Below are 275,860 nucleotides of genomic sequence, written 5' to 3' on the forward strand. Positions count from 1 at the left end.
GAGGTGTATTGATGAAGTTTTAGAGCCCGGTGGTTTATTTGCATTGTTGCCTTTTTTTATAGGGTCGCAGCTGTTTGAGTTCTAGGAGCTGTGCTCTTTTGCTATGTCAGGTTGGCTCTATTGGTTCTGAACGACCATTTTGCAGAGTCCTGTGTTACTTGACAAAGTGTCTGGTAATGAAGGGAGTTTGTGTCACTGTTACTGAGGCAACAATGGAATCTAAATTTTTGTTTCTATGGTGAGTAGTAAAGGGAAATATTCTCATTCTGCCCAGCCAGCCATTTCATACATCACCTTCAACCAATGCAATATGGAATTTTTTTTAATTTTCAAATTTAGATATTTCTTGATTTATTTTTTTTTTCAGTTTGTTTTCAGAAATGGATATGGTATATCTGGATTTTCAGATAGCATAAGACAAAGTCCCTCATGAGAGACTCCTTAGGAAATTAAAAAGTCATGAGGTAGGAGGCAATGCCCTTTTGTGGATTGCAAACTGGTTAAAAGAAAGAAAACAGAGTAGGACTAAATGGTCAGTTTTCTCAACTAAGGAAAGTAAATAGTGGAGTTCCCCAGGGATCTGTACTAGGACCAGAACTTTTTAATATATGTATAAATAATCTGGAAAAGGGAACAACCAGTGAAGTGATCAAATTTGCCAGCAACACAAAAATTACTTCAAGTTGTTAAATCACAAGTGGATTGTGAGAAATTGCAGGAGGAGGACCTTGCAAGACTAGGAGACTGGGCATCCAAAAGCCAGATGAAATTGTTGTGTTTCCAGCCACTGCCCAGCCTCCTCTCCACCAGAGGACCCCAGTGACCCCAGCTCTGAACTATTCTCCAGCATTCTCTGGCTCCTGTCCTCAGCCTGTGCTTCAGCCTCCATGCCAGCAGGGGACCTCCACGAGCTCAATCCCCTTCTCTCCTGACTGCACCACACCCAGAATCCAGCTATACTTAACTCTGTCTCTCCCATGCCTCAATGCTTTGGATTTGAGTCCTTCTTGGCTCTGTGTTCTAGCCATCTCTGCCTTGCGGCTTTCTTAAGCCATTCCTAGCTTTGTCTCGTGGCTTCTGGGCCTTCTGACTCCAGCCTTGCTTTGCCCCATCTCCTGGCCTCCAGACTTTCTAACCCCCAGCTTGCCTTTCTCTTGCCTTCAGGCCATCTGGCCTTCTGTTCCAAGCCGTATTCTGTAGCCTGTGGGCCTTCTGATCCTTCCTTGCCTTGTGGCCTACCCTAGGCCTCTCTGCTTCCTGACCCCTGGCCTAGCCCTGAGACTGCCAGGTCTCTTCTATGATACTAGGCCTCTCTAAATTCCCTTACTTGGCCTAGCCCTGAGACTCCCTAGGTCTCTTGGTCTCTCTGGTTTAATGGAACACAGTCAACATTTACCCAAGGAAGTCTTGCCTAACAAATCTGCTTCATTTTTTTTTATTTTTGTGGATAAAGGTGAACTGGTAGATGTAGTGTATTTGGATTTTCAGAAGGCGTTTGACAAAGTCCCTCATGAGAGGCTTCTAAGAAAACTAAAAACTCATGGGATAGGAGGTGATGTCCTTTCTTGGATTACAAACTGGTTAAAAGATAGGAACCAGAGAGTAGGATTAAATGGTCAATTTTCTCAGTGGAAAAGGGTAAACAGTGAAGTGCCTCAGGGATCTGTACTTGGACCAGTGCTTTTCAATATATATATATATATATATATATATATATATATATATATATATATATATATATATATAAATGATCTGGAAAGGAATATGACGAGTGAGGTTATCAAATTTGCGGATGATACAAAATTATTCAGAGTAGTTAAATCACAAGCGGATTGTGATACATTACAGGAGGACCTTGCAAGACTGGAAGATTGGACATCCAAATGGCAGATGAAATTTAATGTGGACAAGTGCAAGGTGTTTCATATAGGGAAAAATAACCCTTGCTGTAGTTACACGATGTTAGGTTCCATATTAGGAGCTACCTCCCAGGAAAAAGATCTAGGCATCATAGTGGATAATACTTTAAAATCGTCAGCTTAGTGTGCTGCAGCAGTCAAAAAAGCAAACAGAATGTTAGGAATTATTAGGAAGAGAATGGTTAATAAAACGGAAAATGTCATAATGCCTCTATATCGCTCCATGGTGAGACCGCATCTTGAATACTGTGTACAGTTTTGGTTGCCACTTCTCAAAAAAGATATAGTTGCGATGGAGAAGGTACAGAGAAGGGCAACCAAAATGATAAAGGGAATGGAACAGCTTCCTTATGAGGAAAGGCTGAAGAGGTTAGGGCTGTTCAGCTTGGAGAAGAGATGGCTGAGGGGGGGATATGAAAGAGGTCTTTAAGATCATGAGAGGTCTTGTACGAGTAGATGTGAATCGGTTATTTACTCTTTCAGATAATAGAAGGACTAGGGGGCATTCCATGAAGTTAGCAAGTAGCACATTTAAGACTAATTGGAGAAAATTCTTTTTCACTCAATGCACAATAAAGCTCTGGAATTTTTTGCCAGAGGATGTGATTAGTGCAGTTAGTGTAGCTGGGTTCAAAAAAAGTTTGGATAAGTTCTTGGAAGAGAAGTCCATTAACTGCTATTAATCAAGTTTAGTTAGGGAATAGCCACTACTATTAATTGCATCAGTAGCATGGGATCTTCTTAGTGTTTGGGTAATTGCCAGGTTCTTGTGGCCTGGTTTGGCCTCTGTTGGAAACAGGATGCTGGGCTTGATGGACCCTTGGTCTGACCCAGCATGGCAATTTCTTATGTTCTTATGCATTTGTGTTACAGTGTTCTAGTACACGCTTGTGCAAGCTTGTATGCGCACGTGTGAACTTGCATGTGTGTGCTTATGCCTGCCTGTGCATGGGAGCATGAAAGATAGGGCTTCATAGTGTGACTGATACAACTGACTGACTGACCAACAAAAATCTTTTATATATATATATATACACACACACACACACATATATACTGTACATACATACCTACACATATATACACATATTTATACATATATATATTAAACAGTTTAATATTTAAAAATATCACGTCTAGTTAAGTGTTTTTGTACATGATTGTTTTAGGAGGTAATGTGTTGGGAGTCATAATGATTGTTTTTTATCCCCCTTATTAATGATCAAGAACAAAAAATACTAACATCACAAAGAACAAACACCACATTTAATAACAAGTTACATTAGATGTAAGAACCAGTAAAAACCAACATCTGTTATTATCACTCTCAAAAAAAAAACAGAATTCCAACAAGTGCTGGAACTGTGGAACTACCTGAGTCCTCTATACCAAGAATGGAACTTGACGCTCGTAGTCATGAACAGGAGTCTACTGGTTCAAACTTACCCCATCTTAGTCCCAATAAACTTCAGAAAAGGACTCCATATTGCTTTTTATTCCTCACATAGAAAGATGCCTTAATTATCAAAATCTCAGGTGGTGGAGGGGAAGGGGAAGCTATGGGCCTGGAAGTAAATAAGTGAATTGGGATGGGACACAAGGCTGAAGGCTCGCCTAGAAGAGTGGTTCCCAAACCTGTCCTGGGGACCCCCAGTCAGTCAGCCTTTTAGGATATCTGCATTCTGCAATGAATACACATGAGATAAATTTGCATGACATAGAGGCAATGCAGGTATATCTCTTTCATAGATAAACAGATCTGAGTACCACTGACCTAGGGTGCCTAATATTCTTGCACCGACTGGAACCCTGGATCTCAGCTTGCTGCTCTAACCATTAGGTTACTCCTGTATTTGTTCTTTCTTTGGGTGTCTTTGCTGTCCTTACTACAGTAGACCTCCTCATCACCTTCAATCCATGATCCATGTGCCCCAAGAGATTGCTTCTGCAGCACAGGAATATTAAGCTTTTGTAGAGGCGGACATGGTGAGCCTCCAGCGATCCACAATCGAGCCTGCAGTACCGTGGACTCCCCTCCTTTTAGAAGGCTTTTGCTTCAGTGGTAGTGGATAGGGCAATCTCTGAGTTGTTCTCTTTAACAAACTGTAGCTCAGTCCTAAGTCTGGTAATTACCCTATTTAAGCCAGACGATTGAGCATACATGGGGCAACATCAAAGGTTCCCCAGGGTTTGTCTGAACTTTGCACCGTCCCATTCCCCTCATCCTTCACGTAATGGATGTCAGTTACACTGAAGCACACAGGGACTGTTTTACTTAACTCGGCAGGCACTCCTGAAGCACCTGCCCCCAGTGAGGAATCGGCCACTCTACGAGAAAAGGAAGCAAGATGGCTGGGTGCGGAACTGTGTCCTTATAACGTGTAGCCCCGCCCAGGGGTGTGGCCTGTGTCGTAATGACCCCACCCCCACCCCGTGAATCGATTTCTGAGGGGAACCGTCCCTGTAAACCAGCAGCACACTGAAAAAAAAAAAAGGAATCTCTTTATTATTGCGGGAAACCGAGTGCATTAAATCTGTGCATAGAACACTCGCTCAGGGAGGGAGAGACTGAAACAACAAGGGAAACCCCTACCTGTACCTGTGGGGCAGAGTGGAGGGCTTGTGGGTGCTGTAGGGGAGAGGAGGATGGCGTCCAGGATTCCTCGCCCTCTTTGTGCTTAAAGAACCCCCATCTCTTCACCTATCCAATAAACAGGGTACGCCAGGAAATACTACACAAGTGAAGTAATTCAAAGCTTTTACTGTCAACCGGCAAGGAAAAAGAATTATAAATGGGGTAGGGAAAACAGAGATGGTAACAAACCCACAGGTACTAATAAGGAGCAATGATATTGCAGCCTATACTAAATTAGACAGTGCAGCAAATAGTATTTGACTGCTCATGCATAAACATAGGCGACACCAAAAAGATCGTTAACCAGCCCCTTTGGTTAATGAAATAGCTTGAAATTTGAGTACTCAGGAATTCAACCACCCCAAAAATCCCCAATCTTGTGCCCATAACAGCTGAGGCCCAGCTGGCAGGTAGATTGTAGACACACAATGGGTGAGTACTGTGGCTTTCATGTTGGTTATCTCCCTGGGAGAAAGCTCAATCTTTTATTTTGTCTCTACAGCCACTGGGGAAAATATCACGCAAGCCTCACGCAGAAGAGCACTGGTCATGGAGACCTGTTTCTAGGCTGCCTGACACAGCAACTTGTCGTTCAGCAGGCCGTACACATAATCCCTGGTCTGAGCAGCTACAGCAGCAAAGTAAAAAAAAAAACCCACTTATCTTCTTCTCAGCATTATCTCTTTGAAAATTTGTTTTACTTATCTCTGTCTTTCTCTGCAGAAGACTGAGTTCCAAGGTTTAGGATTTCCTGCAGATCTTCAAGCCTATCCACAGCCCTTTCCTCCTACTGGTTTCTTGACTTCCAGGACACAGCTTCATTCTCTCTTGAAAGCTGACTTTTGGCTCTCTGCATAGAACCCTCAGTCAGACTCTCCTGCTTCTCTTTCTCCTTAAATGAAATTTATTTTTTTTTCCGTCGAGCCCCAGTCTTTCAAATCCCATCTCCTCAGCCTATTGGTTCCAAAAGTCAAGTGCTCTCACAAAGTTAGCCCCATGGTGCAGTGACAACAGCAAGGGAGCAGCCATGTTGCGGCTGCCTCAAACAGTTTCCACCTCAGTAACCACTGGCAGCCTCGTTAGAGATGCTGCCTCGGCAGCGACTGTCTTCAGGGTCCTGGCTGCTTATCCATGCCAGCACTACTAACCAGGTAAGAGGTTGCTACAAAAGTTTCAGCTGCTGATCCCTCTGCAGAGCTCAAAAAAACCTGTTTGAATACTCAAGAAAAAAATACGGCAAGCAAAATTACCCTCCTTCTAGGTGACATCTCATCAAGACTGAGCAACATATTAGCAGAATGCAAAAAGTGCCAACAAAATGAAACAAGACTTGCCATGCCAGGCTTCATTATCCATTTTTTGTCTATGTCTTGTAGAATATCCCCCGATCTCGTTCCTCATCGTTGCTATGTAGTCATTGGATATTGGTCTACATTTTTAGCAGTGTATGTAACGGCAGATTTGTGTGTGTATTTTCAAGCTTGCACAAAACCGATATTTCAAACACAAGGTTTAATTAGTGTATGGTTGCTGTAACAGTCCACATCACTACCTTGATATAACGGTCAATAAACATAAAATACATAAGGAGATGTCATTTCATTGGACTAAATATATTGCTTGACTAGCTTTTGGGAGCTGGAGATGAAGATGAAGTTACCTGAACGTACAGGTGAATCACGATGGTGCTACCACTCTGAAAACACTTCAGAACCCTTCCCCCGCTCCTGCTTCCTGCTTTCCCCCACCACGGTAATGTAATCTATGGATATACAGCTGATTCCATCTTGGGCTCTGACTTGCTCAATTTGAGGTGAATTTTAAAAGCACGGCACGCGCATTAATTAGGGGACGTGCAAATAAGTCAGGCTCATGCATGCTGAGCGGATTTTAAAAGCCGCCGGATACCTGCGTTTCTCCCACAGCGCGCACATCTTGAACGTTTTCAAAAACAGGCGGGACATGGGCGTTTCGGGGAGTTGAACCTAAGATGTGCGTGTTAATACTGATGCAACCCGGCATGCAAAAGAAAACTAGGCAGGTCTGTGGAGTTTTAAGGGTGGGGGCTAACTGGAGGGAGTGAAGGCTATCAAACCAGAGGGGGTTGGAGAACCTGTCTCTTAACTGGGTGAACTGGGGTCGAACTGGTAAAACTGGTACTGGCGTCAGCGCGTGCCCTTTTTAAAACCCCCGATTTACGCGGTAGAAGCTGGATTTGCATGCACCCACTTAAAATTTGGCACATATGTGCATGCAGCCAGGCTATTTTATAGCATATGTGCATATGCGCGCATATGGTATAAAATGACCATGTACTTGGACGCACGCAAATGTGCGCATGCTTGCCAGTTTGAAAGTTACCGTCTAAACTTGGATGAGCAAGAGAATATTAGCTCCCAAAAGCTAGCCAAGAAATGTATTAAAATAGTCCAATAAAAAGGTATCACCTTATGTATTTTCCTGTTTGTTGGCCTTTATTTCCTCAAAAACACAAGGTAAAGCAGACAAGCTGACTTTGAAAATTGGGTTAATATGCAACTAACAAATGCACGCATAAAGTTACCCTTTTTGATACATGACAGAAAGTTACCGACATTTGCACAATTGTGTGCATAGATACGAGTACTCAAAATTACCCCAGTGTCTTCTCCCATGGAATTGATGTATTGGTCCTCATATTTTTGCCCTTGGATACATCCTCCCAGTGTTCTCAGATCTTCTCCGCCCTCTAGTGGCCACTACTTGGCATGACAGGTGTGAGAGGGCTTATATATAGGCAGAGCAGCAAGCTGGCTGGCAGCATTGGAAGAGCCGCAAAGAAACTGTGAACGGTTGGGAGCTCTGAGGATTAACTGATCATGGCACTGAAGCAACAGCAGCCTCCTTACCTGCACCTGGCAGAGCTCACAGCCTCTCAGTTCCTGGATATCTGGAAGCACTACGATGCAGACGGTCAGTATTATAAATGAAGAAAAAAATTAGAAAGAAAAAACTTTATTTGATTAAATCTACTTGTTACAAATATTGTCTGATTTAAATTATCTTGTAGTCCTAAATACATAAAAATAGTTTGAATACTATTTGGTTTAAAGAATAGAATTGATGAGCACTTCATTATAAAACATGCTTTTTTTTTTTTTTTTTTTCCTTTTGGCAATTGTTGCACCTGACAACTTTTCTGCTTTATGCTCAATTTCCAACCAGATTTGTTTGCTCAGTTGCATGTATTTGTTTTAAATTTCATACATTCTGGACGAGAAATCTTACACCTGCTGGAACCCTTCAGCCATTCTCTGAGAGCAGCTTTTGCCAGGAGCAGAGTCAAAAGAATCCTAAAAATGCAATATACCCCTCTTCAGCAAATATTTCCATGTGGCTTGATCTTAAGCCCGTTTCTTCCAATCTCAGGACTGCTTACTGCAATCAGCAGTGTCACAGCAAAGACTGAAAGCCGTAAAGACAAGCAAACAGTCTAAAAAAAACCCAACTTATGCTAGTGTAGAGACAGCAAAAAGGGGCAAGAGCAGTGCTCTCCAAGGAGCTACGGCTTCGCAGCTCTGCCTGTTACAGGGAAGACGTTTCTTAGATACCAGAGCAGAGACCCAGCGATACCATTTGATAAGATTCTACACAAAAGGAATTGTGCTGCTTGAAGAAAAAAAAAAAAATCTCGAAGGCAAAGAGGTGATGGGAGTTTGGTCTGCGAGGAATGACTTTTCAGCTTCCCAAAGCAAAAGGGAGCTCCTAAGTGGAGCTGCCTTAGGAGAGAAGCTGCTGGGGAGGCAGGAGCTGCTTGTGGGTGGACAGGGGCGGGTAAAGCTTCTCCAAGGTGGGCGCTTCGGAAACTCTCAGCTGCTTCTGCAGCTTCATTGTCTGCTCTCAGATGTGACTGCCTGCATTCCAACTCTTTGTGAGGATTCTCTCGGTTTCAGGCTCTCCTTCTTACCTTGAACGCCATAATTTGGGGGTCTTGCTCTGCCAGTTGGTTATCTAGGGGAAGGGGTATTAGAAGGGTGTGCATGATGGGGGGGGGGGGGGCATGATGGGGGCTGAACACAAGCCTGTTTCCTTGTAATGAAATATGGAAGTGCATTCAAATACCTTGAAGGTATAACATAGAAACATGACAGCAGAAAAAGACCATGTGGCCTACCTAGTTTGCCCATCCACACCAACTGTTCAGCTCTATAATCCCTACCACTCCCCCAAGCCCTCCGCCCCCTGTCCTTGTCCCACGCTTCCTTAAATTCAGATACTGCCTTGTCTTCCTCACCTCCATAAGGAGGCTGTTTCATGCGTCTACCACCCTCTCTGTAAAGAAATATTTCCTTATATTACTCCTGAATCTACCCCTTTCACTTAGGGCCGGTGCTAGCTTTTTTTTGCTGCCCTGTGCGAACAGTTACTTGGGCTGCCCTCTGCCCTCCGCCCGCAATTCATTCAGCTGTTGTCCCGGGCCCATCAAAAAAAGCCCAGTTCCCTCCAGCAATCTAGATTTTTAAAAACTGACATGCTCCTCCCCAAATGGAACCCATGGTCAAGGGAAGGGCATTAGGTAACCTAAGCAAACCTTACAGCCTTGCACACACACACACGCCCTCTACGGACACACATACAATTCAATTATGCATTTATAACAGATTTTACATGAAAAAAGAACATTCAAAAGTACAGTCTTCTGAGGCAAAAATATTACTTACAACATACATATTATATTTACATGCACTGCTGTGCTTCCAACCACAAAACTGTGCAAAAAAGACTCTTGGAACTCCTATGGCATTAGACTTTGTGTGTGCTGGGTGTGGTCTTGGCCCTCAGAAAACCTTGAATAAACGGAATTACCATTACAATATAGTAAACCTCCCATACCAAAACAACCCTAACTGCAAGCACTCAAACAGTAACAACCCTATCTTTGAAAAGGTATCACTGCACATATTACATCAGGCCCTAGAACACCAGTACAATTCATATTAGGAAAACAGAACAAATCAGACTGCTATAGATCCCTACAGATAAATTATATGGTAGCAGAATACCTCACCTCAATCACACACGGAGAACAGATACCCTGATGAAATATAGAATAAAGAGACCAGAAAGTATAAATAGAAACATGCTGAGAAGAACTGAACTGGAGCCCACAACAAGCCAGCCTCTATAAGCAACAATGGAAAAACAGAAACATTACCATTTTTCATAAAATATTAAAAAATAAAATCAAGAATTGTAAACCATCAATCACAATAGTAAAATCATAGTCATAAAAAGAAGAAATATTTCAAACCAGTTAATAAATTGAATATCCAAAATTTCCCAAACACCAATAAAATATTTCAAAACAACTGATGGATAAAAAAATTCCAATAATTAAAATATGCTCTAATATTTCCCCAAAAAATAATAAAATATTTCAAAACAGCAGAAATATCAAATTACACCCAAAAATTAAAACTAGTAAGGATTAAAAAATCTCCTGCTCTCCATACCTGGGATCTTTTGATTTCCAGTCACCCTGAGATTGTCATGGGTTGGGGGAGGTAGGGACACACAAACTTTATCTTCACACACACTCACACACACACACACACACACATACACAATTATTCATTCTCTTATTCTCCATCTCATTTATACATGCCTTTGCTCTCATACACACTTGCTCTCTCTCCCTCACAGACACATACACACACACACACACAGGCACTCGCACACAGGTTCTCACACAGACACACACATGCACCCAGGTTCCCACACTGACACACACACACAAGCTTACACATAGACACACACACATACACATGCACACAAACTCTGACCCAGACACAAACACATACACATGAACACAAGCTCTGACACCGATACATACTCAAGCTCTCAGACCCATACAACACACACACATACACATGAGCACAAGCCCTGACACAGATACACACTCAAATTCTGACACAGACCACACACAAGCTCTCACAAAGACACATGCACACAGGTTCTCACACAACACACGGCCTCCTCTCTACAAGCCACGGTGGGATGGGATCCACCTTGGCCCCGCTGGCCTCCTTCTCCTTTAAGTTTGGGCCGTGGTGGGATAAACTGCACCATGGCCCCACGGGCTAGTCTTTCCTTCGGTTCAGCCGCACTGGCCTTTCTGTGATGGGGGGACGGGACACAGAACGCTGGAAAGCTGTGAGCACAGCTAAAAGGAAAAACTGCCTCGGCCTGGCAGGTTTAGCTCCACCAGCGGCCCTCCTCTCTTCTTCGCAGCCGTTTTTCATTTTAGGCCACTGGCAGGTTAGGCTCCACCGGCAGCCCCATGTTCTCTCCTGCTGCCCCTGCCTCCCTAGGTGTGCCACCCCATGCAAATGCACAGTGTGCGCACCCAGTTGTGCTGGGCCTGCTTTCAATCTCATCCCAGGACCGCTCATTCCAGAGCCTGTTTTCTGTTGAAAGAGGCCCACCTTCTTTGCACTGATACTTTGGAGGTATTTAAGTACCTCTATCATATCTCCTCTACTCCACCATTCCTCCAAGCGTATGCATGTTTAGATTATTAAGTCTGTCCCCGTATACTTTATAACAAGGACCACTGACCATTTTAGTTGCCCCCCTTTGGATAACTCCATCCTGTTGATATCCTTTTGAAGGTGCGGGCTCCAGAATTGCACACCAGGGACCTATACAAGGGCAATATCACCTCCCTTTTCTCTTCTGATTCCTCTCCCTATGTACCAAAGCATCTTTCTGGCTTTCGCCATTGCCTTATCCACCTGTTTGGCCACCTTAAAATCTTCAGATACAGTTACTCCCAGGTCCCGCTCTTCCTTTGTACTTAGAAGAATTTCACCTCCAATACTGCACCTTTCCCTTGGGTTTTTGCATCCTAAATGCATGACTCTGCATTTTTTAGCATTAAATCTTTGCTGCCAGACTCTAGACCATTCCTCAAGCTCCTCCAGATTCTTCCCCATGTTTTCCACACCTTCCTGGGTGACCAGCTTGTTGTAGGTTTTGGCATGCACAGGAAGCAAACTTTTTTTTTAGAGGAAAATTTCTGTAGAACAAGAGGTCAAAATTTTCAGTACTAGGGGGCCAGATTTAGGAGCAACATAAGGAATGGTCTCCCAGTGGATGTGTGGAAACAAAAATAGCAATGGAATTCAAGAACGTATAGGATAAGCAAAGAGTTGTGCACAAGCGAGGGGAAAGCCAGAGATCAGCTGGGGGTCTATGGCAAAACATCAGAAATGACACTTGGGCAGACTGGATGGACCTAGTCCCCAGCTGCCATCATAATCTATATGTCTTTGTTTCATTTGCATGTATTTTCAATGATCATAAATTCCTGTTCCATGGAATTTATGATCATTGACCCCCTTCACATTGAAGGATTTTTGTTTATCGAAGGGAGTCAGTTTTGGCCACACAGGGAGTGACACAGTAGCTTTGGTTTCCCTAGGATGCCAGCAAATGAAGAAGAGTTTCATAGCAACACAATATTTTCCAGGCATTGACAGGCCTTAGAAGCTTCTGGAGAAGACAGATTTAGAAATCTCATGACATGAATTATATCTTGGCTTTATGAGGAAGGGTGGACTGGAGGGTTATAAGTTGGTTGACTGATCAGACTCTTTTCTTACTGGCCTTTGATGGGCCTGGTGTGCCCAGAGAAGGGAGGCAGATTGTAATGAATGGGATGTGATGAGTGCAAAACAACACAATATATGGACCCCCCCCCTTTTAGAATAATGCTAACTGAGCAATGTGAGGTGCCGAATGATGAGACGAGCCGCATGATGGGGGAGCTGAATGATGGGACTTACTGGAATGATGGGAGAATGGAACAAAGAGTAGGATCTGAGTGATATGTTCTGGCAGACATTTACGACCAGCCCAGCAGCATAACCAGCACAGCAGAAGAAAAGGGGGAGAACTCACCGACCAGGTCAGTAGAAACCCAGTTTTTCCTAATTTAATTTAATGGAAGATGTGGGAGCATTTGGCATATTTAAGGGAATGGAGGAAGCTAACTACAATCCTTCTCATTACATCACTGGAGGCTGTAGTGGAACATGGTATGTATTGGGAGCAGTTTTATTTGCACTTGCTGAGATTTCTCCCCTCTGTTCGGAGGTGGCATTTGAGGGAACCTTAGACATTCGGGTGCTGTTCTTCCTGTCATTCTCATATAGGGTGGTGCTAAGCAAGCCTTCAAACTCTCTATAGGCAGAAAGGATTATCTCAGGGGCTGCTCAGGTCTCCGGGTCCTTCCTCCCTCAGCTATCTCTTTATCTCTGGAGTATTCCTCTGACTTCTCCCCGCCATAGAGCAACCAAGTTCAGGGGCCACCACCTGAAAACAGCTGCTGCATCTCACAAGGGTGGAGCACAGTACTGCAGGTGACACCCCCATCTCACCTGGAGACTGAAAGCCCTTCACTGTGCCACCATAAGCCAAGGTTCTGGCAGGAGAGATCTATGTCTTTTTCTGTGTTTTCAGGAAGAATGATCCTAGAAGGCTCCTTGCTCTAGAATGACTGTCAAAGTGAGCAGGCATCTCCTTTTATTTTAATGCGTGCTCGTCAATTAATTCTTGATGCAGTTAACTTTTATAGGTAATGTGACAGTGCACCATCAGCAGGTCATTTATTCAAAAGTCCCATTACCTTCAATGTCCTTGGCTCTCCAGTTGCAAGGCACCTCCATGTGCCATTGCTTCTTCTCCTCTCATACCCTAAGTCAGTTTGGTTCCAGAGCTGATGCCAGATAGAGGGCATATTATGGTGCACATAGTACCTCTTGCTGCAAATGTCATATTTCTCACTGTGTGCACCTCACACTCTCACCGTGCACATTAGTAAAGGCTTCTCTGGTGTTTTCAGGGTGAATAAGTTGTTCGTGTGCAGAGGAACAGGAGTTTTCGGATTGGATTAGCCCCTTTCCTGATGGTTGACCTGTTTACCTACACAAAAGGGATAGGAAGCTAAACTCTAGGAGCTAACCTATAAGGGGGATGCTGACACTCCCAGAGTGATTCTAACAAGTTTTAATGAACTGGGGTTTGGAACCAGAATACAATCTGTCAAGACAAGAGAGACACAGAAAAAGAGAATGAAGGAGGGAGAGAGGGGAGAGAGAGAATAGATAAAAAAAAAGATAGAAAAAGGCATGCAAGAAGAAAAACAGAGAAGTAAAAGAAGAAAGTTCTAGAAAGAGGGAAGACAACTAGAGATGTAAAAGAGACAGCAGGCAGAGACAGACAAGGAATGGAGATAGGGCGAGAGAGAGAATAGGTGACAGACAGAAATAGGAGCAAGAGAGACTGAAGAAAAAGCAAAGTATTAGAAAGAATAATAGCAGAGGGAAGGAAAGAGCAAGAGCGAGCTTTATAATAATAGGGGATTATAGTAGGATTAATGGTACTGGGATCAAAACTGCAGCAAAGCTATAGAAAGAGAGCCTTATAGCATGGATGTCATTAAGAAACCTACAGCTACAAAGCATTTATTCCTGGTGAAAGGAATTTCTTGCAGAAATGTCCCTCCGTGGTCATTTCTCTGTGTCTTTCTTCCCTTACCCCCCTTGGCTTCAGGCTTTTGAGAGATATCTCCACTACATTCTTGATCTCAGCCTTGTTACGGTCAACAGCAGGTCTTGAGTACCCCTCTGAGATTGTCCAATCAAATCTAATCTTCACACTATTATTAAACTCTCTGCCTCCAAGGAGAGGCAATGTCCCTGCGGAGCCCAATTAATGAAGGAGCTCTTAGAAAACTCAGGCTGTTTCTGCGGCATCAGCAATAGTAAACACTTTTAATCTGGGTTTGCTGCCTTCCAGATGTCAGGGCAACAATAAACCTTCAGTGAGAACCAGTCTTACTAAGGGGGACACAAACTGCCAGGTAATCTGACGAAGGGAGGCTGATTCAAATAAAAAAGGGGGTTGCAGACTGCCACATTCATCCACAATATGTTCATAATTATAATTTATGAACCAAAGCCAGACACCTTGTTTGTGTCCACACTCTGATAGGGCATTTCCTATTGCCCTGAAACCATGGTGATGATGGTGTCTTTGGAAAGCATAAAAGCCAGAGTTTTGCCTGAAAGAAAGCGACCCATGATCTAAACACGAATTTTAAATAAAAAGTCTGTTCGGTGGTTGTCACAGCAGCTGTGGTAAAAATGGGCCACTGTGCAGGTTCACTGAGGCTCCTGCCTCACGTGCTCAGCACTGGTCCAGGAATCTCCTCCTTGAGTGCGCCGGGGAGGAGAGAGTTCATGAAATGCTGGAACCAGGTTCCCACTAGTGAGCGCAGGCTGGGGAATCCTCTGGTGAGGGGCGGACTGCAGAGGGAGTGGGCCCCCTGTACCATTTTCGAGGCAGTGAGAAAAGTCTGCACAGGCCTCACTGTGGCCAGGAGGAGACATGAGTTGGCGTGGGCCCAGGTATTCTTCCAGGGCTAGAGAAGTGGAGGGACAATGAGTTAAGTGCTGGGGTATCCCCTCCAAGTCCCGAACTGAGAGTGAGCACAGGTAACATTTTACAAAAATTACTTCAGTAATTTGTTTTGCCAGTTCTTGCTTGTCCATATAAGTAAGGTACTTGGAGAAACTTACCAAGACAAACCCCAAATTATTCAGGCACCTTTACCTTTAGGACAGCCCTGTGGTATGACCAGACTTTCCCAGATAACTCTGAATATTGGCGTTTCCTGGATGAGATATTCGGATAACTTTGCTCTGCTCCGAAATGCCCCCGGAAAGCCTCCGATTTATCCGACTAAATTTTACCTGTTAGAGGGGCAGGAAATGCAAACCTCAGGGTTTGACCGGGTAACTTAAACCCCTTTAAATATCAACCTCTGATTTTTTAAGAAAAGTGGCACAGTCTAAAAATGAACAAATTCTGTTAGGTGAATGTTATAGTAGCCAATGTAAAACTGGCCACTGCCCAGGCTTCTCTCTCATATCGTCAGCAATAGTCCAGAAAACCCTTCCTTGGTTCTCAGGAGGAGAGAGATAATGAGTTCCCTCCCTGGACCTAGAAGGAGCGAGACAAGGACTGCAGGGCAGGGGGTCACCACCCTGGGAAAAGACATGAACTAGCGCAGGCCCAGGGATCCCCTACAAAGAGGAGACAATGTGGGAGAACAAAAGAACTGGCTCAGATCTAAGCATCTCTTCGCAAGGCAACAGGAGGAGAGAGGCAGAGAATATGGGGACGAGTGCAGGCAGAATTTTACAAAAAAAAAACCCCACAAGTTTCCATTTTTAATATTGCTATCCAACTACATTTGGGTGATTTGAGGCACAGGAAGATGAAGTGACTCCCTCAGTTAAGGCCAGTGCTAGCCTATTGGGAGCCCTGGGAAGGAATATTTCAGGGGGCTCCCACCCTCAACACACAACACAACTTGTTAAACAGCTCTTGCTAAATGAAATGAACAGTATTGGAAGTTAATAAATTACGGTACCTTGCCTTTGTTAAAGGTGCTGTCCCTGGTATTTACCTGTGTTAGGGGCGGGGGGATGGTGCCCTGAGTGCCCCTTACAAGAGTAGCATCAATGTCTCCACAGACACTGCGTGAGGTATATGAGGTCGGAGTAGGAGGTTTAACACTCCCCAGGGGAGGTGTCGTGAGTTTAAGGAAACTCCAGGGCCTTCATGGTTTGGGCCTCTTCACGCCTCTCTTTTCAAGTCAGAGGTTCCTCGGGTTTCTCCACTCCAGGAGAGAGGTCTCTCTCTGGCTATGAGAGGTGCTGGTGGGGTGGGGTCTCTCAACGGAGAGAGGACGAACTGGGAAGGTGGTTGGGGCCCAAGCTTGCAGGGTTCCTGGCCTTCAAGATTAGCAAAGTCTTGACTTGGGGGTCCAAGAGGAATTTCTGAGATCTGCAGAGGATTCAGGAAAGAGGTCTGCAAGAAGAGGGGAGTTAAGCTCCATAACCCCAATTCTGTCTAAAAGAGATTTCTTCAGGGAGAGTGGAGCAAGAGGATTGTCCTTTGTGGGAGTCAGAGGGAAGACTGCCTAACCCAGGGAAGATCCCAAGCATTGCGATCTGAAAAGAAAGAATCAGCTAGAGGCTCAGCTGCTTTGTATATTGGAAGGTAAAAGAGAGATGGAGAAAGAGAGATGCATGCAGAAGAGCAGGTACCAGGGGAAGTGCTCAGAGATATGCAGCACTGATGTTAACCAAGACTGTGATTTCAGTTTATTTGGACTTTATTTTCTGTATTGAATGTGCACTAAGCTATAGGGTACCTTTTGGTGATTTTTGGTTTCCTGCAATCAAGTTCACCAGTAAAGGTTTTTATTTTTTAACAACAACAGTTATAGTGTGGAGTGTTTGTTTTTGTTTTTTACTGGACTGTGTTGCAGGTGGAGAGAACCCTTAAGGGCCTTGAAAGTCTAACTCTTTGGCCCCTGGGTGGAAAGAACTCAGGAACATGGCTACTGTCCTGACCCGAGACCTCCCCCATGAGCCCCTGCTTGCCAAGAGAAGTCGGAGAAAATGGCACCCAGTGTGGGACCTCTAGGGTATGGGAGCTCTTGGGGTGTGAGGAGAGGTGTCCCCCTCCCTCGGGATGCCCGCCCATCAGAATTTGGAACTTTTCATTGGAATTTGGCAGATTCGGGATGGTTGCTGTCCTTCTCACACCAAATTAGAAGCCAAGAAAATTTTCCCCGCCAAAGGAGTTTCCCCCTGGGAGCAATGCTGATGCGAGGAACATTGTGGCTGCTGCACAGTTATTGAGAAGCCGGCTGTCATCACCAAGGCATGAGTAAGCCTCATGCTTGGTTACACTGGGAGAGAGCATCCTTAGAAGAAAGAGGGGTGAGCATGTTGGAGGACCAGAGAAGGAAAAGCGATTTGAGAAAGTCCAGGAAGTTCCCGGAAGTCCCGGAGAAAGTCCCGGAAGGTCCCGGAAAGTCCCGGAAGTTCATCTCATTCATTTAGGGGTGGATAAGTGAGATTTGGTAGGGAAAGATGGCTGAGCAGCCTTTGGAATATCAACGACTAAAAAAAAATAAGGATCCCCTCCCCCATCCACAGCCGCTCATCCTCTCTCCCTGCATTCACTTGTGTGAGAAGTAGCTTAGGAGGGAGGGAAGGAGCTTGGGGTAGTTTATTTTCAAGAGAACATAAAAGTGTGAGAATCCTGCGGCCGGACAGCTTTCCCTTTTAAAGGTTTGCAAATTTGGGAGAGCGGTTGAGTGGCTGTGAATGGTTGAGGAGGGTTCCTTATTTTTGCAATGAAGGCTGGCAGAGAAGGAGGGAGGGGATATTAGCCACTCTTCTTCCCCAGAGAACAGGCTTGTGGCTTGGGTAAGTAGAGAAGGAAGGAGGGAGGGGGTATCTGGCCTTCTTTCCCACAGTCCTATTTTTATGATCAGGCTGGTGGAGAGGATGGGAGCGGGGCATTGGCTCTCCAGGACAGCTTAGTTTTGTTTTGGTTTTGTGTTGGGTTTTTTTTTACATTAGGCTGGGAGGAAGGGGAAGCAGGGATAGGGTATCAGCTCCAGGACAGCCTTGCTTTTATTTCACATTGGTACATTATAGGCCTGCTCTTTCACCAACTGGAATTGGCTGGACAGCACTGAATAGCAGAGTCGATCGGCCAAGGTTTAACCCCACCCCCCAGAATGCCCCCCAAAACCGCCTCTTTTTATTTGGCTAAATGTTGTGCGTGGTAGGGTTTCCTGCAGAAAATTTAGCCAGTCGGCGAGGAGAAATATTGAAATCTAGGGTTTTGTCTGGCTAACTCCAAAAGTTAGCCGGACAAGCCCATTGAATATTGACCTTTTAGTAAATAACAGCAGATAAAGACCAAAATAGCTCATCCAGTCTGTCAAGAAGTTATTTGTTCATCTTGGGTTTTTGCAAATTCCCATATATAACCTGACACCCACTCCCCCTTCCTCCATGTCCCCACCCAAACTATCACAGTGGTACAACTACCACCTCTTAGGTTGTAACTACTGCTCCATGCAGGCTACCCCCCAACTTTCTCATAGTTCCCATGCAATCGCACCAGTGCTGTGTAGACTTGCAACTGCCACTCGGTGCAGGTTACCCACCCTATGAACTTCTAGGAAGCTCAATGCAAGCCTACCACTGTGTTTATTTCACTTGAAAAAAAGTGTGAAGTAAACACAGAGGAACCCTAATGGCAAGAAGATGGTAATGAATCACCCAGGCAACCTGCACCGAGCGGCAGTTACAGCCCCAAACAGCAGTGGTAGGCCTGCCTCGAGTTTCCTAGATGTCATAAGGTGGGGAACCTGCACCGAGTGGCAGTTACAGCCCCAAACAGCAGTGGTAGGCCTGCCTCGAGTTTCCTAGATGTCATAAGGTGGGGAACCTGCACCGAGTGGCAGTTACAGCCCCAAACAGCAGTGGTAGGCCTGCCTCGAGTTTCCTAGATGTCATAAGGTGGGGAACCTGCACCGAGTGGCAGTTACAGCCCCAAACAGCAGTGGTAGGCCTGCCTCGAGTTTCCTAGATGTCATAGAGTGGGGAACCTGCACCGAGTGGCAGGTTACCCTATGACTGTTTTTGCCTCCACTTGGTATATTAGTAGGCGCACACTTTTAGATACTATACACATGCATACACTAAAGGGTAAGCCCAGAAAATTGTAGCCTAATAGAAAATATTTTATAGTCTCAAACATCAAAAGAAGAGAAAGAGAGATTTCAAAGTGCATGAGAATTTGTCTGAGTCACAGAAATAACAGGGTTCCTGGAAGAGAATGTCACAACAAAGGAGAAGGAAAAGAGGAAGCTTTTCCAATCTATTAGCGTCCAAAGGACAGGATAATGAGGATGGTAATATGCGTTAGGCTTATTCGTGAAGGTAAATAAAGAGCAGTTTTAATTTTCAAAGTCAAAACAGCATCCAAAAAAAAAACAATTTTGTAAACTAGGAGTGCCCACCATTTTGTTTCTGAATGTAAAAAAAACAAACCCTCTCCAAACAGAAGTGGACTGAATCCCAGCAGCAGTCCCCCTCCAATCCTAGAAGACTTCTGTGGCAGTCCAGTTCAGTCCCCATGTATGTGGGGAGAGGGATTTACCCTTCTTCTCTCCTTTCTCTCCCCTTCTGCCATTTTTATCTATCACTATCTGCCTGGCTCACTCTTCCTGCTTTCTTCTCTGTCTTCCTTCTCCCTTCCTTCTTTCTCTCCTTTTTCTTCCTCTTGCTTTTTGTCTCCGTGTCTTCTGTTTCTGTCTTTCTTTTGTGGTCTTCCTCGCTCTCTCTCTCTGCCCTATTTTCCTTCTTTGTCCTTGAGTCTTTACTCCATTTTTTCTTCCTTTCTCTCTCAGTCTTTCTCCATCTCTGCCTTTGTCCCTCTCTTTACTGATATTTTTCTACCACAGTCTCTTTTCTTCCCTTTTTCTTTCTTTCTCTCTCTGTCTCTCACTTTCTGCTATGGCTTTTCTCTGTCTTCCTTATCTGTCTCTCCTCCCCTCTGTCTCTCTCTCTTACGATCTTTGCTTTCCTGCTCCCTCTTTGCCCCTTTTATTTCTCTGCCCTGATCTCTCCCTCCCTCTCTCTCGGCACTGTGTGCAGACTTAATTTAACGTTTGACTTCAACCCAGCCATAATGAATGCAAAATAAATTAACAGGTGCTGCTCCCTTCAGCTGCCTGCGCATGGTAAGGGCCAGGTCCAGGGACCCAAGCTGGTGCCGCTGCTGGCTTTGCAGCAGGTTATGATGTTGATAAGTGGTAAAAGTCCCAAGAGGGTGATCTCGGGGGGGGGGGGGGGGGGGGGGGGTGCGCTCTGGAACCCTTTATTCGCAGGGCGGAGATGGCTGTGGGCTGCCAGAGAGGAGCTTCTATTTCACAAACAAGCAAAGGGGAGCCAAGCAGCCAACTTAGCAGCAGTAATAAACAGATGCCATCAAGCCCTGTTTACTTTTTCACTGCTCTGTCTAACTAAATTCTTACCCCCTGGGGAGGAGGCTTTTCAGGACCCAGCTGCCTGGGGATCCATGCTGGTACCAAGGGAAAGAGGGAAAAACAATACAATGCTTTTTTTTTTTTTTTGGGTGTCTGATTTGTTTTCAAAACCTCTCCCTCTCTCTGTTGTATTTCTGTTTCATCATCCCCTGCTCTCAGCTCCCCTTTTCTTTTGAAAGCACATTGCTCTCCTTCTCTATGCTGTCAAGTGGTAATTAATACCCTGTACCTCTTTGCTTGGAGGTAACCGAATCTTTGGATTATTCTTATGCTGGCCCGATGAAAGGTCTCACCACCACCACCTGCGGAGAATCCAGGTGCTCCTGAACCAGCTGCCAGAGCTCTCTGCTACACTAAAACGGCGGCGAAATTTTAAAAGCCCGACGCACGCATTAATTGGGGGATGCGTGAATATGTTGGGCTCGTGCGTGCGGAGGTTTTAAAAGCTGCCCAGTTACGCGCGTTAATGCCACAGCGCGCACATCTCAGAGGTTTTCAAGCAGGGGCAGAGAGTAGGCGGGGCATGGGCGTGAGGCTGAGATGTGCGTGTAAATACCTATTTGATCCAGTGTGCGCCGAGGCCCTGCCACGTAACTTTACTTCTGCTATGGATGCAGTGTAAGTTATAAAATAAAAAAAACTAGGAAGATTTGCGGGGTTTTAGGAGTCGGGGGCTAACTGGGAGGGAGTGAAGGTTATCAAACCAGTGGGGGTTAAAGGGTAAAGTGGGGATGAACAGGTCAAATTGGAAATGGCATCAGTGCGCGCCTCTTTTAAAATCCCCTAATTTACACGGTAGCTGCGTCATTTGCGCAGACTTGCGAATGAATAAGTTTGGTGCACGTGTGTGCGGCGAGACTGTTTTCTAACATGCACACATATATGCATGCGTGCTATAAAATAGCCGCATCCCTGGGCGCGGGTCAACAAACACGCGCACATCTGCATGCGTGCGCCGGTTTGAAAGTTACCTTCCAAGGGGGTGACATTCAGACTGCCTGCACTGGAAGTAAGGCCGTTGCTATTTTCTTCCCGCGGCCTTTGCATCAATTTTCAGAGCCAAAGTACGCAGCGGACATTTGCATCCACAATTTTTTTTTTTTTGATTGGGTCCTTGTTTCATGGAAAATAATGTATGTGGAGTTGAAAACGCAATTTGCACCCGCTGTTTTCCATCCTCCCCATCTCCTCCAAACTTGGCTAAATGTATGCATGCTGTGGAACCCTTACAGGCACATGGTGGGAAGGTAATTTCCAGGCAGTCAATTTATGCTTGGGAATGGCCCCCTCTGAATAAGAGCGACAGGATGGGATTTAAACCTGTCTCCAGTTATTCTGCCATCCACGCTGCACTTGAATCACGTGGCAGTATGGAGCTCCAGTAACTGTATTGCAGGGGTGACCAACTCTGGTCCTCAGGAGCCTAGTTTTCAGGATATCCGCAATGCATGAGATATATTTGCAAGCACTGCCTTTATTGAATTCAGCTTCTATCTCATGCATATTCATTCTGGATATCCTGAAAACCTGGCCTGCTTGTGGCTCTCGAGGAACAGAGTTGCCCATCCCTGGACTAGGACAAACTCTTCTTTTTCTCTATCTGTTAGTAAAAGTGGACCCTGTGGTACACAAATATCTGTGTGGCACACATGCTGTGTGCAGCATTTGCAAGAGGCATTTCTGCAGCAGAGAGCACTTGTGAGCGGCAGGTATTTCTGTATACCCATCCCTCAAGATAACTTCTGCAGAGCCAAGCAGCAGGGCGAGGCAGAATAAGGTTTGTGCACAAGAGCTCTGAGTATGGTACAGGCTGCAGGAAGAGACATGGGACGAGTTTAGAGAGTAAGAGATCTGCCATGCTTAAGAGCGGGTGAACACTGGCATCTCATGCAGGTGCTTCTCTGATTCATCTGGAGTTAGTGGTACAGTTCCTAAAGAGATCGAGTCAGCTATCGGTGAAACCCAGCTAGATTTGCCTGGGTGCAATGAAGATGATAGATATACCCGCCTGGTATATGTATGCGGAGCAAAAGGAAAAGGGCCGTCCCAGGAGCAAGGATAGGTCAGAGGAAGGAGAATACATGCTTAAAACTAAAAAATCAAGTCTACAGGCAACGTTTTCCCCTATTCCACTGCCCAGGCGCAAAGTTCATGGGCACTTTTGTACCCTCGTGCCTTGTAGTCTCCATTTGAATTTAGCTTCAAGGTGCAGCAATAGAAAATTACCCACACAGCTTTCATCAAAAAGGGCAACCGAAAACTGTCACACCCCCCCCCCCAAAATCCAGTTTGCGTCTGCGCATAAAACCTTTAAGCAGGAGTCAGTTCCAGTTGTTTCTGATTTATTTTCCTGTTTCTCATTAACTTTCTCCAGTCCTTGATTTTGCCTCATTGTACTTTTTTTTTTTTTTTCCGTCTTACTGAGCTTCGCACCGTGCGATCTGCCAATTTCACATACTGTGCACCTTGGCATGTGCCCTTTAGTTCTAATTGAAATTTCCTGCCATGCAAGGTATTGGAAGGTATTGGAAGGTATTGGAAGATAGGAAAGCGGATCTTGCTTTTAGTCATTGAAATATCTTAGTTTTACTGAAAACCAGTCCTGATTGCAGCCCTTGAGGACCAGAGCTAGCCCTTCTAATGCCAAAGTGTTGCGCCGCGGAGGAGGCCTTGAGCATCGGAACGCTCAGAGGTCTTGGCAAACTGTTGCGCTGCGATGGAAGAGAGGGCTAGGGGGTGCTCCCCAGCGCGGGATGGAGATGTGTGCCCTTGCAGCGAGACAAAGCCTTGTCTGGGAGTGGAGCTTGGAAGTCCGGAGACAAGACGTGGAGCTTGGAACACAGGGGACGAGACATGGCGAGCAAGGTCCCTCAGGCGCCCTAGACAGCCAGTAGGCTGGTCACGGACCACACTGTCCTCAACGCGCCCTACACAGCCGGATGGCTGGTCGTGGACCATGAGAGAAGCGGGCAAGCTCTGGACGTAGACACAGGTCAGGACAAGTTATTCCTTAGATCCTCCGGAGTTGGAACAGGATACAGCCTTTAAAACAGGAACTTGGAACCGGAAGCTCGGATCATGTAAAAACAAGGAACCTCCGGAGGCACGGGTACTCAGGACCTGGAACAAAGACGAAGACATCAAGACTCGGACATCAGTAACTCAGACATCAGGAACTCGGATGCTAGGCAGGGGCAAGGTGCAGCGAAGTCCATGGAGGAGAAGCTCCCAGGAGGACTGGCTCCATACGAAGGCCAGGATGGACTGACTCCTTGCCAAGCCAAGGGTGGAATAACTACTGAGCCCTTATATAGGGCTAGCAACAGGAAGACGCCCAGGGAGGAGTCCAAGGTGGGACCTGGGGCGGAACAGCCGCGGGCCCTTTAAATCAGCAGAGAAGCTGCGGGTCCGCCCCTAGGAGGAAGGGGCAGGACCAAGGATAGCGGTCATGCTGCCGCTGCCGTGCCGGAACTGGAGCAGGAGGAAGCTGGGGCTTGGGCAGGCCCCGACATAGGAGTGGCGGTATCCTGCCACTGAAGAGGAGCTCCGGAGCAGCCCACCGGCCGCGGAAGAGGACGGCGAAGATGGCGGCATCCACACCGCAGGAAAGGCCCCGGCTTTGGCGGCCTCCAGGCCGCAGGCCAGAACACAGCAGCGGCGGTCCGGCCCGCAGAGGGCCACGGCATCAGGAGAGGTGAGAGGCCTCCCGTGGCTCCGGCCGCGGGAGGAATTGTAACATAGAGTATACTAATTGCTAAAAATCTCAAGAAAGATAATTCTATCTTTAACAAAATAAAAGCAGATCATATGTTGGACCAGTTTGCTAAATCTTATATAACAAATCTATTGCTTCTTTTTGTCTTGCATTAGTTCATTTATGCCTTAAATTTGTGGAATTAAGTAAACCCAATGTGGATTTCCAGTCCCGAAAGGTGAAATTAAAAAAAAAAAAAAGTATAATCAGAAATATTGACATCATGCGTAAACAATGCCCCTGGTCTCCTTGTTGCCATGACAAGGGCTGCAAAATTTAGTTTTTGCCCAGAACTGCCAGATCTCCGCAGAATCATGGGAACCTGGAACTTCTCACCTGCTCCTGCTGATTGGAGCAACAAGAGGAGGAAGATAATTGTGGTGCCTCAGGTTGCATTTTTCTCTTCTGCTGCCTGGAGCCAGAGTGTCCTGCTGCAAACAATGCAACTCCATGGTGTCCCTTGCAGTTCAAAGGGTGACTGTGGCTGCAGAAGACGCACCGCCATGGTGCTCCTCCTTTTGCTGGCTCAGAAGTGTGGGGGCAGGTGATAGAAGGAATCAAAATGAGAAAATGGGGGAGATCAGAGACTGAAGGGGTAAGGGGGGCATCAGCTAAGATGGTGAGAGAAATGAGATTGGTTGGGGGAGGATGAGAGAGGGGATCACTGTCAAGTTTTGTGTGTGTGTTTGTGTACGTGTGTGTGTAAGACAGAGGGCACACAGGATTGGGAGGGTGAGTGATAAGGAACAGGGATGGGAAGAGAAAGAGAGAGAAAGAGGACTGGGGGAGAAGGATAGAGAGATAGAGGGGATGGGGATGAAAATGTAAGGTGGGAGCAAGACTGGAGCTAACCTCCCCCTCCCCAATCAAGATCCTCCCTCTCATGATCCCATCTCCCTACTCTCCTCCCTCTCATTTCATATCCTGTAATGAAACCTCTCTCCCTTGATCCTGGACTATGTCTCCCCCCCCCCCCCATCTCTCCGCCTGATCCTGAATTCTCTCAACCCTCCCCCCCCCTCAAAATGAGGCATTACCCTGCCTCTCTCCTTCCAATTCCCAAATCCTCTCTCCCTTTTCCCTCCATCTCAACCCTCTCCCCCTCTCCCCCATCCTTCTTCCTTATCATCCTCATTACCAGTCCTCTCTCTTCTTCTCCTTCCCACATCCCCGATCCCCTATTTCTCTCCTCCTCCTGTGTCTGAGATTCCCACTTTCTTTCCTCAACCCCATACCCAAGATCCCTTCCTTGGGCTGGTCAATCCTCTTCTTCTGTTGCATCAATATCTGAGATCACTTTTCCCCACCTGCATGAAAAAAATAAATGTCAGCTGTACAAGCAAGGTTGGAAAACTACTTTATTTTTATAATAGAAAATAAAATTTACATTATTTAATATGCAAAGATGTAAACTTATGCAAATGTACCATCAAATCGCTGCAGAATTTTCTAACTCTTGCCACAGAATCTCCTCCTGCTGTCACAGGAAACTGGGGGCTCTGCCTGTAACATATGTTGAAAGACAATGGACATCTGTGTAGAGCTCTGCTATCCAGGCATTGCTCAGTGCATAGGCTGAATTTAATACTTGCAGAATAATAGGAACAACTCACTTTTGATTTGATTTGCATCTTCAGTGTATCAGAATTAAAGCTCATCCCAAGGCTCAGCAAGTCCAGTTCTTGAGAGCCGCAAGCCAGTCCGGTTTTCAAGATATCTACACTGAATATTCATGACATGCAGTTGCAAGTACTACCTGCATGGCATGCACATGAATCTCATGCATATTCATTGTGGATATCCTGAAAACCAGACTGGCATGTAGTCCATCTCTGGCCTATCACCTCAAACTGCAAGGGAGAATTGACTATATCAGTGGTCCCCAACCCTGTCCTGGGGGCCCACCAGCCAGTCAGGTTTTCAGGATATCCACAATGAATATGCATGAGAGAAAAGTTGCATGCACTGCCTCCATAACATGCAAATTTTCTCTCATGCATATTTATTGTGGATATCCTGAAAACCCGACTGGCTGGTGGGCCCCCAGGACAGGGTTGGGGACCACTGGACTATATAATCGTCAAAAATATCTAAGTATGACAATTTACTTTTCAGCAAATTAAGGGCTGGCTTCAAAAGAGTTTTGCTGTAAACATAGAATGGAAGAAACCCTATCAAAAATAGATTTCTAAATGCACAGAATACATGGAGTCAATTAATTCCCTGATTAACCACAGCCACAAATACCCTGCATCCAGGGGCTACTGCTAGGTGGTTTGCCCTCGTCTGCTGAGATGTATTGTAGCATGTTCGGATACCCATGCTTTTACCCACAGTTCCCCTAGCAATGCCTGCTGAGTCTATTCCAGATCTGGAGCAATAGCCAAAAACATAAGATTTACTTCTTCCCAAGAATCCTATGCCATGACCAGACCAGATTATTCTCCCCCACATAATAATAGTAGTAATGATAAATGCATTCATTTGGCGCTAAGCTGTTGGAGGCTTTGAGCAGCATGCTGCACACTTTTAGAGAGTATTTTTCAATAGTGTGCATAACTCCCCACAATCACACAGAATTAGGTACAGCTACGTTATGCCTGCATTTTAGAAACAGTACAATAGGAGCCACACAGTGTATAAAATATCATGCAGGACCACTGCAAAAGTATTCACGAATGTTTCAATACACACATTTTTAATGCAGTATCCATAACGTTTATACACCTATTTTATATAAAGTACATGCATATATTTAATAAATTAAATTATTGTAATAAGTACATGTAATAACCCTCAGTTTATGCATGGAAGGAGGTATTTTATTAAGTTGGCTTATGTATGCATGTATCTTGCTTATGAAAATACTTTCTTAGAACATAAGAACATAAGATTTGCCATACTGAATCAGTCCAAAGGTCCATCAAGCCCAGTATCCTGTTAACAGTGGCTAGGCCAGGTCACAAGTACCTGACAGGATGCCAAAAGGTCGATAGATTCCATGTTTTTTATCCCATGGGTAGGCAGTGAATTTCTCCAAGTCCACTTTAAGAATGGTTTATGGACTTTTCTTCCAGGAACTTGTCCAAACCTTTTTTAAACCCAGCTTCACTAACAGCTTTCACCGCATCCTCTGGCAACAAATTCCACAGAGTTTAATTATGCGTTGAGTATAAAGTATTTTCTCCTTTTTGTCTTAAATGTATCACCTAGTAACTTCATTGAATGTCCCCTAGACTTTGTACTTTTTGAGAGAATATTTATTTATTTATTTATTTAAAGCTTTTTTTATACCGGCATTCATGATAAAATCACATCATGCTGGTTTACAGGAAACAGGGGAGTGATAACATTGAACGAAAAACTGGTGTTTATAGGTAGATATAAAAAAGTTACAATAAAACAAGGGAAAATTGAACTTGGGTGAGAAGAAGAGTAGCTGGAATAATTTAGGCAATAAGAATGAACAGAATAAATTAACTTATTTACAAAGTGTTACAATTAATTACATAGTGTTGATGGGAAATTTACAAGTGGTTGTGGTATGTCTGGAGAGAGTTATAAGAGTCCGTTGTCATATAATAAACAACCAATTCACATTTACCCATTCCACTCCACTCATTATTTTATGGACCTCTATCATATCTCCTCTCAACCGTCTCTTCTCCAAGCTGAAGAACCCTAATCTCTTCAGCCTTTCCTCATAAGGGACTCATATCATCCCTTTTATCATTTTGGTCACCATTCTCTGTACCTTTTCTAATTCTGTTATTTTTTTTTTTTTAGATGTGGTGACCAAGATTGCACACAATGCTCAAAGTGTGGTCTCTCCATGGAGTGTTTTGTTCTCCATATCTTTCCTAATAATTCCTAGCATTCTGTTCCTTTCATGGTCACTGCCTCATACTGAGCAGAGGATAAAAAGGTATCATCTACAAAGAGGCCTAGATCCTTTTCCTGGGTGGCATCTCCCAAAGTGGAACCTTGCATTGTGTGGCTAGAATTTGGTTGGCTCTTCCTACAAGCATCACCTTGCATTTGTCCACATTAAATGTCATCTGCCATTTGGATGCCCAGTCTCCCAGTCTCCCAAGGCCCTCTTGCAATGTCTCACAATCCTCTTGTGATTAACAACTTGGAATAATTTTGTATCATCAGCAAATTTGATTACCTCACTTGTCATTCCCATCTCTAGGTTATTAATAAATATTTAAAAAGCAGTGGTCCCAGTACAGATCCCTGGGGCACTCCATTATTCACCTTTCTCCATTGAGAAAATTGACCATTTAGCTCAAATCTGTTTGTTTTCTATCTTTTAACCAGTTCTCAATTCACAATATAACATTGCCTCCTATTCCATGACTCTTTAATTTCTTCAAAAGTCTCTCATGGGGGACTTTGTCAAATGCTTTCTGAAAATCCAGATACACTATATCAACTGCTTACCTTTATCCACATGTCTACTCACACCTTAAAAAAGTAGCAAACTGGTGAGCCAAGACTTCCCATGACTTAATCCTTATTGGCTTTGTCACCTTAAGCTATGTCTATCTATATGTTCAGTAATTTTGTTCTTTAGAATGGTTTCAACCAGTCTCACCAGTCTGTAGTTTCACCCCTGGAACCCTTTTGAAAAACCAGCATTACTTTGGCCACCCTCCAATCTTCTGCTACCAATCTTCCAAGCACAAATTTGCCAAGACTTCCACCAGTTTACCCAGACCTTCACCAGCTCATCCACACCCTCCATCACTTACTTCAGAACCCCGCCCAAAAACTGCAGACAAAAGAGAAATCAGATTTAATGCCCATGACTTGATTAGCAGTAAAAGCATGCGTGCATGTTTGATGATGTACACGCATACTCAGTTTATAAAATGCATAAATGCACGCATACTTTCAAACCCCAAGCCTTAAAACCCTATTTGTATGTGCATATTTTTCTGTATGGCATTGACAATACCTGTGTACTCCTGCCCTTCTAAAAAATGTGCTTGTTTGCACAGAAGCTACTTAAATGCACAGATGTTGATTTTACATGCACAACCCCCATGTAAGTCTTTGAAAATTATCCCCAAGGTTTTCCGTGCATAAATGGACTTTACACACATAAATAGGCTTTTGAAAATTGCTACACTATAAGGTATTTTTATGCACATAATTCCTTTGAAAATTCACTCCTTGGTGTATAAACATTTAGGGGTAGATTTTAAAAAGCATTTACTCGAGCAAAACTGGTTTTTGCTCGAGTAAATACACTTTACTCAAGTAAGTGGGCTTTTCAAAATTGCTACAATATAAGCCATTGAATTGTCCATAGGATTTACTCAAGTAAGTGCACTTTACTCGAGTAAATAGCTTTTGAAAATTGCTACGATAGTATGTCACATTTACATGCGTAACTCCTTTGAAAATGACCCCCTTAGTCACTTAGGAGTGAATTTTCAAAGGAGTTACGCATGTAAAAGTAGCATATTTCACAGCAATACGTAAATCCTATTGAAAATTACTGCCATAGCCCTGTTGTTTAAGCATGAGGCTAAAAAGGAAATGGTGACCTATATTGAGTTCAGATGCCAGAAAGTACCAGAATAACTAGGTAAGAGTTACAATGTGAATGGAATTTCATCTATTTCCACTTGTGTCTCTTGAGTATCAATACAATTGGCCATGGGTTCTATGTTGGCCACTTCCATCATAAATTCACCACCACTGAATTTGAATTTAATGAATTTATATCCCTTGCCTTCCAAGTTTCAGGGCGAATTACAGTTAAAATATGCATAAAATCATACAATACAAGAAAATTACAAGACACAGAAAATACAAACAGGTTTCAGGAGAGCAAGCAAAATCATGAAAAGATATATGACCTATTCTTTGCAAAATGAAATTCAAAGCTTGCAGTCAGAAAATGATCAACTCAGCTTTTCATCCTTCTTCAGAGGTAGGTAAAGTAGATACATGTCCATTGCAGTTGGGTACCAAGAAAACGATGAACTCTTGGTCCAAATGATCTGAGTCCTTGGTACAAGAGGGTTTATGTTTGTTATGGATTTAAATTCTGAAAGTCATGGAGCCCAATGGGGGTCTGAGCTATCAGCAGTGCCAACCTCCTGCTGTTGTCATTAGCTGCAACAGTACAATGACACCGCTGTGCTGATGCAACTTTTGGCCACAACAGGAGGTCAGTGCTGCCAGCAGCTCTGAGCCCCTGTTGTGCTCCATGGCTTGCAAAATTAAAGCTCCTAAAAGACATAAGCCCTACATATGAAGTACTGCATTATTATGATAACACTTTTCTTCAGAGCTACTTTACATATTTTGCTGGAGGAACATAGACAAAAATTAATCAGCTTGTCAGATGGTTCTTTATACATTAAAATGTCAAAAAATGCATGATTTAGGAGGGAGGAGTGGCAGTGCTGGCAGTGTAACTGAATGTATTTTGGAAAAATATTGCCATACTATGCCCTTCGCTTTGCCCCTCCCTCTCAGGGCAGAGTGTCAGTATCCATACTCCAGCCTTTTACACAGCTCCTGCTCATTATGGTCCTGAATTTCAGTGTCATTCTGTAGGAGTAACTGCTTTACAGTGAGGTAAGCTGTCAGTAAATTTACTGACAGTCAGTAAAAAATTAGAATGAACAAAAAATGACATGTCCGAAAAAAACTTTCATGTTGATAAAAACATCATGAAGACAGAACCTGCCTCCAGTGCTGTTGTTGCGCCCCTGCCTGCGGAACCCGTGGACAGGGCCTTATCTCTGCCGCCCGGGTTACTGCTGGGCCTGCCTTGCTCCCAATGCCGTTGTCCTGCAGCCTGGAGGCAGCCACTTGTCTCCGTGGCTCGGTCCCTGCCGCTACGCCTTGATGCGGCAGTAGCCGCCGATGCTACTCCTCCGCGGCCAGAGGCCGCCTGCATTTTTTCTCTGCATGGCAGTCCTTACCGCCATGCTTCCATGTGGCCCAATGGCCGCCGACACCTTCCCTGCTTGGCAGGGCCACTGTGGTTCTTCACAGCATGGAGCCACTCTCACCGGAACTCTCTCGCAGCCAGAAACCGCCACCAATGTCCTCTCTTCCGTGCGGCCTGGAGGCCGCCCCCGACTTCCTCTTCTTGTGGCCAGGAGGTAACCCGGAGCTCCTTTTCATGCGGCCTGGAAGCCGCCATCATCTTCTGTTCTTCAGTTGCAGGAGCCGCTTCTGCTTTGGACCTGCTCCTCAGCATGGCTGCTTTCCAAGGTCCTGCAGTCTGCCTCCGGCCTTCCCTTAGGCGTGCAGTCGCACCTTCTTCTTCCTTTTAAAGAGCCAGCAGCAGGAAGTGGCTGCTGTTCCTCCAGATGCCAGTTTCCGTCTACTTCCTGGATCAGGTCTACAAAAGGGCCTCGCTCCAGTCCTCCAGCATCTTCGCATTGGCTTGGAAGCTTGTTCCTGAGTTCCAGCACCTGTTCCTGTGTTCTTCCAGCTCAGATGCCTTGTTCCTGAGCTCCCTGTGTCCGGAGTCATTTCCTGAGATGTTCTTCCATGTTCCTGGTCTCCATGTCTTGATGTCGTCTTCCTGTTCTCCATTGGAGCTCCTTTGTCATCTTCCTGGTTCCTGTTGTCCCTCGTCTTGATGTTCCATGTCCCAGAGGTCCGAACCCTCTTCATGTTTCCAAGGATCCGATGTCCAAGATGTTCCATGTTCTGTTGTCTGTATCCTCCTGATGTCCCGATGTCCTGGAAGTCCCATTGCCTTCCTGGAGTTTCTTCAGTGTTTCCCTGGATTCCGGATGTTCCATGTTCCTCTTGTTCCTGGTCCCCACGCATTTGTGCTTGTTCCCTGCACAGATGTCTAGAAGCCCCAGTGTCCTAGTATTCCCTGCACAGATGTCTAAAAGCCCTGACGTCCCAGATGCCTCCATTGTTCCAAGTCCTGATGTGCCAGTCCTGATGTTCTCCCTTGTAGCAGCCCGCACCTCCAGAGGTCCCTTGTTTGTAGAGTTCCAAGTTCCGAGTTCTAAGTTTTAATCCTGAACTTTGTTTCCTGTCCCGGCCTCGGAGGGTCTTGGGGCTGCTTCTTCCCTGATTTGTGTTCTGATGTCCATTGTCAGGTCCTGATCCTGAACAGTTCGCTCGCTCCAGATCTCGTCTTCAGCTGACCAATCCTAGGAGTAAATCCGTCCTATCCGGTATCCGCTTTCCTGGTGGCTGGAGTCCTCTTCTGACAGGATTGTCTTAGAGCACTGCACAGACTCTCCAAGTTCCAAGTCCTTCGTCTGAGTCTCCACGCTCCACATTTGCCCGAGTCTCCAAGTTCCTAATTCTCTTGTTCCTGCTCCTGTGTTCCTTTCTTTGTCCCAGTGTTCCTTTCTTGGCCTGTTCCAGTCCTCAACCTCCTTATGGCCTCCCGCACTCACCGTACCCAAGCAGCAGGTCTGGAAGGGCTATCGAGTGGCTGGAGGGCTACTCTTGAGACCAGCATTGCGTTGCTGGCCTCGCTGGTGCGTGGAGGTCCAGCGGAGGGGTGTTCTTGTCTTGCTCACATCCCATCATTCCTTGCCTCTGTTCTGTCCAGCTCTGTTCCTGTTCCGCCTGTTCCTGCACACACACATCTCACCACAGGGTGTGGCTCGCAGCCCGCCTCAAGCCGTCCCGTGGCCCAAGGGCTCCCGCTCTCCCAAGAGCTAGCGACCGCACCTCCCGCGCTTCCAACGTCAGCTTCCATAGGCTGCACTCGCAACAGCTATGGGCTTAGGCTCTGTAAGTCTGCACTGCTCAGGAGGATAATATCTCGGTGTTTATACTTTTACATCTGAGTGTGCCCCAATCTTTCCTTTGCATGACAAAGCAGGGTCAGTAATGAGGTGCTAGTTTGGAGCTATTGAATCGTTCCAGGTTGCACACTATTGATTATCACCATTAAAATACTCCAAAATAGTCATGAAAGTCCAAAGAGGCTTCCTAGGTATTACTCTTGTCCCAGGAGGGTTCTTCAAATCATCCTGCAAGGGAATTCTGATGTTCTGATTCACCACAGAGAGGAGATGAATAGTTTGCAAGCCCCTCCGTACTTTTGGTGAATGAATGTTAGACAAAACCGAAAGCCAGCCTGTTGGAGCTGACATTAATGTACCCGAGGGTATCCACATAGCAGTGTTTAGTTGGGGGTCCAGAAGCTTGGTTTGAAAACTCTGGTCCCATACCAGGGGACAATATTCTGCTGCAGAGTAAATTAGGGTTAATGCTGCAATGCACAAAATCCTGGGGCCAAAATCCTAAGATATTTCTGCCAGCCATCCTGTATGGTAAGGCTTGCCCTGGTCTTCATTATATTCCCAGTGTTCTCAAGATGCTGTCAAAAGGTGAAGTTTCATTCCAGGGTAACTCCTAGATATTTTGGATTAATTTCATGTTTTACTTGTTCGCACGAATGATACTTTGAGCTCAGTTTTGATGGCCTTGTTGTCTAGATTGAAAATGGAGACCATTGTATATTTTGGATTTGGCCACAGTTTCCACTTTTGAAAGCAATCTGCCATTATTTTATGGAAAAGTGGTATACTAAATTTATAAATAAACATAAACATTATTGTAAAGTAATTGGTTAAAATATAACTGGTGGTCTACAAATTTGTATGTGCACTGTCAGAACAATGTCTTTTGCATTCATAAATTTCCTAGATGTTGTGTCTAACATATCGCTAGTATAAAGATTAAAGAAAACAGTGTCCAGAACAGAGACTTGCAAGAGGATGAAGTACAATATTCTAGGTCTACTAACTTTATTTATATCATTTCACAAAACAATTACAAGTAAATACAGTTTGAACAGCAAATAAGTCGTTGCAGATTACAAACACTGGCAAGACAATTGTTATGGGGAGCGCTGGGAGAACGGTCCCCCTTAGAGGGGGTGTGCCCTTGGGCCACTGGCACAATCCCAGGTGGATCAGGACCATGCCAAGGGTAGGTATAGCGTGTGACAGCGTGGGTGGCGAGAGACGGCCCGACCCCCAGCCGGATCTGCATGCCTTTGGAACCAACTATGGAATGTTGGTAATGAACAGTCCTCTGACCGTTCCCGGCCCTTTTGGACCTGCCGCTGGGATGGCAAAAGGCAGCAGGCCGGACTCAGGGCGTGGGCAGATGGAGGTTCAGGAACAGAAGACGAAGACTCGGGAACCATAGACTGTAGATGTAGACTCAGGAACTTGGAAGGTTCAGGCGTTGGCACGGTCCCTCAGGGTGCCCTACACAGCCAGTACCACTGGTCTGGTCATGGACCACCCTGTCCTACAATCACTGGAGCGGGACCAGCGCAGGAAGGGAACAAGGTACTAAAGACAAGGAATCAGGAACAAAATGCTGCACACCGGCAGTCAAAGCAAGGTACTGTACACCGGCATTCAGAGGCGAGGACTGGGACAGGAACAACAGGAACCAACATCAAGGAACATCAGGAAACATCAGGAACGTGCAAGACACCGGACACCAAGCTGGAACAAAGAACGAAGGCCTAACAGAGCGCTGGAAGAGGAGACCTTCAGAGACAAGTAACTCCAATGCAAGGCAATCCATGAGTGCTGGAGAAGAGCTTTTATACCCCAGGAGCAGGCAACTGCCTGGAAGGAATCCAGATGGGCCACACCTCTCTGGCCCTACAAGAGTGGAAAAGAAGCCGCGGGCCTGCCCCTTCGGAGAAGGGCGTGGCCCACACCAGAGCATCCAGGCTGCAGTGGAGTAGGCCTCAGGTAGGCTCTGCTGACACCAAAGGCCTCCCAGGCTGTGGAGCAAGATCCGAAGGATTACTCAGGTGAGGCCCCGGCTTTGGAGCGGCCTCCAGAGAAGGTGAGAGGCCTCCCGTGGCACAGCTACGGGAGGAATCGTAACAAAAATAAAGGAAAATACTTTAAACTGCAATCACAAATAAATAACCACAAAAATAATGGAGTGAAGGACAAAATAGGACATTATCTCTTAAAAGGAAAAAAAAAATCAAGAAAAGACTGCAAAAGAAAAAAATTTCCACATTCCAGCAATCTTGAAGCTAAGGAGTAGATGTGGGATTTACAATAATCTTACTATCCAATAAGGATTTTAACTGATTGGGTTCAAGAAAAGAGTATCAGTTTCCATCTAATTTACCAGGCCATTCATCAAACTGTGTTGGGGCATTTTCATGGGCATTAGGGCTCTAATACCCGCAATAATGCATGCGTTATTTTTCACATCGTGAGATGCATATACAAATTTTTAAAATTTAGTCAAAGGGATGGAGTTTTATGAAAATGAGGTGTGTTTAATGTTGCATGCATGCAATAACATACACACATTTTAACTACTTCTTTTTTCCTGGCATTATGCTGTGGAATATGCCGAAACTGGGGAGGGGGAAGGACACACATATTTGTCATCTATTTATACCACTGTAGGAGGGTGAACTAGTTACTCAAGGTGAGGTTTTGATGGTGGTCTAGGTTTTGGAGGGTAGGTTTACATGCACAATCAGAGGTACGAACAGCACAATAACATCAGTGAAGATATGATTTGATTGAGAGTGAGGAAAGGTACATAAAGATCAGATTTGTACAATGTACTCTCGCCCTAGCTTGATAGCAGCTGAAGAGTCCTAACCTCTTTAGTCTTTCCTAATAGGAGAATCATTCCATCCCCTTTATCATTTTGGTTGCCCTTCTCTGTACCTTTCCTAATTCTGCTATATCTTTTTTGAGTATTGAGATGCACACAATACTCAAGATAAGGTTGCACCATTGAGCGATACAGAGGCATTATGATATTCTCTGTTTTATTCTCCATTCCTTTCCTAATAATTTCTAACATTCTATCTGCTTTCTTGGCTGCTGTTGCACACTGAGAAGAAGATTTCAACGTATTATCAACAATGACTCCTAAATCCTTTTCCTGAATGGTGACTGCTAATGTAGAACCTTGCATTGTGTAGCTTTAATTTGGGTTACTTTTCCCTAAGTGCATTACTTTGCTTTTGTCCATATTAAATTTAATTTGCCATTTCCATGCCCGTCTCCCAGATTTGCAAGGTCCTCTTGCAATTTCTAACAATCCTCTTGTGATTTAACAACTTTGAATAATTTTGTATGATCAGCAAGTTTGATCACCTCACTCATTGTTCCAATTTCCAAGTTATAAATATATATTAAAAAGCAGTGGTCCCTGAGGCACTCCACTATTCACCTTTCTCCATTGGGAGAATTTATCATTTAGCCTTACTCTCTGTTTTCTATCTTTTAACCAGTTGGCAATCCACAATAGGACACTGCCCACTATCCCATGCCATTTTAATTTCACAAGGAACTTTGGGCCTCATTTTCTAAAGTATCGCAGGCCTGCGATACTTTAGGGAATGAGGGGCGGGGGGCCAAAATGGGGGGCGGGCCTGCGCCCGCCCCCCATTTTGGGTGCCGGTTTCGCACCCAATAGCACCACCATAGAAGGTGGAGCTATTGGGCGCGAACTCGGACGCGAAAAGGGCCTTACCTTTTCATCGTCTGCGGCGTCTTCACGGAGTCGGCCTCAGTGACGCCCCGACTCCTCCTTTTCCGGGGCCAACTCCGCCCTCATTTTGGTATCGCACGCGATAAGGGACATTTCACGTGCGAAACGTCCCTTATCACGTGCGATCCGTTTAGAAAATGAGGCCCTTTGTCAAATGCTTTCTGAAAATCCAGATATACTATATCAACTGGCTCATCTTTATCCTTGTTTATTTATGCCCTCAAAAAACATGTAGCAAATTGATGAGGCATGACTTCCCTTGGCTAAATCCATTAAACTATTAAACCAATTGCATTAAACTATGCCTATATATATTTTCAGCAAGTTTGTTCTTTATGATTGTTTCTGCCATTTTTCCTAACACAAACATCAGACTCATTAGTCTGTAGTTTCCTGGATCACCCCTTGATACCTGTTTAAAAATCGGTGTTACATTGGCAATCCTCCAGTCTTCAGGTACCTTAGACGATGTTAATGATAGTTTACAAATTTCCAATACCAGGTCCACAATTTCATTTCTAAATTCTTTCAGCACTCTGAAATGTATACCATCTGGTCCACATGATTTGTTACTCTTTAGTTAGTACATCTTCAAGGTTCACTTCCTCTGAATCATCACCTTTGAATATCATTTCTGGCATGGGTATCTCTCTACAAGCAACCAAGCGGAAGCCAGCATTCAGCAAAATGTAAAATCCACGACAAATGCTGGATTAAAGTGATACAGTCCAAATCTTAATGCAGTTTGTAAATCGCTTTCAAATAAAGAAATTTATTGATTTACAAACTGCATTAAGATTTGGACTGTATCACTTTAATCCAGCATTTGTCGTGGATTTTATGGGTATCTCTCTGACATCTTCCTCAGTAAATACTGAAGCAAAGAATTAATTTAATCTCTCTGCTTTGTCATCCCTTTTACCTTTTGATCATCTAATGGTCCAACTGACTCCCTCACAAGCTTTTTACCTCGAATATAACTGAAAAAGATTTTATTATGAGTTTTTGCTTCCACGGCAAGTTTCTTTTCAAATTCTCTTTTTACCTTCCTTATCAATATTTTGCATCTAACTTACAAATGCTTATGCTGTTTCCTGTTTTCTTCATTCAGATCCTTTTTCCATTTCTTGAAAGATGTTCTTTTAGCTATTATATCCTCTCTCACCTCACCTTTTAAACATGCTGTTAGTCATTTAGACTTTCTACCACCTTTTCTAATGCGTGGAATACATCTGGTTTGGGTATTTTTAAACCAGATCTAAATTCTTAACCTTTGCAGTTTTCTCCTTTCAGTTTTTTTCCAAACCATTTTCCTCATTTTATTATAGTCACCTTTCTGAAAGTTAAATGCTGTCGCAGTAGATTTCTTTAATGCCCTCCCTTCAGTTATTGCGTCAGATTTGACCGTGTTGTGATCACTATTGCCAAGTGGCTCCAACACTGTTACCTCTCGCACCAAATCCTGTGTTCCACTAAGGACTAGGTCTAAAATAGTTTCCCCTCTTGCTCCATGAAGCAGTCATTTATTTCATGTTGATATTATAGCAAGTGAATGACATCAAGAACACTTAACAGGAGCACCACAGGAAGTTTCTCATTTCACCCCAAAGACTATCAGTAAAAAAAAAAAATAATAATGAATAAGAAGGAAGATAGGAAGAAAACTCTTTTCTGAAAATTAATTGGAAACAAGAAAAAGACCCATTACCATAACAACCAGGGCCTTACAAGAGCACATCAATTTAATCCCTATTAAAGGAAATGATATTGGTTCACCAGCTAATACATGCTGTCTTCATGCAGGAAAAGCCAGAGCACAGAGGTCCTCAGAGCTCTGTGCCCCTTCTAGGTCCTGTATGGTATGGGCGACTCGTAAATGCTCAATAAATATAACCACATAAAGCAGCAGCCAGAAACACACACCCCCGCCACCAAGTTGCTAACTCAGGGCTACCGTTTTCATGAGTAATCTTTACAGGAGAAAGCCCTCTTGAAATGTGCCCCTCTCCCCCAGCATGGGTAAATATACAGATGTTGTCACTGCAGCCAGCAGCAGGGGGCATCCCAGGCTGCAGCAGCAGCTCCCTTCCTCCTTCTTGTCCCACTGGCAAAGCCAGCCATCAAAGCAGCTCACATTTAGTGAGCTTATTTTTATTGATTTATCTAAAAAATGTACATTCTGCCCACATCTATTGTTCGTGGCAGACCACATCGTGAACATCCACAATATAAAAGCAAATGAAACACAATTTAACACAACACAATAGAACTCCCTTAAAATCAATTAGAAACTTTTGTATAGAAGCCACAAGATCTTTCTTTTTTTGAAAAACAGACCAATTACACAGTCAGTGATACCCCATCTTAAAAAAATAGATTAAATACAGTATAAAACATCAAAAGAAGATAAGTACAGTGCCAGGTATAAAGCTACTAAAAAACGCAGAATTAACCCAATAATGGATGAAAAAAACCCCCATCACTCAGTTACAAATCAAAGGCCCATTTAAAAAGAAAAGCTTGTGAGCGGGATTCTCAGGAAGGAGAAATGGGTAGACAAGATTGACTTTGTGGTCTTTATCTGCTGTTTTTATGACATAGATATTACACAATAACACTGAGGTATGACAGAGCATGCATGAAGCCAGTGGTTATTATGATTAGACTAGCAAACAGTGTAGAACAGCTAATGGGTACATCTACCTTTCTCTCCCTATCCTCCTCCGCAATCCCCCTTCACTATCTGACTCACCTCCAAGCTTGGTCCTTGCAAGCAAAACACTGAAAATCACCTTTACAAACATAAGCCCTATATGGGACTTCTGTGCATTAAATAAAGTTAACTTAAAAATGTGCAATTACTTGAACCCCCCAGAATCCACTTTATTTAAAAAAAAATTCGACAATAAAAACTTATCTACTCAATAATATATTATTGCCTGATCTTTAAGTCTCCTTCTTATCACTTTCTCTTATATTCCTTTCTTGTTTCTTTCTCCTGACCCCTCAGCAATTACTTTCATGCTTTTTTTTTTTCATTTCTTATTTTTATTTTTCTTATCAATATTTTTTTTTTAACATTTCCTTTTTCTTTCTAAGTTTTCTTCTTATCCAGTCTAGTCTCTTAAAGGTGAATTTTAGAAGCCCAGCATACCCATCAATCAGGGGATGCGCAAAGAAGTCGGGCTTGCCTGCACCGACCATATTTTTAAATGTGCCCAGATATGCATGTAATACCCGTTGCGCACGCATTTTGAAAAATTTCCAGAAAGAGGTGGGGTGTGGGCATGGTCCGAGCATGGCCTGGTGTTTTGGAGCCCGGCAAAGAGATGTGCTTATCAATATTTATGTACCCCGGTGCCTGCCGTGTAACCTTACTTCTGCAATGGATAACGTGTTAGTTATAAAATGAAAGGATGGAGCCATTTCTGAGGGGTTTAAAGGGTCTGGGGTAACAGGGGAGGGGGGGGGGAGTGTAGGCTATCAAACCTAGGTTTGGAAGACCTAGCTGTTAACTGGGTGAACTTGGTGGACGAACTGGTAAACTGGCAATGGTGTGGGCACGCGCCCATTTTAAAATCCCCCGGTTGACGTGGTAGAAGTGGGATTTGCATACCAAATTAAAATTAGGCAAACATGCACACGACCAGGCTATTTTCATAAACATGTGTGCAAGTTATAAAATGGCTGTGTCCCTCGGCTCGCACACCGGCTCACACGCGCCAATGTGCACCCGCATGCTGGTTTGAAAGTAACAGTCCCTGCCTTTCTTCTGTAGCTTTCCATCCTGATTCTTTCTTCTGTTGCTGATGTCATTCCTATATCTCATTTCTTTCCTGTTTTTAGTTTGTTTGTTTTTTACCAATTTTTGTGTGTTTTTCAAATTTCAGCAGAACCATCCATTTTCAGCACTATTCCTTTCAATGTGGCTATCTTTCTGAGTCACGAGAGCTGTCCAGATCATGGTGCTGAACAGCAAGAAGCACACTTTGTAAACCCCAGGGTTTATTAATCATTCTTGTTATATTTGTTACACTTATTCTTACCTCATGGTATTTACCAGACTCATTCATTCTCTCTTCTTTCTCACACATACATTCCTGTTTCCAGAGCTGCAGTAGAGCATCATGTGGTAATGAAATGAGGATTCCATATTTTATTATTACCACACTAGGTATGCCGACCCTTTCTGTTTCCCATTCCTGCTCACCCCTCCCCTCCTTTGGCTCATCACTCTATCATTCCTCTCTCTATCAGCATTCTCTCTCTCTCTGTCCCCTCTCTTTCCCTATGCTCGCAGCCTCTCTCCTCTTCATAGACCTCTCTCTCTCTCTCACACCCATTGTCACCTATCACTTGCTCATTCCTCTCCTGCTCTCTCCTCCCTCATTCACACTTTTTCCTCTTTCACTCAACCATCTCACTTTCTCCCTACCTCGGCTTGCCCCTCTAGTGATGTTATGAACTTTACATCTACAGGCTCCAGCCACAGAGTTCAGGTAGGTCTGACTAAGGTAACAATGCCTGATGTGTGAAATCATGAGCATCATCCTTAGGTGCGTGCACCATTTCCCATGATGGATGGCAGTCTCACACTTTCTGCAATAAACTGTAAAAAGGCTACACACTGCTATCTGGAGGAAGCCTAAATGAATCCCACTCCCAGGATCTTCTAACAGTGCACTGGGATAGGATTCCTTCCTCCCTCTTCTCCACCACCTTCCATGTGTCTAATGAGACATCAGAGGAACCAATACTTTTATGTCTTTTTTGATCCTCCAACTGTTGAAAATTATTTAGTCAGATACGTTGAAGTGGCAGAACGCTCTGTTTCTTGAATTCCTTATTAATATGGGAGTGAGGCTGTAAATTGATCAATATTTCCATTTGATCTACAGGGTGGGATGTAGCTATTTCTTAGTTGGCTTTTTTTTTTTTTTTAGGGAGAGGGTGTTGTACTTTGTTCAGATTTTTTTGTGACTTGAACCCACTTTTTGAGGCCTGGAATCAATCTTATCTATGGAGAACTTTTTCTTTGAGGTATGGGCATTAATGCTAATGTCTGCTTTTGATTTTTTTTTTTATTTTACTTTTTTCTCTCTCGCTTCTGACAAGTTATTTCTGGATACTTGTTAAGTATTTAAGTGCAAATTTAATTTGCTAAGTAAACAGACAGCACTTATAAGAATTCAAATTAAATTTGAGAAGGCACCATATGGTTCCTTCCTGTATCTCACTACCTCCCTAACAGAATAGCAGAAAGAATTGACAGAGCTGGTACCCACTATGGTAATCTTCAGCAACAAAGAAACCTGTTCTTACAGTGTTGAGGAAGAATTTACCTTCAATCAGTAGATACAGAAACCTGGTTAATTCGGTTGACAGATGACCTTAGCACTTCAAGTTTCTCTTCCTTTGGAATGTTTAGTATTTTGTAGGGTACTCTTTGGGAAAATCTGGATGGAAGACAGAAACCCTGCAAAAGGTAAATACTGAGTGTCTTCCACACCTAACTCATCTCTTCCTAAAACACCTCACTTCTTTTTAAATAATGGTTTTCACAAGGTGAAGGTCTCCAGAGCCAGTCCATTGGCTCAGATGGGAAGTAATATGCACTGACATTAGAAGGTTTGATCCCTAGGTCAGGTCTTCTAATCCCCAGGGCAGCTGGGACTGGAGCTAATGCAGGGGCAGTGTTCACACGGGCCCTGGGGAGGGAGGGAGTTGCAGTCCTTGCTCACGGGCGGCCTCTAGTGGCCAGCTTCAAGGCCCATGATTCCAAGCTTCCAGGAGGAGCCCTAAAGTATGGACCCTGGCCCAGGACCAACGCTGTACTAACTGGACCAAATGTAAGGTGAGGTAGGATATAAAAGAAGGGAAATCGTGGTGCCAGAACCACCCTGGTTTTGATTAAAGCTGGAAGGAGCAGAAGGAAAACTGCCCACTCAAAAATATTTTGCAGGACTCTGGGAGTTTTTAGGATATTTTATTAACTTGATTAACTGCTTTTCTGAAGAAATATCAGTTTACATTAATAAAAAATACATTTGCAATACACAATAAAACATCATAAAACTGTATACAAATAAAACAAGCACATAGTAAAACACTGTAACATACAATTGGAAAAAAACACATGAAATGAAAGAAAATAAAAAACATGATTACCTGAGAATAAGAAGCTTGCCTAAAAAGCCTAACATTTCTGAAATCTTAAATAGTAATAACTGTGATATTATGAATTCCATAAATCAGAGTAACAAAATTGAAAAGGTGTATACCACTGAGTATGCAAAATTTCCAAATACATTCTTTACACGCCTTCTCTCCTGCAATCCCTCTCACACAGATGCCTCTCCCCCTCTTTTTCACATATGCACATGTCCATAGACTCTCGCTGAAACTCCATCTCACCCACCAAGCATCTACCATTCCTTTGCTCATTCCTACTTCCTCCTCACCTCTCAACCAATCCTCCAGACCTTCCTCACACACACCCCACCAATCCTCCTCTCAATCCCCCCAAATGCTTCTCACACACCCCAGTTGATCCTCCTATCACAACTCCAACCCTAGCAGATCTCCCCAGCCCATACCTCTCTCACTGCTGCTAAACTTGGCCAGCAGGAGGAAGAGAGCAGTGATGCCTCATGCTTCCTACTCCTCATCTGTAGCTTGCAGCCCAACTAGCTCCTAAAATCCTGTGCAACACTGTATTTTCACACAGTTCAAAGCAGAAGGCACTTTCTTCTTTATTCTGTGGGCACAGATCAGTCTTCTGGCTAGCAGGATGGGCTCCACCAAGCCTCTTCAGTGACAAGCGTCATTCTTCCATCCAGTGGGTTGGACTCCGATAGGCCTCCTCAGTGATAGACTATGTTCTTTGGATGAGCTCTACCTGGCCTCCTTAGTAGAAGGCTTCATTCTTCGGCCTGGCAAGATGGGCCACCTTAGCACTAAGCTTTAACCTTCCAGCTAGCAGGATAGGCTCTACCTTGCCTCCCCAATGATAAATGGTATTCTTTGGCCTGGCGGGATGGGCTCTGATGAGCATCATTATCAATGGCAGGCTTCAGTCTTCAGCCTGGTGGGATGGGCTTTGCTGGGTCTCACCTGCAGCAGGCTTCATTTTTCTTCCCAGAAGGATGAACTTCAAAGGCCTACTTCCTCCTGATAGGTCCCACAGTATGTATACTGTGGAACCTTATGTACCTGATGCATGAGTAGATGATAAAGGATATAGATGGATACATCATCAGACACAAGAGGCATTCTATAGTATATACAGTGTAAGGAAAACGTGAAAAATTACAAATTACATGAGCTGAGGATTTGTCATTTTTACCCTAATTTACTGAGTTCATATTATCTTAATCTAATAAACTCCATCTCTAATCTATGTATTCACTACAGGTTAGGTTTCTTCATCAAAATTTGTGACAGCTATGATCATTTTGCCTATTTCTGCTGCCAGTACACACTACTCCAACCCCCTCCTATTCCAATACTGAGACACGAACACATAGCTCTGCCAATGCACTACAATCCTGACCTGTAACACTCTCTGCTGTTCACTAATGAGATCAGTGATGTGCTAAAGTGAATCCTGGGGGGGATCCCCCAAAATTCCTTGTTCAATCATTTTATGCAAGAATGTCACTGTGAGTAAGAGGACAGCTGGTTGGCTGGTTGGCTCATAGCTCTGCCAATGCACCTCAGTCCTGACTTGCAGCACCCCTGCTGTCTTAGTACTGAGATTCATACACACAGACTTCTGTCAGTACACCTCCATTCCTCCTCCACAGCATCCTTTGCCTAAACTAGCACTGTGTCCCTGCCCTGTGCTGACTCTACCGGTTGTGCCTCATGGTGTGGTCATTAGAACATGTGGACAGATACCCACCAGCTTCCTGCATTCATTTCACCTGTGGTTGAGGCCAGATTACATATCTGACCTCCATAGTGAAAGAGGAGTGTATCATTTCCCCTCTCCCACTCCTCCACCTCCCCAGCAGAGATCTTATTTCTAGCCACATGTCTTGTTTTCTAAACATGCGAACAGGCTTGACCTTTGGAGAGGAAAATGTGACAGCTCCCTTTCTTTTTATTTTCCATAGTGGTATAATTGAGGAAACTGGAGAGCTGAGGGGGCAATGACAAGGAAACCAGAGAGTAGAGGCTTTAGGAGCCAAGAGAAAGGAAACACTCAAACCTTTTGTCCCTCAGTATAATAGATATTGATTGCGCACTCTGACCTCATGATCAAATGGACGATACTTGTTCGGAAAGCATCCAACTAAGAGGGGCTGGATGGCTCCCTGGATTGTCACAGCTCCCCAGATTATTATTTTTTTTTTTTACCTTTAGGTCACTGGTTCAAATCCAATTCAGGTAAGTAATGAAAGTCATTAACAGCTGAAAGATGTTAGATGAAAGGAGTTGGTGGTCAGGAGACAGGAGTCCAGATCACTATCATAGTTTTGTATCCCTTAGCGGTAACTTCAGCAGAATGGCCAAACGTTACACAACCATGGCGACTATTCTCTCACCCTTAAAGCTAGTTCCTTCTCAGTATGGCTGAGGACCACTGCAAGGCAGTGTGTGAGTCCATTTGATCTGCCGCTGCTCTTACTTATATGCTGTAAGGTGGATCAGTGTGCGAGGAATGTTTGCACTGCTTCCTGCCCCCATGCTGCATCTTTTCTGTGACAGAGCAGTATGCGTGGGTGTATACGTATGGAGGGGCTGGGGATCCTGCACTTCTGCTGCCCATGCAGGGAGATCCGTTCTGCTGCTGCCTGTGCTGCATAGGGCAATGTGTGTATGGGAGAAAGCTTACACTGTCACTGCTCTTGCCTTACCTGTTCTGTGGTAGGACAGTGTGTAAAAGGCATTCACACAACTGCTGCCTGAACTGTACCTGCACTGTGGATAAAGGGAAGACTTCAGTCTCCAGTGTTAATTCGGACTCTTTCTTGATTATTAATGATTCACAATTAAAAAGAAAGAAATCATCTGTCAGAGAACAGGGGGGAATGGGAATTGTATTCAGACAACAACCAACCAACAAGGGCCAAAACTTTTACAATCTGGGGAACTAGTAAGCATGGGGATAACCTGCATGGAGTGCCAGTTACTACCTTTAACATAAGACATGATATTACTGGCCTTAACCCGTAAGCCTCGATTCCCTTGATGCAACTGCAACATCACTCTCCGCTCTGACAGTGGGAAGTCAGGGATGGAAAGAGGTATTGGATTCAGACGACAAACAACATGGGCCCTGACTTTTACGGTCTGGAATCACTGATTAAACAGACATAAGGGAAAAAGCACAAGATGGCTTCTACAGCCAAGTCCATAAACAAAGCATGTCAAGCAGCATTGTCTGAATGTACAAGAAGGCTCATCACCCAAAAAAGATAAACATGGAAGTAAGCTGCACAGCACAGCTGATACTTCCAAAAGAAGCTTGCTGAGCAGACCGGATGGACCATTTTGGTCCTTTTCTGCCATCATTACTAGGTTACTATGTTGAGCTACAGTGGGAGATTTAAATCTGCCCAACATTTATTGGAGCATCCCATCGGTAGAATCACTTAGAAGCAGAGAGATCCTGGCATCCAAGGATCACTCCTCAGACAAATGATAACAGTACTCATAAGGTGGAAGGCAATATGTACCTAGTACTAACAAATGGGGAATTTGTTTTTAATGTCCAAGTAAGTGACCACATGAGTGCTAATGATCATAAGACAATGTGGCTTAATATAAGAGAAGAGCACACAAAGGTCAGGGTCGTGTGCTTCAGGCGCTCCAACTTTGTTAAAATGGGGTGGCCCTGTCAGGGTGTGAAGATCTTTGTGAAGCAGAAGTGGACTAAACTAAAAGGACCTATTATATAGGCAACACATCTTTATGTTGAAAAGAAAACACAAAATAAGAGAAAGGAGAAAACAGTATGGTTTTCAAAGAAGGTGGCTGAGAAAGTAAGGGCCTAAAGATTAACATTCAAAAAGTACAAGGGAAGGACAGGGAAAAGTATATGGAAAAGCCGCGAGAAGCAAGGAAAACAGGATAGCAAAGGTACAAGCATTACAAAAGATAGTTAAAGGCAGTAATGCAAAGTGACAAGAAGTTTTTTTCAGGTATGTCAGTGAAAAAAGGAAGCGGAAAGGTGGAATTGTACGGTGAAAAGGAAAAAGCAGAAGACAAATTCTTTTGTTCAATGTTCACTGAAGAAGTGCGTGGAGGAAGATAGTTGGCAGGGCTACATAAGGTACTGATGAAGATACCAAAACATTTACAAACAAGAGTGTTTGCATAGAACTATCCAAACTGAAATTGGATAAAGCTATAGAACTGGATGAGATACATCCCAGGATAATAAAGGAATGCAGAGAAATTCTGGTAGAGCTACTGACAGATATATTCAATCAATACTTGGAGCCAGGAACAGATGTCATTCCCAGTCATAAAATTGGTAATAGGATGCTAGAAATTACAAGCCAGTTAGTCTGACCTAAATAGTGGATAAATTAATGGAGACGCCGCTAAAAGATAGGATAGTAAAATATCTTCCACCCAAAAGGTTGCAGAATCCAGGACATCTTGGTTTTACCCAAGTGAGGTCATGCAAAACAAATCTCATCAATGTATTTGATTGAATGACTAATATGCTTTGAATATGATACACACAAATTTCAGCAAAGCTTTTCACACTGTCTCACATAGACTGAAATGATCTGAGCAGCCTATAGGTGAGCCTTAAAGTGGTTGACTTGATTCGAAACTGGTTGAGTTATAGACAATAAATGGTAGTGGTAAAGGGAGTTCACTCATAGGAAATAATATTGTTCAGTGGAGTACGTAAGGGAGCTGTTTTGACACTGGCTCTTTTCAATATTTTTGTGATGATATTGAAGAAAAGTTGTTTAGAAAGTTTGTATTTTTGATGATGACACTACCATCTGCAAAAGACTGGACAAGCAGACAGAATGAGGAGCAATATAACAAACTCAAAGAGTGGTCAAGAACTTTGCAGCTAAGTTTATTACATTTGGGGGTGCAGAAATGTTAGGGAGCAATAAATGATGGGAGTAATTTGCAGACATACACCAAGCAGCAGAGAGACCTTGGGTAATCATATCTAATGCATATGGGGAATGGAAATCCGAATGAACTGTATTCGATGGGGGGAGAAAGGCTGATGTGCACGGAGCAGGAGAGAGACCTTGGGGTGATGGTGTCTAATGATCTGAAGTCGGCGAAACAATGTGACAAGGCGATAGCTAAAGCCAGAAGAATGCTGGGCTGCATAGAGAGAGGAATATCGAGTAAGAAAAGGGAAGTGATTATCCCCTTGTACAGGTCCTTGGTGAGACCTCACCTGGAGTATTGTGTTCAGTTCTGGAGACCGTATCTCCGAAGAGACAGAGACAAGATGGAGGCGGTCCAGAGAAGGGTGACCAAAAAGGTGGAAGGTCTTCATCAAATGACTTATGAGGAGAGATTGAAGAATCTAAATATGTACACCCTGGAGGAAAGGAGGAGCAGAGGTGATATGATACAGACTTTCAGATACTTGAAAGGTTTTAATGATCCAAAGACAACGACAAACCTTTTCCATAGGAAAAAAATCAGCAGAACCAGGGGTCACGATTTGAAGCTCCAGGGAGGAAGATTCAGAACCAATGTCAGGAAGTATTTCTTCACGGAGAGGGGTGGTGGATGCCTGGAATGCCCTTCCAGAGGAAGTGGTGAAGACCAGAACTGTGAAGGACTTCAAAGGGGCGTGGGATAAACACTGTGGATCCATAAAATCAAGAGGCCGTCAATAAAGAGTGGGTGGCTAGCCAGAATGACGGCTACTGCCTGGAGACAATACCCTTATTCAATAAACATACACATGGTTACTGTGACTCCAACATCGCTCTAAGCTACAACAGCAAGAGGAAATGTGGAAAAAAGGATTTGCACTCACAAAGTGGGGAGTAGCTGGCTTGTTACGGCGGTTACTACCCCAAACCAAATAAGCCTGATACTTCACTTTCAATGCATATCCAGCATAGCTCTCTGCTTCAACGGCAGGGGAGAAGAAAACCTGATACTTCACGCATATCCAGCATAGCTCCCTGCTTCAACAGCAGGGGAGAAGAAAAACTGATACTTCACGCATATCCAGCATAGCTCTCTGCTTCAACGGCAGGGGAGAAGAAAAACTGATACTTCACGCATATCCAGCATAGCTCTCTGCTTCAACGGCAGGGGAGAAGAAAAACTGATACTTCACGCATATCCAGCATAGCTCTCTGCTTCAACAGCAGGGGAGAAGAAAAAGGATTCGCACTCACAAAGCGGGGAGTAGCTGGCTTGTTACGGCGGTTACTACCCCAAACCAAATAAGCCTGATACTTCACTTTCAATGCATATCCTGCTTCAACGGCAGGGGAGAAGAAAAACTGATACTACAAGCATATCCAGCATAGCTCCCTGCTTCAACAGCAGGGGAGAAGAAAACAACCAATAAGGGCTGAATAACACAGTCTGGGTAAAACAAATAAGCATGGGTGTAGCTTGCTTATTGCGGCGGTTACTTCCCCTACTACCCATAACTAATCAAGCTTGATATTTCACTTGGTTGCAGCTCCATCACTGCTCTCTACATTAATGGTGGGGGTGGAAGGGAAATAGAACCAAAGAGCTAAGAGAAACAGATAAGTATGAGAAAAAAATGTGAAGCTTGCTGGGCAGACTGGATGGGCCGTTTGGTCTTCTTCTGCCGTCATTTCTATGTTTCTATGTTTCTATGTTTCTATGTTTCTAATGATCTCAAAGTAACAAAACAGCGCAACAAGGTGGTAGCCGCAGCCAGAAGAATCTTAGCATGCATAACATAGGGAGAGATAGAATCTGTTGGAAAAATGAGGTGATAATGTCTCTGTACAGTTTGTTAGTAAGATCTCATCTAGAGTATTGTGTCCAGTTCTAGAGATCATACCTCCAGAAAGAGCAGAGGCAGTTAAGAGAGAAGCTACCAAAATGGTCCAGAGTCCGCACTAAGAATGTGCTTTTGTATCAATGATATTTTTCATGCCATTTGTGTCCATTTTTAAACTGAAACAACATAAACCACATAATGAAATTTAAATTTCTGATGCTCTGCTTGACTGCCCTTCAAAAAAAAATAATGATGGTTTGGACCCAGTCTGGCTACCTAACCTGTCTAAAAGATGGCTTCGGCTAGACCCCCCCCCCCCGCCACACACACACACACACACACACACACACAACAATACTTCTTAGCTTCCCTTTTACCCATGACCAAGCTAACAACAGGAATCACCATTACCGGCTCCATCTTGTGTCCAGAGTACTCTGAAAACGAGGCATTTCGTTGCTGTCAAAGCAACACTAATAGCGTAGCGTTGCTCTGACAACAACGGAATGCTATGCTGTCCATTCAGGGGAGCTGGTCTAGAGCTTTCAGAGCTAGGCTGGGGCCAAGCCAGAGCAAGGGACTGGGATTCCTGATGCAAGTTAGGAAGGGGGATTGAGGGGAGGGGTCAGGGTTATAAAGGCGGGGGCTGGCTGAAGGCCAAAGTCAGATCTTTATATACCGGTTGAGAAGGAGCACAGACCAACACCTTTTGTTTTTCCTTTTTTTTTTTATTTCATTTTTAAAGTAAATGAAATGAAATAAACCAGAAACAAAATGAAAATAAAAAATTAAAACAAAACAAACATTACAGTTTACTTTAAAGGGTGAATTGTTTAAATATGACTGCATTTGGAGATGCTTTAGGGAGCATTATGGCCTAAACTGAGTTCTTTCTAAGATACCTCTTTGTTTAACACCCTGGGAATTCTATGTTCCTTCTCTAACAGAAGAATATGGATTCTGTAAAGAGCTGTTTTTCGTTTGCATGCTGTGGATGAACAATGTATGCCGAAAATGTCTTAAAGGGTTAAAAAGAGAAAAAAAGACTATGAGAAGGATCTAAATATCTATACCCGAAGGATAAGGAGAGAAAAGGAAATTATGACAGAGACATCCAAATACCTATATGGTGTGAATATAATGCACTATAAGCAAATCTTCTTCATCTGAAAGGAAATTTTATAACCGGAAAGGTCATGATATGAGGCCCAAAATGTGTAGGCTCAGGAGTAACATTAGAAAATAGTTCATTGCAGAAAAAGTGCTGGATGCATGGGACAGCCTCCCAGTAGAGGTAAAGACTGGAAAAGAATTCAAGAAGGCATGAAATAAGCATCAAAGATTCTTAACTGCAAGGAAGTGAAACAGAAGCCAGAGAGAGAGAGAAACTGTAGTCTCTATGGTGTTGCATACGGAGCAAACTGGGCAGGGTAGATGGACCTTGCAGGCTTTACCTGCTGTCAGATTCTCTGTTTCTATGACATAGATCAATTAAACCCAGTGCATATCCTTCAGACTGAATACACTCACAATTATTCTTCTTAACATTTCTATGCCTAAGACAGTTCCATTGTGTCATTCAACTGCATATTAATAGTAAACAATAAGAATAATATAAATACAATCGGGGGTAATTTTCAAAAGGATTTAAGTGTGTAACTTATATTGTAGCTATTTTCAAAAGTCCATTAATGAGCTTAGGGGTTCATTTACTAAGCATTTTTCCCATAGATACAAAATGGGAGAAAGTCTTTAGTAGATAAAGTGCACTTACGTAAAACTTATTAACAATTCAATAGCATATATCAGAGCAATTTTCAAAATACCACTTATACACATAGAGCCTGATTTTCAAAAGCATTTACAACTTAAAATTGGGTTTTACATGTGTAAATGCACTTTATCAATGTTAAGTGGGCTTTTGAAAATTGCTACAATATATGCCATTGAATTGTCAATTGGTTTTAGCCATGTTAAGTGCATTTAACGCATGTAAATAGAATTTGAAAATTGCTTCAATAGCATGTTACATTTACATGTATAACTCCTTTGAAAATTTACCTGTTAGAGTGCATTATGCATGTAAAACCGAGTTCTAAACACAAAACCCTATTGAAAATTATCCCCTCAGTGTTTGATTGCTAATGCTTTCTGTTTTCTCAGTTGTGCTCATGAAAACTGTATTTTTCAAGGACTCCATTATTAGAAGAAAATAAATGAAATACTGTCTCTGGAAATGAAAGAATCAAAGCCTTCAGGAATAGAGGGGCTCATCTACAGAATACAGGATTATTATTCCTGTAGAGTTAGAGTCTTAAGGAATTTTGGATGCTTCTTTCCCTTAGAACTATTTCAGCATACATGCTAAATCTTCAGAAAAAAGGATCCCAATTCCAGTGGATTATGTAGTGTCTCCAAGATAGGTATTGCTCTCTAAATAGATCAAAGAGCTCCCAGGAGTAAAAGATTCAGCTCCCACAGAATTTATCTTCCCACAAATAGAGGATTCATCTTTTAATAGATTGAAGTGAATTTCTGAGGTATGCCAAAGAAAGGCCTATCGACTGGTGATATTGATACCTGTGCTGGTCTCTGCTGATCCTCCCTTTCCTACTGGAAGGCATTAGAATACTGTTACCAGCAGCAGGCGACAAGATCCATTTGTCCTATACCTTCGTATGAAGTAGAAGACCCGACTTGACATCTGTAACTGCTCTTCTCTGTCAGTATATCTCATATTTAGGCACATCAGCATTTGGGGGCAGGGCAAAAGAATGCAAGATGCTGCCATTTTTTCATCACCTGTCACCAGCAATGGAGCAGCAGAGCTCCTTTGGTCACTTCTGTTTTAATCATTTCTATTGTCTGTGTGTGTGTGCATCACATTCATTTGGTATCACTCCGTGGTGTACAAAAGGATGCATGCAAAAAACCTCTTCTTCTAGGATAAAGCAATCTCATGGAGCACCATAACCTGCTGTCTCTCACAGAATCCTTCACCATCAAGAATCCCTTCCCTCTCACTTGAGTTTCTTGCCCCATGTCGCCAGTATTTGCCCTGTGTTTCTCCAGGAGGATCTTAGATTGAAAGGACTGCCTTTATCATGTCTGTAGTAATTAATGTTAATTGGTTTTCCTTTTTTAGGAAATGGTTATATTGAAGGAAAAGAGTTGGAGAGCTTTTTCAAGGAGCTGCAAGCTGCCAGAAAAGGAGCTGGAGTGGTGAGGATGCCTTCCCTATAAACGTTTCTCCTCTTCTTTCTGTCCTCCATTTTTTGTCTTCCCACGTGCATTCTTTCCCCACTGAATCCCCAGCACAGTGCACGTCAAGGCTGTTTAAGGGAGAGAAAAGCTTTTGGAAGAGAGGAGGAATATGATAGATGCTGATGCATACAAACATCTCAAAATGGAAATAATGAACAAGAGGCAAGAATTGTTCAGGGGGAAAAAATGGAAAGAACAAGAAGGCTATAGGGGCACTGCATGAAGAGCTGTCTCAGGCATAATTATTGTGCGTATTCTGAAAACCAGACCTACTTGTGTACTTGTGGCTCTTGAGGACCAGAGTTAGCCACCCCTGCTATAGAAGGTAGACTCATGAATAATAGAAAGGAGCATTTCTTCATAGAAAAACTGATGCATGGGATAGGGCACCATGCCATGGAAGGCAATGGGCACAAATTCTGAGTCCGAATTTAAGGATGTAAAAAGCACAGAGGATCCTTGAGCAATAGGGAAGCAAGAGTAAAGTCAGCGATCAAGCAGGAAGGATCTATAGTATTTAAACTTGGAAATGAAAATTGGCAGATAGCAGAAGAAGACCAAAAGGCCGAACCTATCATACTCTGTGTTTTTTATGACAGTAAGAAAGCTGCTTAAAGAAAATCAGATCCCCTATTTATTTCATATAAAAATGTGGAAATGAAAAAGAAAGCTTTTAAGCAAGCGTGTAACCCGTGAATAGTGTGTCTGAATGTTTGCTGTGCTACCCAATGTAGAGACTTTTTTTTTAAATAAAGGTAGTAAGATTTTATCTGGACTCCTCTGCTACCTGATCCTTGACATTTTCAGCAAGCTTCTGAAATTAGATGAGGTGACTCCTACAGTTGCACAAGAAAGTTTTATCCTGAATGCCTATCGGGCATACAAAAATTGGTGCAGCCCATCAGGAAAAAAAACCCACAATGCAGGATTTCATGGGTGTGAAGACACAACGGCTTCTCATGGCTGGATGAGATTTCCCAATTGGGAAGGAGAGAAGGCAAGGCTTTAGGAGGGGGTCAAAGGAAGTCATGCTAGGATAACATTGTGGAAGGGAATGGGTCATTTTAAAGGGCACGCAGGGTTGGAGAGGCCAGTGCAACGTGAAAAGGGAAGAATGCAGCTAAGCGATGGCCTCTCTAGGTTAGGGTTCCCAAACCTGATTGGTCTGGGGTTCCCTCAAGCCAGGTTTGGAAACCATTGCTCTAGGGTCATCGTCACATCCCTTTCCCCCATCCAGAATAAATAATCATATGCAGGTAGTGTAGGAAATAATAGATAGTGAATCTTGAGACAAGATCAAGGTATTTCAGAAACCACTACAGTTTTGCTCTTATGGATTCTCTCAGTTTTTCCTCAACGCCATTATACCTCTCAAATCAGCATTTTGTATTATATATATTCTGCACTGTTAGTTCCTTCACAGTGCTGTGGAGATGGTAACCCCCATAGGCCATTCTTATAAAACAAATCCTCATTTCCATTCACAGGAGACTGCAAGCGTCAACTTTGGAGAAAAGCTGAAGGAGTTCATGAAGAAGTATGATAAAAATTCTGATGGACGTATTGAAATGGCAGAGGTGAGTTCCAGTATCAGGCTGATAGGTGTTGTCAGGAGCAGCATGGGTGTCAGAACAGAGTGGGCTGCAGGGGCCATGGCCTCACCAGAATTTGGGCTGGCAAAGCCAAACATTTGTTTGTCAGGCTGCAAAAATCCCCTTCCCTGTCCCCGACCACTATCCTGCTACCTATGCGGAAGAAAATAGCTCTGATTTATCCGCTCGCTGTGCAGTTTGCTCATAGTAGGTATCATGTCTCAAAGTAAGCATGGGGGTTCCACAGCGCATGTGCTCTTAGCCAGGTTAAGACGAAGCGTTCTCGAGGGGGAATGCTTTGGGCAGAATTAGGGAATACCATGCCTACGCTGCATTTTCAGTGCTATTTCCCAGTCAGAACTGGCCCACACAAAAAAAAAGCAGAGTCAGAGTCCATAGCCCAGGTATACCTGTGGGAAATGTTCAAAGGGAAGGTACGTGCAGGACTTTCTCTTTGAAAATGTATACAACTATGCCTCTTGGTGGGCTGTTTTGAATATTGCTCCCAAAAGAAACATTACTTCTACTGAGTGATTCTGCTGGAATTCTCCTTGTTTTTTTAATTTTGGGAGAAAGTCCTGTAAGTGCTGTTACAGATGTTAACATAGATTGATGCCAGGGACTGATTGTTATATTTCACTGTTTTCTGCTTCCTGTCTCTGTTGTTACTTTAACCTTATTGTTGCTTGCAGGGCAATACAGTACAACATGGCAGCTGCTCACTAACAGCTTTCAGTTCTTATTTCTGCATATGAAACATTGTGTCAGAAATATTTGAACCTGCATCACTTCCTTACTTCTGAATTAGAGAGTTTGCGGAGTACAGAAGGCTTAGGACCTGTTAGCAGAAGGCAAGGCCTACAGTGATATTGATTGGCTCTCCTATGGATGCTGAAGCACAAAAGTGTTTCTGCATCATGGCAGCTGCTAACAGCCTTCCGTCTATGAAGACATGAAGGTTAATGGTGACTTAAGCAGCAACTGGGAACATTTCAGGGGAGTATTTGAAGACCACTTTCTAGCCACAGGCTTAAGTGAGAAGTCAGCTGAAGTGCAGGCAGCTGCATTGAGGAGGGTGATGGGTACTGAATATCATCTTATTTGTAAGCACAATTTGAGCCTTAGAGAGGAACTCAGAAAAGACACAAAAGCCATCTTTAATATAACAACATAAGAAATTCCATGTGGGGTCAGATCAAGGTACAATGAGACCATCATTCTGTTTCCAGCAGTGGCCAATCTAGGTCACAATACCTGACAGATCCCATAAAATAGATCTATTTCCTGTTACTCCCATGGATAGCAATAGCTTTCCTTAGTCTACCTAGCTAGAGCCCCATCCAGTCAGGTTTTCAGGATATCAACAATGAATATGCATGAGATAAATTTGCATGCACTGCCTCTATAGGAACCTCTGTGCTATGAACTTTTCTGAAAGGGACTGACCCAAACCTTTTAAACCTTGCTATATTAGTCACCTTGACCACGTCTTCTGGCAACACAGCCTGATTGTGTGCCAAGTAAAAAAGTGCTCTCTATAATTTGCTTTAAATCTAGTTGCTAGTTTCTTGAAGTGTTCCCTTGTTTTAGTATATTTTGAAAGAGTAAATAACCATTCTTCATTTACCCATTCCACCCCATTTATAATTTTATAAACTTTTATCGTGTCCCCTCTCAGTCATCTCTTTTCCAAACTGAAGAGCCATAGCCTGCATAGCCTTTCCTCATAGGAGAGCCATTCCATGCCCTTTATCATTTTTGTCACCATCCTCTGCACCTTTTCTAGTTCTGCTGTCTTTTTTGAGATGGGGATGATCAGAAATGCACATAATACTCAAGGTGTGGTTGCACCATGGCTCGATACAGAGGCAATATAATATTTTCCATTTTATTCTCCATTCCCTTTTGGATCATGCCTAACATTCTGTTTTGACTGCTGCTGTACACTGAGCCGAGGATTTCAACTTATTGTCCACAAGGACTCCAAGGTCCTTTTCCTGGCTGGTGACTCCCAATACAGAGCTCAGCATTGTGTACCCATAGTTAGGATTATTTTTTCCTATATGCATCACTTTGTTCTTTTCAACATTGTATTTAATCTGCCATTCAGTTGCCCTGTCTCCTGGTCTCATAGTCTTCTGCAGTTCCTCGCAATCTGCTGCTGTTTTAACAACTTTGAATAATTTTATGTCATCTGCATATCTGATTAGCTCATCATTGTTCACTTTTCCAGATTAGTTATGAATAGGGATGTGAATCGTTTTTTAACGATTTAAATTATTGTCCGATAATTTTAAAATCGTCATTAATCGGTAAGGGACTCAATACAATAGGAATTCCCTCGATTTATCATGAAAAATCGTTAAATCGAGTACGGGAATTATTTGGGGGGAGGGCGGGAAAACCGGCACACCAAAACAACCCCTAAACCCACCCTGACCCTTTAAAACCAATCCTTTACCCTCCCCCACCCTCCCGAACCCCCCCAAAATGTTAAATTACCTGGTGGTCCAGTGGGGGGGGGGGTCCCTGCACGATCTCCCGCTCTCGGGCCATCGGCGCCATTTTGGCTACCACTGATAAAAATGGCGCCGATGGCCCAATAAAAAAAAACCCACCCCGACCCTTTACAAATTACCCCTTTGCTTCTCCCATCCTCCCGACCCTCCCGACCCCCCCAAAAACCTTTTACATGTACCTGGTGGTCTAGCGGGGGGTCCGGGAGCCATCCCTTCAATCATACCCTCGGTGCCGGTGCTGGACTGGTTTCAAAATGGCGCCGATCGCCTTTGCCCTCACTATGTCACAGGGAGCGATCGTCGCCACTTGCAGGGAGGAGCCCTGCAGGTCCCCACTGCCCGCAGGCAAAGCTGGCTGGAACAGAGAGGCCCAACAGGAGCCTCACCAATACCAGCCCTTGTTCCCCTTAGGTTGAGCCCTCAGGTGCCGGAGCCAGCTGTATTTATGGGTGGGCCTCTGTGGAGGTGAAGGTCCATTGTGTAGAAGAGGTTGCAGGCCAACATGAAGAAAGAGGAGTCAGAGCATGCAGCAGTCAAGATAGGCAGCAGGCAAGTGGAGTCAGGTTCATGCCAAGGTCAGAGACAGGCAGAGTTCACTCAGTGTCGTGGTTCTGGTGGAGGTCTGGGCAGGTAGAGTTCAATCAGTAACAATGAGCAGGCAGTGGTCAGGGGAAGGTGGAGGTCAAGAAGTATCGAGGTCTAATCCGAGTTCAAGTCAGAAGTCGTCCATAGTCAAAGTTAGAAGTCCGATCCAAGGTCAAAGCCAGAAGTCCAATCCAAAGAGATGAGGATGAAGAGGAGGAAGGAGGATGAGGGACCACAAGAGCCAGACGAGACGCTGAAGACAGATGAAGGAAGACTGACCATGATGAAACCAAAAACTCAAGAAGATGGAACAGAGGGAACTGGAAGAACACAGGAATACCAGACAAGAACAGGGAACTAGAAGCAGGAGCACCAGAAGCAAGCCAACACTTCAAAGAAGCTGACCTATTGCCGAGGTGCCAGTGGAGTGACAGAAGAGGCCATGTATGGGCCAGGATAAATGAAGTTGTCAGGGGGGACCATGAGCTTTCCAGCTACAGTCCTTTTACATTCTGCCCAGGGGGGCACACTTGCACCTAAGGATGATGTGCCACAAGAAAGCCTGTTGGCGGCACCTTGGCCACAAGTACTGCCAGCGTGCCGTTGCATTGGGCAGCGGTGCCACTTCCGCAGGTGGCAGCATGGCACACAAAAGAGGTCTCACGATGCCAGGATGGAAGTTATCCATCTAAATGGCAAATGTGGCATATTCAGCCACTTATACATCTAAATTATAGCCGGATAAGTAATTATCCAGCTATAATTTAGATGTATAAAAAAAGGGGCATTTCGAGGGTGTTCCATGAAGAGGCTGAGATATGCGGCCAACCTAGCCAAATATCGGGTATATCCTGTCTTGTGTGGCCAGATAACTAGCTACTTAATCGGATATCTTCAAAGATATCCAGTTAAGAAGAGATCTGTAAAAGAAAAAAAAACATACATAAAGGGGCCTGTGGCCTGTTTCTTTTGATCCCTTCTCCAAATTATAAATGAGATCCTGTCTGCTTTGCATCTGCCACCCCTGAAACCCAATAAAATATGGTTTAAATGTCTCAGGTCTGCCAACCCTATTAGAGATTAAAGAAATAGTAAATCTTACCCCCCCCAGAAAATGGCTTAATATGTGGCCAGTCCACACCCCCTCCCTGGATGCCCCCAAATCCTCACAGTCCATACCATTCCAAATGGAACAGCTCCCCTATGAGGAAAGGCTAAAGAGGTTAGGGCTGTTCAGCTTGGAGAAGAGGACTGCTGAGGGGGGATATGATAGAGGTCTTTAAGATCATGAGAGATCTTGAACGAGTAGATGTGAATTGGTTATTTACTCTTTCAGATAATAGAAGGACTAGGGGGCACTCCATGAAGTAGCAAGTAGCACATTTAAAACTAATTGGAGAAAATTATTTTTCCACTCAACGCACAATTAAGCTTTGGAATTTGTTATCTGAGATGTGGTTAGAAACAATTAGTGTAGCTGGGTTTAAAAAAGATTTGGATAAATTCTTGGAGAAGTCCATTAACTGCTCTTAATCAAGTTGATTTAGGGAGTAGCCACTGCTATTACTGGCATCAGTAGCATGGGATCTACTTAGTTTTTGGGTACTTGCCAGGGGCTTGTAGCCTGGATTGGCCACTGTTGGAAACAGGATGCTGGGCTTGATGGACCCTTGGTCTGACCCAGTTGGCATTTCTTAAGTTCTTATGTCTTCCTACTTATGCTTCCAGCGCTGAATCTGACAGACTCAGCGCCAGAGCACTCTGCGTGGGTAAGGTAATACCCCACTTCCGGCACGGATTGTGAGGACTTGGGGGGGTGGGGTGGAAGGAGGGGTCCAGTGAGGGTCCAGAGGGTGTCTGGGGGGGAGGGGTGTGGACTGGACATATCTTAAGCCAAGGGTGAATGGGGATCTAGGGGGGGGGAAGATTTACTATTTGTTTAATCACTAATGGAGTTGGTGGGCCTGGGACATTTAAACATACTTTATTGGGTTTGAGGGGTGGCAGATGCAAGGCTAACAGGGCCTCATTGATAATTTGGGCAAGGAATCAAAATAAATCTTTGAAGATATCTGGTTAAGTAGCTAGTTATTCGGACACACAAGGCTGGATAACTTCAACATCTAACTGGTTATATTCAAACAAAGCCAGTTAGGTTTTAAAGTTATCCGGCTACATGTAGCCGGATAACTTTAAGCAAGTATATTCAGTGGAATGTTTATCCGGCTAACTCTAGCTGGATATCTTGTCCACTAAACAGCCTATTGAATATTGGCCTCACAGTTATTAACACTTGCAAACAAATACTAACCTTAAAAAAATAGCACACAATACACACAGCCAGTAATAGTTTGATCCTCTATGAAATGTTTTTCTCAAGATTTGAGTGTTCTTTCTAGTCCAACTTACCACCAGGATATGATGATTCTGCAGTCAGCCCTCAGTCCCTCCCTTGATTTACTGAAAATATTTTTCAAGCCTGCAAAATGTAATTTCCTTATCATCCTGCTACGTCAGTCTAGAGGTGTAGGTTTACTCCCCCTACTAACAGATGGAGACAGATGGAACATCTTTTTCTGTGACATCATTGCTGGTTGTTACCATAGTGCAGCACTAGCGAAAGCCAGTATGCTCTGTCTCTAGCAAATGGCAGCATGAACTGTTTTGGTACAGCAGGATATTTGTCTCCCAGGTTTGGGTTTATTCTCTTCCCGGCTGAGCATTTGGAGTCTTTTGTGGCCCAGGCTACTGGCTTTTGTTACCAATTCAGTGAGCCCTTCCATGAAAATCACAGCCCCAAAGGGGTTTGGTAAAGTTAAGAGAGTGAGGTATCTTTTTATACCTTCACCTGATCCTCTGTGAAGAAACTTTTTTCCACCTCTCTCTCTCATCCCCTGCAAGCTCTCTAATTTTTGCCTTTCTTTTTATTCAAAGTCCACAAGTACTTCATTTTGTTGGCTTTTGTTTGTGTTTGGTGTCTACTGAGGCATGCTGCAAAGAATGGTCTGTTTTGCCTTGGTGTTCTGATATTTCCAACATCCTGACATTCCTGTAGAGAGGATTGGATAAAGCTGCAAGTTTTGTTGGGTAGAAATCATTTTCTCATTTTTTCATCAGACTCCTTTTCTCTTCATCCAATCCCTTTTTACTGGAAGTGATCTCTCCATTTTACTTAAACCAATTAATTTTCTCACAGCAGTCTCACGGGAGGAGTGTGTTGCGACCGCGACCTACAGATCCTGATGCGGGCGCGACCACTAGCTCATGGGAGAGCGTGAGCCCCTGTAACCCACCAGCACGACTCAGAGAGAAGCCCCGAGCCACACCATGGGAGGTGAGCATGGGCAGAGCAGGAACAAAGCAGGACTGGAACTCAGAACAGGCACCATGCAGGATCAGCCCTCCGCTGAACCCACACGCACCAAGGAGACCCAGCATGCAATGCTGGTCTCAGAGTAGCCCTCCGGCCACTCGAAAGCCCTTTCAGACCCGCCGCTTGGGAACGACGAGTGCGTGAGGCCAACGGAGGACTTGGAACGACTCAGACGAGGACTTGGAACTTGGAAGGACTCGGATGAGGACCTGGAACTTGGAAGGATTCAGGTTACTCAGAAGACTCGGACAAGGATTCAGGTTACTCAGAAGATCTCAGGCAAGGTTTCATGACTCAGGCGAAAGTACTGGGTGAGAAATGCATCACAGCACGCCCTACACAGCCGCCCATGGCTGGTCGCGGACCACGCCAAGCGCAAAGCAGACTCCAGGCGAATTAGTGGAACTTGAGACTGGAACATGTCGAAGATTCAGTAGATACCTGCACCAGGGCGTGCCAATCACAGCCGCCTGCGGCTGGTCCACGGACCACGCTGGAGCGGAGCAGGTTCTGGCAGTGTCTTGGGCATGGACGGAAATAGGCAAGGAACTCTGAAGACCGGGACAGGATTCAAGACTCAGGATTCAAGACTCGGAACTTGGAACTCGGAACATTAAAAACAAGGGTCTGCCAGAGACTTGTGCTGCAGACGAGAAGAAGGCCTTGTACCACGAAGCACCCTACACAGCCCCCCATGGGCTGGTCACGGACCACGATGGTGGTACGCCAGGAAAGGTGGACGCAGGAAACTGGGAACTGGTTGCAGAGGTGAAGACGAAGGCATCAGGACCAGACATCGGGAACACTGAACACAGAATATCAGGGACATGGAACAGGCGACCGAAGGATCTTCGACAGAGGACAAGACCAGGAATGTCAGGACAAGGAGACCAGGAACACAGAACGAAGAGCCATCTAGACAAGTGAAGACCAGGGAGGGACCTTGACCCGAAGAGGAACAGAGACAACTGTGGATTCCTGGGTCCGAAGGCCTCGAGGAACTGAAACTGAGCTCTTTTATAGGGCTGAAACAGGAAGTAAAGTGTTATGGTTGAGAGGTGTTGGAGTGGATTCTTGGGTACTGCAGTGATGGCCACTCCCACAGGGAGTGGCCATCACTGCAGTACCCATGGAGAACAAGAACAAGTCCCGAAGTAGAGCGCTGAAGCTGTAGAGGAGATAGAAGGAAGAAAGAGTGAGGCACAAAGGTTGAAGCCGTCTGAGACCGACATATGCAACAGCACCCCCTTCAAAGGGCCCCCTCCAGACCCCCTACCTGGTCTTGGTTTTTTGAGGATGTGATCGATGAAATTGACTAAGCATCTCCTTATCCATGATATTAGCCAATGGTTCCTAAGAGTTTTCTTCTGGTCCATAGCCCTCCCATGACAGGAGGTATTCCCAAACTCTGCCTCTCTTTCTTACATTAAGGATGGCATCTACCTTGTATTCGATGTCTTCTTCTGCATCATCAGGTGTTTTTGATGGAGAACTCGCTAGAACAAGCAGTTTCAGCCAGCGATACGTGGAAAGCATTATGAATCTTCATAGCTGGAGGAAGCTTCAGACTATAGGTGAGTGAGCCCAACCCGTCGGAGAATAGGAAAGGGTCCGACAAAGCGTGGAGCAAAGCGGGCAGATGGAAGCTTAAGTTTCAGATGTTTGGTAGAGAGCCAGACGTTATCACCAGGCTGGAATTCAGGAGCCTTGCTGTGGTGAGCATCATAGCCTTTCTTTGCTCTATGTCCTGCTTATTGGAGCATCTCTTTAGTCTTTCTCCAGAGCTGCTATATATCTTTGGCAGTAGATTGAGCTGCCGGGGACAACACAGAAAGTGGAAATGGTAAAGGTGGTAATGGTAGTCATCCGTAGACCACTTCAAAAGGTATAGATCCAGTAGATGAAGCTGGATGAGAATTGATGGCAAATTCAGCCCAGGGCAACAGTTCAGCCCAGTAATTCTGTCATGAACTGACATAAGCGCGGAGGAACTGTTTGAGAGTTCTATTCAACTGAGGATGGTACGCTGAAGTGAAGTCAAATGTGATGTCAAATTTCTTACACAAGGCTTTCCAGAACTTAGCTGTAAAATTGAGCTCCTCTGTCAGAAACAATATGATTAGGCATGCCATGTAGGCGAAAGATGTAACTGATGAATAACTTAGCAAGTTTCCATGGCTGATGGCAAGCCAGGGAGAGCACGAAGTGAGCCATCTTTGAAAATCTATCCACTGTAAACCAGATGGTATTGTTACCCTCCAGAGAGTGGCAGGGTCTACAACAAAATCTGTAGTATTGTGGGTCCAGGGCTCATCCGGTGCTGGAAAGGGTTGAAGCAGGCCCCAAGGACATCCAGGCGGAGGTTTCTGTCTGGCACAATTAGAACAGGAGGCTACATAAGCGAGAGTGTCTTCCTTCGTGGTGGGCCGACAATAGTACTTTTGTAGCTTGGCCAGTGTTTGCTGTTGACCAGGTGTCCAGCCAGTTTCGAATCATGAGCCCATCTTAATAGTTTCTTCTTCCTTAAGCTGCGGGATACAATGGTCTTGCACGGGGGGTACTGGATGTGAAACTGAAAGGATCACTCGCTTTGAGTCAATAATATGCTGAGGTTCATCAGGAATGTCCTCCGAGAGGAAGGACCGAGATAAAGCGGTCTACTCTGACATCTTGTCACCAGGGCGGTAATTTCAGTAAAAAGTCAAATCTGTTGAAGAACAGGGAACATCTCGCCTGTCTATGGCGTTGAGCATGACGGAGGTACTCCAGATTTTTGTGATCAGTGTAAACAGTGATATGATGTTGTGCACCTTCAGACAGGGGCACCATTCTTCAAATGCCATTTTTATTGCCAACAGTTCTTTATCCCCAATGCTGTAGTTCTTCTCCTCCCGCTAGCCGAGAAGCGTCGGGAAAAGAATGAACAGGGGGGCAAGGTCTTAGAATCACCTGTCTGGTTTAGCACAGCTCCAACACCTACATCAGAGGCATCGACCTTCCACAATGAAGGGTCATGTAGGGGTCAGCATGTCGAAGGCATGGCTTGCTTTGAAAGGCGTCTTTTAACTTCTGGAATGCGGTCACAGCTTCAGTAGACCAATTAGCGGTGTTGGCTCCCTTACTTAGTCAATTGAATGTTAGTGGAACAGTCAATGAGAAGTAAAAGTAATTTTTAATAAAGGTTCGGTAGTAGTTAGTAAATCCCAAAAATCATCTTAGAGCTTTCAGACCAGTGGGCTGTGGCCAATTTTGAATACTCTCAAGCTTCTGAGGGTCCATTTGAAATCCCTTGTTTGAGACGATGTACCCTAAGAAAGGCACAGATTCTTTATGAAATTCACATTTAGCCAACTTGGCGTAAAAGTGGTTCTCACGAAGTCTCTGCAGAACTCTTGACATCTTCCTGATGGGATTGCAGGTCCTGAGAAAATATCAAGATGTCGTCCAAGTAGACAACGACACATCGGTAAAGTAAATCATGCAGAATATCATTCATCAAGTTCTGGAAGACAGCCAGGGCATTGCACAAGCTGAAGGGCATCACCAGGTATTCAAGTGTCCATCCTGGGTATTAAACGCCATCTTCCGTTCATCGCCAGAGCGGATACGAACTAAATCATATGCTCCTTTGAGATCAAGCTTGGAGAATATCTTGGCTCCCATGAGCCCACCTATCAAATAGCTCTGAGATAAGTGGTAAAGGGTAACGGGCCTTTATGGTGATCTCATTCAGACCTCTGTAGTCAATGCACAGACGTAACGTTCCGTCCTTTTTTCCTACGAAGAAGAATCCTGCGCCAGCGGGAGACTTAGAGGGTCTTATGAAGCCTTTCTGGAGATTCTCCTGGATGTAATCCAACATCGCCTTACTCTCCACAACAGAAAGGGCGTAGACCCTTCCTTTGGGTGGCTCCGTATTGGGTTTCAAGTTGATTGTGAAGTCGTAGGATCTGTACATCAGCGGCCTCTTTTGAGAATACATCTTGATAAGATGCATATTGAGGCTGCAACCCAGGCAACAATGGGGTAGTTGGCATGCATGGTATAGGAGAGACTTCCATTAAGCATTTGCCATGACAGTCTGGACCCCAACGTGAAAATTCCAAGGTGGTCCAGTTGAATTGTGGCATGTGTTCCTGCAGCCATGGTAACCCAAGTACCACAGGGTGCATGGCCTTCTCTAGTACAAAGAAGGAAATAGTCGCTGTATGAAGAGCTCCGGTACGCAAGCTCACTGGCTCGGTAAAAAGGGTTACTTCACCTGGTAAGGGCTCTCCATGAATAGAGGACAGTAGTAATGGAGACATCATGGTAGTGGTAGGGATCCACAAATGTTCCACTAGACGTTTCAAAATGAAATTTCCCCCTGCCCCAGAGTCCACTAAGGCAAGGGTCTGCTATTCTAAAGGCCTGCAGATTAGAGATATTGGAAGAGAGAGTGGAGGAGAGGGTGCAGTTAGACCTAAGAAGAGCCTTCCCACAGGACTTAGGTCTGCTAATTTCCCGGACATATAGGGCATGTTTGTACAGCATGGCCAGCTTGTCCACAATACATGCATAGTCCCAGCCTCTTTCAGAATCGTCTCTCTTTAGAAGTCAGATGACTGCGGCCCAATTGCATTCATTCTTCTTCGCCAGCAACAGGTCCTGAGAGTGTAGGCTTGGGTGCAGGCTTGGCTCGAATCTCTCCCTGGACTGGTCTTCTGGGACTCTTGACCTCTTGAACTTTGTCACGAATTTAGTGGTCAATCTTAGCTACCAACTTCATAAGTTCTGCTAAGGTCTCAGGCATCTCATGAGTCACCAATTCATCTTTCAAGCGGGAATTCAGGCCTTCAAAAAATAGAGTTTTCAAACACCTAGGGTCCCAATGTAACTCAGAGGCCAATGTCTTGAATTCAATGGCAAAGTCTGGTAAAGGTTTGTTACCTTGTTTTAGATGAACCAAGGCTGATCCTACTGTCGAGTACCAGGCAGGGTCATCAAATACTGACTTGAACAGTTCAAGAAACCCGGCAAGGTCATCTAGGATAGGATCATTGCGCTCCCACAGCGGTGAGGCCCAAGCCAGAGCTCTTCCGTCCAGATACAAAAGGATATAGGTGGTCTTGGCATACACTGTAGGGAAATGGTTAGGTTGCAGAGAAAAGTGCATGCAACATTGATTAATAAATCCTCTACATTTCCACACTTCACCGCGAAGCGTGTTGGAGCAGATAGAGGCACTGTAGTCTTGACCGTCACTTCTGGCGGTGTAACTTCTTTAACTGCGGCAGCCGGTGTATTCATCTGTGTGTGCAACTGATTAAAGGCAACAGTCAAGTTGTGCAATGTATTCTGTTGTTCGGAGATTCACTGGGCCAGGCCCGGAAAGGCCTGCAAAGCGGTGAGCTGAGCCAAATCCATAGAATTAGCAATCTTTTATGGTTGTGAGGTGTTGGAGTGGATTCTTGGGTACTGCAGTGATGGCCACTCCCACGGGGAGGAGCCCCATGAGGAACTGCAGTACCAGGCTAGACTCTTTGCACACAACACAGATAAGATTGTTTTTATTGTACAGCAGGGTGACACTGCCCGGGAAGCGGACAGCAGTGGTAGATAGCTCCAGCAGTGGTAGTCCAGGGATCCTCGGCTGAGAGGACCTGTCTCACTCTGTAGTAGGTGGAGACAGTGTGGAGAACAGGAATAAAGTCCCGGAAGTAGAGCACTGAAGCTGTAGAGGAGATAGACTGGTATGTTAGTACTCACTGAAGCAGAAGCTGTATCTTTGAGAGTCCTGGCAGGCAGAAGTTGTAGAGTGGCAGGCACCAGGTTAGGGAGAGCAGGCCCTCGAGAAGCAAGTACCTGGGATCCCAGGATAGGCACCTGAAAGAAAGTAGAAGGGCCCCCGAGGAACGGGTACCCAAGTTAGTAGAATTACCCCGAAGGGTGAAGAGAGCTTCCTGCGGCAGCTAGGAAGCGGCAGAGCAGCTTAGACTGGAGCAATTCCAAACCTTGCTAGCTCGGTTTGTTAGCAAATGAAGGGCAGGCTAAATACCAGGATGTGCTGACGTCACTCAGAGGGGACGCCCCAGAGGTTCCCACCATGACGAAGATAAAGACACGGGTGGCGTGCGAGCACCCTAGGAGGCCCTCAGGAAAAACATGGCAAACGCTGTCGCCGTTGCCGATCCAGGAACGCCGGGGAGAATGGCATGAAGATGCAGTGGCAGCCAGTTTCCCAAGGCTTGAGGAGAGAGAAGGAAGAAAGGTGAGGCACAAAGGTCAAAGCCGTCTGAGGCTGACGGACGCAACAGTGAGCTGACAAGGACTTCCAGTGGGGCCGCGGGCTTTTCCTGCTGCTGGCCCTTTAAATAGATTGAAGAGGCGCATGCCGGCACCTAGGAAGGCCCAGGAAGAAGACACAGGACCTCGGACAGTGGCAGCCTCCAGGCTGTGAAGAAAAGCAGGGCTCAGCGGCGGCACTAGGCCGCAAAGAGAGGACTCAGCGGCTTCCTGACGCAAGAGGTGTCCTGGCAGCGGCACTCAAGCTGCGAATATGGAGGCAGCAGCGCTGATGGCGGTTCCCAGAAGCTTAGGGGATCCCAGCGATGGATTCCCTGCTGCAGGAGTGGAGTTCCAGTGGCGGCACAGGCCACAAAGAAAGAAGTCGGAAGACGGCAGCAGCAAGGTCCAGCGGCGGCTTCCTGGCCGTGGAGATGAAGCAACAGCCGTGGCCTCCGGGCCGCGTGAAGACAGCATTGGCAGCGGCCTGCCACATAGACAGTCGGCGGCAGCAGGCAGGTGAGTGGAGAGGCCTGCTCGCGGGATGGGTTCCGCGAGCAGGATCATAACAGAGTGTCATGGTAAAAAATAGATTTCTCCAGTTATTAGACGTCTGTTGAATTCTTATTAGATTACCAGTCTCTTCTGGAAATGTGAAAGATTGTTTTTATTGTTTGGAGGGCCACACAAGGGTGAGGCAGCTTCCAGGCTTCTTTGGCTAGGTGGATTAAATGAAATGCCTAATGAAAGACATAAGCTCCAGAAGTCCTTCGGGCTCACTCAACAAGAACTCAGGCTTCTTCCTGAGCAGAGTTGTCAACTCTTTCTCTGGAAGATATTTGCAAAGCAGCTACCTGATCTTCTTTGCACACATTAACTAAGCATTACAGACTAGATGTATGTGCAAGGGAGGATAAAGCTTTTGGTACTGGTGTTCAACCCTAACTTTTTCTCTCCCAGATTGGGTATTTCCCATGGGTCTGGATTGATGCACAAGATAAGGAAGGAGAAATTTAATTCACTTGATAATTTCCTATGCTTGAATCCTGCTACACCTGTCCAGGATGCTCACAGGAAGTTGAGCATGTGCAGTTTTTTTTTATTTGCTATATCTCAAATTACAGAAATTGATTGTTCTCATCTAGAGCAGTGGTCCCCAACCCTGTCCTGGGGGCCCACCAACCAATTGGGTTTTCAGGATGTCCACAATAAATATGTATGAGAGAAAATTTGCATGTTATGGAGGCAGTGCATGTAAATTTTCTCTCATGCATATTCATTGTGGATATCCTGAAAACACAACTGGCTGGTGGGCCCCCAGGACAGGGTTGGGGACCACTGATCTAGAGGACAACCAGAAGTTCACTTTTCCTTTTACCTTTTCTTGCTCCTCCTCATTAACCAAAATAATTTTGGATGGCATTTTCTTGAAGAAGAATTTTTATTAAATGTTGTATTTCATTTTATTTACAAGTTATTTTTCAGTCAGTTGTTTTATCCTTTATGGCTTTGAAATAAGAATGCAGGCTTTTGCTGTAGCTGCACCATGGTAACAACCTGGTAACAACCAGTGATGCTGTCACAGAAAAAGATGTGTCCTCTGTCTCCATCTCCTAGTAGGGGGAGTAAACCCATGCACATGGACTGGTGTAGCAGGATTCAAGGAAAGGAAATTATCAGGTAAGTTAAATTTCTCCATATGAAAGATACATATTTGGCTGCTGCAAACAAGAGGAAGGTGAATCTATTGATTACTTTATTACACATTTGAGAGAGAAAGCAGTGAAATGTGAGTATGGCCCACTGAATGTTGAATTGATTTGGAATAAACTAGTCCCTGGCATAGCAATGAGCATACATATTGCTATCTTCTGAGAGAATGAGACTTAAAGTTTAATACAACCATTAAAATATATCACACTGCAGAACCTGACAACTTGTAAATGAGAACTATAGAATAGAACCTGCAGGCTGATAGCATTAATATAACAGATAAGCATCAGCAAAGCATAGATGGTTGCTCTAATAATCGTCAACAGGGTAACCCACCTACAACTAAACCTGCAGCAGATAGATATTGTGGCAATGCATAAGCAAAAGAACAATGTCCAGAATATGGAAAAACATGTGGGTCATGTGATAGCCCGAATCATTTTTTGAGTATGTGTCTATCAAGCAAGTAAGTTGAGTAAGTTGGAGGAGATAGAGTCAGATGATGCAGACTTGCTCAGTACTGATGTTATCTTCTCAAAGAAATGCTCAGGCACTATGTGAACCAAAGTACACAAATGATTTATAAATCCTACCAGCTGGATTCTGAGGCAATATGTAATTTCATGTGTCTGAAAGACAAGATGATATTAGCACTGAGAACACAATACAATCAAGCAGCACCATGTTGAAGCTATATTTAAGAGAACTCAAGACGGAAGTGCGAGAGAGAGCGTCAGCTCGGGTATTCTTTGAAGCTGGGCAGTATCAGAGAGAGAAGTTGAACCGGCTGAAGAATAGGGACCAGTGTGCCTGCCGGGGATTCAGCTGCTGAGCCCGGCACAAGTACTCCAAGTTCATGTGGCCTGTGTATACGGTTATTGGATGTTGGGCCCCCTCCAGCCACTGTCGCCACTCCTCAAAGGCTATCTTAATGGAGAAACCTTGGGGCCACCCTAGACTCCAGACTGAACTTCAAAACGTTCATTAATACCACAACTAAAGAATGTTTCTTTAAACTACATGTCCTAAAACAGCTAAGACCACTCCTACACTTCCAGGATTTCCGTTCAGTTCTTCAAGCCATACTGTTTTCAAAAATTGACTACTGCAACGCACTACTACTCGGTCTACCCGCCTCTTCTACTAAACCTTTACAGATGCTGCAAAACGCAGCAGCCAGGATTCTTACTAAATCGCATCGTAAAGACCACATCACTCCAATTCTAAAAATCCTACACTGGCTACCTATCCACTATAGAATACTTTTCAAGACTCTTACTATCATTCACAAATCTGTCTATCAGCAATCCCCTCTCCAACTCGCCATCCCCCTTGAACTTCATGCCTCCACAAGACCGATCAGATCTGCTTACAAAGGCTCTCTCCAGGCTCCCCCAAGCAAATTACTGGTCCACAACTCCATCCATAAATGAGCACTTTCGACAGCGGGTCCACTCCATTGGAACTCTCTCCCCCCAGATATACGTCAGGAACAATGCCATCTATCTTTCAGAAAGAAACTGAAAACCTGGCTGTTCGCCCAAGCTTATAGTTGATAGAGCCTCTATCAACCAATTCTGTCTCTTTCACCTCACTACCTATTCCCTATCTCCTCCCTACCCCCCGCGCCCCGTTCCCCGCCCTGCCACCCCACCCCACTGCTTACCGCCCCTATTCCTCCCTCCACAGGAAATTTAATCCCTAATAATTACTTATGATTTATTATCTGCTGAACTCACTGACTTTTGTTAACCTTGATATGTCTCGCTACTTAATTTATCTTTGTGGATGACTATTATCAGTACTCTCCAGTTATATCAGTTTGAAATCTGTCCTGTCTTCCTAAGCCCATGTTTTTTTTTGCTCCCTGTTTAATGTAACTTTTATCTTCTACACAGTTGTTATATGGTTTCCCCTTGTTTCATTGTAAACCGGTACGATAAGATTTGGTCTTGAGCATTGGTATAGTAAAAGAACTTAAATAAATAAATAAATAAATAAATAAATAAGCAGTTCTTTATCTCCGATACCATAGTTTCTTTCTGCGGGGGAAATTTTCTGAGAGAAATAGGAGCAAGGTAGCAACACCCCGTTGGGTGAGAACTGGTTGAGCACAGCTCCAACAGCAGAGTCCGAGGCATCCACTTCCACCACAAATGGCTGGGAAGGATCAGGGTGACGTAAGCAGGAATCTTGGAGAAAGGCTTGTTTTAATTCCTCGAAAGCCTTCAGTGCCTCTGGTGGCTAATCTCTGGAGTTGGCTCCTTTTCTGGTGAGCGCAGTGAGCGGAGCTACAAAGTGCGAGTAACGGGGAATGAAGTGTCGGTAGAAATTGGCAAAGCCAAGGAAACACTGGAGGGCCCAAATTCCCATGGGGCGGGGCCAGTCTCTAATACTCGCGACTTTCTCTGGGTCCATATGAAAACCAGTGGTGTATATAATGTACCCTAGGAAAGAGAGAGACTCCTGCTCGAAGAGGCACTTCTTGAGCTTTGCGTACAGGTGATGTTCCCGAAGGCGTTGAAGCACTTGTCGTACCTCTTGGCGATAGGAAGGAAGGTCCTTGGCCGTAATTGAGGACGTCATCCAAGTAGACAATTACGCAATAGTGGAGCATGTCCCAGAAGACCTCATTCATGAGGTTTTGGAAGCCCGTTGAAGCATTGCATAATCCGAAGAGCATTAACAAATACTCATAATGCCCATCATGGGTGTTAAAGGCAGTCTTCCATTCATCACCAGGCTTTATTTGAACCAAGTTGTATACCCCTCGAAGATAGAGTTTCATGAAGATCTTGGCTCCTTGCAAGCGATCCAGGAGTTTGGGAATAAGCGGAAAGAGGTACCGGTCCCGGCAGGTGATGGCATTGAGGCCCCAGTAATCGATATATGGCCTCAGGGAGCCATCCTTCTTCACCAAAAAGAAGAATCTGGCTCCAGCCAGAGAAGTGGAGGGCCAGATGAATCCCCTCTCGAGGTTGTTTTGGACGTACTGAGTCATGGCCTGTGTCTCGGGTAAGGACAGAGGATAGACTCAGCCTCTGGGAGGAGTAGAGCCAGGAAGCAGGTCAATAGCACAATCAAAAGATGGATGCTCCGGTAGCATCTCGACTTTCTCTTTAGAGAAGATGTCAATGAAATCAGCATATTTATTTATTTATTTATTTGTTGAGTTTTATATACCTTCATTCGGTAAAGCCATCATAACGGTTTACAAAATTTAAATTGTAACTCTCTTAACAATTGTGGAAAAAGTATAACAATGTGCATATTAAACAGAGGTTAAACATTTCAAGTCCAGAAAGTATCATTATGTGGGAGGAGGAGGGATTGTTTGTTCTGGTTGGAGAGAAGTTATTTTGAGGTTTTATTGTGCTGGTAAGGCCACCGCTGCAGCAGCCAATGGTATTCGAGATCGGGGTAACTCTAGTAGACAAGAGGAGAAGCAATCCGGTCCCTAAGCTGCAATCTGCAGGGACTCCCAGTCAATGCAGGGAGAGTGTTTTCTGGAGCCAGGGCAGCCCCAACACTACTGGATGAATTGCCTTTTTCCAGAATGAAGAAGGTGATCTGTTCTTCATGGAGAACCCCCATGCAGAGGATCTCTGGAGCGGTGATGGAGGTCACACAACCAGGGAGAGAACTTCCATGTATGGAGGAAATTCGCAGAGGTGGAGTACCTGGAGCTGTAGTTGTTTCACCAATTCTGCCAAGATGAAGTTCCCGCTGGCTCCCGAGTCAACGAAAGCTAGCGGAGAGAATAATCCTCCCAAGAGTGACAAGGATACCGGAATCGTGCATTGGGAAGCAGGATTTACACAGCCTAGGGTCAGCTCCCCTGTGACTCCTAGGCTCGGAAGTTTTCCGGACATTCTTTGCACTGGGCCAACAAGTGGCCCTTGCCGCCACAGTAGAGGCAGAGGCCCAGAGAGCGACGTTGCTACCTCTCCTCTGAGTGAGAGGACTGCGGCCTAGCTGCATAGGTTCTTCGGTTTGTAACGAGTTGGCTTCGGTGGAAGGAGGAGCAAGCGGCCGAGAGAAAGAAAGTGCCAGAGGAACGGGCCTACATCCAGGTTTTTCTTCTCGGGCTCGCTGCTGTAAATGATGGTCAATCCGTCCCGTCAAATCAATCAGGGATTCGAGGTCATCAGGCAGTTCCCAGGCTGCAAGCTCGTCCTTGATCCTGGAGGACAGGCCCTCCAGGAAGATACTTTGCAGGCTGTCCTCCTGCCAGCCCAGCTCAGAGGCCAGTGTACGGAACTTGACCACATAGTCGACCAAGGATCAGGAGCCCTGGTGTAAATGGAGGAGCTCCATGATGGCCATAGATTGTCAGGCTGGCTCATCAAAAACCTGCTTGAAAGTTTGGACAAAGCGCTGGAGGTCTCCAAGCAGAGAGTCGCCTCATTCCCAGAGGGGGGCAGCCCAAGCCTGGGCTCTGACATCCAGCAAGGACAAAATGTACGTCGTTTTGACTTGGTCAGATGGGAACTGCATTGGTTGAAGTGAGAAGCGCATAAAGCAGTGGATAAGGAAACCCCGGCACTGCTTGGGATCTCCAGTGTAGCGAGGTGGTGCGGATAGGTGCAGAGACGTTGAAGGCATCGGCACAGGAACTGGAGGCGGAGGTGGTGCCGCAGCCTGTGGGGTGGAGTCCAGGTGGTTAGCCAGCTGCTCGACGGTAGCAGCCAATACATCCAGGCAATTCTGCTGCTGCTGCAAATGCTGAGCCATGCCCGGAATGGCCTGGAGGCTGGAGAGATCCGCTGGGTCCATGGCCTTGACAAACTGTTGGGTTTGTGGACCCTTGAGCCGGCTTGAGAGCAGATGGATCCACTGAGGGAGGCCCTCTAATGGTACTCTTAGCTGGGAGGCGGTGCAGGACCAGGAGACCAGACTGGAGCTTCACCTTTACCAGCCCTTGGGTGCCGGGGCCGGCAGGACGTAGGCGAAGGTCTCCTGGCAGGGAGAGTCCAGTAGGCAGTCCGAGTTGAGGCTGGCAGAGATCCGGAAGAACAGAGACGGTCCAGGAGTCGAGACAGGCAGCAGCGGTGCAACACGCTAAACCAGACCAGAAGTCGGGGCAGGCTGAAGACAAGCAGAAACCAGAGAACACACCAGAAGTCAGGATGGGCAGAAGACAGGAGAATCAGGATACCAAGCCGAAGTCAGAGCCGAGGAGTCAACCGAAGACAGGAACTGGAACAGGAGCAGGAACACTGGAACTGGAACAAGCAGGAAAACAGGAACAGAGGCAGGAACAAGCAGGATCACAGGAACTGGAACAAGCTGGAACACAGGAATGGAAGCAGGAATGCAGGAACAAGCAACTAGCTACTCTCACGAGCTGACCTGTTGCCAAGGCAAGGAAGGGAAGCAGGAAGTGGGCTTATATAGCCCTAAGCGGTGATGTCATCGTTGGGGGCCAGGCTGAGGTTTCCTGCCACGGCCCCTTTAAATTTGGAGCTAGGCCACGAGCGCGCGCCTAAGGAGGAGGAGTCCAGGAAGCAGCTGGCGGCGTCTCCCTCGTGGGGAGAACGCCGCCAGCTGCCCGATGTGGCCTGCCTGTCAGGGCCGTGGGAGAGGACGGAGACCGGCGTCTGCCGGGTAAATTGGGGGGACCCGGCTGCGGCGGTCCGCAACCAGGATTCCCAACAAAATCAGTCAAGCAGACTAGCCAAATGACATGAACCAAACTGCATCCATTCATATAGCACTTTGCAGGAGATGAGTCCTTGTAGGCACTGAAGTCTGGCCAACCATTCAGGACCACAAAGGAGGAGGAAGTACCAGCTACCATCGGGGAACATTGGTCATTCAGAGATTAAATCAACATACACAGTAGCATTCTATGCAAAGGACCAAGAGTCATTATACCCAAATCTCTATGATCAGAGATGCTAACATATATAATACATTCCAGCTTCTTCAGTGGGAAAGCATGTTACAGGCAAGCACACCATATTCTATACTGGCCTAACATACAAGGTGAGATCAAAGACTTTGTCAGCAATTGTTCTAGCTACAACGATTATGACCACAAACAGCAGAAGAAAACTTTGATGTCATATGACATACCAATGCAGCCTTGGCAGATCATAAGATATATTTATTCAACTATGCTGAGAGGATCCCTGTTGATAGTTGATCACTTTTCAGACTTCGGGGAAATTTAACTGCTCCAAGACTGTCTAGAGAAGCAAAGATCAAGTGTTGTACGATACAGTTTGCATGTTATTGTCAACCAAATGGAGTGATTTTGGATATTGAGCTTCAGTTTGCACACATGCTACTGATTGGGAGTTTGAGCATGCCACTATATAACCACAGCACCCACAAGGTAACGGCAATGTTGAATCAACTGTGAAGATAATGAATAACCTGTGCAAGAAGGCAAAAAGGGATCCCAAAGACCCATGGAGAAACACACAAATGGAAGGCATGGCTAGCAGTCCAGACTGACGACATCATTGCTAGCAGTCAGTAAACTATCTGAGCCCTGTGTGATACAAGGTGTATCGGAAAGGCTGTGGCAGAAAAGGTAAGTCTTTAAGTCAAACTATGTTATATTTACTAGGGATATGCCTGAGTCGAATGTTGGTGAGCCAGTCTGCATGAAACCATTATCGAGAGATCGAGCAAGCTGTTGAAGGCTGGCAACCTGCATGCAAAAGACTGCACCTTGCTCATATCCGATGGATACTGAAAGAACTCTCTATTGCATAATCATGTGGATCTGCAAGTGGCTCAGCAGTCTGCTTCAAAAGGCTGCTGTGGACAGCACACACATGGCTCAACTGAAGGGCAAAGCAAGACCTCCTCCACAATGCATACTCAGGCATGGAGAGTGGAGGATCTGTGGGGAACAGTATTGATGGGAACCCGGAGCAAGCAGACACACCAGTTAGAAATTTGGAACCAAGCACAATGATCAGGACAGATAACAGCTCACTAATACCAGAGATCAGCAGTTGCATGCACAGAAAAGCCCTGTTTAAACTTGCAGTGGTTGACTCTCAAAGCCTCCTAAAAGACTTATTCTGTAGGATATTTTACAGTACAAAATTGTGGAAATACTGAACAAAGTAAAGGGAGATATTACAAATGTTAACTTATAAGTTGATGCCACCTTTTGGCTGATTGTTATATTTCACAGTTTTTCTGCTTCCTGTCTCTGTTATTACTTTAAGCTTGTGTGTTGCTTGCCAGGCAATACAATACAATAATGGCACCTTTCACTAGCATTTTATTTCTACTTATAAAACAAATGCTGTGCAGAATTTATTCCAATCCTGCTTTTTTTTGTAAGAGTTGCTAGACCCTTCCATTGTGCAAACTGCAGAAGAGTTGGACTCATGCAACTGTTTGTTTTCAAGGATAACCATAGAAAACTTTGTATGCTGTTCTGTATTATGTGAAAGTGTGTAATTATTTGTAAGGGCCCCCAGGTTTCCTTTACTAATCATTTTTGTCACTTTTTAACCAAAGATGGATCAAATGAAAGTAGTAAATAGTACAATTCATTTGGTACATACATCCCCATGGAGAAATCCTTAGTGAATTCTAGAGAGTTCAGTGGTCTGAAAGTAGTGGAAAAGAGAGGGGCAGTTTTTTTTCTGTCCTTCCTACAGGGATCTGCAGGAGGTGCACTAACCCCTTGCCAAAGGAGCTTGTGTGTTGACTTCCTGATTTCTGAGGGTAAAGAGGGGTAAGTCAATATTAAGCTCTCTCATATTTGGAATGGAGAGCTTCCCTTTTTCCTGGAAAGATAATTTTTTCTCCTAGGGTTTGTTTCTAGATGGAGAGAATCCTGGTTCCCCGCCTCCTTATTTTTGGTTCTACAGAAAGGGTTCTGGAAACCTGCAGCAACCCCTCTGTCTGTTAGAATTGAGGAGAAGGAGTTTTCACTGGCTTTCCCAGGTGGTATACATATACCAACCTGGTACAGCCAAGAATGAAAGCAAAAAAAGAACAACCCGTCCAATACTAAATACACAGCAGAGGAAAAGGAGATGATTCTGAAACGGAGCAGCTCGGAGCCATGGGATGTCAGATACTGAGGGATGCCCTAAAGAGAACAGGAATCCCATTCCAAGAAGAGTTCCTGCCAACGAGGAAAAGGGATCCTGAGAGAGTTTGACTTGTAAACACAATACAGAAGATGGAGAGTAATCTCCCAAGCAAGTCAAATTATTTCTAGAAGTTGATTACATTAAGTCCGATGGGTTCACCTTTTCCCAGGATAAACCTGCAGTCATCACTTTAGACTCCTTATGGGATCTCATTGTTAAACTTGGGAATACTTCTTCTGGATGAACATCGAGAGTTGCTGCTGTATCTCAACAAGTGGAACCTATGGCCAAGAATAATACCACTCAACTTCAGGAGATGACTGGGAAAACAAAAGATGTGGAAGAAAAAGCTAATTCTACCAAAGGAGCACAAGTTTCTGTTATTCTGGATTGTGGAGTCTTGACTAGAAGCGTCGAGAATACTGAAAATAGAATGAAACATCTGAATTTACACTTTTTGAATTTTCCTAGTGTTGGGGGGGGGAAATTCCTTGTGTTACTTTAAAAAGATATTTTGCCAAGGTTTTAGCATTTTCCTCTGATTCTACCCCCTCCCTTGATAAGTTATATTTTTTGCCATCTGGCTCAGTTACTCAATGAAAATCTTTTGATGCAGACTTGACCGCTTTTCTAGAATCTTCAAATTATGAAGTTTCAAAGAGGGCAACATTATTGATTTCTTTTTATTACTGAATATGATCTGAGTCTAGTTATGAAGAGCTATTTCAAAACTTTAAATGTTTTGTTTATGGGCCAACAGGTGAAGCTATTTCCAGATCTTTCTAGAACTATGCAGGAAAGAAGGAAAGGGTTCCTGGTTTTATGCTAGGAAACCAGGGCTATAGGTACAACCTTTTTCCTGAGATATCCTTGTAAGTGTATTATCAAATGAAATAAGGATTGTTTTGGTTTTTTGCACCAGAACAGTTAAAATCTTTCAATGATTCTAAAAAGTTGTTGATCCCAGTTGGTATATCTAATGTATCATCAAATTATTTGTTAAGAAAACACAGGATTTAGTTCATGCTATGCTATTTCCTTAAATTGTTTCTTTATATTTTCTCCTATATTTTCTATTTCATCTCCTCCCTGATAACATGATTTGTGGTCTATTGGATGTATGATTATTGCCTTAATTTGTTATTATGTATAGTTTGCTGATATATCATGTTTCCTTTACAAAGTGTATGCTTGTTTAAAATTATTAAAATATAAGTTTAAAAAAACACCTTGAGGCACTGCTGCTCCAAGCCCAGATTTGGAACTTGGGCATCCATAGGCACTCTCTTGGCCTGATTTTAAAAGGGCCATGCGCATAAAAAAACAGGAGTTACGCGTGTGGCTGGGCCTTTGTGCACCGCGGCACATTTTAGAACGGGCCTGGCCACACGCATTACCCTCGTTATGCGCCAAAGTGCCGGGCCTTGCAAAAGGGGTGAACCGGAGGGCATGGTCTGGGCAGGGGGGGGGGGCCAGGACAGCGCCATTAACCACTGTCCTGGGAAGCACATGCCAGCAGTTGTGCTCCTTAATTGGAGCGGACTGGGAGGGAACTGGGGGAGGCCCGATTGCGGCACTGCACACATTTTGCTAAAATCCCCCCCTGTGTGCATGAGTCGCGGGCTGCCCGCACATGTGCATGCATGTTGTAAAATTGGCGCGTCCATGTGCACATGCACGGGTCTTAAAATCAACCCCTGTGTGTGCACGGTGCCTCACTTGACGTCACCCTCCAGATGTTCATGATGTAGTTATGAAATGCTTTATGCAGTGCAATGTGATCCCTGCTTGGAGTACTCTGTTTATTATATATTGTTTTCATTCAATATACAAAATTTCTGCAAAAAGCACAATTAAGGAAACATTCTCAGATTCAGCAAGTATAAACCACCCCAATACAACAACATTAAACTCTTCTTTCAACTAATACTGAAGGCTTGCAGGGTTTACAAGGATATCTTCTCTTCACAAGGGGCTCTTAGAGGCTGACTTGCTCAGTGTATTGGTGCAGTTATTAATAAAAGCCGATGTCCACGCCAGCTGCATTGTTTCCAACATGTTGAAATGATTTGGCAATATGGATGTTATTATGCTGACAGAAATCATTGGAGCTAACTCCTTTACCCTAAAACAAGTATTAATTTGCTGTTTGGTTCAGATGGTATAAAGTTTTACTATCCCGGCCATGATCTCAGCTTCATAATATATCTTCACCACACTGCCCAAGAGTCAATTCACAGTCTCAAGTCCCTTTCCAGCTGTCTTCTTACTACTCACAGAAAAGCGCTCTTCCGCAGAGATCCCTCCACTTGGAAATTCCCATAATGTTGTGCACGATCCTCTCCGAGAGCAGTTGGAAGCTCTATCAGAGAGCTGAGCTGGGGAAAAGAGCTGCCGTTTCACTGATAACATGAGCTTCAGCTTCCTTCCTCTCAGCTCTTTTCATTGCAGAAGCATGCCCAGTTCCCTCAGACTGGACCAAATTTGTCTTCCGCCTGGGGGAGACAGGGTTATGCCAAAAGGGGCATAGCGATGCTAGATCTAGATACCCAGCAATTTAGAGCACATTACTAAGGTAAAGGTGATGGCACAACAAAAAAAAGTCATAACACGTAAATATGAAAGAGGATTGATAGAATGAACCTGGGGAACCAGAAGAATTCATTGACATGTGTTCTTTAAAAAGAGCTCATGCCAAGTGTTTTCCTCTAACTTGCAAGTCATCAGACTGGTGATGTAAGGCAACATGATGTCGGCGTGACTCTCCAGGACATTTTTGTTGGAGTGTTCAACTTACGTTTGTTTATGTCATGCAACATAAAAGTCAACATGGGAGCACTGGCTCAAATACGTTGGTGTTTTTGAGTCTCCAGATGACTCCTATATGCTTTGAGCTCTCTCTCTTTGGAAAGGTATAGCATTCAGGAACCATATACTCTACGTACAGTTTGGGCATCAGGGGATTTCCATTCCTGCGTGATCATAAGGTGGGAAGGGTTCAATATTCAAAAGATTTATGTGGTTATAATTGTCTTTTAACTGCATAAATCTAACTAGTTAAAAATGTGCCCTATCTGGCTACAATCTGTCTACACAAAATCACTGTGCACACAGATTTAACCAGACTAAAAAGGGACTGGGTGGGGGCATGCCCAGAGCAGGGATTTCAAATTTAGCCAGTTAGTGTGATATTGGGAGTTAATATAAGAACAGCCAAGCTGGGTCAAACCAATGGTCCATCTATCCAATATCCTATCTGTGACAGTGGCCCCAGAGTTATTAGTAACACCCAATAAACACAAACCAGAGTTCATCTAAGTGCTCACTGTAGATATATAATTGTGTAGCAACCCAGCCCCCTACTCAATCTCTAATATCTGTTTATGTCCTTGTCTACTAGCAAGACATCCAGATCCTTTTTGAACTCAGCTATGCAGCTTGCTGTGGCTACATCCCACAGCAGCAGATTTCAGTTTAACTATCCGCTGGCTAAAGAAATATTTTCTTGCATTCCTCTCTGCTCACTAACAGTTTCATTGCAGATCCCTGGTTAAATTTGTATCTCTAAGTGCAGCCACACAAATGGCTGCCCTATAAGTCAACAAGTTGTTATTTGATATATCCAGATATTTAGCCACAGCTTTAGCTGGTTAGCTGTGGATGAGTATCCGGACAAAGTTAACTGGTTAAAATTAACTGGTCAATGTCATCGCTCTGTAAATCAACTCCAAGGTGGAGATGGATCCTGGATGCTGTCCTGAAGCAGACACAGACATTTACATCTATAGAGAACTTTGGGGCGCTGTTCTGAGAGTCATCAGAACTTCAAATGTACTTAGATTTGACATAACGTGCATGGTCAATGAAAAAGAGCTTTCAAAAGCATTAATCTTTGATGCCTCCTTAGGCTTTAAACATATACGGGCCATTTTTCAAAACTGTCCACAGTACACCATCTGCCCACATTAAAGTGGACACGCAGAGATTTGTGCTAGCATTTTATAAATTGTGTGACGGGAACTGCACAGTTTACATAAATACAGTGTATTTGTGACCTGAATGTACGCAGGTATGTTGTAGTATGCACATATATTTGTAATGCCGGAACGTATATACTTTCTCTACCTATTTAAAAAAAAATAAAAAGGTGCAAAATAATTGTAACAATGTATATGTACTAACCCAGAATTAAATTATGGAGGTAGGTAGTTTAGAACGTACACTATTCTGAGAATACTTGCATATAACTTGGAATCACTAGTTCACCCAGATCTTACCCTATATCCTCTTGTACTTCACCCCAAATCCCCACCAGTTCACATGGACTTCCCATCCAAAAACTGCAGACAAAAGGCAAATCCAGTTTCAATTACGCCAGTCAGTTAGCAGGTATGCACGTATATCTCTTCTAACAAAATAGCAACTTGCGTGCATACTTCTGATCCTCGCCCCAGAACACCCCTTGAGTGTCCCTTTTATTCTCATTAAAATTTACATCTGATACTGCTGGTATGTGTTGTACTCTCCAGGTTTATAAAATATCATGCTATTTATTCGCATGTTATTTTTATGCACGCAACCATCGGGTAACTCCTTGAAAATTCACCTGTATAGAATAAAAAGAGGGGCTAATCCCATTACTCAGACCACTGCACTGGGTTCAGATCCCATCAGCTGAGGCCAGGTGATGCTGGGCAGAGTAACATAGTAATGACGGCAGAAATGAACCAAATGGTCCATCCAGTCTGCCCAGCAAGCTTCTTATGGTGGTATTTGCTGCGCCGTACAGTTTCCCCCCCTATTTCTCTTAAGGGTGGCAACTGCCTCTCAGTGCAGTTATTCCATGAGCCTTCTTGAAAATTCATACAGGTGTTGCGGTCAGCCCGTGGGAGGGAGCAAAAACCTTTCTTCACTTACTGTGATGGCCCCTCCTGACCAACAAGTGGTAATGAGAGGTGCCTGCACATGATCTCTGGGATGGGGGGAGTTGAAGACAGAGAGATAAAAGGAGAAAAGGCAAAAAAGCACAAAGGAACTTAATGGGTTTGCTTATTTTAACACCCAGCTGAGTTATATTTTTTTTTTGCCAAAATAATTTTTATTGACATTTTCCATGTACCGCAACCTGCGGCGCAGTACCAATACAACCAAATTTGCTGTCTGTAATTAGTTAAGAGATGAGCTCTCTGCATCTGATGAGATTGCATGGTATTTATAATGTGAGAAATGACAGCGAGCCCTGTATTGTCTTGATAAGCTCCATGTCAGGGAAATTCTGTGGCCAGCATTTTGTCACTGCATTGGAAAGAAAAATATCCTTTAGGCTTAAGGTTGAATTGGCATTAGCCCAGCCCTGGTTAAAATTTGGCGGCGTAGTCCACAAGCAATGGCACAGAAAGCTTGCTAGGGAGCTTGGGTCTGAAATTCTGAAGAGCCCACACTGGACTGTGTAACTGTGGCCCTCTCTGCTTATTGTATACTACGTCTTCATTGGACTCTAACTTATTTTGGTTCGGTTTCCCTCCCATAGCTGGCTCAGATCCTGCCAACAGAGGAGAACTTTCTGCTGTGCTTTAGACAACACGTGGGGTCAAGCTCCGAGTTCATGGAGGTGAGCAAGCTGTACTCAGATTACTTCCTTCCTTTGCATCTTTCCACAGCAGCTGAATTGTATTTTCTAGAATGACTGCCTGCCTTCAACTGCTCTATGGTGGCCTGCTCCAGTCTCCAATGGTGACTCCAAGCCATGAACAGGACTGTCACCTGACCCAGGCCAACCCTGACAGGCTGATCCAGTTCTTGTTTTCCCTTCCTGCCCTCACCTTCTTTGCTGGGAATTTGAGTTTTGGTGAGCTTCTGCTTTTGTGCCTTAAGTTTGTGGCCTTTTTATAATTCAGACTTTTATTGGACATAAGATTATAAAATATTCTGAAACTCTGGCTTAACTCACTTCTTCCATACAGCCAAAGGGAGATCAATTATGGGGGATTTAAAGCTTATGTCCCACCAACATCTCTGAGAGAGCCATATATATGAAGAGAGTGGGACATCTCCAACAAACTCCTAGTCTGTCTGTGCCCATTGTGTGACCTCTGTCAACCTGTGTGAATCAATAATAGCTCTAAGCTGTGATGATGCAAAGTTCCACAAAATATTAGGAATGCCCAATCTACCCCTGTTTTTTGGTTGGTATTGCACAAGGTGAGCCACTTGGGGAGGCCTATGTCTCCAAATACAATTAAGAATCTTTCTTTGCCATAATTTTAGACCTCTGTACAGGATAAGCACAGATAAAGTCTGAAAGTAGTAACATAAACGAGGGAGAATATTAATTTTAATGGTGGCAATTCTGCTCAGCCATGAGAGCTCATGGGCATCCCATTTATCCACCTTCAGATAAATTTCCCTCCATAGTTTATCATACTGAAACTGAAATAACTGACCTAGGCTCGAACCGATATTCACCCCTCAATATCTAACCCAGCCTTTGGCCCATTTAAATGGGAACTGCTCCTTCAGCTGATCTACCTGCTCCTTAGTAAAACGAATATTCAACAACTCTGATTTATTTTCATTCGTCTTGAAACCAAACCCTCTACCACACATTCTAAGCTCATCCATCAGAGGTTTTAGTGAGGGGGCAGGATTGAATAAAGTCACCATAAGGTCATCTGTGAACATAGATAACATAGTCTACAGGACCCACTGCTATCCCTGTGATCCCCTCCACTTAGGGTTCAAACACCAAAGCAAAGTGGAGGGGAGAGAGTGCCCAATTGCAAAATCTTGAGAATAACCCCACCCTGACCCCAAATATAGGCAGAGGGATTATCATATAACTTGCAGATCCATTGCAAGAAATTCATTCCCACCTCCATCTTTTCTACAGTTTTGTATAAAAACTGCCAATTTACACGAAAGAAACCTTTTTCCTCATCCATTCAGGATGAAGGCTACTGAGCTCCTGCCTTGCTATATACCTGTGCTTCAAAGGCAAGTTACATCAAACAAACTCCTTTTGAAGATTCACACTCCCTTAGTGACTCCCTTAGCGATTGTTCCTGCCTAACAATACTTCAGCTAACAGCTGTTCCAGTGAATATCCCAGTTGTGTCCCACTCCAAAAAGTATTTCACTCAGCAAACACAAAGGCAAACTAAAGTCTAGGGCTTTTAAATATTGTAACACACAGGGAATGTAACAATTCAACTCACAATTTCTCTCCCCACACAGGCTATAAGGCACAGATTCCCAAACAGCAGTACTTACAATTCCTGGGTTTATTTATTGTCATTCACCCATCCACAGAGGCAGCCCCTTCTCTCAGTAGTTCCTCAGGCTTTTCTTGATCTTATTATTCTATCTTGTTCCTTTCTCTCGATTCGTTCTCATTCCCCCTCCCCCACCCCGCCGTGCTTTATTTATTTTTTATTATTTTTTTGTAGTTAGTTCTCCCAAGCTGGCAGCATGGCAGCCCATGTGGGGACTCTGAGAAGGTGCAACATCGCCTGTTCCCGTGCTCCTCCCCTCCTCCTCCTCCACTGAACAGGAAGCACAGCGGGCAGAGCGAGGAGGGTGAACCACACAGAGACAGGCAGCGGTGCGCATGCCCAGAGACCACGTTGCCCACACTCAGGCCGATGCAATACCGACTGTTTGACACCCCCCCCCCCCCCCCCCCCGTGGTTGGACGCGGGTTTTGGATGCACATCCACAACCCCTTATTCTATAAGGGGATTAGCGCATCCAAAACCCGCGTCCAACCCCCACAGCAGGCGTACATTTCTGAGCAGCCCCCCCAGAAAAAAGTGTGCTGGCGGTCAGGCTAGGAAAAGGGATGCTCAATTAATGAGCGTCCATTATCCTAACCCGCTGAATGCCACCTCCCCTGGGCTCCCCGCTGCCGAGGAGGCACTAGGGTCGCACATTTGTCCCCAGCGCCTCCTCGGAAGCGCGACCCCTCATTAAAATATTCGATTGCGCGCCAGGAGAGGTGGCTGGGAGGCTCTTTAGGAAAGCCGGTGCTCGACACTGAGCGCCCGTTTTCCGCGCTGATTTATTGGATCGGCCTGCTAGACTGGTGGGACGAGAGAAAGCACCGTGGAGCTGTCTTGTCCTGCTTCAGCTGTCCCCAGGTCTCCCTCCACCTGGTAGGCATTTGCCTGTACCAGACATCTCCACTGAATGCAGGAGACTTGGTAGCTCTAGGGAACAGAGCTAGATCCAAGGTACTGCGGGCTAATTTTCAGTACTACCCCCTGCAGAACACTGCCCCAGAATGCACGTCTCAGACTTGAATTTAGATTTTTACCCTCACCTTTCCAAATAATTCTCAGGATGGCTTGCAGTATTATAGAATTCAGGTATAGGTTAGCATGTCACTTCCCAGATACATGCAACGGTATCAGCCTTACAAGCAGATAAATGTAAACGGAACAACCAATGTCATTCTATCAGTGATTTACACACACACTGGAGCATTCTTTAGTGTTTACTATTAATATAACTTCACCAACTATACATTGCTATAAACTCCTTTTCTGTGTGATCCTTTCACCTCCATCAGGATCTGTTGATCTGAAACCTGCTGGGTAGGCAGATGATGGAAACAAAAGGTCAGTTATAAAAGGTCTTGTTAATAGCAGGGAAAATGATATATTGCTATGGAAACCAGAGGCATGCATAATCATCTCATTCTGCGGAGAAGCAAGATCGGATCACGTGAAGGAGCCCTCCCTGAATAATCTGTACTTTATAATATGGGCCTTGAGGTCCAGCAAGCAATACTGGACCTTTTAGCTTCTGGCTGTGAACCGAATTCCCTCTCCGGTGCACATCAGTCCTGGTTTTCTTGCTAACTTTGTTTTATTAAGCTTTAAGCGTTATGAAAGAGGCATAGACAACACATAAATGCTCGGTGCAGTCCAATATTGAGTTTCTAATGCCCATCCAAATGCTCTCTGCAGGGCAGCAAGCTCCAGGCCACGCCGGAACAGCCCTGGATCTTAGACTCCTGTGGAAATGGAGTTAGGCTGGCATGGAAAGGGTCTGCAAAGTGGATTTGCCAAATTGTTGTCCAATCCCCCCCATCCACCCCCTTTTCTCTTTCCCATTTGTTCTTTCTCATTCTCTTGCCCTGCGCCCTCTCTCTTACCTTCTTCCCTCCAACTCCCTCCACCCCTTTGGGACCTCTCTCACACGCCTCTCTCTCCCCCTCTGTGTGACCCCCTTCTCTCTGCTCCTTGTTCTTCATACTCTCTCTCTCTTTCCTCACCCTCACCTTGTGTCCTTCGATCTTATTTACGTACTTATTCCTTCCTTCTGTTTTTGTACTGCGTATATTCTAAGAAAGCTCAGTGTGGTGCCCATTTGAAAACGTTAGTATACAAAACGTGCAATGCATGTTTTAAATAGCTCAAGCACATAACACTGACCTGGAACAAACACCAATATAATAAGGCTTTAACCAATCATGTAATCCAATGGTTCCCAACCTTTTGTGGTTTGCGACACACCCAGCACAGGATTCACTTCATTGTGGCATGCTATCACCTTCATCATCATCACTTTCTCTTCTCTACCCTTCCATCTCCTCACACCCCTCTCTCTACCCCAGCATCATCACCTTCCCTCCCTTCCCCACCCCTTGGCATCATTATCACCTTCTCTTCCCTCTCCCTTCATACCGCCATCATTATCATTCCCTGGCATCATCACTATCACCTTCCCTCTTTCCCTGGCATTATCACCATCTCTTCTCTTCTCTTCCCTCACCCCCAGCCCCTGGTATCATCATCATCTTTCTTTTCTCCCATCTCCTGGCATCATTATCTTCCCTCCCCCCACCCTGGAATCATCACCTTCCCCTCCCTCTCACCTCCTAGCATCATCACCCTTTCTTTCCTTTCCCTCCACCCTCCCTCAGCATCATCGCCTTCTCTTCTCTTCCCTTCCATCTTTCGGTGCCCCCTTGACCTTCTCTTCTCTTTCCTCTCATTTCACTCCCTGGGATCATCACCACCTACTCTTGCCTTTCCTCTCCCTCCACTCCCCCTCGACATCATTGTGTTCCATTACCTTCCCTCTCCCCCCACCCCTTGGCACATTCATCTGCCTCTTCCTCACACCCTTTGGCACAGTCTGCTGTCCCTTCCCTCCCACTCCCCCCCCCCCCCCCTTTTTCCTAGAGCCGGCAGAAAGCTGAGCAGCACTTAACTGGGGCTGCTTCTCCCTCCTCTGGTGATTTCCCTCTGTAATCGGAACAGCAGAGACCAGCAGGTCTTGCAAGTCTACAGCACCCCATGCAGTTTCGATTGCAGAGGAAAGCCAGCAGAGGGGGAAGCAGCAGAAGACAGACGCTGCTCTCCGAATCCCCCTGCAGCCTGCAGGCCAGGTAGGAAAGAGAAAATGAAGACAGCCCGCGCCTCAACTTTTCCTGCGGTACGCCTGCACGTCAGCTCCGGCACTCCCGTTGGGGAGCACTGGTCTATTTCTGTCTTCTTTCGGTTGATTTTATGTCAATCTATGGGGCTGCCGCAATAATTGTGCGCAGAAAACTGGCGCTTGGTGTTGAGTGCCCGCTTTCCTAACGCGCGCCCAGCCACCTCTCCTGGGCGCGCAGTTCAATATTTAAATGAGGAGTTGCGCTAAAAAGGAGGCGCTAGGGACAAATGTGCACCCCTAGCGCCTCCTCGGCATCAGGCACCCAGGAGAGGTGGCTGTCAGGCTGGTTGGGAAAACAGACAGACGCTCAATCTAGGAGCGTCCGTTTTCTCCCGCTGCCGGCATAGACACGCCCAAGATACACGGCCTGGACCGAGTATCTTATGTGTGTATTGGGCTTCCAGGATTTTTTTTTTTTCAAAAAAATCTTTTTAAACTAAATACTGCTTTAATGGGTTCCTCTTACTTAGTATCGCAGCGATACTATAAGGAGGAATTAAAGAAAGTAAGATTTTACTTTTTTTTTTCAATGCGCCCTTGAGTGTGGATTTACCTTTACGCCGGCCCTGAGCTGGTGTGAAATTTGCCGCGTTGCAAGGGCGCATTGGCCGCAGGGAAAATGTATTGGATCGCGGGGATTAGCTCATGCGATGAGCGCTATTAGCTACACAGCGATCTGGATGCACTAATCCCCGTATTGGATCAGGGGTTATGGACGCACGTCCAAAGCGTGCAGCCAGTCACGTGTTAAGCCGTGTGTGCGGCGGCTGGCACATGGTATTGCATCGGCCCCAAAACGTCATAAAATTAAAAACTGCTGGCAAGCATCCACATAAAAAAAACAAACCAAAAAAAGAGACCCCCATAGAATAGCCTGACATTATATGCTGCCTATCAAAATGTAAGAACCCAATCAGAAAAAATATTAGCAGAACCCCCCCCCACTCAAAAGACAGCTTCATATTTCAGGAACAGCAGTACAGAATAGCCAAGCTTTATGGTGCTTTCGAAAAAAAAAAAAAAAAAAGGCTATCCACAATACTTCGGCATAGAGTTCCAGAGGTGGGGTTCACTGACCTAATCTGTGATAATGAGGAAACATTTAACCGCGCCGTCTGAGATGAACTCAGGACCTTACGAGAGCATAATGATGTCGCTGATCTGCCATGTTCAACAACCATCTCTTCAAGCATCAGCTCATATTGGGCACTGAATGCTTCAAGCTGCAGACCTACAACTACAAAGTCGCCTACCATCCAGGCAGCAACAATCTGGCCGACTGCTTCCTCAGGCGTCGTGCTGCCAACAACTTGCCACACTGCCACTGGAAGTGCCGAAGCGGAAACCCATGCTGACTTCCTTCTCTGCTACGCTGGCCTCAAGGTCATGACTCTCGCGCAGATACAAACTGCAGCAGTGTCAGGCATCTGCTTACAAATAGTTCTCCAGCCATTCAGAGAGGGGGCGTTGGAAATACCTCCGTGCTCAGGTGCAATGTCTAACTAGAAGCACATAAAACTCTTCTTTCTTTCTCACAAGTCCCGTAAGAACTCACTGCCACACAGGATGGCCTAGTGCTGCCAGGCTTAAAGCTTTACCGTGCTGCATTCTCGTTGGACTCAGATTAACAATCTAGTTTATGAGGGTCACCAAGGTACTGTGAAAACAAAACAAACTGCTTGGGGGGGGAGAAAGCCTGGTTTCCAGGAATGGACTGCCAAACAGATCTCCGCCTCGAGTCCTACCATTTGTGTCCTTTCAGCAGTGCCCGCAGTCCCTGCTGCTCCACTGCAAGCCACTTCTCTGCAATCCAGCCCCTTGTTAGAGGTCAGTGTGGATTTCTGTGTCCTTGTTTCAGGACAGTATCTCCTCATTATTATGAATGACTGCTCGTGTTTTCCTGACGTGGAATTTGTTACCACCACTTCTGCCAGTGCTGTAATACCCAAGTTAGACACGATATTCTCTCCATAGGGGACCCAAATGTCATCAAAATCTCTCTCTCTCTCTTTTAGACTACTAAGCAGCTGGGTTTCAAACATTGATAAAATCACCCCATGTTGGCCTCAGGCCAATGTCATGATATCGTTGAGCGTTTCATGGGAACACCCAAGAAAACACTGCAGATTGCTATTGCAATTGGATGTAGTACTCAGCGAGAACTGCACCAGTTTCTGCGCAACTACAGGGCTATGCCTCATAGTTCCACAGGTGCCACTCCAGTCACAGCTCTTTCTGGCCAATCCATACAAACCAAACTGCCGCTCTTTCAGAAGAGATATCATTACAATTCAGATGTGCTTTTACAGCAGCATGACAGCAATGCCAAATACAAAATGAAAACCTACGCAGACCACTCTAGGCATGCCAGAACCCCATCTGTCAAAGTCGGGGATAATGTCCTAGTGAAGGATTTGAGACTAGAAAGCAAACTATCCAGCCCATTCTACGTCAACCCTTACAAAATCACTGGAATAAAAGGCGCAATGGGCACTGCTCAGACAGGTCACATGAAATGCCTCTCAGTTCATAATATAATATGGACCTCATTCTGTGCCCTGAGATACATCTGATAACAAATGGCAGCACGGGTACCCATTCTCTATCAACCTCTCCTTTGAGAGAACCTGAAGGCATCCAGGTGACAGCTTCACCAATCTTTTCCCCTCCAGAAGTGCTTTCAACATCTCCAAAAGTGCCATTTCCAGAACCAAAAGAGTTCAGCTAAGCCTTTACAATTCCAAACCAGGCACCAGGACTGAATCTCCCTGCTGCTGAAGGGAGGGAACATCAGCCAGTATCATGTTTTCATTTCTTAGGCTGCTATAAAATTTAGCTTTGTTTAAAAGTGGTGCCAGCCTCAGCTGGGGTAGTGGTTGCAGAGAATGGCAGGAGGTGAAAGGGAAAGGGGAAGAGGGGAGGGGAGGAGGGACCTGGAAAGGAGATGATGACAGTGGAGGTGCAGAGAGACAAGTGACAGGTGGGCAAATGGGAGGAAGGGGGCTTATTGAGGTGTTAGTGGAGGGGAGGCAAGGGAGGGTTACACTGGCAAATGGGCTCGGAGTGAAGTGAGTGGGTGAGGGCTGGGAGAGGAGATGTAGGAAGGAAGGGGCCATGTCAGCAGCAGGGAATAGGGGCTGCTAAGAGAGAAGTTGTACAGATTGAGGGGAGGAAAAGGGAGGATAGGGATCAGCATGGGGAGCCAAAGGGATTAGCAACATCCGCAGGAAGGGAGAGGAGGGATGAGCGAGAAGTCAGGCCATCATCAGGAAGGTGGTGGGGTGGTGTAAGCAATGTCAGCGAGGGCGGAGGTTAGAGAAGTTAGGGATGCTGGGATACATTATATATGAGTCAAAAAAACAGTTTTCTGCATCTTTACTATAAATATTGTTTCATCTCTTCTGATGTTGGCATGTGCAGAAGTGCAACTGCATCCCACACTGTAGTTCCACTTACCCTGGAAGATATGATACAGACCTTCAGATACCTGAAAGGTTTTAATGGTGCAATGTTTCTTGAACCTTTTCTGAAGGAAAGCAAACAGTAGAACTAGGGGTCATCATGTGAAAGTTCAGGGGGAACGACACAGAACCAACGTCAGGAAATATTTCTTCACAGAGAGGGTGGTGGGTGCCTGGAAAGCCCTTCCAGAAGAGGTGGTGAAGGTGAAAAGAGTAAATGAATTCAGAAAGGCATGGGATAAACTCTGTAGATATCTGAAGTATAGAGTTGTAAATTAAGAAAAGGGAGCATGGGGGGTAATCAGCATGGAGCAGCAGCTACCACCCCTGAGAAAAGGCATAGGGATTACTACCCTTACCCAATTAGCTTTCATGATTGTGATGCAACAGCAGCATCGCTCTCTGCTTTGATGGCAGGGGGGAAAAGGGGAATGGATTCAGATGACAGCCAACCCCAGGCCACGACTTTCACGATCCAGGGTACTGATACGTGGATATTAGGGAAAAAGCGCAGGACTGCTTCTCTGGCCAAGTCCAAAAGCAAAGCACTGTCTGAGTTATGAGGAAGGCTGCTCACCCTGTAAAAATGTTGCTAGCAGAAATTCTGCTATGGGGTTGACAGTTGCTTGGTTTTGATTGCAAATATTACTACCCTTAACATAAGGCTTAGGGGTAACCTGCACGGAGGGGCAGTTACTACCATAAGAAACTTGCTGGGCAGACTGGATGGACCATTTGGTCTCATTTGCCGTCATTACTGTGTTACTTTGTATGAGTCTTAAGGACCTAAGAATGTGCTGTACACCCTAGAGAGAAAAGGAGTAGCAATGGGAGCACGACAGAGACATTCAAGTACCTCAAAGGTAGACAGGCGCATGAAGTAAACCTTTCTAAGAGGAAAGAGTGGTCTAGGACAAGAGGGCAGACTCAGGACCAGTGTCAGAAGGTATTTCCTCACAGAAAGGACAATGGATGCGTGGAATGGCCTCCCTGACAAAACCAGTAGCAGAATTCAAGAAGGCGCAGGCTAAGCTAAGCACAGAGGATCCCTTGCTGCAACAAAGTGAGAGGAAGCCTGCCATCATTGCTTCAGGGATGAAACTGGGCAGACCGGCTGGGCCTAACGGCCCTTAGCTGCTGTCATAGTCTATGTTTCTCTATTCTTTCTGCCCCAATTCTTTTGTATAAGTCTCTTTTCTTGATCCTTTTTTTCTCATCTTTTTTGTCTTGTCTATTCTTCATGTGTTATCCTCTCTCCCTCCTTTTTTCCTGCCCCCCTCTCTCTCCCCCCTCCTTGAGTCTCCTCCATGATACTTTGCCCCATAATGCCCTGCCCTGCCCCGATGTCTTTTCAGCACTCCACTTTCCCTTTTCGGGGCCCTCCCTCCCCATTTCGTATTCCCCTCCCCCGCAAACAAAATATCTGCGTGCCCAGGAAGCCTGCGTTGGGCTTATGTGCTACCGCAGTAAACACCCCAGCTCCCCGGGGAAATGGAAAGCAAGTTCTTGCTGCGCTGCTGTTTGGGCTCCACCACCTCCACTCTTCCACCATGCGTGACCCCCAGTAAAGAAAGGAGGTGGTGAGGCCCAGGCTGCAGCACAGAATATTCACCACAGCAGTAATGCAACCTGAGGGAAACTTTCCGAGCAGTGCTGCGTCTCGGTGTGCCGCACGTGTGCCTGCGTGCATGATTCATGGCCTATCCCTGGTCCACGGGGAATCAGTTTTAAACCCAGAGATTTCCCAAGCGTGTGTCCATGTGCCTCCTGCCTGACAAAAACTATGATGGCCAACTGGAAAGCTTGACCATCACTGCTACAGGACAAAGTCATGGCTGATGTAGCCTTACACCTGTTGACATAGGGCCATCTAGTAACCTTATGAAAAGTCACTTTTTGTGATTATATTCAACTGCACAAGGAGCTCTATACTTTATTCTGGAGCTGACATTGGTGAACTTCTTACTGTTTTGTGATTCCTGCTCCATTCATAGCCACTTGAAAGAAGCCTGTTCCTCTTGAAAAAGGACTGGTCCAATGCTTGGATCAAACACCGGGTACTATGGGTTAGGTCCAAGTCTAGGTGTCTTCTTCATTTGGCTTCTGGGGTCCAGGTACATCATGCCGATGATGAATTCATGAGGACAAAGAGAGAAGCCTGGGGTATTATAAGCGGAGGTTTACTGTTTCTGCTGTGTGACTATTGAAAGGTCTTTCTGGTAAAGATGGGAGAGAAAAAAATCAGAGGTGCAATTTGCAAGGCACTAGGAAGAGCAGATTCAGATTGCTTATAAGCGGGTTCACAACTTCAGTGCTTCAAGAATCTGTTTATGCTCTTGCCTGGTCCTAATATGGGAAAAGTGTTGCACAATTGTCCATTTCAATTTCCAGATCAATCTAAGTGAAAGAGAGCCTTATTAAAAGAATATTGTGGACTTCAGTTCTTTCATTAAGGAGATCATGGTTACTGTTTTGTCATTTTAAAACACACAATCTGACTGGTACTGTGCAAAGATCTAGTGGCTGCTGCTTACTGTACCCAGTTATGTTATATATCCATTTCGTTGTAGACTGAATAAAGACATGTCCCTCAGGTTCAGATCTCTTCTGATCATTTCTGTCAATCTCACTTTATTTATTTATTTATTTATTTATTTAGATTTTTTTATATACCTGCATTCGAGACAGCAGTCACATCATGCTGGTTCACATAAAACAGGGGTGCAAAGTAAACATAACAATAACAATGGTGCTGAAAAGGCAGTTACATATAACAAGGTGATAAGAACTTGGCTTAGAGGAAGAGAAAGGACAGGTTATTAATTTACACAAGTAAACGATAGGAGATAAGGTCGACCATAGTGTAGATGGAGATTAGGGGTGGCTTGGAAGTATTAGATCAATTGACGTCTGGGAAGGCTTGTATGAATATCCAGGTCTTTAGTCTTTTTTTGAAGGTTGAGATGCATGGTTCTATTCTGAGATTTGAGGGTATGGAGTTCCATAACGGTGGGATGGCTGTAGAGAAAGCTCGGTCTCTTAGTGTGCTGTGTCTGGTAGATTTGGGCGGTGGTACCTGTAGCGAACCCTTGTATGCCTCTCTTGTCGGTCTTGACGAATTGTGTAGTCGGAGAGGGATCTGTAGGTCAATGGGAGCCAGTTGGTGGATGTTTTTGTATGTGGTGAGAATGGCCTTGTATATTATTCTAAAGTGTATCGGTAGCCAATGGAGGTTCTTTAGAATAGGGGTTATGTGGTCCCTTCTCCTGGTATTTGTCAGAATTCGTGCAGCTGCATTTTGCACCATCTGAAGCGGTTTGGTGTATGAAGCGGGAAGGCCAAGTAGGATGGTGTTACAATAGTCTAATTTTGAAAAAATGATTGCTTGCAGAATGGTTCTGAAATCTTGGGCATAGAAAAGAGGTCTAATTCTTTTCAGAACTTGTAATTGATAGAAACAGTCTTTGGTGGTTTTGTTAATAGTGGCTTTGAAATTCAGGCGATTATCAACTAGGACTCCTAGGTCTCTCATTTGTGTGATTGTTGGCGTGGCTTGCTGTGCAGAGGTAATGGGGTTGTTCTCTGAGGCGATGAGCAGTAGTTCAGTTTTGCCGGAATTTAATACCAGGTTTAGGCTGGTGAGGAGGAGTTTAATTTTTTGAAGGCATGTATCCCAGTAAGCCAGAGTTTTTGCGAAGGAATCCTTAATGGGTATCAGGACCTGGATATCGTCCGCATAAAGGAAGTGTTTGAGGTTGAGGTCTGTGAGTAGTTGGCATAATGGTATAAGGTAAATGTTAAATAAAGTAGGAGACAGGGAGGACCCTTGTGGGACTCCTACTGACGACGGGTGTAGAGAGGATTCTTTGTTCTGGATCTTGACCTTGTATCCTCTGTTGCTGAGAAAGGATATGAACCAAGATAGTGCTGTGCCTGAGATGTCTATGGCGGTTAACTGGTTAATGAGTAGGGAATGATTGACGGTGTCAAAGGCTGAAGAAAGGTCCAGTAGGATCAATAAGAAGGCTTGACCTTTATCGAGGCCCAGGATGAGGTAATCTGTTAAGGAGATGAGGAGGGACTCCGTGCTTAGTGTTTTGCGGAATCCGTATTGTGATGGGGATAGGAGGTTATTTTCTTCAATGTAGTTTGAGAGTCGGGTGTTCACCAATTTCTCCATAATCTTGGCTATGAAGGGGAGGTTGGCGATCGGTCTGTAGTTGTTTGGGTCATTAGGATCTAGATTAGGTTTCTTGAGTAGTGGTTTGAGAGAGGCCAATTTTAGGTCATCTGGGTAAGATCCTTGTGTTATTGAGCAATTTATGATGTCTGACAGGGATTTGGCGATGGAGTCAGGAATTGATAGAAGCAATTTCGAGGGGATGTGATCCGAAGGGTGAGAAGATGGTTTCATTTTCCGTAGTATACCTTGGATCTCAATGGAAGAGGTGAGTTTTAGTTCTTCTAAGCGGGTATTTTTGAAGGCGGTCTGAGGTGGTGTTGAAGTAGATGTGATGTTATGGGGCAGCTGAGTTAGTAGTTTGCTTATTTTGTTATTGAAAAATAGCGCTAGTTCTTCCGCTTTAGATTTGGCTTGGTTGAGAGCGATTTCTGATGGGTTTATTTGTGTGAGGTTAGAGACGTAGCTAAAGAGGGCTTTAGCGTCGAAGATTAGATGGTGGATCTTGGATGCGTAGTAGTTCCTCTTGGATCTTAATGTATTGGATTTATATTGGTGAAGAGTTGATTTATAGGTAGATAGGGTGATGGTGCATGTCCCTCAGGTTCAGATCTCTTCTGATCATTTCTGTCAATCTCACTTACGCTACTAATTACAGTAACACACCAGTGAATAAGTGTATATAGCAACATGTGTATTTAAAAATTGCCAGTTATGTTGAATGTGTTAAATTCCTATTGCAGGCATGGCGAAAATATGACACAGACCGAAGTGGCTACATAGAAGCTAATGAGCTCAAGGTATGATGCAAATTCAGTAACTAGAGGAGCTTTCTTCATACATGAAGTTAGGTAATCCACTGGCTCTTAGGTTCCATGGTAAAACACCTTTTGGAGATTCAGTCCATACACTGATGGGCAAACCATGGAGGTGCCTTGTTGAAAGGCTTTATGCAACTTGAATGTCCCAAGCTGGTGCAGCAACATTACTGACAAGTCTGGTCTGGAAGGAGAACATAGTTCTAACCTTCTACTGCTGGAGATCAGACAATGCCCTTGGCCAGATACAAAATGAAGATTCATATGAAAGAATTGTACTATGACAAAACTTAGTTCAGGTGCCTCATGCCCCTGCTACTATAAATATGGTTACAAAACTGTGAAACCTCAGTGGTGTCCCTCTTTAGTAATGGAATAGTTGCCTAAGACTGAGATAAGACTATAGGAATAATTTTAAAAAGCCTTTATAGCACACAGTGGATAACTTACATTTGATCCTCTGCATCTGTAGAAATTTGTAATGCTTTCTCTTATTTCCTATGATTTTTGTCCCAATAATAACAATTAATTGGTTTGGGTGAAATGTTAACATGTTGATATATTGTAACCACTGCAAAAAATATATGGGGCTGTACAGTACAAAGAAAAAGGACAAAAGTGAATATACAAAATAAATGGAGTCCTCTAGTCACAATTTTATATAAAGAAACTTTTTTCTCAAAACCCTAAATATCTTATGCCCTTTCAAATAATCAAAAAAAAAAAAGAAACAAGAAAGCAGCAAAGATGAAAAAGGTTTATTCAATATGTTTGCAAAACAGCCCTGCACAGACTGCAAATCATGCTTTTGCTGTAAATAATAATCATCAGATACCAAAAATGATCTTTCCCACGAAATCTTTAAATGATGCAGGAAAACGTGTACTTAGAATTCAAGTGTACTCAGGGCAGGTGCTAGCTGTTTTGCTGCCCTGTGCAGATGATTGCTGTGCTGCCCTCACCCTCCCACCACCACCAAACCTCCATGGAGTCTGATAGAGCCATTCATGGACTTCTCTTTTGTCCTAACAATAATTTTGTGTCTGAAGATCGTTTATGGCTGCGGCGAGGTTAGAGTAAGGCTACCAGACTTCAGGTGCGCAAATTTGGGACACTTCTCTGTGGAGCCAATGGTAAGCACGCAGTTCATGTGCAGGGAAAAGTGGTTATCTGGTGGGCTGTTCCCATGACCAACTGAGGTTTATCTACTCTCAAATATACCTAGTAAGCACATTTTTTTGAATTTTGAAGCCACTAAATATTGTAATCCCAATGTGAAGCCTTAGGGCTGGGGGGTATGTTCTCTAGAAGGGAATTAAGTAAGCACCAGAAAAATTCAAATCAACAAAGAAACTCCAGCTGTTATCAACATGTAAATTCTAAAACAAATAAAGAATAAGTGACAAACCCCCCCCCCTCCCCAAACAGTATAAATTCTGTGTGGGAGACAATCCTGGTCAGAGACTTTAAACTGGGTCCCAGGATATTTTACATCAGGAACAGTGCGAGGCACCCTAGGTAAAATTTAACAGTCTTGTGCCCTTCCCAGTGGCTCTCTCCATACACAGAAATTATGCATTTATAACAGATTTTACATGTAAAAAGGACATTCGAAGTACAGTCTTCTGAGGTAAAAATATCACTTACCACAACAAGTATATTATGCACTACTTTGATGTCAACCCAAAAACCCTGTCAAAAAAGACACTTGGAACCCATATGGTGTTAAGCCTATTGTAAATATGTAAAATGTGGACTTGGTCCTTAAAAAAAAACATGGAGTAAACTGTATTTCTATTACAATATAGTAAGCCTCCTATATCTGAGTAGCACTAACTGCCAGTACTCAAACAGCAACAACCCTAGCTATGAAAGGGCAACATTGCAAATATTATACCAGTACACCTATAATTAAGAAAACAGAACCAGCTGGGCTATCAAAGATCCCTACACATAAACTACGGTATGCGCTAGCAGAATGCCTCACCTTGGTCACACATTCAGAACACAGATAGACCCTCACTAAATACAGAATAAAGATACCATATAGTATAAAAAGAAACATACAAACAAAAAATGAACTGGAAACTGCAACAAGCCAGATTCTATATATAGTGCAACGGAAATATCACCATTCCCCATAAAACATTAAACAATAAAATTAAGAAATTATAAAACATCAAACATAATAGTAAAACCATACTAATAAAACAAACAAACAAATAAATAAATAAAATTTCAAAACAGCTAACAAATTTAAAAAATCATCTAAATTATTTTTTAATTTTCAAAACACCAATAATATATTTCAAACATCAGACACATCAAATAACACCTGATAATTAAAACTAATAAGGATAAAAAAAAATCCCCTGCTCTCCATACCTGGGAGCTTTTTTCTTTTTTAATGCTTTTATTTTAAAGAAATACACAAAACAGCCTATTGGCTGTTTTGTGTATTTCAAAACAGCTAACAAAACAGCCTATTGGCTGTTTTGTTAGCTGTTTTGAAATTTTATTTATTTATTTGTTTGTTTGTTTTATTAGTATGGTTTTACTATTATGTTTCATGTTTTATAATTTCTTGATTTTATTGTTTAATGTTTTATGGGGAATGGTGATATTTCCGTTGCACTATATATAGAATCTGGCTTGTTGCAGTTTCCAGTTCATTTTTTGTTTGTACGTTTCTTTTTATACTTTATGGTATCTTTATTCTGTATTTAGTGAGGGTCTATCTGTGTTCTGAATGTGTGACCAAGGTGAGGCATTCTGCTAGCGCATACCGTAGTATATTTTATCATGGAAAGTACAAGAAAGTACATTTTACCGTACTTTATGGTATCTTTATTCTGTATTTAGTGAGGGTCTATCTGTGTTCTGAATGTGTGACCAAAGTGAGGCATTCTGCTAGCGCATACCGTAGTACATTTTATCATGGAAAGTACAAGAAAGTACATTTTATCATGGAAAGTACAAGAATATAAAGATATAATCAAGAGAGCAGCATGCAGATGGCAAATAGTTGCCGATAACAAATTGCCCTTACTATGAAGCATATAGTAATAGTCATGTCATTTCAAAATCATTCTTAAAGGACAACAGGCCCTTAAGGGTTATACTCTTTGGGGTACATTTTTTTAAAAAGCGCGAGCACGTACTTTTGTTCGCACACATGGCGCAAACAAAAGTATGTCGGATTTCAATAGATACGCACATATCTTTTAAAATCCGGGGTCAGCGCACGCATGCCCGTTCCCTCCAAGGCCGCCCAGTGACCCGCGCAAGCCCCGAGATGCGTGTATGTCCCAGGGCTTGAAAAAGGGTGTGGGGCCGGAGCCTCTAGGCACAGCGGTCATTTGCCGCTGTGCCTGGGATCGCGGGCCGGCCGTTGGCCAGGGCGCGCAACCTACGCCTGCCCGGATGCAGGCGCAACTTCTAAGTTAAAGGTAAGGGGGGGTTTTAGGTAGGGCTGGGGGGCGGGTTAGGTAGTGGAAGGGAGGGGAAGGTGGGGGGTTGGAAGGAAAGTTCCCTCAGAGGTCGCTCCGATTTTGGAGCGGCCTCAGAGGGAACGGAGGAAGGTTGCGCAGCTCGGCGCATGCAAAGTGCACAAGTGTGCACCCCCTTGCGCGTGCCGATCCCGGATTTTATAAAATGCACTCGGCTGCGTGCACATGTTATAAAATCGGGCGTAGATTTGTGCGCGCCGGGTTGCACGCACAAATCTACGCCCGCGCATAAATTTTAAAATCCAGCCCATAGTTTAGAGGATATGTCAAAAGATACCCCTATCATATTTTATATTTTCCCATGTACATCTTGTCAAAAAAGTTGGGTTTCTCTGCATTCCCACCACATATTTATATATGTTCCTAATGCCCCACAACCCCTCCAGCAACTTGGGTTAGAAGCATTGAACTTAGAAAAAAAACAGGGTATCAGTAATCTCTGTGAAGTAATTTGTATTACAATTCCTGACTTTAGTTGCAAATGGAGATTTTAGAGCTCGAGCCCCATGTAGTCTGCCATTCACTTGGATCTGGGGTTGTACTTGAGAATTTTTTATTTCCAGTCACCCTGACTTAGTCATGGATTAGTGGGGGTGGAGGAGGTGCACAAACTTTTTTCTCTCTTTCTCTCATACACACACACACACACACACAGATATGCTCTCTCTCTCACACACACACATAAACACATGCTCACGCATACACTCGCTCCCTCACATACACATACAAACCTGCTCTCACTTATCTAAGCCCCTCCATCTCTTCTTCAGTTACACTCATCCAGATGGCCTCACAGCCTCCTCTTCAATCAGACTTCAGCGGTTTGGGATCCACTGGAAGCTTGGAGACCTCCTCTTGACTTCAGCTGTCAGCCAGTTGGGGGTCCACTGCTGGCCCTGCAGCCTCCTCATGACTTCAGCTGCCAGCTGGTTGGAGCCCACTAGTGGGCCCCAAGCTGCTGCCTTATCCAAACTTCTGCCCTGTGCAAATACACAGCCCTGAGTGAATTTAGCTCAATACTGGATATCTGATAGGCGCAGATTATAAAATATGCATATACCCACTCCCAATATACAAGTATATATAAGCTTTCATGCGAATACCTGCAGTGCATTGAAAGAGCGTATTTTAATATATAAAACTCAAGTATTTTTCCTAGCTATTTTGTAAACCTACATGCATATATTTTACGTGGGGAAAAAATACAACTGGCTCACATAAAACCCTGATTTATGTCTGTAAGTTGGTATATTTTAAAATTTGCGTGCATAATTGAAATTATCAGTTTTCGGATTCCTCTTCCAGTTTACCCAGTCCTTCTCCAGATCACCCAGACCGTCCTAGTTCTTCAGCCTCAACTCCCACCAGTTCACCCAGACCTCGCACCCAACCAATAACTGTCAACAGACCTGTCTGATATCAATTGCGCGGGATAATTAGCAGGTGTAAATTGCACAAACAAGTTACCACATGTATTGGCATAAGTTCCTTATAAAACAGCAACTTAGTAGGTAAATCTTGGCTCCGCCCCTGAACGCCCCTGTACTGCCCCTTTTACTCACATGTAGATGTGTGAGCGAAAGCAGAAATATGCACGAATGTTAGATGTTTATAAAATAGTGTGTATGCGTATATGGTAATTTTTATGCAAGCCTCTCTTTGAAAACTGACCCCTGAACAATTCCTGTGAAAAATGGCAATTCTGGAACAAATTTCTCAGAAGGGTAAACCCCCAATGCATTTCAAGTGCTTCTCACAAGGACAAATATGTATTTCAAGGGCTCCAACAGGGTCCACGTTTCACCAAGTAGGCTTCCTAAGATAGACATCAAAAAAATACAGTGCCTCATTTTGAAAGACACGGCAATGGTCATATCATTTTTCTGAAACAGAGCAAATCACATAACAGAGCCATAGTCATGATTACTTTGAAAAATCCTTAAGCTAAATCTTTTTTATTCTGAAGTCCTCTCTTGCTTTCTTCACAAAACACATTGGGGTCCATATTCAGGGACATTTAGCTAGATAACCTTTGAATTATCTGGCTAAATGGTGATTTCTGAATATTTTTTACACTTATCCGGCTAAAGTTTAGCTGGATAATGTACAAGCATTCTGGGGGCATTCCAGTGTGGAGTTAAGTTATCCTGCTAACTTTGGTCATGCCCTAGAGTAGTCCTAATGTTAGCTGGATAAGTTTATCTGGATAACTTTAAGCTTATTGAGTATACTCAGTGGTGCAGTTCTGCTGCTGAATATTTTGCCAAAGTTAGCCAGATAAGTTTATCTGGCTATATTTTCAATCTAGCCAGTGGTTGAATATTACCCCCATTAACTGTAAAAGCCTCCAAACATCTAAAGATTATCACATGCAAGGTAGCTACTTACAACAGCAACACATGGCACACAATAACCAAAGCCACAAGTTCACTCTGAACAATACTCCCACCGGAACTAATCAATAGCTAACAAGAGATTAAAAAATAACCAATCAAAGAGGGTTTTGTGCCTCAAACCCAGAGCACACTGGCCAATGGCTAATGAAAACCCTTTCAGCTCTGTAGCCAATCGTCATATGCCCTATCAAAAAGTAGAAAAATGGTATTCTCAGGGAAAAAAAAGCAAGATGTTGTAAAAATAAAAATACAGCTCAATGATGATGCAGAGCAGCTTTTTTTATTTTTGCCTTCTCGTTTCACTTACTGAATTTTTTGAAAGGCCATAAGATATTTAGGGTTTTGAAAAAAAAAAGTTTTCTTTATGTAAAAATTTGACTAGAGGACTCTTTATGTTGGTAAATTGTCACCACCAGATATTAAATGCTGAATGAAGAGTCTTAATTTATCTTTTCTTACAAACGAATCAAGCATTCTTTTTTCATGAGAAACATTATGATTTTTAAGGAAATAGAATCCAATTTTATTTGAAGAATTTCCTATATGTCTTTTTGCTCACGTACCCACCATACTGGGCTATTTCTCTTTGGAGTTTTGTCCTCTTGTAGTAATGGTCCTGACTGAGAGCTGTGTCCCCTGGAAAAGATGCCCTTTATTGAGAGCTGTGTACAGCAGACCTGCATCTTGTTAAGAGTTATGTTATCTGACAGAGCAGCTCCTGGCTGGGAGCTGTGTGCCCTGAAAAGTTGTTCCTGCTTGAGAGCAGCTTCTGATTGGAAGCTGTGGCCACAGATAGAGGAGTAGCTCCTATGTGGAACTTGTGTCTATTGGAAGAGAGGCAACTCCTGGTTGGGAGCTGGGTCTGCTTGAAGTTATGTTGGTTGGAAACTGCCCCCTTGCTAGACTTTAGTTTGGGAGCCGTGTCCACATTATATACCTGCTTTCAGTTAAGAGTTGCATCCCCCAACTGCTCTTGAGTCAGAAGCTTTGTCCCTGAAAGGCAGCACTCAAGCGAATGAGGTGCGACCCTTGGAAGAGCCGCTCTTGGCCACAAGTTGTAATTCCTTTCTATACCTGCTTCTAACTGGGAGTTGTCTCCACTATGAACTGCTCCTGGCATGAATGGTTCCTTTGGCCCCCTTCTCTTTTCCTCTGCTTGCTATAAGGAGGTAATTTTAAAAGGAGTTACATATGTAAATGTAACATACCCTTGTAGCAATTAAAAAATAATAATTTACGTGCGTAAAGTGCTTTTACACATGAATATTCTTTGGACAATTCAATAGCATGTATAGTAGCAATTTTCAATAGCCCAATAAAGTGCATTTGCATGTGTAAAACCTATTTTTTAATAAAAAAATCTGGCCCTATGTGTGATAAATAGGATGTGCATTTGTTTCAAACAAAAGCTAAAGAATTGATAAATGAAGCCATTTTTGGTTCATTCCAAAGAGAATGAACCAAAAATGGCCGTTCATGAAAATACTTATACATTTTTAGGCACTTTTGTTTTCAGGAATAAAAAGAAAGGGGGGGGGAGAATGGAAAAAAGATCTCCTGCTCCCAGACGAGCTTTGGGGCTCAGGCTAAGCTCAGCTGGGGCCCCTCCGAGCATCTGCCCACTGGCAAAATTGAGCAGGGCTCAGGCAGATAGTTGGGTCCCTCCAACCCCCTCCCATCACTTTCAAAAAATCACTGGTGCTAGGGTTGGGGACATGGACCTCCCTGACCCTCACTTACCGCTTTCTGTGGGCACAGTGGCGGCGTTGTAACGGGCAGGAGTGATGTTAAAAATGGTGGTGCTGGCCCTTCTGAGTGGCGCCAAAGTGATGTCACTTCGTTGCCTCTCTCAGGTGCAGCTGGCACCTTGTCGTACAGCTATACAGAGGTGCCGAAGTAATATTTCAGCACCGCTTAAGGGGGCTATTTTATTTGCATTTATTATATACTGCCAGATTCCAAAAATAGATCATCGCAGTTCACCAAATACCATTCATACTCATAAATACAGATATCTCATAAAACAAACATACATGTTTGTATTTTGCCTGCTGGTGACATCATACATAGGGATAGCAACATTCAAACCAGCGCACAGGCGCACATGTGTATGCATTCTTTAGCCCACACCCAGGGACGCGGCTATTTTAGAACATACATTATCAAACAGCCTGGCCGCCCGCACACGCGTGCCCAGTTTTAAGTGGATGCTCGCCTGTGAGCACAAAAGCCGCTTCGACCGTGTAAGTGGGGAAATTTTAAAAGGGATGTGCGCCGCCACTATTGCCTGTTTTACCAGTTCTTCCCCAGTTCGCCCAGTTGCCCGCAAGGTCCTCCAAACCCCTTAGTTTGCTGGCCTGTATACCCTCCAGTTCCTCAGACACTTTACACCTCTCCGAAACGGCTCGTATTTTGGGGGGTTTTGTACTTAGACGCCATCCATAGCAGAAGTAAAGTTACGCGGCAGGTGCTGGATCACAGAAGTATTTATGCACGAATTTCTGGTGAAAGTCCCGAAACGCCCATGTACTACCCATGCCCCGCCCATACCACGCACACACCCCGCCCCTTTTTGAGAAGTTCCGAGATGTGCGCACAGCGGCATTCAAGGGCGCGTCTGGGAGGCTTTTAAAATCCACTCGGCGCATGAGAGGCCAACATATTTGCATATCTCTTAGTTTCAGTGCGCGTCGGGTTTTTAAATTCATCTTAAAGATTTTTGAAAATAGTAACTTAACATTTATAATGGATAAAGAGGTGACTATTTCTAGTTACCATGTGCACTTTCAAAATGCTGCCCAGTATACAGAGAGCACAAAGAAATTACTCTTACCAGCTTTTCTGAGCAAGATACATTTAGCAGTTTTTGAATACCCCATTCCCATTTCTAAAGGGAGTAGAGAGGACAGGAGTGAGTGGCATCGCTCCTTCCTGTGCCAGTGCCACTGCTGAAGTCCCAGAAATTGGTATGTAGGGATCAGGGAGGTTCCCGGCCCCAGGGATATTTGAAGGGGGACGGTTTGGAGGAGCCTGGCTAAGGCCAGCTGAGTAGACCCAGGTCCTGTTCAATTTTTAAAGTGGGAGGAGGCTTCATCTGGGTCCGGCCAGGCCCCCAAGATTGGGACAGGAAGCATGCTGTGATGTTTGTTTTGGGGGGGAGTATTTTTTTTTGTTTTATAAACAAACTGAAAAAAAAAATTAATTTACCTGAAAAACATAAACCCCTTTCCTTCTCCCCCCGTCCTGAAGAAATGAGAAAACACACCGACAGAAAAATCTATCCTTAGCAATAAGTAAATAAAAAAGAACTGAAACTGATGGAGAAGGTACAGAGAAGGGCTACCAAAATGATAAGGGGAATGGAAAGACTAAACAGGTTAGGACTTTTCAGCTTGGAGAAGAGACGACTGAGGGGGGATATGATAGAGGTGTTTAAAAATCATGAGAGGTCTAGACGGGTAGATGTGAATCGGTTATTTACTCTTTCGGATAATAGATAGACTAGGGGGCACTCCATGAAGTTAGCATGGGGCACATTTAAAACTAATCGGAGAAAGTTCTTTTTTACTCAACGCACAATTAAACTCTGGAATTTGTTGCCAGAGGATGTGGTTAGTGCAGTTAGTATAGCTGTGTTTAAAAAAGGATTGGATAAGTTCTTGGAGGAGAAGTCCATTACCTGCTATTAAGTTCACTTAGAGAATAGCCACTGCCATTAGCAATGGTTACATGGAATAGACTTAGTTTTTGGGTACTTGCCAGGTTCTTATGGCCTGGATTGGCCACTGTTGGAAACAGGATGCTCTGCTTGATGGACCCTTGGTCTGACCCAGTATGGCATTTTCTTATGTTCTTATGTTCTTACTGTTATTTAAATATATTATCTTATATTTCATTCTGCAAGGAGATTAAACTGAACAATCCTCCATTATGAAAGCAAGTGTTTTTTCTTCCTTTTAATCTTCATTAATACCAGAAATCAATACAGTATATGTACTAATTGATCTCCTGTGTGACAGCATCTAAAACTGTATGATGCACCCAGACGCCTGAGACACCTTTAGTCACCCATCGGACGACTCTGCTTTCATATTCTTTCATTGCAGTGTCGCTCGCCGAACACTGCGTTGTTGCATGCTTGAGCGTATGGCATCCAAGGGAGGACTGTACTAAGTCTGGGAGGGAAATTTCTGGCAAGGGTCTCTACATATATTTCAGGACATTTTGTAATAAGTCAATTCTATCTTTCAGGATTTCCTGTCAGATTTGTTAAAGAAGGCAAACCGGCCATACGATGACAAAAAGCTGTTGGAATACACGCAGACCATAGTAAGTCTAAGCAAATCTATCTACGGTTTTTTTTAAAGTGTTCATCATGGTCATGGGGCACGTGAATGGGCCTCCTTGTGCAGTTCCCTCTTTATCTACAATGATGGATCTTCTGCTGCCTTCATTCCCAGTCCTGGCAATAACGGCCACTTCCTACATCACCCTAGGAAGACTTTAAGATCATGAGCTAACTCTTGTGGCATTAGGCGGCAGGCCCATGCGGTCCTGCTTTTACCACAGTGCACGCATGGGCTTGTATCTCTCATTTCTCTAGGAAGAGTAGGACTCTAGGACCATAGACAATCCAACAAAATCAAACTTGGCTTGTTCAGCCCCCGGCAACAACTTATCCAACTATCTTTTTTGTTCATTTCAATACTTGCCTTTTATTATTGGAGCCAACCTCCATCATCTTGTCTCACATCTTTTTCATATTTATTTTAAGTCATCTATTTTGTATAACATTCCACTGACTCATTTTCTATATTAATTTAAGTTTATTTGTATTATGGAAGCAATAATGTGTCAGTGGTGGATACTAGGATTTTGAAATCCAGTGAAACCAATGCAATTCTGATTGGCCTGGTCAGATTATCTGTGTTTTGTACTCTTCCTTTGTTCAGTCCATCAATCTGAACAAAGGAAGGAAACAGGCACCGCCTTTCTCGAAAAAATTTGCTGTTCCAAGCAAGCTGATTTCTCATTCAAACAACAGACCTGGCTCATTCAGTCGAAGACAGAGTCATCCAATCAGCATTGGAATCATCAGCTCAGTGTGCTGCAGCGGTCAAAAGAACAAATAGAATGTTAAAAATTATTAAGAAAGAGTCAAGGTTTTGCCTGCTATGCAGGCTCATTGTGCCCTGGTTTTACCTCCCCACCTCCCCACCCTGTGTTTCCCTCACAGTTTTGCCATTCACATCCTCACTGGTCACACTACACCTCAGCCAGCTCAATACCTCAGTGCCTCTTCATCGAGTCACCTTGGCTCCTTGACCTAGCCACCTTGTCCTTGCTATCCTGTCTTGCCTTGCAGTCTACTCAGGCCTCCTGTCTTGCCTTGTGACCTAACTGAGCCTTCTGGCCTACCCTTGCCTCCTTCCTTGCCTTATGGCCTCTTTTGACCTCTTTCTTTGCTCTGTGGCCTCCCGGGACTCCTTGCCTTGCTCTGTGGCTCTCTGGGCCTCTCTATATTACCTTATGGCCTCCAGGTCTGCTGGGTTCTCCTGGCCAGCCTTGTGCCATGTTGGACTTCCCCGTTTGCTATTTCCTGTTCTGTCTAGTCCAGTCCTGTCCTATCGTTGTCTCAGTCCTATCTTGGTTCCTGTCTTTGTGTGTATCCTGTATCCAGCCCCAGTCAGGCCTTGCATCCAGTTTGTATTTGTATCCAGCCCCAGCTAGTCTTTGCAGTCCGTATCTGTATCCTCCCCTAGTTGGTCCCTGCATTCATTATGTATCTGTATCAGCCCTAGTCGGTCCCTGCATTCAGTATGTATCTGTATCCAGCCCTAGTCGGTCCCTGCATTCATTATGTATCTGTATCCACCCCTAGTCGGTCCCTGCATTCATTATGTATCTGAATCCAGCCCTAGTCAGTCCCTGCATTCAGTATGTATCAGTATCCAGTCCCAGTCAGTCCCTGCATTCAGTATGTATCAGTATCCAGTCCCAGTCAGTCCCTGCATTTAGTTTGTATCTGTATCCAGTCCCAGTCAGTCCCTGCATTCAGTTTGTGTCTGTATCTGACCCCAGCCAGTTCTAGCATTCAGGCTAAATCTGTATTAAGCCCCAGCCCAAACTCTGTGACCAGTACTTGTGACCAGCTCCCATACCTGTATCCAGCTCACAGCCTGCACCATGATGTACAGCTGGAGAGAAGCCCTACCAGCACCCAGAACCCAAGAGCTCAATCTGCAGGGGAAGAGGTTGGATAGGTAGAAGGCAAGCTCCAGTCCTGCCCTGCATCCAAGGCCGGTGCAAGGATATTAGGTGACCTAGGCAAACCTTCTGCCTTGCGGCCATACCCCCCTCCCAGTGCAGGCCTCGGCTCTAGCCTTGACCTCATTCACTCAGACAGGTCCTCTTTCTTACACACACTTAGGTTTCCTTGTCTCATTCACACACGCACCCTTACACAGGCACCCTCCATCTCTCTTATTAACACCATTGCTCTCTCATACACATACAATCCCTCTCAGTCACACAGACACACATAGAAGTGCCATTCATGGACCACAGAGACTCTACTTCTCTCGGCCATGAGCAGGATGGGCGCTGCTTGAGGCCCGCCAAGTGTCTGTATTTCTCGGCTGCGAGCAGGATGCATGTCCGCTGAGTTTCTACTCCTCTTGGCCATGATGGGATGGGCTTCACTCGCAGACCCATATTGCTGCTCCCTAATGGCTAGTGCCCTAAGTGACTGCCTAGGGCACATATTGGGATGCGCCGGCCCTGCTGCATCCCTGTACTGCCTCTGTGTGGGTGCTGTCTGACTCCAGCCTGCCAGACCATGGCAGAAAACAATGGTGAATAAAATGAAGAATGTGATAGTACCGGTTTATTGCTCCATGGAGAGACCGCACCTTGAGTACTGTGTGCAATTCTGGTCATCACATCTCAAAAAAAGATATAATTGCACTGGAAAAGTTTCAGAGAAGGGTGACCAAAATGATAAAGGGGATGGAATGACTCCCCTATGAAGAAAGGCTAAAGAGGTTAGGGCTGTTCAGTTTGGAGAAGAGACAGCTGAGGGGGGATGTGATAGAGAGCTATAAAATCATGAGAGGACTGGAACAGGTAAATGTGAATCAGTTATTTACACTTTCAGATAATATAAGGACTAGAGGGCACTCCATGAAGTTAACAAATAGCACAATTAATCTCTGGAAATCATTGCCAGAGGATGTGATTAAGACAATTGGCATAACTGGGTTAAAAAAAAAGGTTTCGATAAGCTCCTGGAGGAGAAGTCCATAAACTGCTATTAATCAAATTGACTTGGGGAATAGCCACTGCTTATTACTAGCATTAGTAGCAAGGGATTTAATTACTGTTGGGGAATTTGCCAGGTACTCGTATCGTGGATTGGCCATCTTTAGTTTTGTTATAGTCCATAATGACAAGTGGTTTTCTTTCCTCTCCAACTATTGTCATGTCATAGTGCATTGTTGGTAGCAACATAAATCTTTAAGCTTTTCAGGTGAGTTGAAAGCTCAATGAAGACCTACTGTGATGTCAGTGGGTATTGTTAAGGTTGCCCTACGATGTATTGCTGTGCTTTGGAAGGAATGAAACAGCCTGACAAATCCCCACACTTTGTTTTGCCCAGCTATTTTACAAATCCCATTGGACCAATGCTATATTAGGTGCCAGATTCCCTTCCTTGTTCTCTTGTTCAACTGTAGTGCTGAGCCAATGTACTTCTGGGGCCTTCTTGACTTTATTTATTTAATAAGCTATCAAAATAACCAAATAACTCTAATCCCTGCTGTGACTGTTTTATTCAAGAAATGAGGCCTTTGTTCAGTCAGTGACTTGCTCTAGGCATAAGAGGAGAAATTTCAGTACCAAGTTACTATTCTGTGGAACATATGGAATCAGAAAAGATCCTTAAGTACTTAAGGATGCAATCAGAGGCCAAGAAAATGTGACAGAAAAATAAAGAAATAGTCCCATCAGCCTGCTTAAAAAGAATTGCCAGGAACACATTGATATGTTGCCTATATATATTACATCTTATGAGCTCCAGAAAGAGTCTCTCTTTGGCACACTGCAAGTATAAAGAAGAGCACTGGCAGTAAACTTGAGACCTTGACATCGTTCCTAACATGCCATGGCTTATGCGCAAAGCAAACCCATTTGGAGAAACTGCTCCCAGTGACAGCAATAAAGAACCAAGTTCCTGCAGCCTGCGAGCTCATTTTCAAAGGGAGATGCCATGAGGAGCCTGGCATGCATTTGTACCCTCATGCTTGGAAGCAGATGCAAAGTATGCAAGATATGAAAGTGTATTTTCACTTCCTGACCTAACGCCACCCTTTTCTTTGTTCAAGTAAAAGCAAATACTCTGAGAAGCTGTGTATGTACTTTTATCAACATACCCCGGGATGGGGGGCGGGGAAGAGGAGCTTGACTACAATTTTCAAATCATGTTTTTATGTGATTAAACATGCATTTTATCTACATAAACACCTTTATTGCCCCCATAAGGCCCGTGGAGGGATGGAAAACCACTAATGTGTCTTATCTTTAAATCACTGAAGAAACAATCATATACCTAATATTTCTTCGTGTAGTAAAGGCAAAGCGAATATCTTTTGAGAAAACGGGGTGTAATTGTAAGGAACCTCTGGTTCCTTACCAGAAGGAATGTACTATCTAGCTGGGAAGGTTCAGAGAGAATTAGTGAAGAGAGGATTGAGTTTGACTCCATGTGGGAGCTGCAGATGGTGTGCTCTATCAGTATATAAACCCCTGCCACCAGCTTAGGGTGTGAATTTTTGTTGTCGATTCTTAGTTGGGTTTCAGTTACACTTCAGTGGATGTGCTTTGTGCATTTTTGGTTAGATTCTCTTGATCTGCCCTCCTTGGGTCAACCATTTGACCTATTTTGGCTTATTTACTTTTTTTTTTATTCATTTTTGGAAATCTTTCCTGAGAGAGTCTTGGTATCCCTTCACAGAGGACATGGGGAGGCCCTGTCTAAGGTTAGATCCAGGGCTAGGGAAGATTCTGCTGCTCGCTATTTCACTTCCAGTGGGTAGATCAGTTTGTGACCCAATGCAGAGGAGTTTCATTTTTAAGTTGTTTTCCCTCAGTGACTATCTTCTCAATTGGGAGATAAGGAATGATTTTCACCCTTTGTTTTGTTTTTTCCTTCTTTTTGAGTCATAATCATTTTTTATTCCTTTTGGAACTGAGTGTCCTTTTACCAGGGACCCAGTTTCTAAACCATTGGGAGAAAAGGTGCCTCACCTAGGAAGAGTCTGAAGAGTGGAGGTTTTCATCAAGGAGAAATGGATTCCTGTCATTTGCAAGAGGGAAGGAGTTGAAGGTAGTGTTCAAGAGTTATTTTTCTACTGACTTGAGCGTGCTGCACTTGAGAGAAGAGTGCTCACTGGTGCTTTCAGAAGGAGATCTAATGAGAGGGATGAGAATTGGGACTTGCTGTGTTCTGATTAATAATTTGGGTATAAATTCTAACCATTCTACAGTGGGGAGAAGATTGAGATAAAACTGGGAGTTGGAAGAAGGATTATGCTTTCTTCAATTTGAGTATTTGAAAGGAGAAGGAAATAAATTGTTAAGGAATTGGCGTCCGTAAATTCAGTTTTTACTAGAATAATGAGGTAAAAAGTTTATTAATCTTTATCTTTCATTATTGTTCATCAACTTTATTTAACATCTTAGTGCTGTAAACAATCCAGTCAGTTTAATCACCTCTCAGTAAGGAAGTTGGAAACCACATTGCTTCTCAGTGTGATTATTGCTGCTATAGACTGTGGAGATTATCAGTGCTATTTACAGGGTCTGAACCAGATCTGTGTACGTTGGTTAATGCAAAAGGGCCTTAAAGTTATGCTTCACCCCACAGGGAGCCCTGGAGCTCAGAAGTAAAAGCTATCTATGAAGAACTGGTTGCAGAGAGGGTCTATTTTATGTCTCTGTGCCTCTGGGGACAGCATCAGGGTTCTATCCCACCCAGGGGTTACATCATGAAAGAATATTGCAGTATTTTATAACGCCACAAATCTCTTTTGCTAACATTCTTTTGTAACAACAACCGTCGGTTCACAGGAAAATACATTTCTCACTGCATGAAAGGGATAACTGCTCTTCAAAAATCTTTTTACTAAGGACTGGGACTGTAATTTGAAATTAGAACAAACTTCTGTAAGGGGGTGCTAAATTCTGCCCCTTACTAACATTACTGGTATGGCAGCAGTGGCCTCCACAAGCCTGGTAGCCAGTAGTAGGTCTCAGAGGTTTCTACCAGACGCTGTCCCTGTGGAGATGTTAGTGTAAGCAGGTGTGATACGTATGTGTGCCACTCCCAAATGGGAAGGGGTTTGAGTAATAGGACTGCTCCCACGTGATGCAGGAGGAGTTATGAAGTAGGATTCCAGTAGCTGGAGTCTTAGAGGCACCCACAGAATGGTGACAGTGGGTTTTATCCCTCCAAAACGGAAGATTCTAGGAGAAGCTGTTTATGTCCAGGGCAGGTGGCTGGGACCCAGGGACAGGGCTGACCAAGCCTTACTGGGAAGAAAGAGTCTAGGAGTCCAGGAGAAGGGATTCCAGTCTGCGCAGACAAGAAGAGGTCCGGGAGGGGAGATGAAAGAAGATACCTGATCCCCGTCTGAGAGAGGCTTTGTTAAAGTGTGTCCAAGGAGGATTAGTGTTCGTGGGAGTTCTTGGGCAAGGAGACTATGCAATAGGAGAGAATTTATGTCGAGTTCCTGTTTGGCAAAGGAGCTCAGCCAAATGACCAAAGCTATGGAAAGTCAAAACGTTAGCCTGCCCTACCAAACAGATACTAGGAATAGACCCAGGTGAGGAAAGATCCCTGCCCCATGGAGAAGACCTGAGGGGAAAGGATGGATTCATTGATAGAGACCATTTATTTTGGGGGCTGCATTTTGGATTTGTGTTGCAGTATACTTTCATGAAAATATCGTTGATGTCCCTTTTCCAAATCATAATCTCATCTGCAAATGCACCCTGTAAGTTGGCCACATCTGGAGCCCTGGTAGCACAACTGGCTATCCTCTTTGTTTGTAAATAATTTTCACTGAATAGAAAGAATTTTTTGCATTAAAAGACAAGTTGATAGAGTCTGAAGGAATCCATTGGTTTCTTGGACATTGTTGCAGAGTTTCAGTGAGAGTCAGTTTTGGCATCACCACTTGTAAAATATTGATTCAGGTGGTGTTATGCTCTGCGGACTGCAGGTCAACTCCGCGGCCCACTGCCCCTACCTTCCAATCGGACCTGGCCGTGTGGTCTTCCGACACCGCACTCTCCCTGCTCCTGGCGGGCCCACTTTGGTGGCCTCTGCTGAGCGCAGCAAGGAGGCACGCCGCTCCTGCTTCTCTCTTCCTGATGCAGCAGGATGCTGACGGAGCTTCAGGACAGGGGCCGCCTTCCTCCTAGCCTCAGGGTCTGCCTCCTTAGGTGCGCATGAGGCTGTCTCCCCCACTTTTAAAGGGCCAGTGATGGTAATGGTCCAGCAGCGCCCTCTTATGCCATCATTGGAAGAGGCCTATATAAGGCCACCTCTCTCCTTCCTCCGGTGCCTTGGCAATAGGTTGTCTCGTGTAACAGAAGAGAATTGACCTGCTTGCCTGTTCCTGATTCTTCTTCTGGAGAGTATTCCTGCCTTGGGTTCCTGTTTCCCTGCGTCTGGTTCCTGCCTTCCAGGTCATGTTCCCTTTCATCTGTCTCCAGCGTCTTGTCTTCTCCACCCTTCTTGTTCCTTGCTTCTTGGATTGGTCCCCTGGCTCTTGACCTCGGACCGGCTCCTGGCTTCTCCTTGGATTGACCCTCTGGCTTGACTCCGGCTTGCTTCCTGACTCATCTTGATTGCTGCCTGCCCATACACCTGCCTGAATCACAACTCCGCCTGTTCGCTGCTTGCCTAGACCTCTTCCCGAACCTGACTCCGCGTGCTCTTCCTGTATTGGCCTATTTCACTTGCAGCTCGTCGGATCTTCATCTACCAGGAGGCCTACGCCTAAGTCCAGCTGGCCCTGGAACCCAAGGGCTCAACTTAAGGGGAACGAGGGCTTGTATTGGTGAAGCTCCAGCTGGGCCTCCACTACAGTTCACTCCACCTACCGACGGTGGGGACCGGCAGGGCTCCTTCCTCCAGGTTGCGCTAACTCCCCCTCAGTCTAAGGGTCCACACTTCCAACAGGTGGACATGCAAGCTAGATTTTTTATTTCTTTACATCTATTAGCAGTAAAAAGCTTTTAAAGCAACAATGTACTTTAGCCAAGACTGCAAATAAGTGATCATAGTGCTACCAAATATTACCCCAAACTAGATTTAACAACCCTTGCAGACACAGTCACTGGCAGTCACAGAAATCTCACTTATCAGTGACTTAGCAGTTTGAAAGGTTTGTTTCTTACTTTTCAACTGAAGACGTACAGGAAATATTCACTTCATGTGGGGAATTCAATGTAACAGAGATTCATGTACAGAAAGCAGATTGTACACAAGTTGGACTGGACATGTTAACAGATTTTTTTCCATTGTGCACATATGGGAAAAATGCTTAGTACATAGGCTCCAAGGTTAGAAGTTTGACAGAAAGCACAACAGAGAGAAAAATAATATTAATGTAATGAGCTGCTTGTTTCTGTCCCTGCAGCTGCGAATGTTTGACTTGAATGGAGATGGGAAGTTGTGTCTGTCAGAGATGTCAAGGTAAGAGTCAACACACATCATCAGCTGCCTCTGTAAGCATTTGCGGGGAAAGAGGAGAGGGCAAACAGTATTAATGGCTTCCCTATAACCAATCAAGATCCAATCTCAGTTCACCCAATTTCGTGTTTTTTGATTATAGTAATTGCAGTCCCTTGTTGGACTTAAGTTACCAGAGACACGGGACTGTCACAGATATATAGTGGTAATACCAAAAAGGTAACAACTGAGCTTCCACTGTAAGTTAAGAAATAATAAACCTGTTAAAAGAAACTCGGTTCCTGCTGGTATGAAGCCCCTCAGAAACAAAGCCTGGTGCAAGAAGTCAGTGATATCTGACTAGCCAGGAACGAGGTCACTGTAGAAGCAGTGCTGTTTGATCCAGGGAGAGGGGTGGGGTTCAAATGTCACTTTTGAGTTATATTTTGTAGTCTAGGTTCCTGTGGACACAGCATGTCTTAGAGTTCCTGCGAAAGCTTGTGTTTGTGGTACATGGAAGTCAGGATTTCTATGGAGGCTTGGGTTCACGTTTCACCTCCATCAAAGTTCCCCTGCAGGGCGAGGCTGTGCCTGGGTTCCTGCACCCGCCTGGGTTGGTGGCAGACCCGTGTCAGGGACTGTATGGAGGCATGGGTTCATGTAACACCCGTGCCGGGCTTCTTATGGAGGCTTGGGATTATGGCATGCCTTCGCAGACATTCCCTGTGGGCTGGAATTCATGTCTTTGTATCTTTGGGTCACAGGTATTGAAATCAGGGATGACTAATGAAAAGAAAAAGTTACAGTGATACAAATGATGGTGTTATAGGACCTTTTCCACACACCTCTATCCTACCCTAACCAGTGATAGATCTAGCTTTTAGCCACCCCTAGGCACTGTCTGCCCCTGCCCGCCTTCCACCTCCAATCGAACTTCCCTTCTTGAACATCATGGATGTGGCAGCAGCAGCAGTGGCTCCCAGCTGTTCTGACAGAGGTGGCAGCCAATGGATCTGCTGGCAACAGCTCCAGCTGATTGCTTTGGCAATGTTGACAATAGGTTTCCCACCCTGGGCCTATGCAGACAGAAGGCCTAACCCTACTACTTTTCTACCCTCATCCTAGGCAAGATAGGGTTAGGCAGGCCTGGATTTGTCAATAGGTACACAAGCCTGTGCCTAGGACAGAAAAAAATCTGAGGAGGCAGCAGGCCAGCTGAAGATTTACTGCTTTCTTGCTGGGTTGAATCTCACTCAGCAGAGAACAACTTTCTGCTTCCGGTTCCAGCCCCTCCCCTTCCAGTGCAGAGAACAGGAGGGAAGGGCTGAGGCTGGAAAGGACAGAACAAAGAAAAACTGCTCTGTTCCCTATTCCAGCCCCCTCCCCTCCTGAAGTGTGTAGGGAACAGCAAGAGAGGAGTGAGGCCAGAGCACAGAGGGGAGCAAAGGAAAGCCACTCTTCTCTCTAATCCTTTCCTCCTGTCATTCAGGGGCCTGAGGGAAGAAGATGAGCCTGGAAGCAGTGCCTTAGATCTTCTTCTCTGTTATCCCTTGTCCAGGGGAGGGGGGAGGGGCTGCGACAACACCAACAGTGCCTAGGGGAGGCCTAATCCTAAATCCATCACTGAGTACAGGTATTTATTGGATCCAGGTAGAAATAGAAGAGAAATAGACACTTGTGAGAGAAAAACAGTTAATGAAACAAAAAGTGATATCTCTGCTTACTCTGTTATTTGGTGCAGTATTCCATGAATAAACAAACTGTTTATACTTACTGTGCCATAATTCACCAATGTCGTCGTTATTTCAGAAATTCCTTGCACTTCCCCATTTCTCTTGAAAGCAGTCATGGGTAGTCACTTTCGAGCATGCCCATTCCTTGTGCACCAACAGCCACCCGTCCTTCTGATGTCCCAAAAAAACCCGGCATCCTACAGCATGAGTAGCAGCACCAGCTACAACAGCAAAACTCACTTCCTCCCATAATGTCCCTCAGAGCCTCACAACAAATCCTCTCTCTCTCCTTCCCCTTTAGCAGAGGGACTAGCCTTTAGTCCATCTTTTTCAAAAGAGATAGAATTCACTATTCACAAATCCTCTCACATCTTCTTTCCGATCAAGGAATGAGATACCCACACTTGAAAATCCACGATTCCTCCCAGGTGGTTCAAAAGCACTGCCCAGGAGCCTCCTGGAGCCATGGCGCTGCTGGAGAGAGAGAGAGAGAGAGACTTCAAGCCAGCTTCCCCCTGAACAACTCTCATAAATCAGCCATGCACCCGCTCACACTCTGCCCTTCCGCACTTCTCCTAACTCCTGGGGCAATTCTGCGCAGCTGCATAGCACAGAAGCCAGACACCCGGGCAGAATTTGACATTTAGTGTGCAGATTTGAGAGGGGGGGGGGGAATGAGAAGGCAACCATCTTACACTTTTCTAGTGCCAACAGGAACAGGAGGAAGGTGACTATTAGTCTGGCGGGGGTTGAAGAGGAAGGGAGGGGGAGAGGAGCCTCTGCCTCTCTCTCTCCCCCCCCCCAGTAGCAAACAGCTGATGGGCTGAGGGCAGCTTTCTTGTTCACAGTCGCTTTGCCCAGCGTTGTCCCCACTCTTCTGCTCCCACCCCTACTTTGATCCCCATACCCTACTGAGGCCTGTCCGCAAATGTGTTTCTTTTTTAAACTATCCTGGAGCCTGAGCCCTGCATGGGGAGGGGGGAGAGAGAGCAAGAAAGCTGCAGAAGGGGGGTAAGGTTGAAAAAGGGATGAGAGGAAAGCAAGCTGGAAGCAGGGGGTTAAACCCAGAGGAAGAAAGTGAGTTGGAAAGGAACGGAAGGCAGAGAGAGTGCGAGAGAGCTTTAGGAGAGGAGAGTTTGAACCTGGGATGGGGCCGGAGAGGGGAGGTTGTGTCAGAGAGAAAGAGCTGGTGAGGTTTGAACCTGGAGAGAGGGGGGAACCTGGAAACTAGGTAGAGATAAGCTGGGGGCCTGAACCTGGGAGTGAGGCAAAGAGGAGCTGTGGGAAGGGGGCAAGGGAAGAGAGCTGGGGGGGGGGGGGGTTAAACTAGGGGGAGGGTGGCTAGCCTGTGTTAGGGAGAAAGGGAGGGGAGAGAAAACCCTGGTTGAGCTCGGGCAATGAAGATCTGAGGGATAAAGCCGTATGTAATTTTACAGTACTTCTGCAGGAATTCTGCATACAAATTTTGAAATTCTGTATCACTGAGCAATTTTTTCTGTATTGCATGGAAATTATTACTTAAAGACACTTATTGTGTCATTTTGATAAATAACATGCAGAATTTTGCAGAATTTTTAATAACTATGTACGGTATTTTGAAAGTTTTTGCACATAATTCCCCCAGGAGTACCCCCTAGAGGTTCTCCCACATAATCCCACTTAAAGAGAGATACCATCCTCTTAATAAATCTCACCCGTAATGATTATCATTTATGATTGTTTTTACTATAACCCACCCTTGACCTTTGACTAATGGTGGTTAGAAAACTTTATAAATAAATAAATAATAAACAGCATTCAACCCCAAAGTGTAGAGACCAAGGGCATTCCTCTCCTCCTCTCCCCCCCCCCTCTGAATTTCTCCAAAGGCCCATTTCTAGTGACCAGGCCCTATTTTAGGGGTCTCGTCAGAGATAGAAATGCCCTCGCTCCCTTCCCCCAATTCCTCAAGACTCATTCCCCCCCTTGCGTTGCTAGAGTGGAACCCCACTTCCTACTCTGTCTTAGACAGTGAGATGTCCAGGTGTTATCTGAGGGCTTCACGAAGGGTTTCTGAATTCCCTATCAAGAAGTCATAGGCAAACGCCTGGCAAGAATAACATATCTTCAGCATCAAGTACGACAGAAAATTGAGGGGGAACTCAGATTGTAACACTGACATCATATGCTCCCCCACAATTATTTTTTATATGCTGACATTTGATCTGAGATATCACATTGGTTTACATTCAGATACTGTAGGTATTTCCCAAAACTTAGATTGTACCCTCCATTGCCTCAGCTACAATCTAAGTTTTGTACCTGAGGCAATGGAGGGTAAAGTGACTTGCCCAAGGTCACAAGGAGTGACAGCGGGACTCAAATGCTGGTCTCCTGGTTCATAGCCCAGTGCTCTAACCACTAGGCTATTCCTCCTCCTCCTCCAATAAATGAACGAGACATCAGACTGTACTGTTGTTTGTGATACTGATACACAGTCACTCTCAGTCCTAGGAAAGTTGGGGGATTATAGGGAAGTTGCCTAGAGAACATCAGAGAAGGCATTTAAAAGAAAAAAAAATTAGTTCTCCTGTCATCCTCATCTGATTCTTCAGATCTTAGGAAATCAAGACTGAAAACCCTGGGATAAAGTAGAGCAAACATGAAACAGTCAGGCCTCTCTCTGCCTCTCAGTTACTTGCTGTCTGGATCCCCTTATGCAGATTGCACATGGCCTTCCCTTGAAGCAGTCACCACTCAGTACCTTTCTCTTCTCTCTCCTTGTAGACTACTTCCCGTGCAAGAGAACTTCCTGCTGAAGTTTCAGGTAAATGTCATCTCCTGTTTGCTGTGGCTTGATACCTTATTGCAGTGGTTCCTACACCGAGGGTAAATGGGTCTCAACCGGCGTACAGATGGGTCACGAGATAAAGTCTACCAGAAATATTATAAAAAGTGAAGCAGGAGTCAAGACGGTGGTTTGCAGATTACTTTAAACATATGAAGACACATTTCCAGTGCTGAAAGCAGTGGGAAACATTTCCCTGGATTTGGATTTTTTTTTTGTATTTGTGCATTTCACATTAATTTTTCAAGAAAAACTCAAGAAGAAAGAAAAACAAGTTAACAGAACAAAAAAAAAGAATCAACAATAAGCAATATTCCCCAACTTGCTTTACCTCCACCAATATTGGAGAGTCCAATTCCATACTCTTAGAAGAAAATTATCACGCAAGGAACAATGGTTGTGCTAGGACCAGAGTCTGCCCATCCTTCACTATCTTATCACTCAAAAAAAAAAAAAAGTGAAATTGACCTGGTTCAGAAAATACATAAGAAATTTTATTAAACATTTACATGGAAACTTTAAAAAAGGAATAGGGATCCCAACTCAAGGGTCATTAGCCTCATAAGAAACTGCCTACACATTTCTGGTACATCAAGAAAATCCCGGACTTTTATCTGAAGAAATAACTCTTGCTGATGCCTAAAACACAATTTAAGCAACCAATCTCTATCAGGATTCAGAGCCAGGGAGACAATTAACATAGAAGGAATAGCAAGATTTCCCTCTGACGCCTCTGCCATCAAATCCAGGCTGTTCTCAGAAATCAAAGACAGTTCAGCACCATTTAAGAACAGTCTTCTTCTTAAATGGTGGAAGATAATTCTTGAGACTGGAAGGGGTAGACTGTGATGGAACCTTTTAAGATTTCCATCAAATAAAGTTTGAACACCTCCAGTGTTGATACTATGGGTACTTTTCAGATATTTATAACCTGCAAATTATGGCATTTTATAACATTTTCCAAATTAGCAAGCTTAGCACATAAATGCAGATTTTCATTATTACTCTCCTGTATCCTCAACATTTTCTCAGTATTAACCTTCCAACACTTGAACTTGACATTTGATCTGACATTGACCTCTTCCATTGATCTCTCTTGAAATAAATCACCTTAGTTTCTAAGCCAAAATTCTTATCAATAACTATCAATAATCTGGCAGTAAAGGGACTTTCTCAGCCCCACAAGTGACTTCCATTTCACTTCTAGGTTGAACTCTGGGGGGGGGTCTCTCAAATTGAAATTGAAACTCCCCTGTTCACCCGGGCTGGGATTCAGCATTACTCCGAAGTACCTTTGCTTCCAATGCAGCCTCTTCCATTGTTGACTCATTCAGTGCTGCCATTATCCCTCCCCCCGAACCTCCAACTCTACTGTTGCCTGTAGGTGCAGGTCATGCTCCTTCTGCGGTGCCTGGTCGCGTGAGGCACAGATGGTTCAGTCTGCTGCGGGATTCATTGGAGGAGCTGAAAAATGACTCCGATCGAGAAGTGAGGGTTCAGTTCCCCCCTTTACCCCTTATGTGCACAATCCCATAAGCTGAGCTGTCTGAATGTGTTGCTAGAGAGTTTTTTTTCTCAGGATCAGATGAACCAGGTAGCAGTTCTCAGCCACTGCTCCCCCCTCCTCAGCAACACTCCCTCATCATCTCCCTCATGCTGTCTGCTGTGGCACCCTCCCAGCTCCTCACTGCCATGTTGGTCGGCTCTGGATCGAGCTTGTGGGCTGTGGCATGCTCACAATTCCTGGGACACCACAACCCCATCTCCTCCCCTCTTTTGGGCATACTTGCAAGGTAAAGGGAGGAGCTGGAGGGTCACATCACCACAGGGATTATGGGCTCATGGTCCCTGTATGAGTGAGCAGGTGTATCAGCAGTGGTGAGAGCCCATCAGGGCCTACAGGGGTGGAAGCCTGATAAGAGGCAATAGCCTGGAGGGCATTATCAGCTGAGGAAGCACCATCAACAACCAACAGTGGGGTTGGCGATGGGAAGGGGGTGCCAAATTTTGCCAGCCATATGTCTTTTATTCTTTAAAAGTCTTATGCAATCCCTTTAAATTATAATTAATTTGGGGATATCAGTAATTTGCATGTGAGACCTTTTTACCTCAGATACAAAGCCTGTTTCACATCCAAGGTCTCTTTTACCAATCCAAGTTCGTATAAGCGTGAAATTTTGATAGGTTCTTTCACGTTGTAGCCCTGATTTCTCCCCCGCAGTGTTGTCTGTGGGAATTATTGTTACCTCGCAGGCAGTGGGATGGCTGGGGCTGGACCCTTCAATGCACGTGTGCCAGAAGATGGGGGTGGGTGTCATACTTGCAGGATGGCACATTCTCGCTGCCAAGCAGGAAACACGACTCCACTGTGGGCACCATACAGTGTTGTTGCCAATCTCCAGAGCTACTTGTGTGCTGCTCCTTTCGTGTGCTGTCTCTCATCCCTGGGCTCTGGCCCTGCTCACCACCCTGGTTGAGCTCAGGCAATGAAGGTTGGCGTTAAGAGATTTCCTGCTGATGCTGTCTTTTAGGTTTACCCTCACTCCCTTCTTTTTCAACTATTTTGCATCCTGTTTTATTCTTTTAATCTCTTCTGAGGAGTCACCGGTGTTTTGTTTTTAATACTTCTTGGTTTTTTGCAGGGAATGAAGTTGAGCTCCGACGAATTCAATTCAATTTTTGCATTCTATGACAAGGTAAAACAATGGAAAGGAGAAAACCACAGCAAAAAAATGTTTAAATTGAGTGCATATGGGTCTAATATGTAATTGTCTGGTTTTGTCTTTGTATGTATGAGGTAATGCATGTCGGGATTAGAGAAAGACAAGAACAGCTGTAAGCGGAATGGCTACAGTGATTTACCTAATATGAAAACCAGATAACGTATGAGACAAGCTCATTGGTTTTTGAGGCAGATGATTGGGTTTTTTTTCATTATAGTGGTGTAAGCATACAATGATGTAAATGATGGATATAATTTGTTCTAAGTTTCTGGTTTAACAGAGCAAACACTCTTATGGCAAAAGTTATGCAAACTTTCTTGCATTAACTCAAAGTTAATCTGCACTTGTCAATATGCATTGCCAATTGGCTATCCCAGTAATAATTAATTAAGTCAGTGATCTCACCCTAAGTCAGCTGCAGTAGCAGATCACACTCCTGGTAAATCAGGGACCCTATCTCAGCAGGGAGGCAATCCAGCTGTACCTCCAGCAGACAAATTGCATTCTCAGGCAGGACCCAGAGCGCTCACAGATGCGGTGCAGCCAGGACTGGGGGGAAGGTGGCTTAACTTGTCAAGGCTTGGGCTAGCATGAGGCCAACAAGCACTTCACAGTTATGGAGCAGAACTGGGCCAAGCTTGCAGCATGAATAAGGAAAAGTCTTTTCTCTGTTTGGGACTTCATACATATGCAGATGCATAGGGCCCAAATGTTAATCTTATTTGGATATAAACATGCGATTGGTGAGCTCCCGAGGTCACTTCATCTCAGCCTATTTATTTATTTAAAAATATATGTATCACTATCAGCGATCCTAAACGATTTACAGGAAAACATTCACAATCCAAAATTATAAACATGTCATAGTTTGAAAGAAGAAAACCACTCACAGAGGGTAATGAGGTATGTGTTGGCAAACATTTGTGGAGGATGTTGGCTTCATGGCTAGATATAGATACAAAGTTTCTGTCAAGGCCATGGCTTAACAGTTCTGTATTCGGGGTGTACTAGCAAACTGTGAAGTGAAGACGGGTTCTGATAGGAAGAACAATGGCAGTTCCTTCTCCTTCTCTGTTTCTTCTCACACATTGAAACAGCAGGGGCAGTCACGTGGCTCGACTCCCATTTTGTCTTGCTACATAGGCCTGCAGGCTTTTGATTCAGTTTTTGTTGCTAAGGCCTGCAATATTAGGTACAGCTGTACAGCCCTTTTAAGGTAACTGGCTTATGCCCTACACAACGCAGAAAAACTCCTTTCAGCAGTGGTTCCCAAACCTGTCCTGGAGGATCCAAGTCAGGTTTTCAGTATACCCACAATGAATATGCATGAGATAAATTTGCATGCACTGCCTCCATAGAATGCAAATTTTCTCTCATGCATATTCATTGTGGATATCCTGAAATCCTGACTAGATGGGGGGTCCTCCATGATAGGTTTGGGAACCTCTGCTTTAGCATAAGCTGTTTCTTTAAAAGGTTTTGCCTTCAGCAATACAGAAAGTTTTAATATTTCAGTCATTGGCTCAACAGAATGTACTATAACACCAATGACTTTTAGGTATGCTATGAAATATTATAGCACATTTTATATGTGCATTTGGGAAGAGATGCACTGTTCTATATAAATGTACTGTTTCCAAAACCTTTCTGGGTGATTTCTCAGTTTAGCCATGGATGGGAGACCTGATTCTGGGACTTGAGCTGAGAGGACTGCTGTACCTCACGTGTCCACCTCCTATTCTTATTATGGTGTCAGTCACAGAAGTACAATCAGGAGATTAAAGCAAAAAAAACCAAACAAACAAATAGATACTGGGGAGGAGCTGCTCCAAACGCTTATTCTTTGGAAAAGTAAAGTTTGGAACTGCATGTGACTTCAGGTGCTATCTGCTCACTAAAAGGTGAATTTTAAAAGCTGGGCATGCACCTAAATCTGGAGATATGAGTGCATGTAGCACATTCACGTGTCCACCCAATTTTAAAGGCCGCCCAAGTCCTGAATCGCAAATATTTCACATTGGACAAAAAAGGAGTGGAATGTGGGTGGGGCATGAACAGAGCATGGGCATTCTGGGGGTGGGGTCAAGGGATGTACATGCAAGTACCTACGCGCCTGGGGCGTGCGCCCAGGGATTCTTGAGTGTAAAGTTACTTCTGCTATGGAGGAGGTGTAAGTCTCAGTAAAACTATTTCCAGGTATCTCTGAGGTGTTTGAGGGGTCTGGGTTAACTGGCGGGAGTGCAGGCTAGTCTGGAGGATCTAGCTGTAGACTGGGCAAACGGGTGGACAATGAAACTGATCGTGGAGTGGACGTGCACCTGTTATAAAATTCTCTCATTTGCACGGTTCAAAGCGGACATTATACGTCTTTTGCACGCACATTTGTAAAATTAGGAGCACTCTTCAGGACTATTTTATAACCTACACGCGTATGTGCGTACATGTTGAAAAATTGCTGCAAATCTGGCACGCGCCCACTCACACGTTTGAAAGTTACCGTCTAATCCATTACTGCTTTACACACCTAATTATTTTGTAGTGAAAAGTTTGTTAAGGAAGGCTGTGTTCTATTTACACCTGAGAGGCTGTATGGTACCTGTCACCTGCTGATGACAGGAACAGGTAGTAGTGACAGAAGCTCCTCATAAAGCAGAAACAGAGAGTGGGGAATTAAAAGAGGGAACAAATGCATTCTGTCATAACCAGATCATAATTAGCCCAAGAATCTCAGTTTGCTACTTGTTTAGAAGTGTAACAATTTTTTTTTTAATCAGCAAGTCCCTGCTGTTTTGTGGCAGATATGTCACAGGCCAAAATAAGCCAGCACACCAGGATCCAAAGGAGCAAGTATCTGTGCTCTGATGCAACACTTCAGTCTCCTGCTGACATTTTCATGAGGTACAGGTGCAAGACCCTGCCTTCATCCGAGCCCTTTCTCTCCCTTGTGCCATCTCAACTGCAACCCGAAAGTGGGTGTGTGCTGCGCCATCGCATGTTCACATGAGTGCTGTCACCATGGTTACCGTAATTAATAAAACAAGTATCTTAGTGCGCGCGTGCACACACACACAAAACGTACGTGCTAGTGACAGAAAGAGAAAAAAGCATCATGAAAATGTTGCCAAGTGGTTTTGCTGCATAGAAAAGTATGGTATTAACTAACCCATCTGCAGAAGTTAACATATCATGTGTGTGTCTAACACAGTGCTGATGTGTAGCTTGGCCCTGAAGTGGTCCTAGAACCACAGAAACATAAAACGTGATGGCAGATAAAGGCCGTTCGGCCCATCCGGTCTGCCCATCCACATCTCCTGAACAGCTGTATAGTCCCTTCCTCTCCCTTAGAGATCTTCTGTGCTTGTCATTTTTTCTTGCATTCTGATATTGTCCTAAAAAGTACAGATTTCAGCACAAGAAAAGTTTGCGCTGTATTTAGTTGCGGAGCACAAACAGATTAAGTGATGAATCCACACAGCCACATTAAATAAGATTTGTCAGCAGGGGCTGTACTATTATGGATATAGCAGATGTTAGGAAAAGAGTGCTAGGAACAGGGGAGAGTGTCTATTATAACCTGACTGTGAACAAAAATATGGGCAAAAGGAGAAAAAAAATACATGTTGTAGCAAGATATTATTATGTCTATGCATGCAGATTAGATTTTTTGTTTTTAGAATTTGTTTAATATTTACTGTACTCCACTGCTATCTTTCTAGAGTGGCAGAATATAAATGATATTAAATAAATAAATACATTTGTTCCTTTTTTTTTTTTTTTTAACATGCTCCACCTGCTCAGAGCGAGTTACAAAGACCCATACCAGCCACTTGCATGACATGAGTAGCTTTCCACAATACCATCTTCTTCATAGCACCGGAAAACTTGCCCCCAACGTTAAATCCCGCCCCTCCCTGCCAGAATCTTGACAGTCAATTTAACACAGCTCAACCAAATCCAAACTGAAGAAGTCACCTAGCTGAAAGATAGACTGCCTCAGAACGCAGTTCCTCCAGCATAACATTCCAAAGAAGCAGTACAAAGTAATTAAAAGCCCTTGGTCTTGTTAGAGTTAACCTAACCTCCGTGAGACCTGACCAGGCCAGCAACCTCATGGGTCGTCCCCACCCCCCACTACAATCCCTTAAACACCTCACACAATAATTTAAACACAATCCAACTTTCCCACAGTCGGCCAATGCAATGGCCAATGCAATGGCATAACATGGTCATTCATTTTTATTTCTCACTGAAAGTCTAGCTGCTGTGTGTTGTCAAATTTGCAACTGTCTCAAGCTCTTTTTCCCTAACTTCTGGTATAACACATGTTCATAATCAATCCAACTAGTCACTAAAGAGTGAACAATAGCTGCCAGATTTGTCTTCCTTAGAATGGATGCAAAGACTGGATCATGCGTTAACTCGTAAATGTTCCACGCTCCACTGCACCAATCTGAATGTGCACAGACAAGGCAGAGCCTGGGAAAAACTCCCAGACCCCCTTAACTGCTTCCTTGGGACACCGGCTTACCCACTGAAAAGAAGGAAATCCTTCCAACTTTTTAAAATTTTGTTCAACACTCTGAAAACTCAGGAATATAAAAATTAGACAAAGCGTTAAGGCCATGGAATCTGAATCAAGTGGGTAAGAACATAAGAACATGCCATACTGGGTCAGACCAAGGGTCCATCAAGCCCAGCATCCTGTTTCCAACAGTGGCCAATCCAGGCCATAAGAACCTGGCAAGTACCCATAAACTAAGTCTAGTCCATGTTACCGTTGCTAATAATAGCGGTGGTTATTATATAAGTCAACTTAATTAATAGCAGGTAATGGACTTCTCGTCCAAGAACTTATCCAATCCTTTTTTAAACACAGCTATACTAACTGCACTAACCACATCCTCTGGCAACAAATTCCAGAGTTTAATTGTGCGTTGAGTGAAAAAGAACTTTCTCCGATTAGTTTTAAATGTGCCACATGCTAACTTCATGGAGTGCCCCCTAGTCTTTCTATTATCCGAAAGAGTAAAAAACCGATTCACGTCTACCCGTTCTAGACCTCTCATGATTTTAAACACCTCTATCGTATCCCCCCTCAGCCGTCTCTTCTCCAAGCTGAAAAGTCCTAACCTCTTTAGTCTTTCCTCATAGGGGAGCTGTTCCATTCCCTTTATCATTTTGGTAGCCCTTCTCTGTACCTTCTCCATCGCAATTATATCTTTTTTGAGATGCGGCGACCAGGAGAAGGAGAATAAGGAAAACAATCAACATTGCTTAAAAAGATACGAATGGGGTTTATTAATAACCGTGTGATGCCAGAAGCTCACCTGTTGTGCATTTGTTACATCTCAGCTATGGAGAAGATTTTATTAAAGGAAAAACTAGTATTATGGATAAGACTGTATAGCTTTTGGCCAGTGTAAGCCATATGCATATTCAATTGGTGGAAATACTACATGTATTTTCTGACTCCCAGATCCCACTTCAGCTCCAGGCAGCACATTACTGTTGTGCGGCATCTGCATGTATGTAGATGTTATCTTTTGCAAATTAGTTAGTTATGCATTTCTAAATAGTGAATCACTTGACATTTTCATATTTTTTTCCTCTTTAGTTCAGCTCTGGCACTTATGCTTTTATATGCACATATATTGGTTTTGTTAATTAGGGTTACCATAGTGATACTGCTCATGCGATCATATGGTGACAGAGCACACATCCATTTTTGAGTGGAAGATGTCGTAGCACAAGAGGGAAGAGAAATGCCTTGGATTAAGATACTTAAACACTTTTTCTTGTGATTATAACTTTGATGAAAACCTCAGCATGAAGTTTAAATACTGGATTATAGTACAAATACTGTTATACCTGGGAACTCTTCAGGCCTGACCTCACCTCAGCAGGTTTTGACCCCATGCTCTAGATCTCCTAAAGAATTCTCAGCTTTTTCAGGCTCGAAGAGATTTAAAAAATAATAATAATAATTGCATGGCAGCACTTGAAAATTGTGGCAAGCTCCTGCTGATAGGTGACTACAGTCTACAGGATGTGGACTGTCTACTGCTAGGAGCAGAGAAGTCCTGGATGCCCTACAAGGAAGCGTTTGTCAGGCAACTAGTGGAAGAGCTCACTCAAAGGGAGGCTACACTGGATTTGGCAATGAAATGTTAACAGTATTACTGACCTCATGGTAAGGGAAAGTTAGGGGCTAGTGATCATTATATGGTGTGGTTCAATATTAAACTCTGACCTGAACTGACCTATAGTAAGACTAGCATCTTGGACTTCAGGAGAGCTGACTTCTGAGAGGATGAGTGACAGTATTAAAAACCCTACTAGGATTCCGAGAGCTGAAGAGTACAAAATAACTTTGGTTGGTGATAAAAAGGGAGCATAGAAGTCAACAAATCTTTGTATAAAGCAGGTTAACAAAGATAAAAAGAGAATGGCGAGGGGGGCGCTATGCTGCGCAAGACGAGAGCAGACGTGTGAACGCTAAGCTCCTGACCCTGGGGACCCTTCCTCTTGTCCAAATCGCATAAATCTCAGCAAACGGAACAAACAAGTGATCTTATCAAGAGCGCAATATCCCGGGATGGCTACGAAGTGCAAAATGGCCGACCTAAAACATTATGGTTTTAGTAAACAGGCGCCGGAGTTCTCACACCCGGAGAGCATGCAGGCCCTGGAGCCGGGAGATGAATTGGCAGGCAGGGTGGAGGCCTCATCCGCAGCAGCGGAAATTCAGCTGCAGGACCTCCCGAGCAGAGATGAACTCTGGAACTGGTTCATCGACTTACGGGTAGATGTTAAGCAGCAAAACGCTGAACTGATGGCCTCAATAGCCGAAATAAAAGGAGACCTGGCTGCTCTAGGGACTCGCGAGGACGAGCTGGACATGCGAGTGGAAGGCCACGCGGCCAATATGGCGGATCTCTCTATGCAATGCCACCAGCTAGAAAAAGACAACAAAGTGATGGCTGATAAGTTGGAAGACCTTGAAAACAGGTCTCGACACAATAATTTGCTTATATGCGGTGTCCCCGAGACTGATGCATACAAGGATGCCTTTGCAGTGGTGAGGAAAATATGTGCGCATTTTCTAGCACAGGCCCCATTGGCAACTGACTCCTCGCTGGAAGAACAGCCTAGAGAGCTTGCGATCGAGAGGGCACATCGGGCTTTAGGGTTCCGCCCTGATTTGGCACCCACCACCTTGCGTAAACGCTATGAGCTTAAGGAAGCCACACGGATTCTACGTACAGTAAATAGATGGACCTTCCGTTTGGGCTCTTTTTTTCTCACCAAGGGACATTCTATCGGGTGCAATCGCTGCACGAAGCAGCCGACCCCTTAAAAAGCGGGGCTACCTGTTGATTTTAATGTTACATCTCAGAAGGCTCCCTTACCAAAGAGGGATCCTTATCCAAGATGGCAACGTGTAAATAATGGAAGGAGGAGGCTGCAACGCCAATCTGAGGATCAACAATCTCAACTTTCTGACCAGGGGTGAAAGAATTGTAATACAAATGCACAGCCCTGCACTAGTTACTCATTCTTACTAGTGGTTCAGTAAGGTTATCATAATGAGAGCTCTTATGCTCTAATATACTCTGATGTTATATTTTGAAATATGTTATCTTCATAGGATTAGTCATTGGTGTGAATGATCACTTTTGGTTCCTACTAACATAGAAAATAGCTTTGCGTTCATAGTTTTGCTGGGTTCTATTGCTTACATAGTATGGGGAGGGGGAGGGGGAAGCCTTGTGGGTCTCGATGCAGGTTCAGGATCTGACCTTCTTGCGGACAGTGACCCCCAAAATGGGAAGGCTCTGCTATGCAGAGAAAATAGACGGTGGAGCTCCCCTAGATTTGGAGGGGGGATATCACCAGGCCTTATGGTCAAGACACCTTATCTTATTGCCTTATAGCTATGGCCGCTTGCCTAGAGTATTCAGGGAGTACCTCCATAGAGATCTGGATAGCATCTATGTTCATGCATGATATCCTTTCTATCATTAAATGTAAACGGTCTTAACTCATATCGCAAACATCAATTACTGTTCCAAGAGCTACAAACTCATAACATTACAATAGCCTTTATTCAGGAAACACACCTGAGGGCTAAATACGAGAGGTTATTGCTACACAAAGATTATCCCAAGCAATACTTTGCTGCTTGTACTATTGGGTCTAAATATGCAGGAGTAGCTATTATGATTTCTGCAACTTGTGTACATGAAGTGTTTTATCAATATGATGCACCCTCTGGCCATCTCCTCTTATTAACTATCCGGATAGGGTCGGCAATCCTAACTATGATTAATGTTTACTTTCCTAACACTCAACAGCAAGAGTTCATTCATGAAATAGAACATGCTCTGTCCCAGTCTGCTACTGGATCTCTACTGGTGGGTGGGGACTTTAATATCACCCTGAAGCCAACATTAGATAACTCAGGGCCCTGCCCCCAACATTTGGGTGCATCTAGGAAACAGCTACTAACCTTGCTAAATATGTGGGGTCTTGTTGATATTTGGCGCCAGAGACATCCTCGTTCTAGGCAGTATACATTTTACTCCCATGCCCATAACTCCTACTCCTGTATAGATTTGTTCTTTGTGGACAAATTGCTACAAAATAAAGTGAGCAACACAGAGATAGAGCCTATATCTTGGTCAGACCATGCTCCCATCCGATTGAATATAGATATAGCGGAATCGAGTGGGGGTATGCGCTATTGGCATTTAAACCATAGCCTTTTGGATGACCCTAGTTTTGTTACTCGGGTGGACCAGCTGCTGACGGATTTTTTTCAACACCACAAGGATACTTTTAGTGCTCCTGCCATTGTTGCAGTCCCGGGCTGTGCCCCGGTCCCTCCACCTACCTCGGGGGATGGCCCGGGCCATTTCAAGGTCTCCACAGGCCTGCAGACCCTCCAGCGCATCTCTCCCTCCTTGGGAGAGACGCCAGCGATCCGGCGCGGCTGGTCCCGCCCCCTGACGCACGTGCGTGAGGTGGAGTCCCATTTAAAGGGGCCAGCGCGGGAAAACCTCAGTCCTGCCTTGGATGACGTCAGACGCCCTTCAGGGTATTTAAACCCTGCATCTGGAGTCCGTCAGTGCCTTACAATGAGGTTCCCTCTGTTTTCAGAGTGTCTAGTTGCTGCGTAGGATCCTGGATCGTCTCTTCTGTCTTCTGGCTTGACCCGGCTTCGTCTCCTGACTTGTTTTCAGCTTCCGCCCCTTGTTTTGGTATTGACGTCTGACCTCTGGCTCCTGACCCGGCTCCGTCTTCTGCTTTCATCCCTGGCTTTGGTTTGGATCTCGGACTTCTGGCTTCTGACCCGGCTTCGCTCTCGGACTCCGACATCTGCTTCTTCTTCACCTCAGGTATCCTGTACTTGCGAGCCCAGAGGATTCTCCTAAGTCCCAGCGGCTCGGGCTCTCACTGGCTCCTCCCGGGGGAGCCACAGGCTTCCGAGGGTGAAGACTCTCCAGCTACCTGGGCCCAGCCGTCCTTCGTCCACCTCTTCAGCCGCAGCCCAGATCCTTGGTCGCACAGGATCCCACATAAGTCCAAGAGGTCCGGGTCTCTAAGGGCTCCTCCTGGGGGGACCTCGGACTTCCAGTGCTGAAGCCTCATCCGAGCCTCTTCTGTGCCGCCTCCCGGCTGTGACGCTTGCTGTGGTCCTCCACAGCATACCATCCTCTGTCTCAGCCAGCTCAAGGGTCCACAACCGTAATAGCCATTATCTGGGAATGTTCTAAGGCTTATATAAGAGGCCATTTTATATTGCAGGCTACCCACTGTAAAAAGATGCGCAATGCAAAAAAATCGCAGCTCCTTTCCGTGCTATCCAATCTCACTCAGCATCATATGCTTAATCCAGATACAAGGCTTTATAAACAATTGAATGCTGTTAGCAAAGAATTGCAGGAGCTCAATAGCGCCCAGATTGCTCACCAGATTACCATTGTTAAGCAACAATACTTCAAAGGCGGAAATAAGGCAGGCCGGCTACTGGCCAGACAGCTCAAAGCTGTTTAACTCCAAAACGCAGTTGCCAAAATCAAAGACTCAGCAGGGACAATGCTAACCCAATCTATAGAAGTCCGCCGAAGTTTTACTGATTTTTATACAACGCTATATATGGCGCGCACTGATATTCCTTTACCTGAAATTGACAATTACTTAACATCTGTGTCATTACCTAAGTTAACGATGGACCAACAACGGATATCAGACAGCCCCATAATGGCCGTAGAACTATCTCAGGCTATTAAACAGTTAAAGGGTGGGAAGGCCCCTGGTTTGGATGGTCTGACTTCTAAATATTATAAAAAATTCTCTCATATTTTGGCCACCCCACTGCTGGAGGTTTTTAACTCGTTAAGGGAAGGGGGGAATTTGGGACCCTATTCTAATATGGCGGGGATTACCGTCCTCGCTAAACCAGGAAAGGACCCAACTTTGTGTGGTTCATATCGACCAATCTCGCTTATTAATCTAGATCTTAAACTAATGGCGAGAATACTAGCAGAACGGCTCAATATATTACTCCCCTCCCTGGTTCACCATGATCAAGCAGGATTTATTCCTGGTAGAGCTGCCTCGGACAAGGTGCACCGTATCATAGATCTGATCTGGTGGGTAAATAGAGAATCTATTCCCAGTGTCCTGTTGTTGGTCGACGCTGAAAAGGCGTTCGATATGGTATACTGGCCGTTTCTATTTAGAACTCTGCACCACATGGGCTTTGGTCCCCACTTCTTAAACTGGATACAGAAATTATATGAAGGGCCAAAGGCACAAGTCAAGGTAAACGGCAGTGATGGTGACAGATTCCCTATAGCCCGAGGAACCAGACAAGGGTGTCCCCTATCCCCGCTACTATTTGCTCTATTCCTGGAATCCTTTACCTCTAAAATTCAATCCACAAACGCAGTACAGGGAGTTTCTCTGGGGCCTAATCAGTTTAAAATGTCGCTCTTTGCAGACGATATTTTGTTTACCCTGACAGAGCCTCATTTATCATTGATTGCAGTGTTGAATGAAATAAAACAGTTTAGCGCTGTGTCTGAGTTCAAGGTGAATCTTGATAAATTGGTAGTGCTCAATATTAACACCCCCATATCCATTATTTTATTTATTTTATTTATTTAAGGGTTTTTATATACCGCGGCTCGTTAGTAAACATCACCTCGGTTTACAATGAACATTAAATTAGCAACAAGCTTTACAATCCAACATAATTAAAATAATGATACATCGCTGAAAACATTGAAATTATAATTAAAATAAACTAAACTAGATTTAGCAGGGGCACATAGGGCTGGCGGATCAACTTAATAGTACATTATTAACAGTACAGATATTTACAAGGTCAGAATTAGTTGACAGATAAATTACAAATTTAATAATATTGCAAGAAAATAGGTCATCATGGTGTGTTTAGCGTAATTGAAAAGAAACTGATTGGAAAGAGAAGATAGTATTATATAAATGTCATATTATATTTTTTAATCTGAAGGGAAAGGTTCACAAATTGTAGGCTTGTTTAAACAGCCATGTTTTTAAGTTCTGTTTAAATTTCTTGTGGCAGGGTTCCAGGCGCAGATCAGTGGGTAATTTGTTCCACATGTTAATTCTAGCTATCGTAAATGTTCGTTCTCTAGTTGAGACATATTTTATCTGTTTAAGCGTTGGAATATTTAGCTTAGCCTGGCGCATTTTTCTAATTGGTCTGTCCGAAGTATGGAATGTAAAGAACTCAGAAGACCAATGCATGTCTTGCTTATATAATGTCTTTTGTATAAGGGTGAGTACTTTGAATATTATCCTAAATATGATCGGAAGCCAATGTAGGAGTTGTAGAGCTGGAGTAATGTGTTTGTGGCGGTGCGTGTTAGTAAGCAAGTGTGCAGCTGCATTTTGTAGCATCTGTAATGGTTGTATTGAGTTATTTGGTAGACCTAGTAATAAGGAGTTACAATAGTCCAATTTAGATAATATAGTAGCCTGTAGTACAGTCCGGAAGTCATTGGAGTGTAGTAGTGGTTTTATCCTTTTCAAAGTATGAAGTTTGTGGAAACCATTTTTAATGGTGGAGGTGATAAATTTTTTTAATGTAAAATGATTGTCAATTATGACACCAAGTCTGCGGATTTGTTGTATAGTGTGATGGTCAGATAGAGATTGTAGAGTAGGGCTAGAATGGTTGTTGTTTTGTGAAGAAATAATGAGAAGCTCTGTTTTGTTGGTATTTATTGCCAATGAGTTTTCGGTTAGCAAACTCTCAATTTCCGCTAGTGCAGTATTCCAGGTTTTAAGCGCATTGGGTAGGGAGTCATTGATAGGGATTAGGATCTGCACATCATCTGTATATATAAAGTGTGGGAGACCCAGTTTCATTATCAGTTGACAGAGTGGAATGAGGTATATATTGAAAAGTGTGGAGGATAGAGAGGAGCCTTGGGGTACTCCTTGTAGCAGATTTTTTGGTTTGGATTCATGCTGGCCAATTTTTACACTGTATTTCCTGCCGTTAAGAAAAGATTCGAGCCAACCTAGCGCAGTGCCAGTAATGCCAATTTGAGAGAGGCGAGTTAAAAGGATGTTGTGGTTGACTGTGTCAAATGCCGAGGAAATGTCCAGCAGGGCAAGTATATAGGATTGACCAGCGTCTAATGCTTTTAGGATTGTATCAGAGCGTGTTAGAAGAAGAGTTTCAGTACTATGGTACTTGCGGAATCCATATTGGGATGGGGAGAGTAATTGATTTTCGTCCAGGAATTCAGTGAGCTGCTTGTTGATGACTTTCTCTAATATTGTGGAGAGGAAAGGTAGGTTAGAAACTGAGCAAAAGTTTGCTGGTTCTGTTGGGTTTAAATCTTGTTTCTTCAGAGTTGGTTTTATTATGGCGTGTTTGAGTTGGGTAGGTACAATTCCTGATGTGATGGATTTGTTAAGAATCTTTGTTATAGGTATTGCAATTCTTGATGGGATGGCGAGGAGTGTTTTTGTAGGCATGATGTCAAATGGGTGCATTGCTGGTTTAGCTTTTTTGAGTATACCTTCAATTTCTAGTGTCGTTGTGGTTTCGAATTTTGTAAGTGAAGCTGAGCAGGGACTGTGTGGATTTGTATTGTGAATGAGTGGTCTATGTGTAGAGGAAATAGTGGGAGAGGTAGAGTTTGTAAGGAGATTAGTAGGGGAGGAAGAAGAGATGCGGTTCATAATAGCGTTGATTTTGTCATGAAAGTAGGATGCAAGTGTTTCACATCTATTTTTATCATCATTATCTGGATTGAAGTTGGTAGGGGGGTGATGATGGAAGAGACATATTGGAATAGAGCTCGTGGATTGAATTGGTATTGGTGGATCTTCAGGGCGTAGTAGTTTTTCTTGGTTTCATCTGTCATTTTCCGGTATTCATGAAGGAGTGACTTAAATTTCTGAAGTAATATAGGTGTTTGGTTTTTATGCCATTTCTTTTCCATTTTACGGAGCTCAAGTTTCAATTTTCTAAGATCCGGGGTGTACCAGGGCTTTTTTTCTTTCTTTTCTGTGTTGATTTCTTTAGTGTGTAGAGGGCAAAGCTCATTTGCTACGTTACTAGTGATGTGATACCAAGAGGAGCAGGCCGAGTTGGCATCAGAGAGATCTAATTTAAGGAGTTCTTCTGAAAGCGCTTCAGTGATGTCTTCAGTTTTGCATTGTTTTCTGAAGGTGATGGATCTTTTTTTTTAGTATGAGGAGAGTGGTAGTTGCATGTAATAGAGCAGCATATATCAATCTGGTAATGGTCTGACCAGGGTATGGGTGTGCATTTAGGTGGGTTAGAGTCAACAAGGGAGTTAGTGAAAATCGCATCTAGAGTGTGACCTCCTTTTGTGAGTAGGGCCCGAGACCAATTGTTTAAAACCAAGTGCATTAAGAATGGTAAGGGTAGCTTCACAGGCTGGAGTAGGTGGAGAGAGGTCGAAATGGAGGTTAAAGTCTCCTAGGATGATTGCTGGGGTGTCAGTATTGATGAATTTTGAAATATATTCAGTGAGTAAAGAAGGGTTATTTTCAAGTATGCCTGGAGGAGCATAGATAAGGCATATCTGTAGTGCTTTTGATTTAAGTAGAGCAATCTCAATTTTGGGCGGTGAAGTGATGGTTTGCAGAGTGAGATTGAATTTCTTTTTGGCAGCCAGGAGAAGTCCGCCTCCTTTCTTTTTCGGTCTCGGTACGGAGAAAATATTATAAGTGTTTGTTGATAGTTGATTAATAATGGCAATGTCTGTGTTTTTTAGCCATGTTTCTGTTAAGGCACAGATATCAGGGGATTTGTCTGTAAGGATGTCACTTAAAAGTGTAACCTTTTTTTGGATGGATTGTATATTTATAAGCAAGATGGAAAAGGTCATCAGTCCTAAGATTTGGGACAGAGGTGAAGTCATGATAGGAATTAGGGATTTGTCGTATGATATGTTGAGCTTAGTTCTCGAAGTATTGTGTGCACAGTTCGTGTATTTGAGGATAGGAATACGAAAGGTGTTCATTTCAATGAGAGGATAAGCTTAAGTAAAAAGTTGTGATACTTGCAGTTGAGGAGAAATCATTGGAAGAAGAGGTCTCCTTCGTCAAGTTTATAGTACGGGTCTAGTCAAGTCCAAGTTCGGCGTTTCTCTTATATTCAGCGGGGGTGCACGAAGGGACGCACAAAGGGGCGGCACCTAGCAGAGCCTCGTTTAAAGCCCAGCGGGGCTGGCTCTGATTGGTGGTCGCTGGATTGTAAAAGAGTTACAATCCACCTTGCTGTTTCGATGGACCCATAAACCCATCAAGTATTTGGGCATTTATTTGAGGTCTGACACATCGAAATTGTACACATTAAACTATGATCTTTTGCTGAAAGCTGTAGATCGAGACCTCTCCCAATGGCACAGGGAATCGCTTTCATGGTTGGGCCATATAGTCCTTGTCCAAAAAGGAAATGTTATATGGGAAATCTTACACTAAATGCCACTCCCAAGAATTTTTTCAACAATTTTTTTGTTAAGTCTATAACCGCATCATCAAGCCTGACAGCGTGCTCTCTGTAGTTTCAAAACGAGAGCCGTCCAGACCTCTAATCATCTGGTTGGAGATTTTCATAAGTGATGATATATATTTTTTTAGATGCGATATAAAAGATACATGATATAAGGAAAAATAGAAGAAATGATAAAAAAAGTAAAAACAGAAAAATAAATGCCGCAGATGATTAGAGGTCCAGGTGGCTCTCGTTTTGAAACTACAGCGAGCATGCTGTCAGGCTTGATGATGCGGTTATAGACATAACAAAAAAATTGTTGAAAAAATTCTTGGGAGTGGCATTTAGTGTAAGATTTCCCATATAACATTTCCTTTTTGGACAGTGATTTATAAGGATGGAAATTGTTTCAGTTCTTTTTTTGGTGGGTCGTATAGTCACCATCAAAATGAATATCTTACCCAGATTCCTAAATCTATTTTTGACACTTCCGATTTATCTGTCACCTGCACTCTTGCGTAAAATGCAATGGTGAATTTTTTATTTTGTGTGGCGGAAAAGACCACCGAGAGTAGCGCGGTCAGTTCTGTTCAGATCAAAGGAATATGGATGCGTCAGTTTTCCAAACCTGATCTGGTATTACACTTCCGCCCAGTTGAAAGCCATTTTGGATATTCACAATGCGCCACACCCGTGTCCTTGGCAGTTAATAGAACAATGTATGGTGGGGGATATGCCTCTTAATGCCATACCATGGCAACCGAAGAACACGTGGCGATCTATATCCACTGTATCATTGCCTCTCCAGACTACCTTGACAGTTTGGGACAAATGAAAGTATTATTTAGTTGGAAAGCAACCCTACCATCATATGTCCCACTTATTTCATAATACAGCCTTTACAGCAGGCCTACCCAAGGGGGCTTTTCGGGTTTGGAAAACTCTGGGTTTCGTACAGATGGGACATTTCATGCGTCAAGGTGCATTAACTTCCATAGACTCCTTACTGCCATCAGTTTCCCTTACATCTCAACACATCTTGGAGTTTGCTCAGATATCCCATTTTCTTCGGGCATTAATTGCACGTTCCCTACCAGCTTGCAAAACTATATTTGAATCCTTTTGCACACAACAGCGAGTCATCAAGAGAGCTGTCTCCAAAATATTTAAGTTGCTATTAGGCCGCCTAACCACTAAACCGGCATTTATGAAAGCATGGGAAACAGACCTTGGACTATCGCTGGACTTGGACTGGGAACAACTCTTTATTAGAGCACGGAGATGTTCTATTTCTGCTGCTTTACAGGAGCATTGCTTATAATTTTTGTATAGATGGCATTACACACCGGAAAGATTACACCGCATATACCCGCAAATCTCTGCCAGTTGTTGGCATAATTGTGGACACCCAGGCACCTAACTGCATATGTGATGGACATGCCCCTATGTCTTACCATTCTGGCAGCAAATTAGCAACTTGATTAACCAAATGTTTGGAACAAACGTCACTCCCACTCTGTACTCTATGATATTAGACGATCCGATTCTAGAGCTCTCCGATACCCAACAACTTCTTTGCCAACAAATGTGTATTGGGCAAGACTTGAACTAGATTGTTTATGGAAATGTCCAGACACCCCCACATTTTCTAACATTGTCAAACGGCTACAGAAAACGCAATTGTTAGAACACACTACTGCCCTACGTCATAATCGATTGTCCGGCTATCAAACAATTTGGGACCCCTTTATCACCTGGAACAACTCCTATACATCCTGAAGAACAGCTCTGACTAAGATAGACTCTTTACACCTTATTTGCTATATGTACTGTCTACATACTCAAACATAACAGGATAATTGTGACCTGGGTACTCTTGGAAGGCGATCTTGTGGAAGCTTCACGCAGATATCACCTTTATTTACATGCTTCTAGTTCCGACATCAATTACTTACTACTGCAATCACTGCAAGAGGCCTGGCCGGGGGGGGGGGGGGGGAGGTACTATAAAGATGTTTTATTATCAGATTGTTGTTTACCATATATTCTGCCAATAAAAGATTTAAATACAAAAAAAAAGAGAATGGAGAAATTACTTACCAGATAATTTCGTTTTCCTTAGGGTAGACAGATGAACTCAGCACCAAGTGGGTTTATGCTCCCCTGCCAGCAGATGGAGACAGAGCAAGCTGACATCACAGTATATATAGCCCTGCAGTGACCTCCAATCTGCCAGTATTCTCTTCAAAAGCAAATGTGGACAGACTAGCAAAAAACTTGATTAAAAACAGATAACTAGAACTGTACTCAATCAACCATAAACACTGAATTCACATAAGATTCTAGGTACCCCAAGCTAGGGACTGGATGAACACTTACCAGTAATCCCTTGGGACCCAGAGACCCACAGGAGGACTATTGGCACACTCATGTGGTAGCCTAGGGCAAGAAGCTAAGCCCATCTGTCTACACTAAGGAAAACGAAATTATCAGGTAAGTAATTTCTCCATTTCCTAGCGTGTAGACAGATGGACTCAGAATTAGTGGGATGTACCAAAGCTACTCCCCAACAGGGTGGGAGGCTGCCCGTGGTCCAGTCAACACCGCACATGCAAAGGCTGCATTCTCCCGGGCCTGCACATCCAGACGATAAAACCTGGAAAAAGTGTGTAAGAAGGACCATGTCGCAGCTTGGCAGATATTGATGGGAAACAATAGACTAACCTTCGCCCATGACACTGCCTGCGCCCTAGTGGAATGAGTCCTAACCTGAGTAGGCAACGACTTTCCAGCATCCACATATGCAGCCGTGACCACCTTCTTAATCCAACGAGCAATGGTAGCCTGCAAAACCGGAGTGCCTTGCTTACTCCCGCCATGGAGGACAAATAGAAAAAGACTCAGAAACCTCCAGATACTGCATAACAAGATGCTTAACATCCAAGGAGCGCATAAGACAAAACTCCTCCACATCCCTGACCTTATCCAAGGATGGCAATGAGATGGACTGATTCAAATGAAAGTCTGAGACTACCTCGGACAAGAAGGATGAAATAGTACGCAGCGTAATACCCCCAGAGTCACCCGAAGGAACGGCTCCCGGCAAGACAAGGCCTGCAGCTCAGAAATCCGACGGACAGAAATCAACAGGAACCACAGTCTTCAAAGTCAACAACCATAACGAAAGGCTACACAGTGGTCAGAACATAGGACTCACCAAAAGGTCCAGCACCAAATTAAGACTACACAATGGAACCGGTAACCTCAAGGGAAGCCTAAGGTGCTTCACTTCCTTCATAAAATGGGCCATATCAGAATGGCCATTCACCAGGCCTCTGAAACAGGCAAGAGCTGCAACCTGCACCTTCAAAAAATTAAGGGCCAAGCCTTTATTCAATCCATTCTGCAAAAAAATGAAAGGGATCTTAACTGAATGAGGAAGAACATCCCGCTCCTCACACCAGGCCTCAAAAATTCTCCAAACCCGCACATAAGCCAAGGAAGTGGACAACTTGCAAGCGTGGAGTAATGTGGCAATCACAGCAGAGGAATAATCACACTTTAACAGGTGAACCCTCTCAAGGGCCAAACCGTAAGACAGAATTGAGTCAGATCCTTGTGAAGAACCGGTCCTTGCTGAAGCAGATATGTGTGCGGCGGAAGACAAAGGGGGCCTTCACCAGGAGTTGTCGCAAATCAGCATACCACGGATGCTTGGGCCAGTCCAGCGCCACCAGGAGTACTATCCCCCCTTCAATCTTGCGAATTATCCTTCCCAGCAAGGGCCATGGAGGAAAGGTATAAAGCAATTTGTCTTCCAGCCAGATCTGTCAAGAGCATTTATTCCCAGGGACCATGGATCTCTCCTGCAACTGTAGAAGCAAGGAACCTTCGCATTTTGAGAAGTCGCTAGCAGGTCTAGGAACGGAAGGCCCCAACGATCCACCATCAGCTGAAATGCCTCGGCTGACAATACCTACTCTCCTGGGTCCAGACTCTCCCTGCTGAGAAAGTCCGCTCTTACGTTGCCTTTTCCTGCAATGTGAGAGGCCTAGATCATCTGCAGATGAACTTCCACCCATTACATCAGTTTGTCTATTTCCTGTGACACTTGCTGGCTCTTGGTTCCTCCCTGGCGATTGATATAGGCCACCATCTTCATGTTGTCTGACATCACGCAAACCGCTTGATTCTGCAGCCTGTAGCTGAACTGCAAAGCATGCCAGCCATACTGCCCTGGCATCCAGGTGACTGATGTTCCAGCAGGACTCTTCGGCATTCCAATGCCCCTGGGCCATTAACTCCAGACAGTGAGCCTCCCAACCATGGAGACTTGATTCTGTTGTGAGTACCAACCAGGCCAGAGAGGACGAGGGAACTCCCTTTCTCAGATGATCCTCCTACAACCACCATTGGAGGCAAGAGCCGATATCCATTGGCAAGTGGAGCCAAACCGCATAATCCTGAGACTGCGAGTTCCAACGAGATAGCAGAGAGCACTGAAAAGGACGCATATGCACCCTTGCCCATGGTACAACTTCCAGGGAACTGCCATCAAGCCGAGTTCCTGTAGGTAGGACCATCGGGCATATGGTGTTCGTCAACTGATGCATCTGAGACATCAATTTCTGGATCTGAACTTCCGGTAGGAAAACTCTGTCCTGTACCCTGTCGAACTGGACCTCCAGGTACTCCAACAACTGGGATGGTTGAAGATTGTTATTGGTCAGGTTCACCACCCAACTGAGCTCTTGCAATAAGGAGATCACCTTGTATGTCACCAGATGGCTCTCTTCCTGAAACTTGGCTCATATCAGCCAGTTGTCAAAATACAGGTACACCAGGATTCCTTCTTTTCGCAAGGCCACCACTACCACCACTATAATCTTGGAAAATATTCTGGGAGTGATGGCTAGACCAAAAGGCAGCACCCAAAACTGATAATGGTGCCCCAACTCCACAAACCGTAAAAAGCATGGGTATTCCAATCGGATGGGAATATGAAGTAAGCCTCTGAAAGATCCAAGGAGGTCAGAAATTCCCCCAACTACACCGCCATTATTACTGGGCATAAGGTTTCCATTCAAAAATGAGTCACTTTCAAGTTACAGTTGACCTTCTTGAGATACAAGATGGGACGAAAGGAGCCCTCCTTCTTGGGCACAACAAAATAAATAGAATATCACCCCATACTTTCTTGAAATGTGGGCACCAGAACCATAGCCCTCAGTCTGAGGAGCCTTTGAAGCATAAACTCCACTGCCTGCTTCTTCTGCGGGAAGTGGCAAGGGGACACCATGAAAATCTCCTGAGGAACACTGCGAAATTCCAATGCATACCCTTCCCATTTGACCTCCAGGACCCACTGGTCCGACGTGATCTCAACCCACCTCCGATAAAAGAGAGAGAGATGGACCCTTATTTCCTGTTCTGGAAGGTGGGTCAGCAAACCTTCATTGGGAAGCTCAGGAAGGTCCACAACCCGAGCCCGCTCCTCTCTTGGGCTGCCGGGGATGAAAGGACTGAGATCTACTGAAAGGCCAAGTCCACTGAAAGGTCGTCCTTCTGTAGGGACGAAAACACCTGGAACCCCAGAAAGACCCCTCAGACCAAAGGGGCACTGTAATTGTTTCTTATCCTCCGGCAATCAAAGCACTGGAGACTCGCCCCACTTACTGGCCAGTTTCTCTAACTCACTCCAAACAAGAGTGAGCCTTTAAAGGGCATCTTGGTAAGATTGGCTTTGGAAGCTGTGTCAGCTGACCAATTTCACAACCAGAGTTGACGCCTGGCCGCTTTCACCAAATCCACTCCTCTGGCTGAGGTCTAGACCAAATCACAGCCTGCATCTGCTAAAAAAGTGGCAGCAGGCTCCATAACCATTCTGGAATTCCCTCCAGACTCATCAACCTCCTAAGAGAGAAGCAGACATGATCTCGCTACTAGGGTGCAACAGGAGGCAATCTGTAAATTCATTGCCACTGCCTCGAAGACTTGCTTAAGAATAGCCTCAATCCTTCTATCATTTACATCCTTCAAGTCCACTCCTCTCTCTATGGGGATAGTCGTCTGTTTAGACACGGCACATTTCTGAGCATCCACTTCGGGAAAATGCAAACGCTCTCTCATAGCAGGATGCAGGGGATACAGGGTTTCCAATGTGCGACCCCCTTTAAAATTTATCTCTGAGGCATCCCATTCCAGATCAAACAATTCTTGGATGGCATCCATCACCGGAAAAAACAAGAGGTTTTATGTAAGGAAATCAATATGGGATTCTTCCTCGGCTCTGACATAACATCTGACCCAGGAACACCCAGCTGTTTCAAGGCCTGGGAAATCAGGGCCGGCAGTTCATCTCCATGAAAGAACCGCAACATGGTTCGATTCAGTTCCAGCCCTGGAGGAATTTCCCCATCTTCCAGGGAATCAGGATCAACCTCATCATCAGTGCCATCTGGATTCCTGTTGGGAACATCTGCAGGGAGCCGAGGCGAGCCCCAGCACTTAAGCATAGGACTGGAAGAGGGAGGAGCCACCGGCTGGACAGAGATGGGGGAAGCGGAGAAGTGTACCTGAAGAAATGCTTGTAAGCCTTGAAAAATTCCACTCAAGAAAAAGCAGCCGAGTCCAGACCAAGCCCAGAAGGAACTGAAGCTGGTCCCACAGAATTGTCCTCACCAGCAGAGGTGGCAGTCAAGGGAGAACCAAGATCTGGCATCCCCCCAGTCAAGGCCATGACCAACCCATCATCAGAATGGAAAGAGCCAGGCTTAGAAAAATCCGAGGAAGACAACTCTCCCTAAGCGTCTGAGCAGTGCTGACACAGGTTAGAAGCCAGGTCAGACTCAGAAGCGCTAATATGACAGGCAATACAAATAGGAAGATGCTTAGGCTTCTTGTTTACCAGTGCCATCGCTGCGGTAAATGTGCATCGGAACGGCTCAAGTTAAAAAATGAAATGCGCCAAAAAATAGGTGCATTAAAAAAGTTTGCGAGCATAAAAAGCACGCCCAAATACTGAGCTCACAATGCATGTGCAAAGCTGCTGGCCTATAGAGGGCAGCAGAACATGCACAAGAACACGCGAAAATGGCCGCCATGGCCTACCACGTGTGTGCAAGAAAAAATCCTAAGTGCGGGGCTTGGCCCACCAGGGGCCGCTCAACCCACCAGGCTGCCCAGTTTCCCAACCCTAACGGTAGCAGGAATGAATGTCGGCATGTCACGCTGAGAACGGAGACCAGAGGAAGTCCTGAAACCCCTCTGTCTCTGATTCAGGTAAAACTTTCTCCTTTTTTTTTTTAAACCTTACCTGAGCTCAGCGCTTACCGGCTGAGCACAGAGGTGGTCTCCAGCTGTGGGCGGAGAGGGCCTCTGCCATCACTGCCACGCTTGGCCTCCTGTACCTGCTGCCTTTCAGCTGCACTAGCAGCTAAATCCATGCTGGGAAACCCAGCTACCGGACCAAGGCACACCTCTGAGGGACCACGGAAATCACTTCAGGAATTCTCAACTGGGGGAGGGACCTTTAGGTATCACCGCAGGAGAGCGGGCCTTTCTTTTACTGAATTTAGAATTTCTAATTTCTCCTTTTAAAAAGCTCAAAGCAATCCCCATAGGGAGATGCACATCCACAATCTGTTGGAGATGGAGAATACTGGCAGGCTGGGGTCACTGCAGGGTTATATATACTGTGATGTCAGCTTGCTCCATCTCCATCTGAGTCCATCTGTTTACACACTAGGAAAAGAGATCAATATGCTTCTCTAAGTAGGTAACAGAAATAGTAAGAGCAAAGAGGTTAGTATTTAAAAAATAAAAAAGGCTGGTGGAGGACAGGCAAAATTTTTAAGATAAACAAAGGAAGGCACTGAGGGCAATTAGAACTGCAAAAGGGCCAAACAGAGGAAAACATTACCCACTCCATAAGCAAAAGGCAAATAATCAAAGAGAGAATAGGTAAGATAAAGAGAGAAAGTGAGATTTGTGAACCAAAATTCAACAAACAGCAGAAATTTTATGTGACTTCTTAAGAGCTCATACTCAGGACCGGGGCTAAGTTTTAGTCCAGACATGTCCAATCTCCTTAAGCCCCATGTAGTGGATTCTCCATAGGTGGGGGAAGGTTACTCTTTAAGACCCTGGAGGTTGTATGCTTCAAGTGCACAAAAACCACAAGTTCACGTGAATGGTGTTTCAGCATGAAGTCTTTCCTAAGGCACTTGTTCAATAAAAATAATCTGGGGTCCCTGCTATTTTCCTCTTGAAATTAGGGACTCCAGTTTAGAGTACCAGAATTTTCCTGATGCTCTGATCTGATCCTCTCTTCTGCTTCCACTCCTCTTTAGTTTCTCTGCTTGTACCGGATAGGCACCACCTTTCCTCTCTTCTTTGTACCTGATATTTATTAATAGGTATCTGCAGTAGATAAATACTTTGAAGGTGCCACGTCTCCCTTCTCCCCTTTGAAGATGGGTGCCGGATGGGTACACTGTCCTCAGTCATAGAAGTCCTGTGCCTCTTTATCCAAGGGGAACCAGGTGGAAGTGCTCCAGTATTCCAGAACAAAAATGGGAAAGGAAGGGCGGAAAAACTTTCTTTCAAATGAAGCTCCAAAATACAGACTCTTCTCCGTCTCAAAAAAAGCAAATAAATAAATTAGAAAGTCTCTCCAGACTCCACGTATTCTTACCCCGCTGAACTGGGCCCAAGGTTTCCCCAGAAAAAAGAAGGGAACTGAAAAGAATATGCCTCTCCCTTAGACTTTCAAAACAAAAATCCACAGCTGTTGTAGAGGTCTCTGTCTAAAACTTATTTATTTAAGTCATTAGTGACTAGTTCAAAGTGGTTTACAAGCTTACAAATATAAAAGCAATTAGAACAATTTATACAAGTAAAAACATAGCACAAAATACAAAATCACATCAGCGTAAAAACACAGGGTGCTGGGGCATAGATGACATGTTCCTTTTTTTTTAATCTACTTGCATAACCTTTCTACAAGGCTACACCTGCATAACCCTCCCTAGAGTGGAGGAGTAGCCAACTGGTTACAGCGGTGGGCTATGAACCTCAGAGATCTGGGTTCAAGTCCTACTGTTGCTCCTTGTGACCTTGAGCAAGTTACTTTATCCTCCAACTTAGGTTGCAAGCCTCCTGGGGATAGGGAAATACTTTCAGTACCCGAATACAATCTGCTTTAAAGGGCCAAAAAACTTGGATAAGTTCTTTTGCTCAGTATTTACAAAGGAAGGAGAAAGCAATTAATCTAAAGTGGGAAATAGCATTGATAAATGTGAAATTATTATAAACTAAAATTACAAAGAAGGAAGTACTTGAAGTGCTTAAATGAGAGTAGATAAAGCCATAGGACCCGATGAGCTAAAAAATGTGTCGTCAGAATCCCTTGTGGCTTTCTTGTTCTTAAAAACTGGGGAGGTTCTGAGATGCTTGAAGAGAGAGCAGATGTGGTTGCCCTACACAAAGGCAGGAACAGGGAGGATGCAGGCAATTACAGACCAGTCAGGTTATCATTAATAGTGGGCAAAACTATGGAAACACTATTAAAAAATAAGATAGTGCAGTACCTTGAAATAGTAGAATACAGTACAGGACTAAAGATGGTTTCATAAGAGGAAGATCTTGCCAAACTCGACGGAGTTTTTTAAGGAGATGACAAAAGTGTGCGGTAGGTGTGCCTACCTGGACTTCAGTAAGGCTTTTGACAACGTTCCACCTAAAAGACTAGTAAACCAGCTGGGTGGTATGGGATTGGACCAATAGGTTGTAAATTAGTTGAGAAACAGGAAGCAGTGGGAGGTAGCTAATGGAATCCACATTACTCAAGGCAGAATGATCAGTGGGTTCCCCATTACTCTGTATTTCTTTTCAGTATTTGTATTAGTGACATTTCAGAGAGACTTAAGAGAAAAAATGTTTGATACTACAATTTGCAAGAGTGGGCATGCTGGAAGTGGTGGAAAAAAATTAAAGGGGACTTGAGAACATTGGTTTGGAAAATGAACATATGTGAAAAAGTGTAAAGTTATGTATTTGGAACACAAAAATCGATTAGGCACATATCAGTTATAAAATCAAGAAAGGAAACTTTCAATAGGACAGAGATCCAGTAGTAATCATCTCAGATGATCTCAAGGTAGCCAGTCAATGTAATAAAGCAACTGGGAAAGCTAACAGTATAATTGGTTGCATAAGCAGAAGTTTAACTAGCTGGAAAAATGAGGAATATAGATCACTTGTAAGACCCCCATCTTGAATATTGTATTCAGTTCTACAAGCCATACCTTTGTAGGGACATTGAGAGGATGGAGGCAGTTTAGAAAACAGCTACTAAAATGATACAAGACTTGCACACACAAACCCTACAAAGGAAGGATAGAGGGGAGTGAGGGCAGAAGGACAAAGGGAAAGATAGAGAAGGACAGATGAATATAGGAAAAGGAAGGATAGGATAAAGGGAGAATGCAGAAAGGACAAAACAGCACAGCAGAAAAGAAGACAGACAGGAACACAAGGGAGGTATAATGGTCCTGCCTGCTATACAATATCCCTACCAGCAGACGTCGTCACAGAGCTACCCTTGCTCTCATTCTAGCCACCTTCTTGAAAGGTCCATGACTCAGCAGGCCGAGCCCTATTTAGTCCTGCCTCACTCACAACTCAAGTGCCTTGTCATTGAGTCTCCTTGGCTCCTTGCTTGGCCCAGTTCTGCCTGCATAGCCCTTGGGGCATAGCTCCTTGGGGCCTCCTGCCTTGCTTCTTTCCTTGCCCTGGGGCCTCCTCGGCCTTCTGTCCTTGTCCCCTTGTCTCTGGGCCTCTAGCCTTGCTCTGTCTTGCATTGTGGCCTTCGGGCCTTTCTGCCTTGCAGCCTTTGAACTCTGCCTTGCCTTGTTCTCTAGAGCATGGGAAAGGAAGAGTGGGCCAAAGGAAAGGGAGAAGGTCACAGGAAGCAGGAAAAGAAAGACAGAGTGGGATACGAAGGTCACAGGGAGCAAGAAAAGAAAGACAGAGTGGAATAGGGAGGAAACAGGGTTAGGGCCCTGCACAGAGAATGGAAGAAAAGGAAAACCAAGCATATGAGTATGGTTAGAGAAACTACAGAGAAGAAAGAGGGGAGTTAAAGGAGAGGTGGTGGTAGGAAGGAAAATTAGGAGTAGAAGAGGAAAACTCTGGCAGAGATAAATAGCCAGATGTACTAATGAGATTTTTTTTCACCTTTTTTGCATCTATAGGAAAAATGCTTAGTATCTAGACCGCATGAGGAGCATTATGATATGTGAATCATGTGGAATTTGAGTAAACAAAATACCTCTTTCTGGGTTCTTAAAGATCTCTGTATTTGTTGGATGACTATATGTAGAAATACAGTGGATTTATAAGAAAAAGAAACATTTTATATTTTGTAGAGTTTAGCAATCATGTTATTGTTCTGAGTTGCTGTTATCTCAAGTAGTGAATACATTTTTAGATTTTGTTTGAACATCTTATAGTCAAAATATGGAGCAGGCTACATACTGACTTGAAGGATGGATTGTGCAATGTTGACACCTAGCATGATAAAAATTGATGACACCTAGTATGCATGAAAAATGGGTGTTTAAATATTTGGACTTGGTTTCAATGGGACAATAACTTATTGGTAGCAGACCCTAAATTAGGTCTGTGATTGGACAAATTATGTGTCAATAAGAATAATGATATGATGTAAGAATGCTTGGTCATCAAGGAATAAAGCAATGATTAGTTACATGCCCTGGTAATGAAAGATATTAGGGATGAGCCCCGGGCACTGAGAGGAGAGCAGATGAATAGAGCAACATTGCTATAGCCATGTAGAATTTTATCTCTAATAAATATAATGAAAGATGAAGTGCTGCACATCAGTTCTTTCTCCACTAAGGGAAAGGGAAACTAAGAGTTGCTCGATGGAGATGTTAGCAGCGTCGGCCGCGGCAGGCTGCGACCGGGATCGGGTGTCATGGCCGCCGGCTGCGGTCGGCCGCGACTGAGGCAAGAACAGGCACAGCAAAATTAACTCACCCGGATCGCCGGGTTGGTTTGAAGGTACCTGCCGGGGCAGGCAGCACTTCCTCTCTCTCTCCCGTGGCCGCTGCCATCGCTGAGTCGGCAGTGTGGCTCCGCGGCGATCCGGCTCCTCCCCCTCTGCCTCTTAGGGCTGCGCGCGCGGCTGTAGGAAACTCTTAAAGGAGCCATGACAGGAAGTGTCATGGCTCCCCCTGAAGCTCCTCCTCCGGCTTCCTGTACTTAAGGCAAGGGCTGAGCATTCAGTCCTTGCCTTGGAATTAAGGTTCCTGCCTTGAGTGTGTTCCTGGCTCCTGGTTCTTGCTTCTTCGTCCCGCTCTTCTCCCCTGCTCCGTGGATTGATTCTTGGCTGCTGACTTCTGGACTGGTGGACAAGTCTTCTCCTGGTTTGATCCTGGTATGGCTCTGGACTCCTCTCTGGCTTGATCCCGGTACGGCTTTGGACCCTTCTCCTGTCTCGACCCCGGTACGGCTTTGGACCCTTCTCCTGCTTCAACCCTGGACTGGATTCGGACCCCGCTGGTATATTGATTTCTGGACTGGCTTTGGACTCTTCCTCGACTCCATTCTCAGACTGTCACGACCTGCTGGAGGCGCCAGCCATCTGGAACCCACGACCTGCAGGAGGCGCCTGCATCCAGACCTCTTACAGTCTTCAGAGGAGTCGCCTATGTCCCAGCGGCCGGACCCCTACGGGCTCCTCCTGGGGGGGTCGCGTGCTTCCAGGGTGAAGTCTTCTAGCAAGTCTCTACGGTCCAAAAGGCCTCGCCCTTCGACGGTAGCTACTACCTCGAAACAAGGGTCCACTTTCATAACAGGAGATGTATAACAACCAGGCCCTACCACAGCTCTCCTTAGGCTGGGAGGTTATTTTTAGTTGGGACCCCTAAATCTCGTTATACAACAATCACCATGTTGGCCTATAATGTATTAGTGTCTACTTGGTGATTACTGGCACTAAGCGATTTAGCAGAAAAGGCTGGGTAAATTACACTCTTCCCTCATCCCCACCCCTGCTAATATCAGGATTAGTGGAATCCAGTTTCCCGGTATGAACATTGTCTCCTTTATATTTTGGTGTGCTGGCTCATTTATTTATGGCTTAATTATATTTTGAGATGTTTGGGTTTTTGTTCCATTTGGACTTTCTGACAGCTAATTTTGAGTGTTGGTGTCTTTTCTTTGCGAGTTATATTACAGGAACCCTCAGCTGTTCTACAAAGTCACTGCTTTTCTCAAAAGATACTTTAAACTTTATAGTCAAACCAAGTAGAGCCTATGAAACAACGTCAGAAAGACTGAACAGAAGACTATTTGTCCTCTATGCTGTGGGAGGTAGATTTTGCAGCAGGGAGAGAGCTGCTGCTTAAAATCCTAACAGTGTCTGAATGATCCCCACCAGTGCCAGGGATAGGTAATGCAACTTTGGCTCCTGAGCATATATGTGAAGGGCTCAACAGAAGTAGATTCGTGTTTTTTTGGCCTATGATTAAACTGTATATGTGAGAAACTAGTAGCAGGGACGAATAAAGGAGTTTTTTTAACTTCTGATTGCATACGTGGTGATTGTCACTACATGGTGATTATACATTCCTTATGTTAAGGATCTAGTTGTTTTGTTAATCTATATTTCCACGCTGCACTTTGTTACCCCCTCCCAGTTCCTATTCCCTGTTAACATGTATTTTCCAAGTCTTATTTTTCGAATGTAAACCGGTATGATGTCCCCTACTAATACCGGTATATAAAAGTCTCTAAATAAATAAATACGTGAAAGACCTAGTTGTAGGAATGGATAAATAGGTGGATGGAAGTCATTCTTACTCCAGGGCTTTCACTGTGGTACTGTTTCTGTGTTTTGAATTACCAGAATTGAAATGGATAAACTATATGGACAGATGATGCTATTTTGGCCTAAGGTTGTATTGTATATAGGAGGAACCAGATAGCGAGACTGGGTGAAGGATTTTTTTAGCTTGTGATAGCATATATGAGAGACTCAGTTCTAGGAGTGAATGGATGGATGGCTAGATAGACACACAAGCAAGATGCATGACTGAGTGGAAGCTAGGTTTGCCAACTGTCAATAAATTTACTGTCAGTAACAGAGCTGCCAAGTTACCTGGTTCCAGGAGGGAGATTTTAGGTCAGTCCTGGATTTCTGACAATCCTTGCATTCTGGGACCTAGAGCAAGGATTTCAATGGGTAGAATCCAGGACCAGAAATAACACCATGCTTTGGGATGTTAATTCAAAACCAGAACTGGCCAAAAAGTTTCCATCTTAGGATTAGGTAACTTGACAGCTCTAAAGTGTAAAAAAAAAAAGATATATGTATATATATATATATATATATATATACTTGTAAAAATATTTTAAATGTCAGCAAAGACATCATGAGCGATGTGGCCTGTCTCCAGTGTCATGGGCTCAGGCTCTGCAAGGCTGCCCCACTCGGGAGCCAGGGACTGTGACTCAGTACATAAGAGGTGAATTTCAGCAGAGCAAGTCCAGCTGTGCACAAAATGGTGACAATAAAATGTGTGGTCATAAAAAAAAACAAAAAAATGTACGAGTTGGCAAACCCGGTGGAAGCTCCTCTTTTTCTGTCTTTATGGTGTGGTTTCTGTCCTATCTGCCACTCATTCTCCCACACTGTAAATTCACAGGATGGAAACGGATACATTGATGACAATGAACTGGATGCCCTCTTAAAAGACTTCTTTGAGAAGAACAAGAAGGTGAGTCATGGGGGAATGAGGCAGAGGCTATCCCAGCACAGACAGATGCCATCCATCTCGCATCTTTGTGCACGTTGCCATGGTATTGTCATGGCTGGGTGACACGGGGGAATAGAGACACGCAGCTTGTTTTGGTCTTGGCATGCTTTAAAATATCCATTTAAGAGGCTCTTCACTACCCACTGCTGTAGTTTTGGAGACGATGTATTTTCGATTTACTGGCTGCGCTGGTTTCTTGATAATGTGCTTCCTAATTGTCTCCTGCTCCTTGATTGGAGATTACTGGAGCTGGATTCCAGTCTCCATTACACTGAGTCACACAGAACATTTAGGTAATCAGGCAGCTTGATTTAATAACGAGCATTTACGCCCCCTGTATTTCTTGAACTAGGAAGCACCTACCTGACACCTAACTGCTGGTCTCTCCTGGGGCAATTTCTCCAACTGGGTTTGTTTCTTCTGTGTGATTCTGGTCCTGACCAGCTGCAAGGCATGCAGGACCACAAATCCCACTGAGTTTTGAAAGGGAAGCTGATAAGCCAGCACAGGCAGGAGTTACAAATCACTGTACAGGATATCTGTAAAACACTGTGGGGACAGGCACCACAAAAGTAGAGTAAAATTATTAGCAAACAGAAAAATGCATTCCCACAGGTAGAGCCCCAAGCTAGTGACATCCTAGCACAGATCCTGCTGTAAGATAAGATAAGAGCAGGGGGAGAATTGGGCTGGCAAAAACTGAATGCCGGAACTGAGCTCCTGCCCTGATCCCCTGACAGTAAGAATGAAATTCCTGACCATATGGATAAAAATGGCCCGTACTAACCTTGAGAATTCTTTGAAGAAGTAAATAAACATGTCGATAAACACAAGAACATAAGATATGCCATACTGGGTCAGATCAAGGATCCATCAAGCCCAGTATCCTATTTCCAACAGTGGCTAATCCATGTCACAAGTACTTGGCAAGTACCCAAACATTAAATAGATCACAAGCTACTATTGCTTATTAATTACTGTAATAGCAGTTTATGGATTTTTCCTCTAGGAACTTATCCAAACCTTTTTTAAACCCAGTTATACTAACTGCTGTAACCACATCCTCTGGCAATGAATTCCAGAACTTAACTATGTGCTGATTAAAAAAGAATTTTCTTTGATTTGTTTTAAATGAACTACTTGCTAACTTCATGGAGTGCTCCCTAGTAGTTCTAGTATCTGAGAGTGTAAATAATCGATTTTTATTAACTTGTTCAAGTCCTTTCATGATTTTGTAGACTTCTATCATATCTCCCTCAGTCATCTCTTCTCTAAACTGAACAGCCCTAACTTCTTTAGCCTTTCCTCATAGGGCAGCAGTTCCATGCCCCTTATCATTTCGGTCGCTTTTCTCTGCACTTTCTTCAGTGCAGCTATATCCTTTTTAAGATGCAGTGACCTGAACTGCACACAGTGCTCAAGGTGGAGCGATACAGAGGCATTATGACATCCTCTGTTTTATTCACCATTCCCTTCCTAATAATTCCTAACATTCTGTTTGCTTTTTTGATCGCCACAGCACACTGAGCCGACGATTTCAATGTATTATCCACTATGATGCCCAGATCTCTTTGCTGGGTGGTAACCCCTGAGATAGAACCTAACATTTTGAAACTACAGCAAGGGTAATTTTTCCCTGTATGCATCACTTTGTACTTATCCACATTACATTTCATCTGCCATTTGGAAGCCCAATCTTCCAATCTCGCAACGTCCTCCTGCAATTCATCACAATCTATTTCAGATTTAACCACTCTGCATAATTTAGTGTCATCCTCAAATTTGATCACTTCACTCATCGCCCCCCTTTCCAGATCATTTATAAATATATTAAAAAGTACAGGTCCATTATACAAATCCCTGAAGCACTCCACTGTTTACCTTTTTCCAGTGTGAAAACTGACCTACTCTCTGTTTCCTGTTTTTTAACCAACTTGCAGTTCACAAAAGGACATCGCCTCCTATCCCATGACTTTTTAGTTTTCTTTGTCGAATGCCTTCTGGAAATCCATATATACCACATCTACCGGTTCACCTCTGTCTACATGCTTATTCATCCCTTCAAAAAATGTAGGAGAGCCGACTGATATAGTGCATCTGGATTTTCAGAAAGCATGTGATAAAGTCCCTCACAAAAGACTCCTCAGAAATCAGTCACTGTTTAAGCTCCCGGCTGGCACTGACCAGACACTGCTAAATGACTAACAGAATTCATCATTCATTTTGCTAGAAAGAGAACTTTCCTAGCACTGAAGGATGGTTTCAAATGAACTGGCTGAAAGCCCAAAGGATTAGGAGGAAATTGCTGAACTAAAAAAAGGATGTTTTAAATAAATCAGTGAAAATAAAAAAACTAACTAACCAGAAAGAAAGCTTTTTAGGAGCTGTGGGAAGGTAATGAAATGTGAACTGTATCTGACTTTCTAGATGATAGGTGCAGGGCAGCCACTTGAGCGTTGTTAAATATGCACCTCTGTGCCACTGGGCTGAAGATTTCCTTTCATTGCCCTCCAGGAGGTGAACATCCAGAGTCTCACCAACTACAGGAAGAGCATCATGTCACTGTCTGATGGCGGGAAGCTCTACCGTACCGAGCTGGAGATTGCAATGTGCAACCAGGCCCGATCCCCTATGTAACAGAATCACCCCTTCCAAACTCTATCTCCTCCCCCCTCCCCCCTCCCCCCTCCCCCCACAACCCTTAACCCTGCCACTTTCATGAGGAAAGGAAGAACGGATGGGAATAGAGAAGGCAACTAGTGACTCCAGCTCCAGAGGACAACACTTGGATGAGCTGATCCGGAGCAAGAGCCTGTGGAAGTGGGAGGAGAAGAAGCAGCATCACTGCCGTGATACACGATGACCTCTTCCATCGATGGCGCTTGGGTGTGGGATAACTGTTATGTAGCCAATAGTTCATGTCTTACTTCCGACTACTCTGATTCTCCAGTTTCACATTTTGAGGGGTTGATTTGGTAGTTCTGCTTTGATTGTTGTGCTATGTGGTTTTTTGTTTTGTTTTTTTTGTTTCTTTGCTGGGAGTAAGGGAGGGTTGATTTCCTGAATTCTTGGCTTTGGAGTGGAGCAATTTTTTGTTTTTCTCCTTTTCTTTTTTATTTGAAAGTTTGGTTGTGTTGTTTACCAAAGAACAGTTTACAAATAAAGCTGAGATGTACTGCTATCAATGTGGCGCGTTCTTTGCCTCTTCTGTTTCCTTTATAATAGGTCCAAAAGATTGTGGTATTGAAACTGTTGTACAAGTAAATCTACTTGTTGCTGTGGCCAAGGAAACTACAATGGTCCCTTTTTATAACAGCCCGCTTTTTAAAAAACACTGCAGATTTATCCTCTGATGTAACATTTGTTTAATACAGTGCCACAGTTAAGTTCTGCTATAATAAATTTTTGTTATAGTAAAACAAATTTTGGGCCTGATTTACTAAGGCTTTTCTCCCAGTCTATTTACAACAAAGACTGCCAATCCTGTTTTGTCCTTTTGTAACATATCAGATATCAATAAATAAGGGTATCTATCACTGCAGACCCTAACTGATTTGAGCTTATGCTTGTTCCTTGTCCCAGCTTGAATCTTGTCACTGTTTTGGTTACCACCTTTATTGGTAAGTTACAAATAATTTTTGACAAATGGGGAAGGTTCCAGAACAGCTATCAAGACCTGTGGATCTATCACTTCCATGCCAATTTCTTGCTTAGATCAACTCCAGGATTGGCCTGACACTGTAGTGTTCTTTTACATAGTAACAAAACTGACAGCACCATGAACCTTCATTTAAACTTTTATTTTTATTTTATCTTATTTTAATTTTATGTTTTATCCTAATTTGATTTATTTTATCTTTGTTTTCATAATGTTTTTACCTTTGACTGCTTGCTTTATGTAGATTTTATTTGTGTTTCCTAATTTTATGTACCTGCCATTGTATTTTATTTATTTTATATTGTAAACCGTTGAGATTAATTACAGAACAGCGGTATAGAAACATAATAAATAAATAAATAAATATCCCCTTCTCGAATCACTAAGCCCAGTAATTACAGAGATAGCTCTCCGCCAGGCCCTAAATCTGGCCACTAGGTGTTGCTGTTGCACCATGACAGACTCCTTCCCCATGCCCAGGGCTGTGAACACTGCCTCATAGTCTCTCAGTCCCAGCGGGCCCAGGGATTGTAAAGCCCAGGAATAAAACCCAAGTTCTTTGCACAGTGTGATGTGGCCCGGTCACCAAGTCACTGACCAGGCCCTAGGCACCATTGTTTCTAATTCATAAAAAGCTTTGTCTAGAGATGGAGAGAATCCGTCTTCAGGGCATATTGAGCAATACTTAGTTCCACTAAACAGTGCCAAAAAAACCTTTTGGTAGAGTCAAATTTTACTGAAGTATTTTGACTGAAAAGATTCTTTTTCTGCAAATTTAGTTACTCAATCTGCACCTTCAGATTTTACTACTATGGCAACTGAAGGTGAAGAATTAAAACAGCCTGAGAAAAATGTCCTTCCTTCTGTTGCTGTGGTAACCACTGTGCCAGGCCTGGGGAGAATAACACTGATTTAAGATCGGTTTCGGATAATGCATCTTTACAGGGAGAGAGAAGCCTTAAAACATTATTCCAAAGCATGTTGCAAACAGAAAAGAGGATAAATACACGCCTTAACCTAACTGAAAGAAAATGAAAAGATAATGAGGATTCTATTGAACTTCTCAAGAAGGAATCTGCGACAACAAACTAAAGTATTAAAATGTCCAGTCAATCAGAAACATGGATTTTAGCTAATGCCATGCTTAGGCAATGTCACTGTCCAACTCTTCCCTCCCCCCACCGGACCTCAGGGTCTCCACTGCACTGATGGTATCAGACTGCAGTGAGCACAGGAACTCAGAGGCTGACATAATAAATCACGACTAAAATATGTACGCTAAATCTTAGTGCACATATTCTTTACTCAATCACTGAAAAACAAAATAACTCCCATCAAGAGTTAAACAAGCATGTTAATGTGAAAACGTACATACACGTGAGTGAATATGTGCTCGCAGTCTAGCGCGCCCTATTACAACAGCCCCTATGAGCTGCATGCATAAAACATGATTTTTCAGCATAAAACTGAACAGGCGCACTAGATAGACGTAAAGTGACCTCTGCTGAACCCCTGTCATTTTTAAATAGCCAGCGTTAAATACAGAAAGAGGTAGGATAGGTAAGTATGATGAGGAAAGAAGGGTCCGTAGAGTAGGAGGAGATGGTTAGAGGTTGGGCTAGGGTAGTTAAGTGGTTTGGGGGTCAGTTAGTGGATCGGTGAGGGGGTAATTAACTAGGTGTGCATAGGTGAGTGGGCAGGAGGTGAGTCAGTGAGTGGGTAGTTAGGAGAGTGGGGGGTTAGTGAGAGGGTGTAGTGGTATGTAGTTGGGTAGAGCTCCTCTTGCTTGGTGGTCCAGACTCAGGTACCCCAGGACTTAGCCCTTTTTATTTAAGCTTAGAAATGTAACTTTCATTCCATCTTTGACCCAGGAGTTAACTCACATTTCTGGGGCAAGTGTTAATCTATGGTGCTTTACCAATATGGTGCTGGATCTGGAGTTCTCAGGTACAGTGGTCCACCCTGACCTGGAGGACATAAGTCCAGGACCCCTGCACCAGGAACTCTATAGACTAACTGTAACCCCAGAAATGCAAGTTAAATTTTCTCCATCTCAGGAATTAAATTTCCAGTATTAAAAATACATCTTTACTGCACCTCTTGCATTGGGAAGTAATAGCTAATCCCTTCATTAACATGGGATTTGCATGGAGGTGTGCTAAAATTCTTATTAAATGAGTAAAGTTGCATGCACAATTGTAAGTGCACGTAGCCTAGCACCCCTTATTACATTGGCTCCTAAGTCAAACCACAATGACAGGTCCCCATGGGCTTTTCTTGTTCCCAACTGCTGTACCCATCTCTGCTTTCCAGCCTCCGTTTGGTAGGTGCACAGAGTTCAGTGACTGGCTTCAGGGCACCCTTTATAGCAGATTTCCACACAAGCAAGGCTGAACAGATTTACTAACTTCACTAGAAATATTCATCTTTACTAGCCAGAAATATCATTATTTTCCACTCTTTCCCCTAAACTTTGTCTTCCACCATTGATCTTAAGGTGGGGAGAGAGACTGCATGGAGGGGGCGACTAAGAATCCAAGGTAGAGGATGTAAGGTCTGACTACCTGTGTGATAAAAGCATGGATCCTACAGACAAGAACAAGAATCAACTAGCACTCCCACCACTAACGGCTGCAAACTATTGAACTTGGAGGCGTTCCACACTATGCCACTCTGCCTTTTTGTAGGGAATCCAGAAAAACATGTGGAATTCGCTCTAAATTTACAGACACCACGGGGGTCATATTCAGTAAGCTGATTAGTGTACAAGTTATCCGGCTAAAGTTAGCCGGATAACTTGTCCCGTATATTCAATGGGCTACACGTCCTGCTGGATAACTAAAAAAATCTAACCGGCTATGTTTGAATATAGCCATTTAGGTTTTGTGGTTATCCAGCTGGGTGTGGCTGGGTAATTTGCTGGGTAATTGGCTACTTATCCAGATATCGTCAAAAGATATCTGGGTAGGTAGTGCTGTCAGAAAATTAAAACATCTTGGCTAATTCTATCCAAGCACACAGTATTATAATATTTCATATATGGAACAGCTAAACCTCCAGAGTCCCAACCTTGTTTCAACCACTGCATACTCGCTCTGGGTTTAAGACTCTGCCAGATGAATCAGGAGAGTAATCTATCCAGATTATCAAGAACCTTCTACCTGAGCCAAAGAGGGGGCATTTGTAAAAAATGCAACCAGTGAGAAAACATTACCATCTTAAACAGATTTATATGTCCTGCCAATGACAAGGGTAAGTGCTATCACTGATATAATTTCATCTTTGTAAAATCTAATAAGGGAACTACATTAGCAGATTATTTGTTAAGTAAATTCCCAAATAAGTGAAGGCTCCCTCAGCCCATTCGAGTCTAAACCCATCTGCCCACCTTTCTCTGATCTAATCAGGGAAAGCTAAGGCCTCAGATTTCTCCATATTCAATTCATACCCTGAGCCCCCTCCAAACCAAGTAAATACATCAAGCAAGCGATAAAGAGAAGCTTGGGGCTTAGTAAAATACACCAAGAGATCATCGGCAAAAGCTGCTATTTTAAAGAACCCAAGTCCCAGCTGGATCCCGTGTATTCGAGGATCATCTTGAATACACCTCAATAAGGGTTCTAGAGAAACCAAAATTAGTAGAGGTGAAACAGGCATCCCTGTCTAGTGCCACGAAACAACTGAAACACTCCTGATCTTTTCCCACTGACCACAATCACTGCCATGGGATCAGTGTATATAGTAAGCGAAGCACTTGAAGAAAATTCCCCTCCAGTCCCATAAGCTGTAAAACAAGAAACAAATATCCCCGTTCCACCTGATCAAACGCCTTCTCGATGTCAAAACGTATCTCCAAGAAAGGTGTACCACTCTGCCTACTCATTCCCATAGCTGCTAGAATGTTTCAGACATTAATAGTAGAAAATCAATGGTGCACAAATCCTACCTATCAGAAATGATGTCTGGGAGGATGAGTGTCAGCCTATCCACCCACACCCTGGCCAAAAGTTTAACTTCAAAATTCATCATCAGTAGGATCCTGGCATTGTATAATCCTTCCTCGGTTTAAATAAAACAGTGATCAGCACCATATTCACTGATGGGGGAAACTTCTCCATTTGGACCAGTGCTTTAAAATATGCAAATAGAGGGTCTACGATTTTATCTATTAGAAATTGATAGAATTCTTTGTTAAATGCATCTGGTCCTGGGGCTGTACAGGTCTTAGCCCTCTATATTCTGGACAGAAGCTCTTCCCTAGTAATGGTGCATTCAATTTCACCAATTGTTCTGGGGTAAATCGACGAAGGTTCACCTGCCTCAAAAAAGAATCACACCTATTTATGTTGCTGCTGCAATGATTGTGAGCCCTTGGGCTGTGGTGTGATTGATGCCGCCTAGTAGGTGAACCTACTAGGCCCATGTCGACAGCTGGTCTGGGACAGGTGGAGCTTCGCCTATACCAGTCCTTGGGTTCCAGGGGCCAGCAGGAGGGTCCCAAAGGATAGTCAAAAGGTGAGAGTTCGGGGCAAGGCAGAGGACAGGGAAGGCAGCAGTCAAGAGAGAAGTCCGGGTTTGAAGCTAAGGTCAATACTGGGAGAGCAGGGCGGCGCTGTCATCTCCCGGGGTCAAGGTTCCTTTCTTGCCACGAGACCTGTAACTGTTGACGTGCATCTAAGGCAACCAGCAGAGGAGCAATGGTGGCATCCTAGCCACAAAGCAGGGTCAGGCAGCATCTTTGGCCATCGGGGGTAAGTCCTGTGACCGGCCAAACATTACAGCTGCCTTGGGATGCATAGAGAGTCTGATAAAATTCCTCCAGAATTTTAAGAATTTCTGCAGTGAAGTTACAAAGTCCCTTATCATTTCTTAAGGCAGCAATATGGTTGGGCCTGCTATTATTCCTACTTAGGTCGTACCAGAGCTGTAGCCAGTCAATGTGGCGCCTATGGCCAAGTGAAAAACTGCGCCCTCACCCATTACACAACACATGACACCATGAGTTGGGAAACTCTGTTAAATGTTTGTACAGCAATGCTCATGGCCAGTGCAAGGGGATTAGGTGCCCTAGGAAATTTTACAGTCATGCACCCCCCACCCCATCACACACCATTACAAATTTGGCATTTATAATAAAAGATTTTACATGAAAAAGGATATTCAAAGCACAGTCTTATGAGGTAAAAATATCACTTACAATATGTATATTTATTTATTTAGGGTTTTTATATACCGACATTCTCGATATACATATCGAATCAAGTCGGTTTCCATAGAACAAAACAGTCGCTGGTAAGGCGTTACATTAAACAATAAACAGAGTATTGAACAAAAAAAGTACGGCATTTTTATTTATTATATTATATTTACATATTATATTATAAATATTATATTTACATGCATGGCTGTCGTACCAACCAGAAAACCCTGCAAAAAAGCTAGAGACACTTGGAACCCATATAGTATTAGGTCTACTGTAATGCAACTTAGGCATGGCTATGACCATTAAGAGCCACGAGAAAACAGAATTTCTATATCAAAACAGTACTAACTGCCAGCACTCAAATAGCAACAATCCTATCTATGAAAGCAAATATTGCAAATATTACACCAGTCTTAAAACAGTAATATACCTCCTATTAGGAAAACAAAACAAGCCAAGCTGCTGTAGATCCCGACATAGAAACTACACATTAATAAAATATCTCACTTTAGTCACACATGTAAAACATAGACAGACCCTTGAATACAAAATAAAGAGACCCTAAAGTATAAATAGAAATGTACAGGCAAAAACTGAACAGGAAACCGCAACAAGCCAAATTCTGTATGCACTGCAACAATGGAAAAAACAGAAACATTACCATTCCTCATAAAAATATTATCAAAATCATACCAATAAAAATAATAATTCAAAACAGTTAATGAATAGAATAACATTCAATAATTAAAAACTCATATAAAAATTTTCCAAACACCAATAAAATATTTCAAAACAGACACATCAAATAACCCCCAACAATTAAAATAAGGATTTAAAAAACCCCCCATCATCCATACCTTGGAACTTTTGATTTCCAGATTGTCATGGATTAGCAGGCAGAGAGTAACGGGTAGCTGTGCACACTCATGCTCCCTCTCACTCTCTCACACACATGCACACACGCTCTCTCTCACTTCCCCCTTGAAGTAGCAGGCATCAGCAATCACCTTCTTCAGCCTCCGCAGCCAAGGAACAACTTCCGGTCACGGGCCCAACCCAGCTCTAACACTGGACTCCTTCTGGCAGGGCAGAATGCCCTCCTTCTCCTCCAAAGCAGTGCAGCCTCACATTGACAGTTTGGTCAGAGTGATATTAGTAAATGGAAAAAGCAGCGCAGATCTGCCAGAATCAGCAGCGGGGTCATGCTGCTTTTCCACATACTAAGGCAGCGCTGACCATGCTGTCGATTTTGACAGGGACGCACTGCTTTTTCTCTTGCTGAGGACCCACTGGCTGCACTGCTCTCGGCACATGGCAGTGTTAATGGTGCCTTTTGGTAACGGTGCCTATGGCTGAAGCCATATTGGCCATAGGCATGCTACGGCTCTGGGTTGGACATCAATTTCCTGGGGGTTTTTTCAAATTGATAAAGTATATATTCAAAATGTGTCAAGTTCCTTGAGGCCCATTGGTAAAGAAAGGAATTGATGGCAATCTGAGTGGCTAAGAATTGCTCCCTTGTTGCATGAGATTTAACATGTGCCAAACGTCTCTTATCCTTATCCAACTGTTTCTCCAACCTCAGAAAATTTGCATTGATTTCCTTTTTCCTCCTGATTGAGTAAGTCAGAATATTCCCCCTTAAAATAAGAACATAAGAAAATTAGAAATTGCCATGCTGGGTCAGACCAAGGGTCCATCAAGCCCAGCATCCTGTTTCCAACAGAGGCCAAACCAGACCACAAGAACCTGGCAATTACCCAAATACCAAGAAGATCCCATGTTACTGATGCAATTAATAGCAGTGACTATTCCCTAAGTAAACTTGATTAATAGCAGTTAATGGACTTCTCCTCCAAAAACTTATCCAAACCTTTTTTGAACCCAACTACACTAAGGGCCAGATATTCGTACCTACGCGCAGGCATAGATTTGTGCGTGCAACACAGCGCGCACAAATCTACACCTGATTTTATAACATGCGCGCATGTTATAAAATCCGGGGTCAGCGCGTGCAAGGGGGTGCAAGCTTGTGCACCTTGCGCACGCTGAGCCCCGATGACTTTCCCCGTTCCCTCCGGAGCGGTCTCGGAGGGAATTTTCCTTCCGCCCCCCCCCCCCCCCCCCACCTTCCCCTCCCTTCCCCCATCTAACCCGCCCCCAGCCCTACCTAAATCCCCCCCTCTACCTTTATTTTTTTTTATTTATGCCTGCCTCTGGGCAGGCATAGGTTGCTTGCGCCGGCCAAGTGCTGGCGCGCGATTCCCGGGCCCAGCAGCAGTGGAGAGGCCTCTGGCCATGCCCACACCCCACCCATGGACCGCCCCGCCCATGGACCACCCATTTTTTCAAGCCCCAGGACTTACACGCGTTCTGGGGCTTGCGCACATCGCCGGGCCTATGCAAAATAGGTTCAGTGCGCGCAGGAGCGGGTTTTCGGGGTTACTCGCGTAATATACATGCGTAACCCTTTTAAAATCCGCCCCTAACTGCACTAACCGCATCATCTGGCAACAAATTCAAGAGCTTAATTGTGCATTGAGTGAAAAAGAATTTTCTCCGATTAGTCTTAAATGTGCTACTTGCTAACTTCATGGAATGCCCCCTAGTCCTTCTATTATCTGAAAGTGTAAATAACCGATTCACATCTACTCGTTCAAGACCTCTCATGATCTTAAAGACCTCTATCATATCCCCCCTCAGTCGTCTCTTCTCCAAGCTGAACAGCCCTAACCTCTTCAGATGCCTAGATCTTTTTCCTGGGTGGTAGCTCCTAATATGGAACCTAACATCGTGTAACTACAGCAAGGGTTATTTTTCCCTATATGAAACACCATGCACTTATCCACATTAAATTTAATCTGCCATTTGGATGTCCAATCTTCCAGTCTTGCAAGGTTTCTCCTGTAATGTATCACAATCCACTTGTGATTTAACTACTCTGAATAATTTTGTATCGTCCACAAATTTGATAACCTCATTCGTCCAATTCCTTTCCAGATCATTTGTCTCTTTTCCAAGTACAGATCCCTGAGGCACTCCACTGTTTACCCTTTTCCACTAAGAAAATTTGACCATTTCATCCTACTCTCTGTTTCCTGTCTTTTAACCAGTTTGTAATCCACGAAAGGACATCGCCTCCTATCCCATGACTTTGTAGTTTTCTTAGAAGCCTCTCCTGTTGGACTTTGTCAAATGCCTTCTGAAAATCCAAATACACTACATACTTCTCACTTTATCCACATGTTTATTAACCCCTTCAAAAAAATGAAGCAGATTTGTTAGGCAAGACTTCCCTTAGGTAAATCCATGTTGACTGTGTTCCATTAAACCATGTCTTTCTATATGCTCTACAATTTTGATCTTTAGAATAGTTTCCACTATTTTTCCTGGCACTGAAGTCAGGCTCACTGGTCTATAGTTACCCAGATCGCCCCTGGAGCCCTTTTTAAATATTGAAGTTACATTGGCCACCCTCCAGTCTTCAGGTACAATGGATGATTTTAATGATAGTTTACACATTTTAATTAATAGATCAGAAATTTCATTTTTTAGTTCCTTCAGTACCCTAGGATGCATACCTTCTGGTCCAGGAGATTTGTTACTCTTGGAAATTTCCCAGAAGAGAACATGATCCTCCAAATGTCTTCCATTAGTTTCCAAAAGAATTCCATTTTTTTTTCTGAGAAACTCTGAAAAAATCTTTACTCCAAGAAATGTAGGGGAAAGAGCCAGAATGGTAGCTTTCTAGGGTCTCTACCCCATTGTACAGTCACCCAGATAGAAGTATGATCAAAAATTACAATCTGCCCCACCTCTGCCTCCCTGACTCTAGAAAAGGACCCTAGAAGTGTCAATAAATAATCAATTTTGGACAATGTGGAGTGAGTTCAAGACATATGAGTAAAACCTTTCTCCAATGGGTGTAAAGCCCTGCAGGCATGTATCAGATGAAGAGTTTCCAGCAAGAAAGGGATCCCCTTCCTCCTAGAACACCATTCACTAGTGAAGACAGATTATTTATCCAGCTCAGGGTTGTGCACACAGTTAAAATCCCACCTTACAAACTCTGTGGTCGAATCATATCCAATTACTGTGCATAATATTTGAATAAAAGGAATTATCTTAAGAATTGGGTGTATATATATATATATATATATATTACATAACACTATTGGCTGTTTATGTAACTGAGATTCCAAAATTAGAAAAAAACACAGCCCATTGGATCTTGTATGCCCTGTACAGCTTCCAGGGGGAGTGCTCTACGCACCAAAATAGCTACCACCACGCATTTAGTTGTTGCTGAGGCAGATCAAACATACCTGACCCACCATCTTCTGAGTTTCATTTGCTCCACACCATCAAAGTGTGTTTCCTGTAGTAACACAATGCTTGCCTTACTTCTATTCAAACCCAGAAAACAAAATCCACCTATGGAGGTAATACCAAAATGAATATATCCAAAACTTGCATACTGCCTACAATCTTGAACAATATTTTTTGTATTTTTATTGTTTTGTGTTTTTTCTTTTTTAAGCCATCGCTTATATGTAGTTAAAAAACAAAAAAAAAAATGTGTAAAGGTGTATGGTGGTCATTTCATAAACATGAATCAAAGCTCCCATTCAGGTTAATTCTGTTCTTTATTTTAATCATGAACGGGCAACCGTCCACCCGCTAGTTTTTAATTAAGAACATAAGAACATGCCATACTGGGTCAGACCAAGGGTCCATCAAGCCCAGCATCCTGTTTCCAACAGTGGTCAATCCAGGCCATAAGAACCTGGCAAGTACCCATAAACTAAGTCTATTCCATGTTACTGTTGCTAGTAATAGCGATGGTTATTATCTAAGTCAACTTAATTAATAGCAGGTAATGGACTTCTCCTCCAAGAACTTATCCAATCCTTTTTTAAACACAGCTATACTAACTGCACTAACCACATCCTCTGGCAACAAATTCCAGAGTTTAATTGTGCATTAAGTGAAAAAGAACTTTCTCCGATTAGTTTTAAATGTGCCACATGCTAACTTCATGGAGTGCCCCCTAGTCCTTCTATTATCTGCAAGAGTAAATAACCGATTCACATCTACCCGTTCTAGATCTCTCTTGATTTTAAACACCTCTATCATATCCCCCCTCAGCCGTCTCTTCTCCAAGCTGAAAAGTCCTAACCTCTTTAGTCTTTCCTCATAGGGGAGCTGTTCCATTCCCCTTATCATTTTGGTAGCCCTTCTCTGTACCTTCTCCATCGCAATTATATCTTTTTTAGATGCAGCGACCAGAATTGTACACAGTATTCAAGGTGTGGTCTCACCATACAGAGGCATTATGACATTTTCTGTTTATTCACCATTCCCTTTCTAATAATTCCCAACATTCTGTTTGCTTTTTTGACTGCCGCAGCACACTGAACCGACGATTCAAAAATCTAAAAAATTCACTTCATTATCAATCCTTGTAAATTGTAAAAATGAGAACAGTTTGTCACTGCATCACTGAAAGAAAACTTTTTTTTGTTTAAAAGTTACTTGTTTCAATGTAGATATAACTATCCTGACTTGAAAGAAGTACTTAGCTGTGTGAGCTGAACAGGAACTCCATGGTAGCACTTGAACCCGACGTGGCCAGGTTTCGAAAACGGATTCTTCTTCAGGGGTAGCCGCTCACCCACGGGTCATCTCAGCTCTTGTATCTCCTCTTAACCTTTCTTTTTCACTCAACGCACAATAACGCTCTGGAATTTGTTGCCAGAGGATGTGGTTAGTGCAGTTAGTGTAGCTGGGTTCAAAAAAGGTTTGGATAAGTTCTTGGAGGAGAAGTCCATTAACGGCTATTAATCAATTTTACTTAGGGAATAGCCACTGCTATTAATTGCATCAGTAGCATGGGATCTTCTTAGTGTTTGGGTAATTGCCAGGTTCTCGTGGCCTGGTTTTGGCCTCTGTTGGAAACAGGATGCTGGGCTTGATGGACCCTTGGTCTGACCCAGCATGGCAATTTCTTATGTTCTTATGTTCTTTCAAAGCAGAAGAAACATTTTTTTATTTTGTCTTTGACCAAAATATTTTGAGAGCCACATTATACCTGTGTGTGTTTGTGTGATGTATTAATATTCATGATAATTTTCAAAGCCAATTACTTGCATAAAACACAGTGTCTTATGCAGGTAAATGGCTTGTTAGGAAATTTGCCAGTTTTTGCATGCAAAAAGTATGCATGTAACTATTTTGTGTGTACTTTTGTGTATGCAAAAAGAGGTAATTTGGTGGGGATAAAAGTTGGGGCGGAATTTGGATAAATGCACACACACAATTTTAAAAAGAACGAAGACACAAGTTACACCATGCCGAGTGCAGGTGTAATTTTGTTTGGAGGAATTTCATGAATTCCCAAGAATTTTCAAAGTGAATGTATACGCGTCTTTTTGTTTTGAAAATTTTGTGGAAATCTGTACCTACAGACTTTCCTGCCTTTGAAAATTACCCTCCCTGGAGGCAATTTTCAAAGCCATTTCTGCAAGTAAAATATTTTACCCATGGAAATGGGCTTTTAGAAAACTGCTTTCCCTCTATATGGGTAAAAGTACACAAGTTGTCCCACAACATGCGTACTTTTATCCACATAATGCAGTGATGTTTCTGGGGGTGGGATTAAATCAGGGGAGGCAGAAAAAAGCAGGGACAAATCCCTGCTGGTACTTCAGCCTGTGACAATAATCAAAAGCAAAAGTGCATGCATAGTTTTGTTTTATTGGTGCAAACCCTGCGAGGCAGAACTACCTGGAGCAATTATTGCCCCTCTAATGTAGATATACAAACTAATCATGACAGGTATAAGAAAGAAAAAATATATAGGGGAATAAAATTTCTTTCACAATAATAAGACTCTTCTATTTTTTTTATACACAGCCCCAGCCTGCACAACCCCATTACTTTTCATGGACTGGACTAGCACTCACATCCCTAGCCCTTACAGCACTCTTCCCTGCTCACAACTTAAACCTTACAGACCCAGCCCTCTCCCCCCCCCCCCCAACCTCTGCACGCACCTCAAGTTAATATTTGCAGTTTCCTCAGACCCCACTCTCCAAATCCCCCCCCCCCCCCGCATCATCTCTAGGTAAGGTCTACAATCCTCCTCCACCTACACTGGCTGATACAGCGTTGTGATCAGCTGTTCTTGAATATGACAGCAGAAACAGCTTCTTTTTTGCAAGCAGGCCTCCGACTTAATATCGCTATGATATTAAGTCGGAGGGTGTACAGAAAAGCAAGGGCGGAATCCCAGATTTTCAGAGCATTAGGTAGTAGGGATGTGAATCGTTTTTTGACGATTTAAAATATCGTCCGATATATTTTAAATCGTCAAAAATCGTTAGGGCCACGATACAATACCAATTCCCCCGATTTATCGTTAAAAAATCATAAATCGGGGGAAGGGGGAGGGCAGGAAAACCGGCACACTAAAACCCCCTAAAACCCACCCCCGACCCTTTAAATTAAATCCCCCACCCTCCCGAACCCCCCCAATGCTTTAAATTACCTGGGGATCCAGCGGTGGTCCAGAACGGCGGCGGTCCAGAACGGCCCCAATTGAATCCTTTTGTCTTCAGCTGGCGCCATTTTGCAAAATGGCCGCCGCAAAATGGCGGCGGCCATAGACAAAAACGATTCGACGCAGGTCGTTCCGGACCCCCGCTGGACTTTTGGCAAGTCTTGTGGGGGTCAGGAGGCCCCCCCAAGCTGGCCAAAAGTTTCTGGGAGTCCAGCGGGGTTCAGGAAGCGATTTCTTGCCGCGAATCGTTTTCCGTACGGAAAATGGCGCCGGCAGGAGATCGACTGCAGGAGGTCGTTCAGCGGGGGTTCTGACCACCGCTGGATCCCAGGTAATTTAAAGCATTGGGGGGGGGGTTCGGGAGGGTGGGGGATTTAATTTAAAGGGTCGGGGGTGGGTTTTAGGGGGTTGGCTCACGATTTTAACAATTTTTCACGATATTTTTAAAACCCAAACGGCAACAATACGATTCCCTCCCCCTCCCAGCCGAAATCGATCGTTAAGACGATCAAGGACACGATTCACATCTCTATTAGGTAGAGAGTCATTAATGGGGATGAGGATCTGCACATCATCTGCGTAAATGAAATGCGGGAATCCGAGTTTCATCAAGAGTTGACAAAGGGGGATGAGGTAGATATTGAAAAGAGTTGAAGAGAGTGAGGATCCTTGAGGTACTCCTTGAAGCAGATTTCTATGTTTGGATTCATGATGGCCAATTTTTACACTGTATTTTCTATCGTTGAGATAGGATTGGAGCCAGCATAGAGCAGAGCCAGTGATGCCAATTTGAGATAGGCGGGTGATGAGTGTATTGTGGTTGACCGTGTCAAATGCAATGTCAAGCAGCGCAAGAATGTAAGAGTGTCCAGTGTCTAGGGTTTTTAGAATGAATTCTGAGAGTGGCAGGAGCAGGATTTCAGTGCTATGGTTCTTGCGGAATCCATACTGGGATGGTAGAAGTAGCTGATTTTCATTTAGAAATTCTGTAAGTTGTTTGTTTATGATTTTCTCCATTATTTTGGACAGGAAAGGAAGGTTCGAGACTGGGCGATGGTTAGATGGTTCAGTAGGGTCCAAATCCACTTTTTTAAGGGTAGGTTTTATTATGGCATGCTTGAGTTGCGTGGGTACCAGTCCAGAAGTGATAGATTTGTTTAGAATCTCGGAAATAGATTTGGCTATCCTTGCAGGAAACGAGAGGAGAGTTTTTGTGGGCATGATATCAAAGAGGTGCATTGCAGGTTTAATCTTTTTGAGAGTAGCTTCTATTTCTAGTGCAGTTGTAGTTTCAAAGTCTGTAAGGGTGGCTGAGTGTGGCATGGTTTGATTTGGATTGTGTGTGAGTGGGCTGTGAATGGGTGAGGTGATGTGTGTATTGGTGGTTTGTGAATTGATAGGTAGAGGGGAGGTAGTAAAGTGTGCCATGAGATTATTGATTTTGTCTTGAAAGTAAGAAGCTAGTTTCTCACATTTGTTTTCGTCCTCGTTATCTAAGTTAACGTTTGTTGGCGGCGTAGTAATACTAGATACATACTGGAAGAGAGCACGTGGGTTGAATTGGTATTGATGAATCCTTGATGCATAATAGTCTTTCTTGGCTTTATCTGTATTTTTACGGTATTCATGTAAAAAAGAGCGGAACTTTAAAAGTAGCGCTGGGGCTTGGTTTCTACGACATTTCTTTTCCATTTTACGGAGTTCAGTTTTCATAATTCTCAGATCGGGAGTGTACCAAGGTCTTTTATCTTTCTTCTCTGTTTTGATTTCTTTCGAACGTAATGGGCACAGTTTATTTGCAATATTGCTGGTGATTTGGTACCAGGAAGAACATGCTGAGTTGGCATCAGTGAGGTCTAACTTCTTGAGCTCTTCTGATAGAGGGTCTATAATATCTTCAGATTTGCAATGTTTTCGGAACGTTATGGTTTTCTTATTGTGGAGAGGCGTGTGGGGGGTGCATTTAATCGTGCAGCATGTGTCTATCCTACTAATAACACCAAAAAACCATGGTACACCCCAGAGTTAAAAACCCTAAAGCACAACCTCAGAAAACAAGAAAGGCTTGGCGCAAAGACCCCTCTCCCTCCCAACTCGCTAAATACAAATATCTCTTACACTCATACCAAGCGAACACCCTCAAACCCAAACGAGATTTCCATGCTCAACGCATACATAACTTTCACTTCAACCCCAAAACCCTACTCAACTACGTCTCGGACCTTACAAAAATTTCCCCTCCACCCCTACCATACGAACAAGCAGCAGTAAAGTGCCAGGACTTAGCCCAATTCTTCCACGACAAAATTAAAAGCATTATGATTCGCTTTCCCAACACCCCAACTCATTCCAAGGCACTCAAAATACCCCCTCAAGCCTCTTTAAACTCATTCGAAAATACAGCTCCCTCTGAAATAGAATCCATCCTAAAAAAATGAAACCCTCATCTCACCCATCTGACAACATCCCCACAAAACTCCTCCGCTCTGTTCCCAACACCATAGCCCAACCATTAACACACATTATAAACCGATCCATCACCCTGGGTCATGTTCCCTCCTCACTAAAACAGGCAATAGTTAAACCTATCTTAAAGAAACCAAAGCTCGACCCCACTGAACTGACCAACCATCGTCCCATCTCCAACCTGCCCTTCATTTCAAAAGTCCTGGAAAAAGTTGTCAACATACAACTTACTGACTACTTAGAAAACAATAACATCCTCAACAATCACAATTTGGTTTCCACAAATATTTCAACACAGAAACCCTCCTCCTCTCCCTCACCTACTACTTACTCAAAGGACTAGACAAAGGCCAATCATACATCCTTTCACTACTAGACATATCCGTGGCATTTGACACCATAAGTCATAAAATTCTACTGGACCGCCTCACTGAAATTGGCATATCAGGAACCCCACTTCAATGGTTCACCTCCTACCTAAAAGACCGCCAATACAAAGTCAGAATAGAGAACCACAACTCCAACACAATTAACCTCGCCCAAGGAGTCCCCCAAGGCTCTTCACTTTCCTCTACTCTCTTTAATATATACCTCCTGCCCCTCTGCCATCTCCTTTCCGAACTCAACCTTACTCACTTCATCTACGCAGATGACGTACAAATTGTCATCCCCATAACAGACTCCATACCTAATGCAATCAAAACCTGGGAAACTGCACTCACTGTCATAAACAACCTCCTCACCAGCCTCAATCTTGCCCTCAACTCCGCAAAAACTGAATTCATGATAATCTCACCTCAACACAATCCCAACTCCTCCACCCAAATCCACTCCCCCCCCCCCCCCCCATCAATCCAATTTCCCATCACGTAAGAAACCTGGGCGTCGTCATCGATGACCAACTCAGCCTGAAAAAATTAATTACCACTACCATGAAAGATTGTTACTTTAAACTACAAACCCTGAAAAAAACTGAAGCCCCTCCTCCACTTCAATGATTTCAGAACAGTGCTCCAAGCAACCATATTTTCAAAAATCGACTACTGCAACTCTCTCTTACTAGGCCTCCCCAAAATCCACATTGCCCCCCTCCAATTGCTCCAGAATGTAGTCGCTCGTATTCTCACCAACACCAGAAGGGATGAGCATATCACCACAATCCTCAAACATCTACATTGGCTACCCATACAACAACGCATCCAATACAAAATCCTCAACATCATACACAAAACCCTACATAACCAAAATATGAAATGGCTTAATAACTCCTTAGTCTTCCGCAACACCAATAGACCAACCCGACCCCAATACTCAGCCACCTTAAACACACCCTCACCCAAACTCACCCACTACAACTCTACGAAAGAGTGATCCCTCTCCATCCCAGGCCTCTCACTATGGAATACCCTACCCCCCCCCCCCCCCCCCCCGATCTTCGACAAGAAACAAGCCCACAAAAATTCAATCAAAAACTAAAAACCTGGCTTTTCTTACATGCATACACTTAACCCACTCTTTAAACCCCTCCCCCCACCAGTTGACAATATCCGTACAAGATGCAGTTATCTATGCGTTTTTCTGTATATAGTTTACCCCAACTCCCATTAAATGTATAGCCAGCCCATAACCGGCAAGCTTCTAATATTTTGTGAATATCTATGTGTCATGTATATAATTTACCCCAACTTCCTCCCCTGTTCCTCCCCCCTGTAGTCACAACTTACGGTTTTTAATTCTAGTGTTTTCTGTAAAGCAAATTCTGCTATTGTTATGTTTTAATGTAAACCGATGTGATGTATCTACAAATGTCGGTATAGTAAAAAATTTCAATAAAGTACACTTTAAGCACATTATTAAGCTTCTGAAAATTGCTAAGGTAGTATGGTACATTTGGACACATAACTCCTTTGAAAATGACCTCCCGTGCCCTAATAAAGCATAATAGTCCTGGGCAGAGGAACTTAATTGTTTCTTAAGGAACCGACTGAAAGAAAGCCTGGTTGAATAGCCATGCCTTTACTCTCCCCCCCCCCCCCCGGAAAGTGACGAGATTGGTTCACAATAAAATGCGAACATCTCCTTTCTCCCTCCGGTGCAGGTGGAAAGAAGGAGATAGTATGTCCGCAGCAGGAGCAGGCTGCATCGCCAGCCCTATATGTACTGGAAGGAGCAGAAGGCAGCCCAGTGCCGGACCCAGAGAGAACAGGAGCAGCGTCATGGCCGCAAGGGCTGAAGAGTCAGTCAGCCCATCAGCAGAGGGCGCTACAGGAGGAGGCCGCTGCCGCTGCCGCTGCCGCTGCCGCGTGTGCCCTACGGAGGAGAAGACAAGTGAGCGAGGTGTGACAGGAACTCGTTAGTGCATAGGGGCGGAGTCTGCGTACACGCGTTCGGCCCTGGCTCTTTGCTCTGTGTGCGTGAGGCGGTGACTCCTCCCCTCCGGCAGGGGGCGTTCCGCACGTCTCTGCTCCTTTCCGCACCCTGAGCCATTGCTGGCGAGTTGTGTCCTCTAAAGTCGTCCTCTGACATCTAAGCCGCTTCAGCGCGTGGCTCCCGCACCTTTCACAATGTCGCTTCTCTTCAGGCACCGGCTCCTGGCGACCGTCACCCGCTGCGGCCCCTGCGCCGCCAGGGCCAGGTAAGGCGCGGGAGGTGAGGGCGGCCGTCCTGTTTGGTGTGCCCTTCCTGGAGGGCTGCAGCGCTAGGGGCTTTTCCCCGTCACTGTCCCGCGCCTCGGGGGTAATGAGAGGGGCTCGGGGGACTTTGGGGTGGCAGTAACTGGTGCAGGGGAAGTGGCTGTAAGAGCGCTGGTCGCCGCCGTTTGTGTCTATCTCCTGCCCTATTGTATAACCTTATGAGCGGCCTGGCCTGGCAACAGAGGAGTTTGTTGGTGCTCCGAGGGCTTTATCCATGCCCGATGCCGATCCCAGTTCTGTTGCTGCTGCTTAGGTGCATGGGAGTGCCACTTATTGAGACAATAATAATAATAAAAAATTATTCACTTGCTTTGCTGGCAAATTCCCCAGCCTACCAGTTACTTTTACAAGAGTTTCGGTTCTCCTAGTCCCGCTTTGCTCTGAAACTGGATAGTGGTGGCTGATAGATTAAATTGGATAGGCCAAGTACACTTTTATAGGTGATATTTTTGGGAGGATACGATTCCTTCTCCCTATCATTTGATAACCTCCTCTTCCTAGCAAGGATTCTCATTTCCTTCCACCCTTCAGTTCTCAAACAGCGTGGGTAGCTTTCAACTGACTTTGGACAGGCAGCCTTAAACTTGGTTTATAGCTGAAAGGGAGCCACCAGATACTAACAAGATTTAGGTTTCAAACATTCGTTTCCACGTATGAAGATTAAAAATAACAGCATTGCCTTTTAAAACAAGCCTAGTCCCTTTCAGAAGACCCAGAGCCGCACTTCTCACCAATCCCCCCCCCCCCCCCCCATATCCTGCTCAACTTGAGGCCACTACTGCTTCTTCCCAGGAAAGCCAATCACAGCATAAGAGGAAATAGCAAGTGACAACTATCTCAAAAGTTTTAATGCACAGGAGGTGAGCTTTTTCAATGGAAAGGAGGTTCTAGAACAGTGGTTCCCAACCTTGTTTTTTGTCGTGGCATACTTGGCATTGGGCTCACTTCATCATGGCACACCAGCATTTTCACTATTCCCCATCCCCCTGACAACATCATTCACTCCCCCCCCCCCCCCGCCCCTCACCATGTATCATCTCGTTGCCTTTATTCTCCCCCCCCCATATCTTTTCTCTTCCCTTTCCCTCCCCCTCCCATCTTCCACTTCCTCACATCATCACTATTTCTCCCCCCCCCTTCCCGCTCCCTTCACTCCACTGCAATCCTCATTTTCTGTCCACAATTCTTGGCAATATCACCTTCTCTTCCCTCTTTCCCTTCTACCCCCCCCCCCCCCCGCATCATCACCTTCTCTTTTCTTTTCTCTACCCCCTCTGCAGCATCACCTTCTCTTTTCTTTTCTCTACTCCCCCTGCAGCATTACCTTCTCTTTTCTTTTCTCTACTCCCCCTGCAGCATTACCTTCTCTTTTCTTTTCTCTACCCCCCTGCAGCATCACCTTCTCTTTTCTTTTCTCTACCCCCCCTGCAGCATCACCTTCTCTTTTCTTTTCTCTACCCCCGCCCCCCCCCAAGTTGAGAAACACTGCTCTATAACAAGGGGTCATGAGATGAGGTTGAAAAGGGGTGGACTCAGGAGTAATCTTAAAAGCATGGGATAAATGTAGGGGATCTCTAAAGAAGTGATGTGAATTATAATGCTAAATTAATTGGATGGAAGGGGAGGCTGGATGGGCCATAGACAGTCTTTTCCGCTGTCGTGTTTCTAAATGGCCTGATGTGGTGTTTTGCATACAACACTGCACACTCTTATACAATATTAAGAATCCTCCTAAGTATTTAGTGACTGTTTGTTAAAGAAAATTAAAAAGAGAGGTTATAGGGGTCATCAATCCAGAACTACTTAATTTAGAAGCAAAATGGTGCACAGGTGCTCCTACAGAGACATACACACCTACTTGCCTTCAGCTGTCTGCAATGAAAAAGGAGCTGACTCGCATGAAAGAGACATTGTCCAGGTTTCAAATAACCTCCCCTTCCTTGCAGCATCCAAAATATCTAACTCCCACAGAGAATTCAGGAACCCAGGAGTAATTGGTTTCCAGTGGGCTCTAGTAGAACAAGATGTGACTGTGAGACACCTAATTTCCCCAACTTTGCAGCAATCTGCATATGCGCCCCCACTCCCACAGAAGTTGGACATCCAGGATTCAGAAACCCAGGAATAATTGGATTACGGTGGGCTGTGGCAGAGTAGGGTTTTACTGTTACCCTCATATAACCCTTTTCTGCATTGGAAAATGAAGAAGCTCCTGCAGTGGAATATGAAGTGATGTGATGTCTGAAGGGGAAATAGTCACCTAATGCACCCAGAAACTCTTTAACATGATCAAATGTCATAAAAGAAAGTTTTTTCTGCTGGGAGACTTGGTCCTCAGAGAAACCAGTTTGGGATCCTTACCAAAGCAATTATAGAAAAACGCAAGGACTCTGATATCAATGTTTATCATCCATCTGGGGGCTAATGACTTTGATAGAAATGGAGTCCATGCAGTACAGGAAGAAGATTAGATATATGGCAGAGACTATGGCCTTTTTGGAAGTATTACCTGTTCAGGGAAAGGAAAGGCAGTCATATAGATAGTTTAAAGTTCTGGCTCAAAACCTGGTTTAAAGAAAGTGGTTTTGGATATATTGGAGGCTGGGGCCCTGTATTGACCAATAAAAGATTATATGGCAAGGATGGCCTACATTTTGTCTGTGGCAAGAAAGAGGATGCTGAGCAAGAAATTTAGATCATACGTTATCAGGCATTTAAACGAGAGAGCGGGGGTGGCAGGAGGTGGCCATTGAAATTGACACGTCACCCCCAGTCAGTACAGGAAGTGAGAGAAGAAAATGAAAATCTGTTCAGAAAAGGTGACTAGGAAGAGCAGAAAACCAAGGGAGAAAAGTTGGTTATTCATTTCATTTGTAGATTATCAGGGTGTCTTTGCTTCTCAGGCCGCATTAGTAAAGTGGTTTGTAGCTTGAAACAGTCTGGCCATTAACTGCAGCCTGCAGTTTTCACCTTCTCATGTGGTACCATAGCTTTTAAGTGATGTGAATTTGAGGGTCTAGACAGCAAACACTGTAGTAGTAATGGCCAGAAGCTGCCGCCACCAGCATTGTTGTGAGAACCTTTTGACTTCTGGTGTTTTGTATCTGCTTTTCATTGAGAACTAGTCAGCTAGTTTCTGACAGATCACCATGCTATCCTGGGACAACAGAGAATGGACAGTACATTTGGGGGAAGGATTTAAAGCCACATAAAAGGAATTCAGTCACCAATGAAGAAACATTTGGATAAGAGCATGCCAGATCTCCTGCTGGTTGTCCTGCAATACACGGACTGTGCCTTGGCATTCGTTGACTGACTCAACATCTCCTTCACTGGGGTGGAAGGCCTTAAGTTTCAGACATCCCTGTCCACTACCCACAGTGTCCATACCTAGTAGCTGCATGCTACACTGAAGTCTGTGTCAGCTTGGCTAACAGACAAGGTGGAAAGAGAGGCTGCAATATGGACAGCATGGATGCGAGTGGCAAGAAGTCTGCTGAGGTCCCACTACTAAATTACAGCAAATCTTCCCCCATTTCCCTGCTCTGAACAGAAATGTCATATGAGCGACAGCTTAACTTTCTAACCTTCACACAGGAGTAAGCAAGCATTCTTCTGATCACACATGCTTCAAGTTTCATGTCTTCCTTTCTAAAAGATGACAAATTTGTATTCCTTTTTCAGAGAGGTCCATATTCAGAAGTATTTAGCCGGCTAACTCAGAAGTTACTTTGTGGAGAGGCCAGGCTGGCTTGCTGATTAGTATTGTGTAATATTTAGTCTCCAGGAAGGCATTCCACTTAGGGTCTTTCATTATCAATTTAAACTGATTTTCACCAATAAATTCCCAGGTTCGTGAAAATGGGTTAGAACTGATTTTCACTCTAATTTCAACAGAGCTGTAGATGCTGGAAAGTAGTGCACATGTCTTCCCTCAGAAGACAAACAGTGGGGGCATGTGCAGGAACTGGGTCTGGCCCATATGTGCAGCAGCAGCATGCACATACACGTTGCAGCCAAGATTAAAGAGGAAGGCGAATGGAGCCACAATGGAGGAGGGAGGCTGGAGTTGCCTCGGAAGCTGTGCTGGAAGGAGTTCCAGGTTGTTGTTGGAAAGGAAGGACAAAGCTGTTACTGGAACAGCTGTTGAGGGAGGCACGGGGGAACTGTCCTGGCTGGAAGAGGGGAGAAGGAAGAAGGGAACATGGTGTGAGGGGAAGGAGGGAATGAAAAGCTAAAACACTGGCTGAAAAGGGGGAAATATTAGGGGCTGGGGAGATGCTGGATGAGGAAGAAGGAATGAGGAGGGAAGGTGCAAAGAAGGGAAATGCAGGACATAGAGAAGATTGAAAGAAAAGGGGAAAGAGGTCACTAAAACTTTCATTTAGCCTCATTAATGAATGTGAAGGTTTTAGGTTGCCCATTTACATAATTTTAGGAATCCCAGCTCTAGTATCTAGCTATTAGTCAAAATACACACATACTATTGAAAATCTACACTTCCTTGAACATTTTTCACATTTGTTGTCAGTGCATTGGACTTGCATGTGTTTAAATGTGGAGTGTTTTCCCCCCATTCATCAACACTCGACACCATTCAGGGTCAAAAACATTTGGCGGACAAAACATACCCACATACAGAAACAGAACTTAAATCCAACAATTTTTGTCTCCATCCCTAAAATGTACTATGCATGCCTATGGATGAGCGATTACTACGGTAGTTGTTTTTTTAGTAAGCAGCAAAAAATCTGCTGTCTTAGTGTACTCTTATGTGTCCAAATGCAATCTCTGCTACAGAAAGTTAATTGAACGATTCTATTAATCAGCATGTACATGGGGAAGGAGATGAAATTTTGAAGCTGTTAAAGGATTTTGAACTAAGTGTCCATGTCACAGTGTAAGGACACCACTCACATGAGATATTACCTAATGATGTATGACACAAGCAAATTTACCTGGACTACTGACCTGTATCAGCATTATGCAAGAGTCAGAAGCTATTGGGCCTATGCCAAAAGCTGACTGCTGAACATTTGTCTTTTTACAGCTCTATGTGGTCCCATGTGGAGATGGGACCCCCTGATCCCATTTTAGGAGTCACCGAGGCTTTCGTCCGAGACACCAACTCTAAGAAGATGAATCTTGGGGTTGGAGCATACCGGGATGACAGTGGGAAGCCATATATCCTCAGCTGTGTGCGGAAGGTAAGTGCAGTGTATGATCGGCAGGTAAAGGGGGGAAAAAATTGCATCCCCGCCAGTGTATGAAAGGTAAGCATGGTGTATACTGGGGTGACAGCAAAGCACAGTGCATTATCAAAGTGGAGTAGAAACTTGGCATCATGTGGAAGATGATTTTGGCATATATCACAATGGTAAGGTGGTAACTGGATGTCCTCGATTTTGTGTGTGTATCCTGGCAAAATTTGCGTTTTAAGAAAACATGAGTGAAAGATTGTGAGATCAGCAAATAAAGGTTTACTTAATATTCCTTCTATTCGATCTGCTCATTTATCAGAGGTAAGAGAGAGCAATTTTAATAGCAGGCCCAAAATTGTGGCATTTTCTCCTTAATGAACTAAGACTCCAAAAAGATTTTTCAAAGTTTAAAAAAGATCTGAAAACCTGGCTGTTTAATGCTCAGTTCCTGTATGTACCCGGATCAGTCCAGACTCCTGCGTGTTGCCCCCCCCTCTAGCAGATGGAGACAGAGAAGTTTTCAAAACAAAACTCCGCCTTATATAGGATGGTGCCACCTATAGTCCGGCAGTAATTCTCTGTCTCCAGCAGATAGTGGAGGTGCAAGGCCTATGGTCTGTGCTAATTGTTTAGTGGAGTTAAAGTAGTGAGTTCTGTGAGTTTTAGAGAGTTTTCGGTCGGTAACAGGTTTTTTCTTTGATGTAAAAAAAGAAAAAAAAAAAAGAGCAGTTTCTGTCCTAAGCCTCCCAGGGGGTTTGTAAGTTCCTGAGGGGACCATCCCCCGCTGGTTGTTGAGGCAGCTGCATTACAGGGTTGAGGGCCCTCTTGTTCCAAGCTAGCAACTCTGGATGTGACACCGGGGAGCCCGGTTCACTCCACCCCACCGGATCAGGACCGTGGAGCTCTGCTGGGCAAGTCTTTAAAAAAAAAAAAAGTTTTGTTTTCTGTCAGTGTCATCGGTGCTGCGGCTCTCTTCCCTCCCTGACCCGGCACTTGGGCGGACTGCCATTATTTTTCTATTTTTTTTTACAGAATTGAATTTTAGCTTTCTCAGGCCCGATGCTGCGCTTGTCTGCGTGCCTCACATGTGGCTCGGCCCTCGTGCGTCTTTCTTGGGATGGGCTGTGCTCGGCGTGTCTTCCCGGGGGGGAATCCTCCGGGGCTGTGAAAATGGTTAAAGGCAAGGCTGCTCAAGCTCCTTCGGTGTTAGCTGTACCGAGATCAGCTGAGGCAAATTCGTTCCTGAGCGTGGGAACGGAGGCCATTTTGGAGTCTTTTAGATCAGCGACTCATGTAGCTATGGGGGGAGGGGATTCTCCCGCCTCCTCTCTCCTCAGCCAGGGTTTCCTGGAGAGAGCGAACCTTTACAGCCTCTCACCTGCAACGGAGGATAGCCCCGAGGGGGCTTCTGACTCCTCCTCCTTTTCCTCTTCCTCCTCCTCCTCCTCCTCGGAATTTATTTTATTTCTCCATAAGGCTTTTAAAGCCAGGAGGGAAGGGAAGCTGCAGGCTGGGGGTAAAACTTCCTCTAGTGGTCTTGCACCACTTTTGAGAGAGAGACTTAAGTCTAAGGGAGTCTCTGGGTCCTCCAAAGCTAAGCGCCCTTTGCATACAGGGGCTCATCAGACCGATACTGATTCCACGGGTCAGGATACAGACCCAGGGGACCAGGACCCACAGGGCAAGCCTCGATTGGGGGTGGATACAAACACTGATCAACATCCATTGTGGAAGGAGACAACCCTAAGGTGGTCCATCTGTTTAGGAGGGAGGAGTTGTCTCCGCTTATCCCTGCCATGCTTGGAGAGCTAGGCATAGAGCCACCAGAGGAGTTCAGGCTAGGGGCCATGGACCCAGTATTGTTGGGTCTGAGGGACCTGGCTACTTCCTTTCCTTTTCATTTTTCTGCCACGGACTTGCTATATAGAGAATGGGATACTCCGGATCTGGGATTGAAAGTTAGCAAGGCTATGGATAAGCTATATCCTCTTCCGGAGGAAGCAATTGACATACTGCAGGTGCCCAAGGTGGACGTGGCGGTGTCCGCGGTCACCAAAAAGACCACAATACCGGTTACGGGTGCTACAGCCCTGAAGGACCTGCAGGATAGAAAGTTGGAGCTGCAGCTCAAGAAAACATTTGAAATCTCAGCCCTGGGAGTGCGGGCAGCTATGTGCAGCAATTTTGCCTTGCGAGCGGGCCTTTGCTGGATTCAGCAGTTACAGGCTAATGTTGGTCTTTCCGATGCAGAAGCACAGCAAGCAGGGCGTCTGGAAGCTTCGATTGCTTATAGTGCAGGTGCACTTTATGATCTGTTATGCACTTCGGCCAGATCCATGGTGTCGGCAGTCTCTGCTCGACGGCTCCTGTGGTTAAGAAACTGGTCGGCAGATATTTCCTCTAAGGCTCAGCTGGGGTCGTTGCCTTTCAAGGGTAAATTGCTTTTTGGCAAGGACCTCGAGGATACGATTCAATCCCTGGGGGAGATCAAGGTTCACAGACTGCCAGAGGATAGGCCCAAGTCGAGGGGCTCCTTTTCTTCACGGCCTCGATTGATTTCGTCTGTCCAGAGCTCCAGCTTCTTCCTTTCGGCAAGCATCTGGTCACCAACAGTCCTGGTCTCAGCCCTTTCGTGGCGGCCGCTTTGGCAGAACCGGGGCTATCCAGTCCGCATCAGGGGGCCAAGTCTTCCCAATGAAGAGACACCGACCCATTCCTCTGTTCCAGCTGTCGGGGGCAGATTGTTCCTGTTTTATTTATTTATTTAACATTTTATATACCGGAGTTCATGTAGCAAAATTACATATCACTTCGGTTTACATTATAACAGTAACAAGCATGTAAGAATGCGAATACATTAAACAAGGGATATAACATGGATCAACGGAACGGGGGTTTTATGAGGAATGGGTCAAGCTGACGTCGGACAAGTGGGTCCTTTCTGTGTTAAATCAAGGCTACGCTTTAGATTTTGCACACCACCTTCCGGAGCGGTTTCTGGTCTCCCCATGCGGTTACAAAGAGAAACGACAGGCAGTACAAGATACTTTGCAACGCCTTCTGCAACTCAGCACCATCACCCCAGTTCCGCAGGCGGAGCAGCAAAAACAGTTTTTCTATTTACTTCGTAGTCCCCAAAAAGGGAGGGGTCCTTCCGACCCATTCTGATTTTGAAGCACGTAAACCGCTGCCTCAGGGTGCCACGTTTTCGCATGGAGACATTACGGTCAGTCATTGCCTCTGTAAGAAAAGGAGTTTCTGGCGTCACTGGACCTAACGGAAGCGTATCTTCACATAGGCATTTGGGCCGACCACCAGAAGTTTTTGAGGTTCTTGGTGATGGGTCACCATTTTCAGTTTCGAGCTTTGCCCTTCGGTCTTGCCACCGCACCCAGAACATTTACCAAAGTAATGGTTGTGGTGGCGGCTCATCTGTGCAGAGAGGTGTTCCTGGTGCATCCATACCTGGACGACTGGCTAATTTGGGCAAAGTCGGAGTCGCTTGGCCATTTGGCAATTCGCAAAGTGCTTCAACTCCTGCGATCACTGGGTTGGGTGATCAACTTAGCCAAGAGCCAACTGGTGCCCTCCCAGTCTTTGGAGTTTTTAGGAGCTCTATTTGACACTCAACAGGGAACAGTGTTCCTTACCTCTGACCAAATTGTCAAGCTACAAGGACAAGTGCAGGACTTATTGGCCAACAGCCTCCCCATGGTGCGGGATTATTTGCGGGTTCTCTGCTCCATGACTTCCACCTTGGAGCTGGTGCCCTGGGCCTTTGCTCATATGCGTCCTTTACAGTCAGTGTTGCTTTCGCGTTGGAATCCAGTCTTTGAACAGTTTCATTTTCCTAGCGTGTAGCAGATGGACTCAAGACCAATGGATATAGTGTGCTCCTGATAGTTGGAGACTGAGTCAGATTTCAATCTGACATCGGCACTACATATACCCCTGCAGGAAGCTCTGTTCTTCAGTATTTCTCAGTCTCCATAGAAGTTTGGGAGCCCCGCTCTCCTGCGGTGATACCTAAGGGTCCCTCCCGCAGTCGAGAATTCCTGAGATTTATTTTATTTATTTATTTAAGGTTTTTTTTTATACCGGCATTCAAGAACTAGTTCTCATCATGTCGGTTTACAGAAAACAGGGGTGCAAAAATATAACCAAAAACATAAATAAACGTGGAGAAGAGAAGCAGTTACAATTAACAAGAGATGATTTCCGAGATCCCTCAGAGGTAAGCCTTGGTCCGGCAGCCGGTTACCGGTGTGGACTTAGCCCCCAGGAGGGAGCGGCTGAGAGGCAGCGGGTGCAAGACCGAGCGCGGCGGTAAAGGTATTTTCCCTTTCCCCCCACAGCTGGAGACTGCTCGGCACGAGACCGGGAAGTACCGAGACATGGTAAGGTAGAAAACTTTGTCTCCGGTCTTCGAGGCTTGAATAGCCGCACAGATCGCCCGTCAGCGTCTGTCCCATCGGGTTGAGCAGCCCTTTCCAGGCTGGACCCTGATCCGGTTCGAGGGTCCTCCCATGTGGAGACCCTCGGGGGGGGGAGGGGGTCGCCATCTTAATTGCGTGGTCGCCGGCGCCATTTCCCCCCCTTGATCGCCATACTGTCCGCCTAACTGAGCCGTGCACACAGCGGCGAGCTGGGCACATAACATAGTTGCGCGCATAGTTGCCGTGCGCACAGCGAGGCAAGCAAGGGTGCCGGGCACATAGCGCCACGTTCGACAGAGCCAGGCACACAAGTTTGGCTGCATGCACAGCGGTGCTCGCGCATCCCCATAAGGGCACAGTCCAACCTGCACGCATATCTTCGAGACATGCATGCACACCCTCGGCGCACTCGGAGCACATATCTAAGCCTCCCAGCGCGCGCATACAAACGCACAGACCGGGTTTGAACGCCCCTACGCGCACAAACCATGGCACCACCAGCCAAGAAAGCCAAAGCACAAGCCCTCTGCCCAGCCTGCCACATAAGAGCCGCGTAGCAGGAAGAGGCTACTGCCCTGTGCTACAGCGAGACGGCTCTGGGAGAACCAGGGCAAGGTCCCCCCCAGCCAGTACAGGAATCCAGGTCCACTGATAGCACCCCGGACCTCTCTATCCCCAGCTCGGCCCTCCAGACGGGGCCCTCGGGGAATGCCGCTGGGTTCAATATAGATCCAGGGATCTTTTCCTGGGTGGAATTCTTTAAAGGTCTGTAAACCTTCGTCCAGGTGCAATCGGCGCCACTGATGCCACAGCCTAACCTCCCAGGCCCTTCTTGGCCTCCCAGAGACATGCCTCCTCCGGACAAAAGCCTAACTTTAGGCGACACGGACACCTTGGAGGAAGACCAAGACTCCCTGGAGGAAGGGGAAATCCCTCCAGGGACGGAACCATACCGAGCCATGATGCGTTTCTTCTCCAAAGACGAACTACCAGACCTCATGTCCGGGAGTCTGAGGGAGCTGGCCATCCCAGACACAAGCGCCTCAGCGGAGCCAAAGATGAGCCCTCTTCTGGTCTGGCTCAATCAGGCCTCATGCCATTTCCCATTGCTGCAAGCCGTACAACAGCTGATCGTCCTGGAATGGAATGCCCCGGAGGCCAGTTTCAAGGGAGGACAGTCCCTAGAAGCCCTATACCCATTGGAACCCTCAGCCAAAGATCTCCTGGGGTTCCCCAAAGTGGACGCCATGGTCTGAGCAGTCACAAAGCGCACCACCATTCCAGTCACAGGAGGAACGGCACTCAAGGATGCCCAAGACAGACGTCAGGAGTCCATCCTTAAACAGTCATTTGAGGCAGCAGCTATGTCACTGCAGATCGCTGCCTGCTGTGCCGTAGTGACACGCGCATGCTTGTCACAGGCCAGGAACACAACCACGCCCGTCGAAACATTAGAACCAGCAATATCCTTCCTCACAGATGCGACCTCCGATATATAGTGCGCACTTCAGCCAGGGGAATCTCATCCATTGTGGCAGCCAGAAGGCAACTCTGGCTCCGAAGCTGGTCAGCCGACGTGACGTCCAAGACAAAACTCATGAGTGCCATTTAAAGGAAACCTCCTGTTCAGCAGCGAACTGGAGAAGTTAGCTGACAAATGGGACGAATCTCCAGTACCTCTGTTACCGGAGGACAAGATCTATATATATCCCCTATATATCAGAATCTCCCCCTCCCCCCCCCCCCCCCCCCCCCCCCCCCCGTTTAGATAACCTCTTTCACGTATCCCACTTTGATAATTTTACTTATATAATCTAATCTGTTATTTGTATGTTCTGAATGTTCCTTATTTAATTATGCAATAATTTTAAAGCCTGTTGCTAAGTTCTGTTTTATGTAAACCGACGAGATGTTCCCAACGATCGTCGGTATATAAAAGTTATTAAATAAATAAATAAATCAAGAGAAGCCCAGCGCCCCTCTCCCCAGGCATCCAGGGGCAGAGGATCACAGCGTTTCAGACCATCCAAGAATACATACCAAGCACCTCGCCCCGCAGGCAGGGGCCAGTCCTTTCGGAACAAACACAACAAGAGGGGAGCCGGCTCAGGTCCAGGCCCCAGCCGCACCCCCCAATGAGAATCAACAGACCCATCCACAGGAAGAAGCCATAGGGGGCAGGCTTGCCCGATTCTACTAAAGATGGGTCGAGAGAACGTCGGACAAGTGGGTCCTAACCATCATTCGAGAGGGATACTTTCTGGACTTCCACAGCATCCCTCCAGACAAATTTATGAAATCTCCTTGCCATTCTCCCTCCAGAGGACGGCAGGTGAAACAACACTACCACTGCAAGCAAGTTTACCACATCCTTAACTTTTCTATGCGAATATGGAGAATATTCGAAGCCTAGTGTGAAGACAGATATCCTTCCGCGGACAGTCAAAATTCCCATGATCTTGGAATTCCTGCAGGACAGCCTGAAGAAGGGGTTGTCTCTCAACTCCATCAAGGTTCAACTAGCCGTGCTGGCCTGCTTCAGAGCCAAAGTGGATGGCATCAGTCTATCTTCCCATCCAGATGAGTCCCACTTCCTGAGAGGGGTCAAGCAAATCCAACCACTACTAAAGTGGCCGGTACCCCTATGGAACCTCAATCTAGTACTTGACTTCCTAGCGGGAACTTCCTTCAAACCTACACACGGTCTGTCCCTACAGCTCCTGACCTTGAAGACTGCATTCCTAGTGGCAATATGATCAGCCCATCCCATCTCCGAGCTTCAAGCCCTGTCCTGCCGGGAACTGTTCCTCAGATTCACACCGAGATCCATAGAGCTACGCACTGTCCCCTTCTTCCTGGTTTCTCATTTCCATCTAAACCAAACCATCTCGCTGCCATCTCCAGACGAGAATAAGGACTCAACTTATCCAGAGGAGTTCCCCTGGAAGTGCCTGAATGGACAGTGGTGACCATGGACGCCAGCCTCTTCAGTTGGGGAGCGGTTTGCCAGAAGAAGTTGGTGCAGGGACAGTGGTCCCAGGAAGAATCTGTGGTCGATTAATCATCTGGAAACCAGGGTAGTATGGTTAGCATTGCAAGTGTTCCGCCCTCTCCTCCAGGGGAATAAGTCAGAATTCTTTCCGACAATGCGACCATGGTGGCTTATATTAATCGCCAAGGGGGAACCAAGAGCCAGCCAGTGGCCACGGAAGCCTGGCCGCTGATCAGCTGGGCGGAGAAGCATTTAGTAAGTATTGCAGTGTCTCCCATAGCAGGAGTCGACAGTGTTCAGGTGGACTTTCTCAGTGGACTTTCCTCGATCCCGGGGAATGGGAGCTCGCAGACGAAGTTTTCCAGCTCATATGCGATACATGGGGCATACTCCGCCTGGATCTCATGGCAACATTTCAGAATGCCAAGGCTCTGTGCTTCTTCGGTCGCTATAGAGAAACAGGAGCAGAAGAGGGAGATGCCTGGTGCTGCCCTGGCACACAGACGTGCTGCTGTACATCTTACCTCCTTGGCTGCTGATAGGCAAAGTGCTCAGGAGAGTGGAGATACACCCAGCAGAAGTCATCCTCGTAGCTCCAGAGTGGCCGAGACAGCCTTGGTTTGCAGACCTGGTCAATCTGGCAGTGGCGGGTCCCCTGCGGTTGCCACTGCTCCCGGACCTTCTCCATCAAGGGTCCGTGTGTTTGTTTGGAAGAGGTCGATCGCTTTTGTCTAGTGCATTGGCTTTTGAGAGGTGCTGCCTGAGTAGCAAAGGGTTTTCAAACGCTGTGGTGGCAACACTTCTCCGGTCGCACAAGACATCCACTAACCTCGCGCTTGTGGAGAATCTTTGAATCTTGTTGCGTGGACCGGGTGATTGTTCCTATTCGGTCTTCGGTGTCTGATATTTTAGGTTTCTTACAATCTGGACTTGCCAAGGGATTATCGCGTAGTTCCCTGAGGGTTCAGGTGGCAGCTCTTAGTGGTTTGCGCGGTTCCATTCAAGGTGTGGCATTGGCTGCTCACCCCAATGTGGTTCGTTTCCTAAAGGGGGCAAAGCATTTATGTCCCCCAATCAGGCACCCTTGTCCTTCTTGGAATCTGAACTTGGTTCTCTCAGCTCTGTGTATGGCACCCTTTGAGCATCTGAAAACAGCTACAATAAAGGATCTCACGTTAAAGGTGATTTTCCTTATCGCTATCACATCTGCTCGCAGAGTATCTGAGCTCCAGGCTCTATCCTGTAGGGAGCAGTTTCTGAGAATTTTGGATTCTGGTGTGTCCTTGCAGACAGTTCCTCCCTTTTCTTCTGAAGGTGGTGTCTGCTTTTCACGTGAATCAGTCAGTGGAGCTTCCGTCGTTTCCCGTTTTGGACCGGTCAGACCCTATGTCTAAAGACTTATAGAAGCTGGATCTTCGGGCGTTGTTGCGTTATGTGGAAGTTACTAATGCGTTTTGTGTGATGGACCATCTTTTTGTGCTGTGGGCTGGTCCGAAACGAGGAAATATGGAATCTAAAGCTACGATTTCACGTTGGTTGACAGAGGCTATAGGCTCGGCATATTGCTGCGTGGTAAGCCCGTACAGTTTGGTCTTCGGGCTCATTCTACGCATTCGCAGGCGGCTTCTTGGGCGGAGTGTCAAATAGTCTCACCGTAGGAGATCTGCAGGACGGAGACTTGGAAGTCTTTGCATACCTTTGCCAGACACTACAGACTGGATGTTCAGGCACCAGGTGAAGGAGGCTTTGGAGAAGCAGTGCTTAGAACGGGCCTCTCCAGATCCCATCCCAGGTAAGAAAGCTCTGGTACATCCCAGGAGTCTGGACTGATCTGGGTATGTACAGGAAAAGGAAAATTAGTTTCTAACCTGATAATTTTTGTTCCTGTAGTACCACGGATCAGTTCAGAGTCCTGCCCAGGGAATGCATGGCAGTAAGGGAGAGTCTGCTCGGTTATTGATTGATTTTTGTTTTCAGATCTGCAGAAATTGGATTGACCATCCTCAAGTGGTTCTCTACAGGTTCAGTTCCTAGGAGGGTTAAGTGAACCGGTTATTTCTTTTTCTTATTGAAGGGTTATTGTACATAGTTATGGTGTTTTTTTGAGAATCATTCTGCTTTGACATTGAGCAATACTGTAGGTGGCACCATCCTATATAAGGCAGAGTTTTGTTTTGAAAACTTCTGTCTCCATTTGCTAGGGGGGGGGGGGGGGGTAAAACCCAGGAATCTGGACTGATCCGTGGTACTACAGGAACAAAAATTATCAGGTAAAAAACGAATTTTCCTTTTTCTTATGCTTTTTTAGTCCAGCTTTAATCGATTTGAGACAAGCTCCTACTATTGTTAGAGCAATTATAATTCATTTTTATTTTATTTTATTTAGATTTTGTCATTGATTTTATTTTACTTGATTGATTTAATATACTTATGTTTTTATCTTGCTTGATTTAATGTATTTTAATGTTGTAATATATAATTTGATATTTTATTGTACACCATTAAGATTGTCTACAGATTGACAGTATAAAAAACACAATAAATAAAATAAATAAATCACACAAAACATGTTTCAAACTAAACTATTTTGCATCAATGGAGGCTTGCAGTCTCTTGTGATAGTTGTGAATGAGGCCCTTTGTTTTCTCATGTGGTAAAGCTGCCCATTCCTCTTGGCAAAAAGCCTCCAGATATGTGGTACTGGCGAATCTGTTCTAGTTGATTAGGTATTCAATTTGCTTTGGTGTTGGGCAATGTTCTTGCTGAGAGAGCAAACTGTTTGTGCAGAACAAAGCGCAGCTCTATATATGAGTACTCATCTTGTACTTTTCCAGTTGTGGAAAGCAGTGAGCTGTGTGTCAGGGAGATAACAGAAATCATTGCACTGCCCTTTTGGTGGTGGTTTTCCAATGCCTGTGACTCCTTGTAAACCCAGAGAAGTTATCCTTTGTTCATTAAAAAGAGCCCTGCTTTATAGGTTTTGCCTTTTTTTTTTTTTTTTTTTTTAAATTCAAAAAACATTTTGTAAGCCCATAAATGGGAACCTTTCATTTGCAGCACTAGTTTGTGGATATGAGGAACCATATGATGTCACAAATGAGTTTGTTTTTGCAGGTTGTCAGGGGTGGCAAAATTTTGGAAAACTTTGGCCATCAGCCCAAGTTTTAGAAGACGGGTAAAAAAATATTTTTATAGTTTTAGTATTTGTATTTTTATTTCGCTTTGTATGAACTTTCTACTCCCATCACCCCCTTCCCTTCTCTCTTTCGCCATCTCCTCTTCAGTGGCTAGCCCATGGCAGCTGTCATCTTGCTGGTATGGTCCCAAGCATAAGCATCGGGTGCCACGATTTTAGGCATTAGGGTTTTTCCTGCTATTTAGGTTGCAATAACTTTCAAGAGGTCAGCAAAAGAGAATGTGTGTAGTACATGAACTTTCAAGGCTGCAAAGTCCCTTCAGATATGCCGCCAGTTATTGGGGAGAATATTTGAGCACATCCCAGGCAGATCATATTCTCTGAACTAGGAAAAGCAATGTCACTAACCAATTAGCAAGTCTGGTTTCCCATTATATTGAACCTGCCTATAGTAAGTGTGTGCATGTGCCTGTATTGATAGAAAAGGCACAATGAAATTCAAATAGAGGCCAGCATTTGGTTACATGGTTTGTCTGTAGAAGCCCATCATGTGTACATTATAATCAGGATGTTGGATTCTGCTTAACCATCAGACATGTAGCCTTAAAGACGAATACCTGATGAAACTTGGGGAGACAAATCAGGAAAGCAAAAGGTCAAGCAGAAGAAAGGATTGCTAAAGAGGTAAAGCGAAGTGACAACATTTTTTAGATATATCAGTGAAAGAAGGGATGCCTGAAGTGGTATAGTGAAATTGAAAAGTGTCAGGGAGCACTGTGTGGGGGAGAGAAAGAAATGGCAGACATACTAAACATTTTAGTTTGAATTTCACAAAAGAAGACCCTGGAGAAGGACCGTTGCTGGTTAACAAGAAGGATGGGGGTAGAAGAAAAGCCATTTATGGAACAATGTATGAGAAGAGCTAGGAAAACTTAAAGTGGACAAGCCAAGGGGCCGGATGAGGTACATCCCAGGATACTGAGGGAGCTCAGATGTGCTAGCGGGTCCACTGCACGACCTGCTCAGTAGATCCCTGGAATCGGAAGTGGTGCTGTGGGATTGGAGAAGAGGAGTAGTGGTCCCGCTTCACAAGAGTGGGAGCAGAGAGGAGGCTGGAAACTACAGGCCACTTAGCCTCACCTCGCTGGTGGGAAAATTAATAGAGACTTGCTGAAGGAAAAGATTATAGATAATTCACTATCAGGAGGGTTGCTGGACCTGTGGCAGCAATGATTCACCAGGGACAAGTTCCATCAGACAAATCGAATAAACTTTTTTTTTTTTTTTTTTGATTGGGTGACTAAAGAATTGGAAGAGTGCTTGAAGTGATCTCTTTGGATTTCAGCAAAGCTTTTGATATGGTCCTGCATAGGAGGCTTGTAAATAAAATGAGAAGCTTGGGTGTGAGCGCCAAGGTGGCATGGATTACAAACTGACTGATAAGAGACAGCGTATAATGATAAATGGAACCTACTCTGAAAAGAGCCATGTTAAGAGGAGTGCCACAGGGATCAGTGTTGGGATCAGTTCTCTTCAATATCTTTGTGAGCAATGTTGCAGAATGGCTAAAAGATAAAATATATCTATTTGCTGATGATTCTAAGATCTGCAACAGAATGGCCATACCTGAAGGAGTAGAGAATGAAAAGTGATTTAAGAACGTTTGAAGAGTGGTCAAAGACTTGGCAACTGGGATTCAATACTAAGAAGTAGCTGTATGTGATAGAGCATGAAAGTCTAATGTGCATGGACTCAGAGAGGGATTTAAGGGTGCTAGTGTCTGGCGATCTGAAGGCAGCAAAGCAATGTGACAAGGCGATAGCTAAAGCCAGAAGAATGCTAGTCTTCATAGAAAGAGGAATAACCAGTAAGAAACAAATGGGAGGTAATGCCCTTGTACAGGTCCTTGGTGAGGCCTCACCTGGAGTACTGTGTTCAATTCTGGAGACCGTATCTAAAAAAGAATAGACAGCATGGAAGCGATTCAAAGAAGGGCGACCAAAATGGTGTGGGATCAGTATGTGAAGACTTATGAGGACATGTTGAAGGATCTAAATATGTACACCCTGGAAGAGAGGAGATGCAGGGGAGATATGATAGATCTTCAGATATATGAAAAGTTTTAATGATTCACCAACTTCAAACCATTTCCATTGGAAAGAAATCAGAGCTAGGGGGTCATGAAATGAAACTTCATGGGGATGGCTCAGATCTGATGTCAGGAAATATTTCTTCATGGAGAGGGCAATGGATGCCTGAAATGCCCTTCCAGAAGAAGTGGTAAAGTTGAAAAGTCAAAATTCAAAAGAGCATGGGATAAACACTGGATTCCTAAAAGCTAGAGGATAGACTTTAAGAAAAGAATGTATGGGGGTAACTTGCTGGTGCAGCAGTTACTACCCTTAACCAGTAAGCCTTGATAATTTTGGTGCAACTGCAACATTGCTCTCCCTTCAGCAGGGGCAAAGGGGAATTGTATTCAGACAACAACCAACAAAGGTCCTGACATGAACATTATGGGGAACTGATAAGCATGGGGGTAATCTGCACAGTGCAGCGGTTACTACCCTTAATAGAAGCAGGGGATTGCTACCCTTAACCAATAAGCTTTGATGCTTTTGACGCAACTGTAACATTGCTCTCTGCTTCAGTGGGGGGGAGGGGACTTGGATTCAAACAGCAATCAACATGGGCCCTGACTTTTATGTTTTGGGTTACTGATATGCAGACTTAAGGGAAAAAAGCACAGGACTGCTTCTACAGGCAAATCCATAAGAAAAGCATGTCAAGCAGTAGTGTCTGAATTTTCAAGACAGCTCAATAAAAATGTTGCTAGCAGACATTTTTTATGGGTTGTCATAAGGCTTGGGGGTAACTGCACGGAATGACAGTTATTATCCTTGAAAGAAACATGAATGTAACCTGCACGATAGATGCTACCACCATAAAAAGCTTGCTGGGCAGATTGGATGGACCATTTGGTCCTCTTCTACCATCATTTCTGTGTTAACTAAAGCTTTCTTGTGCTTATGATAACTTTTTTCAGCTACAGAATACTGCAACTGTGCAGCATATTGATTAATGATGCCTGCTGTCCCAGAGTCACTGAGCTCATACTGTATGTTGAGCATCTGTGCTTCCCTCCTTGTGCTGGGGAAGAGGCACGAGCTGAAGCCTGAGACACTCTGAGAAACCTAGTAACCTTTTTCTATCTGTATAATTTTCCTTTGGTTTGCTGTCAGTGTTGTGAAGGCAGGGTTTGTATCCCCAGGGGAGAGGTGCAGAAGAAGAATCTGCCATTGCACAATGGCAACACCTAGTGGTAAGACTGTGTGTAGAAGTGCTAGTTCCAGAGTGAGCTGCCTTTGTGGTTCCTGGCTAGGGATGCTAGATGGGGTGAATTAAAAAAAAAACAAAAAAACAACAAACAGGGAAACCCTAAAAGCTCATGACAGTATAGAGCACAGTTAAAATGAGCTAGAAGCTCCCCCCTCCCCCCCCCAAAAAAAACAAAAAACCCCAAATGGAAACTGATGGCTCTAAAAAAAATATATATATATTTGGTTGTTATCCTGCAAGTCCAACCTATTTGACTTTCAGGGATCAAGGACTCCTACTCCTGAGCTGTCTGTACAATTCTGAAGTCCAGACTGGATCATTAGGCTGCATAGGATGGTTGGTTAGAAGCCTACAAATGACAGTATATGGATCGTGACCTAATATATTGAAGTCCTAAGATACTTTTTCCACAGATCTTTACCACTAATTATGTAATATCTGCAATAAGTTTTGTGCAAAAATTCCTAAAGAATATAAATGACTTACTATAAGGCTGATTAATCCTGTTGAATAGTATTTTCTAAAACCATGTGGAATGACATTTGGGGAGCAGAAGTGTGTAATGTTGGTAGCCACATCTGTGCCTTGAATTTTGTTGACAGCTGAGGAGTCATTTGTTTGTTTGTTTCCCTTTCACAGGCTGAAAGTCAAATAAGTGCAAAGAAGTTAGATAAGGAGTACCTTCCCATTGCGGGACTTGCAGAGTTCACCAGGGCATCAGCAGCGCTGGCCTTGGGTGAGGACAGTGAGGTGGTGAAAAGCAGCCGGGTAAGAATACTAGAGGTCTTGCAGATTCTAGTGTGGGTTATGCTAAGGCATGCACTGTTGGATTGGATTAGTGTCTTATCGTGATCTTGTGCCTTGCCTACATAGGATTTTAGAGAATACTGGGGAGCAACCAGCTATTGTGATCCATGTGGTTCCAGTGATATAGGAAGACGCAAGAGTGTGTATTTTTGGAGGCTACATTTTAGGATTCCAGATAAAAGTTAAAATTCATAGCCTTCAGGGTAGCGTTCTTGGAATGGTTCCCAGTTCTACATGCAGCTCCCTGAAGGCAGACTGAGCTCCAGAATTTCAATGCATGCATGAGACAATGGTGTATGGAGGAAAGCTTTACATTAATTAGGACCTGGTGAATCTTTTGGGAAACAGGGAGCCTGTGTCAGTGGGATGGGCTCCACCTTAACTAAAATGGAATGTGACTGCTGGCACTAACAATTAAAAAGGAGCTAGAGCAGCTTTTAAATCAGATCAAGCCTAGAAGTGCATAGTTCAAAGCAGGGTATCCACAAAAGATACCATTTAAATGAAGTTGGATTTTCCTGATAGGATGGGGTTTTTAAATTATTTATTTATATTCTGCTTTTTTGGCACTTCAAAGTGGATTACATCCAGGTACTGTAATTATTTCCCTGTTCCCAGAGGGCTCATAATCTGTTGGTAAGGTGAGGTAAGGTGACTTGCCCAAGGTTACAAGGAGCGGCAGTGGGATTTGAACTCCGGTTTCCCTGGTTCATTGCCCACTGCTCTAACCACTAGGCTACTCCTTCACTCTGGAGGGGAAAAACTGCTTACAAATTAATTGAATCAACTGCTAGGAAGCGGGTTGTAGAAAAGAATAAATATGCAAATGCCAGACATATTAAAAAAAAAAATAGTGGAGTGAGCACTAGAGATGTGAATCGGAACTGAAATCCGAACCGATTCTGGTTCCGATTCACATCTCTAGTGAGCATATGGCACTAGATGAAGATATTAACATAATAGTTATCTGTGACCTGGTGGGAAAAGGACCTAACAATATAGGATACAAAATATATTGCAGTGACAGAGCAGATAGAAATGGTGGTAACATGGTAGAGTCAAACAGGATACAGATTGTACAGGAAACTAACTGCACTCTGGAAATTCTATGGATAGAAATTCCATGTTTTCCTAGCGTGAAGCAGATGGACTCAGGACCAATGGGTATAGTGTACTCCTGTTAGCAGTTGGAGACGGATCAGATTTCAATCTGACGTCAGCCCCTAGTACATATACCCCTGCAGGAAGTGCAGTTCCCCAGTATTTTCCGTCTCCAAAGCAGTTAGGGACTATCTGCACGCTCTCAGAGCGTTAGAACAAGAATCAAGGAGAAACCCAAATTTAAGAAGAAAAGAATTTACTGAAGAAGAGCCCCGCTCTCCTGCGGTGATACCCTCGGGTCCCTCCCCCAGTTTAGATTCCCGAGGTGATTTCCGTGGTCCCTCGGAGGTGAGAGCCTCGGTCCGGTGGCCGATTCGCGGCAGGGACCTAGCCCCCGAATCCTCAGGCGCGGCGTAGAGGCAGCCTCGGTCCGGCGGCCGAATCGCGGCGAGGACTTAGCCCCTGATCTTGGGTGTGGCTGAGAGGCAGCGGGTGCACCCCTCGAGCACGGCGGTGAAGGTAGTTGCCCTCTCCCCCCGCAGCCGGAGACCGCCCGGGGCGAAACCGGGAAGCGCCGAAGACAAGGTAAGGTGTAAATCTTCTACTTGAACCGGTCTCTGAGGATCGAGGAGGAGCACAGGTCATCGATCGGAACCAGTGCCACCGGGTTGATCCGCCCCAGCAGGGCTAGGCCCCGGCTGTTTCCAGGGTCTGCCCACGTGGAGACCCTCCGAGGAGGTCGCCATATTGCCTGCATGCTTGCCGTTGCCATCTTGGCCCTGTTCGCCGCAACGCCTGCCGTCCGAGCCGAGCACACAAATTTACATGTGCGCATAAGCTTAGGCGCACATAAAACTTTACGCGCATAAGTCGCGCGCACAGAACAAGGCGCACATCTGCGCGCACATCTGACGCACTGGAGCGCACAAGAGCTTACGCATCCATAGACATGGCACCTCCAGAAACAGGAATAAAAGCTCAAGGCCTTTGCCCAGCATGCCAACCCAGAGCCACTCAGAGCGAGGAAGCAGACGCCCTATGAGCACATGGTGAGGAGGCCCTGAGAGACCCAGGTCAGGGCCAGTCCCACCCAGGACCCAGTGCTAGCTCCTCAGGGGCCACCCCGGACCTAGCAGGCCCCAGGGATTCCACTCCATAGTGGGGACCCCAGAGAACCGGCATCCTTCAACCTAGACCCAGAATCGAGCTCTTGGGTAGAGTTGTTCAAGGGGATTCATGCCTTGGTTAAAATGCAGCCGGAACCCGGAGCGTAACAGCCACATGCGACACCGGAGGACCCTCATGCCCCAGGACCCTTGAGGCCTAGGCACAAGTTCACACTGTCCAGAAGTCCCATCTACGAGGACACAGACCTCTCCGAAGAAGATTTCGAGTCCCTGGAAGGGGGGAAACACCCCCCCCCCCCCCCCGGGGACAGAGCCACCGAACATGAGTTGCTTCTTCACGAGGGATGAGCTCCCGGACCTGATATTACGATGCCTAAAGGAGCTCGCTATCCCGGGCCAAAGCACCTCGGGGTAACCTAAAAACCCCCTGCGGGAGGGCCTTCGCAGACGTCGCACCACTTTCCTCTCCCACAGGTGGTGCAACAGCTAATTGACCTAGAGGGGAATGCTCCGGAATCCTCATGCACAGGGGATAGAGCCTTGTCTGCCAGGTACCCCCTGGACCCAGCAACCAAGGAGCTCCTGACGTGCCCTAGAGCGGACACCATAGTCTGCGCAATCGCCATGTGCACTGCCATCCCAATGGAGGGAGTAGCAGCGCTCAGGATACACATGACCGGCGCCTGGAAACCACACTCAAGCATTCATCCAAAGTTGCAGCTCTGGCCTACAGTTTGTGGCCTGCTGCACCGTGGTGACACGTGCCTGCTTATCACAAGACAGGAATAACACCCCGGGAGAAGACATTGAATCAGCACTATCTTCTCTCACGGGCGCGGCTTCCGATCTAGTGCACACAGCGGCCAGAGGAGTCTCGTCCACAGTGGCAGCCAGCAGAAGGATCCCTCCTGTTCGGCTGCAAACTAGAGAAACTGGCCAACAAATGGGGCGACTCCCCATTACCACGCATGCCGGAAGACAAGACAAAGGGAAACCAGAGTCCCTTCCCCAGGTCCACCAGGGGCAGAAGTTCACAGCGCTTCAACCCTCACATGAGCAACTGTCAAGTGTCCCGCCGTACGGGCAGGAACCAGTCCTTCCGGAACAAGCACACCAAGAGGGGAACCAGCTCGGGTACAGGCCCCAGCCGCATCCCACAATGAGAATCAGCAGACCCATCCAGGGGAAGTAGCCATAGGGGGCAGATTAACCCTAGTCTACCGCAGATGGGTCGAGAGAACCTCGGACAAGTGGGTTCTAGCCATCATCTGAGAGGGGTACCACCTGGACTTCTTTCGAACCCCTCCGGACAAGTTCATGGAATCCCCCTGCCACGACCCCTGCAAGAGGGCGGCAGTGGAAGCTACACTGAACAGGCTTCTGGCCCTCGAGGCCATAACTCCGGTACCTACACGGGACAGGAATACTGGACATTACTCCATTTACTTCATCGTACCCAAGAAAGAGGGTACATTCAGGCCCACCCTGGACCTCAAGTCGGTCAACCGCTCTAAGGATCCCCCGCTTCCACATGGAAACCCTACGATCCGTCATACGGGCAATACAACCAGGAGAGTTCCTCACATCCCTGGATCTGTCAGAGGCCTACTTACACATCCCATTTCATCAGGAACACCAGCGCTTCCTATGCTTCAAGGTCCTGAATCGTCACTATCAGTTCCAGGCACTATCCTTCGGGTCAGCCACCGCACCCTGGATGTTCACCAAGGTGATAGTAGTGTTGGCAACACTCAGGAAGGAAGGAATCTGATTGGCTGATCAGGGCAAAGCAGAGTCATAACACTACTGGAAAGCCTAGGATGGGTTATCAACACCCCTACAGCCCTCACAGTCGCTGGAAGACCTAGGAGTCTGATTCGACACCAAGAAAGACAAGGTCAGCCTGAACCCCACGAGGAGATCAAAGCTGCGGAACCGGCTTCAGACCTTACCGAGCGTCCCTCGTCCCACAGCATGGGATTACAAGGCCTTGGGCTGATGGCGTCCACGCTGGAAGTGGTGCCAAGGGCGCTAGCCCACATGAGGCCCCTACAACGCTCACTTCTATCGTGGCGGAGTCCACGATCCCAGAACTACACCGTACGTCTACCACTTCCGGGCAGATTCCGGAACCAGCTACGGTGGTGACTGCAGAACTGCCACACGAGCCAGGGATCAAGACTATCCTCCCCAACCTGGAGCCTGCTCACCACAGATGCCAGTCTACATGGGTGAGGAGCACACTGCCAAGAGTTAGCCGCCCAAGGGCAGTAGAATGCAAAAGAAGCGGGATGGAACATCAACCGCCTAAAAGCGCGGACAGTTAGATTAGCCTGCCTGCGGTTCGCCCACACATTCCGAGACATATAGGGGTCAGAGTGATGTCTAACAACGCCACAACGGCCTACATCAACCGATAGGGCGGAACTAGAAGCCAACAGGTGTTCCTAGAAATAGACCCTCTGGCGTGAGCGGAAGCAAATCTCCAGGAGATCCCCGCCGTCCACATCGCCGGGAAAGGAAAACATCACGACAGACTCCCTCAGCAGGGAAAGTCTAAACCCAGGAGAATGGAAGCTGTCGTCCACAGCCTTAAAGATAATAGTGAATCAGTGGGAGTCCCCAGACATGGACCTTCTAGCAGGCAGGTCCAACGCTCAAATACCAGATTCTTCAGCCGCAGGTGGGATCTGCAGTCCCAGGGGATCGAGGCCCTGGTACAGACCTGGCCACCCGGGACCCTGCTATTCGCCTTCCCACCGGAGCCCTTGATGGGCACAATCATTCACGAGATACAGCAACACGGGACTAGCTCTTCTGGTGGCCCCGGATTGGCCAAGAAGACCCTGGTACACAGACATGAGAAGACTACGGGCAGGGAACTCATTACCCCTGCCCCGACACAGAGGCCTGCTCCAACAAGGCCCGATTCTTCACGAGGACCCAGCTCAATTCTCTTACGGTCTGACCATTGAGAGGGCCCGCCTGAGAGAGAACGGATTCTCGGGGGCAGTAATGGATACTCTCCTCCAAGCACGCAAGTTCTCCACATCTCTAAAGTACATAACGATCTGGAGAGTTTTTGAGGCCTGGTGCGAAGGCCACAATGTCAAGCCACGCCCCTCTAAAAGTTCTCGTGATTCTGGAATCCTTACATAATGGACTACAGAAGGGCCTGTCCCTCAACTCCATCAAGGCACAGGTGGCAGCATTGTCATGCTGTGGCTCCAGGAGCCAGGGCGGAAGCATAGCCTCGCAACCAGATATATCACCCTTCCCGAAAGGAGTCAAACACATTCGGCCACCCCTGAAGTGGCCAGTACCTCTGTGGAACCTCAACCTTGTCTTGGAGTTCATAGCGGAACCCGCCTTCAGACCCCTCAGAGGCCTGTTCCTCTGTCTGTTACCTTAAAGACTGTGTTCTTGCTGGCCGTGTGCTCAGCCTGCTGCACCTCGGAACTACAAACCCTGTCCTGCAGTGAGCCGTTCTTCAGACTCACCCCGGGTTCCATCCATCTATGCACGTTTCCCTATTTCCTCCCCAAAGTGGTCTCTCACTTCCACCTTAACCAAGCCATCTCACTTCCAACGATGGACGGCTTGAAGAATTCAGAAGAAGCCCGTAGTCTACGCTACCTCTCCATCGGCAGACTCCTATCCAGATACCTGGAAAGATCGGAACCAGTACGAAAGACGGACCACCGTTTCGTCCTCCACAGCTGAAAGAGACAAGGGGAAACGTCCTCACGGGCAACCATTGCCCGCTGGAGCAAGGAAGTCATCAAGGCGACCTACGTAGAAGCGGGACAGCCACCACCTCTACAGGTCAAGGTCCATTCTACCAGAGCCCAGGCGGTGTCCTGGGCAGAAACTAGAATACTGTCACCTGCCGAGATCTGCAGGGCGACAACACGGTCCTCCATCCATACTTCCTCCAGATTCTACCGTCTGGATGTACAGACTCAGGAGGACACGACATTTGCAAGGGCAATCCTAAGTGGGCCATGGGCAGCCTCCCACCCGGTTCGGGAGTAGCTTTTATACATCCCATTGGTCCTGAGTCCATCTGCTATATGCTAGGAAATGGAGAAATTACTTACCTGATAATTTCGTTTTCCTTAGTGTAGACAGATGGACTCAGCATCCCACCCTTGGCTGCAGTTATGCATGGTTTTCAATGAAGTACGAGTAAGCTATGTTTTAACTTACATAGAGCATTCACCCTGCCGGCTGTCGACGCTTTCCGGTTGAGTACACTGGCGGTCGCCAGCTATAGTCAATCAATCAGTTCAAGTTAATCAAGTTAAGTTTGTTAACCATATGATGAAGTTAATCACTCAATCACACATATATCCACAATGCTTTTCAAGGAAGAATACTGAGGAGCTGCACTTCCTGCAGGGGTATATGTATTAGGGGCTGATGTCAGATTGAAATCTGATCCGTCTCCAATTGCTAACAGGAGTACACTATACCCATTGGTCCTGAGTCCATCTGTCTACACTAAGGAAAACGAAATTATCAGGTAAGTAATTTCTCCATTGGTGGAGAAGAGTATAGCAGCAGGGTTATACTTCCATCAATGTGACCAGGATGGTGAAACATTGTAAAATGCTAGCAGATTAGACTGGCAACCAAGCATAGAACTATTAATAATGGGAGATTTCAATTACCTCAGTACAGATTGACGAATGTCTCATTAGGGCATGTCAGGGAGGTTAAGTTCATAGACACCATAAATGAATACTTCATGGAGGCACTGGTCTTAGAACCAATGAGCATGACGACTACTTGAGATCTAGTTCTCACTGGAATACAGAATCTGGTGCAATTGCTAACTGTAGTAGAGCCACTTGGCAATAGTGATCACTATTGCCATCAAATTTGAGAGAATCATTGGATGGAAAATAATAAATACAACTACTGCAATAATATAGAACTTTAAAAAAAAAAAAAAAAAAAAGACCCTGGGGTGGGGGGGGGGTGTGTCTTTAACTTAGTCTTTAGTGAGGACGATGTTTTAGGTATCCACGCTTGAATCATTCTTTGTAGGTAACTTTTCAGAAGAACTGTGAATCAAATTAGTGTGAATCTGGAAGAGATGCCAATGCAAACTGTCAAACTAAATAGTAGCAAATCACTGGGACCTGATGTATTCATCCCAGAGTTCTAAATGATCTAGAATATGAAATTTCAGACCTGCTACTAGTAATCTGCCACATATTATTCAAATCTGCCTTTATAGCGAAGGACTGAAGAGTAGCAGGGCTGTATGGGTGAATTTAGTAACTACAGATGATGAGAGTGACTTCAGGGCAAGGTAAAATGGTGGAAGCTATAATTAAGAACAAAATCACTGGTCATATGGATAAACATGGCTTAATTTGGAAGAGCCAGCATGGATTTAACAAAGGAGGGTGTGCCATACTAACTTATTAAAAATCTTTGAAGGTGTTTAAAAGCATGGGGATAAAGTTGAACAGATCAATAAAAGTATGTTTGGAATTTCAAAAAGTGTTTTAAGTCCCTGAGGAGAGATTCCTTGGGAAAACAAAAGTCCTGAGTTAGGAGGCAGTGTACTAGTTTGCATTAGTAACTGGTTAAAAAATAAGAATAGGACTAAATGGTGAGCTTTCCCAATGGAAAAGTTAAATAAAAGTGCCCTAGGGGTCAGTCTAGGATCAGAGCTGTTTAACTTAATTATTGATATGGAAAAGAGAGCAGTGAGAGAACGTATTCAAAGTAATTAAAATACAAGTAGACTGAGGAACTACTTGGAGGACTGGTAAACAAAATTTAATGTGGATGAATGCAAACTTAGAGAAACAGGGAAAAATAATCCTAAATATAGGTAAACAATGCTGAATTTTGCATTAGGAGTAACTCAGAGAAAAATTACTTTGGAGTCCTTTAACATTGAAATGCTCAGCTTGGTGCATGGTAGTCACAAAAGGCAAATAATTTAGGAATGATCCAAAAAGGGATGGAGAATAAAATGGAAAATATTACAGCACCTGGATTATTGCATGGAGTTCTGGTCGCCCCATCTTAAAGACCTAGAAAAGGTGGAGAGAAGGGTAATAAAAATGATAAGGGATGGAATGGCTCTTATGAAGAGACTACACAGGTTATGGCTCTTGAATTGGAAAAGAGAAGACTGAAAGGGGACACGATACAAATTTTAAAAAATGATTCAAATGAAAAAATATTTATTCTTTCAAATAATACCAAAACAAGGGACACTCATGAAACAAATGGCCAACAAGTTTAAAACAAATTATAGAGGAATTTTTTCACTCGGAGCACAATGAAGCTTTTGGAATCTGTTGCCAGAGATTGTGGGCAAGTGACGAGCATGGCAGGATTTAAGAGGTTTGGATGCTTTCCTGGAAGAAAAGTCCATAAACAATTAGCCAGGTAGGCTTGTGAAAGCCATTGGGAGTGAGCAATAAGAAATGGATCTACGTTGTAGGATCTGCTGGGTACTTGTGACTTGAAATGGCCACCATCAGAGACAAGACGCTGGCCTCAATAGATGTTGATTTGACCCAGCATGGTATATCTTATGTTCAATTTCTCAGATTTATGGTTAGTGCTTGTCTTAATACTTGTATTATGTCAGACAGCATCTAGAAGATAAGAAATACTATGCTGGGTTCAGACCAAAGTCCATTGAGTTGAGCATCTGATCTCACACAGTGGCTAGTTTGTCATAAGTACCCAGAAGCTCCCAAAAGTAGATACATTTTTTTTGTTCATTCCCAGGGATAGGGATAGCAATAGCTTTCTCTAGTCTACCTGGCTAATAATGTTTGTTTACTTTTCCTCCAGTAACTTGTCTATAGGACATTTTAAATACCTCCAAGGTTTCCATACACAGGGGTCAGGCCTCTTTCAAAGGAAAAGAGGCTCTAGCACAAGGGGTTACGTGTTGTGGATGAAAGGGAATAGACTGAAGAGTAATCTAAAGAAATATTTCTTTACAGAGAGGGTAGTGGATGCATGGAACAGACTTTCTATGGAGGTGGTGGAGACAAAGCCAGTATCTGAATTCAAGAAAGCATGGGATAAACACAGAAGTTTTCTGAGGGAATGGTAGGAATTGTAAAGCTGAGTAGTTAGTATGGAAGGGCAGATTAGATAGGCTGTATGGTCTCTTTGTGCTGTCACATTTCTATGTTTAAACTCACTATGCTAGTCACTTTGACCAAGTCCTTTGACAGATTCCACAGCTCCTTTTGGAGTGCATAGGGTGCAGTGCAACAAGGCAATATATTAGGTGTACTTGGAAATTCTTTGTAATCAGGCCAGTGGTACTTAAAATAATTGGAACTATTTGTTTCTTCCATAGTATAAGCCTTATGATGTTGCATCCAGTCATGTGATAGGAAGCTATTCATTGATGTAGATGTTGAAGATCCTAGGACTGAGGCTATATCCCTGTCTTAATCCTTGTTCCTGCCCCGAGCTGTCTGCATGTCTATCTTTACCGTAACAATACAACAAATAAGAGAATCCACTGAACAGGATAATAATGATTCCAACAACAAATGAAGAATCCCGTATAAGTAGAGCGGCGGGGACGCTCAAAGAGACCTCATAATAATTGTCAACTTTTTAAGCTGACATATAAGCTTATAGTTGCTCAAGCTTTACTTTACTTGTAATCATCGGTCTCTATGGGCGTGTGATACTCCTGCAATAGGTAGCTATCCCACGGCACTGTCAGTCTCTATTAGTACTCTGGTAGAGTCTCTTAATATACTTAACTTGCGATTTTCATGTCCGTAGACAAACCAGTATTGCTGATATACGTGTAATCCGTCGCTGTTCCGACACGGCGTGTTTCGGAGGAAACCCTCCTTCATCAGGGGCTCGGATGTCACTAGTGCTGGTTTTTCACATTGCTGCAATAAAGTAAATAGACAAGACAGTGCCAAGATACCCGCGAATTTTAGGCTAGCGTAAGGAATGGAAGAAAGCACTTACTTTGTAGAAGGCAAGTTATGCGGCTGTGTTATAGCGTCTCAAATGGTTCTGTAAAGTAAAATGTGCAAGTAGATAAAATATCCACTTAGTATTGAAATAAATGAAGAAATACCTTGTCCCCATAATGTACTGACTTCCAGTGATGCTGGACTAGCATTCATGGAGCCGTGCAAGACGTCTGTCAGCGGCGGGCGCGATGCAAACGCTGGCTTTTAAAGGGGAAAGGGCGCCAAAACAGTATCTAAGTCCTGAAATGGGCATTTACGTCACTGACGGGCGCCATCTTAGATCTGAGCTGTCCAAAAAAGGGAAGTGACGTCATAGACGCCATTTTGTAAATTTCTACATTTCTCAACTTCAGGATACCCCCATGTCTATCCATATATGGGCTTATGCGTCACTCAGGACGCCATCTTGGCTGAAGAGGAATCGGTAATAACATAGATTCCCAAAACGATACAGTTAAATCAAAGTGTACCACTCGATCTTTTCATTTAGACCATGTGGTTCCACGGATTTAAGACGGTATATCCACTGTTGTTCTTTCCAGTTTAAGATAGAAATTCTGTCCCCACCTCGCCATGATTGTACAACCTGCTCTATAATTAACCATTTAAGCTGTTCAAACGTATGTTGATGAGTAACACAGTGTTGCACCATGGGGGCCTTTTGAACAGCTACGTTTGAACAGCTTAAATGGTTAATTATAGAGCAGGTTGTACAATCATGGCGAGGTGGGGACAGAATTTCTATCTTAAACTGGAAAGAACAACAGTGGATATACCGTCTTAAATCCGTGGAACCACATGGTCTAAATGAAAAGATCGAGTGGTACACTTTGATTTAACTGTATCGTTTTGGGAATCTATGTTATTACCGATTCCTCTTCAGCCAAGATGGCGTCCTGAGTGACGCATAAGCCCATATATGGATAGACATGGGGGTATCCTGAAGTTGAGAAATGTAGAAATTTACAAAATGGCGTCTATGACGTCACTTCCCTTTTTTGGACAGCTCAGATCTAAGATGGCGCCCGTCAGTGACGTAAATGCCCATTTCAGGACTTAGATACTGTTTTGGCGCCCTTTCCCCTTTAAAAGCCAGCGTTTGCATCGCGCCCGCCGCTGACAGACGTCTTGCACGGCTCCATGAATGCTAGTCCAGCATCACTGGAAGTCAGTACATTATGGGGACAAGGTATTTCTTCATTTATTTCAATACTAAGTGGATATTTTATCTACTTGCACATTTTACTTTACAGAACCATTTGAGACGCTATAACACAGCCGCATAACTTGCCTTCTACAAAGTAAGTGCTTTCTTCCATTCCTTACGCTAGCCTAAAATTCGCGGGTATCTTGGCACTGTCTTGTCTATTTACTTTATTGCAGCAATGTGAAAAACCAGCACTAGTGACATCCGAGCCCCTGATGAAGGAGGGTTTCCTCCGAAACACGCCGTGTCGGAACAGCGACGGATTACACGTATATCAGCAATACTGGTTTGTCTACGGACATGAAAATCGCAAGTTAAGTATATTAAGAGACTCTACCAGAGTACTAATAGAGACTGACAGTGCCGTGGGATAGCTACCTATTGCAGGAGTATCACACGCCCATAGAGACCGATGATTACAAGTAAAGTAAAGCTTGAGCAACTATAAGCTTATATGTCAGCTTAAAAAGTTGACAATTATTATGAGGTCTCTTTGAGCGTCCCCGCCACTCTACTTATCTTTACCGTAAAGCATACAGGGGCGATAGAGATCATCATACTGGTAGCTTGTCCTGTGCTCCACAATTCCTTGTTATAGCCTTGGCAATATTTATAACAGTAGTTCAGAAAGGTGTTGCAGGCAGGGGCCATGCCTTGGGGGTAGGTGTCAGTGTGGAAATTTTACTTGGTTAAGCAGAAAAAGCCAAATTTCCCTCCATCCCAAATACTTCTGTCTAGAGAGAGCGCATCCCCTTCGCATTACCCTCTGCTCCCTTTCTGGCAGCAGGTGAAAGATGGGGGGGGTGGGGGGGTTAGGGAAGGACAGGAGCATGTTTCTGGTTTATGTAGTTCCATGGGTATGTAAAACTCCACAGCAAAGGTCCGTTTGTGGCCCTGACTGCAGGATCACAGGCAGACAGTAGCCCTTGGTATGATTTTAAAATTACTGGCACTGGGGCCAATTGTGATAAGCCACGCTAAGCTTACCGTAGGTTCTTACTCGTGTGTTAGGGTGGATTTTCAGTGCTAACCTTTCCCAAGTATGTAATAAGGGCTTCCCTGTACGTACCCGGATCAGCCCAGACTCCTGGGTTTTACCTCCCCTCCAGCAGGCGGAGAAGGAGATATTTTTTTGTGGACTCTGTCATACCCCTGAGGTGCCACCTAGAGTCTTGTCAGTATTCTTCTGTCTCCAGCAGGTGGAAAATACTAATGTTTGCACTGTAGAGCCCTGCTGTTCATCCCCAACCTGCTCCAGCAATCATTCCCACCTAGATCTCTAAAAACATCAGAACCACTGAGATCTTTTTAGGGCAGGGGCTCCTTTTTCTATCAGCAAGCCTTTCTCTAAAATAACTTGTGAGCAGCTGCATGCACAAAATGGCAGCTCTCCTGGGAGGGTCTGTTTAACTTCCTGCCCCTTGCATTTGTTAACTCTTATGTTTCTCTCCTCAGTTTGTCACAGTTCAAGGCCTTTCTGGAACTGGGTCTCTGCGCATTGGAGCAAGCTTTCTGGTGAGCTCCCTCTTTCTTTATTTTCAACTGCGTGTATTGGAAGGTCGGAGGGTGGGATGGATGTTTGGCTGTATGTGTTGTGGGGGGAGGGGAAGAGGGCAGGTAGAAGCATATAGGAAATAATTGCTGCATGCTTCCTCACCTTCATTATTCCCCAGCATGCTATGCAGTTCAGCATCGAGGCAATGCATGAAGCACAGATTCATTGTGGCACTAAAACAGGATTATGAGACTTCCAAGAATCTTTCCAATCTTCCAATTCAGTATTTTAAAAAAATCATATCTGGCACCCTGCTTGTGACCATACTGTGCCAAAGAGAGTATGAACCCATTACTGGAGAAATTGTTTTGTGTGGGCCTTTTAATTTTTTTTTTTTATAATTAAAGATTTTTATTGCTGTAGTTACAATCCAATATCAGGAAAATACATTGCACACCAACCAAAAATCAAAGATGATACATAGGCACAAAGTACACGAAAGTGAGCGTAGTGTCCTACAGCAGGGCCTTTTAATTTTTATTATTTATTAACAAAATATGGGACTTGGTGTATGCCTGGAGTTCATTTTCCCTCCTCCTCTGACCCAGGCCCAGATTTAGGCATAAGCAATGTATGCCAAATTCGTAGACACATGGCCATCCTGCACAAGCTTCGTGTTCCCATGGAACCCATGTTATCATCATGTCGGGGCAATGATAACATTGAGATAAGTGGGATATTTTTATGCTCTCGTGATTGACGGTTACTGATTAAGACTGCTCTGATAATACAGAAAAACTGAATGAGAAAATTGAAAATCCCCAAAATTGGGGTACAGTATTAAAGAGGAATTAAAACAAAATAAAGTTGGACTTATAAGTAGAAACTGTGATCAATATACACTGTGGACTTGGAGGCCCTACAAATTATAATGAAAAAATAATAGAAAATAAACTGGACTGGTGCACATATATAACTGGTTAAAAATATTTGCTGGGTGACTTATTGTTGGATTTGTGGTTGATTATAAAAGCCCCCAGATTACTTTGTTTTGGGCTTGGATTTAGAAAATTATTGCTCCATAATAAGCATACTTCCAAAATCAGTTTTACTTTCAGCCAAGTGTTTGGGGAAATTTCTAAGAATATATTCTGGATGACGGCCGAGCACCTAGGGCCCCATCCTCTGTGGATTACAGTGAGGATGAGGCCCCGTATGACCCCTGGGAGGTCCCAAGGACTCTGAGGGTCTCCCAGAGCAAAGGAGGACTTCTCCAGAGGACTTGACCTTCGCAGGTTTTGTGCGGGTGATGGCAGGGGCCATCCCTTTTCAGTTGCTGATGGAGGAGGATTCCAGGCACAAGATGCTGGAAATCCTCCAGTTTGTGGAGGCTTCTAAAGAGATTGTGGTGGTCCCAGTGCTTGAGATCTTTAAGGAGTTGCTGCTGAAGATCTGGGAACACCCCCTTATGGTACCTCCTGTCAACAGGAAGGTGGATGGGGTTTACCTCGTCCAACAGGCTACTGGATTAGAGAAGCATCGGCTGTCACACCAATTGGTAGTGGTTGAATCTGCTCTCAAGAAGGCCAAGTGTTCTCGGACCCATGCCTCGGTTTCCCTGGTCAAGGATCACAGAGCGATGGACGCTGTTAAGAGGAAAAGTATTCCTGGGGGCCATGCTCATTGCCCGCATCGCCTTTTATCAGCTCTGCTTGAGCCAATTCTTATGCAACCTCTGGATGCAGGTGCAGGAGGTGGCTGAGCACCTGCCTCAACAGCAGCAAGACCACTTATCGCCGGGGCGTCAGAGCCTAGAATATGGAAAACACAAGGTTTGTTAAACCTACGATGTTTTTGAAACTGCATCAAGAGTTTCTGCAGTAGGAATCGAGGCCCCCTTGGATCTCCGACCGGAGGTACAGGAAAGACTTGCTGTCTTGGTTGTACAGAAGAGAATCGCTTAGGAGATAAAGTGAGGGATGCGGTGGCTCTGAAATGGGATCACAATGAGGCTCTCCGCCAGCACTTCAGACCCTCCCTCCTCTGTGAGGCAGAGTCGGAGGAAGTCTTTTCTACCACTAGAGTAAGTGGTATCCTTCAGCCCCTCGCTCCCATTCACAGAGGCTGAGCTCCTGCGGCTGTCCCAGGCAGCAGAGCTCCCAAACCCCAGCCGGCTCCCCATCCAAATCCCAGGATGGGGTTTTGACTGGATCGTAGGGAGCAGGAGCCATCCCACCTGTACCTGTGATACTGGACCCCCCTCCCCCCAGGCTATGGTTCTTTGTGGATTGATAGCCCAGTATAACCTCGGAACAGTGGGTTCTGTCCATCATACGTCAAGGGTACCAATTGAACATATTGGGTGTTCTGACAAATTGTCCTCTGTGCCTGTTTTGGGGGCCAATAGCGCATCAGGAGAGATACTGTTAAGGAAGCTGTCTGCCCTCTTAACATCCAGAGTGGTTGAGCCTGTCTTACCAAGGCAAAGAGGGCAGGAATTCCACTGCCGGTACTTCCAGATTCCAAAGACAACAGGGGGACTCTGTCCCATCCTAGCCCTGAGGGCCTTGAACAAGTTCTCAAAAAAAGAAAAGTTCAAGATGGTTTCCCTCTGCATCCTGATTCCTCTCCTGCAAAAAGAGGACTGGCTATGCTCCATCACTTACACTTGCATTGAGATCTTCCCAGGTCACAGGAAGTATGCGATTTGTGGTGGGAAAACAGCATTTCCAGTACAGAGTGTTGCCGTTCAGGATAGCGTCTGCCTCATATGTCTTTACAAAATGCCTGCCCGAGGTGGGAGCACATCTCTGCAGGCTGAGTGCGTGTTTTCCATTACTTGATGATTGGCTGGTCAAGCACCTCTCAGACAGGGACAGATTGGTCCTTGTGCTTGACCATCCTGGTGTTGGTCACTAGGGTTTTTCATCAAGTACCCAAAGTCCCATCTCAGCCAGTCACCTCAATTGGACTTCATAGGAGCCCTGTTAGACACGGCTCCGGCAAGAGCCTTCCTGCTGCGATCCAGGGCAGTCACCTTGGTGTCCATAGTGGTGGTGATTCAACAGAGCCAGCAAGTTTCAGCATGGCATGTGTTGAGGCTGTTGGGCCAAGTGGCCACAACCGTTCATGTTACTCCCTTGGCACGCTTACACAGGCGCAGAGCCCAATGGACCGTAACTTGTCAGTGCCGCCAGGCCATGCAGAGCCTCCGGGCGTGGTCCTCCGCTCTCCAGGACTTTTTCCTGGTGGCATATTCTCCTGAATTTGTAACAGGGAATCTTTCCAAAATCCCCCTACCCAAATTGTCCTAACTACGGATTTGTCCACCTTGGGGTTGGGGAGCTCATGTAGAGGGGCTCCTCGCTCAGGGCCTATGGTCCGCCCAGGAAGCATGGTGTCAGATCAACTTCCTGGAGCTCTGGGCGATCAGGTATGCACTGTGGGCTCTCAGAAACTGGCTGTCCAGGAAAATTGTCGTGATCCAAACAGACAACCAAGTTGCGATGTGATATATCAGCAAGCAGGGAGGCATAGGTCAAAACTCCTGTGTCAGGAAGCAGTCCAGATCTGGTCCTGGGACTTGTCCCATGGGATGGTACTCGGGGCTATGTATCTGACTGGAATGAAGAACGTGGTAGCAGACAGACTGAGTTGTGCCTTCAGACCCCACGAGTGGTCTCTGCACCAGGGATAGCAAATCCGATCTTCTGCCTCTGGAGAAACCCAGATATGGACTTGTTTGCATCCCCCTGCAGTAGGAAGGTGATTGTTCTGCTCTCTGTACAGGTCAGACGGCGAACCAGCCTGAGACGCCTTTGCCCGCCATTGGGACAAGGGTCTTTGTATACATATCCTCTGATTCCTCTGAGGAAGACACGCTCTTGAAGCTTCGCGAGGACCTATGACCTCATAGCCCCTCACTGGCCGAGACAGATCTGGTTCCACTCCTTTGGGAGTTGTCCAGACACCGATCAGTCTGGAGACTTCCCCAGATCTCATCACTTAAGATCAGGACAGGCTGTGGCATCCCAACCTCCAGGCCCTGTCGCTTACAGCTTGGATGTTGAGAGGTTAATTCTGCAGCAGCTCGAACTAAGGATGTGTCTCAGGTCCTGGTGGTTTCCAGAAAACATTCCACTAGAGCAGTGGTTCTCAACCCTGTCCTGTACAGGCACAGAAGAGAAATTGCGATACAAGCCAAAAAGAGTTTGCAGTACATCACCACTCCATCCCAGCCTGGATACCATATGCGCTGGGGTACCCTCTACTTATACCATATGATCTCCACTTTCATTTTTTTACACTGTTAGAACTCCATACAGTTCATCATTAGCAGCTGATAGGCCCCACTTCCCACCCAATTTATTCAAACAATCACTCGTTAATATAACACTGTCTACAGTCTGTGGTCTTCCCAATGAGATCAGAATGATGTCCACAACTTATCTTATATAAGACCAGTTGCCTGCGCCGTACATAGGTAAGCTTTTCCACTAGAGTTATTTCATACACTTGTCGACACCAGCAAGCTGTTGTAGGTGCTGAGTTCTAGAGCGTTGATATTGTAAATCTCCCTGCATGCATCATGTGATCTGCTATTTGACGTTTAGCAGAACTTCAATTATGAACACCTCACCACCCCAAAATGCACAGGGGTGTGGTAAGGCAGATATCCCCACTCAATACACGATGCATCTCTAATCCCACCTGTTTCCAAAACTCCACCACAAATGGGCAATACCATCATATATGTATATATGTGCCTTCCTGCCCACAACCCCTCCAACACAGATTGGAAGCACCTACCAAGAATTTAGCGTAATACGCTGGATATCTATACACTCTGTGGGGGACCTTAATCATCAACTCTACCCTCTTGCTACACGGTGACATCTTATGCGCCATTTTCCAATTAGCTGTCCAATGCTCTGCGCTTAAATAGAATTGCAAATCTCTATTCCAGTGGGCCACCGTGCCTGGGGGGTGGAAATCTTATTGTATTTGGCATGCCAATATTGCCTTATAAAACTTAGATATCCCCTACCTAGGCATGTCTTCTCGCACAATGACTTTTTCAACAGGATTAAGAACCCTCTGCTCCCACCCTCTTCATCTGTACCCATTTAGCTCTGCCAATAATCTTTGGTGAAAGGGTTCTGACTTCCTTGGTAGTGCATACTTCTCCTGTGGGTCCTGAAATGATTTCATTTGGACATCCTTCTCCCACAACTGCCCCAAAAACCTGAGCCCTAGCTTCCACCATTCAGTCACCTCTTTGTGCATAGTAATGGCCACAAACTACGGATTCCTTCTTAAAGGCACACTGGGGAGAACACTAGGTCCCTATTCATTGACTTCCAAATTCCGATTGGGAGATAAACGGACTTGGTCAGCTAGCTGTGCGCTGGCCAATGATAGACTCGGGCTGAAACAACAGCATAGACAAATCCATATACCCACCAAATGGACTTCTAAAGAATACCAGGGTGTTTCCTTATCTCTGTGAAATCAGACTAAGGCACCCACAAGCCTCGCCACCCAATAATATCCTTGCAAGTAAGGGAAAGCCATTTCCCCCTGCCTCCTTTTGGTTTCCACAGCGTCCGGAGCCTAATGGGAACCACCATGTTGATCCATATGATTTTACTCAGTTGCCTGTAAAGAGCAAAAGAAGCCCTCTGTTAAGTAACATGGAACATGCTGAGATATATAGTAATCTGAGAAGAATATTCATCTTGAGAACATTTATTATTCTTGCCCAAGAGAAAGCAATCACCCCATGCCTCTTAAGTCTCTCTGTATGGAATTCACCACTGCTGCACAATTGTGTTTTTAAAAGGTCGGCAAGTTTCCTAGCAACTCATATTACCAAATATTTAATGCCCTTCCTTGCAGTTTTAAAATTCAGAAAGCAAAGAGATTCTTCCTACACTCATATTGCGAATTGGAAATGCTTCTGATTTAGAGTCATTTATCTTATACCCAGATACTTTACTATTAGCAGAAACAACTGCCAGCAGCTGGGGACCAGCTCGTTGGATGTGTCAGAAGCAGCATATGATCAGCATATTGGGAGATGACATTTTCTTTCCCACCTGCCCGATAGCCCGTAATGTGCTGACAAGCTTGTGTCTGTCAGCCAAAACCTCTGTAGCTAGGCAAATGAAAGTGGGGAAAGGGGGCATCCCTGCTGAGTACCCCATAGAATTGAAAAGGGGCTCGAGCATATCCCATTAATTAAAACTTGTGCATGAGAATATAAGGCCCTCACCCATGCCTGAAACTCATCCAGAAATCCCACCTTCTCAAGCACCTTGAACATAAGACCAACTAAGCCTGCCTGTTTATCCATGGCTATGATGTATAAGAGTTGCCTAGTATTTATGTAGAAGATCTCCCCTTAATAAAGCCTGTTTGATCCTCTCCAATCAGATGCGGTAGAATTGTTTCCAGCATCAATAGCATAATTTTTGCAAATATTTTAGTATCAGCTTTGAGAAGAGATATTGGTTGATACGAACTAGTTTCCAAACATCCCTACCAGGCTTCTGAAACATTACTATAGTTGCATCCTCATAGTATGTTTAGTTCCTGGATGTCCCCATAGATGCTGAAATGTATTTTGCAGATTCAAAATATTTCCTACTTAAGAGTACACCATTTAAATCATTTGTGAATCCAATATGACCATCATAAAGCACTGGGACAAACTTTTGAATTTTATCTGTTGAATCAAAAAAAAATCAGACTCAGAGAAGGTTGTCAAGAGGGCGACATCGTAACGACATCTTTGATCACTATTTATAAAGATGGCCATTTAAACAGACTGGGATGTGTAAGAGTGAGGAGTCGCAGTTCATTGGTAGCAACCCCTGAAGAAGGAGTTTGGCTCCGAAACTCTGCAGTGTCGGGTGGTGAAGATTTTCATGGGCTTTTAAGACTTTTTATATACAAAGGGCATTGAGCAAGTGACTTTTGAGGAACTCCCTTATGGAATGAACTATCAGTCAGAAGATAAGTGGATATATTTTTTGAACAAATTTGTTTACAATTTTTTTTATAAAGACTGCTTAAGAACAAATTTTTCTGTGTGAATATGTTGAAATGACTGTTTGAGTGATATCCATAAATGACTGATTTTTCTTGTGCTTAAAACAAATTAAAAATTTTTTTTGGATCCACAGATAAAATTCAAAGGTTTGCCCCAGTGCTTTATGATGGTCATATTGGATTCACAAATGATTTAAATAGTCTATTCTTAAGTAAGAAACATTTTGAATCCGCTTGATATTTTTTCTTACTAATTTTAGGGTTCTTTTTTGATTATAGAAATGCATTTTGCAGCATTTGCATCGACTCCTGCGAAAACCACTTACAGAAATCTATACGGTACCCATCTGGCTGCGGGCTCTTGGCATTCAGGAGGCCTGCTGTTGCTACATGAACCTCCTGAGCTGTTATTGGCACTGCTAGCTTAGCTGCCTGTCTTTCTGTCACTCTAGGAAGTACCACGTCCTTCCTGTGTATTTTTAAATCCACGCTTGAACATTCCTGCTAGTTGGAATAAAGCCCTTCATAATATGCTTTGAAAGTATCACTTATCTCCTTTCATGTCATAAGCTACCATCCTTGATCTGGTTCCAATGCTAGTAATCAATGTCTGAGCTTTTCTTTTTCTAATCATTCTAGCCAATAGTGTCCCAGTTTTATTCCCATGTTCATAGAACGTCTGTCTTGTGAATTGCATTGCTCTCTCTATGCCTTCAGTTTGAACCTATTGAAGCTCCTCTCCCACTCTCTGCAAATTTTTATAGAGACGCTGAGAGCAGCTAGCTTTATACTGAGCCTCAAGAGATCTCAGTCATTGTTCCAGTGATCTTTCTTTTTCCTGCCTAACTTCTTTTTCTGATAGCTCGCAGTATTTCCTCGAAGCATCGATTTTAGTGCTTCTCACACCACTATAGAATTCTGCTCCACTCTTTCATGAAGCTTCCTGTATTCCTTAAAGACCTTCACTGTCAAATCGCAAAAACGGGTATTTGCTAAAAGTGGGTTAAAGCACCAAGACTTACTGGCTGTTCCACCTTGGGATATTCTGAAAGGCATCAGGACTGGGCTATGGTCTGATATTTGGTCAAAATATCCATAGGCCCTGTTAATCTTAAAAGGGAATTTGCACAAAGGAAAAAAACTATACAAATGTAAGATCGATGCCTCTGTGAAAAACTGGTGTAATCCCTCCCTGTAAGATATTGGGGTTTCCAAATATCACACACACTGAGCTTTTATCCATCAATACTCTTAAGCCACCTTCTTGCCCTCTTGACTACACCCAGTTACCTATCCCTCCCTGGGTCTGGGCATATGTTCCAATCGCCCCCTAAACCTATGATAGTGAAGAGAAATGCTCCAGAACCTCAACCAGCTACTTCTAATAGGTTTTCTTTTTTTTTTTTTTTTTAATTTGTAAAATTTTTATTAAAACGAAAGACCAGGTTTAACAGACCATATGGAACAGCAACAGAACAGCAAAACTCAGTCCTCTATGGTCATAAAAAAAAAAAAGACATACGTTGTCATACATTAGAAACTGCGCCAGATAAACAAATCAATAGTCTACACTGCAAAGATAGAAACCTGAGACAATGACAATGCTATAGTTTAACATACCCACCCTTCCCCCCCCCTCCCCATGCCTCAATGATGCGCAATTTAGGAAAAGGTAGGGAGAATCACATCACAAAGGGACAGATAAATATGCTTAAACAGAAATGGGGTCACTACGGTCCCGGTAAAGCAGAGGTCATGAACGAATGCCACCGTTGGTAGGGGCGCCAGATCTTATCAAATCGTGAAGTCTGATTGTGCTTAAATGCTGTGATTTTTGATGATAAAAAAATGGTATGCACCCTATGTTGTACAGCTGCTTTTGTGGGAACAGTGGGGGATCTCCACAGCCGCGCAATTTCACAACGGCTGGCAGTGAATACGAACTGAGCCAGCTTATTTTGGTCCGCAGAAAGCCCATGGAGTTTAGCACCCAATAACGCCTGCGCAGCCGTGGGCATGGGCATCCCTGGCAGAATATCACCCAGCCAGTGGAATATGGTGCGCCATAGCGTCTGTAATTTAGGACAATCCCACCACATATGATAATAACTACCCACAATGGAACATAACCGCCAACAGAGATCTGGGTACAAAGGCGTAAACTTATGTAATCGTACTGGAGTCATATACCACCGATACAGTACTTTATAAGAGTTCTCTATGAGCGAGGCGGCTATGTAGCCTTTACCCATGGTTTGAAAGAGAGTTTTCCAAATCTGTGGGGACCATGTTACCTGCAGGTCCCGTTCCCACAATAATTGGAACTTGTAGTTAGGTATGGATTGGGGCAACAGCATGTGGTAGATCTGAGACAGGGGCCGTGAACAAGTATTCGCCCTTTCACAGAGCTTTTCAAAGGCAGATTGTTCAGAGTTAAGATGCACCGCCAGCATATGAGTCTTCGCAAAATGGGTTAATTGAAAATATGAATATATTGCAGAATCAGGCAGGGAATAAGCCTGCTGTAAGTCAGGGAAAGGACATATAAAAGTGGAACCCCAAATGTGCCCCCAATGATGAATACCCCGTCAACGCTAAAAGCGGAACTCTCAAAACCAGGGCGAAAAGCCTTGTTAACGTATAAATTGGTACTGGAATGGTATTCCCTGTTACCCACCAAAGTAGAGCGATACCTATGCCATAATTGTAGTAACATGTAAGTGGTGGGGGGAAGGAGCCCAGCCGGGTCAATTAACCAAGTAGACTTAGGTTGCCAGAGAAAGCTTTGGATAGGGGTAGACCCTAACAATGCTTGAGCAAATAAAACCCACGATTTGGGGCGTCGGGTCATGTGCAAGTCCACTAACTTTTTGAACTGAGCAGCCCGAAAATAGCGGGAAAGGTCCGGCACACCAAGCCCCCCACTCAATTTGGAGCGCATAAGCACCTCTCTGGCAACCCTCGGTCTTCTGCCCGCCCATATGAAAGCCATGCATCTCGTTTGCCACTGCCGAAGCAAGGAGGGGGGGACCAGAACTGGGAGGGTCTGAAAGAAATAGAGAAGCTTTGGCAGAACATGCATTTTAAAAACTGCCATTCTGCCCAGCCAGGAGATGTGATATCTGCTCCATTCTTCCAGATCCTTGTCTAGCTGTTTCCATAAAGTTGCATAATTAATGACCAGTAGATCCTGAGTGACGCTCAACTGAATCCCCAAATATTTGATTTGGGAGGGAGCCCATTTAAAGGGAAACAAGTGCTGTAAATGCCGGACTAGCCTGGGGGAGAGGGAGAGGTTAAGAATCTGGGACTTGTCCCAATTAACCTTAAAGCCGGAGACGCCACTGAAACAATCCATGTCGCCCATAAGCCCCTCCAAAGAAGTTTCCGGATCTGTGAGTGTGAATAAGATGTCATCAGCATAAAGGGATCCCTTAATAGAGGTAGCACCCAACTCGACGCCAGTGATACTGGGGTTGCGGCGGACATTAATGGCAAAGGGTTCAAGAAAAAGGGCAAAAAGTAGTGGGGATAAGGGACATCCTTGCCTAGTTCCCCTTTGGACAGGGAAAGGCGCGGAATAACCCCCATTAACCTTCAAACAGGCTCTGGGAGAATCATACAGTTGGCGGAGCCAGGTCAAAAAGAAAGCACCAAATCCCATGCCCTCTAGCGTTTGAAAAAGAAAAGGCCAATGTACCATATCGAACGCCTTCTCAGCGTCGATGGATAAGGCTAAGGCTGGGATGTGGTGCCTCTGTACGGCCCAGATGGCATCTAAAATTCTATGGACATTGTCCGCAGTGGTTCTTCCGGGAATGAACCCCGCCTGATCTACATGTACCAGTTGAGCAATAAAACAATTCAGGCGGTTAGCTAAGATTTTAGCTAGTAACTTAACATTGATATTTAAAAGGGAGATTGGTCTGTACGACCCACAAACTGTGGGGTCACGCCCGGGCTTCGCCAAGAGCGTGATCCCCGCTGTATTTGCTAAGGCAGATAAGGGAGCCCCTGCCCGTAAAGAGTTAAAATACCTTAGTAGTAGGGGCGACAACGCCGTGGCAAATTTCTTATAAAACCTCGGGGTATAGCCATCGAGCCCCGGAGATTTTCCCAGCTTAAGAGAATGAATAGCCTCCTCCAGCTCGAAGGCGGTGATATCCTTATCCAGAAACTGCCTTTGGGCAGACGTTAAAGTAGGAAGTGGAGTTTGGGATAGATAGGCTGCAATGGTACCCGCCTGTATAGTGGGATCACAACTATATAATTGAGAGTAGAACTGGTGAAAGCGCTGTCTAATGGAGGAGTCATCGGTAAGCATCTGCCCCTTGTGAGTTTTGAGTTTAGAGATAAAGGCCTGGGAGCGTTTGCGTTTAAGTGTTTGGGCAAGGTATCTACCGGCTTTATTTCCGCCTTCAAAAAATTTTTGTTTAGCAAGCTCCAACTGATGAGCGATTTTGGCCGAATCCAGAGCCATTATACGATCTTTAAGCTCCTGAATAGACCCTTTCAAGGTAGAGGAAGCCGTACCACGCATATGCGTCCGTTCTAGCTTCCGCAGGGTAGTCAGTAGCGTCTGGCGCTCCCCCTCCCTCTGTTTTTTAACATAAGTCGCTCTGGCTATTAGGGATCCCCTAAGAACACATTTCAGACATTCCCATAATGTCCCCGGGGTAACGTCCCCTACATCATTGAGCCTGGTATATTCCTGTATCTCGGACACCAGTTGTTTGTGAAATGCACTATCTTCTAAAAGCGAGTCATTAAGACGCCAGTACTTATGACCGGGATCATGTTGTTGCAAACGCAACCTGAACAAAATAGGAGCATGGTCAGACCACACGATAGGTTCAATATCCACCTCCCGCACAGCCGTGATTCTCGCTTTATCGATTATAAACATATCAATACGGGAGTAGGTGTTGTGTGGAGTTGAGTAATAAGAATAGCAGCGAGAATTGGGAAAGCGGGCACGCCAAACATCCACCCCCGCAATCAAGGTGAGAATGTGTTTAAGAGCTTTCCGAGACCGGGTGGAATCAGAGCTAGTTCCAGTAGAATTATCTGCCTGCGGGTTGAGTGTTAAATTGAAATCGCCCCCCAATATGACACTGCCCTCCGCTTTGTCTTGCAAAACTGAATATAGTGTGTCATAAAACTCTGCTTCGTGAGAGGTCGGGCCATATACAGAGCAAAAGGCAAAAGCTTCCCCCCCTAGGAGGGATCCGAATATGAGCCACGAAGCTCAAAAGGTACCAAGCCACGTATGAGTATTCCCACCCCAGCATATTTGGAAGCGGGCGTTGCCGCGGCCCAATATTGGTTAGGGAAAGCAGTAGAGCGTAAAAGACCCTCATAGCGCTGCCTAAGATGAGTTTCTTGCAGGAAAATCACATCAGCTTATAACCTCCCCATCTCCTGGAACAGAAGCCGACGCTTGCGCCCTGAATTTAATCCTTTCACATTAAGTGAGGCAAATGTCACTGTAGTCATGGTTAGTGTAACCTACCACCCACCAGAACATATACCTAACCCCTACTAACCAGGGAGTGAGCCCCCAAAAAGATCCGCCCCCCCCACCAAACCTAATAGCAAGACACACATAATTGAGGCAAAACACCCCTCCCCCCTCCCCCATCATCCCCGAAGCCACCCAGGAAGGAATTACTCGTTCCTGGAAATAATGGGAGGAAGTCACCATACCGGGTGAAGGAACCTCCCCTCCCCAGAGCCTGAAAAAGAAAGTTAGAAACAAGTGCTAACATGGCTGTAACAGAGATTACCCACGGAACAATATAACCAAGGAACCCGAGGAGCTAAAGTACTCCCGCATGTCCCTGCCATAGTGCAAAAACAAAACTGGATCATCACTAAGAACAGCACAGTCCAGGAATTCAGGTAAGAGAGTCGGACCGCAGGTCTCCGCTGATGTTTCTGCGCAGTCTGTGGCCACCTTTAGCAACCCTTTGCCAACGAGGAGCTGCAGGCTTGGAGGTCGTGGCAACAGCAGTTTTTAAGCCAGAAAGGTCCACCGTTAGGCCTGCCTCTTTCAAGGCCTGTGCCGCGGCTTCCAGAGTGCGTACTTTAAAGGAACGGCCTTCAACTTGGAACCATAAGCTGAAAGGAAATAGCCACCGGTAACGAATGGATGCTGATAATGCTGAGGTGATGGGCCGGAACTCGAAGCGCTTCCGTAAGGTGCTGGAGGCCAGGTCTGCATAGACAGAAATTTCATGATCATTCCAGGACCAGGTGCGGTGTTTTCTTGCTGCAGTAGCAATTTGTTCTTTATAGGTAAAGGAGTGAAAGCAAACAACGATATCCCGTGGCCGGTTGCCAGTCCGGGGTCCCAAGGTCCGATGAGCTCGGTCAATCCGGGAGTCCGGAGGAGAAGATCCGCCAGTACCGCCAGCTGCTCCAGCCTCGCCAAGAATCAGAGTACAAATTTGCTGTATAATCAGAGGACAGTCAGAGTATTCAGCAGTGTCAGGGATGCCCTTGAAGCGCAGATTGCACCTCCGGGACCTGTTTTCCAGGTCTTCCAGTTTATCCTCGAGCTCCCCCTGTGAGGATTTGAGAGCGGCCACCTCCTTATGCTGGTGAGTCCAACGCTCCTCATGGTCATCCAACCGGGTGTCCGCCTCATCTATCCTGCGGCACAGGTCCGCATGGTCCTCCCTCATCTCTTGCAGGGTGACAGCAATTTCCTTTTTAAAAGATTTTATGTCTTGCCTTATTTCCGTGAACCATGAGCGCATTTCGGAGCGAGATGGCAGCGATGAGTCCAGGGTGTCAGAGGGCCCCTCTTCACCCCCGGAGCTCGCCGAATCACGTGCGTCCGCCATTTTGGGATCCTGCGGTGCCGACACTTCTCCCCCTTTAGTATAGGAAAACTTCTGGAAGTCAATCTGTTTTTTTTACCCGTCATGTGCCCGCTTGCTTCCACTGCCAGGATCGGGTAAAAACGCTCAGTTTCGCGTGGGCAATCGCGGCGAAAAGGGGCTAAATCGCTCCGGGGAACGGGAGCTCCGTTAAGAGGCAGCCGGCATGGGAAGTGACGTCACTTCCTCCCCTTCTAATAGGTTTTCTGACCTTCATTTGGCCCACAAACATTAGCCAGGGCAAAGTGCTTCCCATACATAAGGCACTCCAAGACCATGTAATGTCCTTCCAGGGCATGATTACATAAGATAGCTGCTTATGTACTTTTAAAGGCAGGGAACTATGAACTAGCCCATTTCTGCTATCTATTTTGAGTGTCATATTGATCTGCCAGCCAGACCCTGAAGTCCTTTTTTATTCACAGATAATTCAGATGCTCTTTTATTCCTACTAAGGAAAGTTATTTGCCACAGTTGGGCTTCCTTAGTATTGATTTATTTTTTTTTTCTCTCATTGGTACTTTGTTTTGCCATTTCCTAAGTTTTGGGTGGTGTTTTGTTTTTTGTTCCCCCCCCCCCCACCACCACCCTCAGTCACCCAGTTTGAGATTTATTTTGAAGTCCCTTGGAGCTGTCACTGTAACTACCTCAGTTGGCTCCTTTTTCTTCAGAAAGTGAGACTAATTTGAGACCTCTTTTTTTCTGTCCATGGCTGAGAAGAAAGCCAGTGACTTAGAGATGCTCTTACTGTAATTATAAAATGTCCATCACAGATCATTATGTCAATGGCATGCATAGTTTGGGTTTAGAGTTTGAAGTTTCTGCCTGTGGCATTTCAAAGATGGTCTTCTAGAACTATTAAGCTCTGAAGATGACATTTATTGGGAATTTGGGATATTTTTTATCTTGTATATTTGTTTGCACTACTATTTTAGGTGGTGGTCTTCAGAGTTCTTGAGCATGGATTGTTAATTAGTGGGCAATATATTTTCAAACATAAAAATACATTTTCTAAATCTTCAGGAAGACATCAAAATCCAATGTTCCCCCCTTCAGTGGTGAAGGCTTCAGTATCGAAGGACCCAGGAGCTGCACTAGCTGCTGGTGGCCCTTCTACATTGAGGGGTCGAAATAAGCCCCAGGAGAAGGGAACCTTTCTACTGAACTCATGAGCAGGGTTTCTTGGGTTTGGATTTGGATCAAGGGGAGTTGGCACCAAGCATCAGGTGAAGACATCAACATCTTGGCTACCTGGAAAGACATCTCTTACTGAAAACCCCTTCTATTTTGGCCTTGGCAGTTTTTGAGGAGGAATTGAACAAAAGGATCCTTTAAGTATATTCTCAACACCTCAAGAGGATAGAAATGCTGATGATAAGCTCTACAGTACAGATCTTTCTTTCTTCACTTCCTCCTGGCCCCTTTTCTCTTCCTTCCCTAGGATTCCCAGCAGTCTCTTGTCTGATGCTCATTAGCTTAGGTTCTCAGATTAGTGTTGCCAAGGAGAGATTCTATATGAGGGGGCTAGGAGCATGGTACCATGTTAACTCCAGCTCATGGTGCCTCACATTTACTTTGAGTTGCTCTGGCAAAACTTAAATTCAGTTTCTCCTAGCTTTTCTTTTTATTTCATTGGCTATATTATTTTCCTTCTAAAAGAACTACTCCATCACATTTCTGTACTGTGACTTCTTTTAAGTGATTATAACCTTGGATGGTTACACTTCAAATCTGGTTTCCATTATACAAAGACTCAGTAAACTACCTACTTTGTTTATCCAGCACTTATTAGTCTTTACACTTTGAGGCCAATGCAATAAAACTTATACCTCAAAGTAAAAATTTAACATGCATGTTAGCATCCCACTTAATGTGTGTAGTAAAATTTGTCTTCGATGGTGTCCATGCTGTTGTCATGCACATTAACCTGAAAATGCAATGGCTAAATAGCATGTACACACTAAAGTGAGCATGTTCAGTTATTTCACTCAAGTCATTGCCTTCTTGCTACAAAACTGTATGAAAGTAAGTCTGGCACATGTTATAGAGGACAGAAGTTGGAGAGCATCTAGAATACACCCAACAGTTCCAGCAGATGCAGAAGTATGAGCAGCCAGTGTTGAGGAAAATCCCCTCCCCTCACCAAACATTGCAACTGGTAGATCGTCCAGGAGCTGTGCTAGTGCTCAGTTGGCCACCAGCTCATCAACAAAACCTAGGGAAGCTGCAGGGTTGCTGAAGTGCACACCCCAAACATGTTCTTAAATCGCCAAATCCTTCAGGACAACTCCGCACCAGACACTCTGTCTCAGGACACCTTCAGGTCCTTACAGCCCTAGACTTGGAGAAACTTCCAACTCTGGGTGGGAGGCAGGAGGCTCAGAAACACCATCCATCCCACCTAAAGACAAGCTAGGCAAGTTGCAATAGCCAGCAGTGGTATCAAAACAAACCCATTAAGAGGTCCTTAAAGGGATATAACACTGAGCATCATTCGGAGGTGCCAGAGTGTGAAAGTGTCATTCCTTCCTGGTGCTCTGGGCCAAGAGCATGGAGATCACAGAAGCAGCCCTGCCTCCTCCATCAAGAGATGAACTGTCTCCATGCCTCTAAGCTATAATGTTCTCCAGAGGTTCATGCCACAGTCATTGTTACAACCCTCTGGTTACCAAGGGAGATGTCATCTTGTCTACTGTATCTCTAGTTCCCAGTACGTACAGGATCAGTCCAGAGAAGTGGGTTGTGTATCCCTACCAGCAGACTGAGTCAGAGAACCAAAACTTTGGGCACTGCCATATATACCAGAATGCCACCTGCAGTTAGCCAGTATTCCTCTGAGTCCAGCAGAGGGTAGAGATACACTCCTGCAGTTTTGTAGTTTAGGTTTTTTCAGTTAGCATTTTTTCTTGAACTTGTGGCGCTTCCTGAGGTGTTAGGCACCTTTGTGGGCCGTCCCTCGGTGGAAGCCAGGCATCCGGGGGATTGGGAATCCCTGTCTGAGTCTCGCCTGCCTCAGGTCGGTAGGTGACTTCCAGGGGCTCCTGGTTACTCCCCACTGACCTTGCTACAGTTGCTCCCTCGATCCCTGCTTCAGCATCTTGAGTAAAGTTTATTCACAAAAAAAAAGCATTCAAAGTTTCATTATTGCGAGTCTGGCCGGCTGCCTTCGGATCGGAGGTAAGGAGTCGGCACAGGGGGATCGGGTCTGCTAAGACCGGGACGGAAGGCTGTTAGCATGGTGTTCCTTCCGCTCCTGGGGCTCCAGGTGACATCAAAGGAGAAGGGGTGACTTTTTTCAGACCCGGTTGGGATCCTTTCGCAGCTGCGGGTGCCTTGACAGGAACAGATTTTTTTTTTTTCCTTTCTTCCTTTCCTCCTCTTGGTGCTCTTTTGTCGTGACTGAGCTGAGTGGGGGTTTTCATCATTTTTTTGCCAGCTTTAATCCGACCTTTGTCTTGTTAATTTTTCCCATGTCGCGGCTGCGCTCTCTCCCCTGTAGTTGGCTGCTGCTTCCTGGCCTGGATTTCCCGCGTCGCGGCTGTGAGCAGGTGTTGGATATTCACGGCCTTCTCCCTCTTAGCACCGCGTGGCGGCGCACCTTTCCCGATGGGTCCACGCTCAAAATCACCGGCCTGCCACGTGTGTGGTACATGCAGTCAGGCCCTCCGACCCCAAGGGGACTCCTTGGGGTCGGAGGGCCCTTCCCGGGCAGAAGGGCCAGGTGTCCTAGAAAGGGACACAGGTGGAGGATACGCCTCCCGTTTTGGCACCTATAGGGGCGGACTCCATAGGGAGTGATGGCACAGTGCCCCCAGTCACCCCCCCCAGAGGGGGAGGGGGGTCCGGAGGGATTTTCCCCGGAATTTGTACTCCTTATGCATGAGGCGGTTTTGGCTCGCAAGCGTGCACCGGTTAAGTGGCCCAGTCCCCAAGGGGACGTAGGGCACCCACCGGAGAAATAAACTCGGGGTGCAGACTCAGGTCCACTCCCCGTGGATCAGCCCCATCCAAGAGATTTGAGGCACAGGCTCCTCAGGGCCCGAGCCTGGGATCAGGTATGGCTCCACTCACGGGGGTGACTGCGGGACAGACCTGAACCAGGCAGATGTGGATACTGATGTTTCTGATGACCCGGAGACCCTGTCAATGGAGGGTGACGATCCCAGTGTGGTCCGACTCTTTAAAAGTGATGAGCTGCGCCCTCTCATTCCTCAAGTTTTGGAGGTGCTAGAGCTTAAGATTTCCCAGGAAGAATCGGACAATGAAGGGGTTAATCCCGTTCTAGATGGCATTAGGGGGCCCCACTACTTCCTTTCCTTTGCCGAAGAAAGTATGAAAGCTGGTGAACAGGGAGTGGGAGGCTCCTGATGCTGGACTGAAGGTCGGCAGAGCGATGGCGAAGCTATATCCCCTGTCAACGGACGTGTTGGATCTGTTCAAGGTTCCTAAGGTGGATGCTGAGGTCACTAAGAAGACAACAGTCCTGGTGGCTGGGGCGGCAGCTCTGAAGGACGTGCAGGATCGGAAGCTGGAGATCCAGTTGAAGCGGGCCTTTGAAGTCACAGCTCTGAGTTTACGCGCGGTGATCTGTGCTAGCCTCGTGCAGAGAGCATGCCTGTGTTGGGTTCAGGAGACTACGGTCAGTGCCGGTGCCAGCAGCAGCTGGGCGTTAGTCTGCCTGTTTAGAGGCCAGTATCGCTTATGTAGCAGATGTGCTGTATGATCTGGTGTGGACCTCGGCGAGAAGTATGGTGTCCATGGATTCCGCATGACGGCTCCTCTGGCTGAGGAACTGGGCGGCGGATTTGTCTTCTAAATCCCAGCTGTGCAATCTGCCGTTTAAGGGCAAGCTTCTTTTCAGAGAGGACCTGGACCAATTGGTAAAGTTGTTGGTGGAATCAAAGGGCAATCGTTTACCAAATCTTCTAAGAAGAACTTTCCACCTTGAACTCGTTTTCGGGACAGCCGTTGATACAGGACTAGTAGATATACTACAACGACCTCTTCAAAGCCGACACCAGGTTGTCAACAGTCCTTTCGCAGGGATCGTCGTCCCGGGAGAGACTCGGGGCGTCTGGATACCGGAGCCAGCAAGCCCTCCCAATGAAGCCACGAACATCCATTCCGTCATAGAAGCTGTCTGAGGCAGATTATCCAACTTTTACACGGAATGGGCAAGGATTACATCAGACTGCTGGGTCTTAGAGGTCATCCGGGTCGGCTACGCTTTGGAATTCTCGCAGCCGGTCCGGGAGGTCTTTGTAGAGTCCCAGGTGGCCTCCCTCAGCAAGCACAAGGCAGTCCAGGTTACCCTGCGACGACTTCTCTACCTCAGAGCGATTGTTCCAGTTCTGGAGGCGCAATGGGGCTGGGGCCGTTATTCAATTTATTTTGTGGTCCCCAAAAAGGAGGGCACGTTTCACCCCATCCTCGACCTGCAGAAGGTGAACCGCTGCCTTCGAATTCCACGTTTCCGGATGGAAGCTTTGCGGATGGTGATGGCGGTTTGGAAAGGAGAATTTTTGGCGTCCTTGGACCTCACGGAAGCGTATAGTCATATACCTATCCGATTGAGTCACCAGAGGTTCTTGCGTTTCAAGGTGTTGGGACAACATTTTCAGTTTCGAGCCCTTCTCTTTGGTCTCAGCACAGCCTCCTGAACGTTCACGAAAGTGATGGTGGTGGTAGCAGCATTCCTTCGGAAGGAAGGGATCTTGGTACATTCGTACCTGGACGACTGATTCGCGCAAAGTCTCAGGAGGAATGCGAGAGGTTGGTCCACACGGTGATGATCACGTTGCAGTCGTTAGGGTGGGTGGTCAACGTCCAGAAAAGTCACTTGGAACCCATCCAGGAGCTGGTTTATCTGGGAGCTCAATTCGATACATTACGAGGCAAAGTGTTTCTATCGGTGGATCGAATAGTGAAGTTTTAAGACCAGGTCCATTCCCTGTTTTGGAGACTGTCTCCCAAAGTGTGGCATCATCTTCAGGTCCTGGGCTCCATGGCTTCCACCTTGGGCTTGGTTCCCTGGGCATTTGCTCACTTACGGCCGTTACAGCGTGCACTGTTGGCTCAGTGGAGTCCAGTGACTGAACAATTTCATCTACCAATGCCACTCCTTCGGGAATACAGAGCCAGTCTGTCATGGTAGCTTGTCTCGTGACAATCTGGAGCGGGGGTCGGTGGACTTGGACACCCCGAATTGGCTGATCATCTCCACCGATGCCAGCCTCACCGGTTGGGGAGCGGTGTGCGGAGAGAAGTCAGCTCAAGGTCTCTGGTCAGAGACCGAAAGCTTGTGGTCCATCAATCGTCTCGAGACGAGGGCAGTGCAGCTGGCCTTGCAAGCCTTCCTCCCCTGGATTAATGGCAAAATGGTGCAAGTTTTCTCAGACAATGCGAAGACAGTGGCGTACATAAACCGACAAGGCATCACGCGCAGTCCTGTGGTGGCACTAGAGGCCCGCCTGTTCACCTGGGCGGAGCATCATCTCGGGGGCATCGCCGCATCTCATGTTGCGGGGGTAGAAAACGTTCAAGCGGACTTTCTCAGCAGACAAACTCGATCCAGGGGAGTGGGAGCTGTCGGCCGACGCTTGGAACTGCATTTGTGCCAGATAGGGAGTACTTCAGTTGGACCTGATGACGATGTAGTCAAATGCAAAGACAGAGCGTTTCTTCAGTCGTCGCAGGGATCTGTGGGCATCGACGCTCTCGTGTGTCCGTGACCCACAGGAATTCTTCTGTATGCCTTTCCTCCCTGGCCTCTCATAGGTCGGCTTCTTCGTCCGTTAGAACTCCACCCAGGACGGGTGGTACTGGTGGCACCAGAGTGGCCGCGCAGGCCATGGTTTGCAGATCTCGTGCGTTTGGCTCTCGAAGGACCATTACCGCTGGCCCATCTGCCGCGTCTACTTCGACAAGGACCCATATTTTCGGACCAGGAGGATCACTTCTTTCTTGCGACTTGGCTTTTGAGAGGTGACGTTTACGTTTAAAAGGCTACTCCGAACAAGTCATTTCCTCTTTTGCAGGCATGACGGCTGACAACCTCTATGGCCTATGTTGGGGTCTGGAAGGTTTTTGAGTCGTGGCGTACCCTTCAGAACTGTGACCCATTATCGGTCGGGGTCCCACGGGTGCTGGATTTTCTGCAACAGGGGCTCGCTAAGGGTTTGGCGTTCAGTTCTCTCCGGGTACAGGTGGGGGCTCTGGGTGCCTTGCGGGGCCAATTCAATGGCTATTCCTTGACAGTGCACCCAGACATTGCCCGCTTTTTGAAAGGGGTCAAACATTTACGACCTCCAGTCAGACCAGTTAGTCCGGACTGGAACCTGAACTTAGTGCCCCGGGTGTTCTGAGGCGCTCCGTACAAGCCTCTTCACCGGTCTTCCCTGAAGGATCTGACTTTGAAGACGGTGTTTTTAGTGGCCATTTGCTCGGCCCGTCGGATTTCGGAATTGGAGGCGCTATCGTGTAGAGATCCTTTTTTGTGGATTTCCGACTATCGGGTGTCGTTGCATACTGTTCTGTCCTTTGTTCCTAAGGTGGTTACAGCCTTTCATGTAAATCAGACAGTGGAGTTGCTGGAGTTTCCACATTGGTCCCGGAACTCTCCTCAGGACAGGGAGCTTCATCACTTAAATGTTCGATGCGCCTTGTTACGGTATCTGGAGGTTACCAATGATTTCTGACGTTCTGACCATTTGTTCGTTCTCTTTGGTAGTCCGAAGAAGGGATATAAAAGCGTCTAAGGCGACCATCTCTCATTGGATTAGAGAAGCCATTTGTTCAGCATACATAGCTCGGGGTCGGCAAGTCCCCTCGGGTCCCAGAGCTCATGCTACTAGGGCCCAGGCTACTTCCTGGGCAGAGTGTCTATTACTGTCGCCACAAGAGATCTGCAGGGCGGCAGTGTGGTCTTCTCTTCACACTTTCACTAAGCATAATCGATTGGATGTTAAGGCAGCGGCAGACTCGCCCTTCGGTGAAGGGGTTTTGCGTGCAGGTCTTTCGGGTTCCTGCCCAGTGTAGGGTGGCTTGGGTACATCCCACTTCTCTGGACTGATCCTGTACATACTGGGAAAAGAAAATTGGTTCTTTCCTGGTAAGTTTCGTTCCAGTAGTACTCAGGATCAGTCCAGAGGCCCACCCCTTACTTCAGATTCTGAAAGACTGTGTTGGCTAGCGTTTGCCTATGCTTATTTTACGAGGCTCCTTTTTGAAGTATGATTATTGGAGCAGTCGTTCAGTTTTGATTTTTGTCTTGAGCGGCGAGGTAGTCTGGGTTTTTGGTGCTACCTCTCACTTCTTACTTAGGTTCTCATGGGCTTGGGTACAGGACAATACTGGCTTACTGTAGGTGGCACTCTAGTATATATGGCAGTGCCCAATGTTTTGGTTCTGACTCCCTTTGCTGGTAGGGATACACAGCCCACTTCTCTGGACTGATCCTGAGTACTACTGGAACGAAACTTAGCAGGTAAGAACCAATTTTCTTTTTTGACATCAGCAACCTTCAAGCAGGAGCTGAACAGGAGGCTCCTCAGGCTTTCTCAGGCTTTCCACCAAGATGGAGTGTCTGCATCAAATGCTTTGTCATCAATGGTGGTGCTGATAGAGCCACTCTTCCTGAGTCACACCCTAGTAAAAATTGAATGTGTCTGTTTTGAGGCCAAAAAATAATACATTGCCAAAGATGCTCTCTGCACTGAGCCGCAACCCGTAACAGGTCCTGTAGCAAGTAAGAGAGGTGTAGAGAAGAGGGTTCCTTATTTTTTCCTGTGTTGGAACAGAGAGGGCAAAAGTCCAGGGAAATCTTCTTTTTTAAATGGAGGATGGAAGAATTCAAAAAGTGCTGTGGCTATATCACTTGGGCTTTGTGCAGCCTACATAGTTACAAAGTAAATGATGGCATGATGACTGTTTCACACATTGAGAAATATTCATTTGAAGTGAGCAAAGGACTTGGATGTCAAAACTGATTGCTTTTTTTTATGCTGTATCATATTTAAAATATATATATTGGATGGGTGTGCATGCCAGATTATTGAATCCTAAAATGCTCTTTGAAATTATAAAAAAAAAAAGTATAAGCTTTCTTTGACCTGATTTGTGTTGCATTTGTCAAAGTTCTTCAGGGCTTATAAGATTTGGACACTATGACTTTTATTGCCTAATTCAGATCTGTGTTGCCCTAGAGGAGGCAACATAGCTTTATTTATTTATTTAGGTTTTTTATATACCGGCATTCATGAACAAGTCACATCATGCTGGTTTACATAGAAACAAAGGGTGCATAGAACAGTAGAACTAAACTGGTGCAAGGGGAAGCAGCTACAAAAAACAGGGGTAAGATAACTGGGAGAGAGAAAAAAGAGGAACGGTGGGGAGTAAAGATTTGTAAGGGGATAATTACTTAATAACTTACATGGATTTGCTACAGCAATTAGGTGACATCCTGGATTTGTTCTGAAGAGGATATTGTGTGCGTATATTGGACACAAAGAGGTTGAATTGGCACAAACTCGAAACTTGACATCCCCTCTCCCCAATCAAAGCTCCAACTGCTTTACTGCTGTCAGCACCATGATGGTCTTAGCAGCTGTTACTAGTATGTTCCTCTCTAGTCCGTACTCAAACTAACTTCCACCATTCAATGCATGTGTTTTTAGTTGCTTTGCACCATCTCTGTGGAATTCACTTCTCTTAAAGGTACGACTGGAATCCTGTAAATATTTTATATTTTCTGGACACTGTACACCCAACCAAAAGCTTACAGAGAAATAAAAAAGGAACAAAGGGGGCGGGAGAGCAAGTGGAGGAAAAGAGAATTTTTTTTTTTAAATTGTATAAAACAATTAGCAGGTGCAGAAAGTGTTGGCAACAGATCATTAATCAAATATATATGTAGTAATGACGGTAGAAAAAGACCAAATAGTCCATCCAGTCTGCCCAGCAAGTGGCTTATGGTAGTAATGGCCTCTTGGTGCAGGATACCCCCAACCCTTATGTTAGGGGTAGAACGGCTTGGGGTAACCTGCAGAGTGAAATCCATCTAGTCCCATGAAGATGGCACTTTTGTGGGATGGGAGCGTTCAGATGTCTCACCACAAGAACTGAAGTAGTGATGGAAACTTGCAAAAGTGTTTACAGGTTTGCTTTTCATCATGTTTATAATCCTGAAGAAAGTTTGACTGGAACTAAATTGTTGGTTTCTTTGAAAATGAAAATTGTTTTGTAATCCATGACCTATTTCTCAGCTGTTACATTAAAGCACAGCTCTGATTATTTGCTGAATACCTATAAATTATTTTTTTTCTTCCTAATATAGCAACGGTTCTTCCAGCATAGCCGTGCTGTGTATTTGCCTAAGCCCTCCTGGGGTAACCACACCGCACTCTTCAGGGATTCTGGCCTAGAACCAAAAGCGTATCGCTACTACGACCCCAAAACTTGTGGCTTTGATGCTGCTGGAGCCCTGGATGACATTTCAGTGAGTCTGAGTCAATGCCGTCTATTGGCGATTGTAAAAGAATGAGAAGGTTACAGAATTAGCATATGGCCTGCGTGCTGAAGACATTGGATCCCCATTGTGCCCTTTCCCGAGAGGTGGCCTTTACAGAGGGTCTGAAAATTGTACTGTAGCCCTTTCTTTCCAGTATACGTAATGTTACTATTCACATCCCATGCAGAACGCTTTATGCTGAGATCTGCCAGCTTCTTCCAGGGCATGCGAGATCACTTAAAAGATGCTCCACTCTTCCTCTGTCAAAGGGCTGTTGCATCCTTTGTTCTTTAAAGGCTAGCAATGTTTCATTCCCTCCCCCCTACTCAATTTAAGGGCTGTTCCTAGGGCTCTCAGGTGCTGCTGTATTCTTCCTCGTCAGTCAGGTTTGGCAGTGCACCATGCTTCCCTCTGAGATTTAGCAGTCTCCCTTCCCCCATCAGTCTGATTTAGCTTTGCTTTACAGTAAAGAGAGCATTTCAGCCATAGCTCAATCCTATCACCAAGATGTACTTGGATTCTTCCCTTTCATAGGTGAAGGAAGAAAGTAATTCCCAGCTGTTATTTCGTGGTATGCCCAGATACAGATTGCTGCCTCAATTCAAGCATATTTAGATGCAATAGAATAGCAATGTAGATCTTGATTTGCCAGAAATATTTTCTTGTAATGGTTCTAAATTGTGTGTATATATATATATATATATATATATATATATATTTTTTTTTTTTATTGAATAGAAAATCCCTGAGCAGAGTATTATCCTCCTCCATGCCTGTGCTCACAACCCCACAGGTGTGGATCCCCGGCCTGAGCAATGGAAGGAGCTTGCTGCCCTAGTAAAGGTGAGATGGGAAGAGTCACTAATGAATTGTTTACAGATTGGTAGGGACTTCAATTTTCAGCTTTTATTTTTCCCAAGAATTTGTGTGTATTACAAAAGGAAAAATGATAGTTATCGGGGAAAAATGACAAATTAAGTTTTTCACAGAGTTCTGCTATAAATATTTTTTTTAAATTCCTGGGAAAAATTAAAATAAAATCTGAAAATTAAGATCCCTACAGATTTGGTAATAGATCAATTGGGTGAGGGAGACTTCTTATAGGAATGACATGCTTTCTTAAGATGCCAAAAGCATTCCGATTTGAAATTCATGGCACCTATATCAAAAATATCTGAGGGAATATCTGTTAGGAATTATTAGAAAGGGAATGGTGAATAAAACACATATAATGCCTCTGTATCGCTCCATGGTGAGACCGCACCTTGAATACTGTGTACAATTCTGGTCGCCGCATCTCAAAAAAAGATATAATTGCGATGAAGGTACAGAGAAGGGCAACCAAAATGATAAAGGGGATGGAACAGCTCCTCTGAGGAAAGACTAAAGAGGTTAGGACTTTTCAGCTTGGAGAAGAGACGGCTAAGGGGGGATATGATAGAGGTGTTTAAAATCATGAGAGGTCTAGAATGGGTAAATGTGAATTGTTTTTTTACTCTTTCGGATAATAAGACTAGGGGGCACTCCATGAAGTTAGCATGGGGCACATTTAAAACTAATCAGAGAAAGTTCTTTTTCACTCAACGCACAATTAAACTCTGGAATTTGTTGCCAGAGGATGTGGTTAGTGCAGTTAGCGTAGCTGTGTTTAAAAAAGGATTGGATAAGTTCTTGGAGGAGAAGTCCATTACCTGCTATTAAGTTGACTTAGAGAATAGCCACTGCCATTAGCAGTGGTAACATGGAATAGACTTAGTTTTTGGGCACTTGCCAGGTTCTTATGGCCTGGATTGGCCAATGATGGAAACAGGATGCTGGGCTTGATGGACCCTTGGTCTGACCCAGTATGGCATGTTCTTAAGTATCTTATTTATAATAGAGACTTGATGTTGGTTGTATGAGAGCCACAATTGATTAGCTAATGTTTATAAAAACACAAAATATTCTAGTTGATCACACAGCATCATTTAAAGCTGTTTCTGCTGCTCTGTCTGGCAAGAGCTAGGGATGCTGCAGAGGGTAGTATTCACAACCAATTGTGGAAGGGGTAAGATGGGGCCTGGAACTTACCTCTTGTTGGATCTCTCACTACTTGGTGGCTGATAGCTTAAAAACATCTCCTTAAGCAATCGTATTCTCTGCATTGTGACTTGACCTGCAATGTATGGATTTATTACTGTTCAGAGCAATCTTCCCCCATTTCACCATATTTTGCTGCTTATTTTCTTGCCAACAGAAACGCAAGCTCTTCCCTTTCTTTGATATGGCATACCAAGGCTTCGCCAGTGGTGACATCAATCGGGATGCCTGGGCCTTGCGCCACTTCATCGAGCAGGGCATCAGCGTAGTGATAGCGCAGTCTTTTGCCAAGAACATGGGTTTATATGGTGAGTAACAGCATGGGGTTTTTAGTGAGGTACAACAAGGAGGTTTCTTTCCTGGCCTCTTGCTACTTTATCCTTTGTGGGCAGAGGCAGAGTCTCCTCTCTGTTTGACTGGTGAGCTGGGATGCATGCAGTTGGGATTCCTACAGTAACAAATCTCCTTGAAGGGGAGACAGATGACTAAAGTTGGACTCTTTCTCCCACCCCAGGGGGTGGGAGGATGCTGCTGCTTAAACTTTGAAGTTAAGGGCTTGCTTAGTGAGGTGCCATAATGTTATATTTTCCTCTCATTTTGAATCCTACTGATAGGTTTTTCCAATTGGGTGTTGCCCTTTAAATTTCAGTGTTAAAAATCCAAGGTACAGCTAGCTAGGTCTTGTATGTTAGAGGTGGCCACATGTATGTTTCTCTTGACATTTGTCATGAACTATTTGAACTTTAAAAAATATTTGAAGGCCTCACTAAGGCCTTTTACTGTTTGTATGATTATGATATCCATATTGATGCCTACTAGGCTGTTTTGAGTACTGTGTCCAATTTGATGGATTCTTATATGGATTTTATTTTTGGTAATGCTTTTTATGTAATTGTCTTATGACTTTTTTTTGTTGTATGTGTGTTTGCTGTGTGATGCGATTATGTAATTTTTTATATAACTGCTTGGTTTCTTTAAAGTTATATGTGTATTAAATTTAAGTAATAGTACCTTCAGAGTTGGATTGAAGAAATGTCTTTAAGTTCAGCCAGTTGAGAGCTATACTTTTCATGGTGCGTGTTAAATGTTGTTGTTCATGCTTATGTCAGTTGTGTATCTTGTTTGCTCTTCATTTCCGTTTCACTCCCTTGGCTTTTCCAGCCCTGCTAGTCTGAAAAAAAGGAGACCCTGTTTGGAAGCTTTCAGGGTAAAAGAATATATCTGGAGACAGTAGCAGAGTCTTCTGCACTGCCCGGAGCAAGCTCAGTCTCCATGTATCTTTCAACCAGTCGGGTGGATCCCAGCAAATGATAGTGCCATACTTTTTCCTATTTTCCATCATTATCTAGTTAAATGACTGCCAAGCTTGAAGAAACGTTTGCTATTCAGCTTTCACCTTTTTGTTCTGTACTGCAACTGTAAGCTGCATTAATTATTCTAGAAACTGGAAGCTTTCATGTGCTCCTGTTGTCGCAAGCGTGGAGGATAAGACCTGTACTATTGCATTTTAGGTAGATTTGTGCTTTCCTCCATTTTCACAAATAAGCACTAATCGTGATCTCCTCTAAGGGCAACTGATAGTCTACTTGCCTGTCAACATTGTATCCCAGCAGGCAGTTCTAGTATACCAGCATGTTGGCTAGTGTGTGGTTCCTGTTACTTATTGATTCATATTTGTTGTTCAGTCATAGGCTGCTGTGGCTAACTGATGTTTCCTTCCAGGTGAGCGTGTTGGTGCTTTCACTGTGGTCTGCAGTGACCCTGACGAGGCAAAGAGGGTGGAATCTCAGCTGAAGATCCTGATCCGTCCCATGTACTCTAACCCACCCCTCAGTGGAGCCCGGATTGCAGCTATGATCCTCAACACCCCAGAACTGCGTGCAGAATGGTAAAATCTCCTTACTGTGCTCACAGATACATGAGCATAGTTGTTGTCTCAGTGGAACCTGGATCATAGCCACAATCCTGATCTGCCTCTGGAATAGTAACTTATCCTGCCCTTTCACACACACTTTTGAATACCGTTTGTGCTTAACCTATCTAAGCTACTTACAAGTAGACCCTAGATACTAATCTTCATTGACAAGCAGGGTAATCAGCCACATAAGTGGGTTATGTCATCTGGTGTCAACATGGAGCGTGTCTGGCAAAGTTAAGCTTAGAAGGCTGGGAGATCCCACACAGCTGCTGTGAGAGTAACTTTGTCCTTTTCCTTTGCTAGTCTGTTCAGAAACATTTTCTTCTGGTTCTTCAATTGCTGGGCTTTTTCTTGCTCTTTTCAACCTACTAAATGTTTCTCTTCTTGCAATTACAGGCCGCCTTATTCATTATTTTCCCTACACAGGTTTTGTGGCATTTACCTAAATTTTTCATTTTTCATCAGCTGCAGTGCCCCCCTGAGTTATCTTCTCATCTCCCCTGTGGCTTTCAGCAACTCTATGCAGATTTTCTGCCAGAATTGTTTGATTTTTGCAGCATCTCTCTCACCATGTCAAAGAAGCACACTAGCAGCTTCAAATGATGTCCCTCTTGCAACTGATAGATGTCCAAAGATGGATCATTTTGGGTTAGAGTATATGTCTGGTTGTGGCATCTCTGCTAATATATCACCTAGAGCTATTTAGGTCTAAGGATGGAAGTGCCTAGATATCCTTGGAATAACATTGAAGACCAATGCAGCTCTGTCGATAGCGAGGGTATCTGCATCAAAGGACCCAGTAGCCTCAAAATATGCTGGTGGTCTTTTGGTGCTATGGGGGTCAATCAACTGCCTCTTATTCAAAACCCAAAAATGTCCAGGAGAAGCTCCTCCCACTCAAGGAGAATCATTCCTTCATACTGCGTTTTGCCTCAAAGGGATATAAAACCGAGCATCATTAGGAGGCACCAGAGTGAAAGTGTCATTCCTTCCTGGTGTTCGGGGCCAAGAGCATGGAGATCACAGAAGCAGCCCTGCCCCCTTTGTCAGGAGGTGAACTGTCTGCATGCCTATGAGTAAGCTATATTGATCTCCAGAGGTTCATGCCACTGTCATTGTTACAACCCTCTGGTCACCAAGGAGGAGGTCATCTTGCCTACTATGTGTCTAGTTTTGACATCAGCAACCTTCAAGCAGGAGCTGAACAGGAGGATCCTCAAGGTTTTCTCGGGACCTCCACCAAGATGAAGTGTCTGCATCAAACACTTTATCAGTGATGGTGTGGATAGAGCCACTCTTCCAGATTCACATCCTAGACCTGAGCGTGTCTGTTCTGAGACCATGAAATAATACATCGCCATAGATGCTCTGTGCACCAAGCCACAACCATTTAGCCACGGAGAGGGAAATGATGTACAGAAGCAGATGAGGGAGATCTCACTTAATTATACTTCCTGTGTCAAAAAAAGCAGCTACAAAATACGTGTCCAGGAAGATTGTGGATTCAGCAAGACCCATAGTTGTTGAAGCCAAACTAAAAATGACCAGAAAAACTAGGAATCTTTCCTAAGAGCCACCAAGATGCTAGTCAGGACTCTGAACCTTTTTTGGCAGATGTTTTTCCCAGAATGGAAAAATACAGAAAATCCAGTCTGTGTAGATATGTACAGCAAACATTGCAGCATTTGGAAGTGATTTTTTTTTTATCCACAAAATGTATAGCAAACATTGCAGCATATTTACAGACTGGAGTTTTTGTATCTTTCCTGTGTGGATGATTAACTAGTCAAGAGCACCTCTCCAGCAGAAGAATCCATGCACTGAGTGTTAGATTGAACTTGAGATAATTTATGATGAATCCTAGCAACTCTAACATTGTATTTCAATTGGACTTTATCAGCTAGGGCTGTCCTAGACACAACTCTAGCAGAACCTTTTCTTCCATTCAAGAGTCATCAAATTATATCTAAGGTAATGGTGGCTTGAAACATCTTGATGTTGAGTCTCATGGCTTCAGCAGTTCATCACACTTGTGGCACATCTTCATACGCAACAAGCTCAATCCCAGTGTATCCAAGATACTCAGTGACTAAAATAATGGCACAGGCCTGCTCAGACTCCCTGGCTTGGTGACCCACCTATGTGAATCTGACCTGTGAATTACCTTTCCGGTTTCCTTGATGCCAAATTGTTCTGATAATGGATGCCTCTATCTTGAGCTAGGAGGTCAAACATACAAGGCTTTCACACTTGAAGCTCTGGGTCTGATCAGGAAAGATGCTACTAATTTTCTGGAACCTTTGATAGCTCTGAATGCTTTAAAGATTTTCAAAGTTCAAGTGGCCAACAAAATTGTCCTAGTCTTGACAGCCGACCAAGTAGTCAAATTTAACATGAACAAACAGGGAGAAAGCTTCATTCCTATGTCAGGAAGCTGTCCAAGTTTGGAGCTGTGCTTTGTGCAACAATATGACCTTTTGAGCTACATGTCTGGCAGGGAAGGACAATGCCTTGGCACACAAGATCAGTCAAATGTTGGATTCCCCCCCCCCCCCCCCCCCCCCCCATGAGCGGTCCCTGGATCAGCTGGTGGCAAGTGGAGAACAGAGGATATGGATCTGTTTGCTACTTGTTAACTGTAAAGCTCGCAACTATTGGTCCAGAAGAGGATCAGATTGCAAATGAGTGTCAGATGCCTTCTCCCTTCAATGAGGGACAGGTTTCTGTATGGATATCCTCTGATGTCTGTAGTTGTGAAAATCTTTATAAAATTCAGAAGAGACCAAGGAACTGAGATCCTTATAGCTCTATTTTAGTTGAGGCAGTTTTTAGTTCCCCTTCCTTCAGAAACTTCCAGTCAGAAGTCTGTTCTGATCATTCGGAATCAAGGGAAGCTGCTTCAAACCAACCTCCAGACCCTGGCTCTCTCAGCTTGATGTGTGAAATAATGCATTCCCTTGGTTTTTCTTAAATATCTTATGTCCTCTTGGCTTCCAGGAAAGAATCCACCAGGAAATCTTAAGTTTATCATCTGGTGTGACAGCAGGGCCCTAGATTCCTCATGTCCCAAACAAGAGCTGCTTGAATACTTTTTCATCTCTGAGTCTGGAGTAAAAACTAACTCTTAGGGTACATCTTAATGCAATTGGTACTTAGCAGCAGCATGTAGAAAAGTAGTCCTGTCTCTGTTCAGCTTTTAGTTGTCAGATTCGTGCAGGACTTGCTTCATTTGGAGCTTCCCATCAAGCCATCTGTAGTATTTTGGAACCTCAACATGATACCTAGTAGGTAAACTCCTTTGGAGCCTCTGAACTCTTGTGAGCTTGGGTTTCTGACCTGGATGTTCATCTTGTTGTTAGACACTTCAGCCCAGAGTGAGTGGCTTGTCCAACTTACACACAGTTTCATCTCAATAGTGGTGCATACACTCAACTAAGTTTCTGCCTAAAGTGATGTCTGAGTCCTACCTTAGTCTTTCCAATGGTTTTCCCAGATCCCATGCTTATAAAGGTGAACAATTCTTACATGGTCTGGATTGCAAGTGAGCCCCATTACCTTCTTTTGAAGTAGACCAAAGCACTTAGAAAGTCCTCCAAACTTTTATTTTGATCCAAATAGGCCTGGGCTTGCTGTAGCTAAACACAGTTTCTAATTGGATATCAGATTACATCTCCTGTTATACCTAAGCAGCTCTAACACTAGATAGACATGTCAGGACTCATAATTAGGGCTTCTGATTTTAGGTGTTTATAAGTTTTCCAGCTAATTAGAGGTTATTTGAGGGTATCAAAAATTGGTGTTTTCGCAGGCAGTTACTATTGTTGGGCACCTGTTCTGGCTGACTCAAATACATAGATTTGTGCAGCTGAGGAGTCTGTGTGGAAAAGGTACCAAAACAAAGCAGAGGATCCAGGGTAGGCGACGGAGGGGGTAAAAGTATACTAGGGGAAGTGGTGTTTTTCTGTTTTATTTAATAAACCTTTTTATTTTATTTTCAACAATGGGGATGATTTATTGGTTAAAACCTAAAATCGGAAGCCCTACTCATAATGTTAACCATGATTTCCATTGTGATTTGCAAGGCTGTAATGTGGATTTGTCCATACATTTACATTCAGCTATTGTTTGGAAGCTGATTCAAGACAGTAGGTTTTCTATCTCTTAAGGTCTCTTTGAAATCCAACAGAATGTTAGAAATTCTTAGGATGGGAATGGCAAATAAAAAAAAGTGGATGTCATAATGCCTCTGTATCGCACCATGGTGAGACCGCACCTTGAATACTGTGTGCAATTCTGGTCACCACATCTCAAAAAAGATATAGTTGCACTGGAGAAGGTACAGAGAAGTGCAAGGAGAGTCTAAAGAGGTTAGGACTCTGTTCAGCTTGGAGAAGAGACGGCTGAGAGGGGATATGATAGGTCTACAAAATCATAAAAGGACTTGAATGGGTAAATGTGAATCCTTTATTTTACTCTTTCGGATAATACAGGGACTTTCAGGGCACTCCATGAAGTTACAAGTAGCACATTTAAAAAAAATTTGAGAATTTTTTTCTCCAAGGACAAGCAGGATGGTAAACCTCACACATGGTTGATATCAGATGGAGCCTGGCATGGAAAACATTTGTCAAAGTTTCTGGAAACTTTGACCAACACACTGAGCATGCCCAGCATGCCACTATCCATGTGTCCAGCAGGGTCCCTCTTCAGTGTCTTTTTCCACGAAGCTGAAGCCTCGCAGCTGTGGAGCTCAGTTTTTTGCTGTGGAAAATGGTCTTCCTTTTCTTCCTGAGTCCCGTCGGATCCCACTGCATTTTTTCAGGTTTTTTTTTCCTCAGTCTGTGGTAAATTTCTCTCGTAGTCTGCGGTCGATTACTGTGCTGCCTCCCAGTGGCCACTGGTTATTGATTGCGTGCTGCGTTTTTTCCCATGGCATCATCCTGGCTTCTGCCGTTGCCCCCAGTGCCCCTGGACTGTCCATCATGGACCCCCTCAAGGTCTGTGTCCTGTTCCTGGGTTGTTGCATGTTGTCTGTGGCTGCGACCTTTGTGCCCAGGTGACCCCTAAGGGTTGTCGGTTGCGCCTAGATAAAATGGAAAAATTATTCGGTGCCAAGAAATCAGAACAGTCGACATCGGTGTCCAGGAATTCAACACCGAAGGGTAAGGACATCTCGTTTACAACCCCCTCTGTCCCCTCCGCTACTGGTTCCCGGTCTGGAAATAGGGGTGGGGGACCATCCAAGATCGATTTCCTCACATTCCAGGTCGGGTTCCTCACCATCTCCCTTAGCTCCGGGGAAGGACTGGGCTGAGCACCGGGAAAAGTCCAGGAAAGTCACTGGTCCTAGTCATCACAGGTGTCTGACCATGGGAAAGCACAGACATTGTCCGTGCATCCCCTGAAATTGTCCCAAGCTGAGGATGTAGTGTTCTCCGGACAGCCAGAGGAAAGACACGGCAATCGCCACCGATACCGGTGAAGTTACGGCCCGCCCCCCCCCCCCCCAATGGTTCAGGGGGCAATCAGATTTTGCCACTGCCTCCCCATCAAGCTGACCTGTCCTCGGCAGCCTTTGAGGAGGAGTTGGAGAGACATGTGCGGTTGGCTGGGCCCTGCAGGGCATCAAGCCTCCATTTCCACCAGAACTGCCGCAGGAGCCAGCTCAATCAGTGCTTGCACCTTTGGAGTGGCTGGACCTGTTGCTCAGTGTCTTACTGACGCAGCCTGCCCCGATGTCCTGAGTCCCTTTTATTGAAGGGCGCATCGATGCAGCCGCCACCATAGTCTATCCCGGTGAGCGATTCCTCTGAGAAAGGTCCGTTGGGGCCGATGGCGCCCCTGCCACACAAGGCCCCGGCTAGTGCTAGTCCTCCTGGGGCCTTCAGGCCAGATGCCATCAGAGCTGCTGATTCCCCCAGCGTTCCTGATGCTTATGGGGCAGGTCCCACCGGTGCCTTCGGAACTACACAGTTTCCATCGATGCCCCCGAGACCATCGGGGTCTCTGCACAAAACCCCATTGTGGGCTCCTCAAATGTCTCCAGGCATTCAGAATGAGGAAGATGCCCCCTACGATCCTTGGGAGAGAGAGGCATCCGTTTTCTTAACAGAAGAATCTGAGGACTTGCCCTCCGAACCCTCTTCACCAGAAGAGAGGCGTAAGTCCCCGCCAGAAGATCTGACCTTTGCTGGATTTATAAAGGCCATGGTGGAGTCAGAGTCTTTCCAACTCTTAACAGAGCAGGATTCCAGGCATAAAATGTTGGAAGTCCTTCCATTTGTTGATGCTCCTAAAGAAGTGATAGCTGTGCTAGTGCACAGCATCTTCAAGGAGCTAGTCATCCAACTCTGGGAACATCCCATCTCCATCCCACCAGTGAACCAGAAGACTGACTCTATCTGGTCCAACCCACCACATGTTCAACTCTGTCAACTTCCACATCAGTCAGTAGTGTTGGAACCTGCCTTAAAGAAAGCAAAGAGGTTACATACTCATGCTTCAGTTTCTCCTGGTCATGAGCACAGAGCCCTGGACGCTCTCGGAAGGCAGGTATTCCACCGCTCAGTGTTGGCAGCCAGGATTGCCTGCTGTCATCTTTATATGGGCCAATAATCCAGAAACCTCTGGAAGCAAGTTCAGGATATGGTAGAACTCCTCCCACAACAGTTTCAGGACTATTTCCAAAAGGTAATTCAACAGGGCCTGAATGTGACAAACACGACATCTGCTTTGTATATGACGTGTTTAAAACCGCAATGAGAGTTGCAGTGGCCAGCATCGGGGCTCGTTGCATGGCCTAGCTTCGTGCTTCTGACCTCCGACCCAAAGTACAGGATCATCTAGCAGACCTATCCTGTACAGGGGAGAATCTCTTTGCGGACAGAATCAGAGGCAGTAGCGCAACTGAAGGATTATCACAAAACCCTTCAACAGTTATCGGCCAGCACCTGGGACCCCCAGTCCTCTGGCAAAAATCCATCCCAGCAATACACAAGATGCCCATTTTACCAGCCACGAAAGTATTATCTGCCAGAGTCTAGAACAAGACCCTAGCAGACACCGGCTAGGCCAAGGGCATGACAGCCACATGCCCCTACCTCACCACAGAACCCCGCCACGGGGTTGTGACTGGTGGCGAGGGAGTTTGAGCCAGCAATTTCTACCCCAGGACACCGGCCCTCCAGTAGAGGGCCACCGGTGGATTTGAGTCACCTCGGACCAATGGGTCCTATTCATCGTTTGACAGGGGTACAGGTTGCATTTCCAGCGAACTCCTCCATATTCTCCTCCATGTCCTCGGTGGAGATGTTCAGAAAACCAGCAAATACTTAGAGTAGAACTGTCCGCTCCCTTAATGACTCAAACGGTCGAACCAATGCCGCCAAGTCAGCAGGGCGACAGGTTCTACTCCAGGTATTTCCTGATTCCCAAGAAAACCGGTGGACTTCGCCCCATACTGGATCTAAGGGCGTTAAACTGTACTCAACGCACAATAAAACTCTGGAATTTGTTGCCAGAGGATGTGGTTAGTGCAGTTAGTGTAGCTGGGTTCAAAAAAGGTTTGGATAAGTTCTTGGAGGAGAAGTCCATTTACTGCTATTAATCAAGTTTACTTAGGGAATAGCCACTGCTATTAATTGCATCAGTAGCATGGGATCTTCTTAGTGTTTGGGTAATTGCCAGGTTCTTGTGGCCTGGTTTGGCCTCTGTTGGAAACAGGATGCTGGGCTTCATGGACTCTTGGTCTGACCTAGCATGGCAATTTCTTATGTTCTTATGTTTTTGTCAGAGAAAAATTCAAAATGGTCTTGTTGGGAACTCTGACCCCTCTCCTCAGGGCTGGGGGCTGGCTCTGCTCTCTTGATCTCAGATGCATATGCCCATATTCCTATTTCTCCCGGACATTGGAAGTATCTTCGCTTCATGGTAGAAGGGTGCTGCCCTTCAGCCTCACATCAGCACCCTGCATCTTCACAAAATGCCTGGCAGTGATGGGGGCTTATTTCAGGAGGCAATGGGTTAATTTAGCCGATAATTTAGCTTTCCATGCTAATCAATTGTTATAGTTGCCTGTTCGCATTTCTATCAGAAGCCTCATGTTAAACTAATTATTTTTCTTTCATTTGTCCTGAATTGTACTCCCTGTTCATTGTAACTTTCTTCTAATTATGGTTTCCCCTGGTTTTGCTGTAAACCGGTACGATAAGACCTGGTCTTGAGCATCGGCATATTAAAAGAATTTAAATAATAAATAAAATGGGTGCATTACTTCCCCTAACTCAACAATTGACTCATCAAGAGAGATTCCAGATAGGGAGCGTTGCATTCCCTGCATTCCATCATACTTGTTCTGGAAGGCCTGAGATTTCTAATCAACTACCCAAAATCCCACCTTCAGCCATCGCTACAGTTGGACTTCATCAGAGCCAGCTTCAATACTGTCCAGAGGAAGGCCTTTTTGCCCCGGGACAGAGTGCTAACCCTCAGTTCTCTGGCGAGGGTAATCATGTGCTGTCCTCATGTCTCAGCACACCAGATTCTGTGCCTTTTGGGGCATGCGGCGGCGACTGTTCACGTCACGCACTTTGCTCGGCTACACATGCACAGGGCGCAGTGGACATTGCGCTCTCAGGGGTGCCAAGCCACCAGGGACCTTCAGGCTCCCATCTTTGTCACCACTCTACTTCGACAATCCCTCGTATGGTGGGAGATCCTGTCCAACCTGGAGAGGGGGATGCCTTTCTGGGTCACTCAACTCCAGATCGTTCTCACCACAAATGCATCTTACACGTGTTGGGGAGCCCACGTTGGCGGGCCTCAGTACCTAGGGCCACTGATCCATGCAGGAGTAGCACCTACAGATAAACTTCCTGGAGCTCTGGGCGATCCAATATGCCCTATGGGCATTCCAGGATCATCCGACCAACAAGGTAGTCCTGGTTCAAACAGACAATCAAATGGCAATGTGGTACTTGAGCAAAAAGGGGGGAACGGGATTGTTCCTCCTCTGCCAAGGATCAGTGCAGATTTGGTCCTGGGCTCTCTCGCAGGGCATTTTTCTCTGAGCTATGCACCTCCCAGGGACAGGCAACAACCTGGCAGATTCCTTGAGTTAGACCTTCCGGCACGAACCGCTTCTTCTGCCTATGGGGAATCTTGGATGTAGATCTGTTCGCTTCCCCGGACAACAAGAAAGTGGATCTGTTCTGATCCCTGGTCCAAGCGGGCGAGGGGTCAGTGTCTGCTTTCTCATGTCACTGGGGCACTGGTCTCCTGTACGTTTATCTTCTGCTGCCACTACTCTCAAAGACACTCCAAAAACTCCAACAGGACTGAGGCACCATGATCTGATTGCACCTTTTAGCCTTGCCAGATCTGGTTCCTGCTTCTGCAGGACATGTCATCTGATCTGGCTGGGAACTGCTGCAGACCTGATCACCAGGCTGCATCACCCCAACCTTCGAGCCTTGATGCTCACGGCATGGATATTGCCCGGGTGACCTTGCAGACCCTTTCAGATGGCGTGTCTCGAGTCCTGGTGGAGTCCAGGAAGTCTTCCACGAGGAGATCATATAATCTCAAGTGGAAGAGGTTCTCGGTTTGGTGTGAGGGAAATGGTTTGGCTCGTTCTCATGTTCCATGCCATGACTTTTTCATCTCTCCGAGGCTGGCTTGAAGACCACATCTGTGAGAGCTCACCTTAGTGCCTTCAGAGCATATTATCAGGGACGGATGGATGGTGCTTCCATTTCCACCCATCTGCTCATTGGTCATTTTATGCAAGATTTGCTGCAGCTTAAGCCTCTAATATGGCCCACAGCGGTCTCCTGGCACCTCAGTGTGGTCTTGACCCATGTCATGAGGGCACCATTTGAGCCCCTGAGATCTTGCAATCTGAAGTATCTATTCTGGAAGGTCATCTTGGTGGCAGTCACCTCATCACGCAGGGTCTATGAGCTTCAGCCTTTGGTGTCGTATCCACCTTATACAACATTTTTTCATAAGGTGTTTTTGCGAACACATCCGAAGTAACTTCCAAAGATGGTCACGGAGTTCCATCTCAATCAATCCATTGTCCTCCCCACCTTCTTTCCAAAGCCAAACTCTCACCAGGATTGTAAAAGGGCCCTGGCCTTTTTCCTGGCATGGACAGCACCTCCCTGCCAGTGCACTCAACTCTTGCCTCTTTTGACAGGAACAGGTTAGGAGTTAGTGTCCAAACAGACCTTATCCAATTGGCTAGCAGACTGTATTTCTTTCTGCTATGAATAAGCGGGATGCAGCTTGAGGGCCATGTCAAGACTCATTCGGTTCAAGCCATGTCAGCTTCGGTGGCTCGCTTGCGTGCGGTATCCGTACACTAGATCTGCAGGGCTGCGACCTGGAGTTCCCTTCACACCTTCACCTCTCATTGTTTGGATCAAGGTGGACGACGTGATGGTCAGTCAGTCCTCCATAATAGTTTTCAGCCATAAAAACCCAATTGTTCCTGCCTTGGGCTCTTTCTTTGGGTACAGGTTTTCTTCCCGTTTTTTCTAGCAGCACTAGCTTTTGTGCACATTTGCACCTGTTAAATGCTGCCTATGTTGGGAGCAGCCTGTAGCTACATATTCACCCATATGTGAGGACTACCATCCTGCTTGTCCTTTGGAGAAAGCAGAGTTGCTTTCCAAGGACAGCAGGATGCTAGTCCTCGGGAAACCTGCCCGCCTCCCCTCGGAGTTGTTTTTTTAGTTTTGTTTTAATTTTTGCAAATTCTATATTATAAGACTAAAGAGGAACCTGACGAAGGTTTTCCATGCTGGGCTCTGATGATGTCACCATGTGTGAGGACTAACATCCTGCTGTCCTTGGAGAACACCTGTTACATGTAAGCGACTTTACTTTTTCACTCAGTGCATAGTTAAGCTCTGGAATTAATTGCCAGAGGATGTGGGTACAGCAGTTATTGTAACTGGGTTTAAAAAAAAGTTTGGATAAGTTCCTAGAAGAGATGTCCCTAAACTGCTATTAATCAATAAGGAATAATAGCTTAGGATTTATCTAATGCTTGAGTACTTGCCAGGTACTAGTGACTTGGATTGACCACTATTGGACACAAGATTCTGGCCTTGAGGGACCTTGGTCTGTCCCAGCATGGCATATCTTAAGTTCTTATTCCCCCCCCCCCCTCCCCAAGACCATTTTTAGCCTACTTTCCAAAGGAGAATTGAGATGCATGTCCCTTTTTAATGTTTGTTTGGCATCCTATCCACACCAAATTTTCAAGACATGTTAAGAGGGGCATAAGGGTTTAGAGAGATGTGGGTTGTAGGGTTTTTTCCCCGAAATCCAGGCATATGTATACACCATGGACATGAGTTTCCTGGAAAGTAGGCTACATTAGCTCTGGGTGGAACTTCTGATTTTGGATTGACTTCCTGAAGGGGAAAAAAAAACTGATGAGGCTTTGTCCCACAAAAACATGTCTTGCTTATTGGCACTTTATTTTCTTCCTCTTTTTTTTTTTTCCTTATTGAAAGACATTTAGCTAGGGGTTTTTTTGTGTGGCTGATCAACCTGCTTGTTGATGAAGAAATAAGTTGCTTACCTGTAGCAGGATGATCAGCCACACATTTTTTCCTTCCTCCTATTAGTTGACTTTTTTTAAAGCTCTTATATAGGATTGAGGGGACCTGTGCAATAGCAGCTGTGTGAGAACCCTGTGCATGTCCAGAATAGCTTTCTAGGCTGTTTCTAAGCTTTACAAGAAGCACGCCGCATCAGCATTGTTACATGACATTGCTCATTTGTTTGGCTGATTATCTTGCTGTCTGTGAAAAACACCAAGAAGAGGTAAGCAACTACATTACCTAAGACGTCAATACAGAATAACAGAAACCGATAAATATTCACACACAAACATGTATGCATCTAACCACACCATGTACTCTAGAACCATGTGCTGCTGTTTGCTGGGAGCCTGTCATATCTTCCCTGTTCTTACTACAGCGTTTTTTGGCCTGTCAAGGAGGCCCGTCTGTACTGGATCTTCTCCCTGATAGGCCTAGGTTGTGGGTCAAACTGCATTCAGCCACCTAGTAACCAGATTACCTATAGATTAGTAGTAGTAATAAAGTGGATGGCATTTCAGCAAGGCCTGTGTTTTGAATAAGTTATACTAGAATGATATTTTTAGACATTGAGTGAATTATTGGTGAAGAGAACTGCCGCAGAGTAGTCAGCTCCCATATAGTCCAAACTAACAGCTGTACCTGGAATAGGGGGCTCTTGCTCCCCCACTCCATACCCACATCTTTTTTTCCTTGTTTCTAATTATATTTTGGCAGCAACAAACTCACTTTCTTGTTCCTTTTTATGATCTATCCTCCAGGGTCATACAGTACAGACCAGGGCTTTCTAAACCTGTCCTAGGGACTCCACAGCCAGTTGGGTGTTCAGGATATCCATAATAAATATGCATGAAATTTGCATGCTATGGAGACTCTGTATATGCAAATTTATCTCAAGTATGTGTATTATGGTATCCTATAAACCTGACTAACTTTGGAGTCCCCAGGACAGATTTTGGAAGCCCTGGTATAGAGGGCCCAGTCTTTGTGACATCACAAGTCATTGTCACTGATGTTTTGATGATGCAACTCCGAAAACAAGTTTGGAGACATAGCTACCATTCTGCAAGTCTCAACTAGATTTACTTCAGTGGAATCTTATTTCAATTGATGTTCCTAATCAGCCAGCCAGATCAGTCCACATGCATGGGTTATGCTTCAGGACCTTCATTTTCAGTGTGGGGTTTTTTTTTCTGGGAATTTCAACATTATAACAATCAATCTGTGAAAAAATGACTAACAGGAGAAAAACCAGTGGAAGTGTCATTTTTCTGCTAATATTTTATTATAGCATTGAAATTCCCAGGAAAAAAATAAAATAAAAACTGAAAACGAAGATCCCAGGTTATGTTCAACAATTGACATCACTATCAGATGTTTGGAATCTCTTCTGGAAATGTGAACTCCTGTGCATTTTCTCCTCTGCAGGTTAGAGGAGGTGAAAGGAATGGCTAATCGTATCATCAGCATGAGGGAGCAGCTGGTGTCCAACCTGAAGAAAGAGGGCTCTATCCACAACTGGCAGCATATCACTGACCAGATCGGCATGTTCTGTTTCACAGGGCTGAAGCCCGAGCAGGTGCGGTTGATGAGAACTATTCATTCTAAACCTGCAAGAATTGGGTCAGCTGGCTAGATGATCATGATCACATTCAGGTTATAAGAAAGTCAGTTCAGAGATTTCAGAGCATTCTGGGAGTTTCTCAAGATGAATAGCCGTGGAAGGATAGTTGAAAAATTAGCATAAACTCATCTGTTGTGATGACTTGGAGCCCTGGGGAAATGTGTGCTCATTGACTGACGTATGCAAGACTCTTTAAAAAGTGCTGTGCGCATGGGCAAGGTAGTATTTATTAGGTTGGAGGTCACTATGAATTCCAGTTTAATCTAGTACTATGTAATACAAACTCTTGGTACAAGAAGTAGCAAGGGTGTGTTCCCGTGTGGTCTTCTATAAATAGCATAATATTAAAATACAGCCTCTACCCATGGGCTCTGCACCAATGCTGAAAGTGAAAGTATGCATGTATTTTCTCTTTGAAAATTGCCACAGGTACAAAGGATGCATGATCACTTCCATTTGCTTTGATTGCGAGTAGAAGTTTGCTTGACAAATGTATGCATACTTTCCCTCCCCTGACCTAACAGCATCCCTAGGAATGCCTCTACTCAGTGCAGCTAAATGTCAGCTTACTCCAAAAGTGCACACACGCACACATTTTCGCACACACACTCTAGTCTTACTGTGAGGACTCTGTTCTCCTAAGACAAGCAGGATGGTAATCCTCACATGTGGGTCACATTATCTAGAAACTTTGACCGGCACACTGAGCATGCCCAGCATGCCACTATCCTCACATCCACACAGGATCCCTCTTCAGTCTTTTTTTTTTTTCCTGCAAAGTATTTGCCTCACGGATTGTGGAACTTTGCTATTTTCAAAGTCTGTTTTGCTTTCCTGATTTTTTTCGACTTTCTTTGCCGGGTCTTTCTTCTTCCAGTCGGTATCCTGATCACCATCATGGTAGGTTAAATTTTTTTCCCTTGTTGCGGTCAATCTCCTGTGTGTTGCTCCTCTGTGGCTGCTGGCGATAAACCGCTCGCCAGCTATTTTTCATGGCATCCGGGTTCTGCCAACACCCCCATGTCCATGGACCATGTTTAATACTGATCCGCATGAAGTCTGTATCCTCTGCCTGGGGGCAGTGACGTCCAGGGGTGTCGTTTTTGCGATCAGATGATCCCCAACGGCTGTCACGCTTGTCTAGAAAAGATGGAGAAGCATCACCAAAAATTGTGATCCATCGACTCCGGGATCAGGGGCGACACCACGTGGAGGCTGTGGGAAACCATTGGACACGCCATCCATGTCCACCCCTCCATCAGGACCCTCTTCGGAGAAAGGGGCCGGGGATAGGCTGTCACCAGTGTCGTTGCACTCAGATATCTGGCTCCTCTCCATCCTTGGCACTGGGGAAAGACCGGGCCAAGCACAGAGGGAAGTCTCGCAAGCATCGACACCAGTTGCCTTTGGTTGGTACACAGCACTGGGCTCTGTTCACTGCCAATGATCACCGTGCAGCCACCGAAGCGACCCCCATGGGGCGAAGGCATCACCCTCCATAAGACCTGGATGTTCCAGGTGTTCCCCACCGGGAGGCTCTGGTGTCTCCTCCTCTTCCTCCTCCTCAATCCATTTTGACTTCAACGGATTTTCAGGAGGAGAGATGGATTGCAGGGTGCAGTTGGCAGTGCTCAGAGCCCTACAGGGTATCGAGACACCCCGGCACCATCCCCATACCTGTGCCGGAGCCAGCGCCTTCTCTGGCACCCTTACTAGAGAGTCTGGACGTCCTGCTGGGTGTGCTACCATTGCAGCTGGTGCCCAGGGAACCATCTCTTCTGCAGCGGCCACTGATGCCCCCCTCTGGCGCGATACCCATCTTGGGATCTTCTGAGGAGGAAGAACAGATGTGGTCACTGGCACGTCGGGGCTGTTGATCCCGCGCCAGACATTCCCCAGTCCAGTTCCCAGGTCATCGATGCCCTTAGTGCCATCAATTACCTTGATGCCCTCTGTGCCCAAACAGAAGCATGAGCAAGGACCCTCCACAGTGGCCGCCAGGGGACCTTAGTGAGGAGGACATCCCATATGATCCATTGGGGGATGCCACCTCTGACTCGTCCTCAGATGACTCAGGAGATCTTTTGTCGGACCCGTCGTCTCCAGATAAAAGGCGCAGGTCCCCCTCCAGAAGACCTCTCCTTTGCGGGCTTTGTCCGGGCTATGGTGGAGGTTATCCCATTTCAGCTATTCACTGAGGAGGATTCTCTGCATAAGATGCTGGAAGTCCACCAGTTTATGGATGCCCCAAAGGAGATAGTGGCTGTTCCAGTCCATGACATCTTTAAGGAATTACTTCTTAAGATCTGGAGCACCCTGTGGTCCGTTCCTCCAGTGAATCGGAAGGCAGATGCCATCTACCTAGTGCAGCAAGCCTTGGTTTGAGACACCTCACCTTCCACATCAATCTGTGGTGGTGGAGTCCGCCCTCAAAAATGCTACGTGTTCTCACACCCATACCTCTGCTCCTCCTGGTAGGGAGCATAGAGCATTGGATGCCTTGGTTAGGAAAGTATATCAGAGAGCCATGCTCATTGCTTGTATTGCTTCCTACCAGCTATACATGACTCAATACAACTGAAACTTGTGAAAACACATTCAGGAGCTGTCTGAGAACCTGCCCCAGCAACAGCTGGATGCTTTTTTGACAGTGGTGCAGCAGAGTCTGAAGGCTGGTAAAACACAAGGTGAGGTTCACCTATGATGTGTTTGAGACAGTGGCGAGTGTGGCTGCAGCGGGCATTGGCGCCTACAGGATGGCTTGCCTTGGAGCTTCAGACCTCCTGTCTGAGGTCCAAGAGAAATTTGCAGACCTACCCTGCACTGATGAAAATATCTTCGGAGATAAGGTCAGGGATGCAGTGCCCAGTTAAAGGATCACTTCGAGACCCTGCAGCGTCTTTCAGCCAGTACGTCTGACAGGCCGTCCTCTGTCAGGAAATCCTTGTGCCAGGGCTCTAGGAAGTCCTATCACCAGAGTAAGTATTATCCTCCTGCTTCATGGGTGTGCACACCACACACCAGCCCCACAACAGAGCCCTGCTATGGGGTTTTGACTGGCAGTAACGGAGCATAAGCCAAACCGCTGTACCCTCAACGTCCTGCCCCTCCAGTAGGGGGCAGGCTGTGTCTCTTTACAGACTGCTGACCCCACGTTACCTTGGGCCAGTGTGTCCTTTCCATCATCCACCAAGGGTACCAGCTGAACTTAGGGATGTCCCTGCAGACTCTCCCCCTTGTCCATCTTGGGGTTTGTCCCCTCATCAGGAGATACTCTTGACAGAGCTCTCCACCCTTCAAATGGCTGGAGCGGTCGAACCTGTTCCACTGTGCCAACGGGGCCGAGGATTCTACTCTCGGTATTTCCTAATACCAAAGAGAATGGGGGGGGGCTCTGCCCTATTCTAGAGCTGAGAGCTTTGAACAAATTCCTTCAAAGAGAAAAGTTCAAGATGGTCTCTTTGGGCACCCTGATCCCACTCCTGCAAAGAGGAGATTGGCTTTGCTCCCTTGATCTGAAAGATTCCTTTACCCACATTGAAATCTTTCCTGGTCACCAAAAGTATCTTTGATTTACTGTAGGCGAAGGACACTTCCAGTACAGGCTGTTACCGTTCGACCTTGTCATCCCCATGGGTCTTCACCAAGTGCCTGGCAGTAGTGAGTGCACACCTCTGCTATCAGGGAGTGTATGTTTTCCCCGGCTTGGACAATTGGTTGGTCAAGAGCACCACACAGGAGGGGACGTTTCGCTCTCTGAAATTGACCATTCAGGTGCTGTAGTCTCTTGGATTTGCATTAATTACCCGAAGTCCCACCTCAGCCCGTCACCAAAGCTGGCCTTCATAGAAACCCATCTAGACACGGCTCAGGCCAGGGCGTTCCTACTTCGAGATTGGGCGCTTGCCTGGTCGCTTGCGAGTTTGATCCACCACTGCTAGGAGGTCTCTACCCGCCTTTTACTCCATCTTGTCAGTCACATGGCTGCGTTGGTCCATGTTACCCCCCCCCCCAGCACACTTGTGTATATGTAGGATGCAATGGACTCTGCAGTCACAGTAGCAGCAGGCCACCTCAGTGCACGCATCTGCAATATGAAGCCTCTTCAGATCTCCCTGTCTTGGTGGGAAGATCTTTCCAATCTGAAACAGGGGGTTCCTTTCCAGGCTCCCCATCTCAGGTTGTACTTACCACAGACTCATTGACTCTGAGTTGGGATGCACAAGGTCGATGGATGGCTCAGGAATCTCAGTTCCAGATCAACTTCCTGGAGCTGCAAGCGATCCGCTGCACTCTATAGGCATCCCGGGATCGTTTGTCCAACCATTCGGTCCTCATCCAATCAATCAGGTGGCAATGTGGTACATCAACAAACAGGGAGGCACTGGGTCGTTCCTCCTCTGTCAGGGGACAGTGCAGATTTGGTACTGGGCTCTGTCATGAGACATGCTCCTATGAGCGATGTACCTGGCCAGGACAGAGAATGTGGTGGTGTAACGCTTGAGTCTGGAGTTCCAGCCACACGAGTGGTCCCTGAATCCAGTAGTGACAGACGTGGACCTCATTGCTTCCCTTTCAACTACAAAGTGAGTCACTCCTACTCCCTGTTCAGGTCAGATGGAACACCAGCCTCAGACACCTTTGCCCACCACTGTGGCAAAGGCCTTCTGTATGCATATCCTCTGCTTCCACTGGTTGATGAACACTCTTTTGAAGCTCCAGCAGGACAAGGGTACCATGATTCTTGTGGCCCCTTGTTGGCTGAGGCAGGTCTAGTTCCTGCTCCAGAAAGACCTGTCTGTCATAGAACCAATCAGCCTGGGTACCTCCCCTGACCTGATTACACAGGATCAGGGCAGGCTATGCCATCCAAACCTCAGGGTATTAGCCTTGATGGCCTGGATGTTGAGAGGCTAGTTCTGCGGCCCCTGGGCCTCTCTGACCACATGTCTCAGGTACTAGTAGCTTCTAGGAAGTCTTCCACCAGAAAGTCTTAGTCTGAAGTGGAAGAGATTTTCCATCTGGTGTGTGGTTCACAACTTTGATCCATTTGCCTGCTCTGCTCTGAAGTTTCTTGACTATTTGTGGCACCTTTCGGAGGCTGGCTTGAAGACCAACTCTGGGTACACCTGAGTGCCACCATGCTTACCACCAGGGAGTTAGCAGTACACCCGTCTCTGTTTAGTGTTTATGCGGGGTTTGCATCAGCTGAAACTTCCCTATCTGCCTACTGTTGTGTCATGGGACCTCAACATTGTATTGGCTTGGCTCATGCATGATCCTTTTGAGCCTTTGCACTCCTGTGATCTGAGGTACCTGACCTGGAAAATTATTTTCCTGGTTGTGGTAACTTCGGCACACAGGGTTAGTGAGCTTCAGGCGTTGGTGACATATCCACCCTACACAAAAGTTCCTGCCTATGATGGTGATTGATTTTCATCTGCAGTCATTCTGCTCACCTTCTTTCTGATGCTTCATTCACACCAGGGTGAATGGGTTGTGCACAGTGCGGATTGCAAGAGGGCCTTAGCTTTCTGTCTCGAGCACACAGCGGCCCACCGGCAGTCCACACAGCTCTTCATATCTTTCGATAAGAATAGATTGGAAGTTGGGGTGACCAAGCAAACTATCAAATTGGCTGACAGATTGTATTTTCGTCTGCTGTGTGCAGGTGGGCCTTCAACTTGGAGGTTGTGTGAAGGCTCACTCTGAGAGCCATGGTGGCTTTGGTAACTCACTTGAGTGTGTCCCGTTGCCAAAATCTACAAGGCTGCAATATGGAGTTCTTTCCACACGTTCTCTGCTCACTACTGTTTAGACAAGGATGGCTGACATGATAGTAACTTCGGCCAGTCTGTCCTTCGAAATCTTTCAGCTGTAAACCCAACGCTCCCGGTTCTTTGTTCGAGTTCAGGCTGTCTCCCTCTATTGCCAACAGTACCGTGGTTTTTTTTGTGCCCGTTTGCTCCCAGTTAGGTCTGTTGGTCATTGTTGCCCGGAGAAGACTGTAACTTGGTATTCACCCACATGTGAAGATTTGTTCTAGGAGAAAGCAGAGTTGCTTACCTGTAACATGTGATCTCCTAGGACAGCAGGATGTTAGTCCTCAGGAATCCCACCTGCCACTCCATGGAGTTGGGTTTCATACTTTATGAGACTGAAGAGGGGACCCTGCGTGGAAGTGCAGATAGTGGCATGCTGGGCATGCTCAGTGTACCGGTCAAAGATTCTAGAAACTTTGACAAAAGTTTTCCGTGCCGGGCTGCATCTGATGTCACCCACATATGAGGACTAACATCCTGCTGTCCTAGGAGAACACCTGTTACAGGTAAGCAACTCTGCTTTAGGTGGGTTTGGAGGGGACCACCTTTTCTTAGGGGCATGCAGTAGTAATATTGGTCCTTGTCATGTAATTTTCTTTCTTTTACAGCTGTGATCTTGTCATCATGATTATGTATTTGTTAAATTTAAAACCTGCTTAATTTATACCTGGTCACCCTAAGCAGGGTACAACATGAAATTAATATAACAAACAATAACAATTTTAAAAAGTTTGTAATTTAATGATACAAATAAGTATAGAATAAAAGTGAAGTTTTGTAGGATTATAAAACACTGGTTTAGTCTAGGCCATATACTTGGGTCCAACTAATAAGCTAGGCTAAATAAGAAATTTTACTTTCCCACAAAATCCCATATCTTGTAGTAATTTCACAAGTATGGGAATCCTCTCATTGACTGGATTTATGTTGACTGTGATCGTGTGCTTGTTAATTATTGCTCCATTTGGGCCCATGTGAATTGCAGCAGTTGCTGATTCTTGGTGACCTAGTGCATGTCATGTAACCTCTCCAGGCTTCAATTAATGTGAATAAAACTGAATGTTAATCATAGAAATCACATTCGTGGTGGTAGTGATGACATTCTGCCTGGATGTAGCCTCTATTTAATATTTATACCTTGAGTTCCACAACAAGCTCATTGAATCATTTTGTACTTTTCCCTACAGGTGGACCGACTGACCAAGGAGTTCTCAGTCTATCTAACCAAGGATGGCCGCATTTCTGTGGCAGGGATCACATCTGCTAACGTGGGTTATCTTGCACATGCCATCTACCAGGTCACCAAGTAAACACCAGGACCTCAGTTGGTGCTATGGAGTGGGGTCTGAGGCCTGCCTTTCAACTGCTGCTGTTCCCATCCACAAGAAGCAAAAAAAAAAAAATACAAAAAGCCCAGCATTTGTCATCCTTTAAACTACAGCTCAAATTCCCAATAGGACAGTGTGAGATATTAGAGACTGAGACCTGTTTGTTTATCCTCCATATCTTGAGTCCCATTTCTCTCTCCCCATCTGGAATTGGACATTTGGGGTAGAAATGCAGTCCCTCATCTGTCTGTAAGGACTTGGTTATTCTGCCTGAGACTGTAATCTGAGTCTGTGCCCTCTATGCCAGTTTATAAAAGGGGCAAGCAGGGCAGCAGGAATTTCCCTTTCTATGGGCTTGCTGTCCAGAATGGCGCATTGGACAGAGACGTAGGTGACAGCCCCAGACCTCTGCCATCCTTTACATTATCTTGTCTCTGCGCCCCTTCATCTCTTGTGCTAGATTGTTTGTTTGTTTGTTTGTTTGTTTGTTTGAATGGTATTTTACTGAAGGCTTGTAGTATTTGAGAGTATCTTAAGTCAGCTACACCCTGTGTACTGTGCAATATTTTTTTAAGTGCTTTTGAAAGAAATACCCTGTTATCAATTAAACCCTTAATCCAAAAAATAGAGATGCAGTTACTCAATGCTCATATAAAAACAAATCATATAATACTATATTATTATTAGAGGAAGGGACGCTATCAGAGGAACAAGCAAAAGGATTTTAATCCACTGTCTTTTGCCCGCCATGGGCTTCCATCGATATCAGGTCCGTCTTCTGAAAACTTCTTGTTGCTACAGTTTCCCCCTGCCCAGTATGGTGCAGCCATGTTTGCACTTGTCATAAACAATGGATCAGTTTTTAGACCAGACGGATTTGCATCGCACTGCATGAGCCTATTGAATCCCAACAAATTGAAGGATAGTTTTAAAACTCTGTAAGCAGCTACGATTTAGCCAGAAAATCTCTGCTAAAAGGTCTGTTATAGTACTTGCTGTGTGATCTTTGGAAGTATTACACACTGGGTACCCTTCATAGTACTTCAGAAATAAGCATGGCAACTCCCAAAACCCATTCTACATCATCATTAAAATGTGCAGTCTTAAATTCATATTTAAAATTCATTTGGGCATTTCTCTAGTTTGTTCCTAGAGCCTGGAAGAAACTGTGGCCCCAATGTATTAAGGTGTGACAGGGTGTACTGAGGTCAGTGTGTGGTTTTGTGCACATTTTTTTGCATAGAACTTTACCTAGTGAGCAGGTTTTGAGCACAAAATTTATTAAAAATATGGATGCAGCTTGGCGCATACCATGTTAATTGAGACAAATAACTGTGTCGTCTTAACACTGGAAATTTAACTCCTGGTTGTTCTGGAGTAAACTTTCTGTAGTGCCAGGATCCTGTATTCAGGATGTGTGCACATAAAACATGATGTATGTGGTCTTTGTGCACACCATCTGTGAGCACACATTTTATGTTCTTAACTCATGCACATAAAACATAACTTTGTTGCATATAAGTTGTGCTTCTAGCCCTTGTGTGTGCAAATCTTATATGCATTAAATGTGATTTATGCATGCCGTTCATTTTGTTTTTGCACATATATTTAGGTTTGCATACTTTTTAGTTTATAGTGTATTTGCGTACTATTTATTTTTCCATATATTTTATTGAAAAGAATAAGCACACAAGATTGATACATGTTAATACAATCCAAAATAGCCAACAAGACAGCTAACATTTTGACTCTGTCACTTCCCAACCTATTCCCTACCCCCACCTCCGCCCAAACAACATTTACAAGGCTCTGCTTATCAGACAAAAGTACAGGACTAAGCGTCTTTTCAATGAACACAATGTGACCAGGTTTTTTCAAATTTAAGCATCTTTCTATGTTTAAAAGCTGTGATCATATTCAGCCTATATACATATCGATGCAATTTTTGAACAGTGGCCATCGAAGGCCCTAAAGGAGATTTCCACTGAAGAGCAATTTCACACTTAGCGGCAATGATAAATTGCTATATCAAAAGTTGCACGTGAAGGTCATCGAGCTTGTGTGGTATGTTCAATAACACCTGTTTGGGCAAAGGCCTTAGCGCCACCTCCACGATTCCTCCCAAGAGAGAATATAATTCCCCCAAAATGATAAAATGTACCTAGCATACTGAATCCTTGCCAGCATGTCTGAAAGGTTAGGGAAAAGTCTGTGTAATCTTTCAGGGATGAGATACTAAGGAACAAGCACCTTATACCTGTTTTCAATTACAGGAGAAGAAATAAAGGAAATATTTATTAGTATAAAGAAAAGATTGATCCCACTCTTCTGCAGAGATTGGGAGTCCCAAGTCCCTTTCCCAAGCTAAAATGTGCTGGCTGAGCTGGTACGTCTTTATTTAAAATACCATACAGTTTTGAGATGATCCCTTTAACATAATCAGCCATGCTACACAACCCTTCAAAAATACTTTCCCTGTCACAAATCCTTCTTAATGTAGCTCGTGGAGAGAAAATGCCTCACCTGAAGGTATAGAAAATAGTCATTAGTGCTCACTGGTAACCGGGTCTTTAGTACTTTAAAGCTAATGACCCCCTTCCAATCCCAAACATGCTTTATAAAAGATACAACCACCCCCCAATTCCAACTTGAGAACTGCAAGGGAATCAAACCTGAACTAAATTCAGTATTATGGAAAAGCACGGTATTGTAAAAATAAAATAACATCTCTTTCCTACCAGCGAGGTTAAAGAAGTTCTCGTAGATGGGAGAAGTGATATCAAAGGCCTCCAAGATTTCCTAGATTGCCTCGGCATAGCAGATAGCGGCATATCCCCTATTAACTGCTGTTCTGAAGTCCAGATCTTGGGCTCTTTTCCCTTATGCCAATCTACAATAGCTTTCAGTTGTGAGGCTGCATAATACCAAATGAGATTTAGAATACCCAAATCCCCTCTTTTGGGAAGAAAAAAGACTCTATGTGCGACTCAGGGAGGCCCTCCAGATAAAATAGAAAATCCTTCCATATTCTCAACACGTTTTTAGGAATCAAAATCGGCAGGATTTGAAATAAGTAAACAAATGTATTCAATGCATTCATTTTTATAGCTGCCGCACACCCAAACCATGAAAGCCCAATACCCTCCCACTTTTCCAAGTTCTTAAAAGTTTTTTGCAACAAAAGGCAGATAATTACAATTAAAAAGACCACCCACACCTCTCAAAAGACAAGCCGCAAGACAGAAGTGAGCCAACTGTTCCAAAAATATTGGACCCCGGCAGAGAAGCCCTGACAGATGGCCAGACCTCATAAGACCATATATTGCCATATTGACTAGATTCGTGAGCCATGGATGTTGTGGCCACTCCGGAGCCAGCAGAATCATGTTGCCCTGATGGTTTTCTGTCTGCCTTAGCACCTTGCCTACTAGCGACCACAGAGGAAACACGTAATTCAGGATGTCTCGAGGCCAGGGTAGAATCAGAACATCAATCCCTTCCGCCCCATGTTCCCTCTGGCGACTGTAAAAACGATGCACCTTAGCATTTTGTCGGGATACCATCAAGTCCATGTGGGGAAAACCCCACCTGACCTGAATGAGGTACATTTTTGCATCTGACAGCTCTCACTCTCCGAGGTCTAGCTATCTCCGACTGAGAAAATCCACCTGAACATTGTCTACCCTGGCTGTGTGAGACGCTGCTAGTTGAGCCAAGTCTCATGCTGCCTAGCACAGCAACTCCTGGGCTACCTGAGCCACTGCTCGACTCTTGGATCCTCTGCTAACTAATGTAAGCCACTGCCTGATAGAACCTGCACTGATCGGTAAGCAACGCAAAATGCACCAGTCTCATCTCTAAATGATTGATTGACAATGATGTCACCTCCTTCAGCCGCTGGCCCTGTGCAGACTGATCTTGACTCACCACACCTCAGCTGGAAAGGCTGGCATCGGTGGTCACTATACCCAGTCCGGGACCTCCAAGTCAGTTAACCCCTTGTATTCCTTTTGTCATTCCTCACCTTTATAGCAAAGGGTTCTAAGAATAATGCAAAAAGTAGAGATAGCTGACATCCCTATCATGTACCTCTGGCCACTCTAAATTGGTCAGAATAACTTCGCTCGGAAATTAGTGTCATTACTTCCTTTTTATTAGTATTAATATCTACTTGCAGTTCACTAAACTAGTCTAGTGTCAGTATACTTTTATCTAAGCTGATTAGGGCCTACCTCATTATGCCACAGCATGCTAGAGGTTGCACAGTCATCTGAGGTGAGGCCTATCTGACCCTCTGATTTCTCATAAGAAAATGGTTTCAAATCCATAGTATTTCTCTTTGCAGCTTGAAAATCTACAGAAAAGACTGTACTTCACTCACTGATGGTTGAGACAGAAGTGTGATTAGGCTGCTGGGGAGGGAGAGCAATTCAAGTGACCATCAGGGCATTTTTTTTTGTTTGTTTTGTTTGGGTTTTTTTTGGGGGGGGGGGGGGTTTACTGTGCTCTTGAATAGCTGCACATGGGGCCATGGGAACATGCAGGGGATGCAGTTTAAATCTTTGTGTTCTTTAGTAATATATAGTGGATAGCTTCCTATGTTTAGTGTGTGCAGTTTTGGGTTTTTGGGTTTGTTTGTTTTTTTTTGTTTTGTTTTTTTGTGGAATATTGCACAGCCTACTGCTTGAGGTCAAAATTCAGAGGCATTTAGTTGGATCACTTGGAAGTTATCTAGCTAAATGAATATTTTGGTACTTATATGGCTACATTTTAGCCGGATATCTTATATGGCTGAAAGTAGTCAGAAAACTTAGGGGCATTTCAAAGAGGAGTTACATTAGTTGGATAAGTTATCTGGCTAATTCTGGTATTGAGTTAGCCAGATAACTTATCTGACTAAGTCTGGTCGCACAAAAGAGGAATCCTAAAGTTAGCCAGAGCCAGATAAACTTATTTATTTTGCTATCCAGACAGTGACTGAATATGGACCTCACTGTTTTTACTGACTGACAAATAATTTTCATGGTGGAGAGCAGGAGCCCTGCATTCTGGCTGTTGTCTTAATCTGGGGTGAAATGACTTCCTGGTCTCAAGTTTGTTTTTGTTTTTGAAACCTCTCAGGCTGCTTGCACTCTGTATGTTCAGCTATACTGTTAATATCTGTAAACCTGGCACGAAATTGCGACTGTTTCGTTGAGTGTGCATCTGACTCCCTTATAGTGCCCAGTGCTACAATCTGAGTCAAAAGGCCACTCCCAAACTCTGGTGTTATGATTTGAAATGAAATCATTTTTATGTCTGAATGGTGATTGTTTAGAAATGGCAAAGCCTCTCAGTAATTTTATTTTTGGACTTGTAAAAGCTTTGTAGAGTATTGGAAATTGCTGCTATAGAGGGGGGTTTGCCTTATCCTTCACAGGCTATGCAAAAAGGAAAAAAAAAGGATAAAATAATTCCTGTTTTATTTCCCAGTTGTTGCTTTCTCCATTGCCAAGCAGTTTGTATCTAATCTTTCTATTTCCTTCAGTTCAGATTCATGTAGCCTGTTCCTAGTGACCTGTTTTTATTTTATTTTTCCCAGGAGTTTGTCTTTATTATGATAAGAACAAAACTGGGATAAATGGGTACAAATCTGCTGTTTTTTATGGGTAAATAGTTTTGGTTTTGTATTAAACATTGATAAGTGCCTGGGAAAAATACAATAATTTAAATGAAAACAAACCTGTTTCCAAAATGCTTGAGTTCATCCCTTCACTCTGCTACCTTGGCCCTGGTAAATGGATGGGAGCTCTCTCACAAACAAAAGGAAGGCCAGGAGTTTTCTCAAAATGCTCCAGGGCTTCCAGTTTACAGTTGCATACTGGGACATTCAGGGTTTTGTTAAAAAATTTTGTGACGCACAACATTTCCTTCCAAATGGTATTTTCTGGTACTCGGGTGTGTTTACATAGTTTTTGTTTCACCAGAGGTTGCAACAGGATTAAAGCAGTGAGCCAGGCCATTTATCTAGAGGCATAGGACTTGTGCTAAACTGCACACCTTGGTTTGAAACTGGAGGGGGAAGGGGGGGGGGGGGTACAGGAGGTCCACCATGGTTATGAAAACTTACCCTTTTTGAAAATGAGAATCTGATATGGAGCTCATTTTCAATAGGGTCCTGTTGAAAAGGGCTGTGACTCAATGATGCAGCTGGGAACTATGAGGGAAGGGGGGGGGGGTGGTGAGGGAGGACCTCAGTTTGATCCCTGCCTCAGATTTTCCCTCTTTTTTTTTTTTTTTGTTAGCCAGGGCTGGGTCCCTGTAGAGGCAGCATTTGCAGGCCCTGAAGGGTGAGGAGGGAGTCATAGGTATCCTACATGGTGATGCTTAGTGGTCAAAATTAGATCCCATGATTGCAGGAGCCTGGAAGAAGGTCTGTTGCATGGTCCTTCCCAGCTCCTCCCTCAGTGCAGGCACAGCAGTGACTGGACTAAAGTAAGTTGGGAGGGGATATAAAAAAAAAAAAAATCCCCTGTTGTGATTGAAGGCTCATGCTGCTAGTTGCCAGCCGAAGTTCCAATTGAGCTGGAAGCCCAAAAGAGCAGGAGCAAACTTTCAGGTCCAAAAAGGGGGGGGGGGGGGAAAATCCACACCTCCATCCATTGTTTTCACTTCCTCTCATGATATAAGTTAGAAAAATACAAAACTAAAAAAACAGTAGTCAAGACAATGGTATAGGTAACAGACTGAGCTGAAGGAAAAACCTGGCAACTTTTTGATTTAATCGTGCTCTTAAGTCTTTATTTTATTTTATTTTTTTTGACTGCCCGTCCATCAGGATATTGCATGCTGTAATCTCCTTCCCTTGGTTGCTGTGTACGATATCCCTGTCGATGAATAGTTTACATCTGCTTGCAGTTTTGAGCTGTGGTTGTAAAGTTTATTCTGCTGCCTAGGTCTCATGGGGATGTGGTGGTAATCGTCTAAAACTTTTAATGGGTCTCTCTTGTTCTGTTATTAAACTAGATTCAGTGCTGGTACCATAAGACTTGGGCTGGTTATTACTTGTGGAGTGATATTGACCATACTGTTTTCAAAACCCCCCTTTACAAATGAATAGGTTTTAGAGTACAATTCTGGGGGAGAGAGCTGAAGGAGTATCTGCCTGCCTGTGGGGCTGCTTGCTTTCATCGGTTAATTACATTTACTACCTGTGCACTGTTTGTACTCCTTTTTTCAGTGCAACTTCATTTCTACAGTTCTTTTGCCTGAATTACTATATACTTTAATTTGCAGGGGCTACAAATCATAACTCATGCTACAGTTTTCTCTTAAGCCTACTTTGTTGGGTTTTAGATTTATAACCTTTTCTGCTGGAGCGCACTCGAGGTGAGGTATGTACAGATAAGAACAAATCAAAATACATAAAATCATAAATTACACAATACCCAAAAATTGGTTAAAACACACAACAATAAAAGTGTAATAGAATTTGTGAAACATCAAGTAAAGACAGGCAAGGCCTGTGAAAATAACCAAGTCTTAGTAAGTTGCCTAAAAGTCAAAATGTCCCCTGCTAAGTATGTTTCACGGGCTAATGAGTTCCATAGCTGAGGACTGAAACAAAAAAAAGCATGGCCGTGTGTTCTCATAGTAGATGAAGTTCATAAAAATGCCACCTCCACTGAATGCAGACTTCTTCTTGATGTATAAGGAATATGATCTTGCAGGTTAGCAACACCTACACCCTTCAAAGCTATATGTTTTCTATTATACTATTGGTGGCTAAGCCTAAATGCAAAGATTTAGTTTCATTTTAGTTGTGGGTCATTCTTTTTACAGGTAAACCCATACTCAACACAGGAAACAGAACTAGCGGGCATGACTCAGAACTACTGTCAGGAAATATTTCTTAGTGGAGAGGGTGGTGGATGCCTGGAATGCCCTTTGGGAGCAGGGGGGTGAAGACAAAAACAGTCAACGAATTCAAGGGGGCATAGGTTAAACAGTGTAGATCCCTAAAGGCTAGAGGACAGAAATGAAGAAAAGAGGGCATGGGAGGCTAACCTGCTCCCTGAGATAGTTACTACCTTTAGCAGAAGCCGTGATACGTTTGATGCAACTGCACCATCACTCTCTGCTTTGACGGCAGGGGGTAGGGAAGAAAGGGGAATTGGATTCAGATGGCAACCAACACTGGCCCTGACTTTTATGGTCTGAGGGTACTGATATGTGGACATAAGTGAAAAAAAAATACAGGGCTGCTTCTACGGCCAAGTCCAAAAGCAAAGCAAGTCTGCATTGATGGAATTTTCTGAAAGGCTGCTCACCCAGTAAAATTGTTGCTAGCAGTAATTTTTTCTGGGTTTGATAGTTGCTTGGTTTTTTATTGTAAATATTACTAACTTATCATAAGGTTTGGGGGTAACTGCACCAACTACCTTTAAGAGAAACCTGGGGTGACCTACACAGCCCAGTAGATATTACCAAAAGAAGCTTGCTGGGCAGACTACATGGACCATTTGGTTCTTTTCTGCCATCATTACTTAGTGCTACCCCTAACACCGACTCAGGGATAAACCTGTGGACACTTTGGAGGATCCCGCAAAGCACTGTCCAGGCCCTCCTGCACCTGTGCATGTCCCTCTATACTAGCAACCTCCACTTCTCTGGTTCCCAGCTTGCCTTTGGGAAAGCATCTTGCCTGCAAGATATTCCCTGTTGGTTTCTAGGGATATGAAGACCCCACACAACCCAATGGTCACATTGTTCTTAAAATGCACTTACAGAACACATACAAAAAAATGCTGGTGGTATCAGTCATAAAAAGTTTAACATAGCAAGGTCACTAAACAGAAAAAAAGATGTAACTTGCGGACTGCAGTAGCTAAAATAAGGATTTATACTGTTAATGCTAAATAGACATTACATTTCATGGTGCTATACCATCCAGTCAAGATGAGTGGGTTATGTCCCCCTACTAGCAGCTGGAGGCAGAGCACACAGCTTTCCTTGGTGACATTTTTTGCTGTTCTTAATCTGAAGGTTATGAGCAACTGCCTCTGTTTCTCATTTTCAGATGGAATATTTTTATTCTATGCTTGTGGTGGTGTGGGAAGGTGAGTTTTCTATCATCTCCAGACCTTTCCAATTCCCATTAGAGTGGAAGATCGGAAGTATCTTCAGTTGATATCAGTCAGGAGCTTTACATTTCAAATAGTTAATTTTTGGTGTGGCCACGGCCCCCCATGTACCTTTCTCAAGGTAATGGTGGTAGTAGCAGTGGTCTTGAGGGAAGAAAAAAATCTTGGTTTATCCTTACCTAGACAATTGCCTGATCAGGGCTGGGTCCATACCAAGACTGTCTTCAGGCAGCTGAAAGAGTGGCTCATGGATCTTTGGAATACCTGGGGGCTTATTTTGACATTTACAGTGCATTCTGAAAGGGGGATTATAATAGTGGTCTACAAAATCATGAAAGGACTTGAACAGGTAAATGTGAATCTATTATTTTATTCTTTTGTATAATGCAAGGACTAGGGGGTACTCTATGATGTTAGAAAGTAGCACATTTAAAGCAAATCAGAAAATTATTTTTCACTTGAAACATAATTAAGCTCTGGAATTCATGGCCAGAGGATGTGGTTAAGGCAGTTAGTGTACCTGGGTTTAAAAAAGGTTTGGATAAATTTCTTGAGAAGTCCATTAAACTATTAATAGAGAATAGCCACTGCTTGTTGCTGGCATTAGTAACATGGGGTCTACTTAATATTTGGGTACTTGCCTGGTACTTATGACTTGGATTAGCCACTGTTGAAAACAGGATCCTGGGTTTGATGGACCCTTGGTCTAACCCAGGATGGCATATCTTATGTTTTGTTCTTATTCAGACCCCTTCAGTTTTCCACACTGTTACATTACAGCCTTATTCTACAATGAATAATATGCAATTTTTTTTCTCCCATATGACAAAGCAAAATCAGGTTTGTAGAAATTTTTGTAAATTAATTTAAAAAATAGCCTGAAATATCACATTTGCATAAGCATTCAGACCCTTTGCTATGACACTCAAAGTTGAGCTCAGGTGCATCCTGTTCCATTGATCATCCTTTAGATGTTTCTTTAACTTAATTGGAGTCCACCTGTTGTAAATTCAAGAGATTGCTCATGATTTGGAAAGGCACATACTTGCCTATATAAGGTCCCACAGTTGATAGTGCATGTTGGAGCAAAATCAAAGCCAGGAAATTGAAGGAATTGTCTAGCTCTCTGGAACAGGATTGTGTCTAGACACGGATCGGGGGAAGGGTACAAAAAATTGCAGCATTGAAGGTCTCAAAGAACACAGTGGCCTCCATCATACTTAAATGGAAGAGGTTCAGAATCACCAGGACTCTTCCCAGAGCTAGCTGGCTGCCCACCTGCCCAAACTGAGCAACTGGGGGAGAAGGGCCTTGGTTGAGGAGGTGACCAAGCACCCGCTGGTCACAGAAAAAGCTCCAGAGTTCCGCTATGGAGATGAGAGCCCTTACCAGAAGGAAAACCATCTCTGCAGCACTCCAGCAATCAGGTCTTTATGATAGAGTGCCAGACAGAAGCTGCCACTCGGTAAAAGGCAGATGACAGCCCACTTAGAGTTTGCCAAAAGATTCTCCAGAGTATGAGAAACAAGATTCTCTGGTCTGATGAAACCAAGATTGAACTCTTTAGCCTGAATGCCAAGTGTTATGCCTGGAGGAAACCAGGCACCGCTCATGGGAGTACTGAGAGGAGAGGATCACCTTGGTGGCTGAAAAGAATCAGTAAGTACTGCTTGGGGAAACTTTTAAAACTTTAAATGTATTGGGGTGAAGTAAAACTATTGCGGTATATTATTTAGTATATTTGTGTGTCTGTATTGAGCAGCTAGTCCGAGGGCAAGCAAAAAACAGGAGGTTTCTGTTTTGTATTAAATAGGTAGTCAGACTGGCAGGCAAAACACAGAAGTTTGTGTCTTGTATGTTCCAACCCACCCCTAGTTCATCCTTTAATTTATAGGCAGGTGACAACTTTCACACTAAAAGAAAAATAATAAATTAATCAGCCTTTTAACTTAAGGTGTGGGGAATTTCTGAATTTATCAGGAGTTTAATCATGCCTTTGTAGCTACCATATATTCATGTATTCACTAAATATATTTAAAGGACCCTAACTGTATGCAGTCCTACTCCCATAGCAACCTAAAACTTAACTAGGAACTGAACAAATTTAAGATGAAGGCAGCAGTCCAGCCTCAAGAGGGAATTCCCAGTCTGCATCGAGGTGGCACAGGTGTGATTTTTTTTTTTTTTTTTAACCCACCGGTAAATTGTATGTGTGCATCTGATGCAAGGAGCTCCTATTTCTCAGAAAATGAGTCTGATCTGTGGTGGCTAGAGTGGCAGACCTGGAGGAGATGAGGCAGACAGAGGTATATAGATGACACCTTCAGGGACTAGTAGCCAAGACCCAACTCCAGTCTGGCAGGCTTGGTGCTGCCTTGAAGGAGAAAGGTCTCATGATTGGAGAGCATCAACTTGGTGCAGTAGGAAATGATCCTGTAGCAAGGACCTGCTCTCCAGGTTGTACATTGTCCTCTCACACCGAGGATGTGTCTCCTGGAGCTACTGCCCAGGAGGGAAGGGTTAGGTCGGCTGTCATAGTTGGTGATTCGATTATTAGGAATGTAGACAGCTGAGTGGCTGGTGGGTGTGAGGATCACCTGGTAACATGCCTACCTGGTGCGAAGGTGGTGGATCTCACGTGTCACCTGGATAGGATTTTAGACAGTGCTGGAAGGGGAGCCGACTGTAGTGGTACATGTGGGCACCAACGACTTAGGAAAATGTGGGAGGGAAGTTCTGGAAGACAAACTTAGGCTCTTAGGCAGAAAGCTGAAATCCAGAAACTCCAGGGTAGCATTCTCTGAAATGCTCCCTGTTCCATGCGCCAGGTCCCCAGAAGCAGGCAGAGCTCCGGAGTCTCAACGTGTGGATGAGATGAGGGTGCAAGGAAGAAGGATTCAGTTTTGTAAGAAACCGGGGAACCTTTTGGGGAAGGAGGACTCTCTTCTGAAGAGATGGACTCTACCTTAACCAGGGTGGAACCAGACTGCTGACGCTAACCTTTAAAAAGGAGCTAGAGCAGCTTTTAAACTAAATGAAAGGGGAAAGCCAATAGTTGCTCATCAGCACATAGTTCGTAGGGAGGTATCTTTGAAGGATATTAATGAAGCATTAGAGTTAGGGCATCCCAACAGAGAGGTTCTAATAATAATAAAAGTAGTTCAAGTGCCTATAATTAAAAACTCACCTGAGCTAAAAGATTCCAATTTAACCTTGACAACTGAATGGCAGAATGTAAATACAAACAAAAACACACACTTTGCAATGTTTGTATGCTAATACTAGAAGACCAAGAAGTAAGATGGGAGAATTAGTGTACAGCAGTGAATGATGACAGACTTAACTGGTATCTCAGAGACATGGTGGAAAGAGGATAACCAATGGGATAATGCTATACCAGGGTACGAATTATATTGCAATGACAGAGAGGAGCATCTTGGTGGTGGGGTGGCATTTTATGTTTGGGATGGCGCAAAGTCCAACAGGATAAAGATCCTGCATAAGACTAAATGCACAATTGAATCTTTATGGGTAGAAATCCTTTGCATGTTGGAGAAAGAGTATAGTGATAGGAGTATACTACCATCCACCTGGCCAAGATGAGGCAGTCAGTGAAATGCTAAGAGAAATTAGGGAAGCTAACCAAATTGGTAGTGCAGTAATAATGAAAAATTTCAATTACCCCAATACTGACTGACCAAGTCAAACATCAGGATATGCTAGAGAGATAAAGATCCTGGATGGAATAAATGAGTTTTATGGAGCAATTGGTTCAGGAACTGACCAGAGGGAGCAATTTTAGATCTAATTCTCAGTGGAGTGCAGGGTTTGGTGAGAGAGGTAATGGTGGTAGGGCCGCTTGGCAAGAGTGATTATAAAGGGCCAGATTTTTAAAAAGTACGCGCAAACAAAAGTATGTTGGGTTTTAAAAGGTATGCACGTAGCTTTTAAAATGCGGCATTGGCGCATGCAAGGCTGCGCAAAATCGGCAGCCTGTGCACGCTGAGCTGCGCAGCCTGCCTCCGTTCCTTCCGCCTCCCCCACCTTCCCCTATCTAACCTACCCTCTACCCCTACATCAATCCCCCCCCCCCCCCCCTTTGTTGTACAAGTTATGCCTGCCTGCTCACCATCCCCCGGCACAGGCTGCAGTGCCAGAGGACTCTGGCCTGCCCCTGAACTGTCACCATGCCCCCTCCCGCACCTTTTACGAAGCCTTGGGACTTATGCGCGTCCCGTGCCTTTGCATATGCCGGTGGCCTATGCAAAATAGGCGTGCCGGCTCGCAAGTGCCCTGTGCTTGTAAATCCGGCAGGATTTACAGGCGCAGGGCTTTTAAAATCTACCCCAATATGATCAGATTTGAATTAATGAATGGAAGGGGGACAGTAAGTAAAGCCACAGCTGTAGCACTAAATTTTCAAAGGGGAAAATTTTGATAAAATGAGAAAAATAGTTAAAAATAAATAAATAAATTTGAAAGGAACAGCACAATTGTAAAAAGTGTGCAACAGGTATGGATACTGTTTAAAAAAAAAAAAAAAAAAAATCCTAGAAGCACAGTCTAAAAGAGAATTTGAAAATAGTTTTTTTACAGCCAACTTAACAAAAAAAAACTTTAAAATATATATATATATACACCGAAGCAAAGAAATTGTTTAATCTTTCCGCGATGGCCTTATTTTCCCTAAATGCCTCTTTATCCCCTCAATCATCTAACGGTCCAATCAACTGCCTCGCAGGCTTTCTGCTTTGGGTATATATATATATATATATATATATATATGTGTGTGTATACCGATTAATGAACACCGATTAATCTGAAATGCTATTTACTTGTATTCTTCTTCCCTATCTCCCTATCCCTATTCCTCTCCCCAATTTTGCTCGCTGCGAAATTCTCCTTTTTCCCTATACTCCCAACCACCTTATGTTTATGATTTTTGACTTGGCATCAACGAATGGAATAGAACTTTCAACAGTTTAATTGCCTTTTGTTCTTAACTAATTCGCTATTGATTTATATTATGTATTTGTTCTTAATAGTTCTTAAATGATTTATTTTATGTACACCTTAATTTCTTTTGTCTGTAAAGCCTGTTGCTAATTTATTGTTTAATGTAAACCGAGGTGATGTATTTTTTTACGTGCCGCAGTATATAAAAATCACTAAATAAATATATATGTGTGTGTGTGTGTGTGTGTGTGTGTCCCCAAAGCAGAAAGCCGTCGAGGGGATAAAGAGGCATTTAGGGAAAATAAGGCCATCGCGGAAAGATTAAACAATTTCTTTGCTTCGGTGTTTACTGAAGAGGATGTTGGGGGAGATACCTGTTCTGGAGATGGGTGTAATGATTCAGATGGACTGAACCAAATCATGGTAAACTTGGAAGATGTGGTAGGCCTGATTGACAAACTGAAGAGTACTAGATGGCACACACTCCAGGGTTCTGAAAGAACTAAAAAATGACATCTCAGACCAATTTCAGTTATTTTGTAACTTATCAAAATCATCCGTGACAGCTGGAGTTGGAGCCGGAGGCGGAGGTGATTGTAGCTGTTACAGGCCGAGCCTCGTCCCCGGTTCCCCAAGCCATGGCTGCTCTCGACGGCCCCCAAGCCGGTGTCCTGAGCCCTGACAGGGTCCGACTGCTTGTCTGCTTCTTTGGAGTCTTCATCTGCTACTTCTACTACGGCATTCTGCAGGAGGACATCACGCGAAGTAAATATGGTGAAGGAGAGAATCAGGAGACGTTCCGGTTTGTATTGTCGCTGGTCTTCATTCAGTGTGTAACTAATTCCATTTTTGCCTGGATATTGATCTGTTTTTTTGATGCAGGCAAGGTGGACCGCACCCGGAGATGGCTATACATGGCATGTTCTCTCTCTTACCTGGGGGCCATGGTATCAAGTAACTCAGCACTGCAGTTCATAAACTACCCCACCCAGCTACTGGGGAAGTCGTGTAAGCCCATTCCAGGTATTGTGTTGAGTGGGGAACTTGGGGAATTCCTGAGTTTTACTGAACGCTATCCCAGCATCCTCTACCACATCCTGCTGTTTGGCCTGACAAGTGCACTGGGCCAGGCTTTCATATTTATGACCGTTGTATACTTTGGACCTCTGACCTCTTCCATTATTACCACCACAAGGAAGTTTTTCACCATCTTGGCTTCTGTTGTTGTTTTTTCAAACCCCATTAGCCTGCTGCAGTGGACAGGGACCACCTTGGTATTCTTAGGTCTTGGTCTTGATGCAAAATTTGGAAAAGCCCCAAAGAAGACATCACACTAGGAATAAATCTGAAAACTGGAATGGACTCTTCATAACTTATTGTTTGGAATCTTGCTGTTCAGCATGGAAGACCAGACTTTTTTTTATATTACATATTTTATGGGAACATTTTTTTTTATTTTCTTAGTTATTGAGAGATCTGTTTTAGGGGGTGTGGTGATAACTTGTCAGGACCAGTCCACAAATCTATCTTGCATCTATTAAAGAGGCATGGAGATAGAACTGGGAATTTAAACAGGTCTCTTATGCGATATGTTTGTGTTGATTACTTTGTGGGCCTACTTTAGCAAGAGCTTTCCTGTAGGCACAGAGTGGAAGATAAATTGGACTTTTTATGCATTTCTCTGTCCCCTCTTTTTTTTCTCATTGTTGTGTTGTGTGTCCCAATTAAATCTTGGGTTTCTAGAAAGGAAAAAAAAAAAAAAAATCATCCGTTGTACCTGAAGATTGGAAGATAGCCACTGTAACCCCAATATTTAAAAAGGGCTCCAGGGTGATTTGGGAAACTATAGACTGGTGAGTCTGACTTCAGCCTCAGGAAAAATCATGTAAACTGTTATAAAGAATAAAATCACAAAACATTTAGACATGGTTTAATGGGACATAGCCAGCATGGATTTACCCAAGGGATGTCTTGCCTTGCAAATCTCCTGCTTTTTTTTTTTTTGGAAGGGGCTAAGGTGAACCGTTGGATGTGGTATATTTGGATTGTCAGAAGGCATTCAAAAAAATCATATATGAGAGTTTTCTAAGAAAACTAAAGTGTCATGGGATAGGAGGCGATGTCCTTTTGTGGATTGCAAACTGGGTTAAAAGATAGGAAACAGAGTAGGATTAAATGGTCAATATTCTCAGTGGAAAAGGGTAAACGGTGGAGTGCCTCAGGGATCTGTACTTGGACTGATATTTTTAATATATTCATAAATGATCTGGAAAGGGATATGACCAGTGAGGTGATCAAATTTGTGGATGACACAAAAATATTCAAAGTAGTTAAATTTCAAGCGGATTGTGACAAATTGCAGGAGGACCTTGCGTGACTGGAAGATAAGGCTTCCACATGGCAGGTGAAATTTAACTTGGACAACTGCAAAGCGATGCATATAGGGAAAAATAACCCTTGCTGTAGTTGCACAATGTTAGGTTCTATCTTAGGAGCTACCACCCAGGAAAGAGATCTAGGCATCATGGTGGATAATACACTGAAATTGTCAGCTTAGTGTGCTGTGGCAATCAAAAAAGCAAACAATGTTAGGAATTGTTAAGGGAATGGCAAATAAAATAATGGATGTTATAATGCCTCTGTATCACTCCACGGTGAGACCGCATCTTGAATAGTGGGTGCAGTTCTGGTCGCCACATCTCAAAAATGATATAGCTGCACTGGAGAAACTGCAGAGAAGACCAACTAAAATAAGAGGTATGGAATGGCTGCCCTATGAGGTAAGGCTAAAAAAGTTAGGGCTGTTCAGTTTGGAGTAGAGATGACTGAGGGGGCATATGATAGAGGTCTACAAAATCATGAAAGGACTTGATCAAGTTAATGTAAATCAGTTATTAACTCTCTCAGATAACAGAAGGATTAAGGGGTACTCTATGAAGTTAGTAAGTAACTCATTTAAAACAAATTGAAGAAAATTATTTTTTTCTCAGAATTCATTGCCAGAAGATGTGGTTAGAGCAGTTAGTGTAGCTGGGTTTAAAAAAGGTTTGGATAAGTTCCTAGAGGAAAAATCCATAAACTGCTATTAATTATTAAATATTAGTAGCAGCGGATATACTTAGTTTTGGGGGTACTTGCCAGGTACTTGCAGCCTGCATTGGCCACGGTTGGAAACAGGATGCTGGGTTTGATGGACCCTTGGTCTGACCCAGAATGGCAATTTCTTATGTTCCTAGAGTGAAGCATGGTGGTAGCAGCATTATGCTGAGGGGATGTTTTTCAGCTGCAGGAACTGGAAGACTAGTCAGGATTGAGGGAAAGATAAACAGAGCAAAATACAGAGGTGCTTGATGAAAACCTGTTCCAGTGCACTGTGGATTTCAGACGGGTGAAGATTTATCTTCCAACAGGGCAACAACTCTAACCTATAGCTAAGACAAGACAGGTGTGGCTTCAGCACAAGTCTGTGAATATCCTTGAGTGGCCCAGCGCCAGCCCGGACTTGAACACGATCACACCTATCTGGAGCAACCTGAAAATAGCTGTGGATTGAGGTTTCTCATCCAACCTGACAGAGCATTCAGTAATTTTCCCTATAAAGGAATATTAGCAATTGGCTGGAAATTAATTCAAACTCAACTAATGCTTTACCTAGCTGAGGAGTCTTTGTTGTGGGTGAAATTTGGTAGTTAACCAGCTGTTAGCTTTTAGATAAATATTTATGTCAGAAAAAAATAAATGGACAACTAATTGCATGCCAAAATATCATTGCATGACAGAAGGGTGGTTGCCTGTGCAACCCTTTGCCTACCTGAAGCAGTATCTTTGCATGCTTTTGTGCAGAAGTGGTATTTGAAAAGAATTTCTTTCTGTGGCCAGAATTTCAGTATTATAAGTTTGATCTATTTACTTATTTTTAAGTTTTTATATACCGATGTTCCTGTATAGAATACATATCGCACCAGTTTATATGAGCCTTACATAAAGCTTTATGTGCATGACAATAGATGAGGTCTTTCTCCAGTGTCTCTCCAACTGTCTACCTTCCTGCTTCATGCAATGAAGTTCTTTGGTAAACCATAGTACCACCCTAACTTCAGAACCAAGATGTAATTGCTCAGAGGCTAAAGCATCCATGTTCCTTCTAACTTCTAAATTCCAAATCTCAACTAGCCTTTATGGTTCTTGATTGACCGCTTATGGGAGCTGCCAGTGACCCAGCTTTTGGCCCAAGACTGTAGCTCATTCCTGGCATGAGTCATTTTAATAAGCACCAGTCTATACTGTCTTTCCTTCTAACAAATGCTGTAAGATGTTTACTGTAGGCAGCAAATTTGACATCTTAGTACCACATTGTAAAATTCCTTTGATTTAGATAGCGGAGGGGCCAATGCAGTAAAGTTCACCCAGCTTAGTGCACAGGTTAACGTGTGTTTTGGATGTGCTAGACTGCTGCAGTAAGGGATAAGAGTGTCCAAAACAAGAGCAAGTGATAGAGATGAAGCTATTAGCTATTACCCCCTAAGGCAGTAAATCCCTGGGCAGCCAACACACTTTTTAACGTGGCAAATGTAATGCTAGACAGTCATTCTGTGTGTCATGAGCTTATGTAAAAATCCAAAATAGATTTGGATTTTTTTTTATTGGACTAATATGGCTATGTGACCTCCCATCCTCAGCAAGTATTCTGTTTCCCTGTTGTGGTCATCCAGAGGAGTAAGAAAGAAGAGCGAGGATAGCTGTGTGGTCATACACATGCAGGGCCACTGAAAGGATATAAAGGGGTTATAGGTGAACCTTTCATCAGTGGGCTGCCCTACCCACAGACAATTACAAATTATGCATTTATAATTCTCACTCCTACATGCACAATCTCTCACAGATGCCCACTCACACACACCTCAAAAAACATACATTTCTCCCCCTCTGGAAACACAAACAGCACCACTGTAGCCTCATCCCTCCATGGACATTGGGACTCCACCTCTTTCTTCCCACAGCATGGGCCTATGCTGCTCCTTTCTTCCAGCCACTTGGACCAATGCTGCACCTGCACCTTTCTTCTGGTTGCGGGGCAGGGGCGAATACTACTTCCTCTGGTCCTAAGAATTGCACCTCCTTTTTCCTGCATGCACAGGCCCCTGTAACATAATTTCCTCTTCCAGGTGTATGCAGGCGATTAGAACAAAGAGGACCCTCACTATGGTGTTATTACTGTGACACTGGCCCCTAACCTGGGACACTCTGGACAGCTGCTTAAGTCCACCTCATGCAGGGGTGGCTAACTCTGGTCCGCAAGCCCCAAGCAAGCCAGATTTTCAGGATTTCCATAATGAATATGTTTATGGTAGATTAGCATGCACTGCCTCCATTATATGCAAATCTAGTTAATGCTTATTCGTTATGAATATCCTGAAAAAGGTGGCTACCTCTGATCTAGGATATCCTGAAAAGATCGCTGTTGGCCACATCTGATCTAGTGCTTCCAGATTATTGCATCAGGGAAAAGCTGAGACTTGATTACTCAGTGAATATTTTTGCTTAGAAAAGAGGGTGTTTTCACTCTTAAGGAGAGCTGGCAGCTGTGCAGTGCCCATTATGAATGAGTAGGCAAATATAAGCTAGAGCCTCACAGCCAGAGGAAATGGATGAACCTATTGGCGGTATCGACTGGATGCACCCAGGCAGTTTGATTTTTAAGCCATTGTGTAAATAGTTCCTTAATCATATCAATGGGAAGTACAGGTATAAGGGATAAGCCTTTCCCACAAATACTGACCTTTCACTTTGTAGATCGTAGGAGGCATTCTGGAATTTCAGCATTATAAGTTTTTAGCAGATAAAATAAGAAAATATTCCAGTTTTTCAAGAAAACCTCCATGGCTGAAAGTCTCTCATTGCAGAGGTCACCTAGTGTTGCCCGTGACCCAGGTTTTAGAGAGAGATCTAACGGCAGCCCTGGGTTTTTAGTATCTGCAATACTGATTATAAAAGACTACACATCATAATGTAAAAGGCTCCTCCCCTACTCCACATGAAGATGTTTGCACAGTTGTTGTGAAAAGAAAAGAAGATGGTTGGAGCTCAGGTGTGCAGGAAAACGTGCGGTAAAACAGGCGCACGTTGTTTTTACTTTTTGGGGAGAATCTCTAGATGTTTCTACCTCTGGGAGGATTTTCCTAACGCGTGCATAGTCACCGTTGCTGGGTGCCTGATGCTTATATTTAAATGAGTTGGTGCAAGGGACGAGGTAGAGAGACATTATGCATCCCTAGCGCTCAAAAGCATTGGGCGACCAGATGTGGCTGTGTGCTTACATATTGCTACACGTGCTTAAGAAAGAATTACAAAAACAACCTTTTCTGGATCACAATATACACACACAGCAGTAAGGTGCAAAATCAGCCTGGAACACTTATTTCATTTATATTTCTTTTGCCATGGAAACTTGATTATTTTTCTACAGAATGACGGTATATAACTACGATAAAGAAAAAGTGCGTCCAGAAATTTTTTTTTCTAATCGATCCATTTCATTAACTATTATTAATCACCAAAAGCTGTAGATCTACTCTTCTCTGTAACTCCTCCTCTGTAGTGGACCTTTAATTTTGAATTTTCAGCTTTAATAAACAGGAGTATTGCTTTCTAGCTTTCTGCGTAAAATCCAAGGGCAGGGTTAAGTATGGTCCTTTGCCTCTGGATAAG

At 44.7% G+C, this 275,860-nt stretch overlaps 2 protein-coding genes and 1 pseudogene across 2 annotated transcripts; all 3 read left to right on the forward strand.

Annotated features, from left to right (window-relative positions):
• The first annotated feature begins 7,345 nt into the window (after window positions 1-7,345).
• CALB2 (calbindin 2) lies at window positions 7,346-155,007 on the forward strand. Its single transcript, XM_029609236.1, has 11 exons — window positions 7,346-7,506; window positions 52,883-52,959; window positions 54,489-54,578; window positions 82,650-82,730; window positions 95,947-96,003; window positions 106,178-106,255; window positions 114,631-114,686; window positions 119,162-119,201; window positions 121,865-121,918; window positions 151,712-151,783; window positions 154,337-155,007. Exons 1-11 carry the CDS (start codon window positions 7,413-7,415, stop codon window positions 154,457-154,459), a joined length of 822 nt encoding a protein of 273 aa, XP_029465096.1. The 5' UTR covers window positions 7,346-7,412; the 3' UTR covers window positions 154,460-155,007.
• Window positions 155,008-173,124: 18,117 nt separating this feature from the next.
• On the forward strand, window positions 173,125-262,093 carry GOT2 (glutamic-oxaloacetic transaminase 2). The gene is made up of 10 exons (XM_029609237.1): window positions 173,125-173,345; window positions 178,454-178,610; window positions 193,147-193,275; window positions 206,202-206,261; window positions 230,515-230,676; window positions 231,427-231,531; window positions 232,925-233,075; window positions 234,490-234,655; window positions 247,729-247,879; window positions 254,934-262,093. Exons 1-10 carry the CDS (start codon window positions 173,275-173,277, stop codon window positions 255,054-255,056), a joined length of 1,275 nt encoding a protein of 424 aa, XP_029465097.1. The 5' UTR covers window positions 173,125-173,274; the 3' UTR covers window positions 255,057-262,093.
• A 7,589-nt stretch (window positions 262,094-269,682) lies between these two features.
• LOC115096123 lies at window positions 269,683-270,644 on the forward strand (annotated as a pseudogene).
• Window positions 270,645-275,860: the final 5,216 nt, after the last annotated feature.

Source organism: Rhinatrema bivittatum, chromosome 7, assembly GCF_901001135.1.
Source record: "Rhinatrema bivittatum chromosome 7, aRhiBiv1.1, whole genome shotgun sequence".
Classification (NCBI taxonomy): Eukaryota; Metazoa; Chordata; class Amphibia; order Gymnophiona; family Rhinatrematidae; genus Rhinatrema; species Rhinatrema bivittatum.

Coding starts and splice junctions, on each gene's coding strand:
- CALB2 (XM_029609236.1), top strand. CDS start 7,413: ATGGCACTGAAGCAACAGCAGCCTCCTTACCTGCACCTGGCAGAGCTC. Junction 82,731..95,946: donor CAAGCTCCGAGTTCATGGAG/GTGAGCAAGCTG, acceptor TTCCTATTGCAG/GCATGGCGAAAATATGACAC. Junction 96,004..106,177: donor TAGAAGCTAATGAGCTCAAG/GTATGATGCAAA, acceptor TCTATCTTTCAG/GATTTCCTGTCAGATTTGTT.
- GOT2 (XM_029609237.1), top strand. CDS start 173,275: ATGTCGCTTCTCTTCAGGCACCGGCTCCTGGCGACCGTCACCCGCTGC. Junction 233,076..234,489: donor CAAGAACATGGGTTTATATG/GTGAGTAACAGC, acceptor GTTTCCTTCCAG/GTGAGCGTGTTGGTGCTTTC. Junction 234,656..247,728: donor CCAGAACTGCGTGCAGAATG/GTAAAATCTCCT, acceptor TCTCCTCTGCAG/GTTAGAGGAGGTGAAAGGAA.